Source organism: Malus sylvestris, chromosome 1 (genome assembly GCF_916048215.2).
Source record: "Malus sylvestris chromosome 1, drMalSylv7.2, whole genome shotgun sequence".
NCBI lineage: Eukaryota > Viridiplantae > Streptophyta > Magnoliopsida > Rosales > Rosaceae > Malus > Malus sylvestris.
Window position 1 is genome coordinate 783,562 of NC_062260.1, and position 288,358 is coordinate 1,071,919.

General features: G+C 38.4%; 5 protein-coding genes and 8 long non-coding RNA genes across 17 annotated transcripts; 6 read left to right on the top strand and 7 right to left on the bottom strand.

Annotated features, from left to right (window-relative positions):
* Positions 1-25,148: 25,148 nt before the first annotated feature.
* Positions 25,149-33,058, bottom strand: LOC126619285 (uncharacterized). Its single transcript, XR_007622017.1, has 2 exons — positions 32,779-33,058; positions 25,149-25,308 (listed from the first exon to the last, which is right to left on the bottom strand). It is a non-coding gene; the product is annotated as an uncharacterized LOC126619285 (long non-coding RNA).
* A 37,637-nt stretch (positions 33,059-70,695) lies between these two features.
* LOC126621250 (uncharacterized) lies at positions 70,696-97,626 on the top strand. Its single transcript, XR_007622864.1, has 3 exons — positions 70,696-70,745; positions 89,852-89,910; positions 97,441-97,626. It is a non-coding gene; the product is annotated as an uncharacterized LOC126621250 (long non-coding RNA).
* A 20,380-nt stretch (positions 97,627-118,006) lies between these two features.
* LOC126621208 (uncharacterized) lies at positions 118,007-120,584 on the top strand. Of its 2 annotated transcripts, none has more exons than XR_007622850.1 (3): positions 118,007-118,505; positions 118,682-118,819; positions 119,427-120,374. It is a non-coding gene; the product is annotated as an uncharacterized LOC126621208 (long non-coding RNA). The 2 variants fall into 2 exon arrangements; XR_007622845.1 differs by lacking the exon at positions 118,007-118,505 and adding an exon at positions 120,391-120,584 and having other exon boundaries at positions 118,512-118,819; positions 119,427-119,484.
* Positions 120,585-136,504: 15,920 nt separating this feature from the next.
* On the bottom strand, positions 136,505-138,595 carry LOC126621237 (uncharacterized). Its single transcript, XR_007622856.1, has 3 exons — positions 138,335-138,595; positions 137,512-137,570; positions 136,505-136,695 (listed from the first exon to the last, which is right to left on the bottom strand). It is a non-coding gene; the product is annotated as an uncharacterized LOC126621237 (long non-coding RNA).
* A 7,450-nt stretch (positions 138,596-146,045) lies between these two features.
* Positions 146,046-148,318, top strand: LOC126621119 (psbP domain-containing protein 2, chloroplastic). The gene is made up of 3 exons (XM_050289505.1): positions 146,046-146,486; positions 146,605-146,760; positions 147,695-148,318. The coding sequence occupies exons 1-3, from the start codon at positions 146,136-146,138 to the stop codon at positions 147,995-147,997; spliced, it is 810 nt and encodes a 269-aa protein (XP_050145462.1). The 5' UTR covers positions 146,046-146,135; the 3' UTR covers positions 147,998-148,318.
* Positions 148,319-153,177: 4,859 nt separating this feature from the next.
* On the bottom strand, positions 153,178-160,970 carry LOC126629017 (uncharacterized). Its single transcript, XM_050298914.1, has 3 exons — positions 160,859-160,970; positions 158,757-159,388; positions 153,178-153,344 (listed from the first exon to the last, which is right to left on the bottom strand). Exons 2-3 carry the CDS (start codon positions 159,382-159,384, stop codon positions 153,178-153,180), a joined length of 795 nt encoding a protein of 264 aa, XP_050154871.1. The 5' UTR covers positions 159,385-159,388; positions 160,859-160,970.
* An 8,680-nt stretch (positions 160,971-169,650) lies between these two features.
* LOC126621202 (uncharacterized) lies at positions 169,651-170,582 on the top strand. Its single transcript, XR_007622834.1, has 2 exons — positions 169,651-169,990; positions 170,082-170,582. It is a non-coding gene; the product is annotated as an uncharacterized LOC126621202 (long non-coding RNA).
* A 51-nt stretch (positions 170,583-170,633) lies between these two features.
* Positions 170,634-178,627, bottom strand: LOC126621244 (uncharacterized). Its single transcript, XR_007622857.1, has 4 exons — positions 178,575-178,627; positions 178,396-178,522; positions 171,371-171,662; positions 170,634-170,722 (listed from the first exon to the last, which is right to left on the bottom strand). It is a non-coding gene; the product is annotated as an uncharacterized LOC126621244 (long non-coding RNA).
* On the top strand, positions 171,747-234,205 carry LOC126621098 (uncharacterized). The gene is made up of 2 exons (XM_050289491.1): positions 171,747-171,976; positions 232,474-234,205. The coding sequence occupies exons 1-2, from the start codon at positions 171,932-171,934 to the stop codon at positions 234,025-234,027; spliced, it is 1,599 nt and encodes a 532-aa protein (XP_050145448.1). The 5' UTR covers positions 171,747-171,931; the 3' UTR covers positions 234,028-234,205.
* On the top strand, positions 173,971-175,578 carry LOC126621110 (uncharacterized). Its single transcript, XM_050289498.1, has one exon. The coding sequence runs from the start codon at positions 174,165-174,167 to the stop codon at positions 175,398-175,400; it is 1,236 nt and encodes a 411-aa protein (XP_050145455.1). The 5' UTR covers positions 173,971-174,164; the 3' UTR covers positions 175,401-175,578.
* On the bottom strand, positions 180,964-183,777 carry LOC126621187 (uncharacterized). 2 transcript variants are annotated; one of them, XR_007622823.1, is made up of 6 exons: positions 183,668-183,777; positions 183,456-183,506; positions 183,056-183,320; positions 182,082-182,506; positions 181,311-181,775; positions 180,964-181,219 (listed from the first exon to the last, which is right to left on the bottom strand). It is a non-coding gene; the product is annotated as an uncharacterized LOC126621187 (long non-coding RNA). The 2 variants fall into 2 exon arrangements; XR_007622824.1 differs by having other exon boundaries at positions 181,311-181,836.
* LOC126621080 (zinc finger CCCH domain-containing protein 5-like) lies at positions 191,362-200,330 on the bottom strand. The gene is made up of 11 exons (XM_050289459.1): positions 199,596-200,330; positions 198,735-198,884; positions 198,479-198,613; positions 198,143-198,301; positions 196,141-196,233; positions 195,862-195,978; positions 195,426-195,500; positions 195,001-195,218; positions 192,930-194,312; positions 192,238-192,438; positions 191,362-192,148 (listed from the first exon to the last, which is right to left on the bottom strand). The coding sequence occupies exons 1-10, from the start codon at positions 200,007-200,009 to the stop codon at positions 192,375-192,377; spliced, it is 2,808 nt and encodes a 935-aa protein (XP_050145416.1). The 5' UTR covers positions 200,010-200,330; the 3' UTR covers positions 191,362-192,148; positions 192,238-192,374.
* A 36,746-nt stretch (positions 234,206-270,951) lies between the features above and the next one.
* On the bottom strand, positions 270,952-279,885 carry LOC126621194 (uncharacterized). Of its 3 annotated transcripts, none has more exons than XR_007622829.1 (7): positions 279,356-279,885; positions 279,043-279,179; positions 278,366-278,424; positions 273,038-277,468; positions 272,725-272,861; positions 272,048-272,106; positions 270,952-271,154 (listed from the first exon to the last, which is right to left on the bottom strand). It is a non-coding gene; the product is annotated as an uncharacterized LOC126621194 (long non-coding RNA). The 3 variants fall into 3 exon arrangements; XR_007622827.1 differs by having other exon boundaries at positions 278,366-278,457; XR_007622828.1 differs by having other exon boundaries at positions 272,048-272,139; positions 278,366-278,457.
* Positions 279,886-288,358: the final 8,473 nt, after the last annotated feature.

Genomic DNA, 288,358 nt, shown 5'->3' on the forward strand with positions numbered 1-288,358 from the left:
TTCAAGGGCCGTAGAGGCTTGATCTTGGAAGAAATGAAAATTTTCTTCAAGGGCTGTAGAGGCTTGATCTTGAAAGCAATGAATTTTTTTTTTTCAAGGGCCGTAGAGGCTTGATCTTGAAAGAAATGAATTATTTTTTCAAGATCAAGCCTCTATGGCCCTTCAAGAAAATTTTCATGTTGTTCCTAGCGTGGAGGAATTTTCTCATCGCAATAGTCGAGGATTGCCTACAAGTTGCCACTATTTTTTTTGGGCATATCACAAGCTTTCCCAGGAGGCTTAGGGTATGTCAGATGTGAAGATTTCTTCATGGATCCGATTTTGGTATTGGGATGCCATGAAGTACAAGAAACCTTCGAAGAAAATTGGCCGCAACAAGACTACTAAGCCAAAGGGAGACTCAGACCCGTCAGGTGCCATTGGTTCAACTAGGCATCGTTCCCTTACCGAATTGAAAGCATTTGAGGATCTTGGCGTAGCATCAGAGCACGTGGAAGAATCTTTCCTAGCTGCTTTCTTAGCTTATTGGCTTTGTAAGTTTGTTTTCCCCAAAGACGACGTCAACCTTATCCATCTCGGAGTTTCCAAAGGTGAATCTTTCAGCCTTGCTATTCCGGTTTTAGCCATATCTTGGGTGAGTACTTAGGCACTCATTTTTCTTCATCGACTTTAGACAAGTCGGGGCCTTCTCACCAACTTTGCCCAAGCTGGGGCCATTGATGAAAAAGTACTCTGGCGTGCTTTCTGCAAAGAGCCTTGATGATTTGCAGATGTAGACATTATTTAGAAGCTATGAAGGTTTGAGAATGGACCATCTAGCAAGGGTTGGCTCGACATGACAATGACTCAATGATGTTTCGCACCTCCGTTTCTCAGACTTGTCTTATCTTACAAGTCTTTGCTCGAGGTATGTTTCTTTATGACAAGGAGACCGATGTATTGTTCAGCCGTATAACCCTCACCATTTCAGCAGACAATTTGGTTTTGTCCAACATGTGTCAGGCAAGTTGAAGGAAAACACATTGGGAGTCTTGTACCCGTGCATGCACAAATGCCTTTATCATCCTGCCTGCCAAGAACGAGTTCAAGATTAATCCAGTGACCTGTGCCTTTGTAGGTTGGTGGTCAAAGGTCCACCACGAAGAATTAGGGATGGCAAGTGGCACCAATTTTTCTCGTTCATGCCATGATGCGTCGAGAAAAGGTTATTATGTGGTTCATACGTAGCTAGCACCTTTTGATTGCACGAGTGTAGATCCTTTGCAAGGTAGACCTTGATTTTAGCTCCTCAACGCCCGTGCTTATCTTTTCAAAATGCGGATGCTTATGAAGAGGTTGGTGATGAAGTTGATTTGCACAAAGATGAACTTGTTTTGCGATAGCATCAACAAGTTTTGAACAAGCGACCATTTAAAGGTGCTCAGGATGACAGTGACGTTAATTTTCATCATAAGAAGAAGAAAGTGTATAGACCTCCTTAGTTTGACGGTTGTGTATTACTTGAGAAAGATGTATGTATTTCCTTCTTTCGTATGATTTCTTCTGCATTCCTTAGTTTAGCTTTTACTTTTAACACCTTTCTTTGTCTTCTTGAGGCTGTACCTTCTTATTCCATTGATTTGGCAAACATGGGCATTCATTATTTTACGGAGGTTCTATTTGGAAGGAATCTACCTACAAACGAGGAGATTGGGAATCTGCCTAGTGCAGAGCTTGTTCCAAATCTGCCAAGTTGTCCAAGTTTTCCATGTGTAGGTGAAGGTATGCAAAAGCCCGTTATGCATCCAGCACCTTTGCCAGCTAGCTCCGAGATCTCTCTTAGAGGCCTAAACCTTAGTGGCACTGAGCAGCTCAGCCATCGCATCAGCCTTCACGCAGCTATGGACATCAAGAGTCACATTGAGAAGAGGATTTTGAAGTGCCCATTGGAGGACCTCGCGAAGTGCCCATTGAGAAGAGGACTTGTCGAAGCTTGCTTTTGCTCATTTTGTAATAAGGCTTCGTAGCCAAATTCTTCCTTTAAAGAAATAAAGTATTCACATTCTTGAATTTTCTCTTTATTCATCAAAGGGTTTGTGTTTTTGTTGATGATGTGATTGTACTTGATGTTTTGAAGCTTTAAGTTTCCTACGTACCCTCGGTTGATGAGGGATCAAGTCATAACGTAGTTCAAAGGAGTGATGGATTTTTTTTTTGACGATTTTGGTGGTGATTTTGATGATGATTTTGATGGTGATTTTGGTTTGTTTTGCCGTACACAGTTTATGCTCTTGCGGGCCAGGAGCATTTGGTGCCGTGTTGTAGTTTTAACTCGTGCAGATGAGGAGCTTTGTGCCATGTGCAGTTTAGGCTCGTGAAGGCGATGAGTTTTTGTGCCGTGTGCATTTTAGGATCATGTAGGCAAGGAGCTTTGTGTCTATTTTATGAGTAGTAGCGCTTCAAGAATCTGCCGTTGATGAGGCCGATCTTCAAGATGTCTTCCGCCATGATTAAGTAGGCACCGTTGGTGTAGACCTCTTGTATTACATAAGGTTCATCCCACTTTGATGTGAACTTTCTTTTTGTTTTGTGAGTTGTGATGATAAGCCTTTGTAATGTGAAGACAAGATCTCTAGTTTGGAAAGACCTTGGGCGGACCTTCTTATTCAATGCCTTGGATAACCGTGCTTGGTAGCATTCCAAGTGTTGTTGAGCTTCGAGCCTCATTTCATCAAGTGCTTCCAACTCTTGAAGTTGTAGCTTTGTATTTTCCTCTTTGGTCAAGCCTTCTTACATAGCCATCTTTAGTGAGGGGATTTGACTTTTGAGTGGCAGAACAGCTTCCACACCATATATGAGAAAATAAGGCGCAGCTTGGGTAGGTGTCCTATGTGTTGTCCTATATACCCAAAGTGCTTCGCTTATTCTTTTATGCTAGTCTCTCTTTGTTCGGCCGATCAGCTTCTTTAGGAGGTTGCACAACGTTTTGTTGAATGTTTCAGCTAGACCATTCGCCAGAGCATGATACATGGAAGATTTGTGTTGTTTGAACTTGTATTTCTCGCAGAGCTTGTCCATGAGTTGGTTAGAGAACTATTTTCTGTTGTCAATGATGAGGTAGTGAGGCACACCATATTGATGGATGATATGCTATTTGATGAAATGGACGACAATTTCCTTCTTGACTTACATTAGGGGCATGACTTCAGCCTACTTGGAGAAGTAGTCTGTTGCAGCTAGGATGTAGGCTTTTCCGGTAGATGATTTTGTTGTGATTGGTCCCATGGCGTCCAATCCCCATGCGTCAAATGGCCATGAAACAACAGTAAGGTGTGATGGCTCATGCGGTTGATGTATGAAGTTGGCGTGGAATTGGTAGACTTGGCACCTTTTGGCGTACTCCAGGCAATCCTTCACCATGCTTGGCCAATAGTAGCCCATTCTTTTGAGCTAGAAGTGTAGCTTTGGTCCAGACTGATGCGCTTCGTATACACTTGAGTGTGCTTCTTCCATGGCTTGATTAACTTCTTCCTCACCTAGGCATCTTAGAAGTACTCCTTTAAAAGAGTGTCGGTAAAGTGTTCCTTTATAGTAGAGGAAGCGAGGTGTTTATCGAGGTATTTCAGAGCAGTGTCTAAGATCGTTCGGAAGCTTTCCATGCTCTAAATAGTCGATCAACGGTTGTCTCCAGTCTTCAGTGTCAACTAGAAGTACTGAGATGACGTTTGTGTCATTTAATGGCATTTTAGTGACGAGTGGGATCACCCATCTTTGGCAAACTGACACGTCTACAACTTCGTCTTCTCCTAGTGCCATACTTGAGGCTAAGTTAGCGAGAGCATCCGCCATTTGATTTTCTTTTCTTGGCACATGTTCTAACGTCACGGCCTCGAACTTTTATAGCAGTTGAGTTACTAACCGAAAATATAGGACGAGATCAACTTTCCTCACTTCATATTTAGTCAAGAGTTGATTGATTATGAGCGGGGGTCGCCATACAATTCTAGGGTTGTGATTTTCATGTCAATCGCCATTTAGAGTCCAATAATTAGTGTTTGGTACTCAGCGACGTTGTTGGAGCATACTTGCTTAGTCAGAAGGAATAGGGTAGTACTTTTTTTTGGCCATAAGAATATTACTCCTGCCCCCGCTCCGTCTGCTAATGCAGATTCGTCGAAGAGCATTGTCCATGTCGGGAAGATGTCAATGGAGAACACTTCCTTACTAGGCAAGTCGTTTGAGATTTTCCAATCGGCTGGGATTGGATGGTCGGCAAGGAATTTCACTAATGCTTGTCCTTTGATGGCTTTAGTTAGGACATAGATGATCTCATACTAATTGGGAAACAATGTCCATTTAGCTAGTCGCCTTGTCAAAATTGGTTTGGACATGAAGTATTTGACAAGGTCAGCTTTAGCAACCAAGTGGATAGTGTAAGCATGCATGTAGTATCTTAGCTTTTGGATGGCAAAGACTAAGGCAAGGCACATATTCTCGATTGGTAAGTAGTTAAGCTTGGCACCAGTGAGAGTTCTACATAGGTAGTAGAGTGCTTTTTCCTTTCAGTCTTCATTTTCTTGCGCCAAGAGTGCTTTAATGGAACCTTATTCTGTGGCAATGTATAGGATGAGTAGCTTTCCAAGAACCGGTGCACCTAAGATAGGTAGGCTGGCCTGGTACCTTTTTTTGCTTTCGAAGGCATTGCGACATGCGCCATCCCATATGAATGGAGCGTCCTTTTTCATGAGTCGACTGAAAGGTTGATGATGTGAAAATTATGTTGACACTCAAATTAACCCTCTTTTTATCAATTGTAGTATGGAATGTAAGTAGGGATCGTTCTAGGCCGGGGATTAGGAGGGATTGCAAAATCACTTGGAATTGACTCAAAAATGTAAAAACAAGTTTAAAACACTAAACTAGACTCAAAGAATGCAAAACTAAACTTTAAAACACCAAAACAAACCAAAAGACTCAAAATAGCACCAAAACACTCAAAACTGCCTTAAAAACACAATCTGGGCAGTTTTGGACACTAAGCACCAATTTGGACGAATTTGGGTTTTAACTTGAATCAAAACACTTAAAAACACAAAGTAAAACACTCACTAACTAATTTGACACTTTAAAACAAAGGGGGAATTGGTTTGAACGAATTTAAAAACAAGACATAAACTTTGTAAAACAAAACAGTTTTGAAAACGAATTTGGTTTAAATGGATGAATGGAAGGCTAGCTAAGGGGTTCATCTCCACACACGTCACACTTGCATATAAAACGATTTCCAATTGCTTTTCAATAAACCATGAATTCTCAACGCCCCAAGTTAATTAGGTCCGCTTAAATTAACCTTCAGATTTTCCTAACGTTATTGAATTGGATGATTGCATACGACAACCCAAAACATTCCCCACAAGTCCCCTACATGATTGCATAATAGAGATACAAGCAAGAATCATTAAGTTCTATGAAAACCATAAGCATTGACGAAGCACTTGTTACTATGATTGCATGAAACTTATGCCAAGAATTTACTTAACGCGATTGAGATCATCAACCTTTACTACTTGTGAATATAAGTCCATAACGATTAGGTGAAATTTCCTTATATCCTAGCATTCAATTTATGCATGATAATTAAGCATGCACTCTCAACCAACACACACAAATCAATGTAATTCACATAGATAAGTAAATTGAATTCACAACTTATGAAACGCAATTAGAAGTAATCAAATCATAACGCAAGCATAAACATGTATTTCGAATCCCCCCCTAGCCAAGGGGGGGTTTAGTTCCTCATACGCACAAAACAAAGAGAATTGAATTTAAACATTGAAAGCAAAGGAAAAGAAACACCTAGAAATTCCAGCGACGCGGACTTGAATTGCACGAACTTCCGAGCTTCCTTCTCCTCCTCCTTGGTGCGGCAAAGGTCTAGGGACAGGTTCTTTGAGGTTATGGATGGTGGAGAATGGTTATGGATGGATGTAGTAGTGTTTAGGGGAAGGGAATGGTGCGGCAAAGGTGTGGAGAAGTGTTTGGACGAATTTCTGAACTTATGGGATGAATGAATGTGTATGAGAGGTGGTGAATGAAAGGGTGCGGCAATGGGTTGTATATATAGGCAGAAAATCTCCTCTCCTAGGTAGCAAAGGACAAGGTTTTAAAGGCCTAAACTGCATAGGATAATAACATACAATCCTACAAGGAAAACAAGTAAAAAAAACCCAAAAGGAATGGGAGATAAGGTGCAGCACAAAGAGTGTGAAAAGATAAGGCTTCTAGAAACCAAAATCCCAAAGGAAATAGGGTAGAAAATTTGGCACAAAGTGTGGTTTCTAGAAGGATAATACAAGGCAGATTTTTAGGGGCTTCTAAAGAGGTTCTAGGCGCCATTTATGTAGGATAAGATTAGGTCTTCTAGAAATCCCATTTTAAGCATCTTAATCTAGTTAGAAACCCTCCTAAATGGCTGGAATGTGGATAGTTTAGGATTAGGATAAGATAGGATAGGATAAGGTTGGTTTGGATAAGATAAGCTAAGATAAGGTTATGGATGAGGTTTTGGATAAGATTCCTTATCTTGAGCTGATTTTTGACTTTAACTCTTCTTCTTCACATAGGAACCCTTGCTTGAGTAGGAAACTTCATTTGTCTAGGAATCCATCTTCAATTAGGACTCCTACATTGATTAGGAATCCTTCTTCATTTAGGAATCCTTCGTTTAAGCCCTTTCCTACTTCAACTAGGAAACTTTGTATCTTCAATTCTTCAACTTTGAAACGCCTTCCTAGCTTCATCAATCCTTCAAATTCGTCCATCCCTTGTGCTTCATATGCATGAACTCCATTCTAGCCCAATTTTGCTCCAAAAGGCTCCAAAATGCATCCTTTTGCATACTTTGCCCTTAGAACCTGAAAACACATAAAACTAGCTTAAAAGACTACTTTACTAAGGAAAAACACTATAAATGCACAAGAACAAGCTAAACTAAGGCGCATAAATATGCTCCTATCAGTTGATAGCGTCTAACAAGGTTAGACATGAAGCGCCTAATGAAGGTTAGATGTCCTTGTAGACTTTTTAACTCGTGTAGATTCCTTGGCTCGGGCGTGCTTTAAATTAATCTTTGATTGGTCCACCTCAATGCCACGATGCTTGACAATGAAGTTGAGGAACTTCCCATAGGTGACACCAAATGCACACTTCAACGAGTTCATCTTGAGGTTGTAGTGTCGTAATTTGTCGAACACCATTTGTATATCCTTCAGATGATTGGATTTCTTCTTTATCTTGACAACGACGTCGTCTACGTAACATTCTACGTTTTTATGTAGCATGTCATTAAAGATCTTCTACATTGTGCGTTGATATGTAACTCCAGCGTTCTTCAAGCCAAAGGGCATTACCTTGTAGTAGTAGATACCTTTTGGAGTGCGAAAGGCTATTAGTTCATCGTCTTCGGGAGCCATGCATATATGATTGTACCCAGAGGAACCGTCTATGAATGATAGTGCCTCGTGGCCAGTGGTTGCATCCACCATGATTTTGATGATTGGTAAGGGAAAGTCATCCATTGTGCAAGCATTGTTGAGGTCTTGGAAGTCTACACAAACATGTATTTGTCCAGATTTCTTAAAGACAATCATAATGTCGAATATCCAGTTAGGGTATTGCATCTCTCGAATGAAGCTTGCTTCGATTAGCTTGTCAATCTCAACCTCAATTTGTGGGATGAGCTCGGATCAATAACATCTTTGAATTTGCTTGATTAGTCATGTTCCGGGCTTGACTTCAAGATGATGCACAACAATGGTAAGGTCAAGGCCAGGCATTTCTTTGTAGGTCCAAGCAAAGACGTCTTTGTACTCCAAGAGCAGTTGGTAGTACTCCTCGATCTCGTCCGCACTTAGTAGTGCACTTGCAATGATAGGCCTTGGTTCCTCGTTTGTGCCTAAGTTGAGCTCCTTGAGATCATCAACCGTGGCTTGCCCCCCATCGTCAAGCTGTAGTGGTGCATGAGTGACGTCCTCCTCAGGGATTTCGTCTTCTTAGTATTCTTGGATCGTGATATGGAAGACGTCTTAGACCTCATCTTCAGTTTCGTACCCTTGGGCTTGTTGGCGTGAAGATTGGCCAGTGTGGATGATGGTGCGCCTCCTTACCTTTAATTATCCTTCAGTGTCAACTTCTAAGGTTGATTGACGCTTCATCCTTGAAAGAATCAAGCTTCGAACATCGTCTTTTTCTACTAGACCGTCGAGCTTTTCTTCCTCTTTCTAGAAGGTTGATTGGTTTCTTCAAGTCTTTCCAAGGCCGACTGTCATAGAGGAGAGCTAGCCATGTTGCTTTGTTTCTTAGGTTTTGACAACCTTTCGAAAACAGGGTTTTGGTGTGTTAAGCCTCTTGAAGGCGGAAGTTCAGTCTTGACCACCAATGCTATTAAGTACCAAAATTTTGGGTTTTGAACTATTCAGCTTATCGAAGACTAGCTTTCGAAGGGCATGTTTAGGCTTTTCTTGACTTTGTTCAACGCTCACAGTGATGTGTTGAGCGGTAGCGTTTTTCACTTTTCTTGAAATCTTCACGGGTTTATTTGGTGTGAAGCCAAGTCCAGCTTTGTTGTTGTCAACTCCATAACCATTCTCCCTCAACTTCTTTTAAGTCTCGGTGAGGTCACGTTCTTCGTTGTCGATAGTGTTTGCATTCTTCATTCCAAGGTTCAAAGAAGAGGAGAAATCGTACCCAACCTTTGACATGAGTTTGTAGGCGTTTGAGTTGAAACCTTCTTCGATCTTCTTGGCAGGAAGCGAGTTGGGTGTTGTCCCATTTGGCAAGGGTTTTATGAAGCTTTGTGGTGGTTTTGAAACTTTAGCGTTGCCTCGCTATGTCAAGGGTAAAACTGCATTTGTCTTGAGCAACTTTACATCATCCTTGTGTAGCTGTGTGTCGGCTTTGCTTATTCCAATTTTGGAATGGGGATTGCCCATTCTTTCTTCTTGATATTGGAGTGTATCCGAAGATGGGTGCATTTGATCCTTTTGAAGGCGTCACACTCCCTTTGATTGTTGCGGGCTTAAAAGGCACATCATCATCTTTGCTTGAAGATGACATAGCTTCCCCCACTTGATTCTTGGGCATGGCTTGCCATTCTTTCTTTGTAGGTGCAATTTTTCTTGTTGATTGGATCTCTTTTAGAAGACCTTCAAGCACTATGTCTTCATAAATGTAAAACTTCGCATCTGCGAAGTGTGATTCAGCTTCAGTGAATGGCTTGGTGTCGCCTTGTATCAGCTTCAACCCTTCTTAGTAGAACTTTAGGCATTAGTGAAGGGTGCACGACACCACTCCATTTTCATGGATCCAAGGCCTTCCTAAGAGCAAGTTGTAGGAAGTTCTTGCATCAATCATATGGAATATTGTGCTTAACTTGAGTTCGCCAATAGTCATCTCCACTCGAATCATGCCCATCGCTCTTTGTCCTCTTTGGTTAAAACCTTAGATTAGTAGACCGTTTCAGGATAGTTCATCCACCTTGATGCCAATTGTGGTGATTGTTGACCTTGGCATGATGTTTATGGCCGATCCACCATCCATAAGCATGTGGTTGATTTTGTGCTCCCTTACCTACCTAGAGACGAATAGAGGATGGTTGTGAGGCTTTGACCTTAGCAGCAAGTCTTCGTCAGTGAAGTTGATTACTTCATTCATTTGAGCTAACTGCTCTTTGATGGAAGTCGCACTGCCCAGAATGACTCTAAACAGTACAAAACAAACAAATTGATTGAAAATATAAACTAAAGGGTGATTTGGACGAAAATTAAACTAAAAAGACTCAAAATACTAATGGGGGGGTTGTTTTGATGAATTTAAGACTAAAACTAAGTAACTTGCATAAAACAAACTAATTGATATGAAATGAAGGTGAATGAAAAGGGGTGAAAGGCTATCTATAGGGTCCTTCTCAACACATGACACATATGCACACAAATCGATTTCCAGTTATTCTTCCTATGAACCATGAATGACAATGCCTCAAGTTAATCGTGAAACGCACAAATTAACCATCAGATTTTCCTATATTCATTGAATTGGACTCAGCGACGCAACCAAATTATTCGTATCAAGTTCCCTACAGGAACTGCATAATAGAGATACATATCAAAGATCATTAAGTTCTACAAAAATCATAAGCATTGACAAGGCATTCATAACTATAAACTGCATGATACTCCTGCCAGGAATTTACTTAATAAGAACGTGACTAGCAGCATCCACTATGTATAAATATAAGTTCATAACTATTAGGTGAAACTCCCTTATATTTTAGCATCAAATCCTTGCATGCAAACTAAGTATGCATCCTCAATCAACACACAAGAATAAGTTATCAATCAAACAGATAAGCAAATTGCATTTACGATTTATGAAATCAAAACTGGATGTAATCAATTCATATCACACATATGTTCATGTCCTTGAATTCACCTCTAGCTAAAACGAAATTAGTTCCACATGTTCGCAATTAAACAAAACCAATCTAATTTAAACATTGAACTAAAACTAAGGATAGAATACACCTAAAAACGCTCCAGCACTCCAATGGCCTTGGATGGCAGATACGACATAAAGCTCTTCTTCTCCTTCCTTCCTTGCAAAGCTCAGGCACAATTGTGTATTTTTCTGATTTTAGGTTCTTCTGTGTGGTGCTCTGAATGGTGCGGCATTGGTGTATATATAGGGCTAGGGCACGGCATAAGGGTTGTAGAGGAGAAGGATTTGCATGGCAGATTCCTAAGGGGAAAGGGATAGGGTAGGTCAACACAAATCTTCTAGAACTAGAAAACAAGTGGTTTAATAGGGAAAGGAATCCCCCTTGCAACTAGAAATAAGGTAGGATAAGATTAGGATAGGATATGATAAGATAAGGTTAGTTTGGATAATGTTGGATAAGGTTTTGGATAATGTTCCTTCCTTTTAGCTGATTCCTTATCTTCCAAGTCTTGAATTAATTCTTCCAGATTTGTAGCACATTTTTAGCCTCTTTAAACTTAAAAAATGTCCATCCATTATGCTCCATACGCATGCTATCCTTTCCAAGCCCAAGACTGCTCTAAAATGCTCCAAATTGCCTTTTCTTGCCACTTTTGCCATTTAGACCTACAAACACACGAAAATAGCTTAAATCACTATAATAAACAGAAACTAACTTACTAAATGAAAAGAAACAAGCTAACAAAGTCGCACAAATATGCTCCTATTAATCGGAAGTCAAGGACTCAGAGTACCTCTTCGGGCTTTCCTCCCTTGGCACCCTTAGCGAGGCCAAGGTGATCATGGGTTGGTGCCTCAGGTGCTCTTGCTCCTTCGGATGGTTTGGTGTAGGGGTGGAAGGCATGGCAAAGAAAGCTTTTGCCTTGCTTCTGGTTGTAACGCCCAAAGTGCCACCACTTGCAACAAGGATGTTCTTGTTCTTTGTGTTGGTTGCGGGAATAGCTTGATCCTTTCTTAATGCCACGTGTGTTTCTTGTGCATTTAAAGACAGAGATGAGAGGCAGAGAGGTCCCACTGGGCGTGCCAAATTTGTAAACACGAAAATTCCATAGTAAATGAAATGAGAACACGTGTACTAAGTATATTTATATTGATTTGAATTTGTAAGTTACAATTTTCCTTTGATTCAATCTTCAAATTTGATGTAGATGCGTAGGTTGTTAATCCAAGGGTCATGATGACTTGATCTCGGACGAACGATTGAATGATTGCTTCAAGTTTCGAGCTTCAAACAATGCTTAGATAGTCTTCACCTTTAGGTGCGGCAAAGATGATGTTGACATGGGATTTCATAGATTCAAGGGTCTTGGAGACTTAATCTTGAAATAAACATCGTTACAAGTTTTGAGCTTGCAACAAAGTCTTGAAGTAATTGGCACAAGTGCTTGTTGATTCTTCAAGGGAGTGCTTCGTCTTTGGTTGTATGTTCTTTGAAGAGAGCTTTGGCAGCGTATTAGTCTTCAAAGATTTGGCAAAGGTTCTTCTGAGTGTAGAATTTTTCGACCCCTTGCTCGGTTCTGTGTCATGTCCTTTGTTAGATCTAAGTATTCTAAGTCTTTTCTTAGAGTCTCTTCCAAAGTTTTCCTAGGTTTTCCTCTACCCCTTCGGCCCTGGACCTTTGTCCCATAGTCACATCTTCAAATCGGAGCGTCAGTAGGCCTTCTTTGCGCATGTCCAAACCATCGTAACCGATTTTCTCTCATATTTCCTTCAATTTCGGATACTCTTACTTTACCTCGGATATCCTCATTCCTAATCTTATCCTTTCTTGTGTGCCCACACATCCAACAAAGCATCCTCATCTCCGCTACACCCATTTTATGTACGTGTTGATGCTGATGCTTCACCATCCACCATTCCGTGCCATACATCATCGCCGGCCTTATTGCTGTCCTATAAAATTTTCCCTTGAGTTTCAGTGGCATACGGTGGTCACACAACACGCCTGATGCACTATTCCACTTCATCCATCCAGCTTGTATTCTATGGTTGATGTCTCCTTCTAATTCTCCGTTCTTTTGCAAGATAGATCGTAGGTAGCAAAAGGGGTTGCACTTTGGTACTTCTTGATTGCCGATCCTCACCCTTAACTCATTTTGGCCTCCATTTGCACTGAACTTGCACTCCATATATTATGTCTTTGATCGGTTTAGGCGAAGACCTTTAGATTCCAACACTTTTCTCCCAAGGTTAAGCTGCGCATTTACCCCTTCATGAGTTTCATCTATCAACACTATATTGTCTGCGAAAAGCATACACCAAAGAATATCATCTTGAATATGTCTCGTTAACTCATTCATTACCAATGCAAAAAGGTGAGGACTTAAGGATGAGCTTTGATGTAACCCAACAGTTATGGGGAAGCTTTCGGTTTGTCCTTCATGAGTTCTTACGGCAGTCTTTGCTCCATCATACATATCCTTTTATAACTTGGATGTATGCTACTCGTACTCCTTTCTTCTCTAAAATCCTCCAAAGAATGTCTCTTGGGACCCTATCATACGCTTTTTCCTAATCTATAAAGACCATGTGTAAATCCTTTTTCCTATCTTTATATCTTTCCATTAATCTTCATAAGAGATAGATTACCTCCATGGTTGAGTGCCCTGGCATGAACCTGAATTGGTTGTCTGAAACCTGTGTCTCTTACCTCAATCTATGCTCAATGACTCTCTCCCAGAGATTCATTGTATGACTCATTAGCTTAATACACCTATAGTTCATGCAATTTTGTACGTTGCCCTTATTCTTGTAGATAGGCACCAAAGTGCTCTTTCACAATTCATTTGGCGTCTTTTTCGTTTTCAAAATCCTATTGAAAAGTTTTATGAGCCATGCTATACCCGTCTCTCCCAAGACTTTCCACACTTCGATTGGTATATCATATGGGCCCACTGCTTTTCTATGCTTCATCTTTTTCAAAGCTACAACCACTTCTTCCTTCCTAATTCGGTGGTAAAATGAGTAGTTTCTACACTCTTCTGAGTTACTCAACTCCCCCAAAGAAGTACTCCTTTCATGTCTTTCATTGAAAAGATTATGAAAATAACCTCTCCATTTGTCCTTGACCACGTTCTCTGTAGCAAGAACTTTTCCATCCTCATCCTTGATGCACCTCACTTGGTTTAGGTCTCTTGTCTTCTTTTCCCTTGCTCTAGCTAGTTTATAGATATCCAACTCTCGTTCTTTGGTATCTAGTCGCTTATACATATTGTCATAAGCCGCTAGCTTAGCTTCTCTCATAGCTTTCTTCGCCTCCTACTTCGTTATTCTATACCTTTCACCATTTTCATTAGTCCTATCCTTGTATAGGACTTTACAACATTCCTTCTTAGCCTTCACCTTTGTTTCTACCTCCTCATTCCACCACCAAGATTCCTTTTCGTGTGGAGCAAAGCCCTTGGACTCTCCTAATACCTCTTTGCTACTTTTCGGATACAACTAGCCATGGAATCCCACCTTTGGCTAGCTTGCCCCTCTCTATCCCACACGCATTGGATGATTACTTTCTCTTTGAAAATGGCTTGTTTTTCTCCTTTTATATTCCACCATCTAGTCCTTGGGCACTTCTAGGTCTTGTTCTTTTTTCTCTCTCTTTTGATATATACATCCATCACCAACAAGCGATGTTGATTAGCCAAGCTCTCTCCCGGTATAACTTTGCAATCCTTACAAGTTATACGATCCCCTTTCCTCATTAGAAGAAAATCTATTTGTGTTTTTGCCGACCCATTCTTGTAGGTTATCGATCACATGTTCTTCTTTCTTCTTAAAGAAGGTGTTGCCTAAGAAGAGATCATATGCCATTGCAAAATCCAAGATGGCTTCCCCATCCTCGTTTCTCTCCCCAAAACCATGGCCACCATGAAAACCTCCATAGTTGCCTATCTCCTTGCCCATGTGTCTATTTAAATCTCCTCCTATAAATACCTTCTCCGTCTGAGCAATTCGTTGCACCAAGTCTCCAAGATCTTCCCAAAATTTCTCCTTCAAACTTGTATCCAACCCTACTTGAGGTGCGTACACACTAATCACATTGATGAGTTCTTGTCCTATTCAATCTTGATTGCCATAATTCTATCTCCTACCCTTTTGACATCTACAACATCTTATGTCAAGGTCTTGTCCACGATGATGCCAACACCGTTCCTCGTTCTATTTGTGCCCCAATTCCAAAGTTTAAAACTTGAGTTTTCTAGATCCTTTGCCTTAAGACCAACCCACTTAGTTTCTTGTAGGCACATAATACTTATCCTTCTCCACACCATAACTTGCACTACTTCCATAAATTTTTCCGTTAAGGTTCCTATATTCCACGTTCCTAAACGTATTCTACTCTTTTGAACTCTACCCTTCTGTCCTAGCTTCTTCACCCCCCCTATCTAATAGGATAAGAGTACTTCTTTTGTGTGTCCTGTGTAAAGTTGATAGGAGCATATGTTTCCAAACAACTTTGAGTGGAGTCATTCAAAAAGAAGTTTCTATGACCCCCTTGCTTATACAACGACCCTTGCTTATTTATCACTATACTCGGGCCACACAGCACACCACTTATGGGTGACGCCTTAACTTTAGCGCGATTTCATTCTAGATTCATTTTCATAAGGATTCGACATAACTTAGGAGTGCCAGCTGTCGACTACCTGACGCCCTCCCCCTCCTCGTTTATCCGGGCTTGGGACCTGCAATGTAAGATAAACTTAGACAATGAAGAAAATGACGAAAAGAAATCAGCCACAAAGCTTGAGCAGCATGGCAAAGAGGGCAGCTACAAGACAGTCCTTCAAAGAACGCTACAGTAGCAAAGAAAACCAAAATGCTACAAAATTGCACTAGGCAACCCCGCAGAGATTACACAAACAGTTTCTTGCAATACACGGCAACGTCACCATCGAGGGAAAACTGTGACCAAAAGGCACTACATAGCGTAACCTCGCTACAATCTTTTGCACTGCACCACAAGGTAAAAAGTGACGAACTACAAGAAGCTCCAAGCAGTAAAACCCACGACATCACCAGCAAAAAGGGCACAACAGCAAGCACAATGGATGTGCACGGCAAGGATGTGAATTGTGAAAAATACACACACCCAATGGTCCTATAAATAGGGGTCAATTGCTTCCTAATGCTATAAGAGAAATACATACCCAAATAGCAAAAGAAAAAATTAAAACAAGGAAGCACATTCCAACCAAAAGAAGGAAGCAAATTCCAAGCAAAAAATGACAAGTTTTAGCCATTCTGCACAAGCAGGACTTTTTTGGTGATAATTCAACTTTCCGGAGGAGTTTTGATGCAAAGCAAATTGGAGAAGGAAGCTAAGAGGCAGATGATTGTTGTATCCAAATTTCATAATTTTCCCTAAAGCCAAACGTTTCAGTTTTTAAAGTTATTCCCGCAAAAGTTGTTTTCCCGTCAGAACTGCGCAGCTGTGGGAAAATGACAAGTTGAAAGCTTTCACGATTTTTCCTAGTGCTGTATGATATATGCCTGACAAGATAAGAGATAAAGCTACGTTTCCATATTTTTACAAAATTTTCCAGAAGAGAAATCGACCTCAAACTTGGTGTGCAAGTCAGATAACATGTTTCCCAAACTAAGGACAAATCTTCAAAGTTTCCCAAAACAAAAGCATGTGGTTTTTGCACCAAATATCAGCAAAGAAAAAAAAAGTAAGGAAAGGGCTTCAAAATTTCCAAAACATCAAAGGAAAAACCCCTCCTTGCCTTGGAAATCAAAAGGGAAAGGGAAAAATACCCCTCATTGCCATGGAAATCAAAAGGGGAAAGGAAAATACACTTCCTCCTTGCAGTGGAAAAGAAAGGGGAAAGGAAAAAAAAAATGAAAATCCTACTTACCCAAGGACAAGCATCAAAGTTTTTCAAAACCTTGAAGGACAAGCATCAAAGTTTTCATCATCAAAGCTTTCCAACACTTTGAAGGATATCACCCTAATTGCCGAATTTGTAGGAGGTTCCTACCTAAGGAAGGAAAAACATTTTTCCCACAACCACAAGGAAAAAAAAAATAAAAAAATCCAACTCTCAAAATACACCAAATGTATTTTGTCAAAGATTATGGAAAATCAAATAAGCACAATAAGTATGTGCCATTTTATCCATTTTAAAATTTCATTTCTTTCAAGATGAAGCCTCTACAGCCCTTAAAGAAGAATTTCATTTCTTTCAAGATCAATCCTCTACTGCCCTTGAAGAAAAGTTTCAGTTTCTTTCAAGATCAAGCCTCTACAGCTCTTGAAGACAAGTTTCATTTTCATTCAAGATCAAGCCTCTACGGCCTTTGAAGACAATTCTCATTTCACTCAACATCAAGCCTCTATGGCCTTTAAAGAAATGTTTCATTCAAGAAATACGCCTCTACGGCCCTTGAAGAAGCAATCTAATTCAAGATCAAGTCTCAATGTAAAGAATTCTTGATTTGTTTAAGAATCATGAGTTATTTTAATAAGAGGAGTTTATTTTTCCAACATGTGTCAATTTCCTTTTATTTATTGAGCCACTCTACTGTGTGGTGCAAATGTGCCGATGAGGACGTCGGGCCCCTAAGAGGGGTGGATTGTAATATCCCACAACGACAAACGGAGGGGGGGTGATGTGCCTTATATGTACATGCCCACCTCCATATAACATGAGGCCTTTTGGGAACTCACTCGTTTCGGATTCCATCGGAACTCCAAAGTTAAGAGAGTTTGGGCTAGAGGAATCCCAGGATGGATGCCCCCCTGGGAAGTTGCTTGTGAGTTCCCTGAAACAAAACAGTGAGGGCGTGGCCCAAAGCGGACAATATCGTGCTACGGCGGAACCGGTCTGGGATGTGACACTCAACGACCCTTGAGTTAGAACATTCACATTGCAGGACTTCACAACACATTTCCTACATATGACAAACACATACCTACAATGCGCCTTGAAGTGGGGGCATTTGTAGACATGGAAATCTCATTGCACAAATGATGCATTACAAAGCTCCACGTGGCATATAACTCATCACAAATGGACAAGTCATCAATGACATGTGGCACAAATCAAGCAAAGGAAGTGTAAAACTTCCCCAAAATTCAGCTAAAGGGGGAAATCCTTCCTTAAAATCAGCATGGTGTCCAAAATCTCTCAAAACCGGAAAGAAAACCAAAGCATGTTCACAAAACAAGCAAGAATTGAAGATTGCTCACAAAATAGGCAACAAGACCTATAAATTTCGGCCATTGTGAGGAAGGTGGCTGAAATTAAGACACAAAACATGCCTAAATTCTCCCATGGAAAAATCAAGACACAAATCAAGGCCAAAACCATCCAAAGGCATGGCTTTGGAAGTCTATATATATAAGAACCCAAGGCACACAAAGGGGTCGAAAAATTCTACATTCAGAAGAACCTTTGCCAAATCTTTGAAGACTAATACACTTTCAAAGCTCTCTTCAAAGAACATACAACCAAAGCTGAAGCTTTCTTTCGACGAAAGCAGAAGCGCTTCCTTGACGAATCAACAAGCCCTTGTGCCAAGTCCTTCAAGACTTTGTTGCAAGCTCAAAACTTGTAACAACGTTCATTTCAAGATCAACGAAATCCCATAACAATATCATCTTTGCCACACCTAGAGGTAAAAACTATCCAAGCATTGTCTCAAGCTTGAAACTTGAAGCAATCATTCAATCATTCGTCCGATATTAAGTCATCATGACCCATGGATCAACAACCTACATATCTACATCAAATTTGAAGACTGAATCAGGGGAAAGTTGTAAACAGAGATTGTAACCTACAAATTCAAATCAATACAAATCTACTTTGTACATGTGTTCTTGTTTCATTCAATACAGAATTTTTGTGTTTACACCTATTTTCAGGGACTACATTGATCGATTTTTAATTTCAAGGACTATCTTGATGGTGTTGGTCAATTTTAGGGACCATTTGTGATATAAACCGTATATTAAATTTTGGAGGGTTTTTATCACAAATGGTTCCTGAAATTGACCCTCACTATCAAGATGGTTCCTGAAATTGAAAATTAATCAATGTAGTCCCAGAAAATAGGTGTTGCATATCAATCTGGTCCTTCCGTCATAACTATGTTAAAAAATCTTTTAAATGATGATGTGGCATATAAAGGATCCCCATAAGTCATTTTTTTCTCACAAACGGTCCATGAAATTGACCCATGACTTTAAACTAGTCCTTGAAATTGACCCGCGACATCAAAATGGTCCCCAAAATTGACCCAGGACTTCAAAATGGTCCCTCAAGTAAGTGTCTCAAATCAATGTAGTCCTTGCATCACCATTATGTCAAAAATCCTATTATGTGATGATGTGACACATAAATGGGTCACACAAGTCTAATTAAATTAAAAAAAATACAAATAGGCTTAATAATTTAAATTGTCAACCCAAGAACCCTGTCCTATAATCCAATCCGATCCCTGTCCACATTTTTATACCTCATTCACTCTCTATTCTCTAAAAGAAAATCTCAATACACCTATCTATACACACTTCGACACCCTTCACTGAATTGAACTTGGATCAAGATCACCTTTGGTGAAAGCTTGGCCCATTGGCAATGACTTATGGGACATCACTGTTAACATTTAGGCAATCAACATCCTCACAACCTTAATCTTGGAGAACTTGTTTGGCGCTTCCTTGGTGGTCTGGTGATGCAAAGAACGACAAGGTCTGCCTTGAGATAATGGGGTTATGACCGAGGTGCGTCTATTATTGGTTGAAAACTATTTCCAGACCCCCTTCTTAGGCCTTGGTTAAGCCTTGTGCCTTTGAGAATTTATGGAAGAGAACTCTCTCCGGAGTAGGCCCTACTATAAGAAAAAAAAACAGTCCATTGTGCAAAAGGTATTTAGACAACTTTTTAAATTAATTATTAAACCCACATCAGCACAGAACAATTTTTTTTTACAGGACCATATTGATGGTGTGGGTCAATTTCACGGACCATTTGTGATAAAAACCCGTAAATCTTGTGGGGCCCATTTATGTGCCACATCAGCACTTAACGAAATTTTTGACAGAATTGTGACGGAAGGACCACATTGATTTGCGACACCTATTTTCAGGGACTACATTGATTGATTTTTAATTTTGGGGACCATCTTGATGGTGAGGGTCAATTTTAGGGACCATTTGTGAAAAATCCAATTTTGGAAATGAAAAAAAATTATTCTTTGATAAAGCTATGACTTTAAGCATTTTATGATGATATGATGTATATGGGAGATGTGGTCTATATGCTTGGGATGGAAATCTATAATGATATATGTCAAGATATAATGGGATTATCTCAATCCCTATGGATAGACAAAAGATGCTACTAAGTTTCTCAAATGATAAATTTCAAATAGAAGGACAATTCTAGTGAGTCTAGGAAGTTGCTCTTCTTAAAGGGAATATGCCCTTTGACGCCCAAAGAAACATAATGCATAAATAGAGTCATTTATGCATAATCAGAAAGGTGATTTATGTATGTCATATAGTAAAAAAACCATTGATATGAGTTGCACCAAGATCAATACAAGCCCAAGATCAAAGCCATGGCAACTGTCAAGTAGGTCCTTAAGTATTTAAGAAATACTAAAGCATAGGTTCCTTAAGAATGGGAAAGTTAGAGTAATGAATGGAAGCATAAGCATATTAGATTATGAATGGATATCTCTTTATTAAGACTAAAGAGATAACTGGATGGAAACACTAAAAGAAAAGACTGTAGTGTGTTCTATCACGAATGCAAAATTATAGCCATATAGAAGCTTACAACAATGTTGTTGGGATGGGAAAGTTCATTTAATGCACCCCACTATGACACTAATGGGGCGATAGCTCAAGCAGGGAATCAAGGTCTCATCAAGATCCAAACACAAATAAGAGACTGAACCACATAATAAGAATCATGTATAATGGTGAAGCCGTTAATCACGAGGTTGCTTTTGTGGATAACATATAGATTCCATTGTCTAGGCCTACTACTTAGCTATTTTTTATTTTTTAAATGAATTCATAAGAGGTATTATCACTGATGTCACAGCTGATTGGCTCTAGTGCAAGTGAGAGATTGTTGGAAATGTGCCTTAAACCCTATCATATGATGATACTATACGAACATTTCACATGTTAAACTAAACTTGTTTAATATAAAGCAAAGATTATTATTTAAAGCCATCTCATATAAATGTTATTCACAGTCCAAGGAATATGTAATTAGGAGAATACGATATAAATAAGTTAGATTCATGGGACCATTATCATTTGTACCCATGTCCTAAACGTTCATGATCATAGGATCGTCAATTGAGCATTAACAATCCTTTAAGATCAGTATGTGCTATGTCTTCTCAGAAGGAGAGTGACTGATCTCGATTCATTGGTTTGATTAACATCAAGACAAGTATGTAGGTGCTCAATAGAGAATGAGTCTACTGAACGTGATCAACGATAATTTCTCATACTCATGTTATACTCATATTACATGATAACTCATAGTTGGGATAATGCAAAGTAGTCATTTGACCTGAGGCATCATAGTTGTCTTGTGGTTAGGTCCTTGATGTTTGACGATGTTAAAGGTACTCCTTCAGAGGGTGTCCACAACATAGTTGGGGAGCCAATTATCATAGAGGCAGGTGAATGCACAACAAAGGATCTCTAACCTTCAAACCGTTGATGAAGAACTCTATGATATGATTAAGAATCTCTGGCCAGAGTATGAATAAGATTTAGAAAGTCATTCCAAATCACATTGGAGAATAAAAATGAATAAACTATGAAATCAAACAATGTGATCAAGGGTACTATATTAGAGAAAGGCCGTATTGCATTTGTAATCCTAAACTGAATAGGTTCTCCATCTTCTTTTGATTATCTTGGGTAGCCATGACATACTGCTAGATCTCACTCATGGCTTGTGGAAGCCCTGCAGATGTATAATCACTAAAGGGAAAATTGAAAGTAAGTTTCAATTCCCAATTGATTATAAAGAGTTTTAATTGCCTACTGCCTCGCTAAAAGGAATCTAATGGATCGCACACTGTGTAAGGTAACGATTGAAAGAAATAACGAAGATGATTAAGGGCATTTAAATAGTTTAATTGCATATGGCAAGGATTAATTAAAAGTTAATTAATCAAAGATGAAAGGTTCGTTTTAGGCCCTAAGTTAGTTTCGGGTTTCATGATCCAAAATGGTTTTGGTGCACAAGGCCCATTAAGTTTAAGTTGTATGACAACTAAAACAAAATGAGCAATTAACCCATTAAACATAGCATGGCCGGCCATAGTGAGGGAATAGTGAGGTTTGGTCTTATTACAACTTATGCTACTCAAACATAAGGAGCTTTATAAGTGACTTTATAACCTCACACCTCATTAGGGCTTCTAGAGGCTAAAGAGAGAAAAGACTTCTCTCTCATTTTCTTCATGAGACTGGCCACCATGGGAGAGCTTTGCTAGCAATTTGCTCTTCCATGGTCACTTATCTTCTTCCTTCACCATCCTTGGTATCAAAACTTAAAGGTCTCTAACTTTGGAGACTTTTGGAGAATCATTCAAGCATCAAAATGCAAGAAGCCAAGGAGTTACAAAGTGAAGATGAAGGCCATGGAATCCTAACTCAAGGAGAGAAATGAAAGTTCTCTCATGGGTGATTAGCCTTTACTCATGCAAAGAGGAACTCCAAATGTATAAAGTTTCTTAACTCTTTTGTGATTAGAGTTGAAATATTGGTTCACCACAACTACTAGAATTTGAATTTCATGGTTTAAGTTTTGTTTTAAAGTGCATACAAGCATGCTTCTGCCATTTAATCCTTAAATGCATGCATTATCTTGCTTAATGAACTTAGTTATTTCAAATATTTTCCTTCAAGGCCTTGACTGACAGTGTATTTGGAGAGACAAATATGGAGATTAGGTGGGACATTGGTTATATGGACTTTTTCATTCTCACTAAAGGGGGACATTGGGCCATCTAAAAGAGGGACATTGGGTTATTTTCTCAATACTGTAAAAAAAAAAAAAACATGAGGATAGCACCATAATTGGATAGGATATTAAATTTTGTTTACACACTAAAAGGCGGTATACTCATGTATTTTTACAATACTGAGTTAAAAAATTGAGGTACCTCTTGTTGCTGTGCCTGCGATCCTCACGCCTTAATTGAGGTAGCTCCTGTTGCCGTGCTTGCTATCCTCATGCTTTTTTACAGTAATGGGTTCCTTAATTAAGATACCTCCCATTGTTGTACCCTTGATCTATAAAGATCCCTCTCTTTAACATCATGAGATAGGAACACTGTTTTAAAATACTCGCCTTGAGGCACGCCTAGGCAGCCCCTAAGGCTAGGCCGGTGGCTTGCCACCTCTGTTTTATAGGAATCAGCGAAAAAGTTGCCTAGGGTTGTCAGGCACGCCTAGGTGGTTGAGGCGCAGCCTAGGGGGTTCTGAGGCGGCTGAAAACTTAACTGAAATTTGTTGTGGACCTTGAAGCGAAGGCTAGGCTCGTTACAACAACTGCCCTCGAGTGTTTCTTAAGTTTCAGCTGCGGTTTTAGTTTTAATTTTCCAGATTTTACGTTTTTTTTTCAGTTTTATTTTATCTTTGATATTAGTTAAAATCCACATAAGCATCCATGTCATTTAATGAATAAATAAGAACCATTGGATGTCATGTAATCAAAAGGCTTAAAAAGAGTGTAAAAGTATTTGTAAAAATATTTGTCACTTTATCCTCTGCCATATATATATATATATATATATATATATATATATATATATATATATATATACCATAATACCATAATACTTTGTAAAACAAACAATCAAACAAGCAATGAAGACCAAATTGAGATTAGAATACTAAAAGACTTGAATTTTGAAAAAATTGTGGTGGTGTGGAGAATTTTGAAACAAATTGAAGTATGAGATTGGGGTAAAATTGAAATATGGGGTTGGGAGAATTTAGGGTTTGATGAATTGGGTGAATTGAGATCGGGTATTGGGATGGGAAAGAAGGGGATTGGCTGGGGGTTATAATTTTTTTAAAATAAAATTAGACTTGGCCTTGTATTTAAAAAATAAAAAAATAAAAAAAACCTTTTCTCCTCTTTGCAATTGTCTTCTTCTTAAAAAAGGAAGAAACTTTAACTGAAATTGGTTCTTCCATTCCCATTTCGATCAAGACTTGGATTCAGACTTTGAACCCTAATAAAAAAAATCATGAAACTTCAGCTTTGCCGATGAGGAAGCTTGATGGAATCTCATTAGGTAAGCAAAACGAAACCCTAAATTCTATATTATTGTTTATATATGAGCGGTGATTAAATTAGGTTTTGCAACAAAAAAAAAAAAAACAACAGTTCATGTGTTTCAATTGAACTTGAACTTATGTTCTAGGGTTTTAAGTAAGAAAGCAACAAAGTATGGAGGAAGCCAAAGCCGACAAAGCCGACAAGAAGACGACTATAAACAACAAACCTCAAGAAAATGCGACTCAATTGTCGTCTTCCGGTCAATCAATGTTTTGAATGCGATTGCGTTTCTTTGTCTCTGGTTTAATTTCTTGGTTTTTACCAATTTGAATAATGCCATGCGAGTTTAATCCGATCATAAAACTTTAGACTTAAAGAAAAGACTTGGTGATGTTTCTGTTTCGTTTTTGTTTTCAGAATTTGGGTTCTCATTGCATGCATTGTGATGCGAAAATTATCTTAACACACAAATTTAACCCTTTTTTGACAATTGTAGTACAAGTATAAGTAGGGATCGTTCTGGACCGGGGATTAGGAGGGCTTGCTAATAACCTCTAAACTGACTCAAAAACATAAAACTAAACTTAAAAATACTTAACAAGACTCACAAGACTTAAAGCAAACTTAAAATACTCAGAACAATTTAAAACAACTAAATAAAACTAGATACTAGGAATGACTTTGGACGAAAATTAACTTTTACTTGAATCAAAACATTTAAAAACACGAATTAAAACATATTATAAATAATTAGACACATTAAAGTAAAGGGGGGGTTGAGTTTTGGACGAAGTTGAAACAAACAAACAAGTATGAAAAACTAGACAGATTGTAAAACAAATTTGAGAAATAAGATGATGGATGGGATAGCTAGAGGCTTTTTCTCCACACATGACATGTATGCAAATAACTCGATTTCCAGTTACTACTTCATTGAATTATGAATGACAATGCTCCAAATTAATCGTGACATCACTAATTAACTCTCAGATTTTCCTTGTTTTATTGGATTGGATGACATCATTCGACAACCCAAAACATTCTTCTAAAGTTCCCTACATGACATCATAATAGAGATACAATCAAAGATCATTACGTTTAATGAAAATCATAAGCATTGACAAAGCACTTGCAACTATGGCATCATGTCACTCATGCTAGGAATTGAACTTAACGCGATCGTTTATAAGTGACCTTCACTACATGTGAATATAAGTTTGTAACGATTATGTGAAACTTCCTTATATTCTAGCAACAGATTTATGAATGCCAATTAAGTGTCGACCCTTAATTAACAAATACAAATAAGTTATCAATCAAATAGTTAAGCCAACTGCATTTACGATTCAAGAGTTCATAACTGGAATTTATCAAATCATATTACACACATAATCATGGCTTTGAAATCACCCCTAGCCAAGAGGGGTTTAGCCACTCATATTCACAACAAAACAAAAGAAAATGAATTTAAACATTGGAAACAAAAGAAAGAAAACACCTAAATACTCCAACGATCCAAGTTGGACAGCAAGCACGTCCAAGCACTTTCCTTCCCTTCCTTTTCTACGGCACAAGGTGTTGGTAAATGTTTGAAGGTTTGTTTGTATGGAGGAATGGATGTGTTTGGATTGATATCTCTCCCCCTTTATGAAGGGTGGATGAATGTATTTATAGGCTAGGAAGAGGATGTAGTGGGTGGTGGTAATGAGTGGATGTGTTGGGTGGTTGAAATGAGTGGATGTAGTGGTAGGTGAATGTGTTGGGTTGTTGTAATGAGTGGATGTGTTGGGTGAAATGAGTGGATGTAGTGGTAGATAAATGTGTTGGGTGGTTGTAATGAGTGGATGTATTAGGTGAAATGAGTGTATGTAGTGGTAGGTGAATGTGTTGGGTGAAATGAGTGGATGTAGTGGTAGATAAATGTGTTGGGTGGTTGTAATGAGTGGATGTATTAGGTGAAATGAGTGTATGTATTGGTAGGTGAATGTGTTGGGTGAAATGAGTGTGCTAAAATGGTTATTTATAGGGAGAGGATGATGCACAAACTTCAATTTTCGTCCATTCCTTTTGCTCCAAGCATAAGCTATCCATTCCATGCCCAAAAATGCTCCAAAATGCTCCAAAATGCACTTCTTTGCCACATTAACCCTTTGGACCTACAAACACACGAAAATAGCTTAAAATACATAATTAACTAAGAAATAACAACATAAATGAATAAGAACAAGCTAACTTAGTCGCATAAATATGCTCCTATCAAATTCCCCCACACTTAGCTTTTGCTAGTCCTCGAGCAAAACAAACGAAACAAACGAAACAAACAAAACACAACCTTGACCTTCCAACATTTGCCTCAGGGATTTTTAATGAAACATGACATGTTAAAAATCATCATTCCCACAGATTTTGGACATCTTTACACTTGAGCACATATTTAATCACAGTCACCACTTACTAGTTCACAATTAACCAATTAAAATAATGTTTTGAATGTAGTAACATGCCTTAGAGAATTTGCTCAATTTCTTACAAGATACTATCTATTTTCACACACATTTTCTGACTACACACCCTGCACTAGTATATGTGAGAAGATTAATGTTAACACGAAAGACTAGGACTCACATATGTTATAACAAAGGAAGCAATTTTCTGGAGTTATTAAGCATGTTTAGATATGATCTCATGAATGGAATGCTACTACTTAGATGCGAGAACCAGTGACACCATATGCTCATACCAATTTCGAACTCCACAAATTGAAACACATAACACTTAAGATTGAAGTCAAGGGTTGTAACAGGGCTTGGGGGTATGGCTAACAAAGAAATGATAGGGATAACAAACATTCTTAAAAAAAGCAATGAAATAGACACTTGGAATTCACTTTAGAATGCAGAATCAACTTTTAAATACAAAGGGAAGATTCATGCAACAATTAGGGCCGAATTCAATGTTTTGGACCCTTTTTTAACAAACTTTTTTTCTTTTCGCTCTTTTTTTTTTCTTTTCTACACGTGCCTTATTAAGGACTTTGGCACACACACACACACAAGAATCACTTCCCCCACACTTGCTTTCTGCAATGCATTGATCAAAAAGGAGTTCATTTTAAGTCATGTTTTACTATGCTTCAAGAACAAGGGTATGGATGGTCCTAAAACTAGGCTTGGTAAGGATAGTGTGGATTAACAAAGAACATAGGCTTAACAAGGCTCAACGGGGTTAAACTTAAACACATAATGAAATAGGGGCACGACAATTTGGCTTTGGTGGTCACTACACAACTTCATCTTGATTATGTGTTATGCAAATCAAAAGCATGCTTGGAATGAAATAGGAATGAGTTCTAGCATTTGGAACTAAATGATGAAACGCCTTCTAAGTAGCAACCAAGCAAAGAATAATGAGATCATGCAACGACTTTAGGAAACAATGATGCACAGATTATTCACTCTCCAAATAAACGTTTAGGCTCAAGTCTCACAAGGTTGTAGTGTTCATTTGAGTTCCTTCCTTCAAGCATGTTACAAAAACTGATTTTTCCTTTATGATTTCATGTGAATTCATAAATTATAACCACAACCAAGCATACACCAAAGAGTAAATCAAATTTTTATCCATGTGTATAACTCTCTTTAACAGTCATGTAATTAAAAACCAAATCCTCATCATTGTGTTGGAAGGTACCCTAAGACACAAATAAACACACAAAAACAACTCTTTTTGGGTTTTTCAAAACAATTTTTCAAATTTTTATGAGATTTTCGGATTTTTATGTCAAAACACACTAAAACACTCCAAAACAGCTTAAAAACACTTAAAAAAAACAGCAAGGAACAACACTAGAAGTAATGGGTGATAAACTCCTACGAATTTCATGCAAAACAATAGTTACCCCCTACACTTAAATCAAACATTGTCCTCAATGTTTTAAGCATAAACTCACACAAAAACAAGCAAACAATCAAACAACGAATAAACATGACAAGTATAGCAAAGTAAAAACCAGATAGAGTAGAGTTTAAGAACGCAAATCTGGTTTTGGAGATAGATGATCTTGTTGACTTTCCACAGCGTTGATCTTGAACTGGTTTGGAATTCTGAGCGAGGAATATGAGAGTTCCCTGATTTGATTGTGCAGTCTGCATTCTTCTCTGCTTGTTTCTTCTGCATAGCAGGTAGGCACGAGGTAAAGGTGTTGGTCTGTTTCTTTCTTCAATCTTTCCAAGTGCCCAACTCTTGCTTTCTTTCTCCTTGTCCCTAGCTGAGGATGAATTGGTAAATTGTCTCCACATGCTTCGAGGTATCATTTTCACTTCCCTTATCTGTTCCCCAGGCAGATGTGGTAGACGAAGAGGAAGCATAAGATGATGAAGATGAGTACTCGAGAGCAAGGCTAGGTAAGCAATCAGGAAGGGGTTCCAGGCAGTCAATTCCAGATCGAAAGATTGATACCAAGTGCTGGCTGATTGCTCTCTTTCTCCTTGTCCTAAAACAAAGACAAGGAGAAGGACATGGAGAAAGCATGATATGAGATACTCTTGCTTTCAACCTTCATGATATGAAATACTTTTGCTTTGGATGAGTTGTTTGCAGAGGTACCCCAAGGAATTAGGAACACTGAGTGACTCGAGAGGGTGTGTTGGAAAGGCATTTTCTGAGAAGAATGGGGGTTATGTATGTCTGCCTTGCAATTGAGGGTGAAGGATGACATTTATAGGAATTAATAACTGTTACTATTCTTTCACTTTTATCAGCAACCGTTGGATGATTTAATAGTAAACTTCACGTGCTTTCTACTTCGATAGATTGCCCGTAATTTTCGTAAAGCTAACTCTACAAGTGACAGATGTTGACACGTTGGGAAAAGCAGATGGTTGGAATCGGCGCTTCGACAAACTGCCCGTGATATTCGCAAAGCCTACTCTGCATGTGACAGATGTTGACACGTCTGCAAAAGCAGATGGTTGGAATCGGCGCTTTGACAAACTGCCCGTGATTTTCGCAAAGCTTACTCTACATGTGACAGATGTTGACACGTCTGCAAAAGCAGATGCCTCTCCGATATCTGGAATTGCCTCTTCGATCTCTGAAATCCCGTCGAGTTGCATGTGACAAGTGCAGACAAATCTGGAAAAGAAGATTGGCCGTGGTTTCTGAGCAAGCTCAGCTTTTGAGAAAGCTAGCACCTCCTTGATTTTTTTTTAGTTGGCCTTTTCGATTTCTGAGCTCACCTCTTTGATCTCTGAAATCCCATCGAGTGCTGATTTTTATAGAGGTACGCAGGATGTTCAAAGCACACTTGAATTTCTGCCTGTAAAAACTCTCTTCTTGCACTTTTACGATCTTGACTTGTCCGGCCTCTTCTTTCTTTAACACCTGTGAAAATGTCTGGCCCCTCCGACCATTATTTTGACTTGAACCTTGGTGAAGAGGCAGTCCCGCCTTCTCCAGACAACATATGGCGCCCATCCTTCATATCCCGTACTGGTCCTCTTACCGTTGGGGATTCGGTGATGAAGAATGACATGACCGCTGTGGTGGTGGCCCGGAACTTTGTCACTCCTAAAGATAATAGACTACTTTCCAGACGGTCTGATGAGTTGGCTGTTAAGGAGTCTCTGGCTCTTAGTGTGCAGTGTGCGGGTTCTGTGTCCAATATGGCCCAACGCCTATTTGCTCGAACCCGTCAAGTTGAATCATTGTCGGCTGAAGTGATGAGTCTCAAACAGGAGATTAGAGGGCTCAAGCATGAGAATAAACAATTGCACAAGCTCGCACACAACTATGCCACAAACATGAAGAGGAAAATTGATCAGATGCAGGAATCTGATGGTCAGATTTTACTTGATCATCGGAGGTTTGTGGGTTTGTTCCAACAGCATTTGCCTTCGTCTTCTGGGGCTGCACCGCGTACTGAAGCTCCAAATGATCAACCTCCGCTGCCTCCTTCTTCTGGGGCTCCGCCGACTGCTGAGGCTCCGCCGACTACTGAGATTTCTCCTAAGCAACCTTTGTGAAGGCTCCCTCTTGTAATTTCCTGCTTAATGTTCCTTTTTTTTCATGAAAATGAATGTAAGAATATCTTGCATATCTGTCAATGTTTCAAAAATAAACCTACACCCAAAAATAATTAAATAAACAACAAAAATAAAAAATGACAATCATGGCAAAATAGAAATGCAGAAAATGGAAGGTTTTTAGAAACGCAAAACTGATTGTAGATCGATTCATAGATCTTCCTTTTTTGAATACATGGGTCTCCCAAGAAGCGCTTTCTTTAACGTCATGCAGCCGGACGATACCTCCCGTCACATTCCCCTAGGTTCCATGGAAGTGATCTTCGAATGGAAGGTGATATTTGAAGTGATCTGGCAATGGTGTAAATTCTAGTGTGGGTGCCACTTTTTGAAAGTTTCAAGGATATTGGACTTGGCCAGATTGAATGTGATGGTTGGGACTTGTCCCGTGTCATAAAATTCAACTTCTTTAGGAATGGTTGTCTCAAGCACATCCTCTTTGATGCATTTTACATCTTCTCCAGCCACTACTTTCTCTTGAATCATTCTTCTTGGTGTACAAAGTCCTTTGAACATTTCAACACAATCTGGAACTTGATTTGTTGCACCAAGAATTGGAATATCATTTTGCACCTTTGGGAAGGCTTCCACGATGTCTTTTTCACTCTCTTCTTTCTTGGGAATCAAAAACCTACGAGGAAAAGGGACGTTCAGAGGAATAACATTAGAATGAAATGAAATTGGGACGTCCTTACTTGTGGTGGGTGGTTTAGAGGGCTTAAGGGGCTGCGGCAAGGGTTGTTCTACCCTTTCCGTGTGTATGTCTTCTTCCTCCTCCTCAATCAGCAGCTCCTCATCCACTTCTAGGCTATGTTTGGATGTTTTGGGTTCACCTCCAACCTCCATAGCACTTCCCAAAGTGATAGCATCATGGATTTCAAAATCTTCCTTCAAATTTTCAATAGTTGAGTTGGAGAGTTCACTTTGCTCTTGAATTTGTGCCGTGAACTCCATAATCTCTCCAAGTTGATTTTTCAATTCGCTCATCTCCTTAGCTTGATTGAGCATAGTTTCATTTTGATTTTGCTGCCCCTGCACCAAAGAGGTTAGTAATTGAAAAATTTGATCACTATCCGTGGACATACTTGAATTTGATTGGAATTGTTGTAGGGGAAGTTGTGGTGGCTGCATAGGTGTTAAATAAAACTCATCAGATTGCTGCCAATATCCATCTTGTTGAGCCTCCTTGGTTTGATTTTGTGAGCCCTGCACCAAAGAATTTATTTCATCAAAAATTCGATCATAATCTATTGATGAACCTGAGTTTGATTGAGCATATTGTATATGAGGTTGTGATGGCTGCATAGGTCTTGAATGGAACTCCTTTTCTTGTTGCCAATATCCATCTTGTTGGAATTGTTGAGGTTCTATGTAATCTAAATAATCTCTCCAATCCAAATTGTAAGCGTTGGAAAACATGTTGTCCCATGATTGGCTATGGCCTTGATAACCCCAATCATCTTCATTCACAGCGAATTGAGAATATTGCTGAATTGGATATCCTTGCCCATATGACACACCACATGTAGGGACACTTTGCACTGTGGTCCTTTCGGCATATTGTGACAATTGAGAAGTAAGTTCTGCCAATTGAGCTTGAATGGTAGAAAAATCCATGTCTTACTTCTCTAGTATCTAAAATCAAGGAAACAAAACTAAATCAAATATCAAAAGTAAAACAAAAATAAAAAATAAAATAAAAAAAAAAACAAACAAACAAACAGAAACAAAGTCAGTAACTAAAAACAAAAGACACGAAAATAAACAAAAAGAAATAACAAGGGATTAGCAAAGTTGCTAATCCCCGGCAACGGCGCCAAAATTTTGATGCGAAAATTATCTTAACACACAAATTTAACCATCTTTTGACAATTGTAGTACAAGTATAAGTAGGGATCGTTCTGGACCGGGGATTAGGAGGGCTTGCTAATAACCTCTAAACTGACTCAAAAACATAAAACTAAACTTAAAAATACTTAACAAGACTCACAAGACTTAAAGCAAACTTAAAATACTCAGAACAACTTAAAACAACTAAATAAACTTAAACTAGATACTAGGAATGACTTTGGATGAAAATTAACTTTTACTTGAATCAAAACATTTAAAAACACGAATTAAAACATATTATAAATAATTAGACACACTAAAGTAAAGAGGGGATTGAGTTTTGGACGAAGTTGAAACTAACAAACAAGTATGAAAAACTAGACAGATTGTAAAACAAATTTGAGAAATAAGATGATGGATGGGATAGCTAGAGGTTTTTTCTCCATACATGACATGTATGCAAATAACTCGATTTCCAGTTACTACTTCATTGAATTATGAATGACAATGCTCGAAATTAATCATGACATCACTAATTAACTCTCAGATTTTCCTTGTTTTATTGGATTGGATGACATCATTCGACAACCCAAAACATTCTTCTAAAGTTCCCTACATGACATCATAATAGAGATACAATCAAAGATCATTACGTTTAATGAAAATCATAAGCATTGACAAAGCACTTGCAACTATGGCATCATGTCACTCATGCTAGGAATTGAACTTACCGCGATCGTTTATAAGTGACCTTCACTACATGTGAATATAAGTTTGTAACGATTATGTGAAACTTCCTTATATTCTAGCAACGGATTTATGCATGCCAATTAAGTGTCGACCCTTAATTAACAAATACAAATAAGTTATCAATCAAATAGTTAAGCCAACTGCATTTACGATTCAAGAGTTCATAACTGGAATTTATCAAATCATATTACACACATAATCATGGCTTTGAAATCACCCCTAGCCAAGAGGGGTTTAGCCACTCATATTCACAACAAAACAACAGAAAATGAATTTAAACATTGGAAACAAAAGAAAGAAAACACCTAAACGCTCCAACGATCCAAGTTGGACAACAAGCACATCCAAGCACTTTCCTTCCCTTCCTTTTCTACGGCACAAGGTGTTGGTAAGTGTTTGAAGGTTTGTTTGTATGGAGGAATGGATGTGAAGATGAATGGATGTGTTTGGATTGATATCTCTCCCCCTTGATGAAGGGTGGATGAATGTATTTATAGGCTAGGAAGAGGATGTAGTGGGTGGTGGTAATGAGTGGATGTAGTGGTAGGTGAATGTGTTGGGTGGTTGAAATGAGTGGATGTAGTGGTAGGTAAATGTGTTGGGTTGTTGTAATGAGTGGATGTGTTGGGTGAAATGAGTGGATGTAGTGGTAGATAAATGTGTTGGGTGGTTGTAATGAGTGGATGTAGTGGTAGATAAATGTGTTGGGTGGTTGTAATGAGTGGATGTATTAGGTGAAATGAGTGTATGTAGTGGTAGGTGAATGTGTTGGGTGAAATGAGTGTGCTAAAATGGTTATTTATAGAGAGAGGATGATGCACAAACTTCAAATTTCGTCGATTCCTTTTGCTCCAAGCATAAGCTATCCATTCCATGCGCAAAAATGCTCCAAAATGCACTTCTTTGCCACATTAACCCTTTGGACCTACAAACACATGAAAATAGCTTAAAATACATAATTAACTAAGAAATAACAACATAAATGCATGAGAACAGGCTAACTTAGTCGCATAAATATGCTCCTATCACATTGTAACATAATTAAGTGACAATTGATGGATTGAAACCCTTAAGTTTAGATTTAATAACTTAACATGATGCAGATTTAATAAAAAAAAAAAAAAAATCTTGGCGTGAAGATGGCGATATAGGAAGAGTGTTGGCAATAGAATGTGTGAATGCAAAATCGTAAAGAGAGAAAGCTAGAAATATTTTGACTGATCGCTATTGTTAGTGCAAGTGTTATAGATTGAATTTGAGGAGTGTATTATGTTTTGCTAACTGTACTGGGTCTCTGCTTGCAAGTTGAGCAGCGAGGGTAGCTGCGATTTCTGCAGCTCTGGAAATAGGAGCATCAAGCTTTACAGGCCAATCTCTAGATTATAACGTAGATATTGAATTTCTTGCCTAACTTCATTTCAATTTTCCAACTATATTTTGTTTTCTAGTATACAGGCCAATCTCTAATCTTTCTAGCGAGCTTACTGTGGAAATAGGAGCATCAAGCTTTACACTTCACAAGGTGAGGGAAACTAGTTCAGAGTAATTGATTAAGACATAATGATTGGTATTTTATTTTTAAGTAACAAGATGGTAGTATTTTCAGGTTTATTTTTCTAGCTTTAATTGATCCTCAACTTGAGGATGTCGAGCTAGCAGCAGTTCAAGAAAGAAGTGACATAGGCAATTGTCACACTCCAAAGAGAACTGGGAAGCATTGGAAACGCCATATGTGGGTATGGTTTTTGAAACAATGGAAGCAGCAAGAAATTATTATGAAGATTATGGCCGACAAGAAGGGTTCTGGATTCGTATTCGAACTTCATCAAAGTCTAGACGACATTCAAATGAGGTGACAAATGCACAATTTGTTTGTTGACATCAAGGAAAATACAAGAAACTGTCCGAAGAGAAAAAAAATTGATTCAGCAAATTAAACAAAGGCAAGTGAACTTATTTACTTTGAAATAGTTTTAGTTTATTGGATACCCCATTTTTAATACTTTTCATGTTTTAGTCCAACTCATATTATCTTTTTTCGATATCTTATAGTTTCTTTACACCATGATAAAGAATGTTGTTGATCAGAGGATTCGGAGAATGACAACCATGAAGAATGATGCTAATTTTCTGTCACGATCGAGATAATAATCAAGTTTTTAATTTGTATGGCAATTACATTTGAGTATATTACCCTTGTTCATGTTATTTCAGTTTGAATTGTATTTCGGTTGTTGAACGATGGGGATTGAGTTTTGTTTTCTTGTAAGGTACTTGAATATTTGAATGATTATTTTGCAAAATTACTTGTCTAAAAAACTGTCTGTAAATATAAATTCGAGCATGTTTTTATCAGACCAATTTGGAAACAAGATGATAAATACGATAAAAGCTCCAAGGAAGGAAAAGAGTATGTTGTTTTGTCATTATTAGGGTTTATTTTTGATAAAAATAAAAACTCAATCCTTGTTTACGTTGGGTATTACCTATGCCAGGTATCACCTTTTTTTTTAATTTAAAAAGTATGTCGTTTTGTTATTATTAGGGTTTATTTTTGATAAAATGAAAGAAGAGATTCCATCAAGCTTCCTCATTGGCAAAGAGGAAGTTTCATGATTTTTTTATTAGGGTTCAAAGTCTAAATCCAAGTCTTGATCGAAACGGGAATAGGAGAACCAATTTGAGTAAAATTATCATCCTTTTTTAATTTTAGTTTTAATTTTCCCAGCAAAAAATAAGAACCATCTCAGTCGGCTCTCCATCTGTCCCTAGTTGGAAGAAGAAAATAAAACATCAGTTAAATGATGACACTGTCACATCCCGGCCCGGGGCGGATCACTTCCCGGGCCCGCTCCACCACCGTAGCACGATATTGTTCGCTTTGGGCCCCGACCACGCCCTCACGGTTTTGTTTCTGGGAACTCACGAGCAACTTCCCAGTGGGTCACCCATCATCGGAGTGCTCTAGCCCCCTTCTCACTTAACTTCGAAGTTCCGACGGAACCCGAAGCCAATGAGCTCCCAAAAGGCCTCGTGCTAGGTAGGGATGGGAATATACATTTAAGGACCACTCCCCTGGGCGATGTGGGATGTTACAATCCACCCCCCTTAGGGGCCCGACGTCCTCGTCGGCACACCACGGCCAGGGTTAGGCTCTGATACCAATCTCACGTGACGGCCAGCATGCCCTCCTTTGGGACGGGGTGTATCAGACACACCCTGACCTGAAAGGTCCACTAGGATTCTAAATTGAGCTGTGCTGGCTGACACCTGGAAGGTGACGAATGACACACCCCGATCCTAGAATAAAGGCGTAATGGCCGTCACGTGAGCGTGACGTAGCCAAAAGTGCTACACGGAAGCAAGATATAACAGAAATATGAAGGAATTCAAACCAATCACTAGCAGTAATAACCTACTAGCATAAAAGAGTGAGTTATAAAGTAAAACACACGAATTCAGAGCGTAGGTATAAGTGCAGTCAAGTAGGACTATAATTAAAAGTACAACACCCGCAGGTGAGTCCTACATGCAGAACGTCTGTCAGAATGCTGAAAATGACCTCGTGAGCCACCAACTGCTAACTAGAACCTAGAGGGGCGCAAAACAAAGATGAGTGGGTCAGTAAAACCAAAGATTTTCCAAAACATTTCATTTAAAATGTTTCTAACCCCTCACCGTAAAACCTGTATACTTTCCCAGAAATTTATTATAAAAACATAAATATATATATCATCAAAACTCAACTCACAATCTTTCAACACTTTTCAGAAAGAATATGCCATGTCATGCCAAAATATAATATGAATGCATCAATATAAATCAGGTGAAATAATAAATCAACCGGAGACCCTACAGTGGTCTTGTACGGCTGATTCTATAGCTCAATATCCCACTCAGCCGGAGTCAGCACAGTGACCTATACAGCCCAACTCTGCACGTCACTCGGAACTACGTAAGGTAGTCTGTACGAAGAAAGGTGTAAGAATACGCTCTAGTGCTTCTCTCATCAATCATCGGCGCAAATAACTAAGGTCACCCACTAGTCGGAATCACATCTAGAGATCTATACGACTAGCAGGTCGGAACCCTCACATGGTCTGTACGACATTCACCTACTTGGATCCAAGGCGAGCGTGCGGTGTGGTGAATAATATAAGCACTAACACCTAGGGTGCAGATTATGAGCTTTCAATGCAATTCACATAAAATAAATCGTATGAATAATGTAAAAACTCACCTGTGCATCCACAGCGTCAATTCATATATATATATATGCATCAATTATCAATTCAAATATCTCATCGATTGCATGCATGGCATTTTAAAACATATTTTCATATAAATGCATTTTCTGGGAAAAACAGTAGTATATAGGTAATACGAAAACAAAACTGCCCACTCACTGGGAAGTCGATGGGTCGTAACCCCTGTGACGTCCCTGGATGCGCTCGTCCTCGGGATAGGTGTCACCTATATGCGAAATAACTATAAAATCGTTAATTTAAACACATAACCAACAATTCAAAATAACTTCTCATACAGTGCTCAATTTGGGTATATGAATATACTACATCGACCTACTCGACGTCACGGACGTCGAGAAATTTTTAGAATTAATTTTGGGCTTGTCACGTGCCCCCACGGGCCGTGGGTGGCACGGACCTACGCGCCCCCACGCGCGTCTTCTTCCTCAGCCAGTCGCCGGACTGGTTTTTCCGGTGGCCGGATTTTGGCGAATTTTGTAATTGCTTGTTCTCCTTCGTTTCTCAACCGTTTTCTTCGAATTTTATATCAAAATGAAGCCCTAAAAATGTAGTTTCACGCTATACTACTTTAAGGCTCTAAAAATCACGAAATCTCACCAGAGAAATCCCACGAAAACCGGCCAACTTTGAACGTGGTGATCCCGACGTCCAAAGCTTCCAAACGAACGTCCCTGAGCTTCCTTAGAACCTCACTAAGCTCACTGTGAGGTTGGATTGTCCTAAAAATCAACCAACACAAAGTTCATGAGTAGTGCCACATTCGGACCTCGAGTTTTCAACTTGAAAACGAAGGATTTCTTACCTGAAAATGGTATCTTTGAGTTCGTAGGACACTCACGAACACGATGATGCTAATCTCCACTTCGATCCATGAAGTTTCAGGGGTTTTTGAAGTTGGTTCGTACGTTTCGAGAGGAAGAGAGAGAGAGAGTGTCGTGAGGGAAGAGAGAGAGAAGACACGAGGGAAGAAAATGAGAAGTGTCCCGTGTGTGTGGGTGTGATCCATCCAAAAATAACAAGTCCAACTCACAACCCTAGCCACACAAACATACATATCACTTTAATAAATCAACTTAGGAATGTATGTATTTAGACCAAAAATATATGTCACACACACATACCTTAGTACCCGCTAAGGGTAATCCCGTCATTTCACGTCCTTAATAAGAAAATCTCGGGACGGGCTGTGACAATCTCCCCTCCTTAAAGAATTTCGTCCCCGAAATTCATACTACCCATTAAACAGCTTAATACCCATAAAATAACCTTGGGTACATTTCTCTCATTCGATCCTCTATCTCCCAGGTAGCTTCTTCTACATAATGGTTCCTCCACAACACCTTCACCAAGCTCACCGTCTTATTCCTTAGAACCTTATCTTTCCAATCCAAGATAGTCACTGGTTCCTCATCATACGTCAAATCCGGATTAATCTCTAGCGGTTGAGGAGGGATCACATGTGAAGGATCAGAAATATAATGTCGAAGCATAGAGACGTGGAACACATTATGAACCTTAGATAACTTCGGAGGCAACTCCAACCTATAGGCAACTTCACCAATCCTTTCAGTGATCTCATAGGGTCCTATGTACCTAGGACTTAACTTTCCTCTTTTTCCAAATCGTACCACACCTCTCCAAGGTGACAATTTCAAAAACACCCAATCACCCACATCATACACTCGATCAGTAGCATGTCTATCTGCTAAACTCTTCTGTCGATCCTGGGTTGCTTTCAGGTTAGACTTAATCACCTGAATATTTTGAGTAGTCTCATCCACAATCTATGGGCCTTCTAACACTCTTTCACCAACCTCAGACCAACACAATGGCGTACAACACGCCCTACCATAAAGTGCCTCAAATGGTGACATACCAATGCTCGAATGAAAACTATTAATGTAGGCAAATTCCATCAAGTCCAGGCGATCATGCCAGGAATCACCAAACTATAACACTGAAGATCTCAACATATCTTCCAACATCTGAATAGTCCTTTCTGATTGCCCATCAGTTTGAGGATGATAAGCAGTGTTGTAAAGCAATTTCGTACCAAGAGCTTCCTGAAAAGTTACCCAAAATTTAGAAGTAAATCTTGGGTCTCGATCAGAAATAATATTCACTGGAACTGCATGATACTTCACAATCTTCGTGATGAACAGCTTAGCCAATTTATTCAGAGGATACTTTTCCCTCACTGGAATGAAGTGCGCTGACTTGGTAAGTCGATCCACAATCACCCAAACACCATCGAATCCATTTCGTGTACGAGGAAACTTATACATGAAATCCATAGCTATATTTTCCCATTTTCACTGGGGAACGGGAAGTGGCTGCATTCGCCCAAAAGGCTTCTTTCTTTCTGCTTTGACTTACTGGCAAATAATACATCTACTTACATAATCTGCAATTTCCCTTTTCATACCCGGCCAATAGTAAAATGGTCGAATGGTATGATACTTCTTAGTTCCTCCTGGGTGCATCGCATAAGCTGAACAATGCGCTTCATCCAAAATTTCCTTCTTTAATTCCTCATTATTCGGTACATACATTTTGTTCTCCTGCATAAGCATGCCATCTGATTCTCGAATCCTGAGGTCTTTCTTTTTCCCCTCATTTCTTAATTGAACCATTTCTTGAATTTCCTCATCCACCATCTGAGCTTCGAGTATATGATCCACCAAAACTGGCCTGACTTGAAAACTAGCAAGAAAAGCTTCGCTTCGATCTTCCAACTCCAACTTTACTCCAGTTGCCCTCAGTTCTGCAAGAAGGGGAACATGACAAGCATATAAAGCATTGAGTCGACCTTGAGGTTTCCTACTCAGTGCATCAACTACCACATTAGCACGACCCGGATGATACTCAATAGTGCAGTCATAATCACTTAATAATTCCATCCACCTTCGCTGACGAAGATTAAGATCATGTTGAGTAAATAGATACTGGAGACTCTTGTGATCAGTGAAGATCTTACACTTCTCACCATATAGATAATGCCTTCAAAACTTCAAAGCAAAGACAATGGCTGCCAATTCAAGATCATGAGTAGGATAATTCCTTTCATGAATCTTCAACTGTCGAGAAGCATAGGCAATCACTCTATTATGCTGCATCAAAACACATCCCAAACCATTCAAGGAAGCATCATTGTAAATCTCAAAATTACTGCTATCATCAGGAAGTACCAATGCTGGAGCATGAGTGAGGCAATATTTCAATTGCTGAAAACTCCGCTCACAATTCTCATCCCACTCGAATTTAACATCCTTCCTAGTCAACTTCGTTAACGGCAAAGCAATCATAGAAAAATCCTGAACAAACCGTCGATAATAACCTGCCAAACCAAGAAAACTTCGTACCTCAGTGACAGTTCGAGGTTGTTCCCAATTCTCCACTACTGTTATCTTTTGAGGATCTACTTGAATTCCTTGTGCCGATACAACATGCCCCAAAAATGCCACTTCAGTTAACCAAAACTGACATTTACTGAACTTGGCATACAACCAATGTTCCCTCAATTTCTTTAATACCAAGTTAAGATGTCAGATATGATCTGCTTTAGACTTAGAGTATACCAGAATATCATCAATAAAAACAATAACAAATTTATCAAGATATTGCTTCCCCTAACTGAGTGATATCAGGGAAATTAGGTTCAGAAGTACGGCGGGATTCCCTACGTTCCCTACGAGGCGGCATAATTCTGACAGAAAACATCAAAAGATCATTAGAGCATTAACAATTATACAGGACTGCAACCGAGGCTCTGATACCCAACTGACACACCCCGATCCTAGAATCAAGGCGTGCTGGCCGTCACATGAGCGTGACGTAGCCAAAAGTGCGACACGGAAGCAAGATATAACAGAAATATGAAGGATTTAAACCAATCACTAGCAATAATAACCTACTAGCATAAAAGAGTAAGTTATAAAGTAAAACACACAAATTCAGAGCGTAGGTATAAGTGCAGTCAAGTAGGACTATAATTAAAAGTACAACACCCGCAGGTGAGTCCTACATGCAGAACGTCTGTCAGAACGCCGAAAAAGACCTCGTGAGCCACCAACTGCTAACTAGAACCTGGAGGGGCGCAAAACAAAGATGAGTGGGTCAGTAAAACCAAAAATTTTCTAAAACATTTCATTTAAAACGTTTCTAACCCCTCACCGTAAAACCTGTATACATTCCCAGAAATTTATTATAAAAACATAAATATATATATCATCAAAACTCAGCTCACAATCTTTCAACACTTTTCAGAAAGAATATGCCATGCCATGCCAAAATATAATATGAATGCGTCAATATAAATCAGGTGAAATAATAAATCAACCGGAGACCCTACAGTGGTCCTGTACAGCTGATTCTATAGCTCAATATCCCACTCAGCCGGAGTCAGCACAGTGACCTATACGGCCCAACTCTGCACGTCACTCGGAACTACGTAAGGTAGTCTGTACGATGAAAGGTGTAAGAATACGCTCTAGTGCTTCTTTCATCAATCATCGATGCGCATAACTAAGGTCACCCACTAGTCAGAATCACATCTAGAGATCTATACGACTAGCATGTCAGAACCCTCACATGGTCTGTACGACATTCACCTACTTGGATCCAAGGCGAGCATGCAGTGTGGTGAATAATATAAGCACTAACACCTAGGGTGCAGATTATGAGCTTTCAATGCAATTCACATAAAATAATCGTATGAATAATGTAAAAACTCACCTGTGCGTCCACAGCGTCAATTCATATATATATGCATCAATTATCAATTCAAATATCTCATCGATTGCATGCATGGCATTTTAAAACATATTTTTATATAAATGCATTTTCTGGGAAAAACAGTAGTATATAGGTAATACGAAAATAAAACTGCCCACTCAATGGTAAGTTGATGGGTCGTAACCCCCATGACGTCCCTGGATGGCTCGTCCTCGGGATAGGTGTCACCTATTTGCGAAATAACTATAAAATCGTTAATTTAAACACATAACCAATAATTCGAAATAACTTCTCATACGGTGCTTAATTTGGGTATATGAATATACCACATCGACCTACTCGACGTCACGGACGTCGAGAAATTTTTAGAATTAAGTTTGGGCTTGTCACGCGCCCCCACGCGCCGTGGGTGGCACGAACCTACGCGCCCCCACACACGTCTTCTCCTTCAGCCAGTCGCCGGACTGGTTTTTCCGATGGCCGGATTCCAGCGAATTTCGTAATTGCTTGTTCTCCTTCGTTTCTCAACCGTTTTCTTCAAATTTTATATCAAAATGAAGCCCTAAACATGTAGTTTCAGGCTATACTACTTTAAGGCTCTAAAAATCACGAAATCTCACCGGAGAAATCCCACGAAAACCGGCCAACTTTGAACGTGGTGATCCCGACGTCCAAAACTTCCAAACGAACGTCCCCGAGCTTCCTTAGAACCTCACTAAGCTCACTGTGAGGTTGGATTGTCCTAAAAATCAACCAACACAAAGTTCATGAATAGTGCCACATTCGGACCTCGAATTTTCAACGTGAAAACGAAGGATTTCTTACCTGAAAATGGTATCTTTGAGTTCGTATGACACTCACGAACACGATGATGCTAATCTCCACTTCAATCCATGAAGTTTCAGGGGTTTTTAAAATTGGTTCGTACGTTTCGAGAGGAAGAGAGAGAGAGAGTGTCGTGAGGGAAGAAAGAGAGAAGACACGGGGGAAGAAAATGAGAAGTGTCCCATGTGTGTGGGTGTGATCCATCCAAAAATAACAAGTCCAACTCACAACCCTAGCCACACAAACATACATATCACTTTAATAAATCAACTTAGGAATGTATGTATTTAGACCAAAAATATATGTCACACACACATACCTTAGAACCCGCTAAGGGTAATTCCGTCACTTCATGTCCTTAATAAGAAAATCTCGAGACGGGCTGTGACAACGAAGCCATAAAGTTTGGTGTTGTGGAAAATGTGAATAAATTCAAACCTAAAAAAGCCTAACGACAAGAGTGCACTGTGAGCGGGGATGAACCCATTTCACACGCCACGTCAGAGCATAAGTAGAGTACAATAGTGTGGGTAAGGATCATACCTGGAGGGGTACAAAAACAAGGGTGAGTGGGCCTGAAAATAAACTTTTTAATAAAAACCTGTTGAAAACGTTATAACCCATCGCCGTAAATCCCGTATAATTTCCCAGAAATAATAATACATACATATATAAAAGTCATGCTCGAGAGTAGTGAAAACCAAGTATATGCCATGTCAAGTATCTCAGCAATGAAATAAGTAAGCCAGGTGAAATAAATTAATGTAAAATGATATGATAGCAGGAGTCACCTAAATTGACATGTATGGCTGAACCTATAGCTCATTAACCAATTCTTGCACACAAGTCGGAACAACCTAATGTGGTATGGTCTGTATGACAGGCTGGGTGTAAATAAATACGCTTAAGTGCTACAATCACATGAAGGTTGTGCGAAGTATCGCAAGTCACCTACGAGTCGGAACCACCTAATGTGGTATATACGATAGGCTGGCACCTACCTTGGATCCAAGGTGAGCGCATGGTGTGGGAGGTGAACGATCACATGAAGGCTGGCCCTGGCCTCGGGCGGAGTCCTAACACCGGGGTGTAGGATAATGAGCACTAAATGCATCTAAACATAACCATTCACACTGCAATCACTATCATCCATATGTACTATCCTGAAGCTTACCTGGGTGTCTGGAGCATCATGCAATAATATGCATATGTATACTAATGCATATACAAAAATGTAATGCAAGTGACATGGCATTTAAAAACGTAAATCCATTTAAAACCATTTATGGGAAAATGGAAAAACATATATATACGTATATATAGAAAACCAAAAGCCCACTCACCTAGAGTCCGCGCTACAACTCCCTAGCACAAACATCAAGGTGTCACAAATGATCGGCTCCAAGAACAATTATCAAATCATGTCTGTCGTACGACAGATTTGTACGCTCAAGTGTCGGAACAACCTATTTGGGAAGATCCATACGTCGGATTCCTGATCCGTAAGTTTCTAATATCCTCAAATATTATGTATTATAATGTATCAAAATTTAATGACGATCCAACGGTCGGATCGTCGATTGCTATAATAATCAAGCGGTGGACCTTAACGGAATACGTTCAAATAACGGAGATTCATCAATCAGACTTCACCAATGGAATCAGGGAATTCAAATTTAGCCTAGGAAGGTTAGGGGACGTCTCGGTCCACGCGCCGCCGCAGGTGGTGGTCGGCCGCCCCTCACCGGAATATTCAACTATTTCTAAAAATTCTCAAACTTCACAAAAATGAAGATCTTAAGGAGTGGAGCAACTTTCATACATGTGACTAAGGCCAATTTGGCCAGGAAAAGCCCTAATTCCACAAAAATCCACCGGACAACCTATAAAGGGTGTACTTCGATTCGTCTTCCATACTCGCTCCAACGCCTCAACAAACCCCTGGGCTTTATTCTTGGACACAAGAAGGGTATAATGATTATAGAGATTGAAGGAATTGGGTTAAAAAACTGGCGGATTGCCACCAAGAACACCATAGTGCCGCCAGTGCCCTTTCCACGAAACCAAGACCAAATCTTGTCAAATTTGTGTGGAAAATAAAATAGGGAAGGCTGGTGAGAAATTCCCAGATGATAACTCGGCGTAAATCGTTGGAAATTGGTTGGAAAAACCATCGAAACCCATTGGGTTTGACATTTTTCGTGGGTCGGGTCGTAGAGAACTGGTAAGGGATCCATGATCCTGTTCTTCTCACCCTTCTCCTTTCCCTTCCTTTCTTCTCTACCCCATTGGTCATTTTCCTCATTCTCTCCTTTCTGATTGGGAGTCCCGCCCCTCCGTTCCCTCTTTTATTTTTCATCTCCACCGCCCATCCTTTTTTCCTTTTAATCTGGGCCACAAACGTGGCTTCCAGATTTTGCTCCAAAATTTTGGAGCTTTCTTGAAATTAATTAATTTACTAAAATGCCCCTAACTTAAAACGTTAATATCTCCTTCATTATAACTCCAAATCACGATCCGTTTGTGCCCATGAGTTCATAGCGACAAGTACTATGAGGATACGCCAAGATAATGAATCTTACATGACACGACACGACAGTCCACAAAAGTCAATGCATTTGCCTCGAAAGGCATTTTCGAAATTTCACATTTAAAAATTATAATGACTGTAACTTTTGGGGACGGGTCATTACAAATGATGTTTTATGAATCCAAAGTTAGAATCCAAGTCTTGATCCAAATAGGAATGGGTGAACCAATTTCAGTTAAAGTTTCTTCCTTTTTTAATTTTAGTTTTAATTTTCTAGATTTCTATTATGTCAAAGGCAACTTGAAGCAATGCATGCCATATACTATAATAAGTTAAGCAAACCCCACAAAGTAGAAGTGTCTCATCACAAATGTGAGCAACTGGAACCAATAACCTTTTGGTAAATTGAGATTTTACCTGATTGGGGAAGGGAGGAGCATCATCTTGAAGAATGCACAGTTCGTTCATATAATCTTCTCTAATAATATTAGGTCAGTTTGCGAGAAGCTTTCAATACGTTGATGAAATCAGGCATGTGTTTAATTGCCCAAGCATATGAATTTAAAGAAGAAGTTTCATGATATTTTTATTAGGGTTCAAAGTCTAAATCCAAGTCTTGATCAAAATGGGAATGGGAGAACCAATTTCAATTAAATTATCTTCCTTTTTTAATTATACTTTTAATTTTCCAGATTTTATGTTTTTTTTTTCAGTTTTATTTTATCTTTAACAGTAATTAAAATCCACTTAAGCATGCATGTCATTTAATAAATAAATAGGTTATACAAAATGGTCCCTAAGATTTGCATGATCAATAGAAATGGTCCTTGAGATGGTCCACCATCCATGATTTTGGTCCTTCCGTTAAAAACGATTTTGGGCAATTTTCAAAGCTTTGTAACTCAATCGTTTCTTAACCAAATTCGACCCATAATATATCAAAATGAAAATAGGAAAGTTTAGAATAAGATTATATCTATTTGGAAGCTCAATGGTTGCCGGAGATGGCCGGAAATAGCCTAAAAGGTGACTGGTCCGCGGGAAAACTGGAAAACTCGGCGAAAACTGGGTAAATTTTAAACGTTCATAACTTCTTCAATACTCAACCAAATTGAGTGATTCAAAAACAAAAATAATACTTCTTGACAAGATGAAGAGAATGGTACATTTTTTAAAGGCTAACTCGCCGTGGTTTGGTCGGACAACAGCTCGAAAGTGGCTAACCATTTTCGAGTTAGCCACTTTCGAGCAGTTTTCCGGCCAAACCACGATGAGTTAGCATTACAAAAAGAGACCATTCTCTTTTTATCATCGAGAAGTATGATTTTTATTTTTGAATCACTCGATTTCTTTAAGTATTGAAGAAGTTATGAACGTTTAAAGTTTACCCAGTTTTAGGCGAGTTTTCCAGTTTTCTCGCGGACCAGTTGATTGGAGCATATTCATACGACTTAGTTAGCTTGTTCTTGTGCATTTATGTCATTTTTCTTTAGTTATTTTAGTGTTTAAAGTCATTTTTGTGCAATTTCAGGTTTATATGGCTAATGTGGCAAAGAAGTGCATTTGGAGCCTTTTTGGAGCAAAATTGGGCTTGGAATGGATGACACATGCTTGGAGCCAAATGGGTGGATGAAATTGAAGATCAAAGGAGGCTAGGAATGAATAATGAAATGAAGAAGTGAAAATGAAGAACAAAGAGTTCAGAATTGGAAACAAAAGTTTCTAAAGTTAGGAAGTTGCTATTCTTGGAGGTTTCCATTCTTGAAAGTTTCTATTCTTGTCTTGGGAGTTCCTAATCCTTCCCTAAAGTCCCTTGCTGTGCCTTCCTTAATCTTTTTCCCTTGTGGATTCTGATTTATTAGGCCTTAGTCTCTTGTCGTGCCTTTCTTTTGTTTTCAATGTTCAACTTCAATAATCTTTGTTTTGTGAGTATGAGGAAGTAAACCCCTATTAGCTAGGGGGAATTTTAAAACCATGGCTATGCTTGCAATACAATTTGATTACATCCAGTTGTGATTTCATGAATTGTGAATTCAATTTACTTATCTGTTTGAATTAAAATGTGTTTATGTATGTGAGTTGAGAGTGCACACTTAATTTGTATGCATAAATATGATGCTAGGATATAAGGGAGTTTCACCTAATTGTTATGAACTTATATCATAAGTAGTAAAGGTTGTTAGTCACAATCATGTTAAGTAAATTCATGGCATAAGTATCATGCACTTTCATAGTTACGAATGTCTTGTCAACACTTATGATTTTCATAGAACTTAATGATCTTTGATTGCTTCTCTATTATGCGCTTTCATGTAGGGAAATTTTAAGGAATAATTTGATTGTGATGCGCTATTTCCATTCAATTCAATGACTTAAGGGAAATTTGAGGGTTAATTTAAGCGTACCTAATTAACTTGGGGTGTTGAGGTTCATGGTTCATTGAAAAAGCAACTGGAAATTGTTTTGTATGTAAGTATGTCATGTGTGGAGAAAAACCTCCTAGTTAGACCATCATCCATCTATTTCACCAAATTTGTGCAATCTGCCTAGTTTAAGTTCTTGCTTTGTTTTATTTAATTTTCGTCCAAAACCAAATCCCCCTTTACTTTCGAGTGTCTAACTAGTTAGAATATGTTTTAGATTGTGTTTTTAAGTGTTTTGAGTCAAGGAGAACCTAAAATTCGCCCAAATTGTGTTTAGAGCTCAAAACTGCCCAATTTGTGTTTTTAGGCAGTTTGGAGTGTTTTTAGCTTATTTTAAGTCTTGTGAACTTGTTTTGAGTCTTTTGAGTTTAGTGAAGTGTTTTAGAGCATAGTTTTATCTATTTGAGTCAGTTTAGAGTGATTAGCAATCCCTCCTAATCCCCGGTTTAAGAACGATCCCTGCTTACATATTTACTACAATTGTCAAAAGAGGGTTTAATTTGTATGTTAAGTTAATTTTCGCATCAAATTTTGGCGCCGTTGCCGAGGATTAGCAACTGTGCTAATCCCTTGTTATTTCTTTTTTGTTTAATTTTGTTTGTTTTTGTTTAGTTGCTGACCTTGTTTAGTTTTCTTGTTTTTAGGTACTAGTTTATGACTCGGAGTTCTCAACCGATTCATGAGAATATCTTAGACTTTGACGACGATTTTGAGCGAACTTTGAGAAGGAAGAGGAATCAACAAAAGCCCCAACCACCTCAACCTGCGCCAGATCGTGAAGAGGATGAAGTACAAGTGGAAGAGGAGGCCACGACTCAGATTTTTTAGGAAGAACAAGACATGGCAGTAGATAATCGAACAATCGAGGAGCTTTCCGCTTCGGGATTGGACAATGCCATGCCCTTATGCATTCAATATCCAAGGGCAGCCCTATACAAGAGCGACGAGTTTGAATTAAAGTCAAGCCTACTGCACCATATTCCTAAGTTCCATAGGTTGTCCATGGAAGATCCTAATAAACACTTGAAGGAGTTTGAGGTTGTTTGTTCGAACATGACCCCCGTGAATGTTGATGGGAGCATTTTGAAGATGAAGGCTTTTCCCTTTTCTCTCTTGGAAAAGGCTAAAGATTGGTTGCATGAACTAGCACCCGGAACTGTCACATCATGGGAGAGTATGAAACAGGCTTTTTTGGAGAAGTTTTTCTCGACTTATCGAGTCATTCTTTTACGTAAAAGGATTAGTGGCATTCAGCAGAACCAAGGTGAATCATTTCCAACTTATTATGAACGTTTTAAAACCCTTGTTGCTTCATGTCCACAACACCAAATGAATGAGGAGCTTCTTCTTCAATATTTCTACAAAGGGCTTCTACCAATTGAACGCCAAATGCTAGATGCCTCAGCAGGAGGAGCTTTAGTGGACAAAACACCCATGGTAGCCAAGACCTTAATTGCTAACCAAGCATTGAATGCTCAGCAATATGAAGGCGTTGGCCAAAGAGACATACCACGGCAGCAAAAAGTAAATGAGGTAAGTGTGACTGTTTGTGGCGTGTGCTCAATGAATGGACATCTCACGGATAAGTGCCCTCAATTAATCGAGAACGGAGGGTGGGAATCTGCCAGTGTCGTGGGTTATGGGAGCCAAAACTAACCAAGGAGTGATCCTTTCTCTAATACATACAATCTCGGTTGGAAAGATCATCCAAATTTCAAACGAAGGGAGCCCCAACAACCCCAACAACAAAATGCATTTAGGCAGCAACCTCTGGGATTCTACCAAAGGCTGTATGCACCCACACAACCCCAAGCACAACCTGCCCAATCCAAATCAGGTTCGTCCATAGATAATGATCAAAATTTTCAATTACTAACTTCTATGGCGCATGGAATGCAAAATAGGGACAAAAAGGGTGATGAATTAGAAAAGAAAGTAGGGCAGATTGCGGAGTTCATAGGCCAATTCAGAGAGCAAGGCAAGTTGCCTAGTTCAACCGTTGTCAACCCGAAAGGAGGATTCGAATTTGCAAAAGCAATCATGTTGCGAAGTGGAAAACAAGTGGGAACAACCCCACAACCATCTAAATCAGCCCCAATGGAGGACGAGAAGTTGCAATTCGAGGAGGAAGAACAAGAGCAAGCCACGGCAAGGGTCGTACCACCCATGCCGCAGCCACCTAAACAACCCAATTCATCTTCCAAAGGTAAAGAGGTTCCAAATTCGATTATTTCTAATGTTATTCCCCCAAATGTATCCTTTCCTCGCAGATTCATGCAATCAAAAAAGGAGAAGGCTGAAAAGGACATTCTGGAAACATTTAGAAAAGTACAAGTCAATATACCACTTTTGGATGCAATTAAGCAAGTTCCAAGGTATGTCAAGTTTTAAAAAGAACTTTGCACCACTAGGAAGAGAATTTTGAACAAGGAGGTTGTCAAGGTAAGCGAAAATGTTTCAGCCATCTTACAACATAAAATGCCCCCTAAATGCAAGGATCCGGGTAGTTTTACAATTCCTTGTGTGATTGGCAATAATCGTTTTGAACATGCCATGCTAGACTTAGGTGCATCTATTAATGTCGTGTCTTAGTCAATTTATGCATCTATGAACCTAGGTGAGTTAAAAAATGATGGTGTGATTATTCAATCAGTCGATAAATCTAATGCCTATCTAAATGGTGTTTTGGAAGATGTTTTAGTGCAGGTCAATCATTTAATCTTTCTGGCAGATTTCTACGTGCTTGAAATGGACAAATCAGACCATTCCCCTTCGTTGCCAATCCTCCTTGGATGCCCATTCATGAAAACTGCCCTTACTAAGATTGATGTGTTTAATGGGACTTTGACAATGGAATTTGATGGGGAAGTTATTAATTTCAATCTTTCTGAATCTATCAAGTATCCTAGTGATGATCATTCATGCTTTTCTATTGATGTAATTGATTCCTTGGCATAGGACCATTTTGAACAATTGAATGAAGATGCACTTGAATTGGTCATTGCAAGTGGAATAGAGTTCAAAAACAATGGAGCAGCCACATTGGCCACCCATGTCATGCATGGAGAACACCATGTCGTGCCCCCTAATATAGATATGGTTGAGATAGTGACTGTCCTTGAATCATTGCCACCACAATCTAGTAAGTTTTTGGACCCAATTTCAATTTCAGTTTCGGCTAATAAACCACTTCTTCAGTTGTGCAGCCACCTTCCCCTGAACTCAAGCCATTACCTAGCCATTTGAAATATGTCTTTTTGGGGGATAATGAGACGTTGCCCATAATTATCTCAAGCACACTCACGGCACAAGAGGAGAACAAGTTGGTGCCGGTGTTGAGGGAGTACAAATCTGCCATAGGTTGGACTTTGGACGACATCAAAGGAATCAACCCTACTACATGCATGCATCGCATACTTTTGGAGGAGGGGGCTAAACCATCTCGAGAAGCTCAACGCCGACTCAACCCTCCTATGATGGAAGTTATGAAGAAGGAGATAATCAAGCTAATTGATTGTGGAATGATCTATCCAATCTCTGATAGTCGTTGGGTTTCGCCAATTCAATGTGTTCCTAAGAAATCTGGAGTGACAGTGGTGAAAAATTAAGAGAATGAGCTTGTGCCCACCCGTGTCATAACAGGTTGGAGGGTTTGTATCGATTACAGAAAGCTAAATGCCACCACAAGGAAGGATCACTTTCCTTTGCCATTCATTGATCAAATGCTTGAAAGGTTAGCGGGCTATAAATATTATTGTTTCCTTGATGGTTATTTAGGTTATAATCAAATTGTCATAGCACCTGAGGACCAAGAAAAAACCACTTTCACATGCCCATTTGGTACATTTGCTTATCGTCGCATGCCATTTGGTGTATGTAATGCACCTGCCGCATTTCAAAGATGCATGATGAGCATATTTTTAGATTATGTTGAGAAAATTATTGAGGTTTTTATGGATGATTTCAGCATTTTTGGTGATTCATTTGATGGTTGTTTGCATAATCTCAGTTTGATTTTAAAACGATGCATTGAAACTAACCTTGTTCTAAATTGGGAAAAATGTCATTTCATGGTTACACAAGGCATAGTTTTAAGACATATCATCTCTGAAAAAGGAATTGAGGTTGATAAATCAAAGATAGATCTTGTACATCTCTTACCCTCTCCGACTTCGGTTAGAGAAGTTGTTCCTTTCTTGGACATGCAGGTTTCTATCGAAGATTCATCAAAGATTTCTCAAAGGTTTCCCGACCTCTATGCCGTCTCCTCCAAAAAGCAGTGACTTTCAATTTCAATGAGGAGTGCACAGCAGCCTTCAACCATCTCAAAGAGTTGCTCACCACTACACCCATTATTGTTCCACCTGATTGGAGCCTTCCGTTTGAGCTCATGTGTGATGCATCCGATTATGCATTAGGGGCTGTTTTAGGCCAAAGAAAGGACAAGAAGCCGCATGTTATCTACTACGCATCCCGGACATTGAATGATGCTCAATTAAACTATTCTACCACTGAAAAAGAACTTCTTGCCATTGTCTTTGCTTTAAATAAATTTTGATCATATTTACTTGGTACTAAAGTTATTATTTTCACTAATCATGCAGCCTTAAAGTATTTGCTCACCAAGAAGGAAGCCAAACCAAGGCTAATTCAATGGATGCTGCTTCCTCAAGAGTTTAACATCGAAATTAGAGACAAAAAGGGGAGTGAAAACGTTGTGGCCGACCACCTAAGCTGTATGGTACATGAGGAGGAACCCTTACCTATTTCAGAAACATTCCCTGATGAGCAATTGCTATCCATTAAGGTAAGTGAGCCTTGGTATGTTGATTTGGTGAATTATTTGGTGGCTAAACAGGTTCCAAACACTTTAAACAGAAACCAACGTGATAAATTGAAAAAGGATGCTAGATTTTATGTTTGGGATGATCCATACTTATGGAAATATTGCTCGGGTCAGATTATACGTAAGTGTGTGCATGATATGAAGTTTAATTCTAATTTAACATTCTGTCATACTTATGCATGTGGGGGACACTTTGGGACACAACGCACAGCCCATAAGGTTCTAGAATGTGGATTTTATTGGCTAACTCTATTTAAGGATGCTAGAACCTTTTGTATATCTTGTGATCGTTGTCAAAGAATGGGTAATATAAGTGCAAAGGATCAAATGCCGCAAAATGTCATACTTCCTGTAGAAATTTTTTATGTTTGGGGCATTGATTTTATGGGTCCCTTTCCTTCCTCACATGGTTTCCTTTATATCTTACTTACTGTGGATTATGTGTCGAAAGGGGTGGAAGCAAAACCCACCCGAACTAATGATTCTCGAGTGGTTGCAGATTTCATTAGAACTAACCTATTTGCAAGGTTTGGAATGACAAGAGTAATCATAAGTGATGGAGGTTCTCACTTTTGCAATCGAACCATTGAGGCGCTATTGAGGAAGTACAATGTCAACCATAAGGTATAAATATGACTTTATAGCCAAAATTCATTTAGGGTTTTCTTTTAGGAAATTGGAGAGAACACAAAGCTCTCCTTTCTCTCTAAAAGAGGCCGGCCCCCTTGGAGGGATTAGCTAGCAATCCAACTCCTCCAAGCTCACTCATTTCTTCTCCAATCTAACCTTGGTGAAGAGACTTAGAGGTTCTCAATTTTGGGAACTTGGAGAACCATTTCATCCATCCAAATCCATAGATCTAAGATGCAAGGAATGAAGGCCCTCTCTTTGGGTGATTAGCCTTTGCTTATGCAAAGAGGAATCTACAAAGGTATAAATTTCTCAACTCACTTTGATTTGAGTTGAGTCTTGGTTCACCAATCTACTAGGATTTGAATTTCATGGTTAATGTTTTGTTTTTAAATGCATGAAAGCATGATTCCGCCTTTTAATTGTTAATAGCATGCTATAGATGTTGCTTAAATGAACATGTTTTCACATAATTTCCTTCAAATATCTAGTAAGGGATTGAGGGAATTCTCTAAGGCATGTTACTGCATTCAAAACCATGTTTTAATTGATTAAATGTAAGCTAGTGAATGGTGACTACGATTAAGTATGCTTGAGGGTAAGGATTGCTTAAATCTATGTGAGTGGTGATCTTTTGGCAAGTTATGTTTCATTGAAAATCCCTAAGGCAAATGTTGGAAGGTCTAGGTTTTGATTTGCTTTGTTTGTTTTGCTCGAGGACTAGCAAAAGCTAAGTGTGGGGGAATTTGATAGGAGCATATTCATGCGACTTAGTTAGCTTGTTCTTATGCATTTATGTTGTTTCCTTTAGTTATTTTAGTGTTTAAAGTCATTTTCGTGCAATTTCAGGTTTATATGGTTAATGTGGCAAAGAAGTGCATTAGGAGCCTTTTTGGAGCAAAATTGGGCTTGGAATGGATGACACATGCTTGGAGCCAAATGGATTGACGAAATTGAAGATCAAAGGAGGCTAGGATTGAATAATGAAATGAAGAAGTGAAAATGAAGAACAAAGAGATCAGAATTGGAAACCAAAGTTTCTAAAGTTGGAAGTTGCTATTCTTGGAGGTTTCCATTCTTGAAAGTTTCTATTCTTGACTTGGGGAGTTCCTAATCCTTCCCTAAAGTCCCTTGTCGTGCCTTCCTTAATCTTTTTCCCTTGTGGATTCTGATTTATTAGGCCTTAGTCCTTGTGGATTTGGGTTATACAAATCATTTTCTGAAATTAATTGGGACAAATCCTTTCCTTAGTGGACTAAATTAATTGTGCCGAACCCTCAGGCCTAATTCTTTAATTTCTGCCAAGTTAAACCCTAATCTATCTCCCCTAGGGTTTGTGCCGCATCTAATGTTTCTAGAAGCCTAAAAATCTGCATAAACCCTAGTTCTTTTCTCCCTTGGATGGGCTAAGCCTTGTATCTCCAAAACCCTAACATTTTCCCATCAAATTTTGTGAAAACCCTAGCCTATAAATATAAGTTTTCAGCCGTAAATTCGTCACCACCCCTCATGCCATTTAGAAATACCTTTACCGCAACCCTAGACACCATTCTACATCATTCATTCAAGCCATTCTCTCCCACACACATCCAGCCGCACCCTTTCACCCTCACCAGCCATCCCACGCCATTCTTACCATCCATCACCCCCAAAACCATCACCCATCTCTTGTGCCGTAGCAAGGAAGAAGGAGGAGGCCCTTGGACATGCTTGCCATTCGAGTTCAAGTTGCTGGAACGTTTTAGGTGTAATCTTTCTTTTGTTTTCAATGTTTAAATTCAATAATCTTTGTTTTGTGAGTATGAGGAACTAAACCCCTATTTGGCTAGGGGAATTTCGAAACCATGGCTATGCTTGCAATATGATTTGATTACATCCAATTGTGATTTCATGAATTGTGAATTCAATTTACTTATCTGTTCGAATTAAAACGTGTTTATGTATGTCAGTTGAGAGTGCACACTTAATTTGTATGCATAAATATGATGCTAGGATATAAGGGAGTTTCACCTAATCGTTATGAATTTATATTCATAAGTAGTAAAGGTTGTTAGTCACAATCATGTTAAGTAAATTAATGGCATAAGTATCATGCGTTTTCATAGTTACGAATGCCTTGTCAACACTAGTGATTTTCATAGAACTTAATGATCTTTGATTGCTTCTCTATTATGTGCTTTCATGTAGGGAACTTTTAAGGAATAATTTGATTGTGATGCGCTATTTCCATTCAATTCAATGACTTAAGGGAAATCTGAGGGTTAATTTAAACGTACCTAATTAACTTGGGGTGTTGAGGTTCATGGTTCATTGAAAAAGAAACTGGAAATTGTTTTGTATGTAAGTATGTCATGTGTGGAGAAAAACCTCCTAATTAGCCCATCATCCATCTATTTCACCAAATTTGTGCAATCTGCCTAGTATAAGTTCTTGCTTTGTTTTATTTAATTTTCATCCAAAACCAAATCCCCCTTTACTTTCGAGTGTCTAACTAGTTAGAATATGTTTTAGATTGTGTTTTTAAGTGTTTTGAGTCAAGGAGAACCTAAAATTTGTCCAAATTGTGTTTAGAGCTCAAAACTGCCTAGTTTGTGTTTTTAGGCAGTTTTGAGTGTTTTTAGGTTATTTTGAATCTTGTGAGCTTGTTTTGAGTCTTTTGAGTCTAGTTAAGTGTTTTAGAGCATAGTTTTATCTATTTGAGTCAGTTTAGAGTGATTGGCAATCCCTCCTAATCCCCGGTTTAAGAACGATCCCTGCTTATATATTTACTACAATTGTCAAAAGAGGGTTTAATTTGTGTGTTAAGTTAATTTTCGCATCACCAGTCACCTTTAAGGTTATTTTCCGACCATTTTGTATAATAACCCGAATAAATAAGAACCCTTGGATGTCATATAAACCAAAGGCTTAAAAAAATGTAAAAGTATTTGTAAAAATATTTGTCCCTTGATCCAATCCCTATATATATATTCCCCTTAACAAGAGGGATCCCCATTTTTTTTAAAAAAAAATGGGGACACCCTCTGGACCGTTGAAATTGTGTGGTTAAGATTAAATCACATACCACATAATTTCATTAAAGTCAAATCCAACGGTCAAGAGGGTGTCTCCATTTTTTTAGGAAAATGGGGATCCCTTTTGTTAAACGATTCCTATATCTATATCTATATATATATATATATATATATATATATATATATCTATAAAGGGAGAAGATCAGTTTGGTACAACATTCAAATATACTAAGAAAGCCCCTTTATTTTCTTCACAATTGGAATCCAAAAAAAACGAAAAAATGAGGGCAAACTGGTAAAAAAATAAAAATAAAAAAACTGTATTGAAAAAAAAATAAAATAAAAACATTTACATAGTGAGAGAAACAAATAACAAAAATACAACAAGAAAAAGAAAAAAAAAGGGAGTGCAAACGGAATAGTTGAAAAAGAAAACTAAAATTAAAAAAATGTTTTAAAAGTTAAAGGGAACAAAAGAGAACGTGTATGTGATGAAAATAGTGGGAAGTTCCAACCTGTTAGCAGTTTTCTCTGAATAATTCCCACGATATGATGTGTGATTTTAGTGGGAAGTTCAACAGTAACTACCTACATATCATTATTACACAATTGGATGATCGGAAGGGAATCACTTTTCGTCTTCTTTGAATTCAGTGTGTGTTTTCAATTTATTCCAACATAGAGAGTTCGAAAAAACCAACGATAAAGATTGGTGAAGATTTGATATTTCGGAGAAAAATCTTCTCCAAAAATCAAATAATCCATCAGGTTAGTAATTCATATTTTCAATTTCCGTTCTCTTCCCATTTATACCTTTTTTTTTCAATTGTGTATGAATTATTTACTTTGATGACTTAGAATTAGATTTGCGTTCATATTCAATTATGCTTTTTAATACATGAGTTTTTAACAGGAGTGCCCAATACCTTGAATAATATCACAATTTTCCCCTTTTTGGTTGTTGGTGTTATGGGTTTTGTGCTCTGCGTGCAAGGTGTCTTTTCAACATGACACATCCAGACCCGGATTGTCCACTAGGATTCCGAATCGAGTTGTGCTGACCGACACCTAGAAGGTAACGAAGCCATAAAGTGTAGTGATGCGGAAAATGTGAATGAATTTAAACCTAAAAGTGCCTAAATGCAAGAGTGTGCTGTGAGCGGGAATGAACCCATTTCACACATGACTTCAGAGCATAAGTAAAGTACAGTAGAGTGGATTGAGAATCATACCATCGAAGGTAACCTTCAATACCAAGATTTTCCATGAGTCCTCGTCGATAAGAAAGCTCATCTATTAAAACTTGGATGGGTGAAAAACAAGGGTTAGTGGGCCAGAAAATAAAGTTTTAATAAAAACCTTTTGAAAATGTTATAACCCCTAATTGTAAAACCTGTTTAGTTTTCAGAAAATCATAGTACGTATAAGTATGAAATCAAATGCAAATCAACAATAAATCCAGAAATATTCCAAATCACTACATATTAGCAGCAACATAATAAAATAAGATGCTCATCAATCTATGCTGACACACGAGTCGAAGTTTCCTAAGGCAACCAGTATGACTCATAAATCAATCTATGATAACACACTAGTCCGAGTTGCCTAATGCAACTTGTACAACTTATAGGTAACCTGTACGACAGTGTCGAAGTTGCCTATTATCGCAACCTGTACGACAGTGTCGGAGTTGCCTATTATTGCAACCTATACGACAATGTTGGAGTTGCCTGTCTATTATTGCAACCTATACGACAGTGTTGGAGTTGCCTATTATCGCAACCTGTATGACAGTGTCGGGGTTGGCTATTATCACAACCTGTACGACAGTGTCGGAATTGCCGGCTTATTATCGCAACATGTACTACAGTGTCGGAGTTTATTATCGCAACCTGTACAACAGTGTCGGAGTTGCCTATTATCACAACCTGTACGACAATGTCGGAGTTACCTATTATATAAATATAGTCATGCCAAAACTCAATCATTTCAAATAGCATCATAACTCACTTGAACTTACCTACGCGTCCAGCATTCACCTTAGCACTTCCAAGCATTCACAACAATTATATGCAGGTAATATGCATATGGATATGCCCTGATGCAATCTAAAACTCAACCATATCATAGTATTTAAAAAAAAATATATATAAATATATACATACACTATAAAAAAAGAAAGACCCACTCACCTGAAATCTGCGCTACAATTCCCTAGCACGAATATTGAGGCGTCACGAACCATCGTTGCCTGGAACAATTATCAAATAGCATCTTAGAATTCTTATCGATAGAACACGTAACTTACATAAAATACATCCCCAAGGACGTTCTAGAATGATTTGAAACCCATTGACCAAAAGTCAACTATCGGTCAAAGGTCGACAGTAGGGTCCACAATCCTACGTAACTCAGATCAGAAGATCCACACCTCAGATTTTTGATCCGTAACTTCCAACGATCCACATTATGCTTCTAGAGCATCATACTAAAATTTCATTACGATCCAACGGTCGGATCTCAGCCAATTGCTAGAATTAATTGGCGGCTGACGTTTTATTTTTTGAACTTACAAATTCAGTTCGGGAAGATCCGTATGTCAGATTCCCAATCCATCACTTCCTATTGTCCTCAAATATTACGTATTATAATGTATTAAAGTTTGGTGACAATCTAACGATTGGATCGTCAATTCATATAAGAATCAAGTGACGGTCTATATCATAACTATGTTCAAATGATGAAATTTCATCAATTAGACTTCACATATGGAATTGGGGTATCAAATTTAGCCTAGAAAGGTTAGGGGATACCTCGCCCCACCCGCCGCTGCACATGGCGGTCGACCGTCCGGACTCGCTGGAAAATCCAACTATTTCCAAAAATTCTCAAATTTTATATAATTGAAGATCTCAATGAGTAGAGCAAATTTGATACATGTGGTCAAGACCAATTTGGCCGGAAAAATCTTGAAATCGCCACGAATCCGTCAGAAACCCTAGAATGGGTGTTCGTCGATTCGACTTCTCCGGTGTTCCAATGCCCCTATCACTAGTTGGGTCTTGTTCCTGGGTCTAAGGGGAGTTTATTAAGGGTGGTGGTGGGTAGTGAAACTCGCCGCAAGGGAAGAATCATCGTCGAGCACCTAAAAATCCTCAAATATGGGTGGAGATGGTAGATGGGAGGTTGTGGAAGACGTTGTAGGTGTTGGATGTGGATGAATCAATGAAAAAATGGTGGATATTGACCAGAAACAACTCGGGTCACTGGCGGTTTGGGTGTGCACGGGTTGAAAAGGAAGAGAAACGGTTTCTCTCTCCTCTTTCAATTGGTCCTTTCTTTTTCCCCCTCATTTTTTATTGGTCCTAAAAAAGAATATGATTGGTTCCTTATTTCCTTGCTAAAATCTAATTGGCTTCATTCCCACAAGATGGGAGTTCAATTTATATAACTAACCAAATTCAAATGTCCGTAACTATACCATTATAATCCGGACTCGCAACCGGCTTGATAGGAGCATATTTATGCAACTTAGTTAGCTTCTTTCCTTGCATTTACGTAGTTAGTTTCTACTTTTTAGAGTGTTTTAAGCCATTTTCGTGTATTTGTAGGTTCAAATGGCAAAAGTGGCAAGAAAAGGCAAGTTAGAGCATTTTAGAGCAGTTTTGGACTTGGAATGGATAGCATGCGTATGGAGCATAATGGATGGACATTTTTGAAGAACAAAAGAGGCTAGGAATGTGCTACAAATTTGGGAGAATCAAATCAAGATTTGGAAGATAAGGAATCAACTAAAAGGAAGGAACATTAGCTTAACCAACCTTATCTTATCCAACATTATCCAAAACCTTATCTTATCTTATCCTAACTTTATCCTAATCCTATTCTACCTAAATTCCAGCTGCAAGGGGGATTCCTTATCATATTAAACCACATCTTATCTGATTTCTAAGAGTCCTAAAACAATGCTAAGAACTAATCTTTTTCCTCCATAAACAATGTCGTGTATCTGCCATATAAATACACTTGTGCCGCACCATTCAGGGCACCACACACACAAGAGCCTAAAATCAGAAAAACATACTTGTACCGTAACTTTGCAAGGAAGGAAGGAGAAGAAGAAGCTTGGAGCCGTACCTGCCATTCAAGACCTTTGGATTGTTGCCGCACCATTCACAGAACTTAATGACCTTTGATATGTATATCTATTATGCAGTTCATGTAGGGAACTTGATAAGAATAATTTGGTTGCGTCGCTGAGTCCAATTCAATGAATTTAGGAAAATCTCATGGTAAATTTGTGCAGTTCATGGTTAACTTGGGGCATTGTCATTCATGGTTTATAGGAAGAATAACTGGGAATCGATTTGTATGCATATGTGTCATGTGTGGAGAAGGACCCTCTAGCTAGCCTTTCACCCCCTTCATTCACCCCAATTTTGTATCAATTAGTTTTTTTTCTGCAAGTTACTTCGTTTTAGTCTTAAATTCGTCAAAACAACTCCCCTTTGGTATTTTGAGTCAAGTTAAGTTTAGAATTCATCCAAATCACCCTTTAGTTCCTGTTTCGAGTCAATCTGGTCAGTTTTGAGTTATTAGAGTTTAGTTTTGTGCTTTGAGTTAAATTTGTGAAGATTAACATCCTTTCTAATTCCCGGCCTAGAACGATCTCTACTTACACATACTACAATTATCAAAAAGAGGGTTTAAGTTTGTGTGCTATTTTATATCACATCACGGCTTTCGCCTATGCATTCGTACCATCGAGTACTATGCAGATACGCCAAAAGAATGAATCCTACGTCTCTCTAACCGAGGCTAATGAAGGTTAAAATATTTGCCTCAAGGGGGCATTTTTGTAAAATCACTAATTTAAAATTTATAAAACTTAAAATTAGGGACGGGTTGTCACACAACAGGTATAACACTTCTAGATTATTCATCGTAATTTTGTCTGCTGCTTTGCGTCAATGGATTTTTTATTTATAGTCATTATAATTCTCTAACTTGAATAATATATTTTGTTGTAAATAATGTTTTCATACAGTGTGTAGTTGAGTTTTATCTGATAGTTTGTTAACCCACATCAAATCCCAGAAAGCAAATCGTAGGAGGGGATAGAGCCCCTTTTAAACCCCGCCATTTTTAACAAGGTTTGATATCTCTCTCTCTCTCTCTCTCTCTCTCTCTCTCTCTCTCTCACTTTTTACATCCCTCCTTATTTATCTACTTGTACCCGTAATATCTATGCAAATTAGCCTCTAATTGGTAAACAAAATTTAATTATTATTCTTTAGTTTATCATTTCACATCTACTAATTTTACTAGTTTAATGCTTGATTTCTTTTTGTCAATTTAATTGCGTTCTCATAGATTACCCAATTGATTTCATTGCTTATTGAAAAATTTGTTGGAGACAGATTTTGATTATCCCTTGATTATCTCAAGTAACAATGCAAATTCTGACTGGAACAAATATGGGTTTCTTTTTTCCTGTAAGATTATGATTTCGGGTTAAGAAGACAAGGCCAAAGATATTATGTGATTATTTGAAATAAAATGGTTTTTGTAGGGAGTTTGAATGTTTGTTGTGGCTACAGGAATCAAAAGCAAGTGAAAGGTAAAAGCTTTTCTCTCCTAAGCATTCATCACCAGCAATTACAGCCAGAGCCAGGTATAGGGTTTAGGGTATATCTCTCCTCTTGCTTTCTTTCTACGATTTTTCTGTCCAAATTTCTCTGAGAAAGTTAGGGTTTTGGTTTCCATTATTGGATTAGATTTGTAGATATTCCAATGGATCTCACTTTTCTTTTATTTAATAGCATAATCTTGCTCTTGGTATTTTAACTTCGCTTTCTTTGCATCAAGATTGTATCTTTCTTGGTTTTCTATATAACCCATGTATTCCATATATATTTGCTTTTAGAATTCTTTGGTGTTGCTATTTTTATGTTTGGTGTCAGAAGTTTAGGTTTCATCTACTAGAAACTTGCATTACTGGGTTATAATCATAAAGGTTCTATCAGACCAATTACCGTATGTTACATTGTCTAGTTCAAGCCTTTCTTTGAAAATATTTTAGGGTTCTTTGTTAAACAATGGCAATGTGAAACTAGGAAGCGCATTTTTGTTGCTAAGTTGTAAGATACTTGAGAAGCCCAATATTACACTTAGTGAAAGAACCGAAAAGGATGTGGAGGTTTTGATTTCTTGGAGAAAAATGAGGACTAAACCTGGGAAGATGCTTAAAGCTTAGTAAAGAGACCTCCGGAAATTTATGCATGATAGTCGACTCTAAATCAAAATGTAAGGGAAACTCGACTTTGTCCAGTTGATGGTTGTTTGGCATAGTTTTCTTATGAGATTTTTGGGGTGGTCTTTGAAGAGTTGATGCGATGTGAGGTGAGTCTTCGATCGAAATGTTCAACATTAGCCTCTCTTTCACAGACCGATTAGTTATGAATTTGGACTTCCTTTGAAGTTTATTTTTTGTGTGTAATCCGTGGCAATTTGTAAACTACAGTTCAGATATGCATGTCTTCATTCATTTGACTTCATTTCACTTTTGTTGTTGAATTTATATGCTTTTATAACTAAATTTTACTATGTCCTAAATATTTATAGCTTCATGAATTTCAAATAATAAGGATGGAATGCAGGGAATCGATGTGAGGCAGCGTGCTAGTTTCGTTTCAGCAACAACTTGAAATTCTACAATGGCTATATGTTGTAGCTAATCATGTTCCAAAGAACTTGAATGGTAGGTTAAAATATATTGTAGCTTATCAACACATTTATATGCGACTTAATTATATTTTATTTCTTTTTATTTGCTACTGTATGTTGAATTTTGTTTTTATGACATTGTAAATAAAACATCTAACACAACACATCTTAAGGGGCGCGAGCGCCCTTGATTAAAAAAATTGCCTCTCTTTGAATATGCTTTCGCGCGTACAAGAAGCCTTTCTTTTATCATGCATTTTACATGCAACTTAATTATATTTCATTTCCCTTTATTTGTAATTGTATATTGTATTTTATTTTTTGGATGCGGTACGAGAAAGGTATCAACTAACATAACATACCATTTTAAAGGGCGCGTAGTGCACATGATTAAAAAATGCCTCTCGCATGCACGTGAGCGCGTGAGGAGAGGCTATTATATACACACACACACACATACAATATATATTAAAAAATTTAGGTATCGTGAGACTTCACCTCAAGCCTAGGCGGGGTTATCCATGGAATGCCTGAAGCACTAATATCTATATAGAAGAGGAGTTTTGAGAAATCTTTATTTATATCTAAAGGCCCCTCAAATGCGCGTGGATGCGCCCCAAGTTTACCGAGCGCACAGCACCAGACACGCTGAAGAGAGACAGTCGGCCAGTCCCACATACGTGGGTATGTTGGCCACCGATGACACACCCCGACTCGGGATGTCCACTAGAACTCCGAATCGAGCTGTGCTAGCCAACACCTGGAAGGTGACGAAGCCATAAAGTGTGATAATGTATAAAATGTGAATAAATTAAAACCTAAAAGTCCCTAAGTACACGAGTGCGCGATGAGCGGATCTGGACCCATTTCACTCGTTATACAGAGCATAGGTATAGTGTAGTAGGGTGAGACAATGATCATACCATCACACGAAAACATCTGTATCGAAAAGTGCCACGAATCCTCATCGATACGGAACTCTACTACTAGAACTTGAAGGGGTACAAAAATAGAAAATGTGAGTGAGTCAAACAAAACTTTTCAAACCAATTCCAACTACCAAAGGTAGTAGCCTCTCACTATAATATCTGTATAATTTCCTAGAAAATAACAGGCGTGACTATAAATCAATACCATAACCAAAATAATAGTCTCACAGTTATACTGTGTCAAATATCTTAATAAGAATAAGTACTCAGGTGAATAAATCAATACGAAATGGCATATTAGCCGAATCCACTTATAGTGGCCTGTACGACTTATCCATAGCTCAATAAGTATACATGCTAACTCATCACATATTTCATCATATATGCTAGCTTATCACATATCTCATCGTATATGCTAGCTCATCACATATCTCATCGTATATGCTAGCTCATCACATATCTCATCATATATGCTAGCTTACAAGTCGGAGTCACTTCTAGTGACCTGTACGACTTATCCATAGCTCAATAAGTATACATGCATACGAGTTGGAACCACTTAAACTGGTCTGTTTGACAGGATTGGGTGTAAATAAATACGTTCAAGTGCTACAATCATGTGAAGACTGTGCGCATAAAGTCGGAACTACCTAAAGTGGTATGTACGACAGGACTATGCACCTACCTTGGATCTAAGGTGAGCGTAAGGTGCAGGAGGTGAACATCACGTGAAGGCCTGTGCCTTGGCCACGGGCGGGAGCACTAACAACGGGGTGCATGTTTATGAGCTCTAACTGTATTTGTTGATGCACAAAACCGGAGGTCTTGGAAAAACGTAAATCCGACCGTGAATCTGCAACAAATGTAAATAACACAAGATGTATCGTGGTTCACCTCAAGGTTTGGGCTACATCCACACTGATTATTGTATTTCTCTGTAAGAGCTTGATTGTGAAGGTGAGAGCATGAGAGAGTTTAGAGCTTAGGGGATGTGAAAAGGCTTCGGGTTTGTAAGGGTGAGGATGCCCTTTTATAAAATGAGGACTTCTCCCTTTTTTACATATTTGCCCCTTCATTTATTACATAATTACATTTGAGTCCCCCGAGTATTTATACGAGGTCTAAATATGGAGGCCCTAAGTATGGTATAAACAGTAGTCCCCCAAGTCTTCAGTCAAGAGAGTCTTTTGGCTGGAGACTTGAAATTCAGTCCATGTGTGGGCCGAAGGAACTAGATGTCGTCTAGAACTAATACTCGGTATGAGGCGATACCCAATTCGAAATGATGCTCAACTAGAAGTAGCACATGTTGTGAGGCTGTTCTGCTTATGGCTTATGTTGCCTTGGTTGGCTCGGCTTGTGGCATTGAAGGTGAGGGAGTCCCTTTTATAGAATAAGGGCTCCTTCCTCAATACATTTGTGATGGACTAAGAGTTGATGCTTGCGGCGAGGCGGTTGCTCAGCGGGCAGTGATGCTCTCTAATGATGGTGAGGGAGTCCGTTTTATAAAATAAGGGCTCGCTCCTCAGTACATGAATAATGGGTGCTCTCTAATGTAAGTGAGGGAGTCCCTTTTATAAAATAAGGGTTCACTCCTCAATACATAAGTGATGGGCTAGAGTCGATGCTATCTAATGATGGTGAGGGAGTCCCTTTTATAGAATGAGGGCTCGCTCCTCAATACATAAGTGATGGGTTAGAGTCCCCCGAGTATTTTTCATGAGTGCTCTCTAATGAAAGTGAGGGAGTCCCTTTTATAAAATAAGGGCTTGCTCCTCAATACATAAATAATGGGCTAAGTCCCCTAAGTATTTTCCATAAGGCCCAATTGAGGCCCAATATATATGGTACATAATGTAGTCCCCCAAGTCTTCGGTCAATAGAGTCTGTTGGCTGGAGACTTCAAATTAAATCCATGTATGGGCCGAAGTGGTGGTTGTTCGGAGGCGATGTTTGTATACCCTGCACTGAAGCTTTGTAGGTAAAGCTTTGCAAGTGAAGCTTTGAAGCTGGAGCTCTGTAAATGAAACTTTCGAAGCTGGAGCTTTGTAAATGAAGCTTTTGAAGCTAGAGCTCTGTAAATGAAGCTTTTGAAGCTGATTGATATGAGTGATGTTCATGAATGTTTATGTTGATTGACATGAGTGATGCTCATGGATGTTGTCATGAGTGATGCTCATGAATGTTAACATGAGTGATGCTCATGAATGTTGACATGAATGATGGTCATGAATGTTTATGTATGATTGTCATGAGTGATGCTCATGAATGTTTATGTATGAATGACATGAGTAATGCTCATGTATAATTTGGAGTACTGGGCGTACTTTTGATCACCTGGTTGGTGGCATGAATGGCTAGTTGCTAAATGATATTAGAGTACGGGTTGTACATTTCACCACCTGGTTGGTGGCATGAATGGCTAGTTGCCAAGTGATTTTAAAGTACGGGTTGTACATTTCATCACCTGGTTGGTGGTAATAGCGACGGGTTGCCAAATAATTTTGGAGTACTGGGCGTACTTTTGATCACCTGGTTAGTGCTATTTTGGGCTTATGGGCCTTCGCCCTCCACACAACATTCTAGCCCATTTATTTTGGGCTTTGCTGTTTTTTTTTTTTTTTTACCTACTGATGGGTTTATACAAATGTCTCCGAAAGATAAGAAAAATAAATTACATCATTCAAAACAAAGGTTTCGACAGTTGCAGATCGTTGGTGTGTACTGCACCTACTGCATACTAGATGTGCACCCAATTAATCATTAATCTCTTCACTACCGTTTGTCCCTTACCACTCGCGGTCCTGCTCATTCAAATCATAATCTCTTAGATTTGATTCTCTTTTATGCTTTAGTCTTTTTTCTTTTACTTTCTTTTTTTCTCTTTTCCACCGCATCTTATTTTTGCTTTTGCTTTCTCCAGACATCCGTTGCTTTTTCTTTTCATTTCAGCTGTTGATGGATATCTTTGTTGGGCACTGGGGTGCTTTTCACTTTCATTGGATGCTTGTTTGTCAGATTCGGATCTAGCATCGTTTTGGGCGCTGCTGCAGGCCTTTGGAGATTTTGAAATCGACAGAGGTGGTGCTCTGGTGAGCATGTTCTTGGGCGACTATTGCAGAGTAGGAAGCAAAGTCCTACGAGGACTCAGAGTGGCCAGAAGCTCGCGAGGGTTTTAGGGTTTCTTCGTCTTCTTCCTGTTCGTCTACCTCATCCTCCTGTTGTTGTTGTTCATCGGCGTCGGAAATATACCACAACAAATTGCTTCACATTTCCTTCATACGCCACATCTTGAACGAACGCCAACCTTCGATTAATTTCAGCACCATTTGAGATGGCAATATTGATGAATGAGTCCTTAGGCAGAACAAGTCAAGGTACTTTAGATGGGGACCTGTTAATCATGTCTGAAAAATTTGACCACATAAACTGAGCAAGCATGCCAAGAATCAAAGCAAACCCCACAAGAGTCAAGAAATGATAATTGAGCCATTCGAAGAGTTAAGAGTCAAGAATCAAGAATCACATATCTCATCATATATGCTAGCTCATAAGTTGGAGTCACCTCTAGTGACCTGTACGACTTATCCATAGCTCAATAAGTATACATGCATACGAGTCGGAACCACCTAAAGTGGTCTGTACCATAGAAATGGGTGTAAATAAAGATGCTCAAGTGTTACGATCATGTGAAGACTGTGCGAATAAAGTCGGAACCACCTAAAGTGGTATGTACGATAGGACTGTGCACCTACCTTGGATCTAAGGTGAGCGTAATGTGTGGGAGGTGAACATCACGTGAAAGCCTGTGCCTTGGCCACTGGTGGGAGCACTAACAATGGGGTGCAGGTTTATGAACTCTAACTGTATCTGTTGATGCACAAAACCGGAGGTCTTGGAACAACGTAAATCCGACCGTGAATCTGCAAGAAATGTAAATAACATAAGATGTATCGTGGTTCACCCCAAGGTTTGGGCTATGTCCACACTGATTATTGTATTTCTCTGTAAGAGCTTGATTGTAAGGGTGAAAGCATGAGAGAGCTTAGAGCTTAGGGGATGTGAGAAGGCTTCAGGTTTGTGAGGGTGAGGAGGTCCTTTTATAGAATAAGGGCTCCTCCCTTTTTTACATATTTGCCCCTCCATTTATTACATAATTGCATTTGAGTCCCCCGAGTATTTATACGAGGTCTAAATACGGAGGCCCTAAATATGGTATAAACAGTATCTATTGTCACATATACGATTCATGGGCAACCTGTACGACAGTGTCAGAGTTGCCTATCATTGCAACCTACACGACAAGATCGGAGTTGCCTAAACATACATGTAGTCATACCATAACCCCATAATTTCAACTAATACTATAAACTCACATGAACTTACCTAGGTGTCCTGCGTTCACCTTTACACTTGAAAGCGTTCATAATAATTGTGTGCAGGTAATATACATATAGATAAACCACGATGAAATTTGATACTCAACCATGTTATAGCATTTCCAATTATATACATATATATAATGTGGCATAAAAATGCATAAACTATAACGCCCTACTCCCGAATTATTTATTTTAGGGAATAATTATCGGTGACAAGCCCAACTAGACACTAGTTTAATTAATTATCATTACTTACGCTTCCTTACTCCAAATTCTTGATTCTTTACACGTTGATTTATGACCAACATTTAACCACCAAATCATAAGGTTAAATCTCATATTTTCTACCAATGTCTCTCACACTGCTCGATTCCCTAAACAAGGCTATTGTCTCAATTATTGTATGGCTGCATCTAACATCTTGTTAGACTGCCTACGTACCCTAAGTAGGGATCAAGTCATCCGTAGTTCACATTAGTACTTCAAAGCATTCACAGTAGTTATATGCAATAATCAATTTATAAATGTTTGTGGAGATGTCAATCTTATATATGTATATATATGAGAAAAGAGAAAAGACCTACTCATCTTAGGTCCGCACTACGACTCACTTGCACGAGCATCGAGACATCATGAACTATCATCGCCTGCGGCCAATTATCAAATCACGTCTCAAAGTTTTAACCAATAGAGCACATAATTTACATAAACATATCCTCAAGGACCTTCAAGAATAATTTGAGATCCATTGACTAAGAGTCGATCGACGGTTGGGTCCACAACCTTGCAAAACTCGATCCGGAAGATCCGCATCTCAAATTTCGAATCTGTAACTTCTCATGATACACCATATGCTTCTAGAACAACATACTTAAGTTCCATTATGATCCAACGGTTGGATCTCCGCCAATTTCCAATACTAATTAGCGGTTAATGTTTTATTTTATGAACTTACAAATCCAATTCGGGAAGATCCGTATATCGCATTCCCAATCCGTAAGTTCCTACATTATTCAAATATTATGTACTACAATGTAACAAAGTTTGGTGACGATTCAACGGTTGGATCATCGATTCACCAAATACCTAATAACGTATCGTAGCAGATTTAGGTTCCAACGATCAACCTACATCATTCAAATATCAAAACTGAATTCAAGACATTTAACATAGCCTAAAAATAGCATTAGTGGCCCCCTGGCCACGCGCCACCGTGGGTGGCAGTCTACCAACCCGACTCACCAGAAAATTCAACTATTTCTAAAAATTCTCAAAAATTATGGAAATGAAGATCTCGAAGAGTAGAACAAACTTTATACCTGCGTCCAAGGCCAATTTGGCTTGGAAAGGCTCCAATTTCACGAAAGCCCACCAGAACCCTAGTTTTTAGGTATTTTCGATTCGACTCCATGGATGCTCCGACGCCCCTACCATCACTTGGGCTTTGTTCCTGAGGTTGAGGGGAGCGCATTGGTAGTGACAATTGGCTGAGTTAGCTTCACGATTTGTGGATTACCGCCGAACACCCACACGCACCATCGGTGCATTTCTCCCGAATCTAAGGTTAAATTGTATGAATTTAGGGGTAGAAATTGTAGAGAGAAGGCTGGGGAGGTGTTTCTAGGTGATGGTTTGGCTTAATTCACCAAAATTTGGCCGGTAAACCATCGGTTTCTATGGTTCCCGTCGGTCGGGTCACATTGGTCAAGGAAGACCCATTTTGGGTTCCCTCCTTTTCTTCTTCTCTCCTTTCCCTCTTGGTTCTTCTCTCCCATTCGTCACTCTCCCTCTCTCCTCATTTCTGATTAGGCAGTGGCCATTTCCTTCCTCTCCCTCTCTTTCGCTGCCATCAGGCAGCCATCCCCCTTCCTCTTTCCTCTTCTATTTTCTCCCACAACCGTTTACGAAAAAAAAATTTAAAACATAATAATAAGAATTGAATAAGATAATAAATAACAATCCTTACCAACATACTTTTGGAATACAGTAAGCTAATAGTTCATACGTGTCATGAACTAACAATCAATGAAAATCAATACCCTCGCATCTAGGGTATTCTTGTAAATTTCACATTTTAAGATTTATAAAAGAATAAAATTTGGGACCGGTTGTCACAACCGAGGTGACCCCAACGACTATTTTTGTCATCTGACAACCATGATTAATTGGATCATTGGTTGATCCAACAGTCCATTTTCAAATTTGTTTTTTCTTTTTGGTTTTGTATTTATAAATTTATTGAATTCAACGGCTGAGATCGAATATAATCAAATCTAACGGTAAAAAAAAGATCTAATGGCTCAAATTTAAATCCAGCGGGCTAAAATAATTAAAAAAAATTATTTAACTCAAAATTCAACCAAAAACTGTCACAGCCCGTTCCGGGAATATATAACGAGGACGTGAAATGACGATGCTGCCCTCGATGTTACGAAGGTGGGTGTGTGATATACTATATTCTTAATGTTTATTTTCCTAAGTTTGGGAAATTTTAGTAATTTAATGGTTGTTATTGTGTGGTTAAGGTTTAGGGTGGACCACAGACACACACTCATTCTCCCTCACTCACCTCGTGTCTCTCTCTGTCCTCCCTCACGGTCCTCTCTCACTCTCTCCCTCTCGAATTGTACGGCCACACCCAAGAACCCTCTAAACTCCACGGATCGAAGCTAATCATGTATGGTTCTTCATCCTTTTGACGTTCTGGGTTGAATGGTACTAGTTTTAGGAAGTGAAACCCTCTGAATCATCGTGAAACCCTAACCCCGAAATTGTGCACTGTTCATGCACACGTAACATCTTGCATTTCAGGAAATTCTAAGCTTATAGTAAGCTTAGTGAGGTCCCAAGGAAGCTCGGAGTGCTTCGTTTGAAGGTTTGGGACGTCAGGATCGACGGGTTCGAAGTTGGCTAAATTGGAGGATTTTCCCGACGAAATTTCAGAGGTTTTTAAAGGTTTTTGAAGGTATAGATCCCTTCCCCTCTTAATTTAGAGCTCGTAGGTGAAAATCTCATGAAAAATGGTGAAGAAACGAGGGAGAAAAGTCGAGTTGCAGGTTTTCGACGCCGGCGACACTGTACCGACGATGCAGGGAAGAAGAAGGGTGTGTGGGGGCGCGTAGGTCCGTGCCACCCACGGCGCATGGGGGTGCGTGGCAGACCCAAAATTTTTTCTAAAAAATTATCGACGTCCGTGACGTCGAGTAGGTCGATGTGGTATATTCACATACCCAAATTGAGCACTGTATGAGAAGTTATTTCGAATTGTTGGTTATATGTTTTAATTAATGTTTCTATAGTTGTTTCGCATATAAGTGACACCTATCCCGAGGACGAGCGCATCCAGGGACGTCACGGGGGTTACGACCCATCGACTTACCAGTGAGTGGGCAGTTTTGTTTTCGTATTACCTATATACTATTGGTTTTCCCAGAAAATGCAAGTATATGAAAATATGTTTTAAAATGCCATGCATGCATATGATGAGATATTTAAATTGATAATTGATGCATATATATATGAATTGACGTTGTGGACGCACATGTGAGTTTTACGTTATTCATACGATTTATTTTATGTGAATTCCATTGAAAGCTCATAACCTGCACCCTTGGTGTTAGTGCTTATATTATTCACCGCACCACACGCTCGCCTTGGATCCAAGTAGGTGAATGTTGTACAGACCATGTGAGGGTTCCGACATGCTAGTCGTATAGATCGCTAGAGGTGATTCCGACTAGTGGGTGACCTTAGTTTATGCGTGCCGATGATTGATGAGAGAAGCACTAGAGCGTATTCTTACACCTTTCCTTCGTACAGACTACTTTACGTAGTTTCGAGTGATGTGCAGAGTAGGGCCGTATAGGTCACTGTGGTGACTCTGGCTGGGGGAAGATATTGAGCTATTGAATTAGCCGTATAGGACCACTGTAGGGTCTCCGGTTATTTCATTATATCACCTGTCATTTTGATGCATCTATATTTTAATCATTGACATTATTGCTGGCATAATTATTGGATTTTGATAAAATTGATGCTTTGAGCAATTTTAGTAAATATTATGCTATTATGTTATTTTCTGGGAAAGTATACAGATTTTACAGTGAGGGGTTAGAAATGTTTTAAATGAAATGTTTTGGAAAATCTTTGATTTTACTGACCCACTCAACTTTGTTTTGCGCCCCTCCAGGTTCTAGTTAGCAGTTAGTGGCTCACGAGGTCCTTTTCGGCGTTCAGACAGACGTTCTGCATGTAGGACTCACCTGCGGGTGTTGTACTTTTAATTATAGTCCTACTTGATTGCACGTAGCATCTACGCTCTGAATTCGTGTGTTTTACTTTATAACTCACTCTATTATGCTAGTAGGATATTACTGCTAGTGGTTGGTTTAAATTTTTTCATATTTCTCATATCTCTTGCTTCCGTGTCGCACTCGTGGCTACGTCACGCTCACGTGACGGCCAGCACGCCTTGATTCTAGGATCGGGGTGTGTCAATTTGGTATCAGAGCCTAGGTTGCAGTCCTGTATAAATTGTTAATGCTCTAATGATCTTTTGATGTTTTCTGTCAGAATTATGCCGCCTCGTAGGGAATCCCACCGTACTTCTGAACCTAATTTCCCTGGCATCACTCAGTTAGGGGAAGCAATGGCCCAAGCTTTTCAGAATGCAATTCGTCCTCCTCCCCCTCCTCAGATGACACCCCTGGAGACTATGTACAATCTGAAATTGGATCGTTTTTTGGGAAATGAGGATCATGAGGGGGCAGAAAAGTGGCTAGACCATATTGAGAAGACGTTTCAGGTGATGCAAAGTCAAGGGAACTTTCCTGCTAATAGGTGGGTTGAGACCACTACTTGGTTTTTGGGACGAGAGCTGGCAGGTTGGTGGAGGAATCAAACTCAGTTTATGTCCCCAGAAATGGCAGTTGATTGGGAAGTATTTAAAGAGAATTTCAAGAAAAGGTTTGTCCCTCCGGAGTACATTGATCGCAAGAAGCAGGAGTTTACTCGACTGAAGCAAAGGAATATGTCAGCGCATGAGTACTACAGGAAGTTGACGGACTTGTCTCGTTATGACCCTGATACAGTTGGTAATCAGGTAGAGATGCTTCGACGTTTTAAGTTGGGAACTAAGAGGAAATGGCAGACTTTTGCCAGTGCACTTCCCTGCACCGATTATCATGAGTTTTTCGAGATTTTGGTTCGAATGGAGGACTCCGACAATCTTCCTAGTGACAGTGAGGATGACGAGGACAAGAATGATGGTCAGAAGAAAGATGATAAAGGTAAGGGTATCTCCATTCCGGGACCCCGTAAGACGCAAAATTTTAAGAAAAGTGGAGCGAGTTCGAGTTCTTCCAGTTGAGGATTTAGTATCACTGGCCCGAGGAGATGTGGTAGAAGATTTTTTGGTGGACCCAGATTTCAGAGGCAGAGGGATTCCGGTGGTGCTAGTGGTTCTGGTGCTCCGTGGTGCCGCCGTTGTAATTTCCGTCATCATGGAGAGTGCATGAGAAGTGGTGGTGCTTGTTATACTTGTGGACAAATGGGACATCGGGCTTCTCAGTGTCCCCAGGGTCAGCAGAGACCTCAGCAGACCACTATGTCACCTCCAGCGCCGATTCAGCAGAGCTTTGGTTCAGGCAGTTATGGTAAGACGGGTCGTGGTGGTGCTTACCACTACCAGGGTGATGCTGCTCCTTATGCTTCCAGACCGTATCAGTATCCCCAGGATCCTTATTCTCAGACTGGGTATTCCCAAGACCTTGGGGGTTATTCTTCTTATTCTTCCATGCCAGCTGGTGGATCTCAGTGGCATCAGGGAGGTCAGCCCCGTCAGGGAGAGGTTGCTGCTAGTGGTGCAGGATCATCTAGGCAGTCTAATCAGTTAGGTCAGGGACGTACTTCTCAAGGGCGAGGTAATCAAGGTAGCAGAGGTCGTGGTGGACGATAGGAAGCTCAGGGACGTGTTAACCACATATCACTGCAAGATGCTCAGAACCATCCAGATTTGATCATTACGTTAAATGTTCTTGGTCATTTTGCTAGAGTTTTGATTGATTGTGGTGCTACGCATTCTGTGATTATTAATTATTGTTTGTATTAATTTTATGTAGTTTATTATTTATCGTTTGTATTAATTTTATGTAGTTTATTTATTATCGTTTGTATTAATTTTGTGTAATTTATTAATTACTGTTTCTATTCATTATGACCTATTAGTTATTGTTTCTATTAATCATGGTTTATTAATGATCCGATTTATGGAGATAATTAATACAAGATCTGATTTATTATGCATTAACACAAGATCCCATTTATGGCTTATTAATACAACAATAATTAATTGTTGTTTTATGGCTTATTCGAGATGCCTTCAATAATTGTTGTACATATTGTTGCACACATTGATGTACACTAGATGCCTTCAATAATTCAAAGGGCCTTCAATAATTATTACCAACATAGTAGACAAAAGACTTGACAAAAGACTTGATGCCACATTGTTGTACACATGTACTCACTTAAAATTATTACCAACATACTAGCGCACTTAAATTTATTAAAATAAAACAACCACACTAGCACACATAAATTTATTACAAGAAAAATACCGCACTAGCAGACATAAATTTATTAGAAGCAGTACTCCATCATCACCATTCTCCTTCTCGGTGCCATATATATGCTTAACCAAATTCTTTGGGAGTATATTATGAACTTGAGGAGCTTGAAATCTATTCAGATGTCTCATATAGTCACTCAGTGTGACCCTATCTGTTGGGTCACGTATGTGGTTGCAGTGAGATATTCAACATCTTTGGCCATAGCTCTCTCATATGTTGGTTGGTCGTCATCCACATTTTCGTCAGAATCTTCTTCAATTTTTACATACTCATCTGAAACAATCATGTTGTGCAAAATTATGCATGTCATCATGATTGAATGGAGGTCTTCCACACTCCACAATCGTGCATGCCCTTAAACAATGACACATTGAGCTTGTAGGATCCCGACCGCTCTTTCCACATCTTTCTTGTAAGGCTCTTGTTTCTGCTAAAATAATTTCTTCTTCGCACTATTACGATGAGAATAAATTTTCAAAAAGGTAGACCAAATAGGATAAATACCATTAGTTAAGTAGTAACGTGCTCATCATTGACTACATCATCGAACCGATGAGAAGACCAAAGAACGTTGGTATCATTGTTTGATCTAGGAGCACCGCATAATGCATGCCAAATCCAAGTGTTGTAAGATGCCATACCCTCGGGCACGATGGTTGGCTTGTTGGGATGGCCTTTGAATTGGCCAGCCTAAACAGTAGGACAATTCTTCCACTCTAAACGCATACAACCGAGACTTCCAATCATGCTAGGGAAGCCTCTTTTTTTTTCTGCCTTGCGTAGATGCCTCTTCAAGTCTTCACAATTTGGCTTTCAGAGGTATGTGTGTCTATATATGGCTTTAATTGCTCTGTAGAAATGTTTGAGGTTCTCAGTAGTAGTGTTTTCTGCAAGTCGACAATATTCGTCAGTTGAGTCTGCATAACACCCACTAGCTAGCAATTGAATGTTGGAAATGTGCCCTAAAACCAATCATATGATGATACTTTACGAACATTTCACATGTTAAACTAATCTAGTTTAATATCAAGGGCATAGATTATTATTTGAAGCTGTCTCATATAAATGTTATATGCTAAAACAATAAGTCCAAGGAATATGTAATTAGGAGAATGTAATTTAAAGAAGTTAGATTCATGAGACCATTCTCTTTCGTATACATATCCTAAATGTTCCTGATCATAGGATTGCCAATTGGGCATTGACAGTCCGTTAAGATCACTACGTGCTATGTCTTCTCTTAGAGAGAGTGACTAGTCTCGAGTCATTGGTGTGATTGACACCAAGACAAGCATGTAGGTGCTCAATAAAGAATGAGTCCGCTGAACACGATCAACGATAAGTTCTCATACTCATGTCATATGAAAACTCATGGTTGGGATAATGCAAAGTAGTCCTTTGACCTGAGGCATCATAGTTGTCTTGTGGTTAGGTCCTTGATCTTTGACTATGTCAAAGTCACTCCATCAGAGGGTGTCCACGGCATAGTTGGGGTTAAGCCACTTAGCCATGGAGGCAAGTGAATGCACAACAAAGGATCTCTAACCTTCAAACCGTTTGAGCGAGAATACTCTATGATATGATTAAGAATCTCTAGCCAGAGTATGAATGAGATTTAGGAAATCATTCCAAATCGCATTCAAGGTAATCATATAAGTAAGAGAATCACATTGGATAGTAGACATGAATAAACTATCAAACCAAACAATGTGGTCAAGAGTATTGTATTAGAGAAAGACTGTATTGCATTGTAATCCTAAACTGAATAGGTTCTCCACCTCTTCTGATTAGCTTGGGTAACCATGACATACTGCTAGGTGTGACTCATGGTTTGTGGAAGCCCTAAACGTGTATAATCACTAAAGGGAGAATTGAAAGTAAGTTTCAATTCATAATCGATTTGAAAGAGTTCTAATTGCCCATTGCCTCGCTAAAAGGAACCTAATGGATCGTACACCGAGTAAGGCAGAGATTGAAGAAACAACGGAGATAAGTAAGGATAATCAAATGGTTTAATTATTTATGGGAAGGATTAATTAATATGTTAATTAATCAAACAAATAAAGTTCGTTAAAAGACCACAGGTTAGTTTTGGGCCTCAAAGCCCAATGGGCTTCGAACGTCAAGCCCATTGACTTAAGTTGTATGACAACTTAATGACTAATAATTCACAAAGGCCCAAAAAGCCCAATAAAACCCTATGGCCGGCCATAATGATAGTGGAGTGGGTTTTGGACTTATTACAAGTTTGTCACTCCAATGAAGGTAGGTATAAATATGACTTTATAGCTATTTCTTCATTAGGGTTTCTTTTAGGGAAAGGATGAGAACACAATGCTCTCCCTTTCTCTCTAAGAGGCCGGCCCCCTTGAAGGAGATTAGCTAGCAATCTCTCATCCTCCAAGGTCAGTCCTCACTTCTTCTAGTCTCTCCTTGGTGTGGAAAATTAGAGGTTCTCTATTTTGAGAACTTGGAGAATCTTTTCTACCATCCTCCTCCAAGAAATCGATGGATCTAAGAAGCAAGGAATGAAGGCCCTCTCCTTGGGTGATTAGCCTTTGCTTATGCAAAGAGGAATCAACAAAGGTATAATATTTCTCAACTCACTTTGTTCTTGAGTTGAGTCATGGTTCACCTAACTACTAGGCTTTGAATTTCATGGGTAATGTTTTGTTTTGAGTGCATACAAGCATGATTTCACCTTTAGTTGTTAATTGCATGCTATAGATGTTGCTTAAATGAACATGTTTTTCACAAAATTTCCTTCAAGTGATATCAAGAGCCTAGGTCTAGTAGTTGGTGAATCCTTTTGTGTTTTGTAGTTCATAGTCTTTGATTTAAATGTTGTAATTGTTACAAGCTTTATTCTTGCTTCTTTGAATGTAAATTTTGTGAGAAAATTTGCCATCTCCAATGTTGTAGATGTAGTTCATATGAGCATGAATTTTGGAGCTAAAATTTGGTGCCATGTTTTTGGGGAAATTCGGCCAAATCCAAAGGGTGATTTTTTTGGGTTCATGTTTGTCTTGTTAAAAGTGTTTTAAAGTGACTTTTGGAATCCCTAGGTACCCTAGGATGTTAACCCCATTTTGAGTAGTGAAAATTTGAGTTTTATTGAGTGAAAATGTTCATGGAACTCTTATGGGTTTTCATGGATGTTCTTCATTGTTCTTGATGTTCTTACCAAGAACAAAAAGTATGGTGTTTTGATTGAAATTTTTGGTTGATTTCATAAAGTCTTTGTTTTGTGTTGGTTGGTGTGATTTTTTCAAATTTTGAAAAGTGTTTGAAATTTGAAAATTTGAAAATTGAAAATGTGTTTGAATTTTTGTACATGATTGGTACTTCTCTTACACACCAACCCATCACCCACTTGTTCAACTTGCATGACTTTATGACTTTGCTTTTCATCAAAAATCAACTCACACACCATCACTCACACTACTCCAAAACCGGCTACTGCCTCAATGGGAGTACTTTTGGGGCTTTTATGCAATTACATAAAGTTTTGATACTTTTGTGCATTTGTACTTTGACTCGAAAGTTTACGTTTTTACGTTAAGGCCCAAAAACGCTAAAGGACAAATTGTTTTGCTTCTTTAATGAAGTTTTTGTATTTGATGAATTTTTTTGGGTTCTAGTTGTAATTACATGAAGTAGTGGACTTTTGTGTTCTTACAAAGTGACCTCAAAAGTTTATGTTTTGCATATAGCCCAAAAAGTTGAGGTTATTGCTTTTCGGCCCAAATTAGGTTGAGAACAAAATGGTTTTGTGTCTTTAAATGAGAAATGGATTTTCATTTCATTTAACTCAATTTAAATCAATTCTATGGATACAAAAACCAAATGACAATGTTGCATTCAAGTTTAATTAGTTAAAGCGTTAAATAATTAAAGGGTGATTATGAACCTAAGCCTACGATAATTGAGCTATGTGAAAGGCCGTCTCAAATTTGTTTGAACAATGGGAATGTGTAGATTAGATTTTGATTGTAATTTGATATGATCAAATATTGTAAAAGAGCATAAGCTCTTCTTTACTTTAAAGTAATTTGTTTTGATCAAATGTTGTAAAAGAGCATAAGCTCTTCTTTACTTTGAAGTACTCCTTTCTTGTTTTGTTTGATATGCATGAAATTGGAGTAGTTGGGTCCAACGCCCAATAGGAAAGACACGCCTTAGTATGATTAAACGCATAACTAAAATCAATCACCATCCCTAGACCAAGATTCAACACTAGGCTCGTGTTGGATCTAATCAAAGGTTCATAGACATCCTAAGGCCCTAAGGCAACTATATAGTCCATCAATGAATGCAAACCTTATGTTAGTAGTACCATATACTCTTGCTTTAAAAAACCATTTTACAAGCATAGTGGGAGTATTATATACAACTAAATCAATCAAATGGACCAATAGTTGTAATAGGACCAAATTGTTTTAATAGGATTAAAATGCATGTTTATATGTGATGAGACCTAAAACCCTCAACCAAACCATTATAAAGTTGATAAGCGTGAGAGTGTTTTGAACACTCTTTCGTGGCCTTCCACCGTGGTAGGCTCCGATCGTTTGTGACTCGTACACCGACTTCACCCTATCATGGGGGAGTACAAGTGCGTGCTTACACTCAGGAGGAGTTCTATATGCATACATGATGTTGTGAAGGTAGGCAACGAGAATAGCCAACATCATATCATTGTGAGGTTGTTCTTGAACCCCTACTCGAACTTGCATGGTGGGAATGACTTAACTAAGTGCAATGGAGCCAACATCATATCATTGTGAGGCTTCATTCTCTAGAGGCCAAATAAGATGGGTACTTGCAAGAGATGCAAATGAGTAAGCGTACTCTCTCATTATTATTAATGCTAGCCAACATCATATCATTATGAGGTGGGCTTGGTAATAGTGAGTCCCCATACCCTACTAAGAGTTTCCTCCAAAACTCTCGAATTCCGATGAGGGATATGGAATTTGCCAAAAATAGTGGGTGGTGCTATTTGATTTAAAGACCCGGATCAAATGGCTTAAAATCAATCAATTTATATTCGTTATGTATTTATTTACCAATATATTTGCAAATGCTATCCAAAACTTGACAAAGAAAAAGCTGAAAGCTTTAGTTTCCGGACTTGGTACTACAATCCCATAGATTGTCTATAATGGCTTGTATATGTACCTAAGTAGTCTCATCCTCACAATATTCCTATTGATAATGTATCATTGGAAGAACATGTTAGATAAGTCTATCATAAAGAGGACAACACTTTTAATGTCATAATTCTTCAATTACAAATTGTTGTATGAAGAAATAAGAGTTGCTTTGAACAACCCTTAGCTAACGCAAACATTTGTGCTTGTTTCTTTGTTACATGAACAAGCAACTTGAGAAGTAAGCACAAGGGCATGGACACTTTATGTGCCATGATTCTTCACTTACAAATTGTTGTATGAAGAAATGAGAGTTGCCTTGAACAACTCTTGAAAGTTTGTAATTATGTTTAGAACATAATGGTTGGTTGACAAAAATAGTCCATCAACATGGACTTATGATGATTTTGAATCATTGAGTGTTAAAGTGTTAAAGCACTTCTAGAGACGGAAACTAAGCAAGGACTTCACCTTTGTGTCCCTATCCAAATGGTTCACTAAGTTTATCGTAAAATATATAGTGAACAATAACCACACGCTCTCCAAATCGTTTGATGTGTATAACACAATTGAAATAAGTTTCAAGAGAGACAGTGGGAGTTTAGGGACCATGACTATTGTAGTCAAAGGAAAAGTCAAATGAAGAAGATAAAATTAACTCCAAGGGAACAAACTTTCTTTATGAAAGGATGGACATTGGAAGGGGTATTTGCAAGAAATGTCTTGCAAGTGTCAAGAACACACCTTTCGAAGGTGTTGTAAATTGTTCTTGAAAAGTTCAAAACAGTTGGTTCTTCTACTTGAATGCTTGATTCCGTATTAGTGACTATGTTTTACAATCGTTGTAAAAGTGTGGCTAATAAAAAGTAGAAGATTAATGAGAGAAGAGAAAGTACTTCACATTCGGAACGTGAATCAAATCTAGATCTCTGCGAAAGCATATCGTACTTACTTCCTCATATGAACTACCAAAGAAATTGGAAAAACCAAAGATTGTCTTTACATTCCAATTTAAGTAACTTAATTCCGTCACTATGAGAGATGGATGAATGTTTTGTTTGACAAAACATTGTTCTTTATGAATGATTAGATTATTGTAATCTAATTGATTATCTCTATAGTAGAGATGATATGGTAGTGTTAACTGTTTAGAATATAATGATGCTTAAAACCCAAAAGGTTGTAAGGTAGTGACTAATCCCAACTAAGTTGTGATACCTCTAAAACATAAATTACAAGTTGGTCATAGATCTGGATCGTTAGATCTGGATCCAATGCCTTCTTGTTAAAATTGTATAAAGGCAAAATGTTTGAATCTTTATTCTTTTGGAAAGGAAGAAAGAATCACAAAGTTGTTGAGGTTAATTCACTTAGATGTTAGTGGCACTTGTCCACAACATAATACTACTCATGTTGTATGACATTCACCGAAGATCGCTCTTGGTTGGACTATCATTTATTTTGAATAAACACAAGTCCGAATACTTTGCAAAAGGTTTCAAAGAATTCAAAAAATGTAAGTTGATGAGTAAGATGTCTAAAGTATTTACCTCCTTAGATTTGATCCAAGTAAAGGTAACACTTTAGAACAGTTTCCTTGAAAGATATCAAGGAAAGAAGCATCATATGATAATGGATTTCTCCATTAAGAGAAGAACGAACCCGAATAAGATTTAGTTCGTTGGATGTTATCAATTACCCATATATATAGGATATATACTTCTAAGACAATATGATTGTCAATTAGAAGATCTTCCAAAATTTTCATGACTCCATAGGATGTAGTTGGAAAGAAAGACAAATCTTAATCGTGTTAAGATTTGGGGTTGTGTCCTAATAAGCAATATTTGTTTGAGAATTATCTTGTGGATATCCTTAAATTAACCTTTGGATATCACTTCTATGAACCAACTAACAAATGTTGTTTTGTTGGGTAGTTCATTGTAATCTTACAATATGATTTGCCTAACCGCAAATGAACGAGAGATAGAACTCAAAGAATGGGTTCTTTGAGAGACAAGATGATAATCAACAAATATAACAACCTAGTTCCTACACCACATGCTCCAAGGTAGTCGAGAAGGATTTATAAACTGTCTCAGTTGAATGGTTTGAACTTTATGACTATGTCATAGAGTTACACCTCTTAATTCGAAAGAAATAAGAATGAAAATCCTTATGACTACATTGAGTGTATATACGACATATACTCAAGGAAATGGTAAAGTACCATTTGACCCGAAATAATGAAACCTTTATAGCTAATTGGTAGCTTAAGGTGACTACAATCAAAGAGATTGGTTGACTTTGAAGAAACCATCTTTGACGTAGTCTTGGTTTCAATTAATTCGAAGATTGCTAGCTACAACTAAATGGTGATTCAATGTTTGGACATAATATGGGTTTCCGAAACCATTATTAAGATAGTCTTGATAATATATGTCTAAAACTATAAATCACAAGACATGTAAGTTGTAGAGATCCATCCATCATGGATCTTAGCAAGCTAGTGGGAGCTATAAGCGTCTTATGAGAGAAAGATCAAATCAATTGATTTCTCATAAAGGTGTAAATGAATCTTTTGTTTATTAGGTTTACAAAAGATTAGTGGGAGTTAATCAAGTTCCTAAAAATTTAACATATATATGATATATTAAGTTTGGAAATGAAAAGAATACTTCTTCGTTAAAGCTATGACTTTAAACATTCTATAAAGATAGAATGGATATGGGAGACATAGTCTATATACATGGGATGGAAATCTACAATGATAGATTTCAAGATATAATTGGATTATATCAATCCCTAATAATAGACAAAAGATGCTAGGAAGTTTCTCATATGATGATAAACTTCAATCAGAAGAACAACTCTAGTGAGACTAGGAGTTAGCTCTTCTCAAAGGGAACGTACCCTTTGACTCCCAAAGAAATAATGCGTAAATAAAATCCTTTATGCATACGCAGAAAGGTGACTTACGTATTTCATATTGTATGAAAAATGTTGATATGAGTTGTACCAAGATCGGTACAAGACGATATCAATGCAAGCCCAGGATCAGAACCATGGCAACTGTCAAGTGAATCCTTAAGTATTTGAGAAATAATAAAGGATAGATTCCTCAAGAATGAGGAAGAATTAGAGTAACGTAATGGAAGCGTAAATGTATTAGATTATGAATCTAATCCATCATTGGATGTTTCTTCATTATGAATGAAGAGATAATCAGATATCTTTTTATTATGACTAAAGAGATATTTGGATGGAAACATTAAAAGTAATGACTTTAGTGTGTTCCATTGTGAATGAAAATATATTGCCATATAGAAGCTTAAAACAATGTTGTTTGGATGAGAAAGTTCATTCATGAACTCTCTATTCGGTTCCAACCAGAAAGTGTCTCTAGTGTACCGACACTACGACACTAATGGGGCGATAGCTCAAGCCAGGGAATCAAGGTCTCATCAAGATCCGAACTCAAATCTGAGACTAAACCACATGATTAAGAATCATGTATAATGGTGACATCGTTATTCTCAAGGTTGCTTCTATGGATAACATATAGATATCCATTGTCTATGCCTACTACTCAGCCATTTTTGAAATGACTACAGAAGAGGTATCATCACTGATGACCAAGCTGATTGGCTCTAGTGCAAGTGGGAGATTGTTGGAAATGTGTCCCAAAACCAATCATATGATGATACTTTACGAACATTTCACATGTTAAACTAATCTAGTTTAATATCAAGGGCATAGATTATTGTTTGAAGCTGTCAAATATAAATGTTATATGCTTAAACGATAAGTCCAAGGAATATGTAATTAAGAGAATGTAATTTAAAGAAGTTAGATTCATGAGACCATTCTCTTTTGTATACATATCCTAAACGTTCCTGATCATAGGATTGCCAATTGGGCATTGACAGTCCGTTAAGATCAGTACGTGCTATGTCTTCTCTTAGGGAGAGTGACTAGTCTCGAGTCATTGGTGTGATTGACACCAAGACAAGCATGTAGGTGCTCAATAGAGAATGAGTCCACTAAACACGATCAACGATGAGTTCTCATACTCATGTCACATGAGAACTCATGGTTGGGATAATGCAAAGTAGTCCTTTGATCTGAGGCATCATAGTTGTCTTGTGGTTAGGTCCTTGATCTTTGACTATGTCAAAGTCACTCCATCAGAGGATGTCCACGACATAGTTGGGGTTAAGCCACTTAGCCATGGAGGCAAGTGAATGCGCAACAAGGGATCTCTAACCTTCAAAACGTTTGAGGGAGAATACTCTATGATATGATTAAGAATCTCTAGCCAGAGTATGAATGAGATTTAGGAAATTGTTCCAAATCACATTGAAGGTAATCATATAAGTAAGAGAATCACATTGGATAGTAGACATGAATAAACTATCAAACCAAACAATGTGGTCAAGAGTATTGTATTAGAGAAATACTGTATTGCATTGTAATCCTAAATTGAATAGGTTCTCCACCTCTTCTGATTAGCTTGGGTAACCATGACATACTCCTAGGTGTGACTCATGGTTTGTGGAAGCCCTAAACGTGTATAATAACTAAAGGGAGAATTGAAAGTAAGTTTCAATTCACAATCGATTTAAAAGAGTTCTAATCGTCCACTGCCTCGCTAAAAGGAACATAATGGATCGTACACCGAGTAAGGCAGAGATTGAAGAAACAACGGAGATGAGTAAGGATAATTAAATGGTTTAATTATTTATGGCAAGGATTAATTAATATGTTAATTAATCAAACGAATAAAGTTCGTTAAAAGACCACGGGTTAGTTTTGGGCCTCAAGGCCCAATGGGCTTCGAACGTCAAGCCCATTGACTTAAGTTGTATGACAACTTAATGACTAATAATTTAGAAAGGCCCAAAAAGCCCAATAAAACCCTATGGCCGGCCATAATGATAGTGGAGTGGGTTTTGGACTTATTAAAAGTTTGCCACTCCAATGAAGGTAGGTATAAATATGACTTTATAGCTATTTCTTCATTAGGGTTTCTTTTAGGGAAAGGATGAGAACACAATGCTCTCCCTTTCTCTCTAAGAGGCCGGCCCCCTTGAAGGAGATTAGCTAGCAATCTCTCATCCTCCAAGGTCACTCCTATCTTCTTCTAGTCTCTCCTTGGTGTGGAAAATTAGAGGTTCTCTATTTTGAGAACTTGAAGAATCTTTTCTACCATCCTCCTCCAAGAAATCGATGGATCTAAGAAGCAAGGAATGAAGGCCCTCTCCTTGGGTGATTAGCCTTTGCTTATGCAAAGAGGAATCAACAAAGGTATAATATTTCTCAACTCACTTTGTTCTTGAGTTGAGTCATGGTTCACCTAACTACTAGGCTTTGAATTTCGTGGGTAATGTTTTGTTTTGAGTGCATACAAGCATGATTCCGCCTTTAATTGTTAATTGCATGCTATAGATGTTGCTTAAATGAACATGTTTTTCACAAAATTTCCTTCACTGAAATGCAGATGTGAGCTTTTAATAAGGTGATAGACTTTGTCGGCCTACGACATCAATCTTCCTTGGAAAGTAGTGGTTAGAAGTTTCATGTATCAGTTTAGTGATTTTTCAATATTTATTGGAATTTAAATATTTTTAGATTAAAATGTCTATAAATCAAATAGGCTACATAATTTTTTTTTTTAAAGTTCTTTAATAATCTGGGGGCAGAAAAGCTGTTTCTGGGTCAAAACCTAAATTTTTTGGGCTAAAAAGTTTGGGACTTTTAATGAAAAAGTCTTTTTGCTATTCAAACTTAATCATAACGACACATTTTTGGTATGAAAAGTCCATAATGGGTCAATAATGATGTTGACATTTTTGTGTGGTTAAAGTACATTATTTTGCATGATGCTATTCTGCTTATGCTAATTTTCATCTTTTGCTAATCTGTTGCAAGCTCTTCATGCTTCCATCATGTTGTCAATGTTGGGCAACTCTTCTTCTTTCAAGCACTGTTCATCTCCTTCTACTAGTTTTGGCTCTCTTTCTCTATCTTCATTTACCTTGTAATACATATTTGATATTTCTCCTTTGAAATTTTGAGGCTTCCAGTAGGGTTGATGGTGGACTTTTGCCTTGCCGTAAATATACATTTCTGCTTCTGCTACTAATATCATATCATACCGAAAATCTTCAAAGTCATTTAAAGCTAACTTTTGGATTCCTCAATATCTCATAATATTTCTGTATGAAGGAGTCCATCTATATGGGGAGATAGAGGATAGTCTAAAGGATACTTCATTAATCATGCCTATATGCCTAGCATTTCCTTATGCTTATGTACATACCAATATGTAGGACTACTATTTAAATTTATACAAATTTCTTTCCACTCTTCTAGATAATCTTCTGCTATTTTTATAAGCTTTTTAGGAAATGATTCTAATTGAGAACTATGGTTAATGAATATTTTATCATAATAGCCAAACTCTAGTAGTAAGGCTGGGGTAACTTCTACTACATTATGCTTCTTCTGATGCTCATAACTCAAATATTGTGAGACCCTGTATTTTAGAAATATGTGTTTATATTATTTTATATATATATATATATTAACCTGTACATTTTAAATGTATGGTTTTCTTTCCAACCTTTTTCCTATCTTTCATTAAATTGTGCTAACAGTGCCTAATAAGCACTCTAGCTGTTGACTAATAGAATCTATAACTTGGTCGTGGCGTCAATTAGCCTTGGATGGCTGCTCCGTATCATTTCATCCTTATTTGTTTGACACCTTGCATGCCACCATTGTCTGGCCACCAAACCAACGAATTAGAGGTCATTGATGGCCGCCTCACACTCGTATAAATAGGAGCTTTCCCACTCCATTCTTTTGGATGATGCAAAAATGTTGCATGCTTGTGCATGCTATTCACGTATATTATATATATATAGATAGATAGATGTTTATATGGAGAGAGATTAGAAAAGAAATAGGGTGAAAGAAATACATAAAGATTCAGGAGTGATCAAGGAACTTACTCAAGTACGTGGAGTCTAGCTATTGCAGTAGTGATGTGGATCTTCCTTTTAGCTTTGGAATTCAGGTAGGGGAAATAAGGCAGACCTTTACCGAAATTGATTTTATTAAATTTTGCGAAGTGTTATAATTCTTGATCTTTTTGGTTGATTAATGTGATTGGATATTAATTGGGTAATTGTTTTAGTTAAGTGTTTACTTGCTATTGGTTATGGAATTATTGCTGGAATGCTATTCGTTGAGAATATACTGTTATACATGCGAAAGATGAAATGACATTATTTGTGCATCACTCATGTTGTGAGATGTGGTTGGAACTTCAGTGTTGAGATTTGAATTCGAGAAATAAGGGTAGTGGGAAATAATCTTTTGTGTAGTTGAATCTATTCATTGTGAAACCAGTTCCATGTGAGCCAGGTGTGCACAGAATAGGATATCGGCGGGATAATTAACTTGGGCTAGAGATCAATGAATTAGATAAGATGACTAACAAAAGGGGATTATTAACTTGGGATGTCTTATGGGGGTTAGTTTGTATAACAGAATATTCGAACCACCACTACGGTGGTAAAATGCATGGTATGGGACATGCAGGTCCGCGTGTTTTGTTATATAAATTAACGGGTGTAGATGAAGAAGTTGGATTGCATACATGCATTGTAATCATTTATGATTTGATATTTGGCTATATGATTTCATGACACTTAATTTAATATTGTCAATTTACTGTGATAAGGTTATGTCCCTACTGAGCTATTGAAGCTCATCCCTCTATTGTTATGCAGGTTTACAAACTAGACATTCAAGAGGGTAGGCAGGATGAGATTGGATTAGATTGGAGAATAGAAAGTTTATTCATCTATTTACTGTAGGTTGTTAAGAATTTTTAATTTGTTTAAGAATCATAAATTATTTTAATAAGTGGAATTTATTTTCCAACCCGTTTCAATTTTCTTTTATTTATTGAGCTTTTAACTCACGTTTCGGATTCGAGTTCAAGTTTTTATTACCAACTCCGGGTTTGGGGCATGATAGAATGGTATCAGAGGATTGGTATTAGACACCATTGGATAAGAACTGTGGGAGAAGATTAATATGAGACATAAAAGTTTGAATTTAGAAGCGTCTGTGAGATAGATATTTGGAGGTAAATGTTTTATTGGCCTCTGGTGAATAGTGTATAAAATAGGCTTGAATGTGAAGTTGGTTTTTGCACATGATTTTAACAATTCAATTCATATGTGTATCTTTTGAGAAAGGAAATTAAGTTTGATCCTAAAATGAAAAGGTTGGAAGTTAAGCAATGCATGCATATAAATTTAAGATGAATTTTCCAGGTGAAATGGGTTCAAGAGTAACTAAGGGACTAGAGAACTTGATATGTGGACTTAAGTAAGACGATAGTGGTCATCCTTACCCTGGAAGAAGGAAGAATAAATTGAGTATGTGGTTGTAATGTTTTTAGTTTTTACCATTTAGAGAGAGATAGGATTGCGATCTTTTTTTTTTAAGTTAGGTTACTGTAATGAAAAAATTTGGAGAAGTCAATGTGTACTCAACTCATTTGACGTTGAACATTGAAGGGAACATGAAGTGTTCAAGTAAATTCTAGAAAAGGAATTTCTCGAGAAAAATTTTCAATTAGTTGAGGGATTAGAATCGATCTTAGAGTTAAGAATTGAATGAGACGAGAATTTGGTGCGACATAGAGTTTTGTACTTTCTGGTGTTGTTTTGATCCTAAGTAGTGGACAAATAAGAAGGATTTTGTGCAAAACAATTTTATAATAAGCTAGTTACGTGCAATGTTGGAATGAGTATATTAGAGATTAAGACGCTATGAACACTTGGATTTTGTTACTCATATTTTGATGTAAGAGCAAGTATGTATGAAGGAAGTTTAGACTTGAATATGTTTATGAATTACTTGTGGGATAGTTGTCACAACCCGTCCCGAAGGTACATTTGACGGGAATGTGAATTGACGGGTTTGCCCTTAGTGGGTGCTAAGGTATGTGTGTGACACATTATGGATTATGCATATTTTCCTAAAGTTTGGAAAGTTGTATATGGATTAAAAATTGGGTTTTTCATTTTTGTATGGTTAGGATGAAATGGATGGTGGGGATTGAGTGGACCACCCACACCTAAAACTCCCTGTTCTCTCTCTCCCTCTCCCCGTATCACTCTCTCTCTCTCCTTCCTCATGATTCTTCCTCTCTCTCACCCACATCGTACGGACGACAACCAAAACCACCCCAAAACTTCGTGGATCGAAGCAAATAAGGTAAGAATCTTCACCCTCTTGAAGTTCTGAGTTGATTGGTGTTAGTTTTAGGACGTAGAACCTTCGAAAAACCTCTGAACCCGAACCCCAGTTTTTTAGTACTATTCATGCACACGTGAAATGTTGTGTTTCAGGGAATTCTAAGCTTATAGTGAGCTTAGTGAGGTCCTAAGGAAGCTCGGGGACGTTCGTTTGGAAGTTTTGGACGTCGGGATCGTCGAGTTCGACGTTGGCCGGTTTTGCTTGAATTTTTCCGGTGAGATTTAGTTGTTTTTAGAGCCTTAAAGTAGTGTATTGTGATTCTACATATTTGGGGCTTCAATTTGATATATTATACGAAGAAAATGGGTGAAAAACGAAGGAGAATAGGGCATTTGAAGTTTGGCCGGAAACCGGCCACCGGGAAAAAACCAGTCCGGCGACTGGCTGAGGAAGATGATGAGCGTGGGGGGCGCGTGCCACATCAAAAAATTATTTTAAAAATATGTCGACGTCCGTGACGTCGAGTAGATCACTGTGGTATATTCATATACCCAAATTGAGCACCGTATAAGAAAGTGATTACGAATTGTTGGTGAGGTGCTTTAAATAATGTTTTATAGTTTTCGCATATAGGTGAAAATGTGAATTGACGATCCGACTGTTGGATCGTCACCAAACTTTGATGCGTTGTAAAAATATAATATTTGAGGATTATAGGAACTTACGGATTGGGAATCCGATTTACGGATCTTCCGGAATTGGAGTTATAAGTCCATAATAAAAAATGTTAACCGTCACTTAGTTTTGGAAATTTACGGAGATCCGACCGTTGGATGGTAATGAAATTTTAGGACGCTGTCCTAGAGATATATTGTGGACCTCTGGAAGTTATGGATTTGAAATCTGAGTTGCAGATCTTCCGGATTGAACTACGTAGTGACGTATTTTATATAAGTTATGTATTCTATCGATATGAATGCTGAGGTTGGATTTGGTTATTGTTTTAGGCGCCGATCATCATGACGCCTTGACGTATTGTGCTAGGGAGTTGTAGGGCGAACTCCAGGTGAGTGGGCAGTTTTGATTTCCGTATATATATCTATATAAATGAGATTTTCCCAGAAAATCAATTTAAGTGAAATGAGATATGAAATGCCATGCAAAATATATGCCTAATTATTTATGCATTAGTAGTTGCATACATGCATGAATTGGTGCTGCGGACGCACAGGTAAGTGCCAGGTAAAGTCATGCATTTAATTATGTAATTGTTGAGTTGAAATGATGGAAAGCTCATAAACCTGCACTAGGGTGATTGCGATATGATAGAGATGATTCAGGCCTGTATATATATAGTCACCCCCGCACCATATGCTCACAATTGGATCCAATTTAGGTGCTAGTCGTACAGACCACTAGAGGTGGTTCCGACTCGCCAAATCGTACAGACCACTATAGGTGGTTCCGATTCGTAGGTGACTAGCGATTATCGCATAGCTATCAGGGGAGGATAGCGTGAGCAAACTATATTCACCCAGTCCTACAGACCTTTCTAGGGGTTCCGACTCGTGTGCAGTGTAGTGCCGTGCAGGTCATTGGCGACGACTCCGGCTAGATTGTTGATGAGATTGATTATGAGCTACTTATATGTTATGTTGAGATATATTTTGGCATGGTATACTGTCCGGTTTTTAAGAAAAATTGATGATTTAAAATTTATGAAAAGTAATATGCTATTATGCTATTTTCTGGGAAAGTATACGGGTTTTACAGCGAGGGGTTAGCGCTTTGTTAACGAAATGATTTTCAAAAAGATTTGTTTTGCTGACCCACTCATCTTTGTTTTGCGCCCCTCCAGGTTCAAGATAGCAGAGTTTTGGTGGCCTGAAGGATTTCAGCGGTGTTCTGACAGAAGTATTTAAAAGTAGGATTCACCTTCGGGGATTTATTTTTAGCAATTGTATTTTTTTAAAGCTTCCGAACTGTGTAAATGGTTACGTCACTCTCACGTGACGGCCAGCATGCCCTCCTCCGGGACGGGGTATGTCAGTTGGTATCAGAGCCTAGGTTGCAGTCCTGGACATCTTGAGAATTCCCTAGCGTCTTCTGTCAGAACTTTACCGCCTCGTGGATAGCCACTTTGTTCATATGAGCTTAGCTTCCCCAATTTAACTTAGTAATGGGAACTACTAATGTGATTCAGTCTATTACCAAAAGGATTCCTCTTGAGACTGTGCATAAGTCGATTTTGAATCACTTTATCGAAATGAAAGACCGGAGGGAGCAAATAGAGGGCATAATCATTTGGAAAAGGCGTTTCAGATTCTGCAAGTTAAGGGAATCTTTCTTTTGAAAGATAGGTCGAGATGACTACCTGGTTTCTGAATAGTATTGAAATTGCATCCTGGTGGAGATAGAAGTCTTATACAATGTCACTGGAGGAAACAACTGAATGATAATGGTTTAAAGAGTTGTTTAAGAAAAGGTTTATTCCTCCGGCATATATGGATGGTAAGAAACAAGAGTTTACAATTTGAGACAAGGAAAAGAATGAGAATCAAAGGAAAGATGACCACGGTTAAGGTCATGTGTCTCAAGAACCTCACAAGACTTAGAGCTTTAAAAGAAGTGAAACTAGAGCTAATTCTTCCAGCTTAAGTTTTAATGCCATTGGTCAGAGGCGAAGTAATAGATTTACTGGTGATCCCAGATCTTAAAGACAAGGTGATTCGAGTCAGGGAAATGTACCTTTGTGCCTTAGGTACAATATTAAACACTTTGGGGAGTGTGGGAATCAGTGAATGTGTTCATGTGGACAGTTGGGACATAGAGGTATGAATGGTCCCTAAAATCAGTTGTTACCCAGCAGTCTTCCCTGACACCACAATATCGATCCAACAGGTTTATGGACTTAGTAGTTTGGTCAGATGGGTCATGGGTACAAGGATAATTGATGAGTTATAAGTCCAGCCGTACAGGTCACACGAGGTGGATCCGGCATACATATTACTTGGAAAAAGATGAGTAAGTCGTATAGGTCACTATAAGTGACTCCGACTTATGTGCTGGCATGGTTTGACGAGCTTTAGATTCAGCTGTGCAGGTCAGCTGATATAATCTTTATTATTGAAGATGTACCAAAGAAAGTAGTGGATGAACACGATCGAGGCGTGTATATGTATTTTCTAAGAGAGGCAAGATGGTAATATTGTATCCTTGGGAATTTTTGCTTACTTATTGAGACAACATTGAGTTATCTGTATTGCGGGCTGCAGACCGTAATATTTATAACTTATTTGTTGGATTCGTTAAGCAAGTAAACAGGTAAGTTGCCCTACCTTGGTTTGGTGTTATTCAGGGTGTTCAGTGATGGTGGAAGAGATAGTTAAGCCAGTGAATCTTATTTCGTTGGATATCGTGGATTTGGATGTGATTTTAGGCACAGATTAGTTGCGTTATAGTCATGACAAGATAGATTGCTATGGGAAACCAGCTACTTTCCACCAATTTGGATGACTAGAGGTTATTTTTTTGGGTATGCAAAGTGAATTGAGTTAGGCCGTTATTGTGCTTTGAGAACAAGATATAAATATCGAAAGGCTGCCCAGGGATATTTAGCTCAAGTGGTGCTAAATGATGTTGCTTCTAGTATTTTGGGAAATGTAAAGGTGGTTAGACATTTTCTTGATGTTTTCTCTGAGGAATTACCTGGATTGCCGTCAGGCGGAGATGTAGAGTTCAATGTTGAATTGTCTCCAGGTACAAATTTTATGTTAAAGATTGGTTCATGAGGAGTTAAGGGAATTGGAAATTCGGTTACATGAATTAGTTGATAAAGGTTTCATTCAAAGTACATCACGTAGAGGGAGCACCAGCTTATTGTTGAGGAAGAAAATGGACATTAAGGCTATACATTGAATATAGGCAATCGAATCGGGTAATGATCAAGAACCGTTATCCATTGTTGCGTATTGATGATTTATTGATCAACTTAGAGGTCTGCGTATTTCCTAAGATTGACATAAGGTCTGGTTGTTACTGATTGAAGAGTTAATGATAATGTTCCTAAGATTGTGTTCAGGACTCGTTACGGTCATTATGAGTTTTAGTGATGTTATTCGGATTGACGGATTCTCCTGCTGTTTTATGAGTTTGATGGATGAAGTATTCCAGGAATGCCTTAACAAGTTGTTATTATTTTCATTGACGATATTCTGGTATACTCTGAGCCTAGAGCAAAGCAAGTTAGGCATGTTAAATTGGTGTTGCAAGATTAAGAGAACGTCGATGGTATGCTAAGTTTAGCAAATGTCAAGGTTGAATGGATTAAGTAACATTTCTGAGATAAGTATATTGCTAAAGGTATTCAAGTGAATTCTTAAAAGGTAGCAGAAATTGAGAATTTAGAATAACCACGAACCGTGATTGAGATTGGAAGTTTCGTAGTTCAGCAGACTATTACGGACGGTTCGTGAAAGATTTTCTAGTCCTTACTTTGCCATTGTCGAGATTAACGAGAACATAAGTTAAGTTTGAATGGGATGATAATTGCGAGCAAGGGTTTCAACAGTTAAAGTATTTCCTCACTCGTACGCGTATTCTAGCGCTCACCGGAGATAGCAGTAATTACGAGATCCTTAGTGATGCTTCTTTGATTGGTTTTGGATGAGTGTTAATGTAGTAAGGTAGAGAGATTGCCTATGCTCCTCGGCAATTGAAGCTTCATGAAATGAATTACTCTACTCGTAATTTGGACTTTGCAACTATCATCCTTACTTTGAAATTTTGGAGATATTATCGTTGTGGTGAGAAATACAAAATAGTTATGGATTTTAAGAGTCTCTAATATCTGTTTACTCGAAGGATCTTAATCTTAGGCAACGAAGGTGGTTAGATCTGCTTAGTGATTATGATTGCACGACAAGATGATCATACAAATGTTGTGGCCAATGTTTTTAGTAGGAAGACCCTAGTGAGAATTAATGTTTGGTACAATTGTCATGTTCATCTTCTTGTGGATTTGAGATCTATTGGAGTAAAGTTGGGAATGGAAGATCGAAAAAGAACTTGCTAATTTTCAAGTTGACCTAATTGGTAGATCGTACTCGAGACTCAAGCGTTTGATGAAGAAATTCAAGTATTTATTTAAAGAAAGGAATAGCGAGGAAAAGAAAGACCTCAGAGTCAGAGAATCAGATGGCAAGTTGATGCAAGAGAACAAGGTATTTGTACCTAATGTTATGGAGTTAAGGAAGTAATTTTGGAATTAGCGTATTGTTCAGTTTATGCAATGCATCCTGGGGGTACTGATATGTATTATAACATTCGATCATATTACTATAGGTCAAGTATGAAAAGAGAAACTTTGGTATATATTAATAGTGTATCATCGGACAGCAGGTTAAATCAGAAAGAAATAAGTCTTTTGGATTGATGTAGTCACTTCCCATTCCACTGTGGAAATGAGAAAATATTAATATAGATTGTGTGTGCAAGTTCCTCGTTCACGAAACGGTTATAATGAAATTTGAGGTGATAATTGATTTGTTTACTAAAGCAGAGCAGTATTCTTCAATGATAGAGCAATCACCTTTCCAGAAGTGCAATAGTTATTTATTTGTCTTATGGAAAAGAGATTTGGTCTTACGGATCTGTTGAACTTCTTGGGTATGTTGGTCCTGTCAGCTTGTTCCCGAGAGCAACGCCATAAGGCCGTGGAAAGCTGTGTCTTGTGTTTCAAAACTGTTAGAATTGTGAACGGATGGTATTTTGGGGAGCAAAAAGGTTTAACCACAAAAAGTCAATTTTAAGGCCATGAGTTAGTAGAGAAGAGTACTCAAAATATTCAGGTGATTAAGTTTAACCTGAAAGCAGCCCAGGATCGACAGAAGAGTTTAGCTGATCGACATGCCACTAATCTAGTGTATGATATGGGTAATTTGGTGTTCTTGAAATTGTCACCTTGGAGAGGTGTGGTATGATTTGGGAAAAGAGGAAAGCTAAGTCCGAGATACATTGGACCCTATGAGATCACTGAAAGAATTGGTGAAGTTGCCTACCGGTTGGAGTTGCCTCCGGAGTTATCTAAGGTCCATAATGTGTTTCACGTCTCTATGCTTCGACATTATATTTCTGATCCTTCGCATGTGATTCCTCCTCAACCGTTGGAGATCAATCTGGATTTGACGTATGATGAGGAACCAGTGACTATCTTGGATTGGAAGGATAAGGTTCTAAGGAACAAAACGGTGAGTTGGGTGAAGGTGTTGTGGAGGAACCATTCTGTAGAAGAAGCTATCTGGGAGACAGAGGATCGAATGAGAGAGATGTACCAAGGTTGTTCTATGGGTATTGAGTGGTTTGCTTGGTTATGGGAATTTCGGGGACGAAATTCTATAAGGAGGGAAGATTGTCACAACCCGTCCCGAAGGTACATTTGACGGGAATGTGAATTGACGGGTTTGCCCTTAGTGGGTGCTAAGGTATGTGTGTGACACATTATGGATTATGCATATTTTCCTAAAGTTTGGAAAGTTGTATATGGATTAAAAATTGGGTTTTTCATTTTTGTATGGTTAGGATGAAATGGATGGTGGGGATTGAGTGGACCACCCACACCTAAAACTCCCTGTTCTCTCTCTCCCTCTCCCTGTATCACTCTCTCTCTCTCCTTCCTCATGATTCTTCCTCTCTCTCACCCACATCGTACGGACGGCAACCAAAACCACCCCAAAACTTCGTGGATTGAAGCAAATAAGGTAAGAATCTTCACCCTCTTGAAGTTCTGAGTTGATTGGTGTTAGTTTTAGGACGTAGAACCTTCGAAAAACCCCTGAACCCGAACCCCACTTTTTGAGTACTGTTCATGCACACGTGAAATGTTGTGTTTCAGGGAATTCTAAGCTTATAGTGAGCTTAGTGAGGTCCTAAGGAAGCTCGGGGACGTTCGTTTGGAAGTTTTGGACGTCGGGATCGTCGAGTTCGACGTTGGCCGGTTTTGCTTGAATTTTTCCGGTGAGATTTAGTTGTTTTTAGAGCCTTAAAGTAGTGTATTGTGATTCTACATGTTTGGGGCTTCAATTTGATATATTATATGAAGAAAATGGGTGAAAACCAAAGGAGAATAGGGCATTTGAAGTTTGGCCGGAAACCGGCCACCGGGAAAAAACCAGTCCGGCGATTGGCTGAGGAAGATGATGCGCGTGGGGGCGCGTGCCACATCAAAAAATTATTTTAAAAATATGTCGACGTCCGTGATGTCGAGTTGATCATTGTGGTATATTCATATACCCAAATTGAGCACCGTATAAGAAAGTTATTACGAATTGTTGGTGAGGTGCTTTAAATAACGTTTTATAGTTTTCGCATATAGGTGAAAATGTGAATTGACGATCCGACCGTTGGATCGTCACCAAACTTTGATGCGTTGTAATACGTAATATTTGAGGATTATAGGAACTTACAGATTGGGAATCCGATTTACGGATCTTCCGGAATTGGAGTTATAAGTCCATAATATAAAATGTTAACCGTCACTTAGTTTTGGAAATTTACGGAGATCCGACCGTTGGATGGTAATGAAATTTTAGGACGTTGTCCTAGAGATATATTGTGCACCTCTGGAAGTTATGGATTTGAAATTTGAGTTGCAGATCTTCCGGATCGAACTACGTTGTGACGTATTTTATATAAGTTATGTATTCTATCGATATGAATGCTGAGGTTGGATTTGGTTATTGTTTTAGGCGCCAATCGTCATGACGCCTTGACGTATTGTGCTAGGGAGTTGTAGGGCGAACTTCAGGTGAGTGGGCAGTTTTGATTTCCATATATATATCTATATAAATGAGATTTTCCCAGAAAATCAATTTAAGTGAAATGAGATATGAAATGCCATGCAAAATATATGCCTAATTATTTATGCATTAGTAGTTGCATACATGCATGAATTGGTGCTGCGGACGCACAGGTAAGTGCCAGGTAAGGTCATGCATTTAATTATGTAATTGTTGAGTTGAAATGATGGAAAGCTCATAAACCTGCACTAGGGTGATTGTGATATGATAAAGATGATTCAGGCCTGTATATATATAGTCACCCCCGCACCATATGCTCACAATTGGATCCAATTTAGGTGCTAGTCGTACAGACCACTAGAGGTGGTTCCGACTCGCCAAATCGTACAGACCACTATAGGTGGTTCCGATTCGTAGGTGACTAGCGATTATCGCATAGCTATCAGGGGAGGATAGCGTGAGCAAACTATATTCACCCAGTCCTACAGACCTTTCTAGGGGTTCCGACTCGTGTGCAGTGTAGTGCCGTACAGGTCATTGGCGACGACTCCGGCTAGATTGTTGATGAGATTGATTATGCGCTACTTATATGTTATGTTGAGATATATTTTGGCATGGTATACTTTCCGGTTTTTAAGAAAAAATTGATGATTTAAAATTTATGAAAGTAATATGCTATGATGCTATTTTCTGGGAAAGTATACGGGTTTTACAGCGAGGGGTTAGCGCTTTGTTAACGAAATGATTTTCGAAAAGATTTGTTTTGCTGACCCACTCATCTTTGTTTTCCGCCTCTCCAGGTTCAAGATAGCAGAGTTTTGGTGGCCTGAAGGATTTCAGCGGTGTTCTGACAGAAGTATTTAAAAGTAGGATTCACCTTCGGGGATTTCTTTTTAGCAATTGTATTTTTTTAAAGCTTCCGAACTATGTAAATGGTTACGTCACTCTCACGTGACGGCCAGCATGCCCTCCTCCGGGACGGGGTGTGTCAATAGTTATGAAGCTAGCAGTCATGATTTGTTGACGGATTGTAAGATACTAAAGTGTTTTCATTGGAGAATTAACATACATATGATTATATATGCAGTGAGTAACCATTGAACAGATTGCCAGATTTATTCCTAAGATGATACAAAGGATTTTGATCACTTTGGATTTGTAATTTTGCAATTAAGTTATGAATTATTCTACAGTTAATTTCAGCTCTAGGAGTTAGGTTTGAACTCAGTGTTGGTTCACGATTTTAGAGAATCACTTGCAAAACTATTGTTATATACATAATCATAATTATGAAGGAGAATTAGTACTTCAATATGAGGATTTGGGTATTTATATGCTGGTAAGAAGAATTTGAGAGTATCTATATTGATGCAGAAGGTATTCTACATGTTTTAGTGTTGAAGAATTCAAAAGAAATGTATAAATATGTTGTTGAGACTTTGTATAATGATAATTAGGCTTGAGTAAATAGTAGAGATGATGAAAGATGGTCTAAGAGGAGGGATGAACTTTAGTTGTCTGTCAGCTAGTTTGATGAAGATATGGCGAGTTTTGGAAATCAAATTAAGTTGGAGAAGAGAGCAACATTATTGATAATATCGTTTGTATGAAATGAGAGTAATTTTCAGAGGATAAGCTTATGTTAATTTTAAGAAGAAAAAGAATTGAGGAGCTGAGGATTTTAAAACCACAAGTATACACTCTTGGTGATAGATGTATAAAGAAAGAGTGAAAGACAATATCGAAAGGGAAGGTGGGAGTGCCATAATTTAGTGACTTGAAATTTCATAGGATTGAATAGGAGATTGGCCTATTTAAAGTTGGAGGTGGACTACTACTTGACTGGAATGTAGTTATTGGAATGAGAATTGTGTTGAAATTGTCTTGTAGTTAGAATTCAAATGGAAGAAAAACAAATGAGTTGAAGGAAAATAAGACTATTAGAGAATTGTTATTAGCTTGACATGTGTTAAAGTCATTGAATTTTCAGAGCAGGATGATCTTATTTCAGTAGTTTAATTAGTATGCATAAGGTTATCGATAATTGGAATACTAGACAAAGGCTTATGATGCATATTACTTATTCCCTCTTTGTTTTGAAAGCTAAGTATTGACTGATATGTACAAGCTTATATGACTAAAACCTAAAATAATTAAATCCTCCTTGAAAAGTCACATACTGAGAAACTAAAATTTTACAGCAATCTCACTTTATGACGTCAGTCTGAAACCATTTTCATGATTCCACTGAACAACCAATATTCCAATTTACCTCACTATTCTAATCCTCTACTAACCAATAACTTCAACCGCATATTAACTTATCAAGGACATAAATCTTACATCCCCAATAACTTCATCTTATGTACTTCTACTACGAGACTAAATTCCAAGTTAACATTCGTAAATTTATTTCTTGAACCTACAAATCCAACACTCCACAGAGATAATTCAAGTTATTGAAGTTCTTCAATTTGAGTCAATAATACACATGTCATATATATTCATGCCTAAGGAACTAGATCATCTGGTTCATGACCCACTAATCCTCGGTTAAATTTGGCTTCCATTTGAGTTTTAGACTTTAGGCCACATTTTAGCATTGGGTTGGGTTGAGTTTTTTAAGTTTTAGCCCAAGGTTGGAGAAGGTCTAAGGGAAGTAATAATTGGAGCTAAGAGTGTCTTGTACACAAATATCTTTGAGGCCTAATGAATATTACTGGTGAGTCATGAACCAGATGCTCTAGTTCCTTAGGCATGAATATATATGACATGTGTATTATTGACTCAAATTGAAGAACTTCAATACCTTGAATTATCTCTGTGGAGTGTTGGATTTGTAGGTTCAAGAAATAAATTTACGGACGTTAACTTGGAATTTAGTCTCGTAGTAGAAGTACATAAGATGAAGTTATTGGGGAATGTAAGATTTATGTCCTTGATAAGTTAGTATGCGGTCAAAGTTATTGGTTAGTAGAGGATTAGAATAGTGAGGTAACTTGGAATATTGGTTGTTCAGTGGAATCATGAAATTAGTTTCAGATTGACGTCATAAAGTGAGATTGCTGCAAAATTTTAGTTTGTCAGTATGTGACATTTCAAGGAGGATTTAATTATTTTGGATTTGGAGATATAAGTAATGGATGTACGAATTTATAGAAATACTTGGAAGAATATTCACTTTAAGTTGAATTCCTTGGAGGATATTTGAGATGAGATTTGACAAATTTATATTGCTGACATAATATTTAGAAGACGTTAGTGGGCAATAGTTTTATGATAGACTTGTGGGAGAAGGATTTAAATGGTGTTTTGATATAGAGTGAATATTGCATATTGGAGGAATTGAAGGTTATAAGATGTATTTTTGTAGTAGCATGAGTTTGATGATATTTTACAGTCAAGAGAAGTACTTGGAGTATACATATGTTTTGGAGTTTCAATCGATGACCTAAGTCTGGAGATTAAACGCACAAGTGTAGTGTGGAGATTAAACGCACAAGTGTAGTGTTGAAGTTTTAGTTTGTTAGGTACACATATTTTGACTATGTGATGTAGGGGTGGGTTCAAATAACCGAAAACCGAAAAAAACCGAAAACCAAACCGAACCGAGGTCGAAAAAAACCGAACCGAACCGAACAGATATATATATTTAATTTTGTTTCAATATTATAAATAATTTAGTGATACAATCATAACAAGACATAACCTGTTACCAAGTTGGTTTGCTTGAAACTTTTCAAGCCCTTGCGCATGGGTTCGAATCCTCATGCCTCCAGGGTTTTAGAAAAGCTTTTTAGTTTTTTTGAGCAATCAACAAACCTTTTAACTTAAAATTAAATATAAATACTTAAAACATGCTGCTGTGAGGAATCGAACCCCTTCCGTCCAGGGGGGATAATTCCTTCAAGCCAACTTGACTGTAGGCTTGTTGTTGCCATATCTGTACCAGTATATGATTTATAGATATTCTAATGTTGTGGTTGTTTTGCATTTTTTTGAGGAAAAAAAAAAAAACCGAAAAAAAACCGAAACCGAACCGAAAAAACCGAACCGAAAAAAAACCGAACCGAAAAAAACCGAAAAAATTTTGGGCCGAACCAAACCGAACCGAAATTTCGGTTTGGTTTCGGTTTTGGCAAAAAATCGAACCGAAAAGAACCGAACCCAGCCCTAATGTGATGAATCAAATGAAATCATGAATAACGTGTGATAAGAATAAGAGAATCAATGTAGTTGAATGATTGATGGGTTCTGAATGATGTAAACGATCAAGGCATCAGAAATACCACATGTAGCTATGATTCCATTTGGAAACTACATATAGGGTTTGGTTAAATGGCCTTGTTAGTTACAAGTACTTTCATGAGATTGTAATTAGAGGCAACATCAGTTGTGGCAATTACGTTTTGAGATTGGAGGTGCAGTCCAAATGATCCTATATACATAATGTGTCATATGAAGAAGGATCGATTTGTATAGTTGAACGAAAAATGCTTAGGAATGTAAGGCCATCTCCAACCGAAGGGTCCAGAGGGCCAGAGGGCCGAAAATAGCCTGAAAACTGTCTCCAACCAAGGGCTAGGCCAGAGGGCTCTGGAATTTGGGAGGGCCCCATGGAATCGGAGAGGGCTGGAGGGCTAGCTGCATGCAGCCAGCCAGCCAGCCAGCCAGCCAGTCCGGGGCTGGGCAGTTTTTTTTTTTAATGTTTTGTTATTTCTATCGGTTATAGCCGATAGAAATAATATATAATATATTATTAGTGTCAGTTATAACCGACACTAATAGGAATGTTAATATAATAGCAGTTTGAACAGTGTCGGTTAAAACCGTCACTAATTCTATTTTGAATTTCAATTGTGTCGATTATAACTGACACTAATTTGAATTCCAACAGCTAGCCAGTCACTAGCCGTTGTATTCAATTTTTTTTTTTTGTTCTTATGAATTTAAACATTTTTGTTTCTATAACTTCCTATAACTTTTTCTATAACTTATATTTTACAAAATTTGGTTCATATTTTTTTCGTATAACTTCTATTTTACAAAATTTGTTTCATATTTTTTTTTAAATTCCTTTTTTTCCCTATAACTTCTATTTCACAAAATTTGTTTCATATTTTTTTTTAAATTCCATTTTTTTCCTATAACTTCTATTTCACAAAATTTGTTTCAAAATTTTTTTAAATTCTATTTTTTTTCCTATAACTTCCTAAGCCATTATACAACATTAAATTAAAATAAGTAATATGAAACAACATTAAATAACATTAACCAACATGAAACTTAAACAACATTTTTAAAAACATAAAATGTAAATGCCCACTCCATGCTTCTTTGGGCCCAAAGACGTGCAACAAGATCTTGTAGGATTTGAATTTAAGTTGTAGTTTTTAAATAATAAATTATGTTTGGCCCTCGGTTAGAGACGGTTTTTTTGTGACAAGGCTAAAACGAGCCCCCTTGTCACATCCCGTCCCGAGATTTTATTTATCAATTGTGAAATGACGAAATTGTCTTTGACGGGTGTTAAGGTATGTGTGTGACATATTATGGAATAATGCATATTTTTCCTAAGTTTGGAAAATTTGAAATGGATTAAAAACTTATTTGCAATTTGTGTGGTTAAGGAAAGAAGTTGGATTTGTTTTGGTGATGGACCACACACACAGGACAATCTTCTCTCCCTCTTCCCCGTACTCTCTCTCTCTCCTCCCTCGCAGTTCACTCTCTCCCTCTTCCAGCTTGTACAGACCAACACCAAAAACCCTCGAATCATTGCGGATCGACGCCAAAAAGGTGAGGTTCTTCATCCTTTCAACCTCCTGATTCGACTGGTGCAATTTTTAGAACTTAGAACCCTCGATATCACATTGAAAACTAGAGGTCCGGTTTGGGTACTATTCATGAACTTTGTAATGGTTTAGAACCCTCGATATCACATTGAAAACTAGAGGTCCGGTTTGGGTACTATTCATGAACTTTGTAATGGTTGGTTTTTAGGACAATCGAAGTTCATAGTGAGCTTTAGGAGGTTCTCACGAAGCTCGGGGACGTTCGTTTGAAGGTTTTAGACGTAGGGATCACAAGGTTCGAAGGTGGCCGGTTTTGGGTGAAATTTCCTGTGACATGATTTCGAAGGTTTTGGAAGTTTTTAAAGATATAGTCTTCTCCCTCTAGTAATTTGTGAAGTTTTGGTGAAAATTTCATGGAAAATGGTTGACAATCGAGCGAGAAAAGGGCGATTCCAGGTTTACCCAGTTTCTGGCGCCGACGAGGATTTCCAGCGACTGGAGGTAGGGGATGATGCTCGTGGGGGCGCGTGGACCTGTGCCTGTCCCGGCGCGTGAGGGCGCGTGACAAGCCCAAAAATTATTTTTAAAATATGTCGACGTCCGTGATGTCAAGTAGGTCACTGTGGTATATTCATATACCCAAATTGAGCATCGTATGAGAAGTTATTACGAATTGTCGGTTATGTGCTTTAATTAACGTTTTATAGTTGTTTCGCATATAGGTGATACCTATTCCGAGGACGAGCACATCTAGGGACGTCACAGGGGCTACGACCCTTCGACTTACCAGTGAGTGGGCAGTTATTTTCTGTTATTACCTATATACTACTGAATTTCCCAGAAATTGAATTTAAAAGAAAGTATGTTTTAAAATACCATGCATGCATATTGTGAATTATATGAATTGATAATTGATGCATATATATATGTGAATTGGTGATGTAGATGCACAGGTGAGTATCAGGTGAGTTTATATAGTTTATATGAATTAATGATGATGTGATTTGTGTTGAGAGCTCATAACCTGCATCCCCTGGTGTTAGTGCTTATAGTATTCACCGCACCGCACGCTCACCTTGGATCCAAGTAGGTGCATGTCGTACAGACCATGAGAGGGTTCCGACATGCTAGTCATACAGATCACTAGAGGTGGTTCTGACTGGTAGGTGACCTTAGATTATGTGCACAGATGATTCATCAGAGAAGCATTACAGCGTATTATTACACCATTCTTGTCGTACAGACTACTTCAAGTAGCTCCGACTTATGTGCAGAGTAGTGTCGTACAGGTCACCGTGGTGACTCCGGTTGGTTTGGATATTGAGCTATAGAATTAACCGTACAGGACCAACTACAGGGTCTCCGGTTGATTCATTATGTCACCTGTTATATTGATGCATCCATATTCTGTTATTGACATTGATGGCATGGCATATTTTCTGGATTTGATAAAGATTGATGATTTGAGATATATGAGGATTTATATACTATTATGTTATTTTCTGGGAAAGTATACAGGTTTTACAGTGAGGGGTTAGAATTGTTTTTGATGAAATGTTTTTGAAAAGCTTTGGTTTTATTGACCCACTCAATTTTGTTTTGCGCCCATCCAGGTTCTAGTTAGCAGCGTTGGTGGCCCATGAAGATTCCCACGGCATACTGACAGACTACATAAATGTAGGACTCACCTGCGGGTGTTGTAATTTAGTTATAGTTCTACTAGATTGCACCTAGTACTTATGCTCTGAATTTGTGTGTTTTATACTTAAACTTACTTTAGCATGCTAGTTGGATATTATTGCTAGTAGTTAGTTTTTATTCCATCGTATTTCTCTTATCTTTTGCTTCCGCTTCGCACTTTTGGTTAAATCACGCTAATGTGACGGACATCACGCCTTGATTCTAGGGTTGGGGTGTGTCAGTTTGGTATCAGAGCCTAGGTTGTTGTCCTGTATAAATTGTTAACGCTCTAATGATCTTTTGGTGTCTTCTGTCAGAACTATGCCGCCTTGTAGGGAATCACGTCATGCTTCTGAGTCTAATTTCCCTGATATAACTGAATTAGGGGAAGCGATGGCCCATGCCTTTCAGAATGCAATCAGTCATCCTCCTCCTCAAAGAACACCCCTGGAGACTATGTATAATCTGAAATTGGACAGTTTCCATTGGTAATGAGGGTCATGAAGGGGCAGAAAAGTGGTTAGACCATATTAAGAAGACTTTTCAGGTGATGCAGAGTCAAGGGAATCTTTCTGCTAATAGATGGGTTAAGACCACTACTTGGTTTTTAGGACGAGAGCCAGCAGCTTGGTGGGTAAATTAGACTAAGTTCATGTCGCCTGAGATGGCAGCTGACTGGGAAGTATTCAAAGAGAATTTTATGAAAAGATTTGTCCCTCCGGAGTACATTGATCGTAAAAAGCAGGAGTTCACTCAACTGAAGCAAAAGAATATGTCTGCGCATGAGTATTATAGGAAATTTACAGACTTATCTCGTTATGATCCTGATACAGCTGGTAATCAGGAAGAGATGCTTCACTATTTTAAGCTGGGAACTAAGAGGAAATGGCAGACTTTTGCTAATGCGCTTCCTTGCACCGATTATCATGAGTTTTCTGAGATTTTGGTTCGGATGGAGGATTCCGACAACCTTCCTAGTAACAGTGAGGATGATGAAAATAAGAATGATAATCAGAAGAAAGATGATAAGGGTAAAGGTATCTCCACTTAGGGACCCCGTAAGACATAAAATTTCATGAAAAGTGGAACGAGCTCGAGTTCTTCCAGTGGAGGATTTAGTGTCACAGGCCCGAAGAGAGGTGCAAGATTTGCTGGAGGACCCAGGTTTCAGAGACAGAGAGATTTTGGTGGTGCTGGTGGTTCTAGTACTCTGTTATGCCGCCGTTGTAATTTTAGACATCATGGAGAGTGTAGGAGAAGTGGTGCTTGCTACACTTGTGGACAGATGGGGCATAGGGCTGCTCAGTGTTCCCAGAGTCAGCAGAGATCTCAGCAGTCTGCTATGCCACCTTCAGCGCCGATTCAGCAGAGTTTTGGATCAGGCAGTTATGGTCAGACGGGTTGTGGTGGTGCTTACCACTACCAGGGTGATACTGCTCCCTATGCTTCCGGACAGTATCAGTATCCCTAGGATCCTTATTCTCAGACTGGGTATTCCCAAGACCCTGGAGGTTATACTTCTTATTCTTCCATGCCAACTAGTGGATCTCAGTGGCATCAGGGAGGTCAGCCCCGACAGGGAGAGGTTGCTGCTAGCAATGTAGGACCGCCTAGGCAGTCTAGCCAGTTAGGACAGGGACGTACTTCTCAGGGGTGAGGTAATCAAGGCAACAGAGGTCGTGGTGGATGACAACAAGCTCAGGGACGTGTTAATCACATTTCACTGCAAGATGCTCAGAATCATCCGAACTTGATTATGGGTACGTTAAATATTATTGGTCACTTTGCTAGAGTTTTGATTGATTATGGTGCTACACATTCTGTGATTTCTCATACGTTTGCTCAAATGACACAACCTCACCCTACACCTCTAGGATTTGATTTAGAGTTTGCTATGCCTAGAGGGGACAAATGTTATGTTGATAGTGTTTATCTAGGGTGTCCAGTGATGGTAGATGGTGTAGTTATGCCAGCCAATCTTATCCCATTAGATATTGTGGATTTTGATGTGATTTTAGGGGCGGATTGGTTGCATTATAATCGTGCCCATATAGATTGTTACGGGAAATCTGTTACTTTCCATCGTCCTAGACTACCAGAGGTTACTTTCGTGGGTGAAAGAAATGGGGTGAGACATGGTGTTATTTCTGCCATGAGAGCAAAGAAGTTGTTATCGAAAGGTTGTCAAGGATACTTAGCATATGTGGTGTTAAATGATGTTGTTCCTAGCAGTGTGGAGGAAGTTGGAGTAGTCAGGCACTATCCTGATATATTCCTAGATGATTTGCCTGGATTGCCGCCAGACAGAGATGTGGAGTTTTCGATTGATTTGCTTTCAGGTACGGATCCTATATCTTTGACTCCTTATAGAATGGCTCCAGCTGAATTGAGAGAATTGAAAATTCAGTTACAGGAATTAACGGATAAAGGTTTCATTCAACCTAGTACTTCACCTTGGGGAGCTCCAGTGTTGTTTGTGAGAAAGAAAGATGGAACTTTGAGATTATGTATTGATTACAGGCAATTGAATCAGGTAACGATTAAAAACCATTATCCATTACCTCGTATCGATGATTTGTTTGATCAGCTCAAAGGTGCGTGTGTGTTCTCTAAGATTGATTTGAGATCTGGCTATTATCAGTTGAAGATTAAAGGTGATGATATACCTAAAACGGCTTTCGGGACCCGTTGTGGACATTATGAATATTTGGTGATGCCATTTGGATTGACTAGTGCACCTGTAGCTTTCATGAGGTTAATGAATAAGGTATTCCAGCAATATCTTGATAGGTTTGTCATTGTTTTTATCGATGATATTCTGGTATACTCTAAGTCAAAAGCAGATCATATTCGATATCTTAACTTGGTATTAAAGAAATTGAGGGAGCATTAGTTGTATTCCAAGTTCAGTAAATGTCAATTTTGGTTGAATCAAGTGGCATTTTTGGGGCATGTAGTATCGGCACAAGGAATTCAAGTAGATCGTCAAAAGATTGCAGAAGTGGAGAATTAGGAACAGCCACGAACTGTCACTGAGGTACGGAGTTTTCTTGGTCTAGCAGGTTACTATCGACGGTTTGTTCAAGATTTTGCTATGATTGCTTTGCCACTAACGAAGTTGACCAGGAATGATGTTAAGTTCAAGTGGGACGAGAATTGTGAGCAAAGTTTCCAGCAGCTGAAATATTGCCTCACTCATGCTCCAGTATTGATACTTCCTGATGATAACGGTAACTTTGAGATTTACAGTGATGCTTCTTTGAATGGTTTGGGATGTGTTTTGATGCAGCATAATAGAGTGATTTCTTATGCTTCTCGACAGTTGAAGATTCATGAAATGAACTATCCTACTCACGATCTTGAGTTGGCAGCCATTGTCTTTGCTTTGAAGATTTGGAGGCATTATCTCTATTGTCTTCAGTATATTTTCATTCAGCATGATCTTAATCTTCATCAACGAAGGTGGATGGAGTTACTAAGTGATTATGACTGCACTATTGAGTATGATTCGAGTAGTGCAAATGTGGTAGCTGATGCACTAAGTAGGAAACCTCAAGGCCGGCTCAATGCTTTGTATGCTTGTCGTGCTCATCTTCTTGCAGATTTGAGAGCTACTGGAGTCAAGTTGGAGATCGAAGATCGAAGAGAAGGTTTTCTTGCTAGTTTCCAAGTCAGGCCAGTTTTAGTCGATCGTGTACTTGAAGCTCAGATGGTTGATGAAGAAATCCAAGAATTGATTCAATTGAGAAATGAAGGGAAAAAGAAAGACCTCAGGATTCGAGAATCAGATGGCATGCTTATGCAGGAGAACAGAATGTATGTGCCGAATAATGAGGAATTAAAGAAGGAAATTTTGGATGAAGCACATTGTTCAGCTTATGCAATGCATCCAAGAGGGACTAAGATGTACCATACCATTTGACCATTTTATTATTGGCCGGGTATGAAGAGGGAAATTGTAGAGTATGTAAGTAGGTGTATTATTTGCCAGCAAGCCAAAGCTGAAAGAAAGAAGCCTTTTGGTCGAATGCAACCACTTCCCGTTCCTCAGTGGAAATGGGAAAATATAACTATGGATTTCGTGTATAAGCTTCCGCGTACACGAAATGGATATGATGACGTTTGGGTGATTGTAGATCGGCTTACCAAGTCAGCACACTTCATTCCAGTGAGGGAGAAGTATCCTCTGAATAAATTGGCTAAGTTGTTCATCACGAAGATTGTGAAGTATCATGGAGTTCCAGTGAATATTATTTCTGATCGAGATCCAAGATTTACTTCTAAGTTTTGGGTAGCTTTTCCGAAAACTCTTGGTACGAAATTGCTTTACAGCACTGCTTATCATCCTCAAATTGATGGAAAATCAGACAGGACTATTCAGACGTTGGAGGATATGTTGAGATCTTCAGTGTTACAGTTTGGTGATTCTTGGCATGATCGCCTAGACTTGATGGAATTTGCCTACAATAATAGTTTTCATTCGAGCATTGGTATGTCACCATTTGAGGCACTTTATGGTAGAGCTTGTCGTACGCCATTGTGTTGGTCAGAGGTTGGCGAAAGAGTGCTTGAGGGCCCAGAGATTGTGGATGAGACTACTCAAAAGAGTTTAGGTGATTAAGTCCAACCTGAAAGCGGCCCAGGATCGACAAAAGAGTTTAGCAGATAGACATGCTACTGATCGAGTTTATGATGTGGGTAATTTGGTATTCTTGAAATTGTCACCTTGGAGAGGTGTAGTGCGGTTTGGACAGAAAGGCAAGCTAAGTCCTAGGTATATAGAACCTTATGAGATCACTGAACGGATTGGTGAAGCTGCTTACAGATTGGAGTTGCCTCCGGAATTATCTAAGGTACATAATGTGTTTCATGTCTCGATGCTTCGACATTACGTTTCAGATCCTTCACATGTGATTCCTCCTTAACCTTTGGAGATTAATCCAGATTTGACGTATGATGAAGAACCAGTGACTATCTTGGATTGGAAAGACAAGGTTCTAAGGAATAAGACAGTGAGCTTGGCAAAAGTATTGTGGAGGAACCACTCAGTAGAAGAAGCTACTTGGGAGACAGAAGATCGAATGAGGGAGATGTATCCGAGGTTGTTTTATGAATATTAATGGCATGTGTGGTTGCATGAATTTCGAGGACAAAATTCTATAAGGGGGGAAGATTGTCACAGCCCGTCCCGAGATTTTATTTATCGATCGTGAAATGACGAAATTGTCCTTGACGGGTGTTAAGGTATGTGTGTGACATATTATGGAATAATGCATATTTTTCCTAAGTTTGGAAAATTTGAAATGGATTAAAAACTTATTTGCAATTTGTGTGGTTAGGGAAAGAAGTTGGATTTGTTTTGGTGATGGACCACAGACACAGGACACTCCTCTCTCCTTCTTCCCCGTACTCTCTATCTCTCCTCCCTCGCAGTTCACTCTCTCCCTCTTCCAGCTTGTACGGACCAACACCAAAAACCCTCGAATCATCACGGATCGACGCAAAAAAGGTGAGGTTCTTTATCCTTTCAACCTCCTGATTCGAATGGTGCAATTTTTAGAACTTAGAACCATCGATATCACATTGAAAACTCGAGGTCCAGTTTGGGTACTATTCAAGAACTTTGTAATGGTTGGTATTTAGAACAATCCAAGTTCATAATGAGCTTTAGGAGGTTCTCACGAAGCTCGGGGACGTTTGTTGGAAGGTTTTGGACGTCGAGATCACAAGGTTCGAAGGTGGCCGGTTTTGGGTGAAAATTCTCGACGTGATTTCAAAGGTTTTGGAAGTTTTTAAAGGTATAGTCTTCTTCCTCTCGTAATTTGTGAAGTTTTGGTGAAAATTTCATGGAAAATGGTTGAAAATCGAGCGAGAAAAGGGCGATTGCAGGTTTACCCAGTTTCCGACGCCGGCAAGTTTTTCCAGCGACTGGAGGTAGGGGATGATGTGAGTGGGGGGCGTGTGGACCCGTGCCTGTCCGGTGCGTGGGGGCGCGTGACAAGCCCAAAAATTATTTTAAAAATATGTCGACATCTGTGACGTCGAGTAGGTCACTATGGTATATTCATATACCCAAATTGAGCATCGTATGAGAAGTTATTACGAATTGTCGGTTATGTGCTTTAATTAACTTTTTTATAGTTGTTTTGCATATTGGTGATACCTATCCCAAGGACGAGCGCATCCAGGGACGTCACAGGGGCTACGACCCTTCGACTTACCAGTGAATAGGCAGTTATTTTCTGTTATTACCTATATACTACTGAATTTCCCAGAAATTGAATTTAAAAGAAAGTATGTTTTAAAATACCATGCATGCATATTGTGAATTATATGAATTGATAATTGATGCATATATATATGTGAATTGGTGATGTGGACGCACATGTGAGTATCAGGTTAGTTTATATGGTTTATATGAATTAATGATAATGTGATTTGTGTTAAGAGCTCATAACCTGCACCCCCTGGTGTTTGTGCTTATAGTATTCACTGCACCGCACGCTCACCTTGGATCCAAGTAGGTGCATGTCGTACAGACCATGAGAGGGTTCCGACATGCTAGTCGTACAGATCACTAGAGGTGGTTCCGACTGGTAGGTGACCTTAGATTATGTGCACAGGTGATTGATGTCAGAAGCACTAGAGCATATTATTACACCATTCTTGTCGTACAGACTACTTCAGGTAGTTCCGACTTATGTGCAGAGTAGTGTCGTACAAGTCACTGTGGTGACTCCGGTTGGTTTGGATATTGAGCTATAGAATTAACCGTACAAGACCAACTACAGGGTCTCCGGTTGATTCATTATGTCACCTGTTATATTGATGCATCCATATTCTGTTATTGACATTGATGGCATGGCATATTTTCTGAATTTGATAAAGATTGATGATTTGAGATATATGAGGATTTATATACCATTATGTTATTTTCTGGGAAAATATACAGGTTTTACAACGAGGGGTTAGAATTGTTTTTGATGAAATTTTTTCGAAAAGCTTTGGTTTTACTGACCCACTCAATTTTGTTTTGCACCCCTCCAAGTTCTAGTTAGCAACGTTGGTGGCCCACGAGGATTCCCACGGCGTACTGACAAACTACATAAATGTAGGACTGACCTGCGGGTGTTGTAATTTAGTTATGGTCCTACTTGACTGCACCTAGTACTTATGCTCTGAATTTGTGTGTTTTATACTTAAACTTACTCTAGCATGCTAGTTGGATATTATTCCTTCATATTTCTCTTATCTTTTGCTTCGTTATCGCAATTTTGGTTACGTCACGCTCACGTGACGGCCAGCATGCCTTGATTCTAGGGTCGGGTGTGTCACCCCTGGCCCTCTAGCCCTCGGTTGGAGACGGAGACAAATATGGCCCTGTACTGTTCATTCAAATATTAATATCTTGGAGGATCTTGGAGGGCCAGAGGTCTAAAACGAGCCCTCTAGCGAGCCATCGGTTGGAGATGGCCTAAGTACCTCATGTGAAGGTTAGATGGCAATACCATGAAATTGAAGAAGCCACGTGGGATCTAGAGTTTGACATGAAAAAGAAGCATCCCCATCTTTTTAATATGTTTAGTAAATTTCAAGGACGAAATTTTTTTAAGGAGGGTAGATCGTGATTTTAGAAATATGTGTCTATTATTATTACTATCATTATTATATATATTAACCTATACATTTTAAACGTATGGTTTTCTTTCCAACCTTTTTCCCATCTTTCATTAGATTGTGCTAAAAGTGCCTAATAAGCACTCTAGCTGTTGACTTATAGAAGCTATAACTTGGACGTGGCTTCAATTAGCCTTGGGTGGTTGCCTCGTGTCATTGCTTCCTTATTTGGTTGACACCTTGCATGCCACCATTGTATGGCCGCCAAACCAACCAATTAGAGGTCATTGATGGCCGCCTCACACTCGTATAAATAGGAGCTTTCCCACTCCATTCTTTTCGATGATGCAAAAATGTTGCATGCTTGTGCATGCGATTCATGTATATTATGTATATATAGATAGATAGATGTTTATGTGAAAGAGGGATTAGAAAAGAAATAGGGTGGAAGAAATACATAATGATTCATGAGTGATCAGGGAACTTACTCAAGTACGTGGAGTCTAGCTATTGCGGTAATGATGTGGATCTTCGTTTTAGCTTTGGAATCCAGGTAGGGGAAATAAGGTAGACCTTTACGGAAATTGATTTTGTTAAATTTCGTCAAGTGATAAAATATTCTTGATCTTTTTGGTTGATTAATATGATTGGATATTAATTGGCTAATTGCTTCTGTTAAGTGTTTACTTGTTATTGGCTGTGGAATTATTGCTGGAATGCTATTCATTGAGAAATAGTATGATACATGCAAAAGATGAAATGACATTATTTGTGCATCACTCATGTTGTGAGATATGGTTGGAACTTCCGTGTTGAGATTTGAATTCGAGAAATGAGGGTGGTTGGAAAGGATCTTTTGTGTAGTTGAATCTATTCATTGTGAAACTAGTTCCAGAGCGAGCCCGATGTGCACATTAGAATATGATATTGGCAAGATAATTGTCGATGTGGGTGATTTGGGCTGGAGATCAATGAATTAGATAAGATGACTAACAAAAAGGGTTTATTAACTTGGGATGTGTTATGGGGGTTAGTTTGTATAATATTATATTCGAACCACCATTGCAGTGATAAAATGGATGGTATGGGACGTGCAGGTCTGCGTGTTTTATTATATAAATTAACGGGTGTAGCTGAAGAGGTTGGATTGCATACATGCATTGTTATCATTTATGATTTGATATTTGGCTTTATGATTTCATGACACTTAATTTAATATTGTCAATTTACTGTGATAAGGTTATGTCCTTACTGAGCTATTGAAGCTCATCCCTCTATTGTTATGCAGGTTTAAGAACTAGACACTCAAGAGAGTAGGTAGGATTAGATTGGAGAATACAAAGTTTATTCATCTATTTACTGTAGGTTGTAAAGAATTCTTAATTTGTTTAAGAATCATAAATTATTTTATTAAGAGGAATTTATTTTCCAACCTGTTTCAATTTTCTTTTATTTATTGAGCTTTTAACTCACGTTTCGGATTTGGGTTTGAGTTTTTATTACTGACTCCGAGTTCAGGGCATGACAAATATCGTGGTCTAAAATCTATCATGTTAATCCTAGCCATAACTTTACTAACCTCTGGTGTACAATACAACTTTCTATAGTATCACAAAGACATGGTGGATATATCCATCCCCGGATTTGGATAAAAAATGGACTAATATAAAGCACATTTTAATTGTAATTGTAACTCTTTCATGGACTATGATGCTCTGCTCAAGATCTCATTTTCCTTGTTTGGGGGCATTATTCTTAATTGTGCTTTTTCTTCTAATAAGATCATCTTTTATTAAGTCTAATGATATATTCCTATAAATTTTTCATATCTTTTTTGTTTTCTTTGTCTGTCAAGTACTGATGTTGCTCATATGTTTGATGCTGCTCTAGTTCAACATCTTATTCTAAGATCTCAATCTTAACCTCTCTCTTTTCAATGGGCGCATTAGCCTCTTGTTCTTTATTATTGGGTTCAATAAACTCTTTTTCTTTATTCTTATGTTGATCAATTTCTATGCCTATTTTTAATTCTCTTTTGAGAGTGTTACTTGCCTTTTGTTGCATTCTAAGAGATTGGAGTTCTTGGTTCATTTTTGTAAACTGATTAGCAATGACTCATGGTCTCTAGAAAAGGCTTGGAGGCTGCGTTCAAGAGAATGAATATGATGCTCTAATTAATTTTTCATTGCCTAAACTCATGCATGGCTGAATAATTTGAACATTCCAGAAGTTATCTAAGAGAACTTGTTGCCCATAAGCGAGTCTTGGTACCCTTGACCTATACTGACACACCCCGTCCCGAAGAAGGGCGTGCTGGCCGTCACGTGAGAGTGACGGCCAGCACGCCCTCCTTCGGGACGGGGTGTGTCAGTTGGTATCAGAGCCTAAGTTGCAATTCTGGACATCTTGATAATTTCCTAGTGTCTTCTGTCAGAACTATACCGCCTCGTAGCGAGCCACGTAGTTCGGATGAGCCTAATTTCCCTGATATAGTAGTTTGGGGGGAAACTATTGCCATTGTGATTCATTCTATTATCTAAAGGGACCTTTTGAGACTGGTTATAAGTTAAATTTGAATCCCTTTAGGGATATGAAGGACCTAAGGGAGCAGATTGATGGCTTAATCAATTGGGAAAAGGCGTTTCAGATTATGCAAGGTTAAGGGAATTTTCCTCCCGATAGGTAGGTCGAGATGATTACCTAGTTTTTGAGTGATGAATCTGCATTTTGATGGAGATAGGAATGTTATCCGACGATATCGGAAGGACAACTGTTTGGAAGTTGTTTAAAGAATTGTTTAAGAAAAGTTCATTCCCCCGGCATATTGTGATGGTAGTAAACAAGAAATTGCAAATGTGAGACAAGGAAAATGACGATGGATGAATATTATAGAAAGTTTACAGACTTGCCTTGTTTCCATTCTGATGTTGTTAATTCGGTCGAGGTGTTATGTCGTTTTTGGCTGGATAATAAGAAGAAGTTGCGTTCTTTGGCGACCACTATCCATTGTACTTTTTACCAAGAGTTTACGAGATGTTGTTGGGCTTTGAAGACTTTGAGAATATGATCAGCGAGAGTAAAGAGGAATAAGAAAGGAATGAGAATCATAATAAGACGATAAAGTTAAAGATTCGTCATATCAAAGACCTCGGAGGACTCAGAGCTTCAAAGGAAGTGAAATTAGAGCTAATTTTCCCAGCTTAGGTTTTACTGCCACTGGTCAGAGGCGAAGTGATAGATTTACTAGTGATCCCAGATTTCTGAGACAAGATGACTCTGGTAGAGGAAATGTATATTTGTGTCAAGCTAGATTGCTATGGGGAATCAGTTAATTTTTGTCGACCTGGATGACCAGAGGTTACTTTTGGGGGTAAGTAAAGTGGAGTGAGTTATGCCATTATTCCTGTTGAGAGAGCAAAGAAGATTGTTATCAAAAGGCTGCCAAGATATTGAGTTCATATGGTGCTAAATGATGTTGATCCTAATAGTATGGAAGATGTAAAGATGGTTAGACATTTTCTTGGTGTATTCCCAGATGCCTTACCTAGATTGCCGCCAGGCAGAGATGTGGGTTTTATTATTGAATTGTTTTTAGGTACAAATCCTATGTTAGAGATTGGTTCAGGTTGAGTTAAAAGTTCCATTCAACTTATTATATCACATTGGAAAAGCTCCGGTTTATTTGTGAGGAAGAAAATGGACATTAAGGCTAGGCATTGATATTAGGTAATTGAATCGGGTAACGATTGAGAGCTGTTATCCATTGTTGTGTATTGATGATTATTTGATCAGCTCTGAGGCGCCTGGGTACTTTCTGAGATTGACTTGAGGTCTGAATGATATTAGTTGAAGATTAACAGTGAGGATGTTCATAAGACTGAATCCAGGACTCGTTATGGTCATTTCAAGTTGGGAGGCCATACGGAGTGACGAATGCACCTGCTACTTTTATGAGTTTGCTGAAGGAAATATTCCAGTGATATCTGGACTGGGTTGTTATTGTTTGCCATTGACGAGATTGATAAGATTAGAGCAGTGCATGCTAGATATTTAAAGTTGGTGTTGCAAAGATTGAGGGAACGTTGATGTATGCTAAGTTTAGCAAATGCTAATGTTGGATAAATTAATTATATCTACTTAAGGTATTCAAATGGATTCTTAAAAGAGTAGCAACGATTGAGAATTTGGAACAATTGCGAACTGTGACTGAGGTTCAGAGTTTTCTCGGATTAGCAGGATATTATCGATAGTTCGTCCAAGATTTTAATTATTGCTTCGCCCTTGGCGAGATTGATGAGAAAAGAGGTTAAGTTTGAGTGGGATAAAAAAAATTGTGAGTAGAGCTTCAGCAAGTAAAGTATTCCCTCACTCATGCATCTGTTTTCGCACTCCCAGACGATAGTGGTAATTATGTGGTCTATAGTAATACTTCTTTGAATGTACTTGGATGCGTGTTGATGCAACATGGTAGGATGATTGCCTATGCTTCATGGCCATTGGGATCTCATAAGATGAATTACCCTAATTATAATTTGGAATTAGCAGCTATCATCTTTGCTTTGAAGATTTGGAGACATTGTCTTTATGGGAAGAAAAGTGCATGATTGTTACAAATCAAAAGAGTACCCAATATCTGTTTATTCAGAGGTATCTTAATCTTAGGCAACAAAGGTGGAATGAGTTGCTTAGTGACTATGATTGTGTGACGAGGGTGGTCAAGCTAATGTTGTGGCTGATGCATTTAGTAGGAAGACCCCAGTGAGAATTAATGCTTGGTACGCTTGCTATGTTCATCTTCTTGTGGATTTGAAATCTACTGGAGTAAAGTTGAGTATCAAAAATCGAGAAGAAGCCTTACTTGCTAATTTCTAAGTTGGACCCATTTGGTAGATCGTACTCGATACTCGAGCGTTTGACGAAGAAATTCAAGAATTTATTTAAAGCAAGGAATAACGGGAAAAAGAAGGACCTTAGAGTTAGAGAATCAGATGGCAAGCCTATGCAAAAGAACAAAGTGTTTATGCCTAATGGTGTGGAATTAAAGAAAGCAATTTTGACGATGTACATTATTCCACTTCTACAATGCATCCCAAAAGTACTAAGATTTATCTTACCATTCGTTCATGTACTATTGACGGGTATGAAAAGAGGAATGGCGAAGTATGTTAGTAGGCGTATCATCAGTCATCAGGTTAAAGCAGAAAGAAATAAGTCTTTTGGATTAATGTAGTCATTTCCCATTCCACGGCGGAAATGGGAGAATATTACTATGGATTTCGTGGACAAGCTTCCTCGTATACACAATAGTTAGGTTGGAATTTGAATAATAATTGATCGACTGGTGACGTCAGCGTATGTTACTTCAGTATGAGAACACCAACCTTTCCAGACAAGCGCAACATTTATTTGTTTGTTTTATGGAAAAAGAGATTTGGGATCTGTTAAACTTCTTGGGTATGTTGGTCCCTTCAGTTTGTTCCCTAGAGTAACGCCATAAGGGCGTGGAAAACTATGTCTTGTGTTTCGAAATTGTTAGAATTGGGGACGGATAGTATTCAAGGCCCTGAGCTAGTGGATGAGACTATTCGGAATATTCAAGTAATTAAGTCTAACCTGGAAGTGGGCCAGGATCGGCTGAAGAGCTTAGCAGACAAACATGCCACTGACCGGATGTATATGTAGGTGATCGAATGATTTTGAAATTATCACCTTGGAAAAGTATGATTCGTTTTAAAAAGAAAAACAAGTAAGTCCTAGATACGTCAGACCATCTGTGATCATCGAACGAGTCAGTGAAGTTACGTACAGGCTGAGTTGCCTCCAGAGCCGATGAAAGGGCATGATATGTTTTATGTTTCGATACTTCGACATTAAACCTCATATCCTTCACGAGTGATACCTTCTCAACCTTTGGAAGTCAATATGGATTTGACGTAGGATGAGGAGCCAGTGCCTATCTTGTATTAGAAAGATGATGTACTGAGAAATAAGACTATGAGTTTGGTGAAAGTTTATGGAAGAATCTTTCAGTGGAAGAAGCTACTTAGAAGTCAAAGAATCGAATGAGAGAGATGTGTTTCGGGCTGTTTCATGGATATTGATGGATTGTAAAGATTGTATAAATTTCGAGGACGAAATTTCTGTAAGGTGGGTAGATTGTGACAGCCCGTCCCTAATTTTAAGAATTTTTAAAGTTTTAATAAAGGATTTTACAAAAATGCCCTTTGAGGCACGCACATCATTCGAGGTTAATCGTTGTGTCGTGACATCTAAGATTTGTTTTCTTGACATATCCTCGTAGTACTCGTCGTTACGGACGTGTGGGCGCAGACGGTTCGTGATTTGGAGTTATATCGAAGAAGTTATTAACGTTTGAAATTTGGAATTTTAAGGAATTATAATTTTAGTAAAATATAGAAATTCTTTTATGAAATTGGACGGCCCAGATTTATTGATGAATGAAATGGATGGCTGGGATGAGGGAAAGGTTTTTGGTGTGTGTATGTGTATGAGAAGAAGAAACAGAAAACAGAAAAGAAGAAGAGACTGGGCAAAAATGCCCAATCGGAGAAGAAGAAGATGAGAGCGAACCAGAAGAAGGGAGAGGAAGAAGCTGACCAATCAGGGGAAGGAAAGGAGGGAAAGGAGGGAGAGTGGTGCATGGGGGAACAGGAGAAACGGGTCGTCCTTGACCCGTGCGGTCGCGCGACCCGCGACTTCCAATCGGCGGGTTTTCGCCATTTTCGTCCAAATTTCCGACGAATTGAGTCAAGGTACCACTCCTAATCATCATCTAGGCCTTCCCTCTTCACGTTTCACCCCAAGAATCATTGAATTTCGTTGTGATTTCGCGAAGAACACCCCTACGGGTGCCGCGACCCTTTTGTTTAAATTCTCCAAATTTTGAAATGTTTTCTTTCAATTACTAACACCTTTAGCATTCCTTTAGGACCTAGAACAAAGCCCAAGAGGTAATTGAGGCGTTGGAACAAGTTTGAAGGTCGAATTGGAAACACCCAAATTCTAGGGTTCTTCACGGTTTTGGTGAAATTGAAGCACTTCCAGGCCAAATTGGCCTTGGTCTCAGGTATGAAAGTTGTTCTACTCATTGCGATCTTCAAATCTGCAAATTTTGGTAATTTTTGGAAATAGTTGAATTTTCCGGCGAGCCGGGGGCGGCCAACCGCCACCCGCGGCGGCGCGTGGCCAATGGCCCGCCAATGTCATTATTAGCTTGTGATTAAGGTTCTAGGTTCTGTTTTGATAATTGATGGACGTAAATTGAATAATTGAACCTAAGTTGGTTACGATTCGTGGTTAGGTCAAAATGTGAATTGACGATCCGACCGTTGGATCGTCATCAAACTTTGATACGTTGTAATACGTAATATTTGAGGATTATAGGAACTTACGGATTGGGAATCCGATTTACGGATCTTCCGGAATTGAAGTTGTAAGTTCATAAAATAGAATGTTAACCGTCACTTAGTTTTGGAAATTGACGGAGATCCGACCGTTGGATGGTAATGAAATTTTAGGATGTTGTCCTAGAGGCATATTGTGGACCTCTGGAAGTTACGGATTTGAAATCTGAATTGCAGATCATCCGGATCGAGCTACGTAGTGACGTGTCTTATATAAGTTATGTATTCTATCGGCAGAATTTCTGAGGTTGGATTTGATTGTTGTTCTAGGCGCTAATCGTCATGACGCCTTGATGTACGGTGCTAGGGAGTTGTGGGCGAACTCCAGGTGAGTGGGCAGTTTTGTTTTTGTATTACCTTTATACTATTGATTTTTCCCAGAAAATGAATTTATATGAAGATATGCTTTAAAAATGCCATGCATAGAATTATTTGAAAATGTGAATTGTTATATGAATTACATGATTGATATATGATGCATACATGTTGCATGGTGCTGTGGAGGCACAGGTACGTCAGGTGAGTTCATTATTCATTTAATTGATTGATGTTTCGATGTTTGAGCTCATAATCTGCACCCTAGGTGTTAGTGTTTATATTATTCACCACACCGCACGCTCGCCTTGGATCCAAGTAGGTGGATGTCGTACAGACCATGTGAGGGTTCCGACATTCCAGTCGTACAGACCATTAGAGGGGTTCCGACTGGTGGGTGACCTTAGATATGCGCGCTGATGATATGATGAGAGAAGCACTAGAGCGTATTTTACACCTTTCATCGTATAGACTACCTTACGTAGTTCCGAGTGATGTGCAGAGTAGGGCCGTATAGGTCACTGTGGTGACTCTGGCTTAGTGAGATATTGAGCTATTGAATTAATCGTATAGGACCAACTGCAGGGTCTCCGATTGATTCCTTATTTCACCTGATTTATATTTTGATTTATGGCATGGCATGTTTTTCTTGAAAAATGTTAAAGATTTGGGATTCAAGCTTTGAGATTTCATATGGTTATATATATATATATATATATATATATATATATATATATATTTCTGAAAAGTGTTAAAGGTTTGAGATTTGAGATTTTTGCTTATATATATGTTTATATATATGCTATTTTCTGGGAAAGTATACAGGTTTTACGGTGAGGGGTTAGAAATGTTTTAAATGAAAAGTTTTCGAAAAACTTTGTTTTACTGACCCACTCAATTTTGTTTTGCTCCCCTCCAGGTTCAAGTTAGCAGAGCTTGGTGGCCACGAGGAATCCAACGGTGTTCTGACAGAATTCACAAAAGTAGGACTTACCCTCGGGTGTGTTATCTTAGTAATTGGAAATTTTTTTAAAGCTTCCGAACTGTGTAAATGGTTACGTCACTCTCACGTGACGGCCAGCACGCCCTCCTTCGGGACGGGGTGTGTCATATACCTCAGAGTTGGATTTTTTATTCCTTCAACTATAGTGCCATTAAAGTTAAAAGTGGATACTGGTGGTGATGCTGGTCTGCTTATGTTATTATGAAATTCACTAAATGATGGAGGTCCATGATGCATCATTATATAATTAAATTGTGCTTTTCTGCCTTGTGATCTTGTGCTATTTGAGGATGATGGTGCACGATATTCCATTCCATTCAAAATGTTCTTGTGGACAAGTAAACGTTGTCCACTCAATTGATTATTCTGTTAATCATATTTGCTAAAAACCTGATTTACAATCAAATTTGCTAAAATATTTACTCTCTTGAATTTTGTTTATAAGCTCATCTTTATTTAGTAATTTATAACTATCTTCATATGTATTATCATTTAATTTCTTGTAATTATAAACTATTCTTGCTTTACCTTTCTTCAACTCTAAATGTTTTCTCACTATGAATGCTACTCATCTATGTCTAGATTTAGAGGGTCTAATTGCTTTTAAATTTAATATTACTTTTAAGTTTAACAACTCCTTTATTTGTTGCCCAAATTATTGCGTATCTAACAAACTACAAAGCATATCAATTGTTTTAATAGTTAAATATAGATTAATTATATCTAATTTTGCTAATATTTTATTTTTAGTCCAATGTAATTAAGGATCTTCTCCTATAATTCTAGTTTGTTCTACTAATTGTAACAATTCTTCTAAGCCTTTTGGTCTGTCTAATTGGAATATCTCTATACGGGTTCCTTCTTCTAAAACTAGATAATCATGTTTAAATACTTCTCGTATACTCTAAAGACACCTTTAGCATCACTATTGAAGATCTCACTTAAATTCAATCTTAGTGAATTTCCATTTACTGATCCTATCTTTTGTAGAATCAACCCCTCGCTTTTTTTTTGTACATGAATATGTGGAGCTCAGCATCTCTGGTGGCTGCGGGTTTATTATTAGATCTCTCAGTGGTTTGAGCAGTTGACTTGGTTTGGGCTTTTGGCTCTTTGCCATGATATTTTGTTGCTTCAAATGGCGGCCGTGAGGTGGCAATGCATGGAATTGTTCCTAAGGCAATGGTTGGGGGTTTGGGATTTGCTTGTCTGGTTTGTTAGCTACCCTGGGTCTGGTGTAGTGCACTAGGTGGATCTGGCTAGTTTGCGTCTCATTTTTTTTTCTTCTATTAAAACTAATAAAAGAGACATTCGAATGACTAAATTTAAATACTGAGATGTCTATTAGTAATGACTTCTCACAAAATTATGATTTGGAATAGAGTACGGAATAGAGTAATATGTTCTATGTAAGGCATAAAGTATAAGGTAGTTTTGTTTAGGAACTTATCAGGATAATTATTATTTAGAGAATCCAAAAGAAAATGATGAGCTTAATAATTTAAAAGATTTTGATGACTACTAGATTATTCTATACTTATGCTTTTGTATGCTTCTAAGGTGTTGTTTTGATCAGTTATTGTAATATGTCTTTTGAAAAATATTACGTTACGATTCATAAAGAAAAAGACCTTGCAAACTTTTCAAAAAGTTAGAACCCAAAATAAATGTATATGATCCTACTAGTGAAACAAATGTTAGTGGTAAATTAAATTGTTGTTTATATGGTTTATATGACTTATATTTCTTTTTGTATATTTTCTTATGCTTATTCTTCTTATGACAACCACACTGTTTTGGTAAATTTATGTTTTTACAACTCATGTAAAATTGTTTCCTAATTTGTCTCTTAGCTTGTATTTGGCTACATTCTTGTCTAAGTATATCATATACATATTGAATTCTAGGTCCTATTGCAATATCATTTTCCTTTGGATGCTTTTGTCATTCATTCCAAATTTTCTCCCCTATTGGACCTTTTATTTTTGTCATATAAGTTTTTAATAAATTAATATAACTAATTCTACATGTTCTTCCCAAATATTTAAAGAAATTTTAAGTATATTTGCAAACACGGAAATTCTGTAACGAATGAAACGAGATCACGTTACAAAGTGGTTTTGTATTGATGAATTTGTAGGGTTACAATCTCTATTTACAATTTTCCTTTGATTCAGTCTTCAAATTTGATGTAGATGGTTGATTGTTAATCTAAGGGTCGTGATGACTTGATCTCGAGTGAATGATTGAACAATTTGCTTCAAGTTTTCAGCTTGAAACAATGCATGGATAGTCTTCACCTCAAGGTTTGTGTATGACCTATGGCAAAGTTGATGTTGATGTGGGACTTTGTTGATTCAAGGGTCTTGACAACTTGATCTTGAATCGAATGTCGTTACAAGTTTTAAGTTTGCAACAAAGTCTTGAAGGAATCGGCACAAGTGCTTGTAAATTATTCAACTTTTGTCGAAAGAAAGCTTCGGCTTTGGTTGTATGTTGTTCGAAGAGAGCTTTGGTAGCGTATTAGTCTTCAAAGATTTGGCAGAGGTTCTCCTCAATGTGAGAATTTCGACCTTGAATGTAGAAATTGTCCTCCTTATGCTTGTCTTGGGACCTTGTATTTATAGACTTCCAAAGCCTTGCCTTTGGGTGGATTTGGCTTTGATTTGTGTCGTGATTCGTCCATGGGAGAATTTAGGCATGTTTTTTGTCTTGTTTTTAGTCATTTTCCCTTGCTTGGTCTTGATTCATCCTTGGGAGAATTTAGGCTTGTTTTATCTCAAGGGTCGTCAAGACTTGATCTTGAATTAGTTTGCTTCTTCAAGGGCCGTAGAGGCGTATTTCTTGAATTGAGATGATGAATTTTGTCAAGGGCTATTGAGGAGTATTTCCTGAATGAAACATTTCAAGGGCCGTTGAGGCTTGGTCTTGAATGAAACGAAAATTTTCTTCAAGGGCCGTAGAGGCTTAATCTTGAATGAAATGAAAATTTTCTTTAAGGACCATAGAGGCTTGATCTTGAATGAAATGAAAATTTAATTCAAGGGCCGTAGAGGCTTGATCTTGAAATCGGCACATACTTATTGTGTGTATTGATTTTCCATAATTTTTTGACAAAATACATTTGGTGTATTTTGAGACTTGGATTTTTTTTTCCTTGTGGGTGTGGGAAAAAATGCTTTTTCCTTCCTTAGGTAGGAATCTCCTTCAATTTTGGTAATGAGGGTGATTTCCTTCAAAGTGTTGGAAAGCTTTAGTGATTTCTTTCAAGGTTTTGGAAAGATTTAATGCTTGTCCTTGGGTAAGTAGGATTTGCATTTTTTTTCTTTTTCCTTTCCATTCTTTTAGGCCAAGGGGATTTTTCCCTTTTGGTTTGGAAAACTTGAAGGCTTGTCCATGCTTTGGAGGGATTAACTTTTGTATTTTGGCAAGGAACTTCCCTTTGATGTTTTGGAAATTTTGAAGCCCTTCCCTCATTTTTTTTTTTGTTTCATTTTCTTTTCTTTGCTGATTTTTTTGCAAAAACAGCATGCTTTTTTCCTTTGTGGCCGAAATCACCTTGCCATTTTTTGCTTGGAATTTGCTCCCTTCTTTTGGTAGGAATGCACTTCCTTCTTTTGATTTTCCTTTCGCTATTTGATATGTATTCTCCCTATAGCATTAGGAAGCAATTGATCCTTATTTATAGGACAATTAGGCGTGTGTTTTTGGCACAACAAACCTTGTTGTACACATTGACTCTACTTGCTGCCTTGAGTTGTAGCTACTTGAAGCTTGTTGTAGTGCGTCACTTTTTACCATGTGGTGTCATGCAAAAGACTGCATTGATGTTATGCCGTGTAGTGCCTTTTGGTCATAGTTTTCCCTCGGTGGTGACGTTGCCATGCAGTGCAAGAAACTGCTTGCGTAATCGCTACAGGGTTCTGTAGTGCAATTGCGTAGCATTTTGATTTTATTTGCTACTGTATCGTGCTTTGAAGGACCATCTTGCAGCTGCCCTCTTTGCCGTGTTGCTCAAGCTTTGTGGCTGATTTCTTTTCGTCATTGTGACTTTGTCATCGTCATCCTTTAACATTCACGAGGTTTGTCTCCCATGTCTTTTGCTTTAGTGAAGCAATTTTTTTTTCTTCTTTCTTTTTTTCTTCTGCTTTCATTGGTTTAGCTTTTGTTTCTAACATCTTTCTTTGTCTTCTTTAGGTTGGGACCTCTTGTTCTTTTGATTTGGCGAGCATGGGAGTTCATTCCTTTATTGAGATGTTATTTGTTGGCAATCTACACATGGACGAGGAGATTGGGGATCTGTCTGGTGTAAAGCTTGCTACAAATCTGCCAAGTTGTCCAAGTTTGCTGTGTGTAGGTGTAGGTATGCAAGAGCCCGTCATGCGTCCAACACTTTTGCCAGCTAGCTCCGAGATCTCTCTGAGAGGGACAAACCTTAGTGGCACTGAGTAGCTTATCCATCACATCAACCTTCACGCGGCCATTGATATCAAGAGCCATATTCAGAAGAGGATTTCAAAGTGCCCATTAGAGGACCTTCCATTGCTCAAGGAAGGCTTGTCGAAGCTTGTTTTTGTGATTGACAACCTTAACGTTAATTCCTTACTCTTAAGAGTCAAGATTACCGAACTTATGGCCACCTCAACTGAGTATTCTTCCTCACTTGCTATTTCCTCGAAGAAGTTGAGTCTAGAGGTTAGAGTTCAACAACTTGCGGCAATAGATTTATCAATTGCCCAAGATCGGTCTTCTTAGGAAGCTACTTCGGAAGGTTATCAAGTCACAGGGACTTCTTTAGCTTCCTTCCAGGTGTGTCTAGAAGTGTTGACACGAGAGCGAGAGCAGTTGGAAATCCAAGTATCACGTCTTCAATGTGTTCTCTTGGAGCAAGAAGCTACACTTTATCAGCATCAAGAGGAGATTTCACGCCTAAAGCAAGATAAGGGCATGGCTATGGAATAGCCTATCTTGTCTCCCATCGATATGGAGACTTTGAAGACTTTGGAAGGCTTGTTTGAAGACAATCGTCATAGTTTTAGGGACATAACTTTCAAGTAACGCCTTCCGTTCCTTGTACTTTAAGCCTTCTTTGTTTTTTTTTTCTTTTGCGCATTTTGTAATACGAATTTGTAGCCGAATTCTTCCTTTAAAATATAAAGTATTCACATTCTTGAATTTACTCTTTATTCTTCAAAGTGTTTGTGCTTTTTGTTGATGATGTAACTGTACTTGAAGCTTTGAAGTTTCAACTTGCCTACATACCCTCGGTTAAGGAGGGATCAAGTAATGACACTGTTCAAATGAGTGATGGATTATTTTTTATGGTTTTGATGGTGATTTTGATTCTTGCCGTACACAATTTATGCTTTTGCAGGCCAGGAGCGTTGAGTGTCGCCTTTTAAACTCGTGCAAACAAGGAGTGTCCAGTATCGCCTTTTAAGCTCGTGTGAACAAGGAGCATTGTGTCATGTGCAGTTTGGGCTCATGCAGGCGACGAACATTGAGTGTCACCTTTTAAACTCGTGCAAACAAGGAGCATTGTACAGTGTGCAGTTTAGGCTCATGCAGGCGAGGAGCATTGAGTTTGGTCGAGAATAATAGCGGTTTAAGAACTGATGTGAGAATTAATTCGACACACAAATTAAACCATATTAAACATGTAATTGTAGTATTAAGCAAGTAGGGATCATTTTAGACCGGGGATTAACTAGGGATGCTAATCAACACAAATAAGACTCAAAAACACTAAACTACACTCTATAAACTCAAAACTGACTTAAAATACTCAAAACAACAAAACTAAGTTAAAAAGACTCAAAACAGACTCTAGGGAGTTATTTGGAAGAAATGTAACTAAACTAAACAGATTGCAAACCAAAGTAAATTAGGTGATTTGAATGGTGAAAACTTAGCTAGAGGATCCTTCTCCACACATGAACCATATGCAACATAAACCAATTTCCAGTATTGTTCCTTAGACTATGAATGACAACACCCCAAGTTAACCGTGACAGCACAAATTAACCATTACATTTTCCTTATTTCATTAAATTGGAGGGGATACGCATCACAACCAAATTATCCTTCTCAAGTCCCCTAACTATGAAAAACATGATAGAAAGACATATAAAAGGTCATTAAGTTCTTTGAAAACCATAAGTATTGACGAGGCATTTGTAACTATGAAAAGCATGATACTCCTGACAAGGATTTACTTAATACAATCATGACTAGTGACTTCCACTACTTGTGAATATAAGTTCATAACGATTAGGTGAAACTCCCTTATACTTAAGTTTATGCAAGCAAATTAAGTATGCATCCTCAATCAACATACATAAACAAGTTTTGATAACGCAGATAAGCAAATCACATTCAAGACTCAAGAAACAATAACTGGATGTAATCAATTCATATAAAGCATATAATCATGGCTTCAAATTCACCTCTAACTAAAAAGAAATTAGTTCCTCATGTCTTTGAAAACATAAAACCAAATTAAAAGCAACATTGAAATAAATCTAAGGATAGAAAGAACCAGGAACGTCCTAGCAGCTCCAATGGCAGATTCGAACCCTTCTTGGATTGCAAGCCACGGCACAAAGCCCTTTCCTTCCTTCCTTGTTGTGTTACTTGATGAATCTCTGAGAAATTGGCGTGAATTGTAGTGTAGAATGAATATGGGGGTGGTGGTGATTTATGCGGCACAAAGGATGTATTTATAGGGCTAAAGGGCACGGCATAGAGACTCTGTATTGGAGAAGAACTTAACACTCCAAATCCACAAGGAATAGGCCATCTAGAAGTCAGAAACCAAAGAGAATAGGGATAGAAGGTGTATTAGAACTTCTAGAAAGGATGTTTCAGCACATATTTTTGAACCTAAAGGGACAAGGATACACGGCATAGGTTTTAGAGAATAATTACAAGTCCTAAATCACCAAGGATAAGGCATATATGCAGCACATAAGGGATAAGGGTTCTAGAATCTGAAATATGTATTTTAAATGCATAATTATCCTTTATAAATGGCTGGAATTAGGGCAGAAACTGATTTGGATAAGATAAGATAAGGTAAGGCTAGATTAGGAAAGGATAAGATAAGATAAGGTTAGTTTGGATAAGATAAGGTTGGATAAGGTTTTGGATAATGTTCCTTCTTTTGAGTTGAGTCCTTATCTCCTTTGTCTTGGATTTATTTCTTCAACTCTTTAGCACAGTCCTATACATCTTTGGTCTTCAAATTCGTCCATCCATCTTGCTCCACTCATAAGTTATCCATTTGATGCCCAAAACTACTCTAAAATGCTCCAAAATGCACTTTCTTGCCAACTTTGTCATTTGGACCTACAAACACACGAAAATAACTTAAAACACTATAATAAGTAGAAACTAGCTATGAAAATGCAAGAAAACAAGCATAAATCGGCACATACTTATTGTGCGTATTGATTTTCCATAATTTTTTTACAAAATACATTTGGTGTATTTTGAGGCTTGGATTTTTTCCTTGTGGGTGTGGGAAAAAATGCTTTTTCCTTCCTTAGGTAGGAATCTCCTTCAATTCTGGTAATGAGGGTGATTTCCTTCAAAGTGTTGGAAAGTTTTGGTGATTTCCTTCAAGATTTTGGAAAGATTTAATGCTTGTCCTTGGGTAAGTAGGATTTGCATTTTTTTCCTTTTCCTTTCCATTTTTTTCGGCCAAGGGGATGTTTTCCCTTTTGGTTTGGGAAACTTGAAGGCTTGTCCTTGCTTTGGAGGGATTGCCTTTTGTATTTTGGCATGGAAAGGTACTTTCCTTTGATGTTTTGGAAATTTTGAAGCCCTTTCCTTTTTTTTTTTTTTTTTTTGTTTCCTTTCCTTTTCTTTGCTGATTTTGTTGCAAAAACAATATGCTTTTTTCCATTGTGGCCGAAATCACCTTGCCATTTTTTGCTTGGAATTTGCTCCCTGTTTTTTGTTGTAATGTTCTTCCTTCTTTTGATTTTCCTTTTGCTATTTGGTATGTATTCTCCCTATAGCATTAGGAAGCAATTGATCCTTATTTATAGGACAATTAGGTGTGTGTTTTTGGCAAAACAAACCTTGTCGTGCACATTGACTTTCCTTGGTGCCATGTGTTGTAGCTACTTGAAGCTTGTTGCAATGCGTCACTTTTTACCGTGTAGTGTTGTGCAAAAAACTGCAACAGTGTTACACCGTGTAGTGCCTTTTGGTCGCAGTTTTCCCTCGGTGGTGACGTTGCCGTGCAGTGCAAGAAACTACTTGTGTAATCGTTGCGGGGTTACGTAGTGTGATTGCATAGCATTTTGATAGAAGCAAATTTATGCAACTTTGTTATCTTATTTCTTTGCATTTACTTAGTTAATTTCCATTTATTTTGGTAATTTATGTTATTTTTGTATTATTGTAGATCCAGTTGGTAAAGATGACAATAAATAGCTAAATGGAGCAATTTGGAGCAGTTTTGGACTTGGATTGGATAGCATGCGTGGATAGCATATGGGCTAAACATTTTTGGTGTTTAAATGGAGCTAGACATGTGCCAAAATCTGGAGAAATTAAAATTGAGGCTTGGAAGGCAAGGAATTACACAAGAAAGAGGAATCCTAATTGGAGAGGAACATTATCTTATCCTATCCTATCTTATCCAACATTATCTTATCTTATCTCTAGCTACAAGGAGGAATCCTAATCACATTCCAACACTTTCTACTTGATTTTTAGAGTCATGAAATAACTCAAAAACGCCAAAACCCTTTCCTCCTTGGATTCAATCATTTTCCCCTATATATGAAATTCCCGCAAAGATTTAGGGGATGCCATGCCTACCATTCATCCATTGAAGTTGCTGGAATTTTCTGAGTTCTTTCTATCTTTTTTGTTAAGTTTCAATGTTTATTTTAGATTGCTTTTCAGTTATGATGAACATGTGTAACTAAGTTTCTTTTTAGCTAGAGGTGAATTCGAAACCATGATCATATGTTTTATATAAATTTATTACATCCAGTTATTCTTTCATAAAACATGAATGTGATTTACTTATCTGCTTTATAGAGAACTTATTCTTGTATTTTTATTAAGGATGCACATTTAGTTTGCACCTAATTGTTATGCACTTATATTTGCAAGTAGTAAAAGTCACTAGTCATGATTGAGTTAAGTAAATTCTTGGTAGGAGTATCATGCTTTTCATAGTTACGAATACTTTGTCAATGCTTATGATTTTCACAGAACTTAATGATCTTTGAGGTGTATCTCTATCATGCTTTCATAGTTAGGGAACTTGAGAAGAATAATTTGGTTGCGTCACTGAGTCAAATTCAATGAACTTAGGAAAATTTGAGAATTAATTATTGTTGTTCACAGTTAATTTGGGGCATTGTCATTAATGATTTATAGGAAGAATAACCGGAAATCGATTTGTATGCATATGTTTCATGTGTGGAGAAGAATCATTTAGCCATCCTTTCATCCATATTTCATTCACAACTTAATTTACTTGTTGCCCTTTACTTTTGTTTTCATTAAATTCGTCCAAAATGCCCCAGTCTTTTTTGTTGTTAGTTTAACTTAGTTTTCAGTTTTACAAGTTTAATTTGTGTTGATTAGCATCCCTTCTAATCCCTGGAATAAAACGATCCCTACTTACTCACATTGTGATACGCCCCGACCTGGAATGTCCACCTGGACTCCATATCGAGCTGTGTTGGCCAACACTAGAAAGGTGACGAAGCCATATTGAACCCAATTCACACATGTGATGTCAGAGCATAAGTAAAGTACATTAAAAGTGAGATAAGAATTATACCATTGAAGTACTCTCCTATACCAACATTTTGCCAAGAATCCTCATCGACACGAAAACTCTGCTACTAAAACCTGGAGGGGCGAAACACAAGGGTGAGTGGCCCTAAAAATAAAGCTTTGTAAAACCTTTTTGAAAATTTAATAACCCCTCGCATTAAAACTAGTTTCCAAATATAACATACTACGTATAGCATGAAAATACTTACCATAGCTCGCAATATCTCGAGAATGTAGTACTTCACAATATTTCGTAAATAAACACTTAACGTCCGATAATCACAATATCCCGCATAAACGAATATATCATACCGAGTGCTCATTGACATATGCTGACGCACAAGTTCATGCGGAGATATTCTGGCATGAACAAGATTAGGTGTAATAATGATTTATGCTCTAGTACTACAATCATGTGAAGATTGGCGCTATGCGCATCACATACGAGTCCTAATTGCCTAGCAATCTAAGACACAATTGGCACCTAAAATGGATCCAAACTGAACGTACGATGCAATGTGAACATACACGTGAAGCCTGGCCCTGGCCCGAGCAAGTACTAACACCAGTGTAGCACACAATGAATAGATAAAGTAAATATGATTATGCAACGGTAAACCAATAATTCTAGACGACATAATACTATTCAGGGCTGTAAATATGATTAATGCATCCCATAATAATATGAATATTTGTGCATCTCGTGGGACGTAGCATAATTTCTTAAATTTCGTCAATGCACTAATTCTTGTAAACGTTAATCTAATCAAGGCGTAATGTAGAAAATTCTTTGTTAAATATATAAATGGAAACTAAATAGATTTACATATACTGTATAAAAGAAAAGACCCACTCACTAATACTTGCTAAGTCGTAGCCGTTCAAACGAGTAAATATGGATCACCAATGCTAATCCTACCTAAACATAATAGAGACCCATTAGTAAAACTCAATTTAATAGTTTGAATCTGGAAAAATGGAAGGTGGACTCAGAATCAGCGCGTTGAAATACCCTTAAAAAGGTCCCAAGTAATTTTCGTAAAAAGTCAACGAAAAGTCAACAATCAACCAAGCCGCTGAGGTGGTCAACTACGTTAAAACTTTGAAATTTTACTAAAAGGATGCCAAAAACAAACTTAGGGAATCGAAATTAGCCTTGGAGCATTTCTGAGAAAATTTTGAAAAAGTCAACAAAATATTCTAAGGGAATATTTCTTCCAAATTTGGAAACGGAACCAAGTCGGTTCGCAGGTATGGGTTTGGATTTTTTTATTTTTTATTTTTGTATCAGGTCAGGTTGACCCGTTGAACTAGCGGGTCAGCTAATTTCTATGAAAGAGAAAGCCGGAAAATCCCCAGCTCCAATCAACCCCAAGTATTTACCAAAACTAGCAATTTAACTTACCAAATTAAAGCTCAAAGGACGAGGAATTGAAGTATACCAATATGGTTCCCAACCATGGCCAAAAAATAGCTTGCAAGTCTCGAATGGCTTGCCGAAAAACTTGGGATGTTTCCCCGAGTGTATTTTTTATTAACCTTCACCAAATCAAACAGATTTTTTACATTCAAACTCTAGCATTAAATCAAAGCAATAAGAAGGAAAAGAACTGTGGGTTCCTAACCCTTTACCTTAGTCAGAAAATCACAAAGCCTCGCCGAAAAATATGGAGGTCAAGATTTGGGTTCAAGTTTGTAACCTAGGGTCTCGGTTTTAGTACTGGAATAATGGTGAATCTCGCTAAGGTGATAAGGATAGACGTTGGTGGTGTGGTACTCCAGCGAGTGGTTTAGTGGTGGTTCGATATCTCTATGCTTGCAAAGAGAGAGACGAGAGGGAGCTCAGAGGAAACAAGAGTGATGAGTGAGAGAGTGAAGTGATGTGGTAGCAAAGGAGAGGTCTGATAGTTCTAGAAGGGAACACGTAAGTGAGGGAAAAGAGTGGGGTACAGGTGTCCCACTCGGCTCACACTCTAATCCCATAAAAGGAAAAACCTGACAAATATCCATGCGACATGCAATTACCAAAATGCCCTTCACATCCATAGTTCCGTAAAATTTTAATCGTAACTCTGATTTTGATTCTGCTTGCACCTATATACCGTTGAGTACTTCAAGAATACGGTAAAATAATAGCTCATACGCATCACGAAATAATGGCCAACAAAAGTCAACAATCTCGCCTCTAGGGGCATTCTCGTCAAATCACACATTTAAAGTTAATAAAACCGTAAATTAGGGACATGTTGTTACAATTTTCTAGGTGGTTTCATCATTTTTTCGTCCATATAATCCAATCCTACTTGTTCATTATATTGTTCATTTGTTTGTTTTAAAAATCATTGGTCAATTCTAACGGTATATCCTAGATTATTTTTTACTTTTGATGTACTACTTTCTTCTGCTAGATTACATTCAATTTTTACTTCTAATAAATTATTGTATTCTTTTGATCCTAAAATATGTTCTACTCCAATTTCTACAATTAATTTTTTCGTTTTTCATCTAAAATTCTATGTAGTCTTAAATCATATGTCTTATATTTTTCTAAATATTGTTCTTCATCTAAATTATCAATATCTTCTATGAGTTTATCTACAATATGATCAAATTTTTGTTCTATATTAACAACTAATGTATAAAAAGCCATATGATTACTTTCACTTTCAATTTTGCTCTCATCATCTTCTAAATTTTGTAATTGGTTATAATTACTAAATCTAATTGTTGCTTCTCCTATACTAGTTTCATATATTTGTACACTATATGGTTGTCCATTTCTTGCTACTTGTAAATTAGGTAACGTCCACTGAGTTCTTTCGAAAAAGCTATTATCTACATGTTTTGCTTATATCATATTTACATGCTTACTACCAAATGTTTGAACTAAAATTTGAAATTCTAAATTAAACTTATGATTATATTTATTAGACATTTTCCCTGTATAGATTAAGCTAATACATAAATTTTTATATTCTCTTTTCATATTATAATTTTTTGTTCTTATTTTTACTTTAATATATTTACTAAATTTATTAATTGTCATAACATAATTAGTAATACAACCTATGTCACATCTCAGCCTGGGCCCCCACCACATCTCGGGCTCGACTCTGTCATAGCACGATATTATTCACTTTGGGCCCCGACCATAGCCTCACAGTTTTCTTTCTAGGAACTCACACGAGGACCCATCATGGCATTGCTCTCACGCGAACTCACTTAACTTCGAAGTTCCAATGGAACCTAAAGTCAATAAGTTCCCAAAAGGCCTTGTGCTAGGTAGAGATGGTGATATGAGCATATTTATGCAACTTAGTTAGCTTGTTTTCTTGCATTTTCATAGTTAATTTGTGTTTATTATAGTGTTTTAAGCTATTTTGGTGTGTTTGTAGGTCCAAATGACAAAGTTGGCAAGAAAGTGCAATTTGGAGCATTTTGATGCAGTTTTAGGCATCAAATGGATAGCTTATCAGTGGAGCAAGATGGATGGACGAATTTGAAGACCAAAGATGTCTAGGAATGTGCTAAAGAGTTGAAGAAATAAATCCAAGACAAAGAAGGAACATTATCCAAAACCTTATCCAACATTATCTTATCCAAACTAACCTTATCTTATCTTATCCTAACCTTATTCTAATCTACCTTAATTCCATCTGCAAGGGGGGGTTCTTTTCAGACTTGGACACATAAAAACCTGTTTCTAGAAGCCCTATCCCTTCTCCTACAAATCAGTCGCACCTAGCCTTTCAAAAAGCTATATTGTCCTTGTTCTTTGCTGATTTGGAATCCTAATTCAACCCTTTTTGCAGTGCCTTCTCTCTCCATATAAATACAAAGTTGCAGCACTCATAATTCACCACCCTCTACCATATTTTCCTACACCACACACCTATATATTCAGATACAATTAAGAGAAGTCTTGGAGCCCTTCGCCGTGCCTTGGCATTCAACATTGGATTACTGGAGCGTCCATAAGTGTTTTCTATATTTTATTTTCAATGTCTAATTTAAGTTATCTTTGATTAATTGCGAACATGAGGAACTAATTTCTTTTTAGTTAGAGGTGAATTCGAAGCCATGATTATATACTTTATATGAATTAATTACATCCAGTTATTGTTTCTTGAATGTGATTTGCTTATCTGAGTTATTAAAACTTGTTTAACTATGTTGATTGAGGATGCATACTTAGTTTGCATGCATGAACTTGATGCTAGAATCTAAAGGAGTTTCACCTAATCGTTATGAACTTATATTCACAAGTAGTGGAAGTCACTAGTCATGATTGTGTTAAGTAAATCCTTGGCATGAGTATCATGCTTTTCATAGTTATGAATGCCTCGTCAATGCTTATGATTTTCAAAGACCTTAATGACATTTGATATGTTTCCTATCATGCTTTTCATAGTTAGGGGACTTGAGAAGGTTAATTTGGTTGTGATGCGTATCCCGTCCAATTCAATGAGAAAAGGAAAATATGAGGGTTAATTTGTGCTATCATGGTTAACTTTGGGTGTTGTTATTCATGGTTTAAAGGAATAATAACTGGAAATTGGTTTGTATGCATATATCATGTATGGATAAGGACCCTCTAACTAGCCTTTCACCCTTTTCAATTCACCAAATTCGTTTTCTTAAAGTGTTTTATGCAAAGTTTTTGTTGTAAGTTTTAAATTCGTCAAAAACAATCCCTCTTTCATTAAGTCTTGTTAGTTGAGTCATAATCTGTTTTCTTGTAGTCTTTTGAGTCAAGTTAAGTTTTATTTTCGTCCAAATCACTTGTTAGGTCTAGAATTGAGTCTTTTTTATTGTTCGTTGCTATTTTGAGTGTTTTGAGTCAATTTTAAGTTTATAAAGTCTAGTTTAGTGTTTTTAAGTCTTATTTGTGTTGATTAGTATCCCTAGTTAATCTAGGTCTAGAACGATCCCTATTTACATCTTTACTACAATTGTCAACAATAGGGTTTAATTTGTGTGTCAAGTTAATTTTCACATCAAATGGGAATATATACATATAAGGCTTACAGGATCCACTCTCCTGGGCGATGTGGGATGTAACAATCCACCCCTCTTAGGGGCCCGACGTCCCCTTCAACACACTTCCGGCCAAAGATTGGCTCTGATACCAAATTGTCACATCCCGGCCCGGGCCCCCACCACATTTCGGGCTCGACTCCACCGTAGCACGGTATTGTCTGCACCACGCCCTCACGGTTTTATTTCTGGGAACTCACACGAGAACTTCCCAGTGGGTCATCCATCCTGGGATTACTCTCGCGTAAACTCGCTTAACTTCGGAGTTCCGATGGAACCCAAAGCCAATGAGCTCCCAAAAGGCCTCGTGCTAAAGGAGGTGGGCATGTACATATAAGGCATATCACCCCCTTTCCGTTGGTCGATGTGGGATGTTACAATCCACTGCCCTTAGAGCCCCGACGTCCTTGTTGGCACACTCGCACTGAACGGCAAAGTGGCTATGATACCAAATTGTCACATCCCGACCCGGGCCCTTACCACATCCTAGGCTCGACTCCGCCGTAGCATGACATTGTCCGCTTTGAGCCCTGACCACACCCTCACAATTTTGTTTCTGGGAATTCACACGAGAACTTCCCAATGGGTCACCCATCATGGGATTGATCTCACGCGAACTCGCTTAACTTCGGAGTTCCAATGGAACCCGAAGCCAGTAAGCTCCCAAGTAGAGATGGGAATATACATATAAGGCTTACATGATGCACTCCCCTGGGCGATGTGGGATGTAACAACCTATGACTGCTAAATTTGAACTTAAGTCTACTTTAATTGTTGCTATTGTAGTTTGTTAGTGATTATGCCATCTATCATCATAGATGTACACTAATGCTTTTTGCCTACTTGTGCTCTAGTTAATCATGTTATTCCTATTAAAATTGTTCCTATATGAATCTGACTAAAATGTGATTATCTAATATGATGGACTACTTCTTTACTGAGTAAATTAAGTGTAACTTCTTTCTCAATACAGTTAACTTCATGTTGATTGATGCTACTTATAATTCTACTTCTATTTTCAAATAAACCTAATTGATACAAATTATATTATTTTTCTGTGTTCTCACAAAACCTCTTCTAATAAATTCTTATGCTTCTTTATTTGGATAAATATTTTCAGCTCTAACTATTTCTTTTCATTTTCTTCTAAAAAGCTCCATTTTCTGTTATCAAAATGATTGATTTTAGGTGACACACCTCGTCCCGAAGGAGGGCGTGCTGGCCGTCACGTGAGAGTGACGTAACCATTTACACAGTTCGGAAGCTCTTAAAATACAATTACTAAATGGAAACCCCCGAGGGTGAGTCCTACTTTTGTGAATTCTGTCAGAATGCTGTTGGGTTCCTCGTGGCCACCAAAGCTCTGCTAACTTAAACCTGGAGGGGCGAAAAACAAAATTGAGTGGGTCAGCAAAACAAAGCTTTTCGAAAATCTTTCATTTAAAACATTTCTAACCCCTCGCTGTAAAACCTGTATACTTTCCCAGAAAATAGCATATATATAAACATATATATAGGCAAATATCTCAAATCACTATCCTTTAACACTTTTCAGAAAAATATGCCATGCCAAGTGTCCAAAAACATAATATAGATGCATCAATATAAATCAGGTGAAATAATAAGTCAACCGGAGACCCTGAAGTGGTCCTGTACGGCTGATTCTAAAGCTCAACATCCAATCCAACCGGAGTCACCTCGGTGACCTGTACGGTCTAACTCTACACATCACTCGGAACTACATAAGGTAGTTTGTATGATGACAGGTGTATAAATACGCTCTAGTGCTTCTCACATCAATCATCAGCGCGCATATCTAAGGTCACCCACTAGTCGGAATCACATCTAGTGATCTATACGACTAGCATGTCGGAACCCTCACATGGTCTGTACGACATCCACCTACTTGGATCCAAGGCGAGCGTGCGGTGTGGTGAATAATAATATAAGCACTAACACCTTGGGGCAGGTTATGAGCTTTTCAATGCAATTTCATGATAAATAACTCAGCTGGAAATAAATAAACTCACTTGAGCGTCCACCGCGTCAATTCACATATATAAGCATCAATTATCAAATAAATATCTCAACATTTTCATGCATGGCAATTAAATTCATAATTTTCATAAAAATGTTATTTTCTGGGAAAAACAGTTGTATATAGGTAATACGAAAATAAAACTTCCCACTCACCTGGAGTTCGCCCTACAACTCCCTAGCACAATACGCCAAGGCGTCATGACGATCGGCGCCTAAAACAATAATCAGTTCCAACCTCAGAATTCATATCGATAGAAAATATAACTTATATAAAATACGTCACTACGTAGATCGATCCGGAAGATCTGCCACTCAAATTTTAAATCCATAACTTCCAGAGGTCCACAATATATCTCTAGGATAACATCCTAAAATTTCATTACCATCCAACGGTCGGATCTCCATCAATTAACAAAACGAAGTGACGGTTAACATTTTATATTATGGACTTACAACTCCAATTCTGGAAGATCCGTAAATCAGATTCCCAATCCGTAAGTTCCTATAATTCTCAAATATTACGTATTACAACGTATCAAAGTTTGGTGATGATCCAACTGTCGGATCATCAATTCACATTTTCACTTAAATATGAAAACTATAAAACGTTATTTAAAGCACCTAACCAACAATTCTTAATAACTTCTCATACGGTGCTCAAATTGGGTATATGAATATACCACATTGACCTACTCGACGTCACGGACGTCGACAAATTTTTAAAATAATTTTTTACTGTGGCACGCACCCCCACACGCCAAGGAAGGCACGGGTCCACGCGCGCCCACGCGCACCTTCTTCCTCGCGAGTTCGCCGGACTGGTTTTTCTCCAGTGGCCGGATTCTGGGCATTTTTCAAATGCCTTGTTCTCCTTCGTTTCTCAACCATTTTCTTCGTATAATATATCAATTTAAAGCCCTCAACATGTAGAATCACAATATACTACTTTTAAGCTTCAAAAACAACTAAATCTCACCGGAAAAATCCAAGCAAAACCGGCCAAACTTAACCCTCGTGATCCCGACGTCCAAATCCTTCCAACGAAGCACTCCAAGCTTCCTTGAGACCTCACTAAGCTCACTATGAGCTTGGATTGTCCTAAAAATCAACCAACAAAAAGTTCATGAACAGTGCCAAAATCGGTGCTTGGGATTTCGACGTGAAATCGAAAGATTTCTTACCTGAAATGGGTGTGGTTGAGTTCGTATAGTCCTCACGAGCACGATGGTACCTTCACAACCTTAGATCCGTGCTTGTAGGCTTGGTGGTGAGTGTGTCCGTACAAGTCGAGAGTGAGAGAGTGAGAGAAAGTCGTGAGGGAGGAGAGAGGCAGCACGGTGGAAGGAAAGGGTTGAGGTTGACCCGTGTGTGTGTTGTGTGGTCCAACAAAACCCACCAAAATTCCAAGTCTTTTAATTCCTTAACCACACAAAAATACATACCAAATTTTAAATCAACCTTTAATCCAATTTAATTAATTTTCCAAAAACTTAAGAACCATGAAATGTTCAAAGATATCACACACATGTACCTTAATACCCGCTAAGGGTAAATCCGTCATTTCACATTCCCATCAAATGTATCTCCGGGACGGGCTGTGACATTAGGTGTCACTTAAAGTAAAATTTGATTTTAGGTCTCACTTAAAGTAAAATTTTCTAATTTTTGTAACAAACATGGTGGAAGTGATGAAAATGTGTTATATAAAACTTGATTAATTTCTGCTATTTGTTGTTCAACTTGATCTAACTTTTCAGCTAATTTTAAAACAAATTGGATAATTAAATTAGTTTGTTTAATAGGGATATTCCTACTAGTTACTTGTGTTGAAAAATCTGTTAAGCCAACTGGTTCTCTATCTAACTTACTAATTTCTTTCAAGCTTGAACATATTTTCTATTAGTTCTAGAATCGGTCATTAAACTAATAATCTATCTATTGTATTCTGTAACTTATCTACTTGTTCACTCAAATCTTTTTGTACGAGTTAGATTTTTTATACTTCTAATTTTGATTGCTCAACTATTTCTAATGGTCTAAGTTCTACTTGCGTAGGTTTATTATCGATCAGATCAATAAGTTCTTTTATGTCTCTTTTGCTAGGAACTCTTTGAATATTTTTATTCTTATCTTTTAACTAAGATGTAATATAATCTAAATTATGTCTAATTATTTTTATGGATTTTTTCTGAAAATATTCTAACAACTGGTTTAATAAATAATTATGTGTTGCAATCCTATTAAATTAGGAATGTGATTGTGTAAATCCTAGTGTATCTAGGGATATCTTAGAATATTCCCTTTAGTAGATATTATCCTATTAGAGTTGTAATCTCATTAGGGTAAGAATTTAACCCATCCTACTACTATAAATAAAGACACGATGGGGTGATACAACACACACCTCAAAATTAAACCTCTCTCTTCACTCTATCTTGTTGTCGGCCCTCTCCCTCTCTAGTCCTAAATACAATTTAATAAATTAGGCCTACAACATGTTATCAGCACGCTCTTGCCAAAAGTTAAGGAACTAAAGGATCGTAAGAGCAAGCTCTCTTCTATACAATCAAAGGTTTAATCATTTTCTGCCTATCAGGTTCTTTTAAAACCAATTAAGATATTTGAAATGACTTTGAAGCATGAAAACATTCCCCATGATGAATGAACTGTGACATCCCACATCGAGTGGACCCTCTATGCCTTATATGTACATGCCCACCTGTATATAGCACGAGGCTTTTTGGGAGCTCACTGGCTTCGGATTCCATCAGAACTCCAAAGTTAAGCAAGTTCACGTGAGAGCAATCCCAGTATGGGTAACCCACTGGGAAGTTCTCGTGTGAGTTCCTAGAAACAAAACCGTGAGGGTGTGGTTGAGGCCCAAAGCGTACAATATCATGCTACGGCAGAGTTGAGCTGGGGATGTGGTCGAGGCCCAGGCCGGGATGTGACAATTTGCTATCAGAGCCAATCCCTAGCCGGAAGTGTGCCGCAAAGACGTCAAGCCCCTAAAGGGGGTGGATTGTGACATCCCACATCGCCCAAGGGAGTGGATCCGGTAAGCTTTATATATATATTCTCATCTCTACCTAGCACGAGACCTTTTGGGAGCTCACTAGCTTCATGTTCCATCGAAACTCCGAAGTTAAGCAAGTTCGCGCAAGAGCAATCCCATGATGGGTGACCCCCTGGGAAGTTCTCGTGTTAGTTCCCAGAAACAAAACCGTGAGGGCGTGGTCGGGGCCCAAAACGGACAATATCGTGCTACGGTGGAGTCGAGCCCGGGATGTGGTAGGGGCCCGGGCTGGGATGTGACATGAACCCCTATATTTATATTTTCCTTTCAATTATATATATTGTATATGTGTTCATATATTTTGTCAATATATATATTTGTTCCTGCAATACGCAGTTATGCTATGTGGAATTTGTGAATCAAAGCATCGAACTTAATTTAGAAGCAATTAGGGTTTTTAATCCTAGAATTTGAAAAATAATTTTAAAAAAAGTGAGGATTTTTTGCGATTGAGTCGTGGCTCCACGCCGTGCCGCCGAGCCAACATGGTTGGCCTGCAGCCACGCCATCACTAGGACGACGTCGTTTCGACGCCATGGACCACCTTGTAGCAGCCTCGTAGGCTTGCTACTCCTATACAGACAACCAGGCTTCTGCCTAGGTTGGGTTTTCCATAGGCCTGAAGCCCTGAGCCTACTTGCAGCCTTGCTGAGCCGTCCCCTGCAACCTAACCCAACTTGCCAGCAAGCCTTTGTACTTGCTAGACTTCGTCCTAACCCTGGCTCAACTACAACAAGCCTCGGCTTACTAGGCTTCGCCACCTATCACGGCTCGCGACCACCACAGCTAGCTCAAACGGTTGGGCTTGTTTCCAACGGCCCAAAATCAAAGCCAGCCTACAGCTGGGCTTCCAACGCACACCCCAGGCCAGCACATGTGCTGGGCCCGTGTCCCCCCTCTCGCACCATTTTGGCCCAAAGCCAGCAGCTTGGGCTACTAGGTTCCTTCCCAAAATCGGCTCGTGGCCTACAGCCAACCCATGGCCCATTTAACCCCTTTAGAGCCTTGCTCGTACACGACAATCATCCCATTAATATTGGGCTATGCTTTTTTGAATCCAAAGCTATTTTTAGCATTCCCGCTAATATAAACCTGAATGTTATTATTTTGCTTCTACAATCAAACCTGAATGGCTACGATCTATTGAATTAATTAAAGTGACCCGCAGTCCATTAATCTGACAATAAATCCAAAAATTATTGGCCTGAAGCTCACTTTTTGGCAATTAACGTTTCAATAAATTATTCTGTTTCGTTGAACCGTTGACTATCTTTCGTAGTCCCGACGCACTCACACTTGGGTTCCTAAAGCAAGCCACAAATTCACTACACTTAGTTGTATATTATTTTTTGTGTTCTTGTAGGTACCCCTATATATGAACTTGACGTTCATAACTAAAATTGAACCTATAGTTTCGAATTTAGTGCCTTTGAAACCCGAAGTTTTCATTCAAAACTTACCACATGAAACTCATAGCTTTCATACTTAAATTAAACCAATACATGTCTATGAAACCCGAATGCTCTACAATGTATATATATGGCTTTCCATATGACTAACCATGTTTTTTTGGTACCCTCTGTTTCAGGGACATGTCAAACTTGAACAAACTCGATTTCACCATTTTGGAAGTATCTGCAAGAAACTACCTAAAGTGGGTTCAAGACATGAAGCTTCATCTTAAATATATGTTATTGGATGAGACAAACTGGTTACGATGATGTCTTAGATGAGACAAACTGGCTTCCCAAGAATCTCTTGATTTTGGTCCATTACGCAGTATTTAATAAGATTTGGAATCATAATAAGATGATTATCGATGATGCATTCGCGTATATAAGTGCTACCAGCATCATGCTTAGCGATGACATTAAACCACGTTCCGTTGATAAATGTCGACATAGAACCGATTGGTCAAACTGGAAACAAGCAATCCAGGTCGAACTCGATTTACTTGTAAAATGCAAGGTATTTAGGCTCGTAGTTCCTACTCCACCATATGTGAAGCCCGTGGGCTACAAGTGGGTTTTCATGAGGAAGCGTAATGAGAAGAATGAAACAGTGCGATACAAAGCACACCTCGTAGCTTAAGGCTTCTCTCAACACCCTGGGATTGATTACGAGGAGATATATTCCCCCGTAATTGACCTCATAACGTTCCACTACCTTATCAGTTTGGTAGTTTCCGAAAAACTGAATATGCAGCTTATGGACGTGGTAACCGCATATCTCTATGGTGATTTAGATACCAAAATCTACTTGAAAGTTCCAGAAGGTCTTCCATTGACTGGTTCAAATAGTTCTAGACCACGAAACACTCTCTCGATTAGATTGAGGAGATCACTCTACGGATTGAAACAATCCGGGCGGATGTGGTATAACTTTCTGAGTGAATATTTGACGAGTCAAGGTTATATGAACAACGAACTATGCCCATGCATGTTCATCAAGAAGTCACATTCTAGATTTACGATTGTTGCAGTTTATGTCAACGACATGAACCTCATCGGAACTCCCGCAGAGCTTGAGAAAATTGTCGTTCACTTGAAATCAAAATTTGAGATGAAAGATCTTAGGAAAACTCAATATTGTCTTGGCCTGGAGATTGAGCATTGTTCGGATGGAATCTTTGTACATCAATCGAACTACACCCAAAAGGTGTTGGGACATTTTAATGAAGATAAGGTAAAGCTTTAGAGTACTCATATGGTCGTTCGACCTCTAGATGCTAAACGAGATCCCTTCCGTCCCATGGAAGATGAGGAAGAGATTGGAGCCTGAAGTTCCACACCTAAGTGCAATTGGTGCTTTATTGTACTTGGCTCAATGCACTAGACTTGACATCTCCTTTGATGTTAATCTTTTGGCTAGATACATCAATTCGCCTATATGCAGACACTGGAATGGTGTTAAAGACATTTTCCACTATCTCAAGGGTATGACGGATTTGGGCTTATTCTACACCCATAAATCCTCGAGAGGAGTTGCCACCCCCATTTGTCTTCGGGTTGATTCCCACCTCGTTAGTTACGCAGATGCTGGTTATCTGTTTGACCCACATAGGGCACGTTCTCAAATGGGCTATGTCTTTACCGTTGGAGACACCATAAGATCTTGGAGGTCTACCAAGCAAATGCTAGTTGCGACTTCTTCAAACCATACTGGGATTCTCGCCTTGCATGAAGCCTTTCTTGAGTGCTTTTGGTTGAGAGCAATTATGGAACATATTCGAAGCACTAGGTGTCTTACTACCATCGTTGACCTTCCTACGACGATCTTTGAAGACAATGCAGCATGTATCGAGCAGTTAAAGAAGGGATACATCAAGGGAGACAACACCAAGCATATAGCGCCCAAGTTCTTTTAATCTCACCAGCAACAATAGCATTAGATCATTGAAGTCAAGCAAATCCGTTCTCAGGACAACCTCGCCGATCTCTTCACCAAGTCATTGCCCAAGTCTACTTTTCAGAAGCTCGTCCAAGGAATCGGTATGGGTAAATTATCTGAGTTGAATTGCTTGTAGTTCACTTATTTGGAAGTTATGTCTAACTCAAGAGAAGTATTCTGAAGCATACTCACTTGATCTTAATGTATTTTTTTTCCTACGATTAGTAGCATTTTTCCCATTGGGTTTTTGGTACCTAACAAGGTTTGATGAGGCACCCATTCTGGGATGATCATACTCCGTTAAGTTCACTACTTTTGTCCTATTTGACGTATGTTTTAGACATTATGCATACTTCTCACTTTTCTCCTTAGTCTATGGGTTTTTACCTACCTTAGGTTTTACCAAAGCGAAGTTTTGTGAGTTTTACTACCAATGCTTAGTTTCTTTAAATTTGACTCATTCGCCCGTTGTGCTAACGACTTTATCAACTGTTCTACCTCAACTACTGAATACCTGATGCTAAGTTTTGTTTGAGTATTTACACACTCAAGGGGGAGTGTTGCAGTCTTATTAGATTAAGAATATGATTGTGTAAATCCTAGTGTATCTAGGGATATCTTAGAATATTCCCTTTAGTAGATATTATCCTATTAGAGTTGTAATTCTATTAGAGTAAGGATTTAACCTATCCTACTACTATAAATAAAGGCACAATGGGGTGATACAGCACACACCTCAGAATTAAATCTCTCTATTCTCTCTCTCTTGCCACCAGCCCTCTCTCTCTCTAGTCCTAAATACAGTTCAATAAATTAGGCTTACAACATTATGCATATTATTTTCTAATTTTATATTTTCAACTTGACTAATAATAAGATCTATAATACTATTAGCTTGTGAATTTTCTTTACTATGTAAAATATGATTATGCTTTCTTAATGGAAAATAACAAACTAAACTAGTTTGGTCTAAGGTTATTTTTCTTTATTGTGGTTCACCAATTTCTAAATTTTGGTAATGTATCATAAACTACAATCTACCTTTCTCTAAAGTTATGGCTAACTCGTTTATTAGAAACTCTCTTTCTTCTCTCAAATTCTCTAAAGTATGATCTGTTGCTCTTTTTGCTTCTAATACATTATGTTGTGCTTCTGTGTTCTTATATTTACTAATAAATGAAGGGTGTTCAAGATAACATAGATAAAACTTTTTCTCCTTTGAAGTCTTGCTAATTCTTTTTTAAATATATGCTAATCTTCTCTTTGTCCTAGTTATAGTTGGGTGTCTTGGACAATAGATACCTAGTGGTTGTGGTTGACAAGATCTACAAGGACAATAACGTACTTATAAGGCTTTAGAGGCTGAACTCAGAGGTACGAAGAACTTAGAGGTATCTTGGTTAATATCCAGTTATTTGTATGGCAATCATTCAACTATAACTGAGTGCTCGAACAAAGTCTGATCGTCAGTTTAGTAGGTTAATAATATAGTACAATAATGTTTTCTTGTTTTGGACTAGAAGTCTAATTAAAAGAACACACTAAAAGAAAGAAAAAAAAATTACTTAAGACTTAGAGATTGCTTGAATGTGTACACTTAAACTTTAAGTGATATACAGAAGATAATTACAAAGTGTTTCCAAGAAAAGTTTACAAAGGATGCTAGGAAGGCTTCAGATGCTCTATGCTTAAGTGTTTGCAGATTGAGGTGTGGTAGTGTGTGTAGGTGTTGGAGTTTAACTGTTCATGAGTTGTTTATAGTGAATGAAACTCCATTTTTATACCTATATGGGAGTGCTAGATTACGAAAGAAAAAACTTCACAGATGGATGGTGTAAAATATCTTTAACTTTTTTACACTTGTTTCTAAAGTTTGTCAAAGTTTGTCCCTTTTTTTTTTTTTTTTTTTTTGTGGCTGCCTTGGTTTTGTCCTCTTTTCTTCTTTTGCATTTGCTTTAATAAAGACCATGTAATTTTTTGTGCATGCTTGTCTACTTGCTACAACCACTTTTGTATAACATTTATTTATGTCTGATATCTTTTGTTTCTGATTTTATAAGGGACCAAGCTGTCTAAATACGTTGAAAGATGGTATAATTATTTTTGAAAACTTTTGTCCTAAAGGTTAAATGAAAGTTTCTAAGGACTTTTTATTAATTTCTCAAAAAAATTAGGTTTTAATATTGGATTATTCCCTCGGTACTGTAATGCACTGTGTTGGTTTTGGTTGATTGGCATCCACCGTTAGTAAAGTGCAGTAGTTGGTTTTGGTTGGTTGATTGGCATCCTACCGTTAGTGAGTTGACTACTGATGGCTTTGCACATTTGCGATTGCTCTGCCCTCTCAAACCACCACCACCCAATTCCTCCATTCTTCTCTTCTCCTTCTTCTTCTTCTTGTTCTTCTTCTCCCAAACCCTCCTCCTCCTCGAAAAAACCAATGCCCAGAGCAGCTTGTTTGCTTCTTCAAAGACGCGCTGAATCTCATCCTCCTCCAAATTATTTGAGCAGGAGAAGCCTCGGCCTCTCTGTTGTTGCCATTTTCTTAAATGGGTGTTTGCCCAACCTCCAAAACGCCATTCCTGCTCAGCAATTGGAGCTTCAGAGGTACACCGATTCCGACCAGGGTTTCACCCTCCTCCGCCCATCCTCTTGGTTAAAGGTAAAGTTTCCACCTTATGTACGCATATACATATATATATTACACACACATGTATGAATAGAAGTGCATTTTGTTCTGTGAAATGACATTGACGATGGTAACTTATGGATGGTGTCAGGTTGATAAAGCGGGGGCAACTGTTCTGTTTGAAGAGCCAAACAATGGGAGCAATAATGTTGGCGTTGTCGTCAATCCGGTTCGCCTTACCACACTTGGAGAGTTCGGCAGTCCTCAATTTGTTGCTGATAAGCTTATACAAGCCGAAAGGCGCAAGGTCAGTATTTTTGCTTCCCTGTAATGTCAAATTATGCTGCCTACTATTGTCTTTTATGTCTGAAGTTGATGGTGGATGATGTTTGATTCCCACCTTGTACGTATCATTATCTGATTTTAGATTTGAGAAAAGCAAAAACAAAACCCATTAAATTGCGTGATTCTGTGTTGATATGATTAAATGCTAAAACAAAAACTGCATTTCGGAAACCCAAATGAATTAATGCCTGCTATAATATGATTGAACAGAACATACCAGCGATTTTTTTAACTGGGCGTCCGCATTTTGTTGAGGAATGGAGATTATGCCTATGTGACCCTTTGCATTTCGTTCTTGCATCCTCGAATAGGGTTAGGATAAGAAATGATTTGACTGTGTGAAGGATAAGTGTTTAGGGATGCACGTTTGACATGGAATTGTGTCCACTCAGAGTCTGAGGCGCCTAAAGTAGGCTTTTTCATTTCCAGTAAGCACTATTTTTGTCTTTGTTGGCATAAGAACAAGAACAGTGGATATGTTGATTTGTAACCCTTTTTTTTAAAACAAAAAAAAAAAGAAAGTTTCTTAGTTTTTTTTATATCAAAAGTAGATAAATTCAGGACAGGACCGTAACTGATGGCTGAAGTTTTAATTGTTCCACTCTGAATTTGAACTGCATGATTAAGGTACATGAGCTGTTCGTTGTTACTTGGGTTGGATACGCCCCTTTGGATCTATAAAGACCAAAAGGATAATTAGAATTTGAGGGTTTGAACATAATGATGGCAGTTTTGATCAAAAATACAAGTATGGCTGAATGATCCTGGATTGAACTTACAGTGGCTTCTTTTCTCTCTTTAATGTTATGTTTATATTTATTTTTTGCGTCTCATGTTTCTTGTCTTTGAAGTATTGAAACAGTCTGCTTAAGCACATCTTCTCTGTGTTCATACAGGAAAGTACAAAAGATGTTGTGGTTATTGGATATGCAGAGAGACCAGGCCAGGGTAGCCTTCAAGTATACGAGTTTGAGTATGAAGTCGATAGTACAAGAGGAGGGATGAAGAGGATATTTTCAGCTGCATTTGTGGCCTCAAAGAAGCTCTACCTCGTAAATATTACTTACTCAGATAAACCAGAGAGTCCTCTCGACTCCCATACAAGAACAATGCTAGAGCAAGTTCTTCATTCCTTTTGTCACGGGCCATGTGTTAAAAACAAAGAAAATGCCCAAGACATCATATATCTAAGCCCATGAAGCCATGTCTTCATGGAAGCTTCTGGAACGTCCCGGAGAAATCAAGAACGTGGCGGAGCATTCAAGATCATCTAGGGCATTCCGGAACATTCCACACAAATGTACATATTTAAGCCTCACCTAGAATAATCTAGATTAGGCAAGTTGTATCTAGAACTATGCTAGATATTTTTGGATGTAAGTAGGGGATTCTAGAACCCTCCATTGAGGAGGTGACTTAGGCCTATAAATAGGAGGTAAGGCCATTTGGCCAAACCATCCAAGAATTGTAAGCAATTGTAAAGTTCTCTTAACTTTCAATACAAAGCTTCCTTTCTCCCATCTTTTAAGTGATCTTAGCATTCTCCAAGCTATCTTAGCTTTCTTTGTGATTCGATCCGGGGAAGCGAGGCTTCGAAGGCTTACTTAGCTTGTTCATCGAGGTATTCAAGTCTAAGTGCCGCACGGGCGGAAGGCTTAAAGAGTCATCCCGTGACAGCTGGTATCAGAGCCAAGCTCGTGAATCACTTGAAGGAAAGTAGGATATGGCAAGTGGAGAGATGGTGTCCGGAGTCTCCGACCTAAGGGAGCGTACTGCCGAGGTCCAAGACGTTGCCAAGAGCAAGCCAAAGTTAAAGGACTTGCAAGCATCGATGGAGACCATGGAAGAGCGACTCGAGAAGGTGGAACGAACCATACTCGAGTTCGATACTCGACTTGATGAGGACGTTGTCGACAAGGAGGAAATCCAAACCATGGTGGACAATGGTAAGGATGAACTGCGTGGCTTGGTGGAAGGGCTACGAGATGAGCTCCTTGGCGCTCTCAACACCATGGCAGACAAGATGCGGAGGGAAGTCCAGGTTCACCTTGACAACATAGAGGCAAGGTTTGTGGCGCTTCAAGAAGAGATAAAGGACACAAGGGAACTTAAGGGAGATGTGGCGTTTTGTAAAGAAGCAGTCGTGAAGCAATTCGTGCAAGGGCCGAGGGAAATCAAGGCGTTGGACTCCAAGGTAATCGACTCCTTTAAACCCAAATCCTATAATGGGAAGAGGGAAGCAAAGGAGCTCGACACATTCGTGTGGAACGTGGAGCGATACTTCAAGTACCTGAAGCTTGAAGATGACGAGTCCAAAATCTCAACGGCAACCATGTTCTTAGCTGACAATGCCCTTATGTGGTGGCGTCGTCGGAGCATGGAGATTGAGCAAGGTACGTTCTCTCTCACCACTTGGGATGAATTTAAGAAAGATCTTATGTTGCACTTCTATCCCCAAAATGCCAAGTACGAAGCCAAGGAGAAACTAAGGTGGCTCAAGCAAACGGGGAGCGTCAAAGACTATGTCAACGCCTTCGTGAGCTTGTTATTCGAGGTGCCCAACATGTTAGAGGAAGACAAGCTCATGTACTTCATGAGTGGACTGCAAAATTGGGCAAAACTCGAACTACAAAGGAGACACGTGCAAACATTGTCTGATGCCATTGCCGCTGCCGAATCCTTGATTGAGTTTAAATCAAGCCACCAAGGCGATTCCAAGTCCACGGGGAAGAGGGGTAACCATGAGAGAAGTGGGGGAGAACATAAGCCGAAGGACAAGGCCGAGACAAGCAAACCGAAGGAGAAAAAAGCCGATAAGCATGACAAAGGCAAGGGTAAGTCTTGGCAACCCACTTGTTACCTATGCGACGGCCCTCACATGATGCGAGATTGCCCACAAAAGAAGGCCCTTAAGGCCATGGCTTTCAAGGAGGACAAGGCCGAAGAGAGTAACGATGCAACGATGGGATGCATCCGTCTACTGAATGCCATCCAGACAACCCTCCCACAACCTAAGGCTCAAGTTGGGGGAGGATCATTGTTCGTCGACGTCAAGACTGGTGACAAGACAACGCGTGTGTTGGTGGATACGGGAGCAACACACAACTTCATGACGTCGGAGGAAGCCACAAGGCTTGGCCTCCGAGTCACAAAGGAGCCTGGTAGCGTGAAGACGGTAAATTCTGCTGCCACCCCCATTGTTGGAGTTGCGCGCAATGTACAAGTAGACATTGGCACATGGAAGGGAAAGATCGACTTCACCGTAGTCAAGATGGACGACTATGGCGTAGTCATTGGGTTAGAGTTCATGGACAAGGTACGAGCCTTTCCCATTCCCTTCTACAATATTTTCTGTATCCTGGCCGACGGAAGACAACCTTGCCTGGTGCCATTGGAAAGGCAAGCCAAGAAGTGTACCCAGCACTTGCCTGGAGACGAATCGAAGACGGCGATGGTGACCAGATATGGAGCGTTTGAGTATAAAGTCATGCCATTTGGTCTGACCAATGCCCCCGCAACATTCTGCACATTGATGAACAAGGTATTCCATCCTTATCTTGACAAGTTTGTCGTGGTTTACATTGATGATATCGTTGTCTATAGCAAGACATTGGAGGAGCACGTCAAGCACTTGCGCATAGTGTTCAAGACCCTTCGGGAGCATGAACTCTATGTCAAGAAGGAGAAATGCTCCTTTGCCACAAAAGAAGTAGAATTTCTCGGCCACAAGATAAAGGAGGGGAAACTTATGATGGAAAAGGGCAAGATCAAGGCCATTCAAGAGTGGGAACCGCCGACCAAGGTACCAACACTACGATCCTTTCTGGGGCTAGCCAACTACTATCGGAGATTCATAAAAGGGTATTCAGCTATAGCGGCACCCTTAACAGACCTTCTTAAGAAAAACAAGGCATGGGAATGGACGGACCGGTGTCAAGAGGCCTTTGAGAGGTTGAAGAAGGCCCTAATGGAGGAGCCTGTACTAAGGTTGCCTGACCTTAGTAAGCCATTCGAGTTGCACACTGATGCTTCTGACTTTGCCATAGGAGGAGTGTTGATGCAAGAGGGACATCCGATAGCCTATGAAAGTCGCAAGCTAAACAATGCCGAGAAGAGGTACACGACCCATGAAAAGGAGATGACCGCCATCGTCCATTGCCTTAGAGTTTGGAGGCATTACTTGCTTGGTACCCCATTCATCATCAAGACGGACAACGTCGCCACTAGCTACTTTCAAACCCAACAAAAGCTCACACCTAAGCAAGCAAGGTGGCAAGAGTTCTTAGCGGAGTTTGATTACAAGCTAGAGTACAAGCAAGGAAATGAGAACGTGGTGGCCGATGCTCTAAGTAGACGAGTAGAGTTAATGGCTACGGTACTCAAGCCGCAAAGCCATCTCTTGGGCCGTGTCCGAGAAGGTTTATCACATGACGTCCAAGCCAAGAACATTGTGGAGTTTGTCAAGGATGGGAAGACAAGAAGGTTTTGGCTTGAGGACGGCTTGCTATACACCAAGGGCAAGCGGATCTATGTCCCAAAGTGGGGAAGCTTAAGGAAAGAAATCCTTAAGGAGTGCCATGACTCAATGTGGGCAGGACATCCTGGCACTCACCGCACGTTGGCTTTGGTGAGCGATGCTTATTATTGGCCACAAATGCGGGATGATGTAGATTCATACGTGAAGACTTGTCTTGTATGCCAACAAGACAAAGTGGAACAAAAGCAACCGGGAGGACTGTTGGAACCACTTCCCACCCCATCAAGACCATGGGAGTGTTTAACCATGGATTTCATCACACATTTGCCCAAGTCTGATGGATGTGGATCTATCTTCATCGTGGTCGATAGATTCACCAAGTATGCCACTTTCATACCCGCACCTGTGGAGTGCACAGCCGAAGTAGCTGCACGCTTGTTTCTAAAGCACGTGGTGAAGTATTGGGGTGTTCCGAGGAGCATAGTCAGTGATCGAGATGCTCGCTTCACGGGTAGATTTTGGAAGGAGCTCTTCAAACTACTTGGCTCGAAGTTAGACTTCTCCACAGCTTTTCATCCCCAAACTGATGGACAAACGGAGCGGGTTAATGCATTGTTGGAGACTTATTTGCGGCACTATGTTAGTGCCAATCAACGAGATTGGGCTAAGTTACTTGATGTTGCCCAATTCTCTTATAACTTGCAACATTCGGAGTCGACGGGGAAAAGTCCGTTCGAGTTGGCTATAGGGCAACAACCCTTGACCCCGAACACGGTCGTGACTGGCTACACGGGGAATAGTCCAGCCGCTTTCAAAACCGCTAAGGAGTGGCAATTAGCCCACGAACTTGCTCGAGCTTATTTGGAGAAGGCTTTAAAGAAGATGAAGAAATGGGCGGATCGCAAGCGAAGGAATGTGGAGTTCCAAACTGGCGACCAAGTCTTTGTGAAGCTCAATGCGTCTCAGCACAAGAGTACTCGTGGCTTGCACAAGAGCTTGTTGCGGAAATATGAGGGACCATTCCCTATCATCAAGAAGGTTGGCAAAGCCGCGTATGTTGTAGAACTCCCACCCCGCCTCAAGTTTCACCCGGTGTTCCATGTGAGCAACTTGAAGCCTTATCATGCGGACGATGAGGAACCAAGTCGAGGTGAGTCTCATCGAGCACCCCCTTTGATGACGGAGGCATTTGACAAAGAAGTGGAGAGCATTGAAGCCAAGCGTGTCGTGGTGCGACCAAGACAACCAAAGCATGTGGAGTACTTTGTCAAATGGAAGGGGCTACCATACTCCGAAGCAACATGGGAGAAAGAGACGTCCTTATGGCAATATAAGGACTTGATTCAGACATTCGAGAGGCAAGAGTCGACGAGGACGTCGACGGCTTAAGTGGGGGAGGATGTCACGGGCCATGTGTTAAAAACAAAGAAAATGCCCAAGACATCATATATCTAAGCCCATGAAGCCATGTCTTCATGGAAGCTTCTGGAACGTCCCGGAGAAATCAAGAACGTGGCGGAGCATTCAAGATCATCTAGGGCATTCCGGAACATTCCACACAAATGTACATATTTAAGCCTCACCTAGAATAATCTAGATTAGGCAAGTTGTATCTAGAACTATGCTAGATATTTTTGGATGTAAGTAGGGGATTCTAGAACCCTCCATTGAGGAGGTGACTTAGGCCTATATATAGTGGGTGCCCCAACTCCTTACACCTCAAATCCATTACCCAAAAGCTATAGGGTACGTCGTATCATAAATATTTTATTAAAACGGAACAAGGTTTGGAATTGGCTACTTCACTGCTTTTATTTGATGTGATAGACAAATCTAGTTGTTGACTCTTTTTGCTATTTCAATTAATGTCGCAGTCGTGTCCCTGTGTTTTATTCTAGGGTATCACAGCACTTTGAAAATGACTTTACCGTCTGTGGCAGCCATAATATTCTCCTGGTCATCCCGCCTAACTTCTATGGACTTGTTTTGCAGCACTACCACAGTCTCGCATAAAACATTCTGGGTTTCCATTACATTACCAAGGGTGTTACTGTTGAAGGCCACCCGTCCTTCAATTTCGTAAATTTTGTTTTGCATCATTAACATTTGATTTTGCAACCACAAACCACTTTCGGTTGCAGGGGAACAATGGTTAAATGAATGGTAAAACGCATTATTGATGGAGTCTGAAAGGGATTCAACTGCCAGCAGAGTAGGGTTTACAGAAAATTGAAATGGTGGCCTAGCCATTTTGAAGATTTGGGAAGGGAGAGAAGTAGAAATTGAAGGGAGTAACTTTGTGAAGTAAATTGGAGGAAGTAACTTTGTGTAGAGACAATACCTTGTATTTAAACTATGCGAAGTAAATAGCTCTGCAACATTGCAACTGCCTCCTGGGAAAATGATAATTGTAGCCATTCACACTGTTTGCCGATGGATTGAATTGATGGGAAATTGAAACGACTGAGTTTGCAGCTTTTAAGGGGGAAGCAATGATAAACGGGCCTTGGGAAGCAAATAGATGGTTAGGGACAGAGTAAAGAGATATAGATGCATGCAGAGAGATTTTTCACGTCACATCAAATGGTACATCACGTGTTTTTATAAAAATAATGACTTATGTGTGTTAAAAGGATAATTGTTGTGGTCTATTTTATCTAACAGAGAGAGTAGGGCCGGCGGCAGAGAGAGGAGAGAGATGTGTGTTTGTAGAATTGTAGGGGAATGTGTGTGTTGTTATCCCTCCTACAGTGTGCCTTTATTTATAGTAGTAAAGGGAGAGAAGATATTCCTTCTTCTCCAAGTAATACAAGTTGTAATAGGAAAGGATAACTAGAATCAAATCTTATCTAGGATTTACACAGTCATACTTAAACTGGGAATGTTTACAACACTCCCCCTTGAGTGTGTAAATACTCAAGGTAGATTCAGCATCATGCAGAAGTTGAGGAAGTCGACTCGTTGGCACTGATTCCAAGGAACAACGCTTATTCTCTATAAGGTAGGAATTTGCATAAGTAGTAAGTCTCACTAAAAAACCCTAAGGCTATGGCAAAAACCCGAGTAGGGACAAAATCCATAGTCTAAGGAAAAATGCATGAGAAATGCAAAGTCAAAAGAAACGTCTACAGGACGTCATCAGGGATATGACCAGCCCAAGGTGGGTGCCTCGTTAAAACCTAGTTAGGTAGCAAAAACCCAGTGGGAAAAATGCTCCTAATCGTAGGGAAAAATAGTACATTAAGATCAAGCAAGTATCTAGAAGATACTCCCCCTGAGTTTGACATAATTCCAAAGAGAAATAGCAAAGTTACAACTCAGAAAGTTTACGCATACCAATTCCATGAACAAGCTTCTGAAACGTCGCCTTCGGTAGTGATTTGGTGAAGAGGTCGGCCAGATTGTCTTGTGATCGGATTTGCGTGACTTCAATCTTCTGATGCTCTTGTTGTTGATGTGTAAAGAAGAACTTCGGCACAATATGCTTGGTGCTGTCTCCTTTGATGTAACCCTTCTTGAGTTGTTCGATGCAAGCTGCGTTGTCTTCAAAAATCATCGTCGGGGCATTAACGGCGGGATGAAGATCACAGGAGCTTCGAATATGGCCCACTACTGCTCTCAACCAAAAGCATTCCCGAGTTGCTTCATGTAAGGCGAGAATTTCAGCATGGTTAGACGAAGTGGCAACTAAGGTCTGTTTAGTTAACCTCCAAGATATTGCGGTGCCTCCAACGGTAAAGACATAACCCGTTTGAGAACGCGCCTTGTGCGGATCAGATAAGTATCCAGTGTCGGCATAACCAACAAGGCGAGAATCAACCCGATGAGCATAGGGTGCGGCATCACTCGAGGATTCGTAGGGATAGAATAAGCCCAAATCCGTAGTACCCTTAAGGTAACGGAAGATGTCTTTCACGCCAGTCCAATGTCTGCATGTTGGTGCATTGCTGTATCTTTCCAAAAGATTAACAGCGAAGGAGATGTCGGGTCTAGTGCATTGAGCTAAGTACAATAAAGCGCCTATCGCACTTAGATAAGGAACTTCAGGCTCCAAAATCTCTTCATCATCCTCCTTCGGACGGAAGGGATCTCGCTTTGCATCTAGCGTACGAACGACCATAGGAGTACTCGAAGGCTTCACTTTATCCTCATTAAAACGGCGCAACACCTTCTGGGTGTAGTTCGATTGATGTACTAAGATTCCATCCAAACAATGCTCTATCTCGAGATCGAGACAGTATCGAGTCTTACCTAGATCTTTCATCTCAAATTCCGACTTCAGGTGCGAAGCAGTTCTCGTGAGCTCTTTAGGAGTTCCGATGAGATTCATGTCATCGACATATACTGCAACAATCGCAAATCCGGAATGTGACTTCTTAATGAACACACAAAGGCATAGTTCGTTATTCACATATCCCTGACTAGTCAAATACTCACTCAAACGGTTATACCACATTCTTCCGGATTGTTTCAAACCGTATAGTGAACGCCTCAGCAGAATTAAGAGCGTGTTCCAGGGTTTGGAAATATTTGAACCAGTCAATGTAAGTCCTTCGGGAACTTTCATATAAATTTCCGTATCAAGATCCCCATAGAGATACGCGGTTACTACGTCCATCAGCTGCATATCCAGTTTTTCGGAAACTACCAAACTGATAAGGTATCGAAAAGTAATCACATCCATAACGGGTGAGTAAGTTTCGTCATAGTCAATCCCGAGGCGTTGTGAGAAACCCTGTGCTACAAGACGAGCTTTGTAACGCACAATTTTGTTCTTCTCATTACGCTTCCGAACGAAAACCCACTTGTAGCCAATGGGCTTCACATGTGGAGGAGTAGGAACTACAGGTCCAAACACCTTACATTTCGCAAATGAATCAAGTTCGACTTGGATTGCTTGTTTCCAGTTTGACCAATCAGCTCTACGTCGACATTCATCAACGGAACGCGGTTCAATGTCATCGCTCAACATAATCTCAGTAGCTACTGCAAATGCTAATGCATCGTCGACAATCATCTCATTTCTACGCCACACATCATCTAAGCTAGCATAATAGACCGAAATCTCACGATTCTCGGGAGGAGGATTCGTCTCTTCAAGGACGCTTCCATAATCTAGAATTTCCTCATGAGTTGGGTAAAATGAGTAAGCGATAGTCGGATTCACGGTGGGCTCTTCAGGACCTTGTGCCGTGGTTTTCCTCTTCCGGGGGTGTGAATCCTTTGAACCAAGGGGTCTGCCACGCTTTTGTGTAGGGGCAGATGATTGGCTAGCCGCTAATGTACGTGGATCACCAGAATTGGCGTCCCGGGCTTCCAGGAGGGTAGTCCGTCGTACATTTGGTACATCTATCTTTGCAGGCGTATTCGCAGCTGGAATATGTGATCTTGTCACGCGTACTAGATCGGTGAAAGCATCTGGCATGCTCTGAGCTATGCTCTGGAGATCTAATATGCGCTGCACTTTAGCTTCAGACTGAGCGGTGCGGGGATCTAAATGAGACAAAGTGGGAGTCGTCCACGTTAATTCGCGTCGTTCATTAGGAACATTGACGTTCTTTTCTCCCCCTAACGACGAGAAGACTGTCCCATAGAAGTGACAATCTGCGAAACGAGCGGTAAACAGATCGCCTGTCAAAGGTTATAAGTAACGAATAATCGAAGGAGAATCATATCCGACATAGATTCCCATCCTTCGCTGAGGCCCCATTTTTGTACGTAAGGGCGGCGAGATCGGCACATAGACCGCACAACCAAAAACGCGCAGATGCGATATGTCGGGTTCGCATCCGATGACCAACTGAAGGGCACTAAATGGTTGTGTCGCAACAGGCCTCAGGCGGACCAACTTTGCTGCGTGTAATATTGCATGGCCCCAAGCAGCGATCGGGAGCTTGGTACGTATGACCAACGATCGAGCAATCATTTGTAAACGCTTAATGAAAGCATCTGCCAGGCCGTTCTGGGTGTGAACATGGGGTACAGGATGTTCAACTTCAACCCCAACCGACATGCAATAGTCATCAAAAGTTTTAGATGTGAATTCTCCAGCATTATCCAATCGAATAGATTTGATCGGATAATCAGGGTGGTGAGCCCTGAGCTTGATAACCTGAGCCAACAGTTTGGAGAATGCAGCGTTCCTTGTGGACAACAAGCACACGTGTTACCAACGTGTAGAAGCGTCAACCAAAACCATAAAATATCTAAATGGTCTGCAGGGAGGTTGAATCGGTCCACAAATGTCCCCCTGAATCTGTTGTAGAAAAATGGGAGGATTCGAACGAATCTTGTCATAAGAAGGCTTAGTAATAAGCTTTCCCATAGAACATGTTTGACATGCGATTTCATGGATCGAACCTAAGCTTCGGGTTAGTGGATGCCCGTGTGAAGTTTTGAGGATACGGCGCATCGCTATTCGTCCAGGATGTCCCAAACGATCGTGCCAAAGTGTAATTTCGTGCGCGGTCCCTGTGGTAAGGCCGGCCACATAGTGGCATTCTATGGGGCGTATGGTCGTAGTATACAGACCACTCGGGCTACGCTCCATCTTCTCTAGAATACGCTTCTGGCCATATTCGTAGGAAGTGACGCACAGAAATTCAACTATGTTTTCTACGTGGGTTTCAGCGTGGTAATTGTTATCTCTAATGTCCTTGAAACTTAGCAACGTTCTTCCGGAACGTGGAGAATAGAGTGCCTCAACAATGGTCAAGAGTGTACCATTGGACAACGTTATACGTGCCTTACCGTATCCTTCGATCAGGTTGGATGGGCCTGAGAGGGTTGTCAGAGGTGCATTCTTAGGTACGAAGTTAGTGAAATAGATGCGTTCACGCAAAACAGTATGCGTGGTTGCACTATCTGCCAGATAACTAACTTTCCCACTAGTCATACCTAGAATGAAAAATTAATTTGAATCGGTCACATGCATAAAAGTTTATAAAAACAAGTATCAATTCAAAATAATTTCATTTATTCAAGGATTAAAAACTTAATATCCAAAATAAATCGCCAACTAATAATCCAAAAACATAAAGGAAAATTGTTCAAAATCAACCAAAAATAAGGTGGTGTTCGGCCACTAGGTGGAATTCGGCCCCAATTGTCTTATTTTAACTGAAAAATAAGTCTATGTCTAAGATTCTAATCTTCCCTAGGAGTGGTATCCTCCTGAAAGTCAGAAACCCCCATCTTTGTAGTCTCCGATTCGTCCACTTGCATGAAGTTTGATTCAAACTTCTTACGACGAGAATGATATTCATCTACAACCTTCTTGGGAGCACGACAAATACGGGACCAATGGTCCTTTGAACCACAACGATAGCACATATCGTCATTCATTGTGGCAGGTGTTTTGCCCTTATTCTTGAAGTTCGGGGCCTTGGGAGCGAGGTTTGGGCGCTTCTGGGCTTTGTTTCCTCCTTTGGATGGGCCTTGGCTCTGTTGACCTTGGTGGGATGGCTTCTGGCCACCCTTACCATGCCTCTGATTAGTGCTATAATGTGCTTCAGGCACAGCAGTAGCCCCAGTAGGTCGAGCTTGATGATTCTTCATCAACAGCTGATTCTGCTTTTCAGCAAGAAGTAAAACAGAGATCAAATCCGAGAACTTAGTGAACTTCTGAGCTCTATATTGTTGCTGCAGGACAATATTAGAAGCAGAGAAGGTCGAGTAGGTCTTCTCCAGGAGATCCTCTTCAGTCAAAGTTTCATTGCAAAACTTGAGAAGTGATCGGATTCGACAAACTTCAGAATTATATTCATTCACAGACTTAAAGTCTTGGAAGCGTAAGTGCTGCCAGTCGTGTCTTACTTCAGGCAAGAATATGTCCTTTTGGTGATCGAAACGATCAGCCAAAGCGACCCATAATGCACGTGGATCTTCCTCAGCAAGGTACTCAGTTTGCAGAGCGTCATGGATATGTCTTCGGATGAAGATCATAGCAGTGGCTTTTTCAGCTTCGCCAACAGGTTTATCTGTTGCTTCTTCAATAGCAGGACGCAAGTTCTTTGCAGTGAGGTGGAGCTTCACATCTTGAACCCACTTGAGGTAGTTCCTTCCAGAGACCTCCAAAGCGGTGAAGTCGAGTTTGTTCAAATTCGACATGTTCCTATCACAAATAGATGGACAAGATGTGGTTAGTGTAATGGAGAAAAATCAATCCATTCACATAGGAGTAGAACATACAGGTTCTAATAGACATGTATTGGTTTAATTTTGCATGAAAAACTTCGGGTTTTCATGGGTGATATGTTTAAGTGAAAACTTCGGGTTTTCAAACAAGGCATGTTTATAAGAAACTTCGGGTTTCAAAGTAATTATGAAATTCAGGTTCATATATTCCTGCAGGCAAACACAAATATATATGCAACAGATATATGCAAAAATATAACCTTTAGGTGTATAATTATAATTGAATTAATTTATTTGGTCTTCGGGGCCAAATTAAAGTGTGGGTGAAAATATAAAACCCATATTATTTAAAAGTATTAAATAATAAAATCTCGGGGCCTAAAAATATAGGCCGAGTACCCTTGGGTGAGGGCTGCATGCCCATGGGGTGAGAAGAGGGGAATGGGCTGCTGTGTGCAGCCCTAAAAATTTTTTTTTTCGTCAGCCCAAGACAGTGGGCAGAGGAATTGTTCGAGTGGCAGGCCCTAAATGATGGGATGGATCCAAAGTGGCCCGTGCAAGGGCAGTGATCCAGTGTTGCGAACAGAACATCAAAGCCCAAAGGGCTGATGTTAAGGCCGTGTGCAGCTAAGCCTTAATGGGCTCGGGTCAGAACCAGGAACACCCCAGCGTTTGCTGGGAACGGTTACCGGAGCGCCGCCACTGCAGGTGGCCGTGTTCTGGGTGGCTATCGATCGTGGGAAACACGGGGGTCCAACTGGGGAACCAAATATGAATGGAGATTGGAGAAATCTCGACGTTATATCAACCAAACCCTAGAAAATTTCAATCGGATTTATGAAAAATTCCGATGAGATCTCAGCAAATCTCAGACCATAGGACACCGTGGACGATCTGTAGATTGTCTGAGTAGGCTAGGCACGGCGACAGGCCGTGCAGTACGGTGATGGATGGGTGGCGACACCTGCTGGGTGTCGAGTTTAGGGTTTGGACGAGGAGCAGAAGCTCCAGCCGTGATCTTGGGCTCGGAGGATCGATGCAGGCTGCAGGCCTGGTGAGGAAACCGAGCTGGGCCATCGCAGGCTGCGGGCCTGGTGGCTTGCGGCTTGCATGGTGCAAGTGCACGGGTTCGAAGAACCCTAATTCCCAAATCGCAAAAAAAAAAAAATTCAATTAAAATATAATTATATGCATGTGGAATTCAATGAATCACATATTTACGTTGATGCATATGCAAATAGTAGTTTCAATGCATGTACATATGTAAGATTCAATTCATGGTAAATATCAAATTCACATAATTGTAGCAATTTTGATTATGAAGCATACACAATTTATGTAGAATCTAAAATACGTAAAACGCAAAGTTGGGTCATGCATCATGGTGAATGTTCATGCTATCAGGGCTTGCAAAATATCGAGTTAAAAACCGTTGTTTGGAAAGAACCTGATTGCGTGATGATATGGATGAACTGGTTTGATGCAGAAAAAAAATCTCCAACGTCAGATTCCTAAGCGCAGCGGTAGGAGCGTGCTGATAACATGTTGTGGTCTATTTTATCTGACAGAGAGAGTAGGGCCGGCGGCAGAGAGAGAGAGAGGAGAGAGATGTATGTTTGTAGAATTGTAGGGGAATGTGTGTGTTGTTATCCCTCCTACATTGTGCCTTTATTTATAGTAGTAAAGGGAGAGAAGATATTCCTTCTTCTCCAAGTAATACAAGTTGTAATAGGAAAGGATAACTAGAATCAAATCTTATCTAGGATTTACACAATCATACTTAAACTGGGAATGTTTACAACAATAATAACTTAAAAATTAAAAATTTTCATCACTTACATAAAAACACGTGATGTGCCATCTGTGTTCCCTGTAAGATGTGTTAAAAGGTCGACTAAATGAGATACTCCATAACTGTATTTGGTCTACTCATTGTTATTTGAATTCGAAATATGACGGGGTTCACTGTTAAAGATGGCTCGAGCTATTTAGCACAGAAGCTAACACAGAGTTACCTTAGGTGGACTAAATGCTGTACTCCATAACTGTTTGATTTTTAAGCATCCAAGTTATGTTCTGTTTAGAGAGAATTTAATTTTTTTAGTTGAGGATTATGTTTGATTTTTAGAAATTAATAAAAAAAATCAGAGTGCTATTGACGGGCCGTTGTGGTGGTGTGGTGATCCATGGCGGCTGTTCGGGAGGAAGTGCAAAGAGGAAAAAAGTTTGGAGAAGAGGAGAAGGCGATAGATGTAGGTGGTGGCCCTAATTTTTTTAATTTTGTTTTGGTTTTTTTTTATGTTGCTGACCACCTGTTTGATAGTAAAGATTTATCATTCTTTGCTTTAGTCTCTAAAAATTTGAGTATGACTGAATTGAAATGTATTATCGTTCTTTAAAAATAAACATTGACATGTACCAACACAATTTATTCTCAAATTAAAATGTACACAATTTATTCTCAAACTAAAACGTACATGTGCTAAATTAGATGTATTCATATCAAATTAAACTATATGCTTACTAACTTGAAACATACATGTTCCGAATGAAAATGTACCCATATTAGCTTGAAACATACCGATAAGTTTTAGGGTTACACATAATTTGCCGTCAACTTTTTACATACCAAAATTATGATAATATAAATGTACCAGTAGCTTGGTATGTATCCAAACAAAAAATAAAGAACATATCAAAATACTAATTTGTACACAAGTTTGGATTACATAACATACCAATAATATACCAAATTATTGGTATGCTATTTTTTAATATATATATATATATATATATATATATATATATATATATATATATATATACGGGGAGCTTAAGGGAAGGGATCCCCATTTTTTGAAAAAAATGGGGATTAGGTGTGGGGCCCACTCCACATCGAATTTCAATGATCCGAACCGTCTATTTTGTTAGTCTCGATTCATAGATCATCCTTGCAAAAAATTAGCTAAATTGGAAATGTTTAAGACATCTAATTGGGTTCAAGGAAATGAACGAATACTTTGTTATATAAGAAAATATCAAATTTGATCTTGATAATTAAATAGGCAAATGGTTTCGGATTGAATTGAATTTTTGCAATGATGATCTATGAATCGAGACTAACAAAATAGACGGTTCGGATCGTTGAAATTCGATGTGGAGTGAGCCCCACACCTAATCCCCATTTTTTGAAAAAAATGGGGATCCCTTCCCTTAAGCTCCCTGTACATATATATATATATATATATATATATGTATGTATATATATATGTATGTATGTATGGGCATGCATATACGAATTCAAAATTGTTTTTCACCCATTCTCTAAGGGTACACATCTGCTACACTGCATGAGTAACCAAAGTCGTATATCTATTTCCAGCCAAGGCATGGAAATGTATCATTTTCCCATTTGGATTTACAGTTAAAGATGGCTCGAGCCATTTAACACAGAAACTAACACAGAGTTACCTTAGGTCGACTAAATGATATACTCCATAACTGTATTTGGTCGACTCATTGTTATTTGATTTCGAAATATGACGGGGTTCACTGTTAAAGATGATGGCTCGAACCACTTTGGATAGAAACTTAGATTTAGGAAAGATTAGACACGCGGGGCTTGAATGTCATGGATTACATGGATTATTTTCCATTTTTTGGAAGCTATTATTAGATTAGTTTTATACTTTTTTGTTTTCTGCAGAATGAGTTTATTACTCAATGCAGAATCAGTTTATTACTCAATGCAGAATCAGTTTGTTACTTAATGCAGAATCATTTTGTTACTCAATGCAGAATCAGTTTGTTACTCAATGCAAAATCAGTTTGTTACTTCATGCAGAATCATTTTGTTACTCAATGCAGAATCAGTTACTACAAAAACTACATTACTCAATGCAGAATCAGTTTGTTACTCAATGCAGAATCATTTTGTTACTCCATGCAGAATCAGTTTGTTACTTCATGCAGAATCATTTTGTTACTCCATGCAGAATCAGTTCCTACAAAAACTACATAAAAAATAGATTTAATCAAATTCATGAATTAACATGGAGGCGTTGAAAAGGTAGGAAGTGGCTTCCTATTCCCAAATAATAATGGAGATGTTTTAATTGTGCTTATCTATTGATAGGCAATTATAATGGAGAAGATTCAATGAACCTAATTGTTCTACTTCCTTTTATTAACTGTTTGATTTTTAAGCATCCAAGTTTTGTTCTGTTTAGAGAGAATTTAATTTTATTTAGTTGAGGATTATGTTTGATTTTTAGAAATTAATAAAAAAAATCAGAGTGCTATTGACAGGCTGCTGTGGTGGTGTGGTGATCCATGGCCGCTGTGGTGGTGTTGTGATACGAGTTGACATACGAGTTGACTTGCTTGAGCCATTTAGCACAGAAACTTTAGGTCGACTGAATACTATTCCAAACAACTTTAGGTCGACTGACTACTATTGCTTGAGCCATTTAGCACAAAAACTTTAGATCGACTGAATACTATTCCAAACAACTTTAGGTCGACTGAATACTATTGCTTGAGCCATTTAGCACAGAAACTTTAGGTCGACTGAATAATATTCCAAACAACTTTAGGTCGACTGAATACTATTCCAACATAGTCATTACTGTCATTTGACTGATTGGCTTAAGGCGGATGAAGTAAACTTCTACAAAGAACCAACGGAAGATAAGCTTCAATTCTACAAGGAAATGGAAGAAGTGGAAACAAGTAAGACATGTTTTAATTTATTTAGTAAATTTGTTATTAAATATTCAACTTTAATTCTTATTCTACATCTTATTAATATATATATATATATATGTACTTTGTAATGTAGGCTTGACACAAGCTCAACCTCAATCTTCTACAAGTTCAATGCCTCCTCCAAATGCATCTGTATCTCAAAGCTTGAAGAATTGATCAATGCATTTTTACTTTTTAAAGTTTTAAGTTGATTTAGTTTGAAATGTTAACTTCTATTCGAATTTCCAATTTTCATTTGGTTTGTACACTTAACTTCTATTTGATTTGGCTTGTAACTTCTATGGATTGGGAACGCGTGTTATAGTTATATTGTGGAAACTTCTATGGCTTGTAACTTCTTGAATTAGGTTAGAAAAATATTAGATTTTGGGCAAACGAAGTGGCCTAAAACAAAGTGGTAATTACCATTGGTATACCATACCAACCAAACTATTTGGTATACCGATATTTGGTATACCGAAAGTTTGGTACGGTAACGGTAATAGATTTTGTTGTACCAAATATTTGGTATGGTAATCGGTACAGAGGTTTTGGTACGGTAATCGTACCAAAACCACCCCATGTAGGTGGTGGCCCTAATTTTTTTAATTTTGTTTTGGTTTTTTTTTTATGTTGCTGACCACCTGTGTAAAGATTTATCATTCTTTGTTTTAGTCTCTAAAAATTTGAGTATGATTGAATTGAAATGTATCCTCGTTCTTTGAAAATAAACATTGACATGTACCAACATAATTTATTCTCAAATTAAAATGTACATAATTTATTCTCAAACTAAAACGTACCTGTGCTAAATTAGATGTATTCATATCAAATTAACTATATGCTTACTAACTTGAAACATACACGTTCCGAATGAAAATGTACCCATATTAGCTTGAAACATACCGATAAGTTTTAGGGTTACACATAATTTGCCGTTAACTTTTTACATACCAAAATTATGATAATATAAATGTACCAGTAGCTTGGTACGTATCTAAACAAAAAATAAAGAACATATCAAAATACTAATTTGTACACAAATTTGGATTACATAGCATACCAATAATTTGATTTTTTAATATATATATATATATATATATATATATATATATATATATGGGCATGCATGCCATAGCAAGAAATTTTGTAACTCTTATTTCCTATATAAAAACCCACCTAATTATAAACATTCAAATAAAACCCAAATTTAAAAGTGATAGCCATGTATGAAAGTAATTGACCTATTAATACAAAATATTTACAACTTGTACCACAACATTCAAAATAAATCAATAAATATTATTACTCACCTTAATTACAATGAACAAATAATTTATTGCATATTATTACCCCTAACACACACACACACACACAGATATATATACGTTTAAATGTGTATGGTACTACCGCAAGGTCTATATATGTATATGTATGTATGTATGTACGTATGTATGCACAGTACTACATATACTAATTAATCTACCTATATGTAAATTTATGATGAGCAAATAACATATATTTTGTATGTATCATCATATATATTGGGCACTTTTTATTATTATATGTACAAAATAATAGGTAAAATAGTATTGAATAAAATAATAATATTTTTTATGTAGGTACATTATTTTGCATACATTGGGTTTGCCTTATTATGTAGGTAAATTATTTTGCATGTATTTTACATATAGGTGGGAAATTATTTTGCTTTTTTTAAGCAATCTAACATTTTAAAATTCGAATAGTAGGTGCACTGAATCAAATAACATTTTTTGTAGGTAAATTATTTTGCATGAATTTTTAGGTATACCAGGCTTTTTTTTTTGTTATATATATGTGTGTGAAATAATTTACCCACCTTTATATGTAAAATATAATTTGTTGACTTAACTAAGCATGTATTATTACATATATTAGGCATGTTTTGTTGTTATTATATATTAGGCAATAAATTTATTATTTATTATTTTCGTAAAATCATTAATTCTCCCTTACAATCTATATGGAACTAATTGTGTACATCAAACATTCAAATAGGGGTGTTTTGGGCATCGAAAATTTTTAAATGTGTAAAGTCAAATATAATTAATGAATTTGCTGATGTGGAATCTAGTTAATGGGTTTTATTTGAGTAAAAAACTTATGACGGGTTTTATGTGGAGAAAATTAAATTTCAGGGGCTAAAGTCATATTTTCAGTTATATTATAGATTTGAGAGTTTTTACGTGAGTGAGGAATATGCATTTGGTTGTTTCTTAGAAATGTACCTAATTCTTCTGCCCCAACTCCTTACACCTCAAATCCATTACCCAAAAGCTATAGGGTACGCCGTATCATAAATATTTTATTAAAACGGAACAAGGTTTGGAATTGGCTGCTTCACTGCTTTTATTTGATGTGATAGACAAATCTAGTTGTTGACTCTTTTTGCTATTTCAATTAATGTCGCAGTCTTGTCCCTGTGTTTTATTCTAGGGTATCACAGCACTTTGAAAATGACTTTACCGTCTGTGGCAGCCATAATATTCTCCTGGGCATCCCGCCTATCTTCTATGGACTTGTTTTGCAGCACTACCACAGACTCGCATAAAACATTCTGGGTTTCCATTACATTACCCAGGGTGTTACTGTTGAAGGCCACCCGTCCTTCAATTTCGTAAATTTTGTTTTGCATCATTAACATTTGATTTTGCAACCACAAACCGCTTTCGATTGCAGGGGAACAATGATCAAATGAATGGTAAAACGCATTATTGATGGGGTCTCAAAGGGATTCAACTGCCGGCAAAGTAGGGTTTACAGAAAATTGAAATGGTGGCCTAGCCATTTTGAAGATTTGGGAAGGGAGAGAAGTAGAAATTGAAGGGAGTAACTTTGTGAAGTAAATTGAAGGAAGTAACTTTGTGTAGAGACAGTACCTTGTATTTAAACTATGCGAAGTAAATAGCTCTGCAACATTGCAACTTCCTCCTGGGAAAATGATAATTGTAGCCATTCACACTGTTTGCCGATGGATTGAATTGATGGGAAATTGAAACGACTGAGTTTGCAGCTTTTAAGGGGGAAGCAATGATAAACGGGCCTTGGGAAGCAAATAGATGGTTAGGGACGGAGTAAAGAGATATAGATGCATGCAGAGAGATTTTTCACGTCACATCAAATGGTACATCACGTGTTTTTATAAAAATAATGACTTATGTGTGTTAAAAGGATAATAACTTAAAAATTAAATTTTTTCATCACTTACATAAAAACACGTGATGTGCCATCTGTGTTCCCTGTAAGATGTGTTAAAAGGTCGACTAAATGAGATACTCCATAACTGTATTTGGTCTACTCATTGTTATTTGAATTCGAAATATGACGGGGTTCACTGTTAAAGATGGCTCGAGCTATTTAGCACAGAAGCTAACACAGAGTTACCTTAGGTGGACTAAATGCTGTACTCCATAACTGTTTGATTTTTAAGCATCCAAGTTATGTTCTGTTTAGAGAGAATTTAATTTTTTTAGTTGAGGATTATGTTTGATTTTTAGAAATTAATAAAAAAAAAAATCAGAGTGCTATTGACGGGCCGCTGTGGTGGTGTGGTGATCCATGGCGGCTGTTCGGGAGGAAGTGCAGAGAGGAAAAAAGTTTGGAGAAGAGGAGAAGGCGATAGATGTAGGTGGTGGCCCTAATTTTTTTAATTTTGTTTTGGTTTTTTTTTATGTTGCTGACCACCTGTTTGATAGTAAAGATTTATCATTCTTTGCTTTAGTCTCTAAAAATTTGAGTATGACGGAATTAAAATGTATTATCGTTCTTTAAAAATAAACATTGACATGTACCAACACAATTTATTCTCAAATTAAAATGTACACAATTTATTCTCAAACTAAAATGTACCTGTGCTAAATTAGATGTATTCATATCAAATTAAACTATATGCTTACTAACTTGAAACATACATGTTCCGAATGAAAATGTACCCATATTAGCTTGAAACATACCGATAAGTTTTAGGGTTACACATAATTTGCCGTTAACTTTTTACATACCAAAATTATGATAATATAAATGTACCAGTAGCTTGGTACGTATCCAAACAAAAAATAAATAACATATCAAAATACTAATTTGTACACAAGTTTGGATTACATAACATACTGTTGAATTTTGGATGTGTATTTCATATCAAAACAATTACAAGATGAAACATTATATAGGAAAAGAAAGAGAACATAAGCCTAACTTGCCTAACTTGCCTAATTTCCTAACTTGCCTAACTTGCCTAATTTACACAAAGAAGGTTGACTAGCCTAACTTCACTAGTCATCCAACATGTTTATTTCATGGATGCATTTTAACAAAAGATATGACTTTCATGCATTCCAACACTCCCCCTCAAGCTGGATCGAGGGGATTCCTTGAGCCAAGCTTGGACAGAATGCGCATGAACTGAACCGTAGGAAGAGGTTTAGTAAAAATAACGCTTTGCTTCTTGCTGCTCCATGTTACCAAATTCCCACTTGAAATGGCTTCGTGCTGCAAACAAACAGTAATGGCTTCGTGCCGCAAACAAACAAACTTGAAATGGCTTCGTGCCACAAACAAAGAATAATGGCTTCGTGCCACAAACTTGAACAACGTTAGGTAGAGCTAAAGCATCCATCGAGCTCTCAGCTTCATAATGTTCTCCAGCCATCTTGGCTTAGAGTAAAAGAAACTTAGTGGAAACGATCAACAGAGCATCCATCGAGCACTCAGCTTCATAACGTTCTCCAGCCATCTTGGCTTAGAGTAAAAGAAACTTAGCGGAAACGATCAACAAAGCCAGGAATTTCGAGTTCCTGCTCTGATACCATGTAGAATTTTGGATGTGTATTTCATATCAAAACAATTACAAGATGAAACATTATATAGGAAAAGAAAGAGAACATAAGCCTAACTTGCCTAACTTGCCTAATTTCCTAACTTGCCTAACTTGCCTAATTTACACAAAGAAGGTTGACTAGCCTAAATTCACTAGTCATCCAACATGTTTATTTCATGGATGCATTTTAACAAAAGATATGACTTGCATGCATTCCAACACATACCAATAATATACCAAATTATTGGTATGCTATTTTTTAATATATATATATATATATATATATATATATGTATGTATGTATGTATGGGCATGCATATACGAATTCAAAATTGTTTTTCACCCATTCTCTAAGGGTACACATCTGCTACACTGCATGAGTCACCAAAGTCGTATATCTATTTCCAGCCAAGGCATGGAAATGTATCATTTTCCCATTTGGATTTACAGTTAAAGATGGCTCGAGCCATTTAACACAGAAACTAACACAGAGTTACCTTAGGTCGACTAAATGATATACTCCATAACTGTATTTGGTCGACTCATTGTTATTTGATTTCGAAATATGACGGGGTTCACTGTTAAAGATGATGGCTCATTGTTATTTGGTCGACTCATTCTTTGCTTTATGTCATTCTGCTTCGTAAATCAAATTGCTAATGCAGTGTGTTTGATTTGTTTCCTCTTGAGGTACTTCTGAGGCTGGCTGCCAGCCCAATGCCACTGTAGAGATTATCACTTCCCTCCCCAACTTTTTACTAATCTCCATCTATTTCGTCTAATTATTTAAATGCCTTAATCTCTCTTTTTTTGCTTTTTTGTTTAGCTGTTAAACCACGTGCCTTGCCTGTAGGTCATATATTTTGCCATCTTAACTTGAAGGGCGATATAAGTGTTAAATGCATGTTGCTTCTGTTTCTCAGGAAACAGAGCATTTTTTTGCAACTGTATCTTTTGTAATCAGCTCGGTTGAATGTATATAAAAGCCGAACTGCTCATCTTACCGACACCGTTCACTCATTTATCCTTTTTGTTCATTCATGATTATGTTGAATTCTTTTTTCAGGTTAACTGTCTTATTCATGTGGTTAAGGCTGGTGCATTCAAGTCCCGCAGCAACGCGCGGGCATTTTTGCTAGTTATGCCTATTGCCTATTGCTTGCGGTGTGTATGGCAGGTCCGGAATTCAAAGGACGGTAGTGAGGTTGATGATTGGGGGACAATGTACAATAAGGCGCCTGCTGAAATCACCCCGCAAGGAAATGAGATGATTTTCAAGAAGAAAAGGGTCAAGGAATCGCTGGATTCAACTGTAGTTGCACATCAATCTGTCAATGGAAGAAGAATAAGATGCATCAAGGAAAGCCTCACTGTTTAGGCCTCTGCTTATGAATTAGATCATTCGTCTAAATGATCTAACAATGCTGGTTCAAAGGACTGAAATGAGCTATTCACATACTTTTGTAATGATGCGAATTTAACTGGTAAATCCTCAAAACATGACACGCCTGGAATGTCTTCAATGATCAACTTCCAAGAAGTCAATTCATCCTCCAACTTCTTCATACTAAGCTGTAATTCTTGTCGTTTGGATAACTCTGCTTCTACCCTCTCTCTACGACTCTTTTCTTCCAACAATTTTTCCTTCAATAACTCAACATTTTCATGAGCTGACTTCAGCTTTCTTGCTTCCCTTACTTCAGCATCCTAGGAATTTAGAAAGAAAATGTTATTGAAATACACAAGAAATGCAGAGTAGTCAAAGGAGGGACATATCTAGTCAAGAGAAAGATATTAGTCTAGAAAAGATGAAATCAGTCATACACAACTCTCTTTCAAACGGGAGCTTGTCGAAATCTGTTCAAACTTGAAACCGAAGCTCCTAATAACACAAAAGAAAATATTCTCGCCCAAAGTATTTTAAATTTTTTTTTTTGTTCAGAATTCTACAATTTCTTTTATACCAAATGATAAACTTTTACCCTTCTTCATCTTCTATAATAATACAAAATCTATGCTGAAATATAAAAGGTTGATGAGGCAAAACTCAAACTACCACAACTACGCATAACAATATACTCTTTACCCCTAGGCCAAATGACCCAAATCACATTACCAAACTAACAATGCATGCACCATCGAACATATACAGACAGATTGGCTACTTAATCATTAATGTTCAGAATTTTATGAACCGCCAAACCAAAAATTAATCTTTCGAGGGCTGAAGATTTTTTTGTAAAAAAAAAGAACTAATTAAGAATGATCATCAATCAACTTCATAGAGAACCTGAAGATTCAATAGGAAGAAACAATTTTATTCATTAGAAAGAAAACATCGACAACAAAACTTACAAAGTTTCTAAGCTCGTCTTGCAGATGTTTAACTAAAATATTATTCTCCGTGGATTCAACTTCTTGAAATGTAAGACTTGATAATTTAATCGCATTCTAATTATTGTTAAGGAAATCCATTCGCATTCTAATACTTGTTTGTTGTTATTATTGTTAAGGAAATCCATTCGCATTCTAATTATTATCGTTAAGGAAATCTAATCACATTCTAATTGTTTGTTGTTATTATTATTATTAAGGAAATCTAATTGCATTCTAGTTGTTTGTTTGTTGTCATTATTATTAAGGAAACCTAATCACATTCTAGTTGTTTGTTTGTTCTTCTCTTATTTATAGATGACAATAGATTATTGCATTCTCACTGCTGATAGTGATACGGCCATTTAATAGTTTGGTTCTCCGGGATCTACGTCATTCAATTGTCGTGGTATTCCATCCTACTAACAAAGAAACACCCAACGCCCCGACCCTGCGAACAAAACCGGTTTCAAAAAAACAACAAAAACAAAGAAACACCCAACGCCCCGGCCCTGCGAACAAAACCGCAAAAACAAAGTAACCATGAAGATGATGATAACGAATCCTGCCAAAAAAATCCTCCCCTCGGTTGTGAAGGCAAGCAATTATACAACCGCTGCTGCTGATCTTCTTCTTCGTCCTCCCCCGCCTTCAGACGCAGATCTGCGCAAACAACCCCAATCCATGGGGGACCCTTGCCTTGATCTATATTTTGGCGTCCAAGTCCAACCAGATGGTAGGGAATTATAACGCACCACAAAGTAGCACACAATAATCCTATTAATTTTCCTTATTAACACTAAGATTTGTCAATTGTAGCATATGAAAATAAGGGTCTTTCCCGCAGATGATTGTTTTATCCAAATACTTAAAATATCACAAAAACGGGTGGCTGTCTCCACTGACCAGCCACCAAACAATAATTATTAGACTAACTTATACTTATCCAAATGCAATGAAATTTTATACACATAAACTAGACACACCAAGCTATGCTCACACAAATTTTCGGGATTTTTGGAATTGATTTGCTATTTAAATTAAATCGTACAAAAACAGTACAGAAACCAATTTTAAATAATACCAATAGATTTTAATTCACAAGTTAAGAAAATGAGTTAGGGGACATGCTTTCCACCACCAAATAATCATGCAAGTATGTTATGTTTCATTCAAATTCCTTTTATTTCCGGATGAAGATGCTCAAGTTGGCTCAATGTTAGAACACAACCTATTACTCTTTCTTACGTAGTATGTTAAGAGAATGGCGTTTTCAACTTAACTTAGTCCCTAGCATGCAATCTAGAATGGCGTGTTCATAGATTTAACAAGTAGAAATCATTAAGAATAAAAAGAGTTTGAGTCATCACAAGGCATCGTAAGTACTGGTGTTGTCTTACTTCTCCTAGAAATCGTTTCACATGTTAACCACAATTAACAAGTGCTACTCTAGAACATATGTAGGTCCTCATTCAACAAGGGCAAGCAGACATATATTCATAGCATTAAAATCCTAGATATGCTCACTATGTATGCATCCATAGAAACACATAAAGAATTTATCAATGAGATAAGTAGTGAAACAATTTTCATCCTTTCATAAAAGTCATTCAAACAAAATATCACAACAAATTTACGATCATATTCGGGGCTTCAAAACAGCCCCTAACTACTAAAAATTAGTTACACATTATTTTCAAATTAAACCAAAAGTAAAACATGGGTTTGAGAAGATAAAACCAAGAAACTAGATTGAAGCCTCTAATTTTTCTTGCTGCCTTGCTCTCTGTGCTTACTTCCGTGCCTTCCTTCCTGTGCTCACTCCTCGCGCCTTCTCTCCTCTTTTTCTCTGTATTTTTTCTTTCTGGCAGCGAGGCTGCCTTCCTCTGTCCTCACTCAGCTGCAAAGCAGCTATATCTTTCCTGACCTTAACTCTCTGTCCCGCTTCGTTTCTTCGCCAGCCTTTTTTTTTGCGTGTTATTCCTTTCTTCAGTCCTCCTATTATTTTTCTACTTTCTGTGTGCTGTTCAAAGCTGCCAAAGGCAGCTCTTTTATTTTTCTATTCCTTGCGCTACTCTGTCCGTCCCCCCCGTGTCTCCCCAATTTCTTTCTTGTTTCTCCTTTTTTTTCTTTCCAGCTGCAAAGGCAGCTTCCTTTTAATTTTTTTATTCCTCTTTCTGGCAGCCTTGCTGCCTTTCTCTCTTGGATCCGTCTTTCTCTCTCTCCAATTGTACAATATTCTTCTGCTCTATATACATCCTTGATCAGTCATGGCTTGAGCAATAGTCAGAAAAGCAGAAATGATGGCTCCGTGGACCAAAGACCTGTCAAGCATGTAAGAAAAATTGATTCTGGGAGTGTTTAACGTTAACAGTACGCAACTTTTACATAGCCAGCCCAAAAATCACAACAACAGAAGCTATCTACTTTCTATTTTTTATTTTTTTCTTTTTTGTTTATTATTTAAAATTCATTTGTGCTATTTTATTTTCTTAGCATAACAATTTCTATAAATACAAAAATAACGTAAATAACTCAAAATATAAACAACTAACTAAGAAAAGACGAGCGAATTCGAAATAAAAATATATATAAATATGATCCGATCACCAGACTCAGCCACCCGGACCCGGATGGCCTATAAATATCTCAACCAAGTGCTGCCGATGGCCTGGTCCCACAATCCCCTCACCACCCTCAAGCTCATTTGTAACCTACGGGACGATTCGAATGATCTCGGAAAATCTGATGAAAAAGCCTTCTACAGTGCCGCCTTATGGCTCCACCGCAACCACCCCAAGACTCTTGCCTGCAACGCCGCCTCGGGACTATGGATGACTTCGTCCAGATTCTCAACCGCCTTGCACGAGCCGGTGACAGGTACGAGCGTGACTCGGATTATCGCTTCTTACTCGACCGGGTTTCTGATCTCTTTGCAGACCACTTGCGCTCCGATATGCGAAACTTGAAGCAGCAGCAGCAGCAGCCTTACATGGACATAAGCTCAGCAGCGTTGTATTGCCCTCCCATCGGCTCCTCCCTGGACCGCTCCACTCTGCTCTGCGAAAGCATTGCCAGGATTCTTTTCCCCCGAGAAGAATCATGCCCGGAGGAGGAATACCAAGGCCTTGATTACGCCCAGAGAGTCCGAGCTCGCCTCCGGACGGAGGTGTTGGTGCCCTTGACAAACTTCTTGCTCTCTAACTCCTCGCTCACTCATCGAGGATTCTGCCCCGTTAAGAAGTATTTAGATGAGTTGAAAGGCGGCCTCGGCCAGCCCATTGAGCCCGGCGCTCTCCTCCCACATGACATCATAGGGTACGTGGATGATGAGGATGTCGGGCAAGCAGCTGAGCTTCAGTGGAGGAGAATGGTGGAGGACATCTACTTGAAGCAGGGCAATAAGTTGAGCAACTGCTTGGCCGTGTGTAACGTCTCGCCTACAGTGGCCCACATGAATGTGTCGGTGGCCTTGTCAGTCTTGGCGTCCCAACTGAGTGAAGAGCCGTGGAAAGGAAAGGTGATCAATTTCAGTCCGAACCCTCAGCTGCATAATTTGGCCACACCGCAGGGCGATGATGATCTTAAGTCCAAGTGCGCGTTTGTGAGGAGGATGCATTGCGCCCTGGAAATTGATCTTGGCAAAGTGTTTGATCTGATTCTTGAGGTGGCTGTGGATGGGAATTTGAGGCCGGATCAGATGATCAAGAAGGTCTTGGTGTTGACCGACTTCCAAACCATTGACCTGGCGGAGTCTGATTATGAGGCAATACAAAACAAGTTTAAGGTGAAAGGGTACGAAGATGCGGTGCCGCAGATTGTGTATTGGAAGCTCCAGTCATGGGGGACTCCCGTGGCGCCTTGTAGGCGACCAGGGGTGAGCACCCTGGATGGCTTCTCGGACAACTTGTTGAAGTTGTTCTTGGATAGCAATGGGGAAGTTGGCCCGTACCATGTCATGGAAGCAGCCATCTCTGGCAAAGAGTATGAGAACCTGGCTGTGTGCGACTGACTCGACTCAGTTAGTTTTTAGTCTGCTTCTTTCAATTATTTGCTCTCTCTCTCTCTCTCCCTCTTCTTTCCCTTATAGCCAGTGTGATTGTGCTGGCACTTTGTTCGTGTTTTTATTTTAGATGGTTGGTTTATAACTTTATACTCCTTGCTTGACAATATACTACTTGTGTCTTCAATGTTGGTTCTCCCATTCAAATTGCACCAAAACAACTCGGAGGTTAAATTGCCAATTTCTAGTACATAAAGTGATGGCAATCAAACTCTTGCACCTAGCGATAAGAGTAGGGTATCAAACTATGCATTAATGTGGATACAAATCTTATTGAGGGCATGCCTTAGTTAGATTTTTGGGAGTAATTATTTTATTAATGCTTTTACTAAAATTGTTTTACCATAAACGTATTTAAGTTTTGTAGAGAAGTTATAAATTCATTGTAGTGAATGAGCAGGAGTATGTCAAGTTTTCTGACAGAAGGCTAAGTGCTGGATGACTTAATTAAACTGGAATGTTTGAGTTTTTATAGACCCTAAGAATTGGCTCACTTATAAAACTTCATTTTGCATTTATAGAAAAATTCTGATCCTTTTAGTTTAAGGATTACCACAGGTCATGGCTATGTAAGGGAATTGTTCCTCGTGTGATTTGATAGCCATATCTTATGCTACCTACATCCAGTGGATAGTGATCTACCTAACATGATACATCCAAGTTTTTATGTAGTTTAAAGTTAGGATGATAAGCCGACAACAAAACAATGTATCATCTAATAAGCCAAGGAGTGAAAAGAATCCAAGTAAAACATTTATAGGATGCTTGCGCTGGTCCCCTCGTCACCCTTCCACATGAAGGGGAGCGGGTTTATTACTTTCCACATGGTCTTATGGAACAGGTACGTCCGAGCTTTAAGTTTATCTACAGGTAACCATGCTGTTTTTCGTTAGTCCTTGGATTTATTGGCTCAGTGGGTTGAATTGTGTAACTGCATCCTTTGAAATGATGTTTTTGCTTCAAAATGTCAAAAACCATAAGGAATTACTGTTTAATACAAATAGCTGTAGTCAATGGACAACCTGTACAATGAAGAGATATATAGTGACCTGTAAAGGATGATATCCCACCTCTCTTTTTGACTTCCCTCTAAATTTGGAGCTGCAGTATAACATATGCTATGTGGACTCAATATGGTGTTGGATGTGCTTTGTGTATCGTAGTGATGGTACTTACTAAAGTGTTTCATGAACTTGGAGTCCCTATAGCCATGTAATGTGCTGTTGATGTTGCAGATTCGTGTGATTGTAAGGTCCAGGTAACCTAAAAATATGATTGCCTTTGGTTGGATGCTTTAGATTGTCTTTACATGGGATGTGGGTTGTTATTTGGTTAGATATGTGCATTTTAGGTGAGGTTTTGGTTGGTGGGCCTTGGGTCTTTTAGTTTTTGGACTGTACCTATTGCCTAAAAAACAGTAGTAGTTAGGGAGAAAATAGTATGCCTATTGCCTAAAAACTATAGTTCTTCACCATTGCTTGCGGTGTGTATGGCAGGTCCAAAATTCAAGGGAAGGTAGCGAGGATGATGATTGGGGGACAATGTACAATAAGGGCCTGCTGAAATCACCGTGCAAGGAAATGAGATGATTTTCAAGAAGAAAAGGGTCAAGGAATCGCTGAATTCAGCTGTTGTTGCACTTCAATCTGTCAATGGTCGCTACTTTGCTGGAAAATAGGTATTGCGCTTCCTCTGTATAATGTTGAATAAGTGCTTATGGGAGGGAGGGGGCAATGAGACCAAATTTCGTATTTTGCTACTCTATTATTTGTTGAGTGTATGTGGTTTCATGCAAAAGCACCCCTGCAGTCATATCTCTACCTACCTTGAAGTTTAATTTAAGAGACATTTGCACAATTTACCACCTAGAGTTTGATGTTGGTGCTAATGTGCCTCTTTGGTTAAATTCAAGGATATGTTTGTCTAGATGGAACTGGCACATTAGCACCACCATCAAACTCTATGTGGTAATTTACCAAAAAAGAAAATTCTTTGGTTGGCAAATCCACAGCCCCTTAAAAGACCAGGTGGTTTTTTGTGTGCAAAATCCCTCTTAATTTGATTGATATTTTTGTATGAGTTGCATAATTGCTTCCAACTGTAGCTGGCTATCAGTTTAACTAACTTACTTCCCTGCTTTCCATTTGGCTAAACGTTTTGGAGATATCCCTTTCTTTCTCCATAGCATGTTAATAACCCTGCATTGTTGACGTTCTGCAGAACCTCCATCTTTAGGGGTGGTTTTGTCGACCTAGTTGTCGTTATTGGCAGATGAGTTGTGGATTTATCGATGCGACCACATGGGAGGTTGCCATATGCAGGAAATTTTCACTTCCATAGCATGTTAGTTGCCCTTCACATCCCGTTTTCTATGTGAGTCCTACTCTTTCTTGGTGTTAAATTCTGGTTGTATTTTTCAGATTGAACAAGATTTGGTTGCTTTTGTTTGGTTATTCTGAGATGGGAAAACCAATGGTGGAAGAAAATTTTGAACAGGCGAGAAACTCTAGCAAGATGTCAATGGCAGATTCTGAGAGGGTATGCTTCACTTTTAGCAGCAGGTGTCTAATGTTCTGGATGTTGTTTTACTTTCCTAAAACAATGAAAGATGGATCAGTGGTGGAAAGGGCGTTCCTCTTGTGTGTGGGTTCAGGGGTCATTTAATTGGTGCATCCGATCCCATCCGATGCGATGCGATGCTCGGCAGCACCTTAGAAATTCGGTAAAGAAAAGATGGTCGGTCTTAAGGAAGGAAATCTAATCAGATATTATACCTGTTTGTTGTTATTATTGTTAAGGAAATCCATTCACATTCTAATTATTATTGTTAAGGAAATCTAATCACATTCTAATTGTATGTTGTTATTATTATTATTAAGGAAATCTAATCACTTGTCTAATAGCATTCTAGTTGTTTGTTTGTTGTCATTATTATTAAGGAAACCTAATCACATTCTAATTGTTATTAGAGATTAACGAAGATTTTCGTGGGCTCAGCTGTGAGAATGCAATAATCTATCACCATCTATCTATTTATTTATTTAAAGAAGGGAAGAACAAGAAGGGCCTAACTTACTTTCATACTGATACGGGCATTTAATAGTTTGGATTCACGGAATCTACGTCATTCAATGCTTGTGGTATTCCATACTACCTAGTACCAAACAAACACCCAATGCTTGTGGTATTCTATTTCTTTCCCTGGTAGGTGATAGGTCTTAGGTTCGATTCTCGTCAAATGCGAATTTAAACCACATTATTGCTAGCTCATTGTGAGGCTTAGCCCGTTTTCCTACCCCTTTAGTGTAGATAATATCGTTTGTCCAAAACAAAAAAAAAAGGGTCATATTTCTTATTTCTCACTTATTAGTTACTTTTCATGTTTACTGAAATAGTTATTTATGCAAAATGGAACGCCCCTGAAAAATTTCAACTTCTTAGAGCAAGTCCACCCATTTGAAGAGGGTAAGGGCAAGGGCAATGAAATTCGCTCTAAACCGTATTTGTCTTTGTGCTAGTCCGCCTGTTTGGGAAGAGGGAAGAGGGAGCGCGAGGGTGAGGGCAAAGACTAAGGCGATTGCTATTCACATATTTTTTTTTCTTTTTCTTTATGCATTATTTCACAAATAAAGTTTAATTACAATAAATTATTTCAAATACAAGGAAAAAGTATAGTGTTACAACAACCATATTTAATTTTAACCTAGGGGATAAAACCAGTGCGGCTCGCCCTGTCTTGCCTTGGAGTGTATGGAAACTTGCTCATGTTCCTCATCTTATATGTAGCCTAGCCTACACATGAGATGCATGTATACTTAAGCATTGGAGATGAGAGGAAACAAAACCGCAGAAGTTTTGTTTTTTTTTGTCTCTCGTCAACGGAACCCAATAATCGAACACTTAGGCCTAATTGATAAACAGTGGTAGAAATTGGAAGCGCAGATAATAATTCTCCACTAGGCCTAATTAATATTTTCTTTTTCCCTATTATTAATTACCAAGTAATTCCAACCAAGAAAAAAATCATCAAGTTAAACAAACTAATTCATATTTTCTTTTTCCCTATAGCCATGTAATGTTCTGTAGATGTTGCAGATTAGTGTGGTTGTAAGGTCCAGGTAACGTAAAAATATGATTGCTTTAGGTTGGATGGGATGTGGGTTGGAGTAAGGAGCCGTGTTCTGTTATTTCTAGTCACAGCATGCATCTTGGAGTTCTGGCTACTGCATCTCATGCCATTGCAACTGGGACACTATTTTCTGTATTCTACAAGCCAAGGTCTCGTCTATTTTGCTTTATATGGAGTCAAATGAGTTCGTATCGTATCTTATTTGTTACCAATGTCCTTGTAGTCTTATTATGTGTAATTTCTCAGACTATTTCTTGTATATTGCACTCTGATTTTGTACGTGTGCATGATGGTGTTTAGACGAAAACTATTTGATAACAATTTTGTTTTTAGTTTTCACTTTTGTGCTTGAGATATGGGGAAGGGATCGATAAGAAGGTGGTGGGAGGGAGGGGAAGCAAAAAGACGAATGAATGAAAACAAAATCTTGAAAGTAAAAACAAATTAAAAAACAGTTTTAGATTTTTTTTAGTTTTCATTTTGTGTAACCGTCCGTCTACATTTCTTCTACATCTCTGCCCCCTTCCATTCTTTCTCCACTCTTCTATATCTCTCATCCTCTCTTGTTTTTGTCCTCTATCTCTAACACAAAAATGAAAATTAAAAACTAAAAAACGAAATAATTATCGAACTGTCCCTAAATATGTTAAAAGAGTTTTGTTATTGGTGCTGACATTATCTTCTGTTAGAGTATATTTTAAAATGGTTGGCAGCCTAGTTGGTTGGGTTATTTCTTGTCTTGATGTTACTCTGGTAGAATATACTTACCTTGTTGGAGGAATAAGACATCTCTTAATAAGTTAATGGGTCTATAATGCACATGCAATCCGAAGAATTGTTGATTGCAGCAGAGTTTGGGTGTTATGGTTATTGTTTGTTCTTTTGTCGCGAGGAGCTCGTAGTGCTTGCTTGTTTGGACCCAACTTGCCTACCAAAGTTTTCCACTGTGTACGGCAAGGTACATGTTGTTCATCTTCTTTGTTTTTTTTTTTTTTTTGAAAGTTATTTTCTACCTTTTGTACTTGTTGAGACATGTTGAATCGAGCTTTTGTACATAAATGTGTAGAGCCTTGTATCTCTTGCTTGCAAGCGAATTGCGCCGAGTTTTTCTAAGGAAGAAGCTTTTCGGTGTTTACAACCTTTTTGTCTCTCCTTGAAAGATATGTGGCAATAGAAGGTGCTTTATACCAGAGTTTATGATGTTTGTTGCATGGATGATTGATTGTACATGTAATCATGTATGCGGTTAGACTATTGTTTGTTATTTACAAATACGGGTTTAGTCATTTAGGGTTCAAAATATTAAGGGTTTATATCACAAATGGTCTCTTTATCTTTCACCTACTCATCAGTTTAGTCTTTTATGTTTCAAACTCATCAATCTCTTGTTATCACGATGCTGAATTTAGCTATTAGACAACAAAATTAGAGTGCCATGAATGATGACTTTGGTGTGAGTGGAAGGACAACGGTAACAAATAACAAGATTTGAACATTCAAAAGCGGCAAACCAAAAGCGAATCCAACGACCCAAATTGAAAATGCCATTACCAAATTATCAAACCTCTTGACAAACTTATCAATTCCTCCTGCTCAGGCTACTGCTCTCACCGAAATTCCGACTACCACCGGCCTTCAACTGCTTGCAGTCAAAAGAGAAGAAATGATTACAACTGTGAAGAAGCTCAGGTTTTGGTCAAAAAAAAAAAACGAGAAAAAGGAAGACTCACCACCAACCCTATTATCCTCCCCCACCACCTCAACGACCACCACCGCCACCACCTGGCCACTATTGCTGCTCATACTCCTCAACTCAACCCTCGGTTCCACCCTTACCACCATGGTTGGATGCTGACTACATCTACGAGACTCCCTTGGCACCTCCAGTCCAGCCTGCTCCAGAGTTTGCCTATCACCATCATGATCCAGTTCCAAGCCAACAAGAAACTGCTTTCAACACCAAGGCCAGCAGCACACAGTATCTCCATCCAATTCCGACCGCATCTTATCAGCAATAAACGGATCCAAATCCTGTGTATGGCGTACCGGTTACACAAACACAAACGCCCAAAGCAACAACAAAGGAGAGATGTTACGCTGCTGCCTCCGCCACTCAGGTCCTGAATTGTGTTGTCGGCTTCGGCATCCATTTACTTCACTGCTTCTGTCCGTGTTTTTGCATTCATGTAGGAATCCTGCGGTAGTGAAATATCTCAGTTGAATTGTTGTACAAGGCAGACTGGCAGAGTAGCATTTCTGAAATGGTATGGTATATTGGTATGTCAATTTAATAATACTTGTACGTGCACTTAGAAGTATACATGCCATAGAAATTAGAAAGCTCGTGCAAAAATTTGTATCGTATAATGTTTCGGTCTTGGGTAAATTACAGGGAACCGCTCATCGTAGAATAACATAAACCAAAAAAAAAAAAAAAATGACAGGATCAACTCAAAAATGACAAATAAAAAACGACGGTCTACATTGGAAACAATACGTACATGTTGAGGACAAAATTTTATAGGATGCTCGTTCCAGGAGTCAATCGACAACCACCATCTCTCTCTCGCTCGGAGAATGAAATGCATCCACTTGCAGTCTTCCTGCATGAATCTTTCGAACCCCCTCCTCCCACTTCTAAACTCCCTTTACAAGTATAGGGAAGACGCAAAGACAATGTCCCTCTTGATCTTCGAAACAGCCTCCTCGAATTTTGATTCAAACTCAGTTTCCCCAACAGACTTAGCTGCTTGTACAAGTTACTGAAGGACCTCGTCTAATCTCCTAATTGCCCTGATCAAGCTGCCTTCAAAAAGGGTGTAGCTGACATGATCTCGTAGAATTTGGACCCTTCCGCCCATGCATACACAGCTTCCATAATATCAGGCCGAAATGAACCCACAAAGCTGTCAACATCAATTTCGACCTGTAGTGTATATAATACAAAACATTTTAATGGACACTTAAAATCACCTATACAGTGATAGTGTAAAGAAATTCAAGCGCATATTCTACACAGAGTTGAGCCAATTTAGACCAATATACCCAGCAGGACCGATCAATATATGTACACTGAGAAATGACCATAGAAATTTGTACAAAAATGCAACTCTTACCACATATTTGTACCCTCTCTCTAATAGAGATAGGACCCACATGTGTTGGCAGGCCCTACCTCAATTAGAGAGATGGTACAAATGATGCAACTCTTGCCCTACCATTTCATTAAGTCTATGCGTCGGAATCTCTTGGTGGTAATGATACTTTACAATGAATCGAATCTCAGCTTCTAACTAAATTTTACTGCAGAATATGCATGCATACCATATTGTTTGAATGTCTTTAGAAAATTTGAACTCATTCTACTTTTAAGGTGTTAAAGACGAATCTCTGGTAGAATGATGATATACAAGCTGATCACAGAAGCTGGTAGAATAAATATTCAACTGTACCAGAAAGGAAGCCAGTCTTTTACCTTGCACTCAAGCTGAACATCAGTGACCCTCTGAGCTGTATCTTGTAATTGTGAAAATAGCAGGTCAGGCTCTTCCCTTGGTTTTATAGCTTCCTTAAGCTTCTCCTGCCACACAAAACATGAGAGAAGAGACACCATCTCTTCCACTTTTATGTCCTTGAAAGCCCCATTGAACATGAGCTCAGTCAGGGTCAACTCCTCTGCACTACTGATTTCACAAGCAACTTTACCCTTCAATTCCACAACATCATCCTTCGTAACATATCTGCATTTCAATCCACTCAAATTATTTTAGTATTATATCTAAGGCATCAAAGTGATGGAATTCCTCGTTTAAAAGCAAAAAAATAAAAAAGAACTTTATGGTTACAATAGAAAATGAGGGACGAGAATTCATTACCAGAAAAAAAATAGACCAATCTGGAGGTTGGCTAAAAGTGGTCATAGTAGTCTAGCCATAACAAGATCAAGACATTAGTATGAAAGAAAAAGGCCAACTGGCTGGTCAAGATTTGAACATACCGATTGGGATCACATATATGAAACAGTAACCAATCAAATTTAAAGATTAAGCATACAATAAAAATAGATGAAATAGAATTTAGACCCAACCTTGAGTAGACCTTCCTGAAATAATATCTCAATCACTTCCTTTAGAATTGGAAGCAAGCCAGAATGATGCACACCAATTCCACGCTTCAAAAGGGGTAGCATATGTGAGACCTGTTTAAGCAGTATACCATGGAATGAATATTACTATGAAAGAAAGCATAATTCTTAGAAGTATTGGGCAGATATATAAAAAAATATATATAATAGAAGACATTAAAGGTCGTACCCAGTGCACAAGGCTCCCGCTTTACGCAGGGTCTGGGAGAGGTGAATGTCGGCTAGCCTTACCCCCATTTATGGAGAGACTGCTCCCAAGTCTCGAACCCGAGACCTATCGCTCATGGGCGAAGGCACTTGCCATCGCACCAAGTGCGACCTCTAATAAAATTAAACACCAATTTCAAATAAAATTAAACACCAATTTATCTGAATATCTATTCAGCAACATTAAGTAACTTTACTGCAACTTTTTGCTATCCTATTAGACGTTAATTTTAAGAACCCAACCATTAAATGTGTACTAGTTCCAATATGCTTTAACTAAACCATCAAACCTCCACCTTGCTTGCTCAACTGCAAAGTCATGAGATAACACAAATACATGGAGGAAGTGAAAGACACACACACACACAAAGTTTAACTCGAGACCGAATACAACAACAACAACAAAGCCTTTTCCCACTAAGTGGGGTCGGCTATATGAATCCTAGAACGCCATTGCGCTCGGTTTTGTGTCATGTCCTCCGTTAGATCCAAGTAATCAAGTCTTTTCTTAGGGTCTCTTCCAAAGTTTTCCTAGGTCTTCCTCTACCCCTTCGGCCCTGAACTTCTGTCTCGTAGTCACATTTTCGGACCGGAGCGTCAGTAGGCCTTCTTTGCACATGTCCAAATCACCGGAACCGATTTTCTCTCATATTTCCTTCAATTTTGGCTACTCCTACTTTACCTTGGATATCCTCATTCCCAATCTTATCCTTTCTCGTGTGCCCATACATCCCACGAAGCATCCTCATCTCCGCTACACCCATTTTGTGTACGTGTTGATGCTTCACCGCCCAACATTCTGTGCCATACAACATCGTTGGCCTTATTGCCGTCCTATAAAATTTTCCCTTGAGCTTCTGTGGCCTACGACGATCACACAACACGCCGGATACACTCTTACACTTCATCCATCCAGCTTGTATTCTATGGTTGAGATCTCCATCTAATTCTCCGTTCTCTTGCAAGATAGATCATAGGTAGCGAAAACGGTCACTTTTTGTGATCTTCGCTAGATTGCTCCGGTCATTAGTATGGATAAGTATATAAATGGATAGAGATAGGAAAACAAACACAAGATGTACGTGGTTCACCCAGATTGGCTACGTCCACGGAATAGAGGAGTTCTCATTAATTGTGAAGGGTTTACACAAGTACATAGGTTCAAGCTCTCCTTTAGGGAGTACAAGTGAATGATTTAGTATAAATGACATTAGGAAATATTGTGGGAGAATGATCTCGTAACCACGAAACTTCTAAGTACCGGAGTGTGGTATCGTCTTGACTTTCCTTATCTGTCTCATAGGTAGATGTGGAATCTTCTCTGGAAGTACTCTTCCTCCATCCAGGGGTGGTATCTGTAACTGGTGGAGATGCACAAGGTAATGTATCAATGTCACTTGAAGCTTACTTGTAGTTTCAGGCTTGGTCAAGCGCGATACAAACCATGTAGTAGGAGTCCCCCAAGTCGCCGAGCTAGGGGATCTGCTGAAAGAGGTAACAGACAAGGTAAGCAATCAGAGCTCCGGCTGATTGTTCACATTCTCCCTATCTTGCAGGCAGCATGAAGGATAAAGAGAAGAAAAATGAGAAGAGATGATATGGGATACTTTTGCTTTTGAAGAAGTAACTTTCCACAGACTTATTCTTGAACTGGGCTGGAGGGTTTTCTGGTTTCCTCCAAAGTATAAGGCCGACTGAAGAATTTGAGGGTCAAAACAAGTCCATCAAATCTAGAGTACGTTCGACCCTGCTGATATGGGATACTTTTGCTTTTGACAGAGTAGTGGATGTATCGGCACGTGTGCTGTTACGCTTGTCTCCACATGCTTCCTTGTATCCTTCTTACTTGCCCTATCTGTTCCTCAGGCAGATGCGGTATCTTCCCTGGAAACATAAGATGTTGAAGATGAGTACTCGAGAGCAATGCCAGGGTAAGGGGTTCCAGGCAGTCAGTTCCTGGCTGGGAGCTTGATTCCAAGTGCTGACTGATTGCTCTCTTTCTCCTTGTCTTGCAGGTAAGAACAAGGCCAAAGGAAAAGACAGGGAAAAAGCATGATATGGGATACTCTTGCTTTTAACCCTGATGATATGAGATATTCTTGCTCTAGTATAGCTTGTTTACAGAGGTATTATCGGGGGGAAAGAAAGCTGAATATTTCGAAAGGCTTCGTTGGGAGTGCTCTCTCAGATAAGAGGAAGGGTTGAGCATTTTTGCAGGTCTGCCTGTCCGTTGGGGATGGAGGTCGACATATATAGGAGTCTCCCTAACATCAAGTAATAATGCTATTCCTTTACCCTGCTTGGTCATAGCACGGTAGTGGGAGCTGCCAGCTTCACAAGTTTTAACTCTGTCAGAGCACTTTGAAAAAGTGGTCTGTGGTATCTGGAAAGCTGATGTTGCGTGTGAAGATTACAGACAAGCTTTATCCAAGGAGATCCGGCTCTTGAAGTTGGGAAAGTGGTGCCTCTTCGGTTTTCGAACAAGCAATCCTGTCGGGAATCTGGCTCTCGAGATTCGGAGAACGATGCCTCTTCGATTTTTGAGAAAGCAATCATGCTGGGGTCTGGCTCTCGAGATTCGGAGAGCGATGTCTTCGATTTTTGAGAAAGTAATCATGTTGGGAGTCTGGCTCTCGAGATTCGAAGGGCGGTGCCTCTTCGATTTTGGAGCAAGCAATCTTGTTGGGAGTGTTTTCTCGAATATGAGTAAAGGTTGGGCATGTTTGCTAGTCTACCTTGCCACGAAGCACAAAGGTTGACACACAGGGACTTTCCAATTATCCAGCAGTGGTACTGTTCCTTTACCCTCTCTTCGATTTTTGAGAAAGTAATCATGTTAGGAGTCTGGCTCTCGAGATTCGGAGGGCGGTGCCTCTTCGATTTTGGAGCAAGCAATCTTGTTGGGGGTGTTTTCTCGAATGTGAGTAAAGGTTGGGCATGTTTGCTAGTCTACCTTGACACGAAGCACAGAGGTTGACACACAGGGACTTTCAAATTATCCAGCAATGGTACTGTTCCTTTACCCTCTCTTCGATTTTTGAGAAAGTAATCATGTTGGGAGTCTGGCTCTCGAGATTCGGAGGACGTGCCTCTTCGATTTTGGGGCAAGCAATCTTGTTGGGAGTGTTTTCTCGAATGTGAGTAAAGGTTGGGCATGTTTGCTAGTCTACCTTGCCATGAAGCACAGAGGTTGACACACCGGGACTTTCCGATTATCCAGCAGTGGTACTGTTCCTTTACCCTTGTGGGTAATAATATGGTAGCTAGGCCTTCAAAATTTATGTGTCTAAACTTTGTTAGTGTTGTTTCTTTGCTATTCTTTTACCCTTCTTGGTCAGAGCGATGTAGTGAGAGTTGCAAGCTTCACGTGTCTCGACTTTGTCAGAGAACTTTGGCAAAGTTATATGTGGTACCCATGAGCTACTGTTGCGTGTGGGAAGTGGGTGATTGAACAGTACGATTCATGTGCTTTCTACTTCGCCAGAAATCTTCGACAGAATGCCCATGATTTCCGCAAAGCTGAGTGTGCGTGTGACAGGTGCTGACAAGGCTGGAAAAGTAGTCTCAACTTTGTCAGAGAACTTTGGCAAAGTTATATGTGGTACCCATGAGCTACTGTTGCGTGTGGGAAGTGGGTGATTGAACAGTACGATTCATGTGCTTTCTACTTCGCCAGAAATCTTCGACAGAATGCCCATAATTTCCACAAAGCTGAGTGTGCGTGTGACAGGTGCTGACAAGGCTGGAAAAGTAGGTGCCTCTTCGATTTCTGAGATCGGCCCTCGTGGTCTCTGAGCAGCCCAGCTTTTGAGAAAGCAAACCTCTTCGATTTCTGAGATCGGCCTTTGTGGTCTTTGAGCAGCCCAACTTTTGAGAAAGCAAACGCCTCTTCGATTTCTGAGATCGACCCTCGTGGTCTCTGAGCAGCCCAGCTTTTGAGAAAGCAAACGCCTCTTCGATTTCTGAAGCTTCGTCGAGTGCAGATTTTTATAGAGGCTGACATTAAGTTCCAAAGCACACTTGAATATCCACCAGTAGAAGCTCCATTCTTGCACTTCTAAGATCTTGATTTGTCCGACCTCTTCTCTCTTCTACACCTTTGAAAATGTCTGGCCCCTCCGACCGTCGTTTTGACTTGAACCTTGTTGAAGAGGCAGCCCCGCCTTCTCCAGACAACATATGGCGCCCATCATTCGTCTCCCCTACTGGTCCTCTTACCGTTGGGGATTCCGTGATGAAGAATGATATGACCGCTGCGGTAGTGGCCAGGAACCTTCTCACTCCCAAAGATAACAGACTACTTTCCAAACGGTCTGATGAGTTGGCTGTTAAGGATTCTCTGGCTCTTAGTGTTCAGTGTGCAGGTTCTGTGTCTAATATGGCCCAACGCCTATTTGCTCGAACCCGCCAAGTTGAATCATTGGCGGCTGAAGTGATGAGTCTCAAACAGGAGATTAGAGGGCTCAAGCATGAGAATAAACAGTTGCACCGGCTCGCACATGACTATGCTACAAACATGAAGAGGAAGCTTGACCAGATGAAGGAATCTGATGGTCAGGTTTTACTTGATCATCAGAGATTTGTGGGTTTGTTCCAAAGGCATTTATTGCCTTCGTCTTCTGGGGCTGTACCGCGTAATGAAGCTCCAAATGATCAACCTCTGATGCCTCCTCCTTCTAGGGTTCTGTCCAGTACTGAGGCTCCGAATGATCCCCCTCCGGTGCCTTCTCTTTCTGGGGCTCTACCGACTGCCGAGACTTCTCCTAAGCAACCTTTGTGAAGGCTCCCTCTTGTTTGTTTATTTTGACTCAAGTATATGTACATATTTGTAATTTATCGGGGATATCAATAAATAAGCTTTCCTTCATTTCAACGTATTGTGTTAAATCACCAAAGCCTTCTTCGCTAAGTTCTTTGAATTTTCTTTTGTTGAAGCTTGTATGTTGGAGCTTTGTGAGTGGAGCATGTAGGTTGAGGTAGTGTTCCCTTAATTTCCCGAGCGAGGAAAAACTTCTCAGTTGGCGACTTGGAAAATCCAAGTCACTGAGTGGGATCGGCTATATGAATCTTAGAACGCCATTGTGTTCTGTCCTGTGTCATGTCCTCCGTTAGATCCAAGTACTCTAAGTCTTTTCTTAGGGTCTCTCTCAAAGTTTTCCTGGGTCTTCCTCTACCCCTTCGGCCCTGAACCTCTGTCCCATAGTCGCATCTTCTAATCGGAGCGTCAGTAGGCCTTCTTTGCACATGTCCAAACCACCGTAACCGATTTTCTCTCATCTTTCCTTCAATTTCGGCTACTCCTACTTTACCCCGGATATCCTCATTCCTAATCTTATCCTTTCTCGTGTGCCCACACATCCAACGAAGCATCCTCATCTCCGCTACACCCATTTTGTGTACGTGTTGATGCTTCACCGCCCAACATTCTGTGCCATACAGCATCGCCGGCCTTATTGCCGTCCTATAAAATTTTCCCTTGAGCTTCAGTGGCATACGACGGTCACACAACACGCCAGATGCACTCTTCCACTTCATCCATCCAGCTTGTATTCTATGGTTGAGATCTCCATCTAATTCTCCGTTCTTTTGCAAGATAGATCCTAGGTAACGAAAACGGTCGCTCTTTGGTATTTCTTGATCTCCGATCCTCACCCCTAACTCGTTTTGGCCTCCATTTGCACTGAACTTGCACTCCATATATTCTGTCTTTGATCGGCTTAGGCGAAGACCTTTAGATTCCAACACTTCTCTCCAAAGGTTAAGCTTTGCATTTACCCCTTCTTGAGTTTCATCTATCAACACTATATCGTCTGCGAAAAGCATACACCAAGGAATATCATCTTGAATATGTCCTGTTAACTCATCCATTACCAACGCAAAAAGGTAAGGACTTAAGGATGAGCCTTGATGTAATCCTACAGTTATGGGAAAGCTTTCGGTTTGTCCTTCATGAGTTCTTACGGCAGTCTTTGCTCCTTCATACATATCCTGTATAGCTTGGATATATGCTACTCGTACTCCTTTCTTCTCTAAAATCCTCCAAAGAATGTCTCTTGGGACCCTATCATACGCTTTTTCCAAATCTATAAAGACCATGTGTAAATCCTTTTTCCCATCTCTATATCTTTCCATCAATCTTCGTAAGAGATAGATTGCCTCCATGGTTGAGCGCCCTGGCATGAACCCGAATTGGTTGTCCGAAACCCGTGTCTCTTGCCTCAATCTATGCTCAATGACTCTCTCCCAGAGCTTCATTGTATGACTCATTAGCTTAATACCCCTATAGTTCATGCAATTTTGTACATCGCCCTTATTCTTGTAGATAGGCACCAAAGTGCTCGTTCGCCACTCATTTGGCATCTTCTTCGTTTTCAAAATCCTATTGAAAAGGTCAGTGAGCCATGTTATACCTGTCTCTCCCAAAACTTTCCACACTTCGATTGGTATATCGTCTGGGCCTACTGCTTTTCTATGCTTCATCTTCTTCAAAGCTACAACCACTTCTTCCTTCCGGATTCTACGATAAAAAGAGTAGTTTCTACACTCTTCTGAGTTACTCAACTCCCCTAAAGAAGCACTCCTTTCATGTCCTTCATTGAAAAGATTATGAAAATAACCTTTCCATCTGTCTTTAACCGCGTTCTCTGTAGCAAGAACCTTTCCATCTTCATCCTTGATGCACCTCACTTGGTTTAGGTCCCTTGTCTTCTTTTCCCTTGCTCTAGCTAGTTTATAGATATCCAACTCTCCTTCTTTGGTATCTAGTCGTTTATACATATCGTCATAAGCCGCTAACTTAGCTTCTCTCACAGCTTTCTTCGCCTCTTGCTTCGCTTTTCTATACCTTTCACCATTTTCATCGGTCCTATCCTTGTATAAGGCTTTACAACATTCCTTCTTAGCCTTCACCTTTGTTTGTACCTCCTCATTCCACCACCAAGATTCCTTTTGGTGTGGGGCAAAACCCTTGGACTCTCCTAATACCTCTTTTGCTACTTTTCGGATACAACTAGCCATGGAATCCCACATTTGGTTAGCTTCCCCCTCTCTGGCACATAATACTTGAAAGAGAGTATAACACTACTTCATGTAACCCAATCACAAAGGGATGCTTAAACAGAAATGCCAGCTCAGAAAGGAAGAAAAGAAAGCTTGCCTGAGGTAACTTCTTGTCGTCATCAGAAAGCATATCCATAGCACTCCAGAAGATGGTTTCTACATTTGCTTTCTCATTGTCCCCATTTAGATCCATTTTTGCCATCTGTGACACCAAAAAGAAAATACAAAATTGGAACCAAAAAACTGGTGCTCACACAAAGATAAAGAAACTAAAGAATTACAACAAAAATAATTCGATTTAAACGTTCAAATCAGCACTCAGACACAGCCATATTTAATTGGAACATAGTCCAAAAGGATTCCCAACCAAGTAGTATAGTTTCTGAATGAATAATCAACACATGCATATACACTTGATCTTTCATCCAACAAGTTGACAAAGGTATTGAACAGATAATCAAAACATAGCACGCGATATCTGAACCATGTAGGCAAAGTTCAAAAGGTTCACTCTGCATAAGACTATGCCAACAGTAGTAAGGGAAGTTTATTGGATGGGGGCTTGGTGGCACCCGACTTCATTTGAAAGATGTATAGTTTACAACTTGCAAGAGATTCACACTCCCTTTTGCTAAAGCTAAAAAGTATCACAGGATCATACTGACGCTGAATTATCATTTTGACCATCTTGAAGATATCACTTTCCTCAGCAGCCTTGCCCATGATCAAACCCTTCTGCCACTTGCCATTGTCCTTCTTCTTAGCACTATCGGTAGGGGGAGCAAGAGCATTTAGAGCCTTTTGAAAGCTGTCCTCGCGAAATTTTCCTTTTTCATCGACTACCAAGTACAGACCATTCCCTCCAGAAGGGACAATATAATGCTGCAGAGGAGTTGGCCTATAATCAGTGTAGACAATGTGACACGGCTGACGGTGAATCTTTGCAAGCCAATCAGCAAATTCCTTAGCATTTGGCACGGTTGATGAGAGGAACACAAACCGAGAATTCTTTGGAGCCATAACAATGCTTTCTTCCCACACCACACCTCTCTCCCTATCACGCATACAATGCACCTCATCAAAGATAATCCAAGCCACCTCACGCGTTATCTCTGACCCTTTGTACTGCATGCTACGCCAGATTTCTGTGGTCATAACCTAAATGAAATTTGAAAGTATCATGACAAAAGCCCAACAATGAAAAAACACCCAAAAAAGCCAACCAAAAAAAGGCGTGCATTGCATACCAAGCAGGAAGCATTGGGGTCGATAGTTACATCGCCAGTCATCAAACCAACGTCGGAAAACTCCTCTTCGAACTCTCTATACTTTTGGTTGCTCAGTGCTTTGATTGGTGAAGTGTATATCACTCTCTGCTTGTTTCTTAGAGAGATTGCAATTGCATACGACGCCACCACCGTTTTCCCAGCCGATGTATGAGCAGACACCTATCATAATATACATCGAATTCGAAAATGCACCAATTCACAATTTCATTTAAAAAAAAACCCATTTAAAAAAAACGCATTCACAATTTCATTTGAAAACATGGAACCAATACAATAAGAACAGGGTTTCACAACTAACTGATAACATGGAACCAATATAATAAGAACAGGGTTTCACAACTAACTGATAACTGAGAACACGGTGTGGTAAATAGCAAATTACGAGACTTCATAAAACAAAAAATTGAAGGTCTCAGGTTTGAAACCCTCTACTGGTGTGGAAGCCAGACTTGTGGTCAGGGAGAAGAGGAAGGGATGAATAACCGTGACTTGCCACCAGTTGTTCCCCTTTGGGAAAAAAAAAAAAAAAAGAGAGAGAACACAGTTTCACAGCCTACATATCTATAAACAGGTTTAATTTGTAATAAGTTACATTCTTCCTTGTGGACAGACTTCTAACAACTCTTAGAGACGAATCTCAAGGGGCTAACCTAGGTCGTTTGTGATCACGAGATCTATGACCTGCATGGTGCCTCTTGTGTTTCCTTACAGATTCTTTGTCACCATCGGATGAATCTGTGGCATCATCCAAGCCACTCGAGTGTCTCCTGTGGCTTGATTGGCTGCTACCCTGCCGAGGTCTGTCCTCACTGTCAAGCTTGCGATCCTTGTTTCTAGACTTTCTCCTTGATTTTCCATGTTCGGAATGAGTTACCCTGTCAGATTTTTCGCCTTTTTCCCGGCCAATTTTACTGTAGTAGTAGACTTCCGAATCAAAATCACATGATTCATCTCTTCCCTTAGATGGACCTGGCCTGCCAGAATCGCAACTCTCTGAACTTCCAGCCTTTCTTTTAGAAGTATGGTATATCTCATTCTCAACGGAACTATTTTCGGGTTCCCAGCGATCCTCTTTGTCCGTGAGTACATCAGAGTTGAATCTTATATCATCTGGACCCACACTGCTGGACTCATGGGTTCCACGTGATTTCAAATTTTCAACTAGAGAATCAGCTTCCCTCATCTCTATGCTCAAATGATCACGCCCATGTTTCAAATCTAGTGTTGGGACTTTATCATCATGTGAAATATCTGACACTTCATCCAAGCGTTTTGATCGTTTCCAAGCATGACTAGGGGGCCTTTCTGCATCGTTTTCTAACAGATCATCACTTAAGTCAGTACTACAGGACCTGGTGCTTCTTCCCCCGTGATTTGAGAATTTAGAAGCTTTGCTGGAGTGTGACGAGGGTTCCATGCTTTTCCTCCTACTGTCATGCTCATCACCTTTCATGTTGTTGTCTGACCGCTCTCCATCAGTATCACGAGCTCTGTTCTTGATGTCCTTATGATCACCCCGACATCTCACTTTCCTCTTTTGCCCAGAATGTCTCCCATTGTCCTGGTATGCAGCATCTTTGTCTCTGTCCCTATCTGACCAGTCCCAATTCACTTCATGATTTTTGTTCTCCCGATCCCTATATTCATCTGGGGATTCTACTTTCCGCTGTTGGCTTGAGCTTTTCCTGGTACCATGCTGTGCTCTTCTGTTCCGTTGCGACAAATCCCCTTCAGATTCAGTTTCATAGGTTTTGTTCTTATGGTCCCTGTTTTGCTGTCTTGAGTTATGCCTAGTATGTCCACGGTGTCTGTCTCTATCTATTTCCCTCTCCAACAATTCTCCATCAGATTCAGCATCCCACTTTCTGCTCCTCCTAGGGTTGTAGTTTCTTAAGTTCTTGTTCTCTTCACACAGATCCTCATCACCTGTACGCTTCTGACGGCATGTTCCCTCTAGAACATAATTTTCATTGTCATATCTTCTTCCAGAATCACTGTCCCTCCCTCTAGATCTAGATCTTCGCAAGCCATACCTGCCATGAATCTGGAAACTATGAGAACCTATCTATAAGCAAAAACCGAAGAAAAATGCAAGCTAATATAGAAGAGTTGAATGACATAGACCAACAAAAATAAGGAGCACTAAATCTAACACCTAACAGAAAACTACGCCCTCATAGAAATTCATAATACATAAAATAATTAAATCAGGAGATTATAGATTATACAAACTTCACCCAAATTAAAATATCGCATGTCAAGCACCTGGAAAAATTTAGCACAACAAAATAATTCCTGAATGTGGGCAGTTGTAGTGTCACGTTACCATCACCTGCTGCTTTCTACCAAAATTATTTACTTGCCCCAGATGTATAATTGCATATGGTTGGAATAGGATATATATAAGCGTGTGTGTGTGTGTGCGATGGAATTTTTTTGCTATGTAAATACAGGCATGACAACAAGACAAAATTACTAGAATGCAAACTCTCACATGCATGATGGTCTGTCTTTCTAGCTATTTTGCATGGACTTCAAAGTAAACTGGGAAGTTGAAGTTGTCGTGACTTGAATGAAAAATACCCAATCTAATACCATGATAAGTTGTGCTGGTAGAACGCAGGCCAACTATTGTTTTATATTCCAAAAGCTACAGTAACACAGATCTCACAAGTACTATAGACAACACATTCAACAGCTGCTGCTTAAAGTAAAGCATACCTCTCAGAATCTCCCAATGACATCTTGCTAGAGTTCCTCCACTGTCCAAAATTTTCTTCCACCATTGGTTTATCATCCGCATCAGAATAACCAAATAAAGCAACCATTTTTCTAGCCCAGAATTTTGGGGGTGGTCTGTCACTATCAGCCCATTCATAGTCTCCACCAGGATTGCGGAAACAGTGGATAAAATTGCAAGCTGTACCACGGGAACATGTCTGCAACATTAAACAACAATGATTATCAACAAGAGAATCCTCAGACTTCAAGGTTAGAATTGACATATTAAAGCCAAAACTTAGTTTATTACTCCAAAACAAAATTCTGTAAAATCTTATTCAATCTGAAAAGTACAACAAAAAAATTTAACACCAAGACAGAGTACGACTAAAAAAGACAACGGGAAATGAAGGAACTGACAATACCTTGTACCTCGACTTCATATATTCCCCACATATGGCAACCTTCCATCTGGTCACATTGATAAATTCACAACTTATCTGCCAAAAACAACAACTAGGTCAACAAACCACCCCTCAAGATGGTGATGCCAAGAATGCAGGGAATTAAGCATTTACGGAAGTGAAATATAATAAAGAGATTCAAGAAAGAAAGGGATGTCCCAAAAATGTTTAGTCAAATAGCAAGCAGGGAAGTTAGTTAAACTGATAGCCAGCTGCAATTAGAAGCAATTATACAACTCGTATAGATATCAATTAAATTAAACTTCAAGGTAGGCAGAGATATGACAGGGGTGCTTTTGCACTACCAACATGCAAACAAACAATAGAGTACCAAAAACGAAAATTTTCCTCATCACACCCCATAAGCACTTATTCAAATACAAAGAAAGTGCAATACCTGTTTCCCAGCAAAGTAGCGGCCATTAACAGATTGATAAGCAACAACAGCTGAATCCAGTGATTTGTAGTGTATGTACACATTTCCCCGCAAGTGGAATGCACCATTTCTGCAAACCTGACACAGATACTCCATTTGTCACTGTAACATTACCAACCGAAAATTTGTATGGCGTGAATAGGAAAGTAACAAGAAAAAGTCTAGAATTTCAGTCCATTGCCCTTTTACTTTTGAAAACAGATGAAGTATTTTGGTAATCACAAAGAAGCTGTCAGAAACCTTGAAATTTATAATTTCTCCAAGCTTCAAGAATTCCGTATGCACATCCTCATAAAATTCTTCATAGCAGCGCTCAACCTCCTCATCAGTATACTGAAAAGAGGGAAGCAATATGAAACCAGGAAAATTATATCATCAGCATATACTAAAATAGAAAGAGGCAACTGGCCTGTCCCAATATTAAATTTTGTCAAGATACAAAACAGGTGAGCCATACATCCTCCACCAAAACACGGAAACATCAGTGTGTTCAGAAAGGTATGGCAACTGTTTAAAGACACTAAGAATGACTGTTTAAAAAAAAAAAGAACAATCTTGCAACTTTGCATTATAAAAAGGTGTAATTGACTTGAATATCAACGTAGATGAGTTCAGATTCACTCACTAAAGCATATGTCACCATCAAATATATAGAAGCCAAATCCATCTGGTACCTTAAATAGTTATTTTAAAAGAATTACAGGGACAAACTGGAATTGCCTTAATTTGTTGTCAGGTTCTAACTTGTAGCATATGTCCAACTAACAAGAAATAACATTGTACATGCCTAGAGATAAATGAAGGAAAACATAACACAACATGGTGACACTCAAAGATCTACCTGATACAATAGAATCTTAGAGAAAAACTGTAAACGGAAAATTGGTAACTATATCATCAAAATAAGAAAAGTTTTCCATTTCTAACCAAACATTCTGCAAATAAGAAAAGCTTATTATATGATTTGTACCTATTTTTTTGCCGTGAAAAGAAAGAATTTTATCAAAACAAAAATTTACAATTAGTTAACAAGAAGCACACCAGCAGCCAGAAACAAAAGGAAATTAACAGAGATGTATGGCAACCTCATAAAAAACTATGATTGTCAGTTCATTATAATGCTTAATAATAAAGATCATAATGATACAAACTCCAACTGAATTATTTACGTTCTTCAGATTCTGATTGTGGAAAAGATAAGCAGCTCAATTTTCATAAAAGATTCTTTCTTCTTTTCATTTCATTTGCCTTTGACATGTTTAGAGTGGAAGAAGAGTTAACTGCATTCAGATAATTCTAAAAGTTGTAGCCAACCATCACAAACTGTGGGATGTAAGATGTGATATCAGACAGCTTTAACACCTCCCACAACAGATATATTGCCCAACAAACTATGAGTTGTTGAGGAAGAAAACTTGTAGGATTACTACAGTAAACTCATGAACTTATTATACAATTGAACACAGAAGAAAAAAACAATCTCAATATGGACACTGAAGCATAATATCTCTCACTGGCATAAAATAAAAGAAAAATCATGATGAAAGACGACTATAACATCCCTTAAAAATACATATTTTCTTGTAACTCAGCTTTCTTTTAGTTGATAAAACGTTATGTTTGCAATTAGAATAAAAGTTACTTCCAAAGCATGAGAACACGTGTAGAGATACACGTCAACACACACTTGGTTAATAAAGGTCTAAATAAGAAATAAATAGGGAAGAAAACTTATGTCATAAATGGTAATAAGAATAAGAAAACAAGGGATACGTTATGTGGTAACAAGTTACTATTGCCAGCAAGGAAGGATACACTATTGGGGTATCTTTGATTCCAACTGAACCAAGGCCGAAAGCTTGAGTCCCCACCAAAGCGAATATCGCAAATGAATCTCTGATCAATCAAGTCAAAGAAGAAGAGTACCATTTCACAAATGAACAGAATAAAAAATGAACTAAGCCACATTCCTGAACTAGGACACATGGTATGCAATCAAACACAAAACCTCAAACAAACAACAGCTCAAAAAAATGATACAATAGTCTATGATGATTGATGCTTGAAAACAACCACAAACGACGGGAAAAAAAGTTCATTTGATGTCGGATATGCCTACTTAACATAGTAGGATTAGGAACAATAAACCAAAGGTTTCACAGATTAGAGAAGGATATGAAGACCCCCCAAAGTCAGAAATAGGATACAAGAATCACAGGAAGGCATGACAGCATTAACAGACCTCGAGCCCCTCATCCTGCTCCCAAGCAAGGCCTGGACCATTGTACATGTTCTTGATAAGCAGTGTGGAAGATTTATCAGGACAGAAATGGACTCTGCTACAACGCTGACCAAACCGACAAGCTCCAGTTTTCAAATGGAAAGGGCAATGAGCTTTATCCTGTCATATATAAATTACATAACTTAAAGGATTATAGACAGTGATCTTCACTGCTGATCAAAATAGCAGCATCAACTCATGAAATATAAGAAGTATTGTCAGAAGAGATATAAAGACTAAAGAGTTATCAACACATAAATGGGTAATAAGGGCAATAATGAGATGACAGAGGAATACCTGCTCAGTTCCAAAATGAGGTACTTGTTGAGCAACACTCTCGATCAGCTGCTGTGCTGACATTGATGAACTTTTATAATCAGAAAAAGCTTCAGATTGTGGAGGGAGAGGATTTGATGTAGGCCTATCAGAATCCTGTCAAACAAATGACAACCTCTACAATTAAACTCATCAGTAAAACCAAAAATGAAACTTATCTGTAGGATAATCTATCCTACAAAATATCTATACAAAGTTCCAGATTCATGTTGCAGACCTTCTTTCTACTTTCTTGGTCAGTGTTTTTCTTAGGAATCTTGACCCTTTTCTTCTTGAGAATGATCTCATTTCCTTGCCAGATGATTTCAGCGGGTCCTTCTTCATAGTCCCACTCATCAACCTCATTACCGTCATTTGCATTTTCGACCTGCCATATGTACCCCAATCAATAGTGAAAATCCAATTTTAAGGCAATAAGTATATTTCCTCCCAAACTATTTCCAAACCAAAAGAAATTTGAACCATAATGCTAAGAAGGAGTTGATATGCCCTGTAAATAGCATTTTAAACTATCCCACTTCAAGCAGACAATGCATATACCTTACCTGTCAAATATAGCAGAAGGGCTAACCAAACATTAACAACTTTCATTTCACAAACACTATACTTTTGTTTCCAAATCAAAGACAACGCCTCTTACCACAGGCATGAAGCTATCATATCAACTGACAACAGAAGCATCTTGCACCCATATAAAAGGACCACTACTCCACAAAACGGGTACAAATGATGCTATCTTCACTAAACAACTTTACCAAAAATAAACAAAGGAAATCATACATGTAACAGAATTAAAGCACTGGTACGAATAGCATAATTAGAATCCAGAAAGCAAATGACAACTAAATAACTAATATATTTAGCAAGACGATAATTAATATATTCAGCAAACTATTCTTCCTGAGCTACATTTCATCACTAATTCAACCAAGTATTTCTGCTTATCATATTTCGAGCACATTCTCAAACACAAATTGAACAAATAAATCAATCAACTACAAAATTATGCTGCTAATTTACGTAGTCAAAATTCAAAAGCTGCAGTCCAAAGCATAAAGATTGATAAACAAAAAACAACCTGTTCATTCCGAGACAATTCGTCTTCTTCCTCAAGAGCCTTGATTCTTCTTTGTTCTTCCTCTTCTTCTTCTTCGATTTGTTTCTTCCTCTTAACCTCCATGGCTTCCATCCACGCCCTCTCTCGCTCCTCGAAAATCTTCCTTTCTCTTTCCGACCGCTCGGCCTCCTCTTGCTCGATCATCGTAATCTTCGCAAGCTCTAGAGGATTGTTGAGAATGGCGTCATGTTCCTCTCGCTCTTTCAGCGCCATCTCCTTCCTCGTCTGCTTTCTCTTCATCTTCTTCATCGCTTTCCTCTTCTCCTTCCTATTCGTCATCCCTTTCTCTGCTCCCAAAGAATCCGTTCTGGGCACAATACCTCCTCCTACTCCTTCTCCATCTTTTGCCGCTGCTTCAGCCAGTGTCGATTCCATTCTCTACCACTTTGTTTCAGGCCTGAATTTAGAAAAAAAGGTTGCTCAGCGGTTGAACAAAAGGCAGGGCAAGGGCTTTGGAAGGAGAACTCAATTCGAAATCGTTTGAGCTGTGCACGTTGATCTGCCGTTGAGTTGAAGGAAGGTGATGGTTGTTGTGGTGGCGAGTAGGTTCAGTGAGATAGAGAAATGGGTTGTGGCGGGTCGGATCAGAAGGGCAACCAAGGATTTGGAAGAGACGGTGGCAGGAGGTGGGAGGGACTTTTTGGAAGTAAAAAAAAAAAAGGAAAAGAGGGGGCAGAGTTGGGGTTTGAGGGTTTGCGGAAACAAAAGAGACGTGGGGCGGTGTGGTTTTGAGTAAAACTAAAACCGCAAGTTTTTGCGGTTTGGTGTGGTGCGGTGTGGTTTTGAGATTAAAACCGAAATGAAACCAAATTATTTGGTTCGATTCGGTTTGGTTTTAAACAATTTTGGTTTGATTTCATTGTTTGAAAAAGTTATTATGGTTATCTAGTTGTATCTCATTTCATCCAATTCAATAAAAAAAGTATTGGTGTTTGAGTCACAACTAATTTCTGACTAGATGCCCACAAGTATTTGAAGGTGAACAAACAAATAGTTTGAAATGAAAGCTACACCAGATTTAATAAACAAGTAAAAGCTTTGACTTTTGACATTAAAAACAAGTCCTTCAATAGCCCAAATGCAGCATTATTAATTGTAGTCAGCAACCAAGCATGCAATACACATTCAATCTTAAGTTCAAGAGAGTTCACATCATGATGCAGGGATTGAAATCAACATGCAGCCCAAAGTAATGTGAATATCTCCTTAATCAAGGGGGCGGATTCAATTCGTGTAGGTGTGTGCAATGGATATATAATTGTTTACAGTGGAGTCAATAGACCGAAAGCAAAATTACCATCTGATCTAAGAGATAAGATCACATCACAATCACATACGATTCAAGTAACAAGAATAGTTAAATGAATCCAGAGCAAACCCAATTCAGAAAACGATTAAAAACACTGCAGATTGAATTCAGTCCAAATTATGAAGCAAGCAAGCAGATACAACAGGTAAATTGGAGAAAGAAAGTGCTGACTGAGGATCAGTTTCCAAGGCGATGTGGAGCGCTTGGTTGATGGCAGAGTAGAGGTTCAATTATTTGCTACCAGTGCCACGAACAATCGTTCCATCACCGGCGGCAGAGGAGGAGGAGGAGGAGGAAGAAGAGGTTGCACAACTCCAAGCCCTTTAACCAATCCTCCAAATCTGCTCAGCCGCATTTAATCACTGAAAACAGAGAGCGAGCCAGCTCAATCTCTTAGAATGGAATACTCAAATCCCCTTTTGATTCAAAACCCTACCCTAAACCTAACCCTAAAATTAATCTCAAATATATAAGTAAATTTAACTAAAACAAGTTATAAATCATAATTCTTACCATACTATAGCACTCTGAACTCTAGAGGCTAGGAGCTGGAATGAAGGGGAGGCCGGAGGGGAGACCGAGAGAGAGAGTGTCTGGAGAGTCGAGACCGAGACCGAGACCGAGGGAGAGAGTTAGATGAATAAAGTTGAGCAGTACATATTAGAAGAAAGTAAAGATTTATGAGGTCATCTGATGTGGTTGAGTCCATGATATATGTGGTTGTGTTCAAATTAAATGTATGAATTCAATGAAACAATCAATTAAAATTTGACATTTAATAAATTTATGCGGTTTTGGTTTGGTTTCAGATGGTCGGAACCAAAATCAAACCGTTTTTCCTTCATTCGGTTTGGTTTCAAATTGAAATCGTTTTGAAACCGTAAAATCAAACTATTCGGTATGATTCGATTTAATTTATGTTTTGGTTTCAGTTTTCAAGTTCAAGTGCCCACCTCTTGAGATGAGAAGGGAGGAAGCGCTTGGGGCTTGGGGGATGGAAAAGGCGAATAAAGAAACAAAAATAAATAGCTCCAGCCCACCAGCCACATCCCCTGGGCGATGAGCTCTAGAATCCCCCTCCCCCAAAAAACAGCTCCAGCCCACGTTAAATCCACTGGGCTCCAGGAGAGAGCCCGACTTCTCCTCCAGGCTCAAATCGACAGGCCCAGCGCCTGTGCTATGTAGTACTAGGCAGATGCCACAGTGACGTTAACCATAATTTTAAATTACTTAAAAATTATAAAAAATGGTAAAAAATATATTAAAAATACGAAAAAAAATTTACCTAACCTTTGGTTAAACATCATATCTAAAATTAAAAATAAAATTATCTTTAATTATTTTACTAAAAAATAATAAATATACTTTAATACCAATAGCCTTGGCTATTTAGTTAGCGGTGGAGATGCACTTTGACAATTATTATTCACTAAAGGCAATTGTTCACTTGAGGGATTGTGTTGCCTATAACCAAGGGACGCCTTTTAAGGGTGGAAGTGCTCTAAGGGAGTAAGGAGTGGGCTAAGTCTCACAATCGGCTAGCAATAATGTAGTTCAAATTTGTCTTTGGCGAGAATCGAACCCAAGGTTCTAAAAAGTGCTAAGCGCTAGTCGGGCGATGTGCTGGGGCCTAGAGCCTAGACGGACTAGGTGGATTTAAGTGAATTTAGCATATTTTGTATAAATGTAAAAAATTATACTTGTATTGGAAATTTAAGAAAGATAAAATACAAATAAAACAATACATAAATCATAAGTAGTATAATAATTGTTTAATCAATTTACTACTAGCCTCTCCGCACGCACTAACGTGTGTGTGTGAGGCATTTTTGCATCACGGGTGCTACGCGCCTCAAAGATGTGTTGTTTTAGACAATCTTTTATTTCTTAAGTGATTATTTTATAAATTGTGGGTGTGTGTCCATCACAACAATTTCTTATTATTTTCAATCATCTAACTTAGTCTTTTTGCACTCGCTCATTGTACAGAAAAAATGAAATTTATGAATTGCACCATAACCATTCCATATTTTTTTTGCTTGCTGATTATTATGGTGTCATTTTTTTTTGTTTGGCTGATAGAATTTGGTTTCACGAACTAAACTATGCTTGGTCATTATTATCACTTTGGTAATTACTGATTAACAAAAAAAATAAAGTTACTCAGTGTAGTTAGAATTCTCTTATATCCATCAGTATCATTTTACACATATATATTGTACAGGAAGAAAATCAAGAGTTGGGTTCCTTAGTCAATAAGAGATTAAAAATGTTGGATTTCATTTTCGTTTACTATGATAATGGTGTTATGGTTATGCATGTCATATTGTCATATTGCCATGTTCGTTGAAGAATTTAGCAGCATATATTCCATCCAATTTGCACATATGTGAGTAATCTCTCATACAATTTTTACTATTTTTCCTTTAAAACAACTATGAAGATAAAATGGGAAAACATAAACGATTAAAAAAATCTGAAAATATGACATGTAATTTCATTTCTAAATACATGCTGATAACATTTAATGTCCTTAAATCAAAATTTTCAGATTCATAAGTTTTCAGTCAAAGTTATAGGCTAGCTAAGGATGAACTTGCCATCCATTTGCTTGCACTTAATGCTTTAGATTTTCATGGTTAATTTGTAAGCAATGATGATAAAATAAGAAGTCTAACTATAATGCACAATCCCAAATATAAAGGTTGTAACCAATATAACCTAAATACCTTTAACTTTGACAATTTTCTCATGGCAATACTTTTACTCCAGTTACTTTTAGAATACTGAAAGATAAATAATTTGTCAAATTTGAGGTAAAAAATTGTAATCATGTTTACAAAATGGTAAATCGCCAAAATGGTCCCTGAGATTTGCATAACTCATCACTTTGGTTCCTGAGATTCCAAATCGATAAAAGTGGTCCCTGATATTGTCCACCATCCATCATTTTAGTCATTCTTTTAAAAACTCCAATAAGTGTCCCTGAGCTCTTTGCTGGAAGTTTGGGCAATTTTCAAAGCTTCGTAACTCAATCGTTTCTAACCAAATTTGACCCATAATATATCAAAATGAAGATAGGACAGTGTAGAATAAGATTATACCTATTTCAAAGCCCAAGGGTTGCCAGAGATGACCGGAAAATAGCCTCAAAGTTGATTGGTCTGAATGAAAACTTGAAAACTCGTCGGAAACTGGATAAACTTTAAACGTTCATAACTTTTTCAATACTCAACGAAATCAAGTGATTAAAAAACAAAAATCATACTTCTCGACGAGACAAAGAGAATGGAACCTTTTTGACAGCTAAATCGCAATGGTTTGGCCGGAAAATGGCTCGAAAGTGGCTAACTAGATACTAAGACAGTCACTTTCGAGCCATTTTTCGGCCAAATCACGATGATTTAGCCGTCGAAAAATGTACCATTATCTTCATCTCGTCGAGAAGTATGATTTTCGTTTTTGAATTACTTGATTTTGTTGAGTATTGAAGAAGTTATGAACGTTTAAAATTTACCTAGTTTCCGGCGAGTTTTCAAGTTTTCACTCGGACTAGTCAACTTTGAGGCTATTTTTTGGCAATCATTGGGCTTCGAAATAGGTATAATCTTATTCTACACTTTCCTATCTTCATTTTGACATATTATGAGTCGAATTTGGTTAAGAAACGATTGAACTACGTAACTTTGAAAATTGCCCAAACTTGATGTGAGAATTACTTGACACACAAATTAAACCCTATTGATGACAATTGTAGTAATGATGCAAGTAGGGATCGTTCTAGACCGGGGATTAACTAGGGATGCTAATCAACAAATATAAGACTCAAAAACACTAAACTAGACTCTATAAACTCAAAACTAACTTAAAACACTCAAAACAGCAAATAACAATAAAAAAAGACTCAATTCTAGACCTAACAAGTGATTTGGACGAAAATATAACTTTAAAAAACTCAAAAGATTTAAAGGAAACAAGTTTTGACTCTAAAAGCAAGACTTAAAAGCAAGGGGTTTTGTTTTGACGAAAATTGAACTTTAAAACTTAAACTTTGAAAACAAACTTAAAACAAAACAGATTGTGATGAAATAGAATGATGAGAAACTAGTTAGAGATTTCCTTATCCACACATGAACATATGCATATAATTTGATTCCCAGTTATGACTTCAACAAACGATGAATGACAATGTTCCAAGTTAATTAGGTCCGCTTAAATTAACTCTTAGATTTCCCTAGATTCATTGGATTGAATGGAATACGCATTACAACCAAGGAAGAAAAAATCGATAATATCGGCGAAATATCGCCGATATTATCGTTTTTTTTTAATTCCGAAATTTTTTTAACTATCCAACCTATTTTCGTTAAAATATCACGATATTATTGATAATATCGAAAATATCGCGATATTTTCGAAATTATCGATAATATCACAATATTTTATTAAAAAAATACTTAAATATGTTAAGTAAACTCAACACATACTTCACTTGATCATGGCCCGAAGACCAAACAAGCTTTGGATATCTCAACAGGGGAGTGTGGCTTTTATAGGAAAAATGGCTTGCTCACTTCCTTGCATGGGCGATGTGGGACTCACCCAATGGGAGAAAAAATCAAAATTTCGGCCGAAATTTTATACCCACTTTAAACGGTCATAACTTTGTCAACACTCAACGAAATCAAGCAAGACAAAAACGAAAGTTGTAGCCCTCGAAGAGACGAAGAGAATGGTACCTTACACGACGTCTGAATCGTCGTGGTTTGGCCGGAAAATGCCTTGAAAGTCACTGTAGTCGCCGGAAACTGGGTAAGATTCAAATGAGTATAACTTTTTCAATACTCAACGAAATTGAGTGAAACAAAAAGGAAAGTTGTACTACTCGACGAGACGAAGAGATTGATACCTTGAACACCGGCCAACTCGCAGTGGTTTGGCCGGAAATTGCCTCGAAAGCTACTGAGGTCGCCGGAAACTAGGTAAGATTCAAATGAGTATAACTTTTTCAATACGCAACGAAATTGAGTGAAACAAAAAGGAAAGTTGTAGCCCTCGAAGAGACGAAGAGAATGGTACCTCACACGACATCTGACTCATTGTGGTTTGGCCGGAAATTGCCTCGAAAGCTACTGAGGTCGCCGGAAACTGGGTAAGATTCAAATGAGTATAACTTTTTCAATACGCAACGAAATTGAGTGAAACAAAAAGGAAAGTTGTAGCCCTCGAAGAGACGAAGAGATTGATACCTTGCACGCCGCCCAAAATTCAATTGACACACTCCTGGCTTCCAAAATTCAATACTTTTACTTTATATCAACTTGAAAAAACATAATCGGCATCCAAATTAAAGTTTAGTCTTATTCAATGTATTGATTTTCAATTGTTAATTGATATACTATAATTTGGAACTTCAACGCCTAGACGCATGCTTATGTGTAAGAAATTTAAATTGTCAAATTCGGCACATTATTCTTCATCATTTTATTCACTCCCTTTTTTTTTTTAATATCCTAAATAAAACCTCCAAATATTGTACTAATTAATTATATATAAATGATTATGGTGTGTTTAAACTTCTTTCATTAATTACTACATATTTTCTACACTCACAATGTTTGCCAGCTCGCTATATAATCAACTTAAATCAGTTAAATCCATCATGCAATGCATTTCCTTCCAATTTTTTGTGATAAACTAATAGATAATTGACTAAATAAACATCCTACAAAGTTTCATTAAAAATTTCCAAGTTTTTCTTACAATTTCCGTGGTTTCCATGTAATTTTTATCGATATCGATATTATCCCGATATTTCCATTGATATTTCCGTGTTTTCGGACTACCGATATTTCCGATATTACCGATATTTTCTTCCTTGATTACAACCAAATTATTCCTCATCAAAGTCCCTAACTATGGAATACGCATGATAGAGACATTCAACAAAGATCATTAAGTTCAACGGAAATCATAAACATTGACTAGGCATTCATAACTATGGAATACGCATGTTAATCCAGCCTAGGGTTTACTTAAACACAATCGTGACTAGCGATCTTTACTACTCATGAATATAAGTTCATAACGATTAGGTGAAATTCTCTTATATCCTAGCATCAAGTTTAGGCATGCAAATTAAGTGTCGACCCTCAACCCACATATATAAACAAGTTCTTAATCAAAACAGAAAAGTAAACCACATCTAAAGTTCATGAATTCATAACTGGAGTAAATCAAATCATAACCAACATATGTCCATGGCTTCAAATTTGCCTCTAACTAAAAAGAAATTAGTTACACATGTTTAACATAATTGAACAGCAAGTTAAATTAAACATGAACATAGAATTAAAAGAAGAAAGAATTCCAAACACTCTAATAGTTGCAGATTGCATAGGCACGGCACTACTCCTCCTCTCCTTCAATGGTGGCGGCACAAGGTGGTTATGGTGGTTGAATGGTTGGTTATATGGAGGAATGGATGGGGAAGGTTTAGATATGTAGGGAGAGGCATGGGAAGGCTTGGAGAATGGTTAATTTCTGGATGATTTGAATGAGGCTGCTGCCATGGTATTTATAAGAAGAGGATGGACTTGTTTAACACAAAATTCTGGTGGAATTGAGTAGGTGAGCATGGCAAAGAGTGGGAATTGTTGGTGGGTTAGGTATTGAGTCATCCATTCACATGTCATGGTGATTTAAGCATTGCATCATCCACTCACATGTCATGGTGATTTAAGCATTGCATCATCACTCAAATTTCTGGTGAAAGTGAATCAATGCCCACGGCATTGAAGAATTTCTTGGTTTTGAGTGAAGTTTTGGTCAATCCTTCTAGAAATTTATCCCTTCTTGCAACTTATATTTGTTTCACCAGATTTTTAGCATGTTCATAGCCTCTTTTGTCTTCAAATTCGTTCATCCTCATGCCTCCATGCTTGCACTATCCAATCTTGGCCCAAAAATGCTCTAGAATGTTCCAAATTGCTTCTTTTTGCATACTTTGACACTAAAACCTGAAATTGCACGAAAATAACTTTAAACACTATAATTATCATAGTTTAGCTAGTTAAAAGCAAGAAAACAAGCTAACTAAGTCGTATAAATATGCTCCTATCAATTTCCCCCACACTTAGCTTTTGCTAGTCCTCGAGCAAAATAAAACAAACAAAACATAACCTAACCTTCCAACATTTGCTACAGGGATTTCCAACGATACATAACATGCCAAAGATCATTATTCCCACAGATTTTAGTCATCCCTACTCTTGAGCATATACTTAATCATAGTTACCATTCACTAGCTCACATTTACTCATTTAAAACAACATTATGGACGTAGTAACATGCCTTAGAGAATCCACTCAATTCCTTACTGGATACACTCTTATTTTCACACAGATTTTCTAACTACACTCCCTATACTAAGTATATGTGAGAAGATTGATGTAAACATGGAAACGAACACTCACACATGTTATAAAAGAAGCACTTTTCTGGAATGATTAAGCATTTATAGATATGATCTCATGAATGGAACGCTACTACTTAGATGCGAGAACCAGGGACACCATATGCTCAAACCAATCCCAAACTCCACATATTGAAATACATAACACTCAAGATAGAAGTTAAGGATTGTAACGGGGCTAAGGGGTATTGGCTAACAAAGAAAGGTTAAGGATAAACAAAAGTTCTTAAAGCGATAGCAAACAAGTAATGAATTTGACACTTAGAATTCACTTTTGCGTGCAGAAAATCACTTAGACACATAAGGGGGTGAAATACACAATATTTAGGGTCTAATTTAAATTTTTGGACCCTATTTTCAACAACCAACACTTGTGAGTTCTTTCTTATTTTGACCTCTTTTTCATTCTTTTCACAATATTTTTTTTTTCATGCCCAATTCTTGTTTTTGGCACAAATTTCCACACATAAATTCCTTCCCCCACACTTGTTTTTTCTGCACAAGAATAATCAAAAGGAATTCATTCTAAGTCATGGTCACTATGCTTTAAGAACAAAGGCATGGATGGTCCTATTCTAGGCTAGGTAAGGATAACGTGGGTTAACAAAGAACATAGGCTAAACAAGGCTCAACGGGGCTTAAACCTACAAAACAAATGAACATGGGGTACGGCTATTTGGTTCTTGGTTTACTAACAACTTCATCTTGTTATGTGTTATGCGAATCAATTTTATGCTTTGAATGAAACAGGCATGAGTTCTAGTATTTGGAACTAAATGATGAAACGCCTTCTAAGTAGTAACCAAGCAAAGAATAATGAGATCATGCAACGACTTTAGAAGACAACAAATGCACAGATTATTAACTCTCCAAAGAACGTTAAAAGCTCAAGTCTCTCAGGGTTGTAGCGTTAGTTTGAGTTTCTTCCTTCAAGCATGTTACAAAAACTAATTTTTCTTTTGATTACATGTGAATTCATGAATTATAACTAAGCATAAACCAAAGAGCATATCAAACTTTCATCCATGTTTGTAACTTACTTCAACAGTTATGCAATTAAAAACCAAATCCTCATCATTGTGTTGGAAGGTACCCTAAAACACAAAAAAATGACTAAAAAACGACTCTTTTTGGTATTTTTCAAACTTTTTCGAATTTTTCTAGGGTTTTCTGTTATATAACACTAAAACACATCAAAACACTAAAAACACTTTAAAACAGTGAGAAACAACATGTGAAGTGATAGGTGATAAAATCCCACGAATTTCATGCAAAAATAGCTTGTTTACCCACCCACACTTAAACCAAACATTGTCCTCAATGTTTTAAACATAGATTAACACAAAAACAATCAACTAACACAACTAGCAAACATAACACAAATGACAAAGTAATAGCAATAAAGAGATAGGTTAGGGACGCAAATCTGGGTTTGGAGTGAAAGTTCCTTCTTCTCGTGTTTCAACACATGGGTTGCCTCCCAAGAAGCGCTTGCTTTAACGTCTTTCAGCCGGACGGTACCTCCGTTTAAGCTTGACTAGGTTCCACGGCATGGAGGGGTACCTCCTCCACGACATGCTCCTCAAACATCTCGTAATAGGGCTTCAATCGATGCCCATTCACTTTGAATTCTTGCTGCGTCCTTGAACTTTTGATTTGCACTGCACTATGAGGGAAAACATTAGTGACAATAAAAGGACCAACCCATTTGGAACGCAACTTACCCGGAAACAACCAGTAATGGCTTCGTGCCGCAAACACACGAACTTGAAATGGCTTCGTGCCGCAAACAAACAGTAATGGCTTCGTGCCGCAAACAAACAAACTTGAAATGGCTTCGTGCCGCAAACAAAGAATAATGGCTGGCTTCGTGCCGCAAACAAAGAATAATGGCTTTGTGCCACAAACTTGAACAATGTTAGGTAGAGCTAAAGCATCCATCGAGCTCTCAGCTTCATAATGTTCTCCAGCCATCTTGGCTTAGAGTAAATGTTCTCCAGCCATCTTGGCTTAGAGTAAAAGAAACTTAGCGGAAACGATCAACAGAGCCAGGAATTTCGAGTTCCTGCTCTGATACCATGTTGAATTTTGGATGTGTATTTCATATCAAAACAATTACAAGATGAAACATTATATAGGAAAAGAAAGAGAACATAAGCCTAACTTGCCTAACTTGCCTAATTTACACAAAGAAGGTTGACTAGCCTAACTTCACTAGTCATCCAACATGTTTATTTCATGCATGCATTTTAACAAAAGATATGACTTGCATGCATTCCAACACCGATGGATTGAATTGATGGGAAATTGAAACGACTGAGTTTGCAGCTTTTAAGGGGGAAGCAATGATAAACGGGCCTTGGGAAGCAAATAGATGGTTAGGGACGGAGTAAAGAGATATAGATGCATGCAGAGAGATTTTTCACGTCACATCAAATGGTACATCACGTGTTTTTATAAAAATAATGACTTATGTGTGTTAAAAGGATAATAACTTAAAAATTAAATTTTTTCATCACTTACATAAAAACACGTGATGTGCCATCCGCGTTCCCTGTAAGATGTGTTAAAAGGTCGACTAAATGAGATACTCCATAACTGTATTTGGTCTACTCATTGTTATTTGAATTCGAAATATGACGGGGTTCACTGTTAAAGATGGCTCGAGCTATTTAGCACAGAAGCTAACACAGAGTTACCTTAGGTGGACTAAATGCTATACTCCATAACTGTTTGATTTTTAAGCATCCAAGTTATGTTCTGTTTAGAGAGAATTTAATTTTTTTAGTTGAGGATTATGTTTGATTTTTAGAAATTAATAAAAAAAAATCAGAGTGCTATTGACGGGCCGCTGTGGTGGTGTGGTGATCCATGGCGGCTGTTTGGGAGGAAGTGCAGAGAGGAAAAAAGTTTGGAGAAGAGGAGAAGGCGATAGATGTAGGTGGTGGCCCTAATTTTTTTAATTTTGTTTTGGTTTTTTTTTTATGTTGCTGACCACCTGTTTGATAGTAAAGATTTATCATTCTTTGCTTTAGTCTCTAAAAATTTGAGTATGACTGAATTGAAATGTATTATCGTTCTTTAAAAATAAACATTGACATGTACCAACACAATTTATTCTCAAATTAAAATGTACACAATTTATTCTCAAACTAAAACGTACCTGTGCTAAATTAGATGTATTCATATCAAATTAAACTATATGCTTACTAACTTGAAACATACATGTTCCGAATGAAAATGTACCCATATTAGCTTGAAACATACCGATAAGTTTTAGGGTTACACATAATTTGCCGTTAACTTTTTACATACCAAAATTATGATAATATAAATGTACCAGTAGCTTGGTACGTATCCAAACAAAAAATAAATAACATATCAAAATACTAATTTGTACACAAGTTTGGATTACATAACATACCAATAATATACCAAATTATTGGTATGCTATTTTTTAATATATATATATATATATGTATGTATGTATGGGCATGCATATACGAATTTAAAATTGTTTTTCACCCATTCTCTAAGGGTACACATCTGCTACACTGCATGAGTCACCAAAGTCGTATATCTATTTCCAGCCAAGGCATGGAAATGTATCATTTTCCCATTTGGATTTACAGTTAAAGATGGCTCGAGCCATTTAACACAGAAACTAACACAGAGTTACCTTAGGTCGACTATATGATATACTCCATAACTGTATTTGGTCGACTCATTGTTATTTGATTTCGAAATGTGACGGGGTTCACTGTTAAAGATGATGGCTCGAACCACTTTGGACAGAAACTTAGATTTAGAAAAGATTAGACACGCGGGGCTTGAATGTCATGGATTACATGGATTATTTTCCATTTTTTGGAAGCTATTATTAGATTAGTTTTATACTTTTTTGTTTTCTACAGAATGAGTTTATTACTCAATGCAGAATCAGTTTATTACTCAATGCAGAATCAGTTTGTTACTTAATGCAGAATCATTTTGTTACTCAATGCAGAATCAGTTCCTACAAAAACTACATAAAAAATAGATTTAATCAAATTCATGAATTAACATGGAGGCGTTGAAAAGGTAGGAAGTGGCTTCCTATTCCCAAATAATACTGGAGATGTTTTAATTGTGCTTATCTATTGATAGGCAATTATAATGGAGAAGATTCAATGAACCTAATTGTTCTACTTCCTTTTATTAACTGTTTGATTTTTAAGCATCCAAGTTATGTTCTGTTTAGAGAGAATTTAATTTTTTTAGTTGAGGATTATGTTTGATTTTTAGAAATTAATAAAAAAAATCAGAGTGCTATTGACAGGCTGCTGTGGTGGTGTGGTGATCCATGGCCGCTGTGGTGGTGTTGTGATACGAGTTGACATACGAGTTGACTTGCTTGAGCCATTTAGCACAGAAACTTTAGGTCGACTGAATACTATTCCAAACAACTTTAGGTCGACTGACTACTATTGCTTGAGCCATTTAGCACAAAAACTTTAGATCGACTGAATACTATTCCAAACAACTTTAGGTCGACTGAATACTATTGCTTGAGCCATTTAGCACAGAAACTTTAGGTCGACTGAATAATATTCCAAACAACTTTAGGTCGACTGAATACTATTCCAACATAGTCATTACTGTCATTTGACTGATTGGCTTAAGGCGGATGAAGTAAACTTCTACAAAGAACCAACGGAAGATAAGCTTCAATTCTACAAGGAAATGGAAGAAGTGGAAACAAGTAAGACATGTTTTAATTTATTTAGTAAATTTGTTATTAAATATTCAACTTTAATTCTTATTCTACATCTTATTAATATATATATATATATATATGTACTTTGTAATGTAGGCTTGACACAAGCTCAACCTCAATCTTCTACAAGTTCAATGCCTCCTCCAAATGCATCTATATCCCAAAGCTTGAAGAATTGATCAATGCATTTTTACTTTTTAAAGTTTTAAGTTGATTTAGTTTGAAATGTTAACTTCTATTCGAATTTCCAATTTTCATTTGGTTTGTACACTTAACTTCTATTTGATTTGGCTTGTAACTTCTATGGATTGGGAACGCGTGTTATAGTTATATTGTGGAAACTTCTATGGCTTGTAACTTCTTGAATTAGGTTAGAAAAATATTAGATTTTGGGCAAACGAAGTGGCCTAAAACAAAGTGGTAATTGGTATGGCCTCCTCATCCACCAACCACTTCTAAACAAAGTGTTGCACCATGGAAACCTCCTGGCAAGAGCTTTGTCCACAAAAATCAGAACCTATGGTAGAAGAAAACCTGATAGTGCTCGTATTTTATTTTGGATACATTGTATTTTGATACTTTCATATGTGGGAGTCCACGGTGTTTTTTTTTTATTTTTTTTATTTTTACGCTTTTGTAATCGGGTTATCAAAGTTGAATTTCATGTCTTGGTAGTTTGTTGTGCTTATTGATTGGAACCATGTTTGTCAATGGTGATTATGAATCCTTGAGAATGAATGGTCATTTCATCCCAATCCCCATAACAAATCCAACACTTCAACCTCTATTCCTAAACTACAAGATAGAAGATGAGCAGCATCAATCTAAAATCAAAATCCAAAACAAAAACCAAATCTAAACCATGTTTGTCAATGGTGATACTATTTAATGTTTAATTTATTTTTTGTATAAATTATAAAGATTTTATTTATTTATTGTTTAAGTATTAGTTATAAGGATAAAATTGTCAGTTTATTAGCATAATTTTGACTAAAGGGGTTATGTGAAAGTGAATTAAAACCTGAGAGGGTGTTAGTGTAATGTCTCAAACGTGAGAGAGTTTTGTGAAAACTCGATATACCTTAGTTGATGTTAGTGTAATTAACCCAACAAAAACTAAAAGAGTGATTAAATGCGAGTGCCTTTAAATTTTTTGGGCATCAAATTAAATAAAATTAACAGGAAATAATGATAATGATTAAAGAGGAACGTTGTGTTTTTATTTTTATGCATAAATATTAAAATAAATTAGACGAAAACATTAAGGAGGAGTGTGGTTTTATTTTCGAGCTTCGTTCAAATAAATTAAAGGAAAACAAAAACGTGAGTGTGTGTAAAGAGGCTAAAAACGACAGTGTGTATTTGAAAACAGGGGACGACAATGGTGGTGGCGGTGGCCGAAGGAGGAGGAGGAGGAGGAGGAGGAGAATGAGTTATTGAGCCCAAACCGGAGCGTTTAGGAGCAGAGAAAGCGATGAATGGGAAGGAGAAGAGGAAAGCAATGAAGAAGAGGGAGGGAGAGAGGAAAATTTCGAGGAGCGAGAGAGGGCGTGAATCGAAGCCATGGAGATTAAGAGGAAGAAACAAATTCAGGAGCAAGAAGAGGAAGAGGAACGAAGAAGAGTCAAGGCTCTTGAGGTTGAGGAAGAGCTGTCTCGGAATCAACAGGTCGTTTTTTCTTATCAATCTTTACGTATTGGACTGCAAATTTTGAATTTCTGTTATGTAATTTACGGCGTACATCGGGATTGGGATTTGTGATTTTGGATTTTGGATTTTGAATTTTGGATTTGTATATTTGTAGTCGTATTCGTAATCGTATTTGTTTGTTTGCTGAGGAATGAAGAGTTCTTCCAATTTTAACTGATTCACTATATGTAGTTCATCGATTTATTTGTGCCGTTAGTTTTGACTAGTTTATGGCCTGGTTGTTTTCGAGATTGTGCCTGAAATGCGATTAACCGAGACACTTCATATAATAATTAGTGATGAAATGTTGCTCAGGATGAATAGGATTGCCAAATAATATTAATTATCCACTTGGTTGTGGGTTCTGCTTGTTTAGGGAGTAAGTGTTGGAAAGTGAAAAATGTTCACTGTCATTTTCTTTCTGTATTCTAATTGTGCTGTTCCTTACTGGTCACGACTGCTGCTGATTCTGCATTGTTTGTACCCCCGTTTTGTTTCTTTTTGGTCGCATCATCTGTAAGCCCCTTTTGTGGAGCAGTGGTCTTTTTATATGGGGTTGCAAGAGGCTTCTGTTGTCGGTTGATAAGAGGTTCTAAATTATCAAGGTTAGATTCAATAGGATCAGTAGATAACGGATAAGAATCAGGGAATTGTACCTCCGGTTGTCTACAAAACTTATCAGAAAAGGCAGAAGCAGCCTACAACGGTACAAGTTGAGACTGCAGCAATTCCCTCTCCCGAAGTCACTCTTCAAGTTGAGTCTGAACATGATATGATAGGTTCCTGCCCGTGTTAAGAGGCATGGTCTTTCATTTGGAAACCAAACTAAAAATATAGTGTTTGTGAAATGAAGGTTGTTAATGTTAGGTCACTGCTTGTGCTAATATTTAATGGGTAGCATAGATGCGTTGTCTGCTAGAACTAGGATACTTTAAAATTCTGTTTAGAGGGATGGCAGATCAACTCCTTATTAGCATTGTGGTTATATATTACTTTCCGTTTGGTAGCAGTTTGGGAGCAAATATTATGCCTATTGCCTATTGCCTATTGCCTATTGCTTGCGGTGTGTATGGCAGGTCCGGAATTCAAAGGACGGTAGTGAGGTTGATGATTGGGGGACAATGTACAATAAGGCGCCTGCTGTTATCATAGTACCCCAATGGAGAGAAGGAATAGGAATGAAAAACAGATCAAGGAGGAGTAGGAATGAAAAACATAACAAGTTCTGTTAGTTATTTTGTAGATGAAGGAGGAGTAGGAATAGGAATGAAAAACAGATCAAAGCAATGGAGAGAAGATTTTGATGGTGGTGCTCTCTGTACTAACATAAATGGCCCACAACACAAAACGAAGACAAATCTCATATGGTATTAGGTTCAAGTTACTTGGAGCCTACGAATAAATCAGAAATTGAATTTCAGTTTAAGATGTATTGGCACTTTTATTTGCAGGTGGAGATACGGAACTAACAAGGTCCAGCCCATAATTCTATGGTGTTCTAGTAACGTCGAAGAGTCCAGGACTTTTCCTTACCAAATTAAAATCCTACAAATCCACAAGTATTTCCTACAAATTTTAGCACTCATTTAGCCTCCTGCACGCACCAGTTTCTTATCCAACCCAAGAAGTAAAAGCATACGAACAGCATTGCACTAAAACTACAATTAACAGCTAGATAATTCCATACAACTAAAACTAAAGCCGAAATGGAGAAACAACGTCAGGAGTTCAAGTAACGAATAGTGAAGAATTCGAAGAATATCATACCTTGTCGTTGACATTAGCGCCTTTTAGCCGCTGAGTATAGATAAATCGTCCAGGAATGACAATGTACTGGCGCCCACCGATCTATTAGGCATCATACACAAGCAACCCCAGCAGTAAGACTAACAATTTTTGAGCTGATTAGAGAACCCCGATTTCAATTTTTGCTCTTAAATGTAATACGAAACCAAAATGTCATCTATATAAACTGGTAATCAGAGCACTAAACACCAAAATGTCATCTATATAAACTGTATTATCTCATCTACAACGTGTAGATTACATTTTGTTTGTGCTTAATGAAATGTTGAATAATGCTCAAATGCATGGTAAGTTTATATGAATTTACTTTTAACACTCAGGTCATTTGCAACCAAGTATTCATATTCAACTTATGCGTGGTTTACTCTTCTTCAGCCTATTTTTTCACATTCAGTCATCAGTAGCTGGGCTAAGGAATTCCCACATGTAGCATTGTAAGATGATCTTCTGTTCAGTTTTAATAAATTATTTGTCAATCATTTTAGTTTTTAATAATTTTGATATTATTTCTTATTGTGCCTCAACATTAGTTGACTTAAGATTTGTTTCTTGATGAAAGAATTGCAAAAGTGTCTGATGGTGTTTCTGTGATGCAGGTAAGTTTCTAAATACATGCAGACAATGTGGATTATTATGTATGATCAATGGTAATTCATTTGTTTAATTTTTTTTCTTAAATGTCCCAAGCTTTGATCACAAATTGAGATAGAACTGAAAAGAAATAAACTAAGAGTTGAAGACGCTCTGAGGAAATTGGCCTTTCCTGGTCCGTTTTGCGATCACAGATACTCACGCCTAAATTCTCTATCGGTTTCATCGGTACTCTATCCCTCCCTTTCTATATCAATCTCCAAATATATACGTTTCTAAGATATACATATGTATACAAATTAGCTAGATTTTGTTTTGATTGATTTGGGGCTGTCCAAATTTTGCAGAGGACATGAAGACTACGTCAATGAGAAGGTTTGTATCTCTCTTTTTGTATATCCATGGAAACCAATACTTGGGTTTGATTAGTTTACTACAGGTGTTGAATTCTTTTAATTTCCTTTTGTTTTACAATCTACAATTTACTGTAAAGTTGAATATTTGGTTGGTTTATGTTTTAGAATCCATAATATACTGTGATACTTTATTGTTTTTAATTTCATTTGTGTTAGATTTTGGAATTTACTGCAAAACTAAATTTTATTGTTTTTTCGCTTGGTGCGTATTTCGAGCCAGACCGTGTGAGCACCCAAATTGTTGTCCGTACCTCGGTTAAGGTCTATATTTACTTTTTAATGCGGAGTATTAGTCAAAATAAGAAGTTTGTGTTTGTTATATTCATGTGCAGTCATAATACATAGTAATTGTTTGTTATATCAGTTTTTGCCGTTATTGAATTCTGACTTTTGTTTGGTTTTTTATTATATTGGAGTAGAATTTTGTTTTTGTGTGTGAGTTTGATTATATTGAAATCAGAGTTTTGTTTTGGACTTTCTTTTGGGTTTATTTATAATTTTCTATGCTAATTAAATTTGATAACCCCAACATCAATTAATTATGGCTGGGTTTGACAAGCAAATTTGATAACCCCAGCATCGATTATTGGTTGGGTTTGACAAGCGAGGGAGGGAGGGAAATCGAGGTTTGTCATTTAAAATTACCGGTTAGGTTTGCAGTATCCAGTGTGTACATAAATGCAATAAAAATCAGATAATGTGGTGCTCACTACTTTTTGGCACCACAATTTCTAAATTAATGGTACCTGTACTTTCAGTTCTGTATCACATTCCATTTTAATTGATCATAAATGCAATGAAAATCATATAGTGTGGTGCTCACTGTTTGTCATGTGCAAAGAAGGCCTACTGACGCTCCGATTAGAAGATGCGACTATGGGACAGAGGTTCAGGGCCGAAGGGGTAGAGGAAGACCTAGGAAAACTTTGGAAGAGACTCTAAGAAAAGACTTAGAGTACTTGGATCTAACGAAGGACATGACACAGGATCGAGCACAATGGCGTTCTAAGATTCATATAGCCGATCCCACTCAGTGACTTGGATTTTCCAAGTCTCCAACCGAGAAGTTTTCCTCACTCGGGAAATTAAGGGAACACTACCCCAACCTACATGCTCCACTCAGAAAGCTTCAACATACAAGCTTCAACAAAAGAAAATTCAAAGAACTTAGCGAAGAAGGCTTTGGTGTATTTAACACAATACGTTGAATGAAGGAAAGCTTATTTATTGATATCCCCGATAAGCTACAAATATGTACATATACATGAGTCAAAATAAACACACAAGAGGGAGCCTTCACAAAGGTTGCTTAGGAGAAGTCTCAGCAGTCGGTAGAGCCCCAGAAAGAGAAGGCACCGGAGGGGGATCATTTGGAGCCTCAGTACTGGACAGAACCCTAGAAGGAGGAGGCATCAGAGGTTGATCATTCGGAGCTTCATTACGCGGTACAGCCCCAGAAGACGAAGGCAATAAATGCCTTTGGAACAAACCCACAAATCTCTGATGATCAAGTAAAACCTGACCATCAGTTTCCTTCATCTGGTCAAGCTTCCTCTTCATGTTTGTAGCATAGTCATGTGCGAGCCGGTGCAACTGTTTATTCTCATGCTTGAGCCCCCTAATCTCCTGTTTGAGACTCATCACTTCAGCCGCCAATGATTCAACTTGGCGGGTTCGAGCAAATAGGCGTTGGGCCATATTAGACACAGAACCTGCACACTGAACACTGAGAGCCAGCGAATCCTTAACAGCTAACTCATCAGACCGTTTGGAAAGTAGTCTGTTATCTTTGGGAGTGAGAAGGTTCCTGGCCACCACCGCAGCGGTCATATCATTCTTCATCACGGAATCCCTAACGGTAAGAGGACCAGTAGGGGAGACGAATGATGGGCGCCATATGTTGTCTGGAGAAGGCGGGGCTGCCTCTTCAACAAGGTTCAAGTCAAAACGACGGTCGGAGGGGCCAGACATTTTCAAAGGTGTTGAAGAGAGAAGAGGTCGGACAAATCAAGATCTTAGAAGTGCAAGAATGAAGCTTCTACTGGTGGAGATTCAAGTGTGCTTTGGAACTTAATGCCAGCCCCTATAAAAATCTGCACTCGACGGAGCTTCAGAAATCGAAGAGGCGCCTGCTCAGAAATCGAAGAGGCGTTTGCTTTCTCAAAAGCTGGGCTGCTTAGAGATCACGAGGGTTGATCTCAGAAATCGAAGAGGCGTTTGCTTTCTCAAAAGTTGGGCTGCTCAAAGACCACGAAGGCCGATCTCAGAAATCGAAGAGGCGCTCGCTTTCTCAAAAGCTGGGCTCCTTAGAGACCACGAGGGCCGATCTCAGAAATCGAAGAGGCACCTACTTTTCCAGCCTTGTCAGCACCTGTCACACGCACACTCAGCTTTGCGGAAATTATGGGCATTCTGTCGAAGACTTCTGAGGAAGTAGAAAACACATGAATCTTACTGTTGAATCACCCACTTCCCACACGCAACAATAGCTCATGGGTACCACAGATAACTTTGCCAAAGTTCTCTGCCAAAATTGAGCACGTAAAGCTTGCAGCTCCCACTACATCGCTCTGACCAAGAAAGGTAAAAGAATAGCAAAGAAACAGCACTAACAAAGTTTAGACCCATAAATTTTGAAGGTCTAGCTACCATATTATTACCCACAAGGGTAAAGGAACAGTACCACTGCTGGATAATTGGAAAGTCCCTGTGTGTCAACCTCTGTGCTTCGTGGCAAGGTAGACTAGCAAACATGCCCAACCTTTACTCACACTCGAGAAAACACTACCAATAAGATTGCTTGCTCCAAAATCGAAGAGGCACCGTCCTCCGAATCTCGAGAGCCAGACTCCCAACATGACTACTTTCTCAAAAATCGAAGAGAGGGTAAAGGAACAGTACCATTGCTGGATAATTCGAAAATCCCTGTGTGTCAACCTCTGTGCTTCGTGGCAAGGTAGACTAGCAAACATGCCCAACCTTTACTCACATTCGAGAAAACACTCCCAACAAGATTACAACAACAACAACAACAACAAAGCCTTTTCCCACTAAGTGGGGTCGGGCGATTTTGTTCTGGATTCATTTTCATAAGGATTCGACGTGATCATGGAGTGCCGGCTGTCGACTACCTGACGCCCTCCCCCTCCTCCTTTATCCGGGCTTGGGACCGGCAATGTAAGATACATAGGCGGAGTTACTCCCAACAAGATTGCTTGCTCCAAAATCGAAGAGGCACTGCCCTCCGAATCTCGAGAGCCAGACTCCCAACATGATTACTTTCTCAAAAATCGAAGTGACACTGCTCCCCAAATCTCGAGAGCCAGACCCCCATCATGATTGCTTTCTTAAAAATCGAAGATGCATCGTTCTCCGAATCAATCGAAGAGACGCTCGCTTTCTCAAAAGCTGGGCTGCTCAGAGACCACGAGGGCCGATCTCAGAAATCGAAGAGGCACCTTCTTTTCTAGCCTTGTCAGCACCTGTCACACGCACACTCAGCTTTGCGGAAATTATGGGCATTCTGTCGAAGATTTCTCGAGAGCCAGATACCACAGACCACTTTTTCAAAGTGCTCTGACAGAGTTAAAACATGTGAAGCTGGCAGCTCCCACTACCGTGCTATGACCAAGCAGGGTAAAGGAATAGCATTACTACTTGTTGTTAGGGAGACTCCTATATATGTCGACCTCCATCCCCAACGGACAGGCAGACCTGCAAAAATGTTCAACCCTTCCTCATATCTGAGAGGGCACTCCCAACGAAGCCTTTCGAAATATTCAGCTTTCTTTCCCCCCGATAATACCTTTGCAAACAAGCTATACTAGAGCAAGAATATCTCATATCATCAGGGTTAAAAGCAAGAGTATCCCATATCATGCTTTTTCCCTGTCTTTTCCTTTGGCCTTGTTGTTACCTGCAAGACAAGGAGAAAGAGAGCAATCAGTCAGCACTTGGAATCAAGCTTCCAGCCAGGAACTGACTGCCTGGAACCCCTTACCTGATTACTTACCTGGCATTGCTCTCGAGTACTCATCTTCAACATCTTATGTTTCCAGGGAAGATACCGCATCTGCTTGAGGAACAGATAGGGCAAGTGCGAAGGATACAAGGAAGCATGTGGAGACAAGCGTAACAGCACACGTGCCGATACATCCATTACTCTGTCAAAAGCAAAAGTATCCCATATCAGTAGGGTCGAACGTACTCTAGATTTGATGGACTTGTTTTGACCCTCAAATTCTTCAGTTGGCTCTGGAGGAAACCAGAAAACCCTCCAGCTCAGTTCAAGAATAAGCCTGTGGAAAGTTACTTCTTCAAAAGCAAAAGTATCCCATATCATCTCTTCTCATCTTTCTTCTCTTTATCCTTCATGCTGCTGCAAGATGGGGAGAAGGTGAACAATCAGCCGGAGCTCTGATTGCTTACCTTGTCTGTCACCTCTTTCAGCAGATCCCCTAGCTCGGCGACTTGGGAGACTCCTACTACATGGTTTGTATCGCGCTTGACCAAGCCTGAAACTACAAGTAAGCTTCAAGTGAAATTGATACATTACCTTGTGCATCTCCACCAGTTAAAGATACCACCCCTGGATGGAGGAAGAGTACTTCCAGAGAAGATGCCACATCTACCTATGAGACAGATAAGGCAAGTCAAGACGATACCACACTCCGATACTTAGAAGTTTCGTGATTACGAGATCATTCTCTCACAATATTTCCTAATGTCATTTGTACTAAATCATTCACTTGTACTCACTAAAGGAGAGCTTGAACCTATGTACTTGTGTAAACCCTTCACAATTAATGAGAACTCTTCTATTCCGTGGACGTAGCCAATCTGGGTGAACCACGTACATCTTGTGTTTGCTTTCCTATCTTATTCATTTATATACTTATCCACACTAATGACCGGAGCAATCTAGCGAAGATCACAAAAAGCGACCGTTTTTGCTGCCTAGGATCTATCTTGCAAGAGAACGGAGAATTAGATGGAGATCTCAACCATAGAATACGACCTGGATGGATGAAGTGTAAGAGTGCATCCGGCGTGTTATGTGACCGTCATAGGTCACTGAAGCTCAAGGGAAAATTTTATAGGACGACAATAAGGCCAACGATGTTGTATGGCACAGAATGTTGGACGGTGAAGCATGAACACGTACACAAAATGGGTGTAGCGGAGATGAGGATGCTTCGTGGGATGTGTGGGCACACGAGAAAGGATAAGATTGGGCATGAGGATATCCGAGGTAAAGTAGGAGTAGCCGAAATTGAAGGAAAGATGAGAGAAAATCCGTTCCGGTGATTTGGACATGGGCAAAGAAGGCCGACTGACGCTCCGGTTCGAAGATGTGACTACGAGACAGAGGTTCAGGGCCGAAGGGGTAGAGGAAGACCTAGGAAAACTTTGGAAGAGACTCTAAGAAAAGACTTAGAGTACTTGGATCGAACGGAAGACATGACACAAAACCGAGCGCAATGGCGTTCTAGGATTCATATAGCCGACCCCACTTAGTGGGAAAAGGCTTTGTTGTTGTTGTTGTTGTTGTTGATGCATTTTCAGTCTTCGTAGCTGACGGAATTACATCATTTCCAAAGTTGCAGATAAGGATTACAAGGTTTTTTCTGTTATCTGTTATTCATTGGTTGAGTTTGTTTGCAGCTGAAAATGCTATCTCAGTTAAGACTTAAGAAGAACAACATATTTACAATATATGTTCAAGAATGTGTGGTTGGTTGTTTATAATGTTATCATTTCTTATCAATTTAAAAACTGTGGTCTGTATTTTTTAGTATTGTTTTAGCATTTTGGCCTGATGGGTTTTCTTGCACCTAATTGCAAACCTTTCATTTCCTCATGATTTAGTAATTCACTAAGTATTGATGTTTAAACATAGACTTTAATCAATTTTTTTCCAACATGTTCATATGGGTGAAGATTAGAAATATGCCGATTGTTCTCCATTTAACTTTGGTAGTCTTTTTAACATAATTATTCATGCAATTTGTAATCGCGCAGCAGAAAAATGTGGTGTTCATTCTACTCTTACATTTATTGTTTTGCTCTCTGTGGTTGTGGGTTAATCTGTTGGTATAACTTAAAAGCAAATTGAAAAACCTTGACAATGTCTATTGCTTTAACTTAGAAGGAAATTAAGAAACTATGGTTATTTGTTTCTCGACTTCTTAATTGGTGATTCATTTGTGGACATTTAAATTTAAATTTGTGTGTATTAAACTTGGGCACAATTTTGTCTATTATAGCTGTGAAAAAAGGAAGATGGATTTTTTTTGTTTACTGAGAAAAAGGGGGAAGATATAGATATAGCTGAAATTATATTAACAAATAGGGATGGTGGATTGTAAAGTTGCATAAGTTAGGGTGTTCCGTTGTCCATTACAAAGTATATTTTGTTCAGTGACAGTGAGTTTATGTCAAAAATTGAATATGAACAAAATAAGTTGCTTGATATGATGATTTGTTTGGTGGAAAAAAAAATTCGAATTTGATCCTGTTCTTATATTTTGTTTGTTTTGTTATTCATGGTTGTGCAATTGCAAATATAATGTATTGTTATAACTCTAGAAAAAAAAATTGAGGAGATTTCGTGATTTACTTCCAAACATTTTAATTTCGTTACTCATTTCTTTTTGTTTGCATGCATTAATCTGGGATTTCTCTTTTTCTTTTTTTTTTTCAATTTTTATAACATGTCGTTTTCTGCAATGTAATTGCATCTTTCAAAAACAGAAACATGACCTTTTCAATTTAGCAACAGAGAGAGAGGGAGGGTAAACACGGTGGTAGATTATCTATAGAAATAAGGATGTTGGGTTGAGATTAGTATATTTTGTTGCGAGGTATAGTCTATAGTTGGATTAATTCTGTTACCAGTTCCATTCTTCCGAATTTTTTAGTTCGAAGCAGATCAATTTTTACATTTTTATGTTTAATTTTGGGAAGAAATGAAAATGAGTTTTGCCTTTTTGAGTATTTCATCAGTACTAGCTTGCTGCATATGCTGTTCTCCGGGTGTAAAGATAATTCTCTTCTAAGCAAGCTTGCTTATCTTTGAACTCTTTAACTGATTTGTGGCTGCAACAAGATTTTTTTTTGGGAACTTTTTACAGTCTTTTTAACAGTATCAGGTCTTTGTCTTGCATGTCACTAGGCTTATTCATTTTTCAATTCACATTGATCACGGATTTATAGTTGATTGCATTTCATTTTGACTGCTTTAAAGGGGTTTTCATCAGCATGTCTGACATGATAAAATCTTTTCTATTCTAAAGTAGGGGGAGGGCAGGCACTGTTCTTTTTTTTTATTCTGCTTTATTTACAACAAAACCATGTGATTTGGAGATGGGTTGGAAGGTAGTTATTAAAAGTTAGGAGGGTAATTTTGTCTTTTGAGGTCAATTCCTCCCCCTTCGATTTTGCTTTATTTACAACAAAACTGTGGGATTTGGGGCTGGGTTGGAAGGTAGTTTTTAAAAGTTAGGAGGTTAATTTGTCTCGGACCAGATTTCAAAATATTTACGGTTTTACCAGGATTGCTCTGCTTCAGAATTTTTTTATTGTGTTGAATGACGAGACTGCCCATCTCATCTTCAGATCCCACAGTGAGGATGATGAGATGGAGGGGTAGAATCGTCTTTTTATCATGAGACTGCCCCGTCACTTCGTTTTGTCTTCGGCACAGACAAAGCCATGCCATCCTGGCATGGGTGAGTGGGAGGGCGACAGTGTGAGAAGGAGAGATTTCAGTTATTTGGGGGTAGGGAGAGTGATTTCAGGGATTGGCAATCCCATCCCGTGTTTTCCTCTCATCTCTGTCACACTCCTCTCTCTAGCCCTTTCTCTTTCACTCTCTTTCAAAGTCTCCCTTTCTCCCAACTCTCCATCTCTCTCAACTTTAGTCCTAGCCCTAATTTGTTCTTTCATTCCTCAATTTTCTCCATCCGAGCAATGAAAAATCGAACTGGGTTTTCAGATTATTGATGCACAGGGATTCACGGACAGAGAAGGCAGAGAGAGAGAGAGAGAGAGAGTTGATTGAGGGAGTTGGTAAGTATGGGCTTGCACAGAGGGAAGAACGCAGAGAGAGAGGTGAGAGGCATGGTTCACAGAGGGGTTGATGGGTTGCAGGTGGAGAGGGGGGTTGACAGGAGGGTATTAATCTTGGATGTTTTCATTCTTGGTTCATTTAGTTAGTGAAGGTATTAATCTTCTGCAGATTACGACTTACATTTGGTTGTTCATCTGGTTTTGTTTTTCTTATTTGTAACACACCCTGATCAGTGGCTGCCAAGCTTACTTGAAAGGGTTTGGCATTTTAATTAGCTTAGATATAATTTGAAATTTATGTTTTATACACCAATATTCCGAATATATATTCTGGATTATGATTAATTTTCTTCTCCTTCCACGCTTGCTGTTGGCTGATTTAAGAGCGCACACACTTATAATCTCTTTTAATACCATGTTAGAATGCGAACGTCCAACTCAAAACCAGCAACAATAATAAGTTGACAGTTGATCGTTTAAACTTATCTGCAAGGCTTTTTACTTTACAGATTTGTAGTTCATGCTCTTAACAGTTAGCAATGTATTTAGCAGTTTTTAAACGTGAAGTAAATCTCTGTGTTTGAAATCTCACACTTGACCTGATTGGAGTCTAAGGTTTACAACTATATTATTTAATTGTTGAATTTTTCTTCATGGAATACCCTGCATTTTTGTGCCTTTTCTTTTTAGTGATTTTTTTACCCTTTTTTTTTTGTTCATGGAATACTCACATTTTTCTTCCGCTTCTTCTTTTCCTTCGGTGGCTGAAGCACCACCTTAATGGCCACATCAAAAGCAGCTTTCACATTCAATTTTATTCTCCCAAAAGCTACAAAAGTAGCTCCAATGATGGGTCGAGTAAGGTCCCTCAGTCCATGATTCACTCTCGATCGTCCGTTCCCTTTTGCATGTCGGATGAGTGGCTGGATTTCGAAAGCTAAGTTCAATTTTTAATTCGATTCTTTACTGTTAGCATAGATTGTCATCCTTTCTGCCTTTTTGCTGTGAATTATTTCCGGATTTTGTTGCACTGTTAGGTCAGGTTTTGAGGGTTCCTTTATTTGGTTTTGGGAGTTCCTTTATTTGTTTCATTTTCTCTCATTTTGCGGATGCATCTCTCTGTTCTATGTATTGTTCTTAAGTAAGGTCAGTTTCCTTTATTTTTTTTTGGGTTTTCAGTTCGTTAATCTGTGACTCTGTGTTTAGATTTTTCGTTCGTGTATGATTAAATGGGTATTGGGTTTTGGTTGTTGAAAATATGATTTTTTCTTGCTTAAGCTTCTTGCTCATTTTTCTGGAAATGGGAAAAATTGAGGAAATTGATAAAATGGAAATGGGAAAGATTGGTTTTTTAATTTTTGGTTCTGTGTTTCCGCAGGTGAAGTTTCTTTGCCGGGTGGGAAAACAGATGAGGGGGACACGGCGACGAGGGAGGCGAAAAAGGAGATTGGTTTGGATCCTAAGCTAGGTATAAATGTTTGATCTTTCATCACTATTTATTTCAAATTTAAGTTTGATTGAGCTCAAATATGTGCATTTGAGTGGACACAGAACTTCGTTAGTCGAATTATATGTTTGCGAAATTGCAGATTGATGCGTTAGTTTCTTTGTATTGGAAGGTGAAAGTTGGGAACTTGAGTTGAGTTGAGGCTAGAAAGAAAGGCTCGGGACTTATCATTTACTTTTCGTTTGCATTCGAAATGAGTTTGAATGTAAGATTTAGGGTATTAATTTAAAAAACTAAAACTGTTGTTAAGTACACGTCCTTAATATCTACTAATTTTAATCATGTGTATCTGAGTTTTCAAGATACATCCTCGGAATCCATAATTTGTTGACAGGTTGGAGGGAGAGGATCGCTGGGATTTTTGACTCGGGTGCGGCTGGGTGTGGCTGTAGGTGATGCATCGGTCAGAGGGTCGTTGGGGGGAGGAGAAGAGGGGGACAGAGGGACTGACAGATTGGAGAGAGATGGTAGCTACGGGTTCGACTGAGTGGGAGAGAGATTTAGCTAGGTCCTCTGCCAGGACCTATGGGATTTTGTCCACTTTTAGACAAAGGCTGGCAATGGTTGGCTTGGTGTTTGTGTGCACCGATTGCAATGTCAAGAAAGAAAGGTGAGAGATATAGTGAGTGGTGGAGAGGGGATGGGACATGATGGTGTGGCGGGTTGGTGGGTTGCCAAAGTAGCGGGTTAGGTGCTAATAGCTGCTCGAATGGGCTGTTAGTATAGGGATGGTTAGATTCGGATTTTTTTTGGCATTTTGTGATTGGGATCTAATTGCAGGTTTCGTGTTTCATGTCTCCATCTTTAGATGTTAATTATTTGATGAATACATGGTGTTGGGTGGTTTAAGAACACACGCGGTTATAATCTCTTTTAATAATACCATATTAGAATGTGAACGTCCAGCTAAAAAGCAGTAACAATCATAAGTTGAATGTTGATCGTTTAAACTTATCTGCAAGCCTTTTTACTTTATAGATTTGTAGTTCATGCTCTTAACAGTTGGCAATGTATTTGGCAGTTTTTAAACATGGAGTAAATCTCCGTGTTTGAAATCTCACACTTGACCTGAATGGAGCCTAAGGTTTACAACTATGTTATGTTTTCTTCATTTGTGTAGTCTCATGCCTAAAAAACCCAATATATGCAGCAGGGCTGTTAAAATTGAGCGGATTTTTTTTCAGATTCCAATTTTAGTTGGTTTCTGTAAAGATTGTAATGGTTTCCTGTTTTTAAACTCTGAAAATTTTACTTGGTTTTTTTTTTTAATTTTTAGTTAGGTTCTCTAAAAAATATGTCTTTCAGTGTCTGTCCTCTGTGTGTGTTGTTAGTTTGGACTGTTTCTGGATTCTTAAATTGTGGTCGTTAATGTCGTTTTTAGCTTTGAATTAAGTTGGAACTACTAATTTAACTAGAGTGTTATATGCTTACGTTACAAACCAGTTTATCATTTTCATAGAAAATAACTTCAATGAGGAGCAAACAAGAAGCTGAGCTGACAGGTTTGCAGCTTCAGCATGAAGATGAGTGTGAGAAGATGCAGGATGAATTGGATCTTCAAAAGTCTAAAGTACATATCTACCATTAAATAATTGATATTTTTGTACCTTTTACTTACGGAATGATAATTATCGCAGGAGGAGAAGCAGAGGGCATTACTGCAAATGCAGTGGAGAGTTTTGGTAATAAGCCACAAGAGGACCAAGAAGTGAATTCAAAGAAGGTTGGCTTTATAATAGATAACTCTCTCTCTCTCTCTCTCTCTCTCTCTCTCACATCCACAAACACAGATTCAATTACTATAAGTTGTTTAGTTGCAGTTGATTGGATGTATTAATTAATCTTAATTTTAGTCCACATAAATTACTATGGCTGTGGAAATTGAACTAAAAAGTACATTTCTTTTTTAAAATTGAATTTTTTATTTTATGCTACCAGGAAATAGGTGGTTGCAAATTATTTACTCCACTAGTGAAGAAATTGTTAAATTACTATGAGCTATTTAAATGTTTAATTTCCATTTGAAAACTTGGGGAGTTCTAGGTATGTTGTTTATGGAAGAAGCTCAGTCTCAAATCCCTCAAACAATCTCTCAGTTGCCACTTTGTTTTCGTAGGTTGTGGAACTTGATTTTCTCTATCCGTGTGAATTTGTGCCTTAGGTTATGTTTATCTGCTAAGTCTGTATTTTGGAAATGCTTATTTGATGAATGCACTGGTATAATTGATCAATAAAGTACTATGATCTGTGTGTTTCTGTGGAAGTGATTCATGAAGGTTCTGGATAACAGTTTTTGGGGTTAGATTTCTGAATCTATGGGATTTGCTGACAAAGAGTCTTTGATTTTAGGGAGGGGGAGTGAGACAGAGAGAGGGAGTTCATGGTAATGGTGGAGGATGCGCAAGATAGCGAGAGCCCTCTGAAGGAGGCGCACGATATCCAGTCCCAGATTAAGAGTGCTATGCAGTCACGCGTCCCTTGCTTAAAGGAACTATCCGAGTAATCTCTCTCTCTCTCTCTCTCTCTCTCTCATTCTCTTCTCACTGAATTTGTGTGCTTTTCATGAATTTAATTTCAAATATTAGTTGTGATTTTTCTTTTCTTTTATGCCAGAATGTGTGGTATAAATTCATGCTGGATTGATTTGTACTCAAAGTTTTGTAACTTTGATTTTTGTTTTTTAGGGTTTACTCATGCGTATTATAAATTAATTAAGGGCCACTGTGTAGACATAAATGTGTTTATGTGTGTGGTTAACTGTTTTTGATATGGTTTGTGTTCTTAGGATTGGCATGTTTAGTTGTTTTGTTTGGGGTTCGTGGGGATTTTTTGGGTCAATACATTCTGAAGTTGCACATAAAAGCTTAATTGCAGAGAACCAGTAGTAAATAACTCACGGTATAATGATTTAATAGTATATGAATTATATGTCATTCTGCTTCGTAAATCAAATTGCTAATGCAGTGTGTTTGATTTGTTTCCTCTTGAGGTACTTCTGAGGCTGGCTGCCAGCCCAATGCCACTGTAGAGATTATCACTTCCCTCCCCAACTTTTTACTAATCTCCATCTATTTCGTCTAATTATTTAAATGCCTTAATCTCTCTTTTTTTGCTTTTTTGTTTAGCTGTTAAACCACGTGCCTTGCCTGCAGGTCATATATTTTGCCATCTTAACTTGAAGGGCGATATAAGTGTTAAATGCATGTTGCTTCTGTTTCTCAGGAAACAGAGCATTTTTTTGCAACTGTATCTTTTGTAATCAGCTCGGTTGAATGTATATAAAAGCCGAACTGCTCATCTTACCGACACCGTTCACTCATTTATCCTTTTTGTTCATTCATGATTATGTTGAATTCTTTTTTCAGGTTAACTGTCTTATTCATGTGGTTAAGGCTGGTGAATTCAAGTCCCGCAGCAACGCGCGGGCATTTTTGCTAGTTATGCCTATTGCCTATTGCTTGCGGTGTGTATGGCAGGTCCGGAATTCAAAGGACGGTAGTGAGGTTGATGATTGGGGGACAATGTACAATAAGGCGCCTGCTGAAATCACCCCGCAAGGAAATGAGATGATTTTCAAGAAGAAAAGGGTCAAGGAATCGCTGGATTCAGCTGTAGTTGCACATCAATCTGTCAATGGAAGAAGAATAAGATGCATCAAGGAAAGCCTCACTGTTTAGGCCTCTGCTTATGAATTTATTCATTCGTCTAAATGATCTAACAATGCTGGTTCAAAGGACTGAAATGAGCTATTCACATACTTTTGTAATGATGCGAATTTAACTGGTAAATCCTCAGAACATGACACGCCTGGAATGTCTTCAATGATCAACTTCCAAGAAGTCAATTCATCCTCCAACTTCTTCATACTAAGCTGTAATTCTTGTCGTTTGGATAACTCTGCTTCTACCCTCTCTCTACGGCTCTTTTCTTCCAACAATTTTTCCTTCAATAACTCAACATTTTCATGAGCTGACTTCAGCTTTCTTGCTTCCCTTACTTCAGCATCCTAGGAATTTAGAAAGAAAATGTTATTGAAATACACAAGAAATGCAGGGTAGTCAAAGGAGGGACATATCTAGTCAAGAGAATGATTTCTAGACTAATATCTGTCATGCACAACTCTCTTTCAAACGGGAGCTTCTCGAAATCTGTTCAAACTTGAAACCGCCTAATAACACAAAAGAAAATATTCTCGCCCAAAGTATTTTAAAAATTTTCTTTTTGTTCAGAATTCTACAATTTCTTTTATACCAAATGATAAACTTTTACCCTTCTTCATCTTCTATAATAATACAAAATCTATGCTGAAATATAAAAGGTTGATGAGGCAAAACTCAAACTACCACAACTACGCATAACAATATACTCCTTACCCCTAGGCCAAATGACCCAAATCACATTACCAAACTAACAATGCATGCACCATCGAACATATACAGACAGATTGGCTACTTAATCATTAATGTTCAGAATTTTATGAACCGCCAAACCAAAAATTAATCTTCCGAGGGCTGAAGATTTTTTTGTAAAAAAAAAGAGCTAATTAAGAATGATCATCAATCAACTTCATAGAGAACCTGAAGATTCAATAGGAAGAAACAATTTTATTCATTAGAAAGAAAACATCGACAACAAAACTTACAAAGTTTCTAAGCTCTTCTTGCAGATGTTTAACTAAAATATTATTCTCCGTGGATTCAACTTCTTGAAATGTAAGACTTGATAATTTAATCGCATTCTAATTATTGTTAAGGAAATCCATTCGCATTCTAATACTTGTTTGTTGTTATTATTGTTAAGGAAATCCATTCGCATTCTAATTATTATCGTTAAGGAAATCTAATCACATTCTAATTGTTTGTTGTTATTATTATTATTAAGGAAATCTAATCGCATTCTAGTTGTTTGTTTGTTGTCATTATTATTAAGGAAACCTAATCACATTCTAGTTGTTCGTTTATTCTTCCCTTATTTATAGATGACAATAGATTATTGCATTCTCACGGCTGATACTGATATGGCCATTTAATAGTTTGGTTTTCCGGGATCTACGTCATTCAATTGTCGTGGTTGTCGTGGTATTCCATACTACCTAGTAACAAAGAAACACCCAACCCCCCGACCCTGCGAACAAAACCGGTTTCAAAAAAACAAAAACAAAGTAACCAGGAAGATGATGATAACGAATCCTGCCAAAAAAATCCTCCCCTCGGTTGTGAAGGCAAGCAATTATACAACCGCTGCTGCTGATCTTCTTCTTCGTCCTCCCCCGCCTTCAGACGCAGATCTGCGCAAACAACCCCAATCCATGGGGGACCCTTGCCTTGATCTGTATTTTGGCGTCCAAGTCCAACCAGACCCAGCCACCCAGACGCGGACGGCCTATAAATATCTCAACCAAGTGCTACCGATGGCCTGGTCCCACAATCCCCTCACCACCCTCAAGCTCATTTGTAACCTACGGGACGATTCGAATGATCTCGGAAAATCTGATGAAAAAGCCTTCTACAGTGCCGCCTTATGGCTCCACCGCAACCACCCTAAGACTCTTGCCTGCAACGCCGCCTCTATCGCCGGCGAGTTTACCGAGTCGGTCGGGACTATGGATGACTTCGTCCAGATTCTCAACCGCCTTGCACGAGCCCGTGACAGGTACGAGCGTGACTCGGATTATCGCTTCTTACTCGACCGGGTTTCTGATCTCTTTGCGGACCACTTGCGCTCTGATATGCGAAACTTGAAGCAGCAGCCTTACATGGACATAAGCTCAGCAGCGTTGTATTGCCCTCCCATCGGCTCCTCCCTGGACCGCTCCACTCTGCTCTGCGAAAGCATTGCCAGGATTCTTTTCCCCCGAGAAGAATCATGCCCGGAGGAGGAATACCAAAGCCTTGATTACGCCCAGAGAGTCCGAGCTCGCCTCCGGACGGAGGTGCTGGTGCCCTTGACAAACTTCTTGCTCTCTAACTCCTCGCTCACTCATCGAGGATTCTGCCCCGTTAAGAAGTATTTGGATGAGTTGAAAGGCGGCCTCGGCCAGCCCATTGAGCCCGGCGCTCTCCTCCCACATGACATCATAGGGTATGTGGATGATGAGGATGTCGGGCAAGCAGCTGAGCTTCAGTGGAGGAGAATGGTGGAGGACATCTACTTGAAGCAGGGCAATAAGTTGAGCAACTGCTTGGCCGTGTGTAACGTCTCGCCTACAGTGGCCCACATGAATGTGTCGGTGGCCTTGTCAGTCTTGGCGTCCCAACTGAGTGAAGAGCCGTGGAAAGGAAAGGTGATCAATTTCAGTCCGAACCCTCAGCTGCACAATTTGGCCACACCGCAGGGCGATGATGATCTTAAGTCCAAGTGCGCGTTTGTGAGGAGGATGCATTGCGCCCTGGAAATTGATCTTGGCAAAGTGTTTGATCTGATTCTCGAGGTAGCTGTGGATGGGAATTTGAGGCCGGATCAGATGATTAAGAAGGTCTTGGTGTTGACCGACTTCCAAACCATTGACCTGGCGGAGTCTGATTATGAGGCAATACAAAACAAGTTTAAGGCGAAAGGGTACGAAGATGCGGTGCCGCAGATTGTGTATTGGAAGCTCCAGTCATGGGGGACTCCCGTGGCGCCTTGTAGGCGACCAGGGGTGAGCACCCTGGATGGCTTCTCGGACAACTTGTTGAAGTTGTTCTTGGATAGCAATGGGGAAGTTGGCCCGTACCATGTCATGGAAGCAGCCATCTCTGGCAAAGAGTATGAGAACCTGGCTGTGTGCGACTGACTCGACTCAGTTAGTTTTTAGTCTGCTTCTTTCAATTATTTGCTCTCTCTCTCTCTCTCCCTCTTCTTTCCCTTATAGCCAGTGTGATTGTGCTGGCACTTTGTTCGTGTTTTTATTTTAGATGGTTGGTTTATAACTTTATACTCCTTGCTTGACAATATACTACTTGTGTCTTCAATGTTGGTTCTCCCATTCAAATTGCACCAAAACAACTCGGAGGTTAAATTGCCAATTTCTCGTACATAAAGTGATGGCAATCAAACTCTTGCACCTAGCGATAAGAGTAGGGTATCAAACTATGCATTAATGTGGATACAAATCTTAATGAGGCCATGCCTTAGTTAGATTTTTCAAATTTTTTAATTTTCAAATTTCCGAAAAAAAATAATATATATTTACGCTTTGTAGTTGAAGCTTTAAGGTTGAAGCTTTGTTGGGCACCATGAATTGATTTTGCTTCACACTATCTTGATCAAGATAGTGTGAAGCTTTTGTGTTGAAGCTTTGTAGGTGAAGCTTTTGTGGGTCAAGCTTTTGTAGGTGAAGCTTTTGTGGGTCAAGCTTTTATGGGTCAAGCTTTTGTAGGTGAAGCTTTTGTGGGTGAAGCTTTTGTGGGTCAAGCTTTTGTAGGTCAAGCTTTTGTGGGTCAAGCTTTTGTAGGTGGGGGAAGCTTTTGTGAGTGAAGATTTTGTGCTGGGGGACGCTTTTGTTGGTGAAACTTTTGTTGGTGAAGCTTTTGTTAGTGAAGCTTTTATGAGTGAAGATTTTGTGGGTGAAGCTTTTGTTGGTGAAGCTTTTTGAAGGATTATTTTGTGAAAACATGTTCATTTGAATAACATCTAAAGCATGCATTTAACAATTAAAAGGCGGAATCATGCTTGCATGCATTCAAAAAAAAAACATTAACCAAGAAATTCAAAGCCTGGTAGATTGGTGAACCAAAACTCAACTCAAAACAAAGTGAGTTGAAATCATACCTTTGTAGATTCCTCTTTGCATAAGCAAAGGCTAATCACCCAAAGAGAGGGCCTTCATTCCTTGCATCTAAAATCTATGGATTTGGATGGATGAAAAGGTTTCTCCAAGTTCCCAAAATTGAGAACCTCTAAGTATCTTCACCAAGGTTAGATTGGAGAAGAAATGAGTGACCTTGGAGTAGTTAGTATGGCTAGATACACCCTCCAAGGGGCCGGCCTCTTTAGAGAGAAAATGAGAGACAAGTTCTCACCAATTTTCTCCAAAAGAAACCCTAATGAATTTTGGCTATAAAGTCATATTTATACCTTTATTCATTTGAGTGGCAAACTTGTAATTAAAGCAAGTTCACTACCCTTCCTCTAAATGGCCAGGCATGGGGTTTTGTTTTGGCTTTTGGGCCTTTGTGAATTAAGTTGTCATACAACTTAAGTCAATGGACTTGACGTTCGAAGCCCATTGGGCCTTGAGGCCCAAAACTATCCCGAGGTCTTTAACGAACTTATTCGTTTGATTAATTAACATATTAATTAATCATTGCCATAAATAATTAAACCATTTAATTATTCTTACTCATCTCCATTGTTTCTTCAATCTCCACCTTACACGATGTACGATCCATTAGGTTCCTTTTAGCGAGGCAGTGGGCGATTAAAACCATTTTACATCGATTGTGAATTGAAACTTACTTTCAATTCTCCCTTTAGTGATTACACACGTTTAGGGCTTCCACAAACCATGAGTGACACCTAGCAGCATATCATTGTTACCCAAGCTAAACAGAAGAAGTGGAGAACCTATTCAGTTTAGGATTACAAATGCAATACGGTCTTTCTGTAATCTAATACTCTTGACCACATTGTTTGGTTTGATAGTTTATTTATTCATGTCTACTATCCAATGTGATTCGTGTGCTTATATGATTACCTTGAATGTGATTTGGAACGCTTTCCTAAATCTCATTCATACTCTGGCCAGAGGTTCTAAATCATATCATAGAGTATTCTCCCTCAAACGGTTTGAAGGTTAGAGATCCCTTGTTGCGTATTCACTTGTCTCCATGACTAAGTGGCTTAACCCCAATGATGCCATGGACACCCCGATGGGGTGACTTTGACATAATCAAAGATCAAGGACTTAACCACAAGACAACTGTGATGCCTCAGGTCAAAGGACTACTTTGCATTATCCCAACCATGAGTTCTCATGTGACATGAATATGAGAACTCTTCGTTGATCGTGTTCAGTGAACTCATTCTCTATTGAGCACCTACGTACTTGACGTGATGTCACACACACCAATTACTCGAGACTAGTCACTCTCCCTGAGAGAAGACACAATACGTACTCATCTTAACGGACTGTCAATGCCCAATTGGCAATCCTATGATCAGGAACATTTAGGATGTGTCTACGAAAGAATTGTCTCATGAATCTAACTTCTTTAGATCATATTCTCCCAATCACATATTCCTTGGACTTTATCGTTTAAGCATATAACATTTATATGAAACGTCTCAAACAATAATCTTTGCCCTTTATAGTTAAACTAGATTAGTTTAACATGTGAAATGTCCGTAAAGTATCATCATATGATTGGTTTTAGGGCACATTTCCAACAATCTCCCACTTGCACTAGAGCCAATCAGCTTGGTCATCAGTGATGATACCTCTTATGTAGTCATTTCATAAATGGCTGAATAGTAGGCCTAGACAATGGATATCTATATGTTATCCATAGAAGCAACCTTGAGAATAACGACGTCACCATTATACATGATTCTCAATCATGTGGTTCAGTCTCTCATTTGAGTTCGGACCTTGATGAGACCTTGATTCCCTGGCTTGAGCTATCGCCCCATTAGTGTCATACACTTTTTGGTTGGAACCGAATAGAGAGTTCATAAATGAACTTTCCCATCCAAACAACATTGTTGTAAGCTTCTATATGGCAATATATTTTGCATTCATAATGGAACACACTAAAGTCATTACTTTTAATGTTTCCATCCAAATATCTCTTTAGTCATAATAAAGAGATATCTATTTATCTCTTCATTCATAATGAAGAAACATCCAATGATGGATTAGATTCACAATCTAATACATTTACGCTTCCATTACGTTACTCTAATTCTTCCTCGATCTTTGAGGAATTTATCCTTTAGTATTTCTTAAATACTTAAGGATTCACTTGACAGTTGCCATGGTTCTGATCCTGGGCTTGCACTGACATCGTCTTGTACCTGTTCTAGGTACAACTCATATCAATGTTTTTCATACAATATGAAATACATAAATCACCTTTCTGCGTATGCATAAAGGATTCTATTTACGCATTATTTCTTTGGGAGTCAAAGAGTACGTTCTCTTTGAGAAGAGCAACTTTTTAGTCTTACTAGAGTTGTCCATTTGATTGAAGTTTATCATCATATGAGAAACTTCCTAGCATCTCTTGTCTATTATTTAGGGCTTGATATAATCCAATTATATCCTAAAATCTATCATTATAGATTTCCATCCCATGTTTATAGACTATGTCTCCCATAGACATTATATCGTTATAGAATGCTTAAAGTCATAACTTTAATGAAGAAGTATTCTTTTCATTTCCAAAATTAATATATCATATATATATTTATATTTTAGGAACATGATTAACTCCCATATACATTCTATCTTCATATAATGTTTTAAAGTCATAACTTTAACCAAGAAGTTTTTCATTTCATTTCCAAAATTAATATATCATATATATATACTTAAATTTTAGGAACATGATAAACTCCAACTAATCTTTTGTAAACCTAGTAAACAAAAGATTCATTTACATCTTTATGAGAAAGCAAACGATTTGATCCTTTTTCTCATAAGATGCTTATAGCTCCCACTAGCTTGCTAAGATTCATGATGGATGGATCTCTACAACTTACATGTCTTGTGATTCATAGTTTTAGACATATGTTATTAAGACTATCTTAATAATGGTTTCGGAAACCCATATTATGTCCAAACATTGAATTACCATTTAGTTGTAGCCAGCAATCTTCGAATTAATTGAAACCAAGACTATCTCAAAGATGGTTTCTTCAAAGTCAACCATTCTCTTTGATTGTAGTCACCTTAAGCTACCAATTAGCTTATGAAGGTTTCATTATTTCGGGTCAAATGGTATTTTACCATTTCCTTGAGTATATATCATATATACACTCAATGTAGTCATAAGGATTTTCATTCTTATTTCTTTCGAATTAAGAGGTGTAACTCTATGACATAGTAAAGTTCAAACCATTCAACTGAGGATGTTTATAAATCCTTCTCGACTACCTTGGAGCTTTTGGTATAGGAACTAGGTTGTTATATTTGTTGATTACTTTCTTGTCTCACAAAGAACCTATTCTTTTGAGTTCTATCTATCGTTCATTTGCTCTTAGGCAAATTACATTGTAGGATTACAATGAACTACCCAACAAAACAACATTTGTTAGTTGGTTTATAGAAGTGATATCCAAAAGTTAATTTAAGGATATCCCACAAGATTGTTATCAAACAAATATTGCTTTTAGCACACAACCCCAAATCTTAACATGCTTAAGATTTGTCTTTCTTTCCAACTACATCTTATGGAGTTATGAAAATTTTGGAAGATCTTCTAATTGACAATCATATTGTTTTAGAAGTATATATATCCTATATATGGGTAATAGATAACTTCTAACGAACCAAATCTTATTTAAGTTCGTTCTTCTCCTAATGGAGAAATTCATTATCTTATGATGCTATTTTCCTTGATATCTATCAAGGAAACTCATCTAAAGTGTTACTTTTCCTTGGATCAAATCTAAGGAGGTAATTACTTTAGATGTCTTACTCATCAACTTACATTTCTTGAATTCTTTGAAACCTTTTGCAAAGTATTCGGACTTGTGTTTATTTAAAATAAACTATAGTCCAACCGAGGGTGATCTTCGGTGAATGTCATCCAACATGAGTAGTATTATGTTGTGGACAAGTGCCACTAACATCTAAGTGAATTAACCTCAACAACTTTGTGATCCTTTATTCTTTCCAAAAGAATAAAGATTCGAACATTTCGCCTCTTTAGCATGCGACGATATGCAAATGTACCAAATGGGCTTGTAAAAGTGGTTTTTTCTTGGTCCTCGGGTGCAATGACAATTTGATTATAACCAGAATAACCATCAAGAAAACAATAGAAAGCATAACCCGCTAACCTCTCAAGCATTTGGTCAATGAACGGCAATGGGAAGTGGTCCTTCCTCGTGGTGGTGTTTAGCTTCCTATAGTCAATGCACACCCTCCAACCGGTTTGAATACGTTGAGGGACAAGCTCATTCTCGGCATTAGCTACCACCGTCACTCTGGATTTCTTTGGTATGCATTGAACGGGCGAAACCCATCTACTATCTGAGATTGGATAGATAACCCCACAATCTAGAAGCTTTATGATCTCCTTTTTCACAACTTCCATCATAGGAGGGTTGAGACGGCGTTGAGCCTCTCGAGTTGGTTTGGCCCCCTCCTCAAGAAATATGTGATGCATACAAGTCGTAGGGCTTATACCTTTGATGTCGGCCAATGTCCAACCTAAGGCAGATTTGAATTCTTTCAAGACGCGCACTAGTTTCTCCTCTTCTTGTGCCGTGAGGGAGGAGGAAATGATGGCAGGTAGTGTTTCATTTTCTCCCAAGAAAATGTACTTCAAATGGCTTGGCAAAGGCTTGAGTTCAAGGATAGGTGCCTGAATTATGGATGGAAGCAATTTGTTAGTCGAAATGGGAATGGACTCACGGTTAGTATACTTACCATCAAGCTTAGGTGAGGACTCAAGGGCAGCCATAACTTCAATCAGTTCTTCACTAGGGGGCACGGCATGGCCTAGTCCATGTATGCCGTGGGTTACACTAGAATCTGCCCCCTTGATTGTGAGTTCCATGCCTCGTGTAATGACTTTTTCAAGCGCATCGTCATTCAAATCGTCGAGATATCCCTGCGCCAAAGAGTCAATTATATCAATAGAAAAACATGAATGGTCCTCACTAGGGTATTTAATGGAATCAGAAAGATTAAAATTAACAACTTCCCCATCGAATTCCATGGACAAAGTTCCACTATACACGTCAATCTTCGTCCGGGCCGTCTTCATGAATGGCCTTCCAAGTAGAATGGGCAGCGAAGGAGCATGGTCCGATTCATCCATTTCGTGGACATAGAAATCCGTCGGGAAAACTAAATGATTAACCTGCACAAGAACATCTTCCAAAACTCCCTTTGGATAGGCGTTAGATCTATCGGCCAATTGTATTATTACCCCATCATTTTTCAATGCTCCTAAGTTCATAGATGCGTAAATGGAATATGGCATAACATTTATAGAAGCACCTAAATCAAGCATGGTAGATTCAAATCTAGTGTTCCCAATGACACAAGGAATGGTAAAGCTACCTGGATCTTTGCATTTGGGAGGTAGTTTGCGTTGCAAGATGGCGGACACATTCTCACCTACCTTTACCACTTCCTTAGTCGACATCCTCTTCCTAGTGGTACACAACTCCTTCAAGAACTTAGCATACCTCGGAACTTGCTTGATTGCATCTAACAAAGGTATGTTAACTTGAACTTTCCTAAAGGTTTCAAGGATATCCTTTTCTGCCTCTTCTTTCTTCGTTTGCATGAACCTACTAGGAAAAGGCACATTTGAAGGGAAAACATTAGTATGAACTGAATTGGACACATTCTTACCCTTATTGGCCGAATTGGACAGATTGGGGGCCTTAGGGACTTGCGGCAAAGGTGGAACCACCTTTGCCATGGGCATGCTTGATTCCTCCTCTTCAATTAGCACATTTACATCACTTTTGGGATCTGTTCGTGATGGTGTAGAACCTGCCCCAATCTCTTTTCCACTTCTCAAGAGTATTGCCTTTGCACTTTCGAAACCTCCCTTCGGATTTGGAATGGTGGAACTAGGGAGTTGTCCGGGATCTCGAAACTTACCTACAAACTCGGCAATCTGCCCAATTTGTTTCTCAAGTTGATCCACCCTTTTATCTTGGTTTTGCATAGCCTTAGCTTGATCTTCTTGCCCATTAGACAACTTAGTTAGTATCTTAAGAAGTGCATCATTGTCAAGAGACGTACCTGAGGCACTTGGGCCGGATTGGGCTTGATTTTGGGGTGGGCCGTAGGTTTTGGGAAAGAACCCCGGGGGTTGTTGCCTAAAGCCTCCTTGATTTTGAGGTTGTTGGGGCTCCCTCCACTTGAAATTTGGGTGGTCTCTCCAACCGGGATTATATGTGTTTGAATATGGATCGTTCCTTGGTTGGTTTTGACCTTGAAACCCAATTGCATGGGCGCTTTCCCATCCACCATTTTCAATCAACTGTGGACATTTTTCAGAGACATGTCCTTGGATGGAACATACGCCACATACAATTGGTCCTTGCATCTTCATGCCCTCGGCCATCTGAGACACAAGAGAAGTAAGATTAGCCAATTGTGAGTGAAGATCGGAAGTTGTACTTACCTCATGTACTTGGTGCCGTGGGGGTCCCCTTTGGCCTACTCCCTCATATTGTTGAGCGTTCAACGCTCGATTAGAGATCAAGATCTTTGCAGCCATGGGTGTTTTGTCCACCAATGCTCCCCCCGCCGAAGCATCAAGCATTTGACGTTCTAGAGGTAGGAGACCCTCGTAGAAATATTGCAAAAGTAACTCCTCCTTCATCTGATGCTGTGGACAAGAAGCAACAAGTGATTTAAATCGTTCATAATATGTAGGAAAAGACTCACCTTCTTCTTGCTGAATTCCGCTTATCTTTTTGCGTAGGAGGATGATGCGAGAAGTTGGAAAGAACTTCTCCAAGAACGCTCTCTTCATACTCTCCCAAGAAGTGACAGTGCCGGGAGCTAACTCGTATAACCAATCCTTGGCTTTATCCATCAAAGAGAATGGAAAAGCCTTCATCTTCAAGATACTTCCGTCAACAGTGATGGGAGTCATACAAGAGCAAACTACTTCAAATTCTTTCAAATGTTTGTTAGGATCTTCCATGGACAAGCCATGGTATTTAGGAATATGATGAAGCAAACTTGACTTTAATTCAAACTCGTATGTCTTACCTTGGGCAGCCGTGGGGTATTGGATGCACAATGGTGCGGCATTATCCAAACCTGAGGCGGAAAGCTCTTTGAGTGTACGGTTGTCCACCGCCATGCCTTGGACTTCTTCAAATATCCCTGCCGTGGCCTCCTCCTCTTCTTGTACGTTTTCTTCAAGGTCAGATTCGGAATTGGGTGGATGGTGTTCTTGCTGGTTTCTAGCTCTTCTCAATTTCCTCTCAAAATCGTCGTCAAAATCCAAGATGTTTGCACGAATCGTTTGAGAGCTTCTAGTCATACACTAGTACCTAAGAAACAAGAAACAAAATTAGGTCAGAAACTTAAACAAAATCAGAAACAAAGTAAAAGAAAAGAAACAAAAACAATCCAAGGGATTAGCAAAATTGCTAATCCCCGGCAACGGCGCCAAAAAATTTGATGCGAAATAGATAAGCACACAAATTAAACCCTCTTTTTGTCAAATTGTAGTAAAGATGTAAGTAGGGATCGTTCTAGACCGGGGATTAGGAGGGATTGCTAAACACTTGAAAACTGACTTAAAACATAAAAACAAAGTTTAAAACACTAAACTAGACTCAAAGAATGCAAAACTAAAGTTTAAAACACTTAAACAAACATAAAACTCAAAACAGCAACCTAATGACTCAAAACTGCCTAAAACCACTTTCTGGGCAGTTTTGAGAACCTAACAAGAACTTGGACAAATTTGGGTGTTTTGGGGGGTGTAGAGGCACGGCAAGGGGTGTAGGGTGAGTGTGGAAGAGTGTTTGATGGTTGGAAGGTGGTGGAGAACTCAGCAAAGAGCGTGGAAGAAGGTGGAGCAGCTGCTTGTATTTTTTGGGCGCTAGAATGGTGTTTCTGCGTGAATGGTCAGTGTATGGTGATCTTTGTGGCTGCAAAAGAGAGTTTATTTAAAGGATTTCAGGAATTAAAACCCTAGGTTATTTAGGTAATCAGAAATTAAGTCTAAGGCTTCTAGAAATAGGAAACAAAATCAGAAACTTAAGGGAAATTGACTAAGGGGTGCGGCTAGGGTATGAAACACAAAAGGAATGTGTTTTAATTTAGAAAATAGGAAAGAATCACTCTCCCTTGCACGGCAAGGAAGAGGAAAGGTCAAGGGATGCAGTTGTCATGTAGGAAAGGTTTAGGGAAAGGTTTAAATGTCCTAAAACTGAAGGGAAAGGGTTCCCTTGCACGACAAGGAAGATGGAATTGTGGAAAAGGCATGTGAGGTGCGGCATTGATGTAAACCATGCAAGAAATGTGTGCTTGATGCCCTAGAATACTTATAAGACCTTCAAAGTTGATAACACTTAGGGACACGTAGGAAAGGTCAAACCAAAGTAGGAAACCTTGGCTTAACTTTCCTACTTCAAGTAGGAATCCTTGTTAGAGTTGGAATCCTTGTTCTTCTAGGAATCCTCATGTGATTAGGAATCCATCTTCAATTAGGAATCCTTCGTCGATTAGGAATCTTTCGTTGATTAGGAAACCTAATTTCTTCAAGTCTTCAATTCATCCACTCCTTTTTGCTCCAAAACGCTCCAAATTACATCATTTTGCACACTTTGGCCTTAGAATCTGAAAACACACAAAAGTGACTTTAAACACTAAAATAACTAAAGAAGCACAACGTAAAAGCATGAGAACAAGCCAATTAAGTCGCATAAATATGCTCCTATCATTTACAAGTTTTGTTTTTGTTTGCAATTTTCGTCAAAACCAAATCCCCATTTATTTTGAAGTGTTAGATTAGTTAGAAATCAATTTAGTTTGTGTTTTTAAGTGTCTTGAGTCAAGTTATAACCAATTTGCGTCCAAATTCTTCTTTGGTGTCAGAAACTGCCCATAAAGTGTTTTCAAGGCAGTTTTGAGTCTTTGTTTGCTGTTTTGAGTCTTTTGGTTTATTTTGGTGTTTTAAAGTTTAGTTTTGCATTCTTTGAGTCTAGTTTAGTGTTTTAAACTTGTTTTTACGTATTTGAGTCAGTTTTCAAGTGATTTAGCAATCCCTCCTAATCCCCGGCCTAGAACGATCCCTACTTACATACTTTGCTACAATTGATAAAAAGAGGGTTAATTTGAGTGCTAGTTAATATCATATCAAATTTTGGCGCCGTTGCCGGGGATTAGCAACATTGCTAATCCCTTGGATTGTTTTATTTCAGTTTGTTTTAATTTGTTCCAGATTCTAACCTTGTTTTGTTTCTTGGTTTAGGTACTAGTTTATGACTCAGAGTTCTCATCCGATTCGTGAACACATCTTGGACTTTGACGACGATTTCGAGCGAGAATTGAGACGAAAAAGAAAGAATCCAGAACCTAGTGAATCAAGTTCAAATTCAGAAGCCGAAGTTGAGTTTGAGGAAAAGGAACCCACGGCAAGAGTGGGTGAAGTAGAGGAAGCCATGGCACAAGACAATCGTACAATCAAGGAGATTTCGGCTTCGGGATTGGACAATGCCGCACCTCTATGTATTCAATATTCCGCGGCTGCCCAAGGAAAGACCGAGGAATTCGAGTTGAAGTCAAGTTTGCTACACCACATTCCGAAGTACCATGGGTTGTCCATGGAGGATCCTAACAAGCACTTGAAAGAGTTCGAGGTGGTGTGTTCAAGCATGACTCCAATCAATGTTGACGGGAGCATATTGAAGATGAAGGCCTTTCCCTTTTCTCTAATGGAAAAGGCGAAAGATTGGTTGTATGAATTAGCTCCCGGAACGGTCACATCTTGGGAGAGCATGAAACGGGCTTCTCGAGTCATCCTCCTACGAAAAAGGATAAGTGGAATTCAACAAGATGAAGGTGAGTCTTTTCCTACGTATTATGAACGTTTTAAATCGCTTGTTGCTTCTTGTCCATAGCATCAAATGAAGGAGGAGCTTCTTCTACAATACTTCTACGAGGGGCTTCTACCAATCGAACGTCAAATGCTAGATGCCTCGGCGGGATGAGCTTTGGTGGACAAGACCCCCACGGCTGCAAAGACATTGATAGCTAATCGAGCGTTGAACGCTCGACAATACGAAGGTGTTAGACAAAGGAGCAACCCACGGCAACACCAAGTGAATGAGGTAAGTGCCATAACCGAAGTTCAAAATCAAATGGCTAACCTTACTACTTTGCTTTCTCAGGTGGTGGAAGGTCCAAAAGTGCAAAACGTGGCAGCTTGTGGCGTATGCTCCATGCAAGGACACCTTACGGACAAGTGCCCACAATTGATAGAGAATGGAGGGTCGGAGACCCTCAATGCCGTGGGATTTGGCAACCAACACCAACCAAGAAATGACCCCTTTTCTAATACTTACAATCCCGGTTGGCGTGATCATCCAAATTTCAAATGGCGAGAACCCCAACAAGGCCAACAACAAAGCACATTTAGGCAACTACCCTCGGGTTTCTATCAAAAGTCGTTTGCACCAAATCAACCCCAAGCACAACCCGCCCAAAAATCAGGTTCTTCTATTGATAATGATCAGATTTTTAATTTACTAACTTCTATGGCAGGGCATGCAAACTAGGGACAAGAAGGTGGACGACTTGGAGAAGCAAGTAGGGCAGATTGCGGAGTTCATGGGCCAATTTCGAGAGCAAGGCAAGTTGCCAAGTTCAACCGTTGTCAATCCGAGGGGAGGATTCGAAATTGCCAAGGCCATCACGCTAAGGAGCGGGAAAGAAGTAGGAACTGAGCCACAACCATCGAAATCTGCCCCCAAGGAGGACGAGAAGTTGCAAATTGAGGAGGAGAACCAAGCAAAGGCCACGGCAAGGGTAGAAACACCCTTGCCGCAACCACCCAAGCATTCCAATTCGGCCACCATAGGTAAGGAAGGTCCAATTCAAGTTAATTCTAATGTCATTCCTCCGAATGTACCATTTCCTAGCAGATTTTTGCAAGCCAAGAACGAAGAAGAGGAGAAAGATGTTCTCGAGACGTTTAGGAAGGTGCATGTCAATATCCCACTCCTTGATGCTATAAAGCAAATCCCGAAGTATGCCAAGTTTTTGAAGAAGCTTTGTACAACAAGGAAACGGATTCGGGATAAAGAGGTGGTACACGTAAGTGAAAATGTATCTGCATTGTTGCAAAGAAAGTTACCACCTAAATGCAAAGATCCAGGTAGTTTCACTATCCCTTGTGTTATTGGCAATACGAGGTTTGATCATGCTATGTTAGATTTAGGTGCATCTATAAATGTCATGCCATATTCTGTTTATGCATCTATGAATCTAGGAAAGCTTAAAAATGATGGAGTTATTATTCAATTAGCCGATCGATCTAATGCATATCCCAAAGGAGTGTTGGAAGATGTTTTGGTGTAGGTAGACCACTTGATTTTTCCTGCAGATTTCTATGTGCTTGATATGGAGGACTCAACCCATTCTCCACCTTCACCACTCTTACTTGGACGACCATTCATGAAAACGGCTCAAACCAAGATTGACGTGGCCAAGGGAGCAGTAACTATGGCCTTTGGTGGTGATATGATTAACTTTAAGATTTCTGAATCGGTGGAGAATACTAATGATGTTTGTTCTTGTTGTGCTATTAATGTAATTGAACATATAGGTGATAGGAGCATATTTATGCGACTTAGTTAACATGTTTTATTACATTTACTTAGTTAGTTATTGCTTATAAGAGTGTTTTAAGCTATTTTCGTGTGTTTGTAGGTCCTAATAACAAAGTTGGAAAGAAAGTGTATTTTGGTGCAATTTGGAGCAATTTTGGGCCAAAATGGATTGCATGCATATGGAGCAAGTGGGATGGTCGTTTTTGGTGTTTTAAAAAGGGTTTCAACACATGCAAAAATCTGAATAATGAAGTTGAAGTGTGGAAGTGTGCAGATACATACAGTTAAGGAACAATTTGAAAGGAAAAGAAGTGAAAGATGCCATTTGTTGGATTGCTTTACAAGATGTATTCACATTTTCAGCAACTACAAACATAATTGCAAGCTGAAATGATGCATAGCATGTGTGTAGAGGTGTAAAGTGGCCGAAAGTTGATGTTTGCAAGATGAAATGATGCAAAACATGTGTGTGAAAGTTGTCTAACAGCTAGTATATGTGGAAAAGGGATGGAATACAAGGCAAATGCATCAGAAATTGAAGAATGAAGGCACATGGACAGCTACAAAGGAGTTGAATTAGCCAAAGAGGAATGATTGCCTTTTGTTAAAGGCAAGACACAATGATAAAAGAGCATGTAAACTAGCTGTTTTTGCATCATTTTGGTCTTTGTTTGTATTGTTTATTGAAGTCACTTGAGTGATTCTTTGCTTTGGAGCTTCTATAAATAGGGAGTGAAGGGAAGAACACTACACATTACACTACATCAAAAACACATCAACCACCCCTCCATATTCAAAATTTTCACCAGAAATCATTCCCTCTCTTTGCCGCAGCCTTCCTTCACCATTCTTCCATATTTTTCTGATTCTTTTTACCCTAGCCGTACCCCCCATCAATCCTAAACCCTTCCATACCATTCCCTACCCATTCTCCCATACAAATACCACCCTAGAACCTGACTTTAGACCAAGTGCCGCAGCAAAGAGGAAAGAAGACTTGTGGATGCACCTGTTGTCCAAGTTGGATCATCTAGGTGTTTTCTTTCTTTGGATTTTAATGTCTAAATTTATGTATCTTTGCTTTGTGAGTATGAGGAACTAAACCCCCCTTGGCTAGGGGGGGATTCGAAACCATGTTTATGCTTGCTATATGATTTGATTACTTTCAATTGCGTTTCATAAGTTGTGAATTCAATTTACTTATCTACATGAATTAAAACTGATTTGTGTGTGTTGGTTAAGAGTGCACGCTTAATTTTCATGCATAAGTTTGATGCTAGGATATAAGGGAATTTCACCTAATCGTTATGAACTTATATTCAAAAGTAGTAAAGGTTGTTGATCACAATCGTGTTAAGTAAATTCTTGGCATAAGTTTCATGCAATTCATAGTAACGAGTGCTTCGCCAAAGCTTATGATTTTCATAGAACTTAATGATTCTTGCTTGTATCTCTATTATGCAATTCATGTAGGCAACTTGTGGGGAATGCTTTGGGTTGTCGTATGCAATTCATCCAATTCAATAACTTAAGGAAAATCTGAGGGTTAATTAGTGCAATTCACGGTTAATCTGGGGTGTTGGGAATTCATGGTTTATCGAAAAGCAATTGGAAATCATTTTGTATGCAAGTGTGACATGTGTGGAGAAGAACCCCTTAGCTAGCTTTCCATCCATTCACTTTTATCAAATTCGTTTTAGAATCTGTTCAATTTACAAAGTTTGTTCTTGTTTTAAATTTCGTCAAAACTCAATCCCCATTTATTTTGAAGTCTTAGATTAGTTAGAAATCAATTTAGTTTGTGTTTTTAAGTGTCTTGAGTCAAGTCATAACCCAATTTCGTCCAATTTAGTGTTAGGTGTTCAAAACTGCCCAGAAAGTGTTTTTAAGGCAGTTTTGAGTGTTTATTTGCTGTTTTGAGTCTTTTGGTTTGTTTTGGTGTTTTATAGTTTAGTTTTGCATTCTTTGAGTCTAGTTTAGTGTTTTAAACTTTGTTTTTACGTTTTGAGTCAGTTTCAAGTGATTTGGCAATTTCTCCTAATCCCTGGCCTAGAACAATCCCTACTTACATACTTTGCTACAATTGATAAAAAGAGGGTTTAATTTGTGTGCTTATATATTTCGCATCAATAGGGTAGGAATGTTCAACACTAGTCAAGAAGAATGTACCACAACCCACCATTGAGGAAGGAATTGGATTGAACAACAAAGAGTGCACGGCCCCAACCTTGAAATCACCAAATCTGGCCGAGTGCACCCCTTGTGCATCTGTCCATAGTGCTACCACTTCTTTGCCGTACAAAGGTAAGCCACCTATTCCAATTTCGATTCCCACTTCAACTAATAGGTTGTTACCTTGTATGGTGCAGGTACCTAATCGAAGTCAACGTGGTGGGAGAGTTCGTGTTGATTTAGAGAAGCAAAACACGACAATAAGAAAGGATCATTATTCCATTCCATTCAAGGACCCAAAGAATGAAGTATTTCGTAGGACAGGTTGTGGAAAAACCCCTCCATGCTGTGGGGTTCCATAAACCTTCAATGGAGCATCGTCCGGCTGCAAGACGTTAAAGAAAGCGCTACTTGGGAGGCAACCCATGCATGCAACAAAGGAAGACCAAGGAATCACTCCAATTCCAGATTTGCGTTCCTAAACCCTTCTCTTTGTTGTTAATTTCATTTCTGCCATGTTTAGTTTGCTTGGTTGCTGTTTGTTTGTTGGTTTGTTATTTGTGTTAGTTTATGCTTGAAACATTGAGGAAAATGTTTGATTTAAGTGTGGGGGGGGGTAACCAAAGTGTTTTGATACAAATTCGTAGGGTTTTATCACCCATATTTTCAAATGTTGTTCCTTGCTGTTTTTAGGCTGTTTTGGTGTGTTTTAGTGTGTTTTGACATAAAAATTCGAAAATCCCATAAAAATTTGAAAAAATGCTTTGAAAAACCCAAAAAGAGTCGTTTTAAAGTTGTTTTGTGTGTTTGTTTGTATCAAAGTTTGATTTACTTTTTGGTTTATGCTGGGTTGTGGTTATAACTTATGAATTCACATGCTTGAAGGAAAGAACTCAAACAAACGCTACAACCTTGTGAGACTTGAGCCTAAATGTTTATTTGGAGAGTAAAAATCTATGCATTCTTGTTTTCTAAAGTCGTTGCATGATCTCATTATTCTTTGCTTGGTTACTACTTAGAAGGCGTTTCATCATTTAGTTCCAAATACTAGAACTCATGCCTATTTCATTCAAAACATGTTATTGATTTGCATAACACGTATTCAAGATAAAGTTGTGTAGTGACCACCATAGCCAAATTGCTGTGATCCCCATGTTCATTTGTTTTGTAGGTTTTAACCCCGTTGAGCCTTGTGTAGCCTATGTTCTTTGTTAACCCACACTATCCTCACCTAGCCTAGATTAGGACCATCCATACCCTTGTTCTTAAAGCATAGTTAAGCATGACTCAAGATGAATTCCTTTTGATCTTGGTATTGCAGAAAACAACTGTGGGGGAATTTGATGTATGTGTGTGCCCAAGTCTTTAATGTGGCACGAGTAGAAAAGAGAAAAGAACAGAAAAAGAAAAGTTGTGAAAAGTATAAAAAAGAGTTGAAAAAGATGTGAAAAGAGCTTTAAAGTGTGGTTGTTGAAGAAAGGGTCCAAAGCATTGTATTTGACCCTAAGTATTGCATGAATCTTCCCTTGTGTTTAAGAGTTGATTTCTGCACTCTAAAGTGAATTCTAAGCTTCGATTTCATTGCTTTGCTTGCTACTGCTTCAAGAGCTTTTGTTTATCCTTACCTTTCTTTGTTAGCCAATACCCCAAGCCCCGTTACAACCCTTGACTTTAATCTTGAGTGTTGTGTGTTTCAATTTGTGGAGTTTAGAATTGGTATGAGCATATGGTGTCACTGGTTCTCGCATCTAAGTAGTAGCATTCCATTCAAGAGATCATATGCTTATTAACTCCAGAAAATGCTTTCTTTGTTATATATATATGTGAGTGTTCGTTTTTATGTCTACATCAATCTTCTCACATATAACTAGTATAGGGTGTGTAGTTAGAAAATCTGAGTGAAAATTGAGTGCATATCTTGTAAGGAATTGAGCAAATTCTCTAAGGCATGTTACTACATTCAAAACATCGTTTTAATTGGTTAAATGTGAACTAGTATGTGGTGACTATGATTAAGTATGTGCTTAAGTGTGAAGATGACTAAAATCTGTGGGAATGATGATTTTTAATATGTCATGTGTATTGGAAATCCCTGAGGCAAATGTTGGAAGGGTTAGGTTTTGTTTGTTTGTTTTGTTTCGTTTTGTTTTTCTTTTGTTTCTTTGTTTTGCTCGAGGACTAGCAAAAGCTAAGTGTGGGGGAATTTGATAGGAGCATATTTATGCGCCTTTGTTAGCTAGTTCTTATGCATTTTCGTTATGTTTTCTTAGTTAAAGTAGTCTTTTAAGCTATTTTCATGTGTTTTCAGGTTTTAAGGGCATATTACATAAAATGAGGCAATTTGGAGCTTTTTGGAGCAAAAGTGAGCGTGGATTGAATAGTACATGCTTGGAACACAAGGTTTGGATGAAATTGAAGATTTGAGGATTCCTAGTCCAAGAAGGATTCCTAGTCCAAGGAGGAGTCCTAATTGAAGAAAGATTCCTAATCAACGAGAGAGTCCTAATTGAAGAATGATTCCTAATCAACGAGGGATTCCTAGTTGAAAATGGATTCCTAGAAGAATGAAGATTCCTACTCAAACGAGGTTTCCTACTTGAAGTAGGAAAGCTAAGCCTAAAAGTTTCCACTTTGGGTTGATCTTTCCTAAACCTAAATGGCCTTGAGTTTTAGCAACATTAGAAGGTTCCTAAGCGTTGGAAGACACAAAGAAAGGTTCTAGAATAATTTCTCATCCTTGCCGTGGGTTAGGGCTTATTTCTTCTTGGTGTTGGGCTTTTTAGAATCCCTATCTATATTCCCCTAAACCTGCCGCACATCTCCCTTTCTAGAAACCCTTTTCCTTGCCTTGCAAGGCATTTTAGAAGGCCAATCCTTTAGCCTATCCATCCAGCCGCACCCTAGGCCTTTTCCCATTCAAAATCTGATTGTTTTAACCTATTTTCTGATGGATTTGGTTTTCTAGAAACCCTAATCTGATATGCTAGGGTTTTTGGTGCTTATATATATATATATATATATATCTCTACACCTTTGCCGCACACCACCACCTCTCTTAATTCCAAATTCACGCTAGAAATCTGCCTTGCCCTTTGCCGCAGCCTTCCACCACCATTCTCCCAAATTTCTGCCAAAAACAACCCCTTGCCGCACCACCCATCAACCTTAACGACTACCATACCATCCCATATCGTTTCCCCCATATAAATATCACCCAAAACCTGTCCAAAGTCTCTGTGTCGCAGCAAGGAGGAAGGAGGAATCGTGGATGCACCTGCTACTGATAGGAGCATATTTATGCGCCTTAGTTAGCTAGTTCTTATGCATTTATGTTGTGTTTTCTTAGTTAAATTAGTCTTTTAAGCTATTTTCATGTGTTTTCAAGTTTTAGAGACAAAGTGAGCAAAAGGATGCAATTTGGAGCAAAATTGGGGTAGAATGGAGTTCATGCACATGAAGCACAAGGGATTGACGAATTTGAAGGATTGATGAAGCTAGGAATTTGTTTTGAAGTTGAAGAATTGAAGATACAAAGTTTCCTAGTTGAAGTAGGAAAGGGCTTAAGTGAAGGATTCCTAAATGAAGTAGGATTCCGAATCAATGTAGGAGTCCTAATTGAAGATGGATTCCTAGACACATGAAGTTTCCTACTCAAGCAAGGTTTCCTATGTGAAGAAGAAGAATTAAAGCCAAAGAATCAGCTCAAGAGAAGGATCTTATCCAAAACCTCATCCATAACCTTATCTTAGCTTATCTTATCCAAACAAACCTTATCCTATCCTATCTTATCCTAATCCTAAACTATCCACATTCCAGCCACTTAGGAGGGTTTCTAACTAGATTAGGATGCTTAAAATGGGATTTCTAGAAGACCTAATCTTATCCTACAAAGATGGCGCCTAGGAACCTTTCTAGAAGTCTAGAAATCTGCCTTGCATTGTCTTTCTAGAACCTTAGATATGTGCCGCACCATATACCTATTTCCCTTGGGATTTTGGTTTCTAGAAGCCTTATCCTTTCACACTCTTTGTGCCGCACACTATCTCCCATTCCTTTTGGGTTTTTGACTTGTTTTCCTTATAGGATTGTATGTTATTATCCTATGCAGATTAGGCCTTTAAAACCTTGTCCTTGGCTATCTAGGAGAGGGGATTTTCAGCCTATAAATACAAGCCTATGCCGCACCCTTTCATTCACCATCCTCTACCATATTTTCACTACATCATTCACCCAAACATCCCTCATTGTGCCGTGAGTTTGCAAGGAAAAGAAGGAAGAACTCTTGGAGCCGTGCATGCCATTCAAGGAGCTTGGATTGTGGAGCGGTTCTAGGTGTTTTCTATCTTTGTTTTAATGTTTAAATTTATTTATCTTTGTTTATTTGCGAACATGAGGAACTAATTTCTTTATAGTTAGAGGGGAATTCAAAGCCATGATCATATGTTTTATATGACTTGATTTCCTCCAGTTATGATTTCATAAATCGTGAATGTGGTTTACTTATCTATTTGATTGATAACATGTATGTTAATTGAGGGTCGACACTTAGTTTGCATGCATGAATTTGATGCTAGAGTATAAGGGAATTTCACCTAATCGTTATGAACTTATATTCATAAGTAGTAAAAGTCGCTAGTCACGATTGTGTTAAGTAAATCCTTAGCAAGAGTAACATGCGTATTCCATAGTTATGAATGCCTCGTCAATGCGTATGATTTCCATTGATCTTAATGATCTTTGATATGTGTCTCTATCATGCGTATTCCATAGTTAGGGTCCTTGATAAGAATAATTTGGTTGTAATGCGTATTCCATTCAATTCAATGAATCTAGGGAAATCTGAGAATTAATTGGTGCAATCTAGTTAATTTGGGGCATTGTCATTCATGGTTTGTTGAAAGAGTAACTGGAAATCAAGTCGTATGCATATGTTTCATGTGTGGAGAAGGAACCCTCTAACTAGCCTTTCACCATTCTTTTTCATCCAAAATCGTTTTTGTTAAGTTTGTTTTTAAAGTTTATGTTTTAAAGTCCAATTTCGTCAAAATCAAACCCCTTACTTTTAAGTCTTGTTTTTAGAGTCAAAACTTGTTTCCTTTAAGTCTTTTGAGTCTTTGAAGTTCTATTTTCGTCCAAATCAATTGTAGGTCTAGAATTGAGTCTTTTTTATTGTTATTTGCTGTTTTGAGTGTTTTGAGTTAGTTTTGAGTCTATAGAGTCTAGTTTAGTGTTTTTGAGTCTTATTTGTGTTGATTAGCATCCCTAGTTAATCCCCAGTTTAGAACGATCCCTACTTGCATCATTACTACAATTGTCATCAATAGGGTTTAATTTGTGTGTCAACTTAATTTTCACTTCAAATTTTGGCACCGTTGCCGGGGATTAGCAAAGTTGCTAATCCCTTGGATTGTTTTATTTTAGTTTGTTTAATTAATTCTAGATTCTAACTTTGTTTTTTGTTTCTTGTTTTAGGTACTAGTTTATGACTTGGAGTACTCATCCGATTCGTGAACACATCTTGGACTTTGACGACGATTTTGAGCGAGAGTTAAGAAGAAAAAGGAAGAATCCAGAACCTAGTGAATCAAGTTCAAGCTCAGAAGCCGAAGTTAAGTTTGAGGAAGAGGAACCCACGGCAAGAGTGGGTGAAGTGGAGGAAGCCATGGCACAAGACAATCGTACAATCAAGGAGCTTTCAGCTTCGGAATTGGATAATGCCGCACCTCTATGTATTCAATATCCCGCAGCTGCCCAAGGAAAGACCGAGGAATTCGAGTTGAAGTCAAGTTTACTACGCCACATTCTGAAGTACCATGGATTGTCCATGGAGGATCCTAACAAGCACTTGAAAGAGTTCGAAGTGGTTTGTTCAAGCATGACTCCAATCAATGTCGATGGGAGCATATTAAAGATGAAGGCCTTTCCCTTTTCTCTCTTGGAAAAGGCGAAAGATTGGTTATACGAATTGGCTCCCGGAACAGTCACATCTTGGGAGAGCATGAAACGGGCCTTCTTGGAGAAGTTTTTTCCAACTTCTCGAGTCATCCTCCTATGAAAAAGGATAAGTGGAATTCAACAAGAAGAAGGTGAGTTTTTTCCTACATATTATGAACGTTTTAAATCTCTTGTCACTTCTTGTCCACAGCATCAAATGAAGGAGGAACTTCTTCTACAATACTTCTACGAGGGACTTCTACCAATCGAACGACAAATGCTAGATGCTTCGGCGGGAGGAGCTTTGGTGGACAAGACTCCCACGGCAGCAAAGACTTTGATTGCCAATCGAGCATTGAACGCTCAATAAAAGGAAGGTGTTGGACAAAGAGGCACCCCACGGCAACACCAAGTGAATGAGGTAAGTGCCATAACCGAACTTCAAAATCAAATGGCTAACCTTACTACTTTGCTTTCTCAAGTTGTGGAAGGGCCAAAAGTTCAAAATGTAAGTGCGTGTGGTGTATGTTCCATGCAAGGACATCCTACGGACAAGTGCCCACAATTGATCGAGAACGGAGGGTGGGAGACCCTCAATGCCGTGGGCTTTGGGCAGCAATACCAACAAAGGAATGATCCCTTTTCTAACACCTACAATCCCGGTTGGCGTGATCATCCGAATTTCAAATGGCGGGAACCCCAACAAGGCCAACAACAAAACACATTTCGGCAACAACCCCCGGGTTTCTATCAAACGCCATTCGCACCAAATCAAACTCAAATACAATCTGCCCCAACAAATTCAGGTACGTCTTTGGATAATGATACAATTCTTAAATTACTCAACACTTTGTCTCAGGGGCAAGAGAATCAAACCACAGCATTGCAAACCCAAGCTAAAAGGGTGGATCACTTGGAAAAACAAATTGGGTAAATTGCGGAGTTTGTAGGACAGTTTCGAGACCAAGGAAGACTCTCTAGTTCAACCGTTGCAAATACAAAAGGGGGATTCGAAACAGCCAAAGCAATTACATTGAGGAGTGGCAAACAAGTTGGACTTGAACCTCAAGCATCCAATTCAAGTAAAAAAGCGGATGAAAAGCTACTGTTTGAGGAAGAACCCCAAACCTCACCCACGGCAAGGATGGAAAACCCTTTGCTGCAACGACCCAAGCCATCCAATTCGGCCAATAAGGGTAAGGAAGGTACAATTCAAGTTAATTCTAATGTTATTCCTCCGGATGTACCCTTTCCTAGCAGATTTTTGTAAGCCAAGAATGAAGAAGAGGAAAAAGACGTTCTTGAGACATTTAGAAAGGTGCATGTCAATATCCCTCTCCTCGATGATATAAAGCAAATCCCGAAGTATGCCAAGTTTTTGAAGAAGCTTTGTACAACAAGGAAACGGATTCGGGAGAAAGAGGTGGTACACGTAAGTGAGAATGTATCTGCATTGTTGCAAAGAAAGTTACCACCTAAATGCAAAGATCTAGGTAGTTTCACTATCCGTTGTGTTATTGGCAATGCGAGGTTTGATAATGCTATGTTAGATTTAGGTGCATCTATAAATGTCATGCCATATTCTGTTTATGCATCTATGAATCTAGGAAAGCTTAAAAATGATGGTGTTATTATTCAATTAGCCGATCGATCTAATGCATATTCCAAAGGAGTGTTGGAAGATGTTTTGGTGCAGGTAGACCACTTGATTTTTCCTGCAGATTTCTATGTGCTTGATATGGAGGACTCAACCCACTCTCCACCATCACCACTCTTACTTGGACGACCATTCATGAAAACGACTCAAACCAAGATTGACGTGGCCAAGGAAGCAGTAACTATGGCCTTTGGTGGTGATATGATTAACTTTAAGATTTCTGAATCGGTTGAGAATACTAATGATGTTCGTTCTTGTTGTGCTATTAATGTAATTGAAAATATAGGGCAGGAATGTTCAACACTAGTCAAGAAGAATGTACCACAACCCACCATTGAGGAAGGAATTGGAGTGAACGACAAAGAGTGCACGGCCCTAACCTTGAAATCATCAAATCTGCCCAAGTGCAACCCTTGTGCATTTGTCCATAGTGCTACCACTTCTTTGCCGTACAAAGGTAAGCCACCTATTCCAATTTCGATTCCCATTTCAACTAATAGGTTGTTACCTTGTATGGTGCAGGTACCAAATCGAAGACAACGTGGTGGGAGAGTTCGTGTTGATTTAGAGAAGCAAAACATGACAATAAGAAAGGATCATTATCCCATCCCATTCAAGGACCCAAAAGATGAAGTATTTCGTAGGTCAGGTTGTGGAAACACCCCTCCATGCCGTGGGGTTCCATAAACCTTCAATGGAGCATCGTCCGGCTGGAAGACGTTAAAGCAAGCGCTTCTTGGGAGGCAACCCATGCAAATAAAGACGACCTAGGAAGCTCCGGCATCATAATCAGATTTGCGTTTCTAAACCCTACTCTTTATTGCTTTTACTTTGCCATATTTGTCATGTTTGCTAGTTGTGTTATTTGCTTGCTTTTGTGAAACATTGAGGACAATGTTTGGTTTAAGTGTGGGGGGGTAAACAAAGTGTTTTTGTGTCAAATTCGTAGGATTGTACTACCTAACATTTCAAAGGTTGTTTTTCATTGTTTTTAAGTGTTTTTAGAATGTTTTGATGTGTTTTTATGTGGCTTTACCAGAAAATCCGAAAATTCAAGAAAAAATTTGAATAAAGTTTTGAAAAAACCCAAAAAAGAGTCGTTTTAAAGTTGTTTTTTGTTTGTGTCTTAGAGTACCTTCCAACACAATGATGAGGATTTGGTTTTTAATTGCATGACCGTTAAAGAAAGTTACAAACATGGATGGAAGTTTGATATGCTCTTTTGTTTATGCTTGGTTATCGTTGTTGTTTACGAATTCACATATAATCACAAAGAAAAAAATTAGTTTTTGTAACATGCTTGAAGGAAGTAACTCAAACTAACGCTACAACCCTGTGAGACTTGAGCCTAAACGATTCTTTGGAGAGTAATAATCTGTGATTTGTTGTTTTCTAAAGTCGTTGCATGATCTCATCATTCTTTGCTTGGTTGCTACTTAGAAGGCGTGTCATCATTATAGATCCAAATACTAGAACTCATACCCATTTCATTCAAAGCATAAAATTGATTAGCATAACTAATAAGATGAAGTTGTTTAGTAGTTACCACCAGAGCCAAAAAGCCTTCATACCATGCATTTGTTTTGTAGGTTCACCCTTTTTTAGCCTTAGTTAGCCATTTTTCTTTGTTAGCCACATTATCCTTACCTAGCCTAGATTAGGACTATCCATACCCTTGTTCTTAAAGGATAATAAAGCAAGACTTAGAGGGAATTCCTTTTGATCAATGTTGTGCAGAAAACTATGTGTGGGGGAAGGGAAAGTTTGTGTGCCAAAAGAAGTAAGGAGGGCACGGGTTAGACAAAGAAAAAGAAAAGAAAAAAAAAGAAAAAGAAAATTCGTAGAAAAAGAAAGAAAAAAAGAGAAAAGTATGAAAAGGAGTTGAAAGAGCATAAAATGAGCTCTAAGTTGTTGGTTGTTGAAGCAAGGGTCCAAAAAGTTGAATTAGACCCTAAGTGTTGCATGAGTATTCCCCTTGGGTTTAAACATTGATTTTTGCATGCAAAAGTGAATTCTAAGTGTCAATTTCATTACTTTGCTTATTATTCCTTAAGAATGTTTGTTTATCCTTACCTTTCTTTGTTAGCCAATCCCTTAGCCCCGTTACAACCCTTTGCTTCTATCTTGATTGTTATGTGTTTCAATATGTGGAGTTTGGAGTTGGTATGAGCATATGATATCCCTGGTTCTCGCGTCTAAGTAGTAGCATTCCATTCATGAGATCATATACATACATTCATAATTCCAGAAAATGCTTTTATTGTCATAACATATGTGAGCATTAATTTTCATTTTTACATCAATCTTCTCACATATAACTAGTGTAGGGTGTGTAGTCAGAAAACCTAAGTGAAAAATGAGTGCATATCCAGTGAGGAATTGAGGGATTCTCTAAGGCATGTTACTACATTCAAAACATTGTGTTAATCGATTAAATGTGAGCTAGTAAGTGATGACTATGATTAAGTATGTGCTCGAGAGTAAGGATGGCTAAAATCTATGTGAGTAGTAATCTTTGGCGTGTCATGTACCATTGGAAATCCCTGAGGCGATTGTTGGAAGGTTTAGGTCATGTTTTGTTTCGTTGTTTTGCTCGAGGACTAGCAAAAGCTAAGTTTGGGGGAATTTGATAGGAGCATATTTATGCGCCTTAGTTAGCTAGTTCTTATGCATTTATGTTGTGTTTTCTTAGTTAAATTAGTCTTTTAAGCTATTTTCATGTGTTTTCAGGTTTTAGAGACAAAGTGAGCAAAAGGATGCAATTTGGAGCATTTTGGAGCAAAATTGGGCTAGAATGGAGTTCATGCACATGAAGCACAAGGGATGGACGAATTTGAAGGATTGATGAAGCTAGGAATGTGTTTTGAAGTTGAAGAATTGAAGATACAAAGTTTCCTAGTTGAAGTAGGAAAGGGCTTAAGTGAAGGATTCCTAAATGAAGTAGGATTCCGAATCAATGTAGGAGTCCTAATTGAAGATGGATTCCTAGACACATGAAGTTTCCTACTCAAGCAAGGTTTCCTATGTGAAGAAGAAGAATTAAAGCCAAAGAATCAGCTCAAGAGAAGGATCTTATCCAAAACCTCATCCATAACCTTATCTTAGCTTATCTTATCCAAACAAACCTTATCCTATCCTATCTTATCCTAATCCTAAACTATCCACATTCCAGCCACTTAGGAGGGTTTCTAACTAGATTAGGATGCTTAAAATGGGATTTCTAGAAGACCTAATCTTATCCTACAAAGATGGCGCCTAGGAACCTTTCTAGAAGTCTAGAAATCTGCCTTGCATTGTCTTTCTAGAACCTTAGATATGTGCCGCACCATATACCTATTTCCCTTGGGATTTTGGTTTCTAGAAGCCTTATCCTTTCACACTCTTTGTGCCGCACACTATCTCCCATTCCTTTTGGGTTTTTGACTTGTTTTCCTTATAGGATTGTATGTTATTATCCTATGCAGATTAGGCCTTTAAAACCTTGTCCTTGGCTATCTAGGAGAGGGGATTTTCAGCCTATAAATACAAGCCTATGCCGCACCCTTTCATTCACCATCCTCTACCATATTTTCACTACATCATTCACCCAAACATCCCTCATTGTGCCGTGAGTTTGCAAGGAAAAGAAGGAAGAACTCTTGGAGCCGTGCATGCCATTCAAGGAGCTTGGATTGTGGAGCGGTTCTAGGTGTTTTCTATCTTTGTTTTAATGTTTAAATTTATTTATCTTTGTTTATTTGCGAACATGAGGAACTAATTTCTTTATAGTTAGAGGGGAATTCAAAGCCATGATCATATGTTTTATATGACTTGATTTCCTCCAGTTATGATTTCATAAATCGTGAATGTGGTTTACTTATCTATTTGATTGATAACATGTATGTTAATTGAGGGTCGACACTTAGTTTGCATGCATGAATTTGATGCTAGAGTATAAGGGAATTTCACCTAATCGTTATGAACTTATATTCATAAGTAGTAAAAGTCGCTAGTCACGATTGTGTGAAGTAAATCCTTGGCAAGAGTAACATGCGTATTCCATAGTTATGAATGCCTCGTCAATGCTTATGATTTCCATTGAACTTAATGATCTTTGATATGTGTCTCTATCATGCGTATTCCATAGTTAGGGTCCTTGATAAGAATAATTTGGTTGTAATGCGTATTCCATTCAATTCAATGAATCTAGGGAAATCTGAGAATTAATTGGTGCAATCTAGTTAATTTGGGGCATTGTCATTCATGGTTTGTTGAAAGAGTAACTGGAAATCAAGTCGTATGCATATGTTTCATGTGTGGAGAAGGAACCCTCTAACTACCCTTTCACCATTCTTTTTCATCCAAAATCGTTTTTGTTAAGTTTGTTTTTAAAGTTTATGTTTTAAAGTCCAATTTCGTCAAAATCAAACCCCTTACTTTTAAGTCTTGTTTTTAGAGTCAAAACTTGTTTCCTTTAAGTCTTTTGAGTCTTTGAAGTTCTATTTTCGTCCAAATCAATTGTAGGTCTAGAATTGAGTCTTTTTTATTGTTATTTGCTGTTTTGAGTGTTTTGAGTTAGTTTTGAGTCTATAGAGTCTAGTTTAGTGTTTTTGAGTCTTATTTGTGTTGATTAGTATCCCTAGTTAATCCCCGGTCTAGAACGATCCCTACTTGCATCATTACTACAATTGTCATCAATAGGGTTTAATTTGTGTGTCAAGTTAATTTTCACATCAGCTGCGAAGTTGGAGCGTTTTAGGTGTTCTCTTTCTTTGAATTTTAATGTCTAAATTTATGTATCTTTGCTTCGTGAGTATGAGGAACTAAACCCCCCCTTGGCTAGGGGGGATTCGAAACCATGTTTATGCTTGCTATATGATTTGATTACTTCTAATTGCGTTTCATAAGTTGTGGATTCAATTTGCTTATCTATTTAGATTAAACTGATTTGTGTGTGTTAGTTGAGAGTGCACGCTTAATTGTCATGCATAAATCTAAAGGAAAACTAATGAAAAGGGCTTGAAAACTTTGAGTTTTAATGATAAGGACAAAATAAAGGGTAACGTGAATAGTACCATGATTGACTTTTTAGTGTAAAAATGTGGTTTTTCGTTAAAGTGAACAGTACCGGGAGCTTTTCGTTAAAGTTCCCTAAATCTAATGCTAGAATATAAGGAAATTTCACCTAATCGTTATGAACTTATATTCACAAGTAGTAAAAGTTGTTGATCACAATTGTGTTAAGTAAATTCTTGGCATAAGTTTCATGCGCTTTCATAGTTACGAGTGCCTCGTCAAGACTTATGATTTCCATTGAACGTAATGATCTTTGATTGTATCTTTATTATTGATGTGAAAATTAAGTTGACACACAAATTAAACCCTATTGATGACAATTGTAGTAATGAGGCAAGTAGGGATCGTTCTAGACCGGGGATTAACTAGGGATGCCAATCAACAAATATAAGATTCAAAAAACACTAAACTAGACTCTATAAACTCAAAACTAACTTAAAACACTCAAAACAACAAATAACAATAAAAAAGACTCAATTCTAGACCTAACAAGTGATTTGGACGAAAATAGAACTTCAAAGACTCAAAAGACTTAAAGGAAACAAGTTTTGACTCTAAAAACAAGACTTAAAAGCAAGGGGTTTGGTTTTGACGAAATTGAAATTTAAAATAGAAACTTTGAAAACAAACTTAAGAAAAACGAATTTGGATGAAAAAGAATGGTGAAAGGCTAGTTAGAGGGTTCCTTCTCCACACATGAAACATATGCATACGACTCGATTTCCAGTTACTCTTTCAACAAACCATGAATGACAATGCCCCAAATTAACTAGATTGCACCAATTAATTCTCAGATTTCCCTAGATTCATTGAATTGAATGGAATACGCATTACAACCAAATTATTCTTATCAAGGACCCTAACTATGGAATACGCATGATAGAGACACATATCAAAGATCATTAAGTTCAATGGAAATCATAAGCATTGACGAGGCATTCATAACTATGGAATACGCATGTTACTCTTGCCAAGGATTTACTTAACACAATCGTGACTAGCGACTTTTACTACTTATGAATATAAGTTAATAACGATTAGGTGAAATTCCCTTATACTCTAGCATCAAATTCATGCATGCAAACTAATTGTCGACCCTCAATCAACATACATAAACATGTTATCAATCAAATAGATAAGTAAACCACATTCACGATTTATGAAATCATAACTGGAGGAAATCAAGTCATATAAAACATATGATCATGGCTTTGAATTCCCCTCTAACTCTAAAGAAATTAGTTCCTCATGTTCGCAAATAAACAAAGATAAATAAATTTAAACATTGAATTAAAGATAGAAAACACCTAGAAACGCTCAAACAATCCAAGCTCCTTGAATGGCATGCACGGCTCCAAGAGTCTCCTTCCTTCTCCTTTGCAAACTCACGGCACAAGAGGGATGTTTGGGTGAATAGTGTAGTGAAAATATGGTAGAGGGTGGTGACTAAATGGTGCAGCAAAGGATGGTATTTATAGGCTGAAATTCGCAGCCCCTATGTAGCAAAGGAAAAGGATTGAAAGGCCCAATTTGTATAGGATAATAACACACAATCCTTGAAGGAAAAGGCTAAGGCTTTTAGAAACCAAGGGGGAAAGGAATAATCAGGTTTCTAGAAGTTCAAGAAAGGTTTGGGGCGTCACTTTTGTAGGACAAGGGATAAGGCCTTCTAGAAAGGTTGTTTTGTGGCTGATTTCTAGAAAAACAAGGGATAAGGTGTGGCACCTTTGTAGGAAGGGATAAGGCTTCTAGAAATCAGGTTTTAAGTCTCCAAATAGGAAAAGAAATCCCTTTTGTAGCTGAAATATAAGTAGATTAGGATTAGGATAAGATAGGATAGGACAAGGTTATGGATAATGTTTTGGATAAGGTTTCTTCACTTGAGCTGATTCTTTGGCTTTAACTTCCCTTCTTCAAGTAGGAAACCTTGTTTGAGTAGGAAACTTCAATCTTCTAGAAATCCAACTTCAACTAGGAATCATTCTTCAACTAGGAATCCATTGTTGACTAGGATTTCATCTTCAATTAAGCACTTGCCTACTTCAATTAGGAAACTTTGCATCTTCAATTCTTCAACTTTGAAACACATTCCCAGCTTCTTCAATCCTTCAAATTCGTCCATTCTTTGTGCTCCACATGCATGAGCTCCATTCTAGCTCAATTTTGCTCCAAAATGCTCCAAATTGCATCTTTTTGCTTACTTTGTCCTTAAAACCTGAAAACACATGAAAATAGCTTAAAAGACTAACTTAACTAAGAAAACACAACATAAATGCATAAGAACTAGCTAACTAAGGCGCATAAATATGCTTCTATCAAATTCCCCCACACTTAGCTTTTGCTAGTCCTCGAGCAAAACAAAGCAAACAAAACAAAACATAACATAACCTAAACCTTCCAACGTTGGTCTCAAGGATTTCCAATGAAACATGACACATTAAAAATCACTACTTACATAGATTTTTGTTATCCTTACCCTTTAGCACATACTTAATCATAGTCACCATTCACTAGCTCACATTTAATCAAGTTAAAACATGGTTATAATGATAGTAACATGCCTTAGAGAATTCCCTCAATTCCTTGCTAGATAGACACTCAATTTTCACTCAGATTTTCTGACTACACACCCTACATTAGTTATATGTGAGAAGATTGATGTAAACATGAAAACGAACACTCACATATATGTATAACAAAGAAAGCATTTTCTGGAGTTAATAAGCATTTAGATATGATCTCATGAATGGAATGCTACTACTTAGATGCGAGAACCAAGGATATCATATGCTCATACCAATTCCAAACTCCACATATTGAAATACACACCAACTAAGATTAAAGTCTAAGGGTTGTAATGGGGCTAAGGGTATTGGCTAACAAAGGAAGGTAAGGATAAACAAACATTCTTAAAGAATAATAAGCAAAGTAATGAAATTGACACTTAGAATTCACTTTTGCATGCAAAAATCAATTTTTAAACACAAGGGGAAGACTCACGCAACACTTAGGGCCAAATTCAGGCTTTTTGGACCCTTTCTTCAACAACAAACACTTTAGAGCTCTTTTTCACATATTTTTCAACTCTTCTTCATTCTTTTCACACTTTTTTCTTCATTTTTTCTTTTTCCACGAATTTTGCTCTTTTTTTTTTTTAACCCGTGCCCTTCTACTTCTTTTGGCACACAAAATTTCCCTTCCCCCACACTTATTTTTCTGCACAATGTTGATTAAAAGGAATTCCCTCTAAGTCATGCTTTATTATCCTTTAAGAACAAGGGTATGGTCCTAATCTAGGCTAGGTAAGGATAATGTGGCTAACAAAGAAAATGGCTAACTAAGGCTCAAAAGGGTAAACCTACAAAACAAATGCATGGTATGAAGGCTTTTTGGCTCTGGTGGTAACTACTAAACAACTTTATCTTGTTATATGTTATGCACTCAATTTTATGCTTTGAATGAAATGGGTATGATTCTAATATTTGGATCTATAATGATGAAACGCCTTCTAAATAGCAACCAAGCAAAGAATGATGAGATCATGCAACGACTTTAGAAAACAACAAATTCACAGATTATTAACTCTCCAAAGAATGTTTAGGCTCAAGTCTCACAGGGTTGTAGCGTTAGTTTGAGTTACTTCCTTCAAGCATGTTACAAAAACTGATTTTTTTTCTTTGTGATTACATGTGAATTCGTAAACTATAACTATAACCAAGCATAAACCAAAGAGCATATCAAACTTCCATCCATGTTTGTAACTTTCTTTAACAGTCATGCAATTAAAAACCAAATCCTCATCATTGTGTTGGAAGGTTGTTTGAAATGTGCCCTAAAGCCAATCATATGATGATACTTTACGGACATTTCACATGTTAAACTAATCTAGTTTAATATAAAGGGCAAAGATTATTGTTTGAGCCGTCTCATATAAATGTTATATGCTTAAACGATAAAGTCCAAGGAATATGTGATTGGGAGAATGTAATCTAATGAAGTTAGATTCATGAGACCATTCTTTCGTAGACACATCCTAAATGTTCCTGATCATAGGATTGCCAATTGGGCATTGACAGTCCATCAAGATCGGTACGTGCTATGTCTTCTCTCATGGAGAGTGACTAGTCTCGAGTCATTGGTGTGTGTGACATCAAGACAAGTACGTAGGTGCTCAATAGAGAATGAGTTCACTGAACGTGATCGACGAAGAGTTCTCATACTCATGTCACATGAGAACTCATGGTTGGGATAATGCAAAGTAGTCATTTGACCTGAGGCATCATAGTTGTCTTGTGGTTAAGTCCTTGATCTTTGATTATGTCAAAGTCACTCCATCAGGAGGATGTCCACCGTTGGGGTTAAGCCACTTAGCCATGGAGGCAAGTGAATGCGCAACAAGGGATCTCTAACCTTCAAACTGTTTGAGGGAGAATACTCTATGATAGGATTTAGAATCTCTGGCCAGAGTATGAATGAGATTTAGAAAAGTCGTTCTAAATCACATTCAAGGAAATCATATAAGCACACGAATCACATTGGATAGTAGACATGAACATATAAACTATCAAACCAAACAATGTGGTCAAGAGTATTAGATTAGAGAAAGACCGTATTGCATTTGTAATCCCAAACTGAATAGGTTCTCTGACCTCTTCTGATTAGCTTGGGTAACCATGATATGCTGCTAGGTGTCACTCATGGTTTGTGGAAGCCCTAAACGTGTGTAATCACTAAAGGGAGAATTGAAAGTAAGTTTCAAATTCACAATCGATGTAAAATGATTTTAATCGCCCACTGCCTCGCTAAAAGGAACCTAATGGATCGCACACCATAAGAGGTGGAGATTGGAGATTAAACGGAGATGAGTAAGAATGATTAAATGGTTTAATCATTTATTTATGGCAAGGATTAATTAATATGTTAATTAATCAAACGAATAAGTTCGTTAAAGACCTTGGGATAGTTTTGGACCTTAAGGCCCAATGGGCTTCGAACGTCAAGCCCATTAACTTAAGTTGTATGACAACTTAATGAATAATGATTCACAAAGGCCCAATTAGTCCAAAATATCCTAATGGCCGGCCATATTGTTTAGGGTAGTGAACTTGGGCTTATTTACAAGTTTGCCACTCAAATGAATAAAGGTATAAATATGACTTTATAGCCAAAATTCATTAGGGGTTTGTTTTGGGGAAAATTGGAGAGAACATGTCTCTCCATTTCTCTCTAAAGAGGCCGGCCACCTTGGGGGTACATCTAGCAATCCTACTACTCCAAAGTCACTCATATCTTCTCCAATCTCTCCTTGGTGAAGAGACTTAGAGGTTCCCTATTTTGGGAACTTGGAGAAACCTATTCTTCCATCCAAATCCATAGATTTAAGATGCAAGGAATGAAGGCCCTCTCTTTGGGTGATTAGCCTTTGCTTATGCAAAGAGGAATCTTCAAAGGTATAAATTTCAACTCACTTTGTTTTGAGTTGATTAATGGTTCACCAATCTACTAGGCTTTGAATTTCTTGGTTAATGTTTTGTTTTTAAGTGCATGCTAGCATGATTCCGCCTTTAATTGTTAATTGCATGCTATATGATGTTGCTTAAATGAACATGTTTTCACAAAATATTCCTTCAAGTGGTATCAGAGCCTAGGTCTAGTAGTTGGTGAATCCTTTTGGGTTTTGTAGTTCATAGTTTGTGATATAAAAGTTGTAATATGTTACAAGCTTTATTCTTGTTTCTTTGAATGTAAATTTTGTTAGAAAATTTGCCATCTCAAATGTTGTAGATGTAGTTCATATGAGCATGAATATTGGAGCTAAAATTTGGTGCCATGACTTTGGGGATTTTCGGCCAAATCCAAAGGGTGGATTTTTGGGTTCTTGTTTGACTTGTTAAAAGTGTTTTCAAGTGACTTTTGGAACCCCTATGTACCCTAGTTTGGTTAGATGTTATTTCCCTAAAGTTTGAATGGTTTTGGAATGTTTTTGGGTGGAAAAAGTTCATGGAAAAATTTTGGGTTTTTCATGAATGTTCTTCATTGTTCTTGACATTTTAGCCAAGAACAAAAGGGTTTGTGTTTTGATTTATTACATAAAGTTTATGTTTTATGCTTTTTCAAATGTTTAAATGTTTTAGATATTTGTTTATATGGTGTAAGAGGTGTAAGAGATGTAAGAGATATGGTGATGGGTGTGTAAGGATTAATTTCCTTTCACACACACCACTTGCACCACTTGCAAGCTTTATGTCAAAACTCACAAATCAACACACACATCACTCACTTCTTCTTCCAAAACCGGCCACCCTACTAGTGGGGGTACTTTTGGGGCTTTTATGCAATTACATAAAGTTTTGATAGTTTTGTGTATTTGCACTTTGGCCCAAAAGTTAACGTTTTTACGTTTAGGTCCAAAAACGCTAAAGGACAAATTGTTTTGCTCCTTTAATGAAGTTTTTGCATTGATTAAATTTTGGGTTCTATTGTAATTACATGAAGTAGTGGACTTTTGTGTCTTTACAAAGTGACCCCAAAAGTTTTGCAATATAGCCCAAAAGTTGAGGTTAATTGCTTTATGGCCCAAATTAGGTAGAGAACAAAATTGTTTTGTCTCTTTAAATGAGAATTGGATTTTCATTTTGTTTAGCTCCATTTAAATCAATTTTATGGATACAAAAACCAAATGAAAATGTTGCATTCAATTTAATTAGTTAAAGTGTTAATTAATTAAAGGGTGATTATGAACCTAAGCCTAATATAATTGAGCTATGGGAAAGGCCGTTTCAAATTTGTTTGAACCATGGAAATGTGTAGATTAGATTTTGGTTGTAATTTGATTTGATCAAATGTTGTAAAAGGGCTTAAGCTCTTCTTTACTTTAAAGTAATTTATTTTATGCAAATGTTGTAATGAGCATAAGCTCATCTTTACTTTGAAGTACTTCTTTCTTGTTTTATTTGATATGCATGAAAATGAAGTAGTTGGGTCCAACGCCCCTAAGACAACACGCCTTAATGTGATTAAACGCGTAACTAAAATCAATCACCATCCCTAGACCGAGATTCAACACAAGGCTTGTGTTGAATCTAAACAAAGGTTCATAATCATCCTAAGTCCCTAAAGCAACTATATAGTCCATCAAATGAATGCAAAGGTTATGTTAGTAGTATCATATACTCTTGCTTTAAAAACCGTTTTAGAAGCATAGTGGGAGTATTATATACAACTAAAAACAATCATATGGACCCATAGTTGTAATAGGACCAATATTGTTTTAATAGAGATTAAAATGGATGTTTATATGTGATGAGACCTAAAACCCTCAACCAAACCATTATTAAGTTGATAAGCGTGAGAGTGCTTAGAACACTCTTTCGTAGGCCTTCCACCGTGGTGGGATCCAATCGTTTATGACGTGTACACCGGCTTCACCCTATCATGGGGGAGTACAAAGTGCATGCTTATACTCAGGAGGAATCCATACACATATGATGAGGTGAGTGTAGGCAACGAGGATGGCCGACATCGTATCATTGTGAGGCTATTCTTGAACCCCTTCACGCACTAAGCATGGTGGGAATGACTTAACTAAGTGCAATGGAGCCAACATCATATCATTGTGAGGTTACATTCTCTAGAGGCCAAATAAGATGGGTACTTGCATTAGTTGCAAATGAGTAAGTGTACTCTCTCATTATTATTGTTGCTAGCCAAACATCGTATCATCGTGAGATGGGCTTGGTAATAGTGAGCCTCCCATAACCTACTAGGAGTTTCATCCAAAACTCTCGAATTCCTTTGAGGGATATGGAATTTGCCAAAAATAGTGGGTGATGCTATTTGATTTAAAGACCCGGATCAAATGGCTTAAAATCAATCAATTTATATTCGTTATATATTTGTTTACCAATATATTTGCAAACGCTATCCAACACTTGACAAATGAACTTACGAAGATTAGCATAATGACAAGGACACTTTTAGTGTTATTAGTTCTTCACTTACAAATCGTTGTATGAAGAAATAATAGTTGCTTTGAACAACTCTTAGTCAATGCAAACACTAGTGCTTGTTTCTTTGTTAAATGAACAAAGAACTTGAGAAGAAAGCACAAAGGCATGGACACTTTATGTGCCATGTTTCTTCACTTACAAATTGTTGTATGAAGAAATGAGAGTTGCCTTGTACAACTCTTGAAGGTTTGTAATTATGTTTAGAACATAATGGTTGGTTGACAAAAATAGTCCATTAACATGGACTTATAATGATTTTGAATCATTAAGTGTTGAAGTAATAAACCACTTAATGAGACGGAAACTAGGCAAGGACTTCAACTTTGTGTCCCTATCCTTATGGTTCACTAAGTTTATTGTAAACTATATAGTGAACAATAACCACATGCTCTCCAAAATGTTTGATGTGTATAACACAATTGAAATAAGTTTCAAGAGAGATAGTGGGAGTTTAGGGACCATGACTATTGTAGTCAAAGGAGAAGTCAAATGAAGAAGATAAAATTAACTCCAAGGGAACAAACTTTCTTTATGAAAGGATGGACATTGGAAGGGGTATTTGCAAGAAATGTCTTGCAAGTGTCAAGAACACACCTTTCGAAGGTGTTGTAAATTGTTCTTGAATAGTTCAAAACAGTTGGTTCTTCTACTTGAATGCTTGATTCCGTATTAGTAACTATATTTTACAATCGTTGTAAAAGTGTGGCTAATAAGAAGTAGAAGATTAATGAGAGAAGAGAAAGTACTTCACATTCGAAACGTGAATCAAATGTAGATCTCTGCGAAAGCAGATGGTACTTACTTCCTCATATGAACTATCAAAGAAATTGGAAAAACCAAAGATTGTCTTTACATTCCAATTTTAAGGAATTTAATTCCGTCACTATAGTAGAGATGGATGAATGTTTTGTTTGACAAAACGTTGTTCTTTATTAATCAATGATTGGATTATAGTAATCTAATTGATTGTCTCTATAGTAGAGATGATATGGTAGTGTTAACTGTTTAGAAAATAATGATGCTTAAAACCCAAAAGGTTGCAAGGTAGTGACTAATCCCAACTAAAGTTGTGATACCTCTAAAACATAAATTACGAGTTGGTCATAGATGGACGCTTTGGATCGATAGATCCGGATCCAATACCTCTTTGTTAAAATTGTATAGAGGCGAAATGTTTGAATCTTTATTCTTTTGGAAAGAAGAAAGAATCACAAAGTTGTTGAGGTTAATTCACTTAGATGTTAGTGGCACTTGTCCACAACATAATACTACTCATGTTGGATGACATTCACCGAAGATCACTCTCGGTTGGACTATACTTTATTTTGAATAAACACAAGTCCGAATACTTTGCAAAATGTTTCAAAGAATTCAAGAAATGTAAGTTGATGAGTAGGACGTCTAAAGTATTTATGACACACCCCGTCCCGAAGGAGGGCGTGCCGGCTGTCACGTGAGAGTGACGTAACCATTTACACAGTTCGGAAGCTTTAAAAAAATTTCCAATTACTAAGATAACACACCCGAGGGTGAGTCCTACTTTTGTGAATTCTGTCAGAACACCGTTGGATTCCTCGTGGCCACCAAAGCTCTGCTAACTTGAACCTGGAGGGGCGCAAAACAAAATTGAGTGGGTCAGTAAAACAAAGTTTTTCGAAAACTTTTCATTTAAAACATTTCTAACCCCTCACCGTAAAACCTGTATACTTTCCCAGAAAATAGCATATATATAAACATATATATAAGCAAAAATCTCAAATCTCAAACCTTTAACACTTTTCAGAAAAATATATATATATATATATATATAAAACCATATGAAATCTCAAAACTTGAATTCCAAATCTTTAACATTTTTCAAGAAAAACATGTCATGCCATAAATCAAAATATAAATCAGGTGAAATAAGGAATCAATCGGAGACCCTGCAGTTGGTCCTATACGATTAATTCAATAGCTCAATATCTCACTAAGCCGGAGTCACCACAGTGACCTATACGGCCCTACTCTGCACATCACTCGGAACTACGTAAGGTAGTCTATACGATGAAAGGTGTAAAAATACGCTCTAGTGCTTCTCTCATCATATCATCAGCGCGCATAACTAAGGTCACCCACTAGTCGGAATCACGCCTAGTGATCTATACGACTAGCATGTCGGAACCCTCACATGGTCTGTACGACATCCACCTACTTGGATCCAAGGCGAGCGTGCGGTGTGGTGAATAAAATAAGCACTAACACCTAGGGTGCAGGTATGAGCTTAAACATCTTATCAACAATCAATTAAATGAATAATGAACTCACCTGACTTACCTGTGCCTCCACCGCACCATGCAACATGTATGCATCATATATCAATCATATAACTCATACGCAATTCACATTTTTCAAATAATTCTATGCATGGCATTTTTAAAACATATTTTCATATAAATTCATTTTCTGGGAAAAATCAATAGTATAAAGGTAGTACAAAAACAAAACTGCCCACTCACCTGGAGTTCGCCCAACAACTCCCTAGCACCACACATCAAGGCGTCATGAAGATTAGCGCCTAGAACAATAATCAAACCCAACCTCAGAAATCCTGCCGATAGAATACATAACTTATATAAGACACGTCACTACGTAATTCGATCCGGATGATTTGCAACTCAGATTTCAAATCCGTAACTTCCAGAGGTCCACAATATACCTCTAGGACAACATCCTAAAATTTCATTACCATCCAACGGTCGGATCTCCGTCAATTTCCAAAACTAAGTGACTGTTAACATTCTATTTTATGAACTTACAACTTCAATTCCGGAAGATCCGTAAATCGGATTCTCAATCCGTAAATTCCTATAATCCTCAAATATTACGTATTACAACGTATCAAAGTTTGGTGACGATCCAACGGTCGGATCGTCAATTCACATTTTCACCTAACCACGAATCGTAACCAACTTAGGTTCAATTATTCAATTTACGTCCATCAATTATCAAAACAGAACCTAGAACCTTAATCACAAGCTAATAATGACATTGGCGGGCCATTGGCCACGCGCCGCCGCGCGGGCCGCCGCGGGTGGCGGTTGGCCGCCCCGGCTCGCCGGAAAATTCAACTATTTTCAAAAATTACTAAAATTTGCAGATTTGAAGATCTCAATGAGTAGAACAACTTTCATACCTGAGGCCAAGGCCAATTTGGCCTGGAAGTGCTTCAATTTCACCAAAACCGTGAAGAACCCTAGAATTGGGTGTTTCCAATTCGACCTTCAAACTTGTTCCAACGCCTCAATTACCTCTTGGGCTTTGTTTTAGGTCCTAAAGGAATGCTAATGGTGTTAGTAATTGAAAGAAAACATTTCAAAATTTGGAGAATTTAAACAAAAGGGTCGCGGCACCCGTAGGGGTGTTCTTCGCGAAATCACAACGAAATTCAATGATTCTTGGGGTGAAACGTGAAGAGGGAAGGCCTAGATGATGATTGGGAGTGGTACCTTGATTCAATTCGTCGGAAAATTGGACGAAAATGGCGAAAACCCGCCGATTGGAAGTCGCGGGTTGCGCGGGTATACGGGTTGGGGAAAACCCATTTCTTCCTTCTCTCCTCCGCTTCTCGCCCTCTCTCCTTTCCTCCTTTCCTTCCTCTAGTTGGTCAGCTTCTCCCTCTCTCTTCTCCCCATTCGGTCTCTCCTCCTTCTTCTCCGATTGGGCAGCTTTGCCCAATCCCTCTTCTTTTCTGTTTTCTTCTTACGCACACACACACACACAAAACTTTCTCTCATCCCAACCATCCATTTCATTCATCATTAAATCTGGGCCGTCCATTTTCATAAAAGAATTTCTATATTTTACTAAAATTATAATTCCTTAAAATCCCAACTTCAAACTTTAATAACTTCTTCGATATAACTCCAAATCACGAACCGTCTGCGCCCACGCGTCCGTAACGACGAGTACTACGGGGATATATCAAGAAAACAAATCTTAGATGGCACGACATGGTGATTAACCTCGAATAATGCACGTACCTTCAAAGGGCATTTTTGTAAAATCCTTTATGAAAACTTTAAAAATTCTTAAAATTAGGGACGGGCTGTCACAATCTACCCACCTTAAAGAAATTTCGTCCCCGAAATTTACACAATCTTTACAATCTAGCAATATCCATAAAACAGCCCGAAACACAACTCTCTCATTCGATTCTCTGACTTTCAAGTAGTTTCTTCCACTGAAAGATTCCTCCATAAATTTTCACCAAACTCAGAGTCTTGAATATCATCCGTCCCCAATTCTAACAATTTCGAAACACAAGACATAGCTTTCCACGGCCTTATGGCGTTACTCTAGGGAACAAACTGAAGGGACCAACATACCCAAGAAGTTTAACAGATCCCAATCTCCTTTTTCCATAAAACAAATAAATAACTGTTGCGCTTATCTGGAAAGGTTGATGTTCTCATACTGAAGTAACATACGCTGACGTCACAAGTCGATCAATTATTATTCAAATTCCAACCTAACTATTTTGTATACGAGGAAGCTTGTCCACGAAATCCATAGTAATATTCTCCCATTTCCGCCGTGGAATGGGAAATGACTACATTATTCCAAAAGACTTATTTCTTTCTGCTTTAACCTGATGACTGATGAGACGCCTACTAACATACTTCGCCATTCCTCTTTTCATACCCGTCAATAGTACATGAACGAATGGTATGATAAATCTTAGTACTTTCGGGATGCATTGTAGAAGTGGAATAATGTACATCGTCAAAATTGCTTTCTTTAATTCCACACCATTAGGCATAAACACTTTGTTCCCTTGCATAAGCTTGTCATCTGATTCTCTAACTCTAAGGTCTTTCTTTTTCCCGTTATTCCTTGCTTTAAATAAATTCTTGAATTTCTTCGTCAAACGCTTGAGTCTCGAGTACGATCTACCAAATGGGTCCAACTTGGAAATTAGCAAATAAGGCTTCTTCTCGATTTTTCGATACCCAACTTTACTCCAGTAGATTTCAAATCCACAAGAAGATGAACATAGCAAGCGTACCAAGCATTAATTCTCACTGGGGTCTTCCTACTAAATGCATCAGCCACAATATTAGCTCGACCACCCTAGTCGCACAATCATAATCACTAAGCAACTCAATCCACCTTTGTTGCCTAAGATTAATATCTCTCAGCGTAAACATATATTGGAGACTCTTATGATTCATTAAAATCTTGCATTTCTCACCAATAATATAATGTCTCCATAACTTCAAAGTAAGAATGATAGCCGCCAATTCCAAATCACACGTAGGGTAATTCATCTTATGAGATCCCAATGGCCATGAAGCATAGGCAATCATCCTACCATGCTGCATCAACGCGCATTCAAGAACATTCAAAGAAGTATTACTATAGACCACATAATTACCACTATCGTCTGGGAGTGTGAAAACAGATGCATGAGTGAGGGAATACTTTACTTGCTGAAGCTCTACTCATAATTTTTCATCCCACTCAAACTTAACCTCTTTTCTCATCAATCTCGCCAAGGGCGAAGCAATAATTAAAATCTTGGACGAACTATCGACAATATCCTGCTAATCCGAGAAAACTCTGAACCTCAGTCACAGTTCGCAATTGTTCCAAATTCTCAATCGTTGCTACTCTTTTAAGAATCCATTTGAATACCTTAAGTAGATATAATTAATTTATCCAACATTAGCATTTGCTAAACTTAGCATACATCAACGTTCCCTCAATCTTTGCAACACCAACTTTAAATATCTAGCATGCACTGCTCTAATCTTATCAATCTCGTCAATGGCAAACAATAACAACCCGGTCCAGATATCACTGGAATACTTCCTTCAGCAAACTCATAAAAGTAGCAGGTGCATTCGTCACTCCGTATGGCATCCTAACTTGAAATGACCATAACGAGTCCTGGATTCAGTCTTATGAACATCCTCACTGTTAATCTTCAACTAATATCATTCAGACCTCTAGTCAATCTCAGAAAGTACCCAGGCGCCTCAGAGCTGATCAAATAATCATCAATACACAACAATGGATAACAGCTCTCAATCGTTACCCGATTCAATTACCTAATATCAATGCCTAGCCTTAATGTCCACTTTCTTCCTCACAAATAAACCGAAGCTTTTCCAATGTGATATAATAAGTTGAATGGAACTTTTAACTCAACCTGAACCAATCTCTAACATAGGATTTGTACCTAAAAACAATTCAATAATGGAACCCACATCTCTGCCTGGCGGTAATCTAGGTAAGTCATTTGGAAATACACCAGGAAAATGTCTAACCATCTTTACATCTTCCATACTATTAGGATCAACATCATTTAGCACCATATGAACTAAATATCTTGGCAGCCTTTTGATAACAATCTTCTTTGCTCTCTCAACATGAATAATGGCATGACTCACTCCACTTTACTTACCCCCAAAAGTAACCTCTGGTCATCCAGGTCGACAAAAATTAACTGATTCCCCATAGCAATCTAGCTTGGCACATTTATTCTGCACCCACTTTGTGCCAAAAATCACCTCAAAATCCACAATATCCAACGGAATAAAATTCACCGACATGACATTTTTCACCATCACCGGACACCCTAAATAGCACCATACTAACGTAGGATGACCTACCTGTTTACTTGCTTAACGAATCCAACAAATAAGTTATAAATATTACGGTATGCAGCCCGCAATACAAATAACCCAATGTTGTCTCGATAAGTAAGTAACAATTCCTGAATGTGTAATATTATCTTGTTCTTCCTTAGAAATACATAAATACGCCTCGATCGTGCTCCAACATTACTTTCTTTGGCAACATCATCCATAATAAGAAATATATCAGTTGGAGTCAGCTAGAATGACCTGTGCGACTGAGTCTACAACTTGACTATCCATGCTAGCTCATAAGTCGAAGTCATATATAGTGACCTGTACGACTTACCCGTCAATTTTCCAAGTGATATGTTAAGGAAGACTGTTGGGTAACAACTGATCTCAGGGACAATTCATACCTCTATGTCCCATCCGTCCACATGAACACATTCACTGATTCCCACACTCTCCAAAGTGTCTAATATTATACCGATGGCACAAATATACATTTACTCTACCAGAGTCATCTTGTCTCAGAAATCTGGGATCACTAGTAAATCTATCACTTCGCCTCTGACCAGTGGCAGTAAAACCTAAGCTGGGAAAATTAGCTCTAATTTCACTTCCTTTGAAGCTCTGAGTCCTCCGAGGTCTTTGATATGACGAATCTTTAACTTTATCGTCTTATTCTGATTCTCATTCCTTTCTTATTCCTCTTTACTCTCGCTGATCATATTCTCAAAGTCTTTAAAGCCCAACAACATCTCGTAAACTCTTGGTAAAAAGTACAATGGATTGTGGTCGCCAAAGAACGTCACTTCTTCTTATTATCCAGCCAAAAATGACATAACACCTCGACCGGATTAGTAACAACATCCGAATGGAAACAAGGCAAGTCTGTATTCAAATTTAACTTATAACCAGGCTCAAGGTTCCTTTAGATAATAGACTGAATCACAATGGCAATAGTTCCCCCCCAAACTACTATATCAGGGAATTTAGGCTCATTCGAACTACGTGGCTCGCTACGAGGCGGTATAGTTCTGACAGAAAACACTAGGAAATTCTCAAGATGTCCAGAATTGCAACCTAGGCTCTGATACCAACTGACACACCCCGTCCCGAAGGAGGGCGTGCTGGCCGTCACGTGAGAGTGACGTAACCATTTACACAGTTCGGAAGCTTTAAAAAAATTTCCAATTACTAAGATAACACACCCGAGGGTGAGTCATACTTTTGTGAATTCTGTCAGAACACCGTTGGATTCCTCGTGGCCACCAAAGCTCTGCTAACTTGAACCTGGAGGGGCGCAAAACAAAATTGAGTGGGTCAGTAAAACAAAGTTTTTCGAAAACTTTTCATTTAAAACATTTCTAACCCCTCACCGTAAAACCTGTATACTTTCCCAGAAAATAGCATATATATAAACATATATATAAGCAAAAATCTCAAATCTCAAACCTTTAACACTTTTCAGAAAAATATATATATATATATATATATATATAAAACCATATGAAATCTCAAAACTTGAATTCCAAATCTTTAACATTTTTCAAGAAAAACATGTCATGCCATAAATCAAAATATAAATCAGGTGAAATAAGGAATCAATCGGAGACCCTGCAGTTGGTCCTATACGATTAATTCAATAGCTCAATATCTCACTAAGCCGGAGTCACCACAGTGACCTATACGGCCCTACTCTGCACATCACTCGGAACTACGTAAGGTAGTCTATACGATGAAAGGTGTAAAAATACGCTCTAGTGCTTCTCTCATCATATCATCAGCGCGCATAACTAAGGTCACTCACTAGTCGGAATCACGCCTAGTGATCTATACGACTAGCATGTCGGAACCCTCACATGGTCTGTACGACATCCACCTACTTGGATCCAAGGCGAGCGTGCGGTGTGGTGAATAAAATAAGCACTAACACCTAGGGTGCAGGTATGAGCTTAAACATCTTATCAACAATCAATTAAATGAATAATGAACTCACCTGACTTACCTGTGCCTCCACCGCACCATGCAACATGTATGCATCATATATCAATCATATAACTCATACGCAATTCACATTTTTCAAATAATTCTATGCATGGCATTTTTAAAACATATTTTCATATAAATTCATTTTCTGGGAAAAATCAATAGTATAAAGGTAGTACAAAAACAAAACTGCCCACTCACCTGGAGTTCGCCCAACAACTCCCTAGCACCACACATCAAGGCGTCATGAAGATTAGCGCCTAGAACAATAATCAAACCCAACCTCAGAAATCCTGCCGATAGAATACATAACTTATATAAGACACGTCACTACGTAATTCGATCCGGATGATTTGCAACTCAGATTTCAAATCCGTAACTTCCAGAGGTCCACAATATACCTCTAGGACAACATCCTAAAATTTCATTACCATCCAACGGTCGGATCTCCGTCAATTTCCAAAACTAAGTGACGGTTAACATTCTATTTTATGAACTTACAACTTCAATTCCGGAAGATCCGTAAATCGGATTCTCAATCCGTAAGTTCCTATAATCCTCAAATATTACGTATTACAACGTATCAAAGTTTGGTGACGATCCAACGGTCGGATCGTCAATTCACATTTTCACCTAACCACGAATCGTAACCAACTTAGGTTCAATTATTCAATTTACGTCCATCAATTATCAAAACAGAACCTAGAACCTTAATCACAAGCTAATAATGACATTGGCGGGCCATTGGCCACGCGCCGCCGCGTGGGCCGCCGCGGGTGGCGGTTGGCCGCCCCGGCTCGCCGGAAAATTCAATTATTTCCAAAAAGTACTAAAATTTGCAGATTTGAAGATCTCAATGAGTAGAACAACTTTCATACCTGAGTCCAAGGCCAATTTGGCCTGGAAGTGCTTCAATTTCACCAAAACCGTGAAGAACCCTAGAATTGGGTGTTTCCAATTCGACCTTCAAACTTGTTCCAACGCCTCAATTACCTCTTGGGCTTTGTTTTAGGTCCTAAAGGAATGCTAATGGTGTTAGTAATTGAAAGAAAACATTTCAAAATTTGGAGAATTTAAACAAAAGGGTCGCGGCACCCGTAGGGGTGTTCTTCGTGAAATCACAACGAAATTCAATGATTCTTGGGGTGAAACGTGAAGAGGGAAGGCCTAGATGATGATTGGGAGTGGTACCTTGATTCAATTCGTCGGAAAATTGGACGAAAATGGCGAAAACCCGCCGATTGGAAGTCGCGGGTTGCGCGGGTATACGGGTTGGGGAAAACCCATTTCTTCCTTCTCTCCTCCGCTTCTCGCCCTCTCTCCTTTCCTCCTTTCCTCCTTTCCTTCCTCTAGTTGGTCAGCTTCTCCCTCTCTCTTCTCCCCATTCGGTCTCTCCTCCTTCTTCTCCGATTGGGCAGCTTTGCCCAATCCCTCTTCTTTTCTGTTTTCTTCTCACGCACACACACACACACAAAACTTTCTCTCATCCCAACCATCCATTTCATTCATCATTAAATCTGTGCCGTCCATTTTCATAAAAGAATTTCTATATTTTACTAAAATTATAATTCCTTAAAATCCCAACTTCAAACTTTAATAACTTCTTCGATATAACTCCAAATCACGAACCGTCTGCGCCCACGCGTCCGTAACGACGAGTACTACGGGGATATATCAAGAAAACAAATCTTAGATGGCACGACATGGTGATTAACCTCGAATAATGCACATACCTTCAAAGGGCATTTTTGTAAAATCCTTTATGAAAACTTTAAAAATTCTTAAAATTAGGGACGGGCTGTCACAATTTACCTCCTTAGATTTGATCCAAGGAAAAGAAACTCTTTAGATGAGTCTCCTTGAAAGATATCAAGGAAAGAAGCATCATAAGATAATGGATTTCTCCATTAAGAGAAGAACGAACTAGAATAAGATTTAGTTCGTTGAATGTTATCAATTGCCCATACATAGGATATATACTTCTAAAAACAATATGATTGTCAATTAGAAGATCTTCCAATATTTTCATGACTCCATAAGATGTAGTTGGAAAGAAAGAGAAAATCTTAAAACATGTTAAGATTTGGGGTTGTGTGCTTATAAGCAATATTTGTTTGATAACAATCTTGTAGGATATCCTTAAATTAACTTTTGGATATCGCTTCTATAAACCAACTAACAAATGTTGTTTTGTTGGGTAGTTCATTGTAATCCTACAATGTGATTTGCCTAAGAGCAAATAAACGAGGGATAGAACTCAAAGAATGGTTCTTTGAGAGACAAGATAATAATCAACAAATATAACAACCTAGTTCCTATACCAAAAGCTCCAAGGTAGTCGAGAAGGATTTATAAACCGTCTCAGTTGAATGGTTTGAACTTTATGACTATGTCATAGAGTTACACCTCTTACTTCGAAAGAAATAAGAAATAAGAATGAGTTACACCAATATATTTGCAAACGCTATCCAACACTTGACAAATGAACTTACGAAGATTAGCATAATGACAAGGACACTTTTAGTGTTATTAGTTCTTCACTTACAAATCGTTGTATGAAGAAATAATAGTTGCTTTGAACAACTCTTAGTCAATGCAAACACTAGTGCTTGTTTCTTTGTTAAATGAACAAAGAACTTGAGAAGAAAGCACAAAGGCATGGACACTTTATATGCCATAATTCTTCACTTGCAAATTGTTGTATGAAGAAATGAGAGTTGCCTTGTACAACTCTTGAAGGTTTGTAATTATGTTTAGAACATAATGGTTGGTTGACAAAAATAGTCCATTAACATGGACTTATGATGATTTTGAATCATTGAATGTTGAAGTGATAAAACACTTAACGAGATGGAAACTAGGCAAGGACTTCACCTTTGTTTCCCTATCCTAATCGTTCACTAAGTTTATTGTAAACTATGTAGTGAAAAATAACCACATGCTCTCCAAAATGTTTGATGTGTATAACACAATTGAAAAAGGTTTCAAGAGAGATAGTGGGAGTTTAGGGACCATGACTAATGTAGTCAAAGGTGAAAGTCAAATAAAGAAGATAAATAACTCCAAGGGAACAAACTTTCTTTATGAAAGGATGGACATTGGAAGGGTATTTGCAAGAAATGTCTTGCAAGTGTCAAGAACACACCTTTCGAAGGTGTTGTAAAATGTTCTTGAAAAGTTCAAAACAGTTGGTTCTTCTACTTGAATGCTTGATTCCATATTAGTGACTATGTTTTACAATCGTTGTAAAAGTGTGGCTAATAAGAAGTAGAAGATTAATGAGAGAAGAGAAAGTACTTCACATTCGAAACGTGAATCAAATGTAGATCTCTGCGAAAGCAGATGGTACTTACTTCCTCATATGAACTACCAAAGAAATTGGAAAAACATAGATTGTCTTTATATTCCAATTTTAAGGAACTAAATTCCGTCACTATGTGAAATGGATAAATGTTTTGTTTGACAAAACAATGTTCTTTATTAATCAATGATTGGATTATGGTAATCTAATTAATTATCTCTATAGTAGAGATAATATGGTAGTGTTAACTGTTTAGAAGAAAATGATGCTTAAAACCCAAAAGGTTGCAAGGTAGTGACTAATCCCAACTAAAGTTGTGATACCTCTCAAACATAAATTACGAGTTGGTAATAAATGGATGCTTTGGATCGTTAGATCCGGATCCAATACCTTCTTGTTAAAATTGTATAGAGGCGAAATGTTCGAATCTTTATTCTTTTGGAAAGAAGAAAGAATCACAAAGTTGTTGAGGCCAATTCACTTAGATGTTAGTGGCACTTGTCCACAAACATAAATACTACTCATGTTGAATAACATTCACCGAAGATCACTCTCGGTTGGACTATAGTTTATTTTGAATAAACACAAGTCCGAATACTTTGCAAAATGTTTCAAAGAATTCAAGTAATGTAAGTTGATGAGTAAGACATCTAAAGTATTTACCTCCTTAGATTTGATCCAAGGAAAGGTAACACTTTAGATGAGTTTCCTTGAAAGATATCAAGGAAAATAGCATCATAAGATAATGTATTTCTCCATTAGGAGAAGAACGAACTCGAATAAGTTTTAGTTCGTTAGATGTTATCTATTACCCATATATAGGATATATACTTCTAAAAACAATATGATTGTCAATTAGAAGATCTTCCAAAATTTTCATAACTCCATAAGATGTAGTTGGAAAGAAAGACAAATCTTAAACATGTTAAAGATTTGGGGTTGTGTGCTAATAAGCAATATTTGTTTGATAACAAACTTGTAGGATATCCTTAAAATAACTTTTGGATATCGCTTCTATAAACCAACTAACAAATGTTGTTTTGTTGGGTAGTTCATTGTAATTCTACAATGTGATTTGCCTAAAAGCAAATGAACGAGAGATAGAACTCAAAGAATGGGTTCTTTGAGAGACAAGATAGTAATCAACAAATATAACAACCTAGTTCCTATACCACAAGCTTCAAGGTAGTCGATAAGGATTTATAAACCGTCTCAGTTGAATGGTTTTGAACTTTATGACTATGTCATAGAGTTGCACCTCTTAATTCGAAAGAAATAAGAATGAAAATCCTTATGACTACATTGAGTGCATATATGATATATACTCAAGGAAATGGTAAAGTACCATTTGACTCGAAATAATGAAACCTTCATAGCTAATTGGTAGCTTAAGGTGACTACAATCAAAGAGAATGGTTGACTTTGAAGGAACCATTTTTGACGTAGTCTTAGTTTCAATTAATTCGAAGATAGCTAGCTACAACTAAATAGTGATACAATGTTTGGACATTATATGGGTTTCCGAAACCATTATTAAGATAGTCTTGATAATATATATATGTCTAAAACTATGAATCACAAGACATATAAGTTGTAGAGATCCATCCATCATGGATCTTAGCAAGCTAGTGGGAGCTATAAGCGTCTTATGAGAGAAAGGTCAAATCGTTTGGTTTCTCATAAAGATGTAAATGAATCTTTTGTTTACTAGGTTTACAAAAGATTAGTGGGAGTTAATCATATTCCTAAATTTGTATATATATATATATATATATGTGATATATATGAATATATATATGATATATTAATTTTGGAAATGAAAAGAATATTTCTTCGTTAAAGTTATGACTTTAAGCATTCTATAACGATAGAATGTATATAGGAGACATAATCTATATACATGGGATGGAAATCTATATTGATAGATTTCAAGATATAATTTGATTATATCAATCCCTAATAATAGACAAAAGTTGCTAGGAAGTTTCTCATATGATGATAAACTTCAATTAGAAGGATGACTCTAGTGTGACTAGCAAGTTGCCCTTCTCAAAGGGAACATCCCCTTTTGACTCCCCAAGAAATAATGCATAAATAAGAATCCTTTATGCATACGCACAAAGGTGATTTATGTATTTCATATTGTATGAAAAACATTGATATGAGTTGTACCTAGAACGGTACAAAACGATATCAGTGCAAGCCCAGGATCAGAACCATGGCAACTGTCAAGTGAGTCCTTAAGTATTTAAGAAATACTAAAGGATAGATTCCTCAAAGATTGAGGAAGAATTAGAGTAACGTAATGGAAGCGTAAATGTATTAGATTATGAATCCAATCCATCATTGGATGTTTCTTCATTATGAATGAAGAGATAAACATATATCTCTTTATTATGACTAAAGAGATATTTGGATGGAAACATTAAAGTAATGACTTTAGTGTGTTCCATTATGAATGCAAAATATATTGCCATATAAAAGTTTGCAACAATGTTGTTTGGATGGGAAAGTTCATTTATGAACTCTCTATTCGGTTCCAACCAGAAAGTGTATGACACTAATGGGGCGATAGCTCAAGCCAGGGAATCAAGGTCTCATCAAGATCCGAACTCAAATGAGAGACTGAACCACATGATTGAGAATCATGTATAATGGTGACGTCGTTATTCTCAAGGTTGCTTCTATGGATAACATATAGATATCCATTGTCTAGGCCTACAATTCAGCCATTTATGAAATGACTACAAAAGAGGTATCATCACTGATGACTAAGCTGATTGGCTCTAGTGCAAGTGGGAGATTGTTGGAAATGTGCCCTAAAGCCAATCATATGATGATACTTTACGGACATTTCACATGTTAAACTAATCTAGTTTAATATAAAGGGCAAAGATTATTGTTTGAGCCGTCTCATATAAATGTTATATGCTTAAACGATAAAGTCCAAGGAATATGTGATTGGGAGAATGTAATCTAATGAAGTTAGATTCATGAGACCATTCTTTCGTAGACACATCCTAAATGTTCCTGATCATACGATTGCCAATTGGGCATTGACAGTCCATCAAGATCGGTACGTGTTATGTCTTCTCTCATGGAGAGTGACTAGTCTCGAGTCATTGGTGTGTGTGACATCAAGACAAGTACGTAGGTGCTCAATAGAGAATGAGTTCACTGAACGTGATCGACGAAGAGTTCTCATACTCATGTCACATGAGAACTCATGGTTGGGATAATGAGAAGTAGTCCTTTGACCTGAGGCATCATAGTTGTCTTGTGGTTAAGTCCTTGATCTTTGATTATGTCAAAGTCACTCCATCAGGAGGGTGTCCACGGCATCGTTGGGGTTAAGCCACTTAGCCATGGAGGCAAGTGAATGCGCAACAAGGGATCTCTAACCTTCAAACTGTTTGAGGGAGAATACTCTATGATATGATTTAGAATCTCTGGCCAGAGTATGAATGAGATTTAGAAAAGTCGTTCTAAATCACATTCAAGGAAATCATATAAGCACACGAATCACATTGGATAGTAGACATGAACATATAAACTATCAAACCAAACAATGTGGTCAAGAGTATTAGATTAGAGAAATACCGTATTGCATTTATAATCCCAAACTGAATAGGTTCTCTGACCTCTTCTGATTAGCTTGGGTAACCATGATATGCTGCTAGGTGTCACTCATGGTTTGTGGAAGCCCTAAACGTGTGTAATCACTAAAGGGAGAATTGAAAGTAAGTTTCAAATTCACAATCGATGTAAAATGGTTTTAATCGCCCACTGCCTCGCTAAAAGGAACCTAATGGATCGCACACCATAAGAGATGGAGATTGGAGATTAAACGGAGATGAGTAAGAATGATTAAATGGTTTAATCATTTATTTATGGCAGGGATTAATTAATATGTTAATTAATCAAACGAATAAGTTCGTTAAAGACCTCGGGATAGTTTTGGACCTTAAGGCCCAATGGGCTTCGAACGTCAAGCCCATTAACTTAAGTTGTATGACAACTTAATGAATAATGATTCACAAAGGCCCAATTTGTCCAAAATATCCTAATGGCCGGCCATATTGTTTAGGGTAGTGAACTTGGACTTATTTACAAGTTTGCCACTCAAATGAATAAAGGTATAAATATGACTTTATAGCCAAAATTCATTAGGGGTTTGTTTTGGGGAAAATTGGAGAGAACATATCTCTCCATTTCTCTCTAAAGAGGCTGGCCACCTTAGGGGTACATCTAGCAATCCTACTACTCCAAGGTCACTCATATCTTCTCCAATCTCTCCTTGGTGAAGAGACTTAGAGGTTCCCTATTTTGGGAACTTGGAGAAACCTATTCTTCCATCCAAATCCATAGATTTAAGATGCAAGGAATGAAGGCCCTCTCTTTGGGTGATTAGCCTTTGCTTATGCAAAGAGGAATCTTCAAAGGTATAAATTTCAACTCACTTTGTTTTGAGTTGATTAATGGTTCACCAATCTACTAGGCTTTGAATTTCTTGGTTAATGTTTTGTTTTTAAGTGCATGCTAGCATGATTCCGCCTTTAATTGTTAATTGCATGCTATATGATGTTGCTTAAATGAACATGTTTTCACAAAATATTCCTTCAAAGGTATCCTAAGACACAAACACACAAAAACAACTTTAAAACGACTCTTTTTGGGTTTTTTCAAAACTTGTTCGAAGTTTTTCTTGAATTTTCGTATTTCCTGTTAAAGCCACATATAGACACATCAAAACATACAAAAACACTCAGAAACAATGAAAAACAACCTTTGAAATGTTAGGTGGTAAAATCCTACGAATTTTGCAACAAAATGAAGGATTATTTTGTGAAAACATGTTCATTTGAGCAACATCATATAGCATGCAATTAACAATTAAAGGCGGAATCATGCTTGCATGCACTCAAAAACAAAACATTACCCATGACATTCAAAGCCTAGTAGATTGGTGAACCAAGAATCAACTCAAAACAAAGTGAGTTGAAATTAATACCTTTGTAGATTCCTCTTTGCATAAGCAAAGGCTAATCACCCAAAGAGATAGGGCCTTCATTCCTTGCTTCTTAGATCCATGGATTTGGATGGAAGAATAGGTTCTCTAAGTTCCCAAAATTGAGAACCTCTAAGTCTCTTCACCAAGGTTAGATTGTAGAAGAAATGAGTGACCTTGGAGTAGTAGGATTGCTAGATGTACCCTCCAAGGTGTTGGCCTCTTTAGAGAGAAAATGGAGAGACAATTCTCACCAATTTTCCCCAAAAATAAACCCTTAATAAATTTTAGGCTATAAAGTCATTTATATAATCACTTCTTTAAGTGACCTAAACAACCAAAACCCTAATTCATCCTTCATGGCCGGCCACCTTGGGTTTTTTGAGCTTTTGGGCCTTAATGAATCTTTATTCATTAAATTGTCATACAACTTAAGTTAATGGGCTTGACGTTGGAAGCCCATTGGGCCTTAAGGTCCAAAACTATCCCGAAGGTCTTTAACGAACTTATTCGTTTGATTAATTAACATATTAATTAATCCTTGCCATAAATAAATGATTAAACCATTTAATCATTCTTACTCATTTCCGTTTAATCTCCAATCTCCACCTCTTATGGTGTGCGATCCATTAGGTTCCTTTTAGCGAGGTAGTGGGCGATTAAAACCATTTTACATCAATTGTGAATTGAAACAATTTTCAATTCTCCCTTTAGTGATTACACACATTTAGGGCTTCCACAAACCATGAGTGACACCTAGCAGCATATCATGGTTACCCAAGCTAATCAGAAGAGGTTAGAGAACCTATTCAGTTCGGGATTACAAATGCAATACGGTCTTTCTCTAATCTAATACTCTTGACCACATTGTTTGGTTTGATAGTTTATTTCTCATGTCTACTATCCAATGTGTGTCTTGTGCTTGTATGATTACCTTGAATGTGATTCGGAACGCATTCCCTAATCTCATTCATACTCTGGCCAGAGATTCAAATCATATCAGAGAGTATTCTCCTTCAAGCGGCTTGAAGGTTAGAGATCCCTTGTTGCGCATTCACTTGTCTCCATAGCTAAGTCGCTTGACCCCAACGATGCCGTGGACACCCTCCTGATGGAGTGACTTTGACATAATCAAAGATCAAGGTCTTAACCACAAGACAACTACGATGCCTCAGGTCAAAGGACTACTTTGCATTATCCCAACCATGAGTTCTCATGTGACATGGAATATGAGAACTCTTCGTTGATCGCGTTCAGTGAACTCATTCTCTATTGAGCACCTACCGTACTTGTCTTGATGTCACACACACCAATGACTCGAGACTAATCACTCTCCCTGAGAGAAGACATAGTACGTACTGATCTTGACGGACTGTCAATGCCCAATTGGCAATCCTATGATCAGGAACGTTTAGGATGTGTCTACGAAAGAATGGTCTCATGAATCTAACTTCATTAGATTACATTCTCCCAATCACATATTCCTTGGACTTTATCGTTTAAGCATATAACATTTATATGAGACGGCTCAAACAATAATCTTTGCCCTTTATATGCAAAACTAGATTAGTTTAACATGTGAAATGTCCGTAAAGTATCATCACATGATTGCCTTTAGGGCACATTTCCAACAATCTCCCACTTGCACTAGAGCCAATCAGCTTGGTCATCTTGATGATACCTCTTCTGTAGTCATTTCATAAATGGCTGAAGAGTAGGCCTAGACAGTGGATATCTATATGTGTTATCCATAGAAGCAACCTTGAGAATAACGACGTCACCATTATACATGATTCTCAATCATGTGGTTCAGTCTCTCATTTGAGTTCGGATCTTGATGAGACCTTGATTCCCAGGCTTGAGCTATCGCCCCATTAGTGTAAAA

Excerpts from the sequence above, each read along its gene's own strand:
- LOC126629017 (XM_050298914.1), bottom strand. The coding sequence starts at position 159,384 with ATGTCGAATTTGAACAAACTCGACTTCACCGCTTTGGAGGTCTCTGGA. Across the intron at positions 153,345-158,756 it reads TAGCACTAATCAGAGGCATG|GACGGGTGGCCTTCAACAGT; the intron begins GTAAGGGTGGCC and ends ACGAAATTGAAG.
- LOC126621110 (XM_050289498.1), top strand. The coding sequence starts at position 174,165 with ATGGCTCCACCGCAACCACCCCAAGACTCTTGCCTGCAACGCCGCCTC.
- LOC126621080 (XM_050289459.1), bottom strand. The coding sequence starts at position 200,009 with ATGGAATCGACACTGGCTGAAGCAGCGGCAAAAGATGGAGAAGGAGTA. Across the intron at positions 195,979-196,140 it reads GAGAAATTATAAATTTCAAG|GTTTGCAGAAATGGTGCATT; the intron begins GTTTCTGACAGC and ends TATCTGTGTCAG. Across the intron at positions 194,313-195,000 it reads TCATTGGGAGATTCTGAGAG|GTATGGCTTGCGAAGATCTA; the intron begins GTATGCTTTACT and ends GATTCATGGCAG.
- LOC126621119 (XM_050289505.1), top strand. The coding sequence starts at position 146,136 with ATGGCTTTGCACATTTGCGATTGCTCTGCCCTCTCAAACCACCACCAC. Across the intron at positions 146,487-146,604 it reads GCCCATCCTCTTGGTTAAAG|GTTGATAAAGCGGGGGCAAC; the intron begins GTAAAGTTTCCA and ends GGATGGTGTCAG. Across the intron at positions 146,761-147,694 it reads TACAAGCCGAAAGGCGCAAG|GAAAGTACAAAAGATGTTGT; the intron begins GTCAGTATTTTT and ends GTGTTCATACAG.
- LOC126621098 (XM_050289491.1), top strand. The coding sequence starts at position 171,932 with ATGAAGATGATGATAACGAATCCTGCCAAAAAAATCCTCCCCTCG. Across the intron at positions 171,977-232,473 it reads CCAAAAAAATCCTCCCCTCG|GCAAGCAATTATACAACCGC; the intron begins GTTGTGAAGGCA and ends TCGGTTGTGAAG.